At 41.8% G+C, this 288,358-nt stretch overlaps 3 protein-coding genes and 1 long non-coding RNA gene across 8 annotated transcripts; 2 read left to right on the plus strand and 2 right to left on the minus strand.

Annotated features, from left to right (window-relative positions):
* The first annotated feature begins 28,461 nt into the window (after window positions 1-28,461).
* Window positions 28,462-189,018, plus strand: JAK2 (Janus kinase 2). Of its 3 annotated transcripts, none has more exons than XM_038401856.2 (24): window positions 28,462-28,593; window positions 94,625-94,870; window positions 113,733-113,856; window positions 115,391-115,508; window positions 116,047-116,192; window positions 124,461-124,773; window positions 127,361-127,501; window positions 138,790-138,947; window positions 141,405-141,516; window positions 142,891-143,077; window positions 143,799-143,926; window positions 145,521-145,655; window positions 146,648-146,735; window positions 154,553-154,680; window positions 158,345-158,483; window positions 160,200-160,351; window positions 161,049-161,199; window positions 161,958-162,094; window positions 163,097-163,286; window positions 166,401-166,525; window positions 171,625-171,797; window positions 173,340-173,457; window positions 175,028-175,141; window positions 185,141-189,018. In XM_038401856.2, the coding sequence occupies exons 2-24, from the start codon at window positions 94,651-94,653 to the stop codon at window positions 185,246-185,248; spliced, it is 3,405 nt and encodes a 1,134-aa protein (XP_038257784.1). In that variant the 5' UTR covers window positions 28,462-28,593; window positions 94,625-94,650; the 3' UTR covers window positions 185,249-189,018. The 3 variants fall into 3 exon arrangements, with proteins under 3 accessions (XP_038257784.1, XP_043371030.1, XP_043371029.1); XM_043515095.1 differs by lacking the exon at window positions 28,462-28,593 and adding an exon at window positions 28,779-28,847; XM_043515094.1 differs by lacking the exon at window positions 28,462-28,593 and adding an exon at window positions 51,163-51,480.
* On the plus strand, window positions 45,532-49,050 carry LOC122460362. The gene is made up of 4 exons (XR_006281623.1): window positions 45,532-45,625; window positions 46,693-46,765; window positions 47,131-47,323; window positions 47,454-49,050. It is a non-coding gene; the product is annotated as an uncharacterized LOC122460362 (long non-coding RNA).
* Window positions 189,019-195,023: 6,005 nt separating the features above from the next.
* Window positions 195,024-204,497, minus strand: LOC119856044 (relaxin-3-like). Its single transcript, XM_038403097.2, has 2 exons — window positions 204,265-204,497; window positions 195,024-195,724 (listed from the first exon to the last, which is right to left on the minus strand). The coding sequence occupies exons 1-2, from the start codon at window positions 204,470-204,472 to the stop codon at window positions 195,360-195,362; spliced, it is 573 nt and encodes a 190-aa protein (XP_038259025.1). The 5' UTR covers window positions 204,473-204,497; the 3' UTR covers window positions 195,024-195,359.
* Window positions 204,498-211,030: 6,533 nt separating this feature from the next.
* On the minus strand, window positions 211,031-261,775 carry PLGRKT (plasminogen receptor with a C-terminal lysine). 3 transcript variants are annotated; one of them, XM_038403770.2, is made up of 5 exons: window positions 261,526-261,775; window positions 258,458-258,549; window positions 217,344-217,474; window positions 214,453-214,562; window positions 211,031-211,280 (listed from the first exon to the last, which is right to left on the minus strand). In XM_038403770.2, the coding sequence occupies exons 2-5, from the start codon at window positions 258,536-258,538 to the stop codon at window positions 211,159-211,161; spliced, it is 444 nt and encodes a 147-aa protein (XP_038259698.1). In that variant the 5' UTR covers window positions 258,539-258,549; window positions 261,526-261,775; the 3' UTR covers window positions 211,031-211,158. The 3 variants fall into 3 exon arrangements, with proteins under 3 accessions (XP_038259698.1, XP_043371032.1, XP_043371031.1); XM_043515097.1 differs by having other exon boundaries at window positions 261,520-261,722; XM_043515096.1 differs by lacking the exon at window positions 261,526-261,775 and adding an exon at window positions 258,961-259,083.
* Window positions 261,776-288,358: the final 26,583 nt, after the last annotated feature.

Genomic DNA, 288,358 nt, shown 5'->3' on the forward strand with positions numbered 1-288,358 from the left:
GCTATAAATATAGGCCCCTCCATCCTGTAGGATCAGGGCCTTAATTTTAATAACCTTCATGATAGATATGCAACATGTTCCATTTGACACACTAATGTGGGTGAGCTCAGTTGGTCACTTGTGTTTGCCAACTGTGCAGAAGGTAATAGTATTCTAGAAATGAAATCCATGGCAAATTTCCCATTGACAGGAGGAGCAGAATAACCCTTTAGATTTATTTTTTGTATTGCTTCACACTCTACCTCTACCCTGCAGTCACTCTGCACTTAAAAGCTAATAAAGCTCCTTTGGCCTCCCTCTATAAGGGGAAATCCTTTTGTTTTAGCAAGCTAATGCATTCCACCAGGTCAGAATGCAGTTCTGAAAGGTCATTCATGACCATGCTCAGGACAGAGGGTCTCCATTAGTCTGTAAATGTGATCTGGATTAGGTATAAAATACTTCCCAGAATGCTGCAGGCAGAGACGTGTGCAATAGTTTGGATTTATTGGTTGGTTGATTTGATTTGATTTTTGCTTCACCTAAGTTTAAAAAAAGCAGCCAACTTGTTTCTGTTTTATACACTCTTGAAGGCATCTGAATTCAGTAGGTCCAAACAAAGCTTTGCTTGACTTAGGGCTGCAGGATTTGCTTATATGTAAGTGTGACTACACAGTAAGAATGTTTGTCGGGGGAAAAGTTTCTACTAACACAGTTTCTGAGCGACTCGATTACAGTTCATGTCTGAGTGTGTATTAGAAATGAGCATTTTAGCACAGTTTTCACCTTTTGATTTTTCACACAGAATGGATGTGTCATATGTTTTCAAAGTAAACGAATCCTACAGAGGCTAAGGTTAGAATTTGTGCCACATCTGTCCCATCTGTGTCCCAGAAACACATTCAAGGGATTGTCATTAAGTTAACTAAAATATGTACATCCTGATCTTCATAGATTATAAAACCCAAAAGGATCACTGAGATCATCTAGTCTGACCTCTTGTATTACAGAGCCCATAGGACTTCCCATAATTAATTTCTATTTCAGCTAGAACATCTCTCTTAGAAAAACATCCAGTCCTGATTTAAAAATTATCAGATCATGGAGAATCCACTACAACCCTGGGTAAATTGTTTCAGTAGTTAAGAACCCTCACTGTTTTAAAAAAAATGTTCATCATATTTCTAGTCTGAATGTGTCTCACTTTCAAAACCCAGCTTTCAGATCTGGTTAGACTTTTGTCTGCTAGATTGAAGAGTCCATTGTCAAAATGTTGTTCCCCGTGTAGGGATTTATAAACCGTGATCAAGTCATCCCTTAACTGTCTCTTGGTTAAAGCTAACAGATTGAGCTCTTCCATGACATCATTAGCAAATATGTTTTCCAATCTTTTAATCATTCTCATGACTTTTCTCTGAAACTCTTCCAATTTATCAACATTCCTGTTGAATTGAACTGGATACAGTATTCTGTACCAGTTGCACCATTGCCAAATACAGAGGTAATACAATCTCCCTTCTCCTACTAAAGATTCACCTGTTTGTTCTTCCAAGGATCACTTTAACCTTTCTGGCCCCAGTGTTGCACTGGGAGTTCATATTTAACTGACTGTCCGTGATGATGCCCAAATCTTTTTTGGAGTCATTGTTTCCTGGAACAGAGTTCCCTGTCCTGTAAATATGACATACCTATTATGTTCCTAGATGTATAATGTTCCATTTGGCCATATTAAAATGCATATTGTTTGCTATACACAGCTTAGCAAGAAATCCAGATTGCTCTGTTTCAGTGACCTGTCCTCTTCATTATTTATCACTCCCTCAATTATTGTGGCATCTGTAAACTTTATCTGTGGTGATTTTGTGTTTTCTTCCAGGTCATTGATAAAAATGTTTACATAGCAAAGGCCCAAAACTGATTCCTGTGGGACCCCACTAAAAACATACCCATTCAATGATGATTCCCCATTTACTCTTCAAGATCTGTCAGTTAGCCAGTTTTTAATCCATTTAATATGTGCTATGTTAATTTTATATTATTCTGATTTCTTAATCTAAATGTTGCATAGTACCAAGTTGATGCCTTACAGAAATCTAAATATATTATATCAATTACAATTATCTTTATCAACCAAACTTGTAGTCTCGTACAAAAATAAATAAAGCACATTAGACTGACAGGATCTATTTTCCTAAACCCTTGTAGATTGGCATTAATTATATTACCCTCTATTATCTGATTACCTTATCAGCCATTCCATTATTTCTCCCAGGCTTGATGTTAGGCTGACAGGCCTAAAATTACCCACGTTGGCCTGTTTACCCTTTTAAATATGGTCACATTAGCTTTCTTCCAGACTTCTGAAATTTGTCCACTATTCCAAGAGTTATTGAAAATTAATGTTAATGCTCCAGAGAGCTCCTCGGTTAGCTCTTTTAAAACACTTGGGTGCAAGTTATCCACACTAGCTAATTTAAAAATGTCTACGTTTAGTAGTTGCTGTTTAACATCCTCCTGAATTACTGTTGGAAGGGAAGGTGTTTTATCATCATCATAATGACATAATCATCTGTCTTTTTCCTAAGCACAGAACAGAAATATTGAACACTTCTGACTTTTCTGCATTATTATTGACAATTCTACCATTTCCATTTAGTAATGAACCAATACCCTTGTTAGGATTTTTTTTTTCTTACTATACTTAAAAACACGTCTTGCCCATACTTCTGCTAGCCATAGGTTTCCCCTTGTGGTTTTTTTGCTTCCTTTATCAATTCTACAATTTCTGATTTATATTCATTACTATACATTTCCCTGTCAATGGTAAAATGCCCATTGAAGTTAATTGGAACAAGATCAATCCCTTACTGTGACCTTTTCCTAGCTTTCTGTAAGTAATATTCTATGAATTAAAAACAAAGATGGGCTGAGGGAGTCATGTTTGGGTTCTGCAAAACCAAACACAGGTCCCTTTGGATCCAAGTTCCATTTTATCGAAATCCCCAAAGTTTAGGTTTTGTTTTCCTTCCATTACTAATTTATAGGAAAAAGGCTGATATTTTAATGACTTTTAGATTCTAAATTAGGGACCAAGCCAGCAGCTTGCTGTGCACCGTTGGGGAGGTGGAGGCACTCAGCCACTCCCAGAAAGTGTGCAGCATCTTGCAAGATCATGCCCTTAAGGAATAAATAACAAAAGGCAAATACAGCCCCTACTAACGTCTTATTCCTTGTGTGGATGAAGTAGATATGATGGGCCAAGGCCACAAAGTTTGGGAATGTTAAGAGCAGGGGCTTGCTTTGGTCCCATGGCGTGAATAGATTAATGAGCTGATGAAGTGGTTGTGGTTCTTTCTATCAGCTTCTGAGTTCAGATAAAGAGTAAACCTACATCTGTTTGGTTTGCTCACTTTAAACATTATAAACTGATGAATTTAAGGCCTGAAGATTAAGCCTAGCATCACACATAACAAGACATGCAAAACTGACAATCTCTGGACCTAAGATTGTACAACACAGCCCCCAGATTTACATTGAAATGTGGTTAAGCAATTTGGTTAGTAAAACATGACTCACTGACTCTTGTTTGTTCAAAAATATTAAAGGGAAATACAGGCAGAGATCAAAATTCCTAATAACTTATGTTTTTTCACTTTTTTCACTGGGTAATTTTCCAGCTGCTGGAGAAAGGCCTAATGTGAAGTATCTGTACAGACACTCTCCTTTTAAAAGATATTAAAGCTTTAATAAAGTCCTTTACCAGATTTGTTCCCAAGGCAATAACAGTATTAATCAATGTGCTCATTGCATTTTTTCCAACTCTTAGATGCAGCATATTATCCTAAAGAGGTTGTCGTAGGAGATGTATGTCATATGCATACGTGTAATAAAATACTTAGCTTGTATTTAGTGCATTTCATCCTTATATCTCAAAGCACGTTGCTTCGATGGGGCCGTTATCCCTGCTTTACGGTGGGGAAATGGAGGCACAAAATGGTGAAGTGACTTGCTCAAGGACACAGGAAGATAGTGGTTAGAATTGGGAATAGAACCCAGGTCTTCTGACTCTCAGTCCAGTGCCAATTCTTTCATGGGGCAAGATAAAAAAAGACTGGGATTGTTCAACTTGGAAAAGACATTTAAGGGAGAATATTATAGAGGTCTACAAAATCATAAATGATGTGGAGAAAGTGAATAAGGAAGAGTTATTAACTCCTTCACATAATACAAGAACCAGGGATCACCCAATTAAATTAATAGGCAGCAGGTTTAAGACAAACAAAGGGAAGTGCTGTCCACACAACTCACAGTCAACCTGTGGAACTCATTGCTAGGGGATGTTGTGAAAGCCAAAACTATAACTTGGTTCAAAAAGAATTAGGTAAGTTCATGGAGGACAGGTCCATCAATCGCTATTAGCAAAGATGCTCAGAGATACAGCCCCATGCTCTGGGTGTCCCTAGCCTTTGACTGCCAGAAGCTGGGAGTGGATGACCAGGGATGATGATTACCTGTTCTGTCATTATCTCTGAAGCACCTGGCCCTGGCTATGGTCAGAAGACAGGATATGGGGCTAGAGGAACCATTGGTCTGACCCAGTATAGCTGTTCTTATGTTCTTACTACCCAAAATGAAATCTGAATTAATGCAATGTCCCTTTAAGCAAGAATTCCAGCGGCTTATTTCCATCTTCTGGTTTTCTTCGCCTCTCATTTGTTCTCAGCTTCCTTTGCTATATAATTCATGCAGCCTTACATACACTCAAAGAACTAAATCCTGAAGTCTTTCCTTGGGCAAAACTCACACTGAGATGAAAGCCATGCCCAACCCATCACCAGGATGGTGTGCAGCCCCTCAAGCCTGCAGCATATGGGCAACAATAGCAACATCCACCTCAATCACAAAGGGCACAGGGGCAACTGGATCATGTAAAACAGATGTGCAACCATTCCCCAGCCCACCCTGTCCTTTCCCTTACATGGACTTCTGCACTAGCCAATGTGCACAGCTTCCCCTGCATGGCCATTCAGGCAGCAGACGCCCTGTATAACCTTTAGGCAGATCTTAAGTGGTTCAGAGAACCTTCACTGGTCTTTTCCATCCAAGTGACTTTCATCCAATGTTTGTAAAATCAGACAGGAGGGATCTCCTAACAAAATCTCACCTAGATATCTCTGTCTTCCTATCTTGGGATACATACCACCTTTTCCATCTCATGTTTCCCTGCATTCATCAGTTTGAATTCATAGATTAATATATATTCATTAGATCCCCTAGTCTAACCTCCTGTATATCACAGACCATTGCATTTTATCCACTTACCTCTGTAGTGAGCCAAACAACTTTTGTTTGGCTAATGCACATCTTTTAGAAAGGCACCCAGTCTTGATGGGAAGACAGGGCGAATCCCCCACTTCCCTTGGTAGTTTGTTCTAATGTTACAAATTTGTGCCTGCTTTCCAATTTGCATGTGTCTAGCTTCAGTTTCCAGCCATTGATTTTTTTTTTATGACTTTCTCCACTATGTTAGAGGGTCCCTTTTCTTCACTGGGAAAATAAGGGAGAAAGTGAAAGGGAGGGATCTGTGCCTCAGGATAGATACACACTCATCTAACGCAGTGAAGAAAAGGGATTCTGCCACCAATTGATTCTTTGGGATTTCAAGAGGGTTCAAGAAAAATAAGTTGCTTACTAATGGGCAAATCCAGAAGTTCTTATACATGGCCATTACAATGAGCAGTTCTGTTTAAAAATTTATGGCATGTTATGGCCATCCATTTTGATGCAGGTGCCTACACCCTACCAATGAAGTCAAAGGGTTTTTCCTGAGTAAAGATCTCAGAATATGGCTCTATATTTACAAAGCAAAAAGCTGGCAAAGTTGAATTTGGAACTCAAGTAAGGAAGTTAAGTGAGCAGACCTAGCTGTACTGTATGGTTAGGAATGTCATTCTGTTTCTTTATATCAATTATTTTTAAAAAGGATGATCTCCTAAACCATGTGAGAGATGCATGGTGAAAGCCCAGCCCAGCCCTGTTCTCCTTATTTGAACAAGAATGTTATTGCAGTCAATGGGCGTGTCTCCTGAATAAAGACTATATCAGCTCAGAAGTAAGTGCCTGATGTTTTGAGCCTTGACTTCCATTGGTTTTAATGTCATGTGACTCAAAACCCCCATAACTAGCTGATAAAGACTTACCCCTTAGGTTCTGCTCCTGTTTTAACGTCCCTATTGACTCCTGAGAGTGCAGGATCTCGCCATTAACCTAATGCTAGTGCTGCCTCCCAAAGTAACCACACTTATCTGCACTTACTTGAGTGAACAGTGCTTTGTATCTGCATCCTAAACAGTGGTGCAAGTAGAAATCATTTCTTGTCAGTACTGCACTCATGGGAGGGACTCAAGGGAGGGCACGTGACCCTCCATGTGACTCCTCCCCCCCAGCCCGGGGGCCCCACACTCTCCCTGTCCCCTCCGACACCCCCTTACCTGTCTAAAATTTTACTACTGCATCTGTTAAGCAGATGCAGTTGTAAAATGATGCTTTGGGCCCCTGGGTGCCACCTGTACTTTGAGGATCCAGCAGCACCCCAAAAATTTCTTAAATGAAAGGAGGATAGGAAGGACAATAACCCACTTTCCCTTAACATCCTATCGGTGCCTCCCTTATGTCCAAACTAAGCTTCTGCCAGCTTACCTTTATCTAAGTATTGCTCTCTGCCTGGCATTAGGACAGCAAAGATGCTGCGCCATCTGGGTCTGATGAAAAAGAGGCATAGAACGGTGTGTGCCCTGTGCAGCGTGATAGAACTACAGCCTAAATTGTTTTATTATTTTCCTCAGCATGACATACACGAGGGGCAATCAAAATCAGCCTGGCAGAACATCCATGAGAACTGTCTCTGGACAGATAAGCAATTGATCAAAATCACATTCTCTGATCTCTCGGGGCCAAATCTTGTTCCCATTGAAATCAAAAGGAGTTTTGCTATTGAGTTCAATGGGAACAGGCTTTGACATTTGAAGAGGAAAGAACAAAACTACTTAAGCAAGGGCTATGTTGCTTGTACCACAGGTATTAAAGGCTGCTGACTCATGTGAGAAAGTCAGCAGCCATCTGATCTTTGTCCATTGCAAGGGAGAAATCACTAATCAATGAGGCTAGAATATAGTCTCTGTACCATATCCAACTCATAAGTCCATCTGAAAAGGATTAAGGAAATATGAAGACTCCAGATTACCCGTGAAGTCCTCAGTCCATTGGTTAGAATGCTCCCATCAGTATATGTTCATAGTCCAGAGGCTGGAGCAAGAAAGAAGCAAAATGGATGTTTCCAGGCCAGGGCCTTTTAGCTTCTGTCAAGTAAAGGGAAATCTGTTCTGACTGTGAAAGGTGGTGTTTGGAGTCACATGAGCAAGTTACATGTCCATCACCCCCACCCATATTCTAGTTAGAACATTCACAAAAAGTCCATGAAGTGTAGACAGGTGTTTTCGAGGGTCCATTGTGAGTTGGTTCCGTAATGGGCTATTCAACTTGACTTGTCCCTTCATGTGCTGGCTAAATACCTTGTGGGAGTTACCACAGCAGCAAACATGTAATAAACATAGCTAATATTCATAACTTCAGATACCAAAATGAATATACAATCATAGAAATAGCATAATCATATGCTATTTCACCTACATGACTATTGCCAAAAGAGATTCTGAAAAATCACACCATGTACCTGAGACCCTATGTGCCAGCACCATGCCCCACAGGAGTTTTATTATCTGTTATGTAACAACAGAGATGGAGCCAGTGACATGACTCCATTTAGCTTAAAAGGGCACGGTTAATTTTCAGCTGTTCAGATGTGACTGCACTTTAGTCAGTGAGGACATACTGGCTGGCACACATTCAGGTTAATGGCCTTCAGTGTTCCTTTGCAGTTAACTTTTTAATGTTCATAAACCTGGTACGTGCTGAAGTGGTTTAAAGCATAACACAGGTTTTTAGGTTTGCAAATCTGTGAACCTCTGCCTCTTTGAGATTTTATTATTGTTATTTTGCTAGTCATAACGTGGGAGGGTCTCCTCTCCACCCTCTGCTCATGAGGTTATATATGTGGCTTGAAGCACACTTCTGAACACCAGTTGGAAGGAATTTTTTTTTCAGTAAGCGTGGACTGATTCTTTTCTCTTAGAAGGCATGTAATTTTTTCAGGTTCACACTGATTAGCACAGAAAACAATTGAGGCTGTTAAACTGTCTTCAAATTCCATAGTAAATTAAGGTCAGCTATATTTTCCAGTACAATGATGAAGTGGGTGTTTGTATATACAAACATGAACATGCTTAACTACTCACTTTCCCCCAAAATATGTAGTATTTCAGTCTATATAGAATATGGGAGTTGGGCGAATATGTATTTCTGAATATGTATGACTTACTAAAAGACAAATTTTAAGTAGAACTGTATCCTAAACTGCATTATGATTCTGTATCCAAATACTGCATTTCAATGAGGAATTCAACTTCCTTTATAGGAACAGAACAGATTCCTGAAACTCTTACCACAAAAGTGGTCCATAAACATGCAAATAATCCCATTGTCTTCAATGGGATTGATCAAATGATGAAGGTTTACAGGATTAGGTTCCAAGTTTGTAAATTGTTCTAGATGAAACTGACAATGCTTGAGCTGTCAGATCAGAAGGAGCGTCATTCAAATAAAGGTGGGCAGATGTGTGATAAATCTTAGCTCCGTTGCTAAAATGAGGAACATGTATTCAGCAAAGTTCTTGGCAGATTCCTGAGGCAGCTGGTTTAAAGTCATTAGTGTCCAGCATTATAATCTTCACTTATACTTCTCTCACCTACAAAACTGGAAAATGAGGCATTTGTTTTCTTTGTTTTGCTGCTCGAGTTCCTGTTAGCAAAATGCATGTTAGACTAGTTTGGCTGCAAAGAAGAATTCTAAGTACACTAGAGACAACACCTGATACATGTTGGGCTGCAGAACTGGGCTGACATCAGAATCCAAACATCCTCTTGTCAGTGCAAGCAGAGGCATTCCTTTAATGATTTGGATTTGATGTGATGCAGTATGAATGTCATGGATAATTCAGACCAATGGGGAGAAACAGAACCAAAAACACTGTTTAAACACCTTCTGTCCCATCTCCCACCCCTTGAGGACTCCTGACCAATTTAACAGCACAATACACATGCTAACAAACTTAAACAAAGCCTTTGTTTAAATTGTTAGCATATGCATTGTGCTGTTAAAGGCATATAAGGAATGAATGCCCTCCTAGCCATGTTCTGCATCTTTAAGGAGCAGAGCGCAGCCCCAAGTCTTTCCAGTACCCCGTACCCCCTAAAAATTTCTTGTCGGTACTGCGTACTGGAGAGTACCATCCTACTTGCACTGCTGATCCTAATCTGGCCTCAGACAGGCTCAGATTATACAGGGGAAAAACAGAATGTCAGAAGCTGCATGTAGATGGTGGGGGAGGAGCAGGGTTGGCCACAGTGTAATGAGGACTATATGGCCTCTTGGGACATGACCTTCCAAACCTTCTTCTCACAGATTGTCCCAAACTAGCATTAATTTTTGCAATACGCAAGTTCTGCAGGTTTGCCAGAGGATGATGCTACAGATGCCTGGTTGCACCAAACTCTTTCCCCCCGCCCCATTCTTTCAGACTGTTGTCCCTGCCAGTGGAAGTGTGGAGACAGACAAGGCAGCATGTAAGCCCCACAGCATGGAGCCTTGGCTGAGCAAGGATAGACATCATAGTACTTAGAACACTGGTGGCCACAGGCCTGTGCCTGTATTAGTTTTCCCACCATTGTTACTGGCCTGTCTCCCAAGATCTGTGAGAGTGATGGGTCATCCTTCAGGATAGTGTGTAGATCCTTGTGATGCGTTGGAGAGGTTTTACTTGGGGGCTGAAGGTGACAGCTAGAGGGGTTCTGTTATTTTCTTTGTTGAGCCTGTCCTGTAGTAGGTAACTTCTGGGTACTCTTCTGGCTCTGTCAATCTGTTTCTTCACTTCAGCAGGTGGGTATTGTAGTTGTAAGAACTCTTAATAGAGATCTTGTAGATGTTTGTCTCTGTCTGAGGGGTTGGAGCAAATGTGGTTGTATCGGAGAGCTTGTCTGTAGACAATGGATCATGTGGTGTGGTCTGGATGAAAGCTGGAGACATGTAGGTAAGTATAAATATAAGTCAGTAGGTTTCCGGTATAGGGTGGTGTTTATGTGACCATCGCTTACTAGCACTGTAGTGTCCAGGAAGTGGATCTCTTGTGTGGACTGGTCCAGGCTGAGGTTGATGGTGGGATGGAAATTGTTGAAATCATGGTGGAATTTCTCAAGGGCTTCTTTTCCATGGGTCCTGAAAGACAACCCATCAATCTCACAGATCTTGGGAGACAGGACAGTCCTTGCTTACAGACAACCCCCCAACCTGAAGCAAATACTCTCCAGCAACCACACAACAAAAACACTAACCCAGGAACCTATCCTTGCAACAAAGCCCGTTGCCAACTGTGTCCACATATCTATTCAGGGGACACCATCATAGGGCCTAATCATATCAGCCACGCTATCAGAGGCTTGTTCATCTGCAAATCTACAATGTGATATATGCCATCACGTGCCAGCAACGCCGCTCTGCCATGTACATTAGCCAAACCGGACAGTCTCTACGCAAAAGAATAAATGGACACAAATCAGACATCAAGAATTATAACATTCAAAAATCAGTCGGCGAACACTTCACTCTCTCTGGTCACTTGATTACAGACCTAAAAATTGCAATATTACAACAAAAAAACCTTCAGAAACAGACTTCAACAAGAGACTGCTGAATTGAAATTAATTTGCAAACTAGACACCATTAAATTAGGCTTGAATAAAGACTGGGAGTGGATGGGTCATTACACAAAGTAAAACTATTTCCCCATGTTTCCCCCCCACACACTGTTCCTCACATGTTCTTGTCAACTGCTGGAAATGGCCCACCTTGATTATCACTACAAAAGGTTTTTGTTTTGTTTTTTTCTCTCCTGCTAGTAATAGCTCACCTCACCTGATCACTCTCATTACAGTGTGTATGGTAACACCCATTGTTTCATGTTCTCTGTGTATATAAAATCCCCCTTCTGTATTTTCCACTGCATGCATCCGACAAAGTGAGCTGTACCTCACAAAAGCTTATGCTCAAATAAATTTGTTAGTCTCTAAGGTGCCACAAGTACTCCTTTTCTTTTTGCAGATACAGACTGACACGGCTGCTACTCTGAAACCTGTCACAATACTTTGCTGCTATCGCTCCCACCTGGGCCCTCACAACAGCCTCTAACAGCAGGCAGACCACATCCGGAGTGTCTATATATAGCTACAGCCTGCCAGCCACCCATCAGTCACACCCTGGCATCCACCAGACTGGGTTACCACTTGCAGGCTGACCCCAACACATGCCCAGTTCCAGATTTCCCCCCAAAATGTGTGTTCTGCATTGGTCAGCCCTAACTCCTGGACTGTCCAGATATGTTACAAGAAGATAGGTTTTAAGTGAGTACAAGTATAAAGCTTTAAAGCCAGAAATGGTTACAAGAGAAATAAAGATAAAATGCTTCCTAGTACTAAAACTTAAACTAGATTTCATTCAAGGTGAAGTTCCTTGCCACAATGTCCCAGTAAAATTGCCAACCAAATTCATACCCCAAGGTCTGCTCCCAAAGTCTATTTCTTTTGTTTCTGAGGTGAAAGAGAGAGAGAGAGGGGGATCAATAGGGAGAGACTCCTTGGGGTGTTTTTGCCCCTCACTTTATAGTCCAGTGCCCCTTTGAAATGCATTCTCCTGAGGGTGACCCCTAGAGAAAGTTCATTCCTGCTGTGAGGCTGGAACCATGGAATCTTGTGGTGAAGAGATTTCATGCTGTTGTTTGCTAAGATGCTAATCTGTTTGTTCCTGCCCCCCCTTCCCTGCCAAAGAATGGCTTCTTGATAGATGATTGCCCATCAACTTTGATGACACTCTGTTGGAGGCATCAGCTTGTCCTTTGTCTTTGAGAAACTGGTTAATCCAGACTTGCAGGAGCGGTGAGTTATATGGGCTCATGATGGCCGGGCTCCACCAATATTCAGAGCCCGGGGGTCCAGCTCCACCCATGTTTGGGGCCGGGTCTCTCTCCCGGCCCTCCTGCTGCACCCACATGCCTCCCCCAAGTGTCCCCAGGCCCCCACTTGCTGCCCCCGCTCACCTCCCCGGAGCCTACAGCTCATGCTAACTCTGCTCTGCCGGCTTCCAGCATCAACTGCTGCCGCAGGGTCCTAGTGCCAGGGCAGGCTGCGCTTCTGCCCTAGCCCTGACCCTCTCCAATACCCAAAATCCCTCATCCCCAGCCCCAGACAGAGCCCTCACCCCCCCCCCCGCACCCCAACGCTCTGCCCCAGACCTGAGCCCCTCCCACACCCCAAACCCCTCATCCCCACACTCTACCCCTCTGCTCTAGCCCTGAGCCCCCTCCCACACCCCAAACCCCTCATCCTCAGGCCCACAGCCCTCATCCCTGCACCTCCTCCTATCCTCAAACTCTGTCTCAGAGCCTGCACCCCTCACCTCCACCCCTTGCCTCAGGCTCAGAGCCTGCACCCAAACTCCATCCCAGAGCCTATACCCCTCACCTTCTTCTGCACTCCCATCTCCTGCCCCAGCCTGTAGCCTGTCCCCAAACTCCCTCCCAGAGCCTGTACCCCTCACCCATTCCTGCACCCCCACCCCTTGCCCCAGGAGCCTGCACTCAGCACACAAACTCCATCCCAGAGCCTGCACCCCAGACCACCTCCCCCACCCAAACTTCCTCCCAGAGCCTGCACCCCTCCTGCACCCTAATCCCCAGCCCCAGTCCAGGGCCTGCACCCCAGACCTCCTCCCCCCACCCAAACTCCCTCCCAGAGCCTTAGGCAGGTGAGGGGTGGAGTTTGTGGGGTGTCGGGTTCTGGGCACCACCAAAATTTCTACAAACTTGCCACCCCTGCAGACTTGTATGGTAAATACATTTCAGACCTAATTTCATCTTATGTTTATAACTTTACACATAATGTTGCTGCACACATTTCATCATGATATTATTGACCAGTGAGTTACTAGTTTTCAAATGATAATTTACAAGGTATATTTTGTACAAAGATTATTACACTAGTATGTGGGATGTGAATATAGGGCTTCATTTGTTCTCATTGGCTCACCTATTCAGATATCTCTTTGAAAGCATTATCCATTCCCTTTACTGTTGAGAATGACTTTCAAACTCCATTGCTTTTTATTAGAGTCAGACACGTCTTGCAAGAACTGCTCATTTCAAATCTCTCGCGGGGGTGAAGAACTGTTGAAGGATATTTCTAGAGCCTAAAATGCTCTCCTTGAGAGTGTGATTTTATTTGCATTGAACTATGTTAAGTTAGGGTTTGGGTGGAGGTGGCAAATCAGTTTGAATGATGAACTGATCTCCTTGAATTCAATGCCTGCTGCATGTCATTCCTCGGAAATGAAAAACTAGGAAATGAAACAAACTTGAATGTTGCTTTATTATTATAATTACAAGACAAATCTATCTATAGTCTGGGTGGCTTGTTTCAAAAAGGCTGGCCTAGATTCTGCTAAAAGAAAAGGAGTACTTGTGGCACCTTAGAGACTAACAAATTTATTAGAGCTTTCGTGAGCTACAGACAGTTACACCAGTGTTATTTGAGAGCAACACAGTTAAATGAATTAGCATCACTCCAGATTTACACCTGTGTAACAGCAGAATCTGGCTCAGCTATTAAAGAATTAGACAATACATTCTTTACAATAACCATAGAGATTGAAGGCGCCATCTCCTGGTTGTTAACAGCCTTTCCCAAACAATTAGGCTGTAAGAAGAGCCACCTTAAAGCGATATGATCAATTTGTTTCAACCAAAATATAGGTTATAACCACAATTTTCAAATGTGGGTTGTGTAAAGTTCTGCACCTAAATCAACGTTTAGGGCACCTAAAGAAGTGGCCTGATTTTCAGAGGTGCTGAAAACTGAACAGCTCCCATTAACTTCAATTTGAACTGTGGGTGCTTAGAACCTGTGAAAGGCAAGGCCCTTTTTAGAATCCAAAATATGGATTTTGGTGCCTAAATTAGGTGCCCAAATGTCACAATTTGGCCTTTGTTTATAAAAGGGGTTTAGAAAAATAACCAATACGAATATCAATATTTGTGTATTTGTTTATTTCAAATTAAAACTCGCTTCAGTTTTTAAAAATTTAAAGTTCAACATTCACCTGCAGCCCTGTGAACCCAAACAGGACAGCTGTGTACTAGTGCTGGAAAGTGAAACTGACTAGAAATAAAAGTGAAACTGGCCAGCTTTGTTGGAAAGTCTCAGCTGCATGAAATGCATAAAGTAAGCCACATCACAAATGAATGAGATGTTTTACATTCTTTGATTCTAAATCTAAAGAGTTTAAATCAAATAAGTATTTAAAAAATATTATCTTGACAGTATCTCTTTAAAAAATTTAAAAGAACTGAGTTTATAATAGACAGCCAGGAATTGAATTTGTAACAGTATAGTCAGCTCATGATTCTTGCTCCTATCTTTAGACTATTTGGTGCTTAATGTAGGTGCCAAGTGCCATATCTTTACTTCCCTTTTGGCAGAGAGTGGAGAATTGAACCTTGGTTTCTCACATCCCTGGAAGTGCTCTCACCACTGGGCTAAAAATCATAACATAGATATACCCATCTCCTCCTCCTCTATTTTGAGACCTGATCCGGTACGCACCCTCTTGAGAACACCTTCTAGACCAGGCAGCATGGGTGAGATAGGTTCTCCTCGACCTGTCTTCCCTTAGTAGATGGATCACACTGGGGCTTAGATAGGAAATAGATGGTCCAGAGCCTAGAGTGAGGCAGACAGGCACATATTCACAGATGCAACTCCTGACATCTGTAAGGCATTTGACTTGGTGCCACATAACATTTTGATTAAAAAAACTAGAACAATATAAAATTGACATGTCACACATTAATAGGAACAAAAACTAGCTGACTGATAGATTTCAGAATGTAACTGTAAACAGGGAATCATCTTTGAGTGGGTCTGTTTCCATTGGGGTCCCACATGGATGGTTCTTGGCCCTTTACACTATTTAACATTTTTGTCAATGACCTGGAAGAAAATACAAAATCTGCAAACAGTATCTCTGATTTCAGAGTAGCAGCCGTGTTAGTCTGTATTCACAAAAAGAGAAGGAGTACTTGTGGCACCTTAGAGACTAACAAATTTATTTGAGCATAAGCTTTCTTGAGCTGATGACGACACAAGGATTGGGGAAGTGGTAAATAATGAAGAGGACAGATGACTAATCACTTGGTAAACTAGGCACAAGCAAAGAACGTGTGTTAATACTGCTAATTGTAAATGTATACATCTGGGAACAAAGAACATATTTACAGGATGCGTGATTATCCTGGGAAGCTGTGACTCTAAAAAAGATTTGAGAGTCATGACAGATAATCAGCTGAACATGAGTTCCCAGTGTGATGCTGTGGCCAAAAGAGCTAATGCGGTCCTGGAATGCATAAACAGGGGAATCTTGAGCAGGAGTAGAGAGATTATTTTACCTCTGTATTTGGCACAGATGCGGCTGCTGTTGGAATACTGCGTCCAGTTCTGTGTCCAGAATTCAAGAAGGATGTTGATAAATTGAGGGAAGAGCCTCAAGAATGATTAGAGGGTTACAAAACATGCCTTATAGTGACAGACCCAAGGAGCTCAATCTATTTAGCTTAACAAAGAGAAGGTTAAGGGTGACTGGATTACTCTCTAACTACCTAAATGGGGAACAAATATTTAATAGTGGTCTCTTCAATCTACCAGAGAAAGGTATAACACAATCCCACAGCTGAAAGATGAATCTAGGCAAATAAGGTGACAGGTTTCAGAGTGGTAGCCATGTTAGTCTGCATCAGCAAAAACAATGAGGAGTCCATATGGCACCTTAGAGAATTATAAGGTGTACATTTTTAACATTGAGAGTAATTTCCCATTGGAACCAGGTCCTCATTATTAGCTGCTCTAACTTTCCAATGAAGACAATGATCTTCCTGAAATTTTGTATGATGTATCTTGTCCTAGGGTAGAGTTCTTCTGGGGGAGTTTAGTAAATATTAGTCAAAGAATTTTAAAGTTACAATATGTGAAACTTGCACACACAGCATTTTGTTTACTATGGTGCCCACAGAATAAAAAGGTTGCATTGTTTCTTTGTTCTGGACCTAACATGCTGTAACTTCCCTCAAAAGTACAAATTACAAGGAAGACTGATAGTTAATGTCCTGGATACTTATGCCTACAGTCCATTTAATCTGATATATTGTATAAAAAGCAACATTTATAAATATATATGTTCATACTGTGAACATTTATAAGTATGGCCTACCCTTCCTCAGACTCCAGCTGCTACTCTTGAATCACAGGTGAGGAATTCAGAGACCAGGGGAAAATGTGGTGCAGGTGGGTAGGGGTCCTGGACATCGGCAGAATATGCAGATGAGGCTAAAAGGGGTTCAAGAGTCCCTAGGATCTTAGCAGAGAGTTGGCACAGAGAGGGAATGGAATAGGGTCAGAGAAGAGAGGGCATAGAAAGTGGGCAAAGGAACCGGGGCCAGGGCAGACAGAGCCCACCTTGGGAGACTTGAACCCCAATTCTGCAAAGTACTTAAATGTGTCTTTTGCTTTAGGGGGCTCTATAAGATTCATCAAAGCAGGGCTCCCCTTCTGCAGACCTTATCAATCCACCCAGTTTTGGCCTTTATTACAAACCTTCCTCCAGAAACTAACAAACCAATAAACAATTTAATTAAAACAGGGAAGAATGTGAAAGTGTATATTATTAATCTGTATCGAAGTAGCACCTAGAGACTCCCTCAATCAGGGAGGCCTGTTACACACGTAACACAAAGGTAGTCCCCATACCAAAGAGTTTATAATCTAAATAAAGAGTTTACAATCTACATTTCAATGGAGATCACCTAACACATCAAAAAATCTTCACTTTATTTACAAAAATTCTATGCCTTTCAAAAAAATCCAAGTTCAAGTAAGTCTGCAAATGAACAGCTAAAAGATCCAGCCAGTTCCCCACTATCATATGATCCTTACTATCACACCGTCTGATTTACTCCCAAATTTAATATTGCCTCACAATGCAATTTTCAAAAATAGATACATATGTAAAAAACCCCACAAATTACTACAAGATTATAGGTTTCAGAGTAGCAGCTGTGTTAGTCTGTATCAGCAAAAAGAACAGGAGTACTTGTGGCACCTTAGACACTAAAAAATTTATTTGAGCCTAAGCTTTCGTGAGCTACAGCCTACTTCATCTGATGCATCCAATGAAGCATCCATGAAAGCTTAGGCTCAAATAAATTTGTTAGTCTCTAAGGTGCCACAAGTACTCCTGTTCTTTTTACAAGATTATAAAACCCCATTGCTTATACATGGGATGCATTTCCAAAGATTCCTTAGTTATCTGTTATTTTCAACTCTGCATTTATTTTTGCCGATTTCATTGGTGGCAATGTTAAGTTTGGGAAAAAATCAGGTGGGATGATAGCAAGTGAAGAGGGATTATATGGCAGTGCGGAGCTATCTGCATCCCCTAATGTAAGAGATTGGCAGTTCTTTTGTGATCACACTGGGAGATGTTAAATGGGTCCTGCTGGCTTACTGGTTTAGGTATGTAAATCTCGATGAGAACAGGTAAAGGTTGTTACCACTTCGCTCTTGGTATATATTCCTTCTCCACTCAGAATCACTTCCTGCAGATTACACCGCTTCACCCAATTTAATTGTGTGTAAAGTTAAGAACACATTTCTGTTATTTTAATGGGATGGTCTCACAGTCAACAAGGTTAAGCATATGCATCAGTGTTTGCAGGAGTGTGACCTTAGTTGGTAAATATTCTAACCAGCAAGCCCTGACTACACTTATGTAAGCGCAAAACACCCTATATTCTTTGAATTCCATACCCCAAAGATTTTACTTTTTATTAATAAAAATATCTTATTATTCAATCAATATGTATAGCACTAGCAGACAATTGATGGAATATGCTTTAAACATGCTCTGAGATATGCTTTAAACACCTGGGATCAAATTAGTTTTGAATCCCTAATTCTAGTTAAATAGCACATTACTACTTCTGTATATAGCCAACATATATAATTTCCAAGGGAACATAGTGTAGGTTGGATGCTGAGGCGTAAATGAAGAAGGCATCTATGGTATGGGAAGTAGCTGCTTTGCTCAACTGGTTATTTCTAGACTTTTGAGGGTTTTTTGGTTTTTTTTAGGTAGAAGAATTATTTTATGGAAATTATAATACATTTTATTGGTGTTAAGTAGACTCCATTGAGGCACACTTTCACTCTTAGCTGTTTCCTAATCTGGGTTTTTCTTTCCTAATTCACATCATTATTTCATATTTATATTATAGTAGTGCCCAGATGCCCCATTAAGATCAGAGCATCATTGCATTAGGCACCACAAAGAGCTTGTGTTCTTGTAATATATTATATTAAAACTGCATAAAATGGTGGTTGGAAAAATGAATTGGAAAATAAGACTGGGGTAATTCAAACTAGACCTGATCAGAGTGACCCAAAAGATCAGGGAGTGAAATCCTCCCACCTGCATTGAAGTCAAAGGGAGTTTTGTTTCGTATCCAATGGAGAGTCCTGTGTGGGGACGAGATACATATCAACATCTCTAACCCATGGGGAATCTTCAAAAAAATAAATGCAGTTTGAGCTGGAGGAATATCTCAGTGTTTTCTTTTCCCACAGGGCTCACTTCAATGTTTTATCCTATGGGAAGGAGAGACTGTCCTATGTTCCATCTTCAAAAACTTTATTATTGCTGGTGATATACAATCCAGAATGAACCCATCTTGACTTTCTGATCCCAAGCTGAGGTAAAAAAACTTATCTTTTTACTTGTAACCAAGCAAATAGGCTCTGGAAGTCACCGAGACACAGTAAATGTGCAGTATCCCACAAAGCCATTTATAAAGAGTCACTTTCCAGTAATCAACTGTATTTGAACATCTATTTCCAAAAGTACAGCAGTTAACACAATTACTGGTATTTGCCCACCTACATTCCCATCTGCATAACATTTTGGCTGCACAATAGCTTTCATTTTACTGTAGGAAAAAGATGTACATTCCATTAAAGGAAATCCCCATGCTGCTACTTAAGTGTGACTCAACTGACTCATTAGTAATCAAATCTATCTACATATCAGCACCACACCAACCATTCGTGGTACCAGAATATGTGAAGAGCTTTGGAAACCTCAGCTACCTTGGGAAGTTTGTGAAGTTTGTGGGGGTAATTTGGTTCACATAAGGCAGCAAAATACATTTGAGAAGAATGAGCAACAAACTGATTTCAGAGTCAATTCGTCTGTCTTTGCAGCAAACATAACAGAGTCTGCTTCAAAGAAAACAAAGTAGACCTGTTTTTAGTATATAAAAGAAAACAGGCAGAGGAAAACAAAAATCATAAATTATACCCTGTCAGAATAATGGAGTTGTATAAAGGATAGACTTTTAGAGCTCCAAAAGGGGATAGTGGCCCAGTTGGCTGGTCTAGTTCTTGTAAATTCTTTTGTCTTTGCTCTTGTTTTCCTTTTTCCCATTTGCCTTTATTTTGAACTCATTAGATACAAATACTCCAATGACTGATGCTCTAGAAATACCTTTGGGGGTACAGAAAGGTATTCGGAATTATACCTATGATTGTTAATTGGGGCATGTTCTTTAAGATGTAAGATGGTCATTTTACAAACTCTTTAATGTGAAAACAATGACTTAGTTGTTAAAACTCTTTAAAAATGTAATTAGTCTTCCTCCTAGCATAACTTCCTCCTAGTATAATAATTAGTCTTACTCTATAGCATAACATTTGGAGATCTTGCATCAAGAAGATTGAAAATAATGTATGTTTCTATAACTTCCAAGGAGAATTAGCACAGCAGATTTTCTATAATCACTAGAAATGAGCTATATCTTCCCAATGACAAGATGAAGCCGTCTCTGGAACAACATATCAAACTTTGCAAATTCTCTCCTCTCTGATTCTTTGGACCCTAATACTTACATGCCAGGTCTCTTAGACATGTGACCTATTACTCACAGTTTCACTGGCCCACATCACACACACCAGGGACAACAAAGCTAAAGTACCCTCCTGTGTCTTGTCTGTGATCCTTTTTGACTTGAACACCAGCAGGCTGTAGAGTGGATTTCTCACTGCCTTCCCTTCATACTATTTGGAAAGTTGCACTTTGGTTCCACCTTCCACAATCTTCTGAGGAGGGATTACAGGCACTTATGAGGTGGCCTGGAAAGTGGTATAGAGTATGCAGAGATAAGAGACCTGGTCATACATGGAAAGGGATTTAGATGCTCCTCTTGTGTTCTACTCTATATAGACTCTTATACCGCTCTCATCACCGTAATATCTGAGCACCTTCCAGTAGTACATTAAGCAATGTAACTGGCATCTGTCACAGACGGTTCAGCCTGTCTCCAGAGGGAGGTTTGTGTATGCAGAGTTTTGTTTTATTAGGATTCTTTTTTAAATCTAGACATTTCGAGGTGTTTGTGTTAGAGAAGCATGTCGAAGAAATGCACCTTGTACTTTGAATGGAAAGTGGTGAGGTCTGTGATGGTTCTTAGCTCCTGTGGGAGTTGATTCGTCTGCACACAAGGACTTTTACTTATGGTAGAGAGCTCACTGTGGCTGAAGAGTGGAACTGTTGACTACAGACTTCATCCAAGAGGTGACACACATCTGTTATTTCACACTGAGCCCCCTCAAAACCAAGGGCTAGCTCTTTGCTTGGCATCATAGATGCTGGAACTAGGGGTGCTAGGAGTGACTGCCATATCCCCTGGCTAGAGGTGGTTTCCATTATATACAAGGTTTACAGTTTGGTTCAATGGCTCTCAGCACCCCCACTATAAAAATGGTTTCAGCACCCCTGCTTGGAGTGCCCTTTTTCTACAGTGGGATGCATTAGAGTTGTGTCCTTTCAGGATTTCTATGATCATCAAGCTCTTAATTGCACGTGTGTTTGCCTTCTCAACCTGCAGCAGAGGGGAACAATGAAGCTCTCTTCAGTAAACATCTGCTAAAGCTACAGTTTGTCTCAGAGAATAATTGTGAACACCGACAGCAGGATGTGTTCAAATATCTTTGGGCTGTATATATTTGAGGAAAAGGAATGCTTCAGAGACATAATATAAATGCCTCTCTCTGAGGCTGCAATTATAGAAAGAGAATGAGGGAAAGTTTAGCATTCCCTCGTCAATTGACTTTTACAGTAATAACTTTACAACTTGAGAAATTCCCATAAGAGCAGGAGAACAATATGTACATTTCCACAATAATCCATAACAAACGGCCTGCTCCTGGAGCATTTGTTTACATGAGTAGCCACTTTAGCCTTGTCTCTGGTAGGAAAAGTTAGCAAATAGTTCCATACTCAGTTCCACCACTGGCAGCAATATCGGGAGTCCTAAGTAGATGGGCTGCTGCCAGCTTTTTAACCACTGTGTCAGTTAGACTTAATCTTGTTTTTAGCTGCATCTTGCTTTTTCTGCAGTTTCAGCAGAAGTCCCTTATTACGTTTACATATACTAGGGCAATTAAAAAACCATACGTACATAATCCACTGATGCAAGATATAGCTTTTTAGCTTGCATATACTGCTACAGTAACTCCTCACTTAAAGTTGTCCCCAGGTTGTTACATTGCTAATCAATTAGGGAACATGCTCATTTAAACTTGCACATTTCTCTCTGATAACATTGTTTGGCAGCCGCCTGCTTTGTCCATTGCTTGCAAAAAGAGCAGCCCATTGGAGCGAGCTGGTGGGGGGCTTGGAACCAGGGTGGAGCGGCAGCCCCCCATCAGCTCCTCGCTCCCCTAGTTCCCTGTGCGGCAGTGCTCAGCAGGCTATCAATTGCGGCAGTTCAGCTGTCCCTCCCCCCACTGCTATGTGCTGCTCCTGCCCTCTGCCTTGGAGCTGCTCAGGGGAGCCTCCGGCTTGCTGGGGCTGGGGGGAGGGAGCACTAATGTGCAGGCCTAAAAGCTTCCTCGTCCTAAGCCCTGTCCTGTCCCCCCTGCTCCTGCCACCCGCTTACCCTATCTCCATAGAGCAGGGGGAAGGTGGGGGGACGTGACAAGGTTTAGGACGGAGGAAGCTTGCAGGCAGCAACTGCTGTCTCAATGTCCTGATCTACTTAAAAAGACAGTGTATTTAGAGTGGGTTAAAGGGGCAATGCACATCTCTCTCTCTCTCTCTCACACACACAGGGGGTGTATCTCTGTCTCTGCCATGCTGTCTCTCCTCCCTCCATTCGTGCTGCCTTGTAGAGTGTGAGGTTGCATTAACAACAGTGTATTAACCCTTGAGGGCTCAGCTGAGTTTTAGTTCATCATTTAGCAGTAAGGCATTCCCTGGGAAATATCCCACCCTCTTGCACCCTCTGACTTCACCACTTCAACCAAGCTTCACAATCATTGCTGTGTACAGTATTAAATTGTTTATTTAAAACTTATACTGTGTATACATATATATATATAATATAGTCTTTTGTCTGGTGAAATAAATTTCCCTGGAACCTAACTGCCCCTATTTACATTAATTCTTATGAGGAAATTGGATTCACTTAACATCGTTTCGCTTAAAGTCGCATTTTTCAGGAACATAACTACAATGTTAACCAAGGAGTTACTGTACTTCATTACCTAAATAACTTCAAGAATTTTGTTAAACCACATAAAAATCTGAAGAAAGTGCCCATAATATCTATTTCAGGTAAAGCTGAGTTACAATTTCAGTTCTGAAGCACCTTTATCAGTTGCTTGTAACATCCTCAAACAAATTCTGGTCACACTTGATATTAACATTTATATTAGTTTATAAAAGGATAATAAATGATTAACATATAAGTATGTTGAAGACATGAATAGTATGTGCTTAGATGGCTGTAAGTACAGCAGTAGAGTGTTATAGATGATTACAAGCAACCTACTGCACTGTTACTCTCTTTAACAATCTATAATAATTGAGTAACTATTTATTTAAACACCTAGTAATCATTTATAAACCATTTATAAATGGAATCTTAATACAAGGTGTGACCCAAATTCCACTGGGGCTGAAAATTTCCATGCTTAAGTCTCAACCCAAAGATGAAACTTTTTGGAAACTCTGTTCTTCAATACACATGTATAACTCACATCAAGGTCAATGGGGACTATAACCTTGAGCATGAAGGCAGATTTGTATAACTCACATCAAGGTCAACGTTGTGAAAAGCACAGTGAACTAGGCCTAGACTCTTAATTATAACCTATTAGTTCAACAAGGTGGAAACTGTAGATGGCCAAAAGTTACTGGTTCTTGATCCTACAGCAGCATGCTATTTGCAGCCTTTTAGCATCTCTCTTCGGAAATATGTGTGACATGAACTGGAAAGGGGTATCCAGGATCGGTATGTTTGCATAACTAGAAATTTTCTCTTGTTAGGGTTCTCAGTTTTCATTAGCATGTTGTGTATCACTTTAGCCCTGCACATTTAAAGGTGTTTTTGTAAACTTCTACATATTTAGTTAAATTAATTGATCCATCATATAAGCTGTTTAATTTCTTCCTCCCAATTTATTTGTGTACATCTTAGTGCATTGACTATTTCACACCAGCTTCGCCCTTTTTGGATCTGTAATGCAGTACTGCCTAGAGGGGGATGTGGTGAGCCAGCACTATGCCTCCAGCACAATCAATTCAGTTTGCAGTGATGCAGACCTGGGCAAGGTTTTCACTGGAGATCAGGACAGAGGTCTCATTGACCACTAAGCTCGCATTCATCAACATAAATTTGAGATTCTGGTGTCGCCCTGGAGGGTGTAGTAACTTCAAAAGACATGGGTGCTATTTGGTTGTGTTCTTCTAGCTGCAGATGTCTGGCAATTGACAGGAAGAGGGGAGGAGAGAGAGTCCAAAGTAGTTTTGTTCTGGTGGTGATAGACTAGCACAGCTGTTTTCAACCTGTGGTCCGCTGACCCCTGCGAGTCTGCAAACTATATCTAAGAGATCCGTGAAAGGTTGTCATTACCATAAAACAGTGGTTTCAGGCCGTGGTCTGTGTTGTCTCAGATTTCCAAAGGGGTCTGCACCTCCATTTGAAATTTTTTAGGGTTCCACAAATGAAAAAAGGTTGAAAACCATGGGACTAGCGGATACTAGGTGTCTTGTATGTGGCACATCTGCTCAGTTTTCCCTGACACTGCTTCTGCAGTTAGTTGAGAATGGGCTTAGCTGACAGCCAAGTGCCAGAGCAGTGTACAGTGTGGTGACAAGTAGGTTGCATGCTTTTCTTTGTCCCTTTTTCTCTTCATTCTTCACTTTCTCCCTTGGCTGCCCCTATTCCTCCTGCTCCTTTCTCAAGCCTGGACCCCATTTTCCTCACATCCCACACCTTGCCTCATCCTTCCTGTGCAGCCCTGATTCTTCCTATGCTTCCCCTCTTTCCCAACCCTTCTCTTTTTCTGTCCCATGCTATTCCTCTTGCCTGCCCTTGGGGATCAGGTTTGGGGGAGGAAGTTCTGGTTCTCAACTCAAGCTCTGCCCACAATCCCAGAATAGCAGGAGCATTGCCAACCCTCAGCATTTAAAAATGATGAATCAGGACCCAACAAACCATGAGATTGGCCTAAAAATCATGATATTTTTAAAATCATAAAATGGGGGCTCTCTTTATTTGCCTTCTGGTGGCACTTGTTTCATTTTTTCAAGCTTTTCTCCACAACCATGAGAGCTAGAAACGTACTTCTTTAATGAAAGCTGACATTCTCCTGCAAACTATTAATTGCAGTAGCTGGGGGCCTTAAGAAAAACACAAGATTTTCAGTAAAATTTCAGGAGATGGCAACACTGGGATGTTTCTATTAAAATGATCAGAAATGAAATTTACAATATAGACTTTAGAGACTAACAAATTTATTTGAGCATAAGCTTTCGTGAGCTACAGCTCACTTCATAACGGATGAAGTGAGCTGTAGCTCACGAAAGCTTATGCTCAAATAAATTTGTTAGTCTCTAAGGTGCCACAAGTACTCCTTTTCTTTTCGCGAATACAGACTAACACGGCTGCTACTCTGAAATATAGACTTTAAGTCCCTGTCATTTGTCTTCAGAGTAAATGCCCAGTTGGGACAAGTGAGGGCATTCTACACTTCTTTTAGGACCATACTCGGTCCTCAGATTGATGCTTGCAACTCTTACTTAGGATCCATGCTTGTGTATCTGTGCAGTGGCTGATACAGTGATCACTCCCTGCATTGCCTCTGCCACACAATTCGTCTCCTGTCTGAGGCATCCCTATGTCCGTGTGGGGGAATGGGAGGGTTTCAGTGTTTGAGTTTTAGATTCCTTCCCCACTTTCCCACCAATCTATCCCTACCTCCCCTCTAAGCTGTTCAAGCAGTAGCTCAGCTCCTTTTTCTCATTCAGAATGGGGTGGGGCCCAGAATCTGGAATCCAAACTCCTCTATCGCAACAGTAGGGCGGAAGAGGGGAGTAAGAAGTGGTGTTGGGAGAATGACCAAAACTTTTGTGCATGGTGCATAGCTGTGAGCCTCTCCCAGCCAAAGAAATCACATCAATCTGTCTTGCATACATATCCACAGAGAGCAGTGCACCAAGAACCAACTTACAGGCATACAGATCTCCTTCCTCTGGAGTCCTTGTCCAGACAGAGCAGAGAATCACCATTTTGAGGCTCCCCTTATATAGCGAGGTTGTCATTTTGGAATTGGGCTGGAGGTGGGGGGGGGGAAGAGGAAGAGAAGGGATGATGTGTGGTGATTCAAAGGAAGCAGAGAGGTGTCTTGAGGATTAATCTGCAGTGTCCTGTTCCCAACTCACATATCCCCTCTGATGCAAACCAGCTCATCGTAAGAAAGGGACATTCAGCCCTGCTTGGGGGTTCTTACTGGGAAGGGGAGGAGGACTCTGAGCTGCAGCGCAGTGGGGACAGGAACAGCATAAATGGTAGAGATGTCTAAGCACTATGAGGAAAAGGAGCATGTTGCAAGCAAGAGGTGTAATCAGTATTTTGGGCTAGATTCTGCCATCCTTGCTCCCTTTGAGTAGACCCAAGTTGGAGTTGTGCCACTGAAATCAATGTGCCTACTTGTGCAGCATAAACTACCACTCAAGATGAGTCGGTATGATAGTCTAGCCCTGGGTGAGAAAGTAACAATCTTCAGTAACCAGAGCTGAATTAAAGCACACCGGGGTCTAGGCTGGGCCCCTCCACATCACGCAAATCTAGTGTGGCCCCACCCACATGCTATCTTCAAGCAGGAGGCCGAGGCCCTAGAGCAGTGGTTCTCAACCAAGGGTACGCAGAGGTCTTCCAGGAGGTTCATCAACTCATCTAGATATTTGCCTAGTTTTACAAGTGGCTACATAAAAAGCACTAGCGAAGTCAGTACAAACTAAAATTTCATACAGTGACTTTATACCACTTTATGCGCTATACACTGAAATATATAAGCACAATATTTATATTACAATTGATTTATTTTATAATTATATGGTAAAAAATGAGAAAGTAAGCAATTCTTCAGTAATAGCGTGCTGTGACACTTTTGTATTTTTTATGTCTGATTTTATAACCAAGTAGTTTTTAAGTGTGTTGAAACTTGGGGGTATGCAAGACAAACTGGATGCCTGGGGACAGAGGTGGTGCTAGCCCATTGGGGACCCCAAGCAGAAATATTTTTGGGTCCCTCCACAACACAATAAAAAGCAAAAGGGAACCTCCCCGCTTGAGCTGCTTTGGGCATAAGAAATTACTTAGTCTGCGCCCAGCTTGGGCTTTGCCTGGAGGCTCCATCACACCACTAACCACAGATAGGTTTGCCAGGCGTCTGGTTTTCGACCGGAACGCCTGGTAGAAAAGGGACCTTGATGGCTCCGGTCAGCACTGCTGACCAAGCCATTAAACGTCTGGTCAGTGACGCGGTGGGGCTAAGGCAGGCTCCCTGGCTCCGCGCAGCTCCTGGAAGTGCCTGGCGTGTCCCTGCGACTCCTAGATGCAGGGGCCAGGGACGCTCCGCAGGCTGCCCCCACCTTGAGCGCCAGCTCCGCAGCTCCCATTGGCCAGGAACTGCAGCCAATAGGAGCTGTGGGGGCGGGGCCTGCAGGCACAGGCAGTGTACACTGTGCAGGGCCATGTGGGCGCACCTCAGCCCAGGGGCCGGACATGCTGGCCTCTTCTGGGAGCAGGGAGCCTGCCTTAGTCCCACTGCATGCCGACCAGGAGCTGCCTGGCTGGAGCCCATACTCTGACCCCCCTCCCGCATCCCAACCCCCTCCCAGACCGCCCACCTGCACCCCAAACCCTGCCCCAGGTTGGAACCCCCTCCTGCACCCAAACTCCCTCCTAGAGCACGCACCTGAACCCCCTCTTGCACCCTAATCCCCTGCCCCAGCCCTGAGCCCCCTCCTGCACCCCAAACCCCTCATCCCGGCCCTACCCCAGAGCCCACACTCTGCACTTTCTCCCCCCCCAGCCCTGAGCCCACTCCTGCACCCCAAGTCCCTGCCCCAGGCTGGAGCCCCCTCCTGCACCCTCAACCCCTCATGTCTGGCCCCACCCTGGAGCCCTCCCACACCCCAACCCCCTACCCCAGCCCAGTAAAAGTGAGTGAGGGTGGGGGAGAGCAGGCCACGGCGGGGGGGGGGGACTGGAGTGAGCAGGGGCGGGGCCTCAGAGCAGGAGCGGGGCAGGGGGATTTGGGCTTTGTGCAATTAGGAAGTTGCCGCTGCAGAGCCCCTGTCTGCGGGCCCTAAAGCCTTCCCCGGCACAGACCCATCCCCGCCTCCCACAGCGCCTCCGGCCGCCTCCCCTTTGCTCTGGGAGCGCTTCTTCCCTGGGGTCCCCGTCGCCTCTCCTGGGCGGGGTGCGCCCCACAGAGCCCTCTGCTCCAGGGGGCCCCTCAGGCCTCGCTGCCGCGGGCTCTGCTCCCCGCTGCGAGCTGCGTGCGGGGCGGTCCGCGGGGCCCGCGCGGCTGCGGGTGGGTGGGCGGCGGCTAGCGGGCGAGCCTGGCCCTTGGCTCCTCCCTCCGCCGGAGCCTGCTTCTTCCCCGGCCTCTACGTGATGACGCGCCGGTGACTCGCCGGGGCCCCTGGGCACAGGCCTGTGGAGCCCAGCGCCGCGAGCTGCTCCTGGAGCCCGCGCCAGGGTCCCGCAGCGCCGCCGGCCCGCCCCGGGGGCGCCGCTTCCTGCTGCGGCTCGCGCGGGGCGAGTAGCCAGCGGCGCGCCCGGCGCTAGTCTCTGTGCCCGCGGCGCAGTGCAGCCGTCCGACGGCCCGCGGGAAGGAGCTCGGGGGGGGGCGGAGAGGCGGCGGCGGCGGCGTGAGCGCCCTTGTGCATCGAGAGAGCGAACTTCTTGCAGCGAGCTAGAAGCCCCGCTCCGAACAGGTTCGTGTGGGTTGAACGTCCAAAAGGAGGAGTAAGGATACATAAAATCCATAGAGGTGCCTGTGGGTGGTTTTTACATCTTTCTGGAAAGAGATCTTAAAAGAGGGGAAAAAAGGAGGGGAGGATTTTTTCAAACCCCCCCCCCCCTTTGTAATAGCAAAATTGTTTGGTTTGGGCTTTAGCTGCAGAGTGAGGGAGAGAGATGAGAAATGTTTCTACTAAGCAGGAAAGGCCTTTCCTCCTCTTTTCGGATGGTGTGTATGTAGTTGGCTTGAATCTCTGTCCTGTTCATAAATAATACACCCAGCAACTACCTGATGTACCTCTGTGTGAGATATTTATCAGTGCCTGACGAATGTAGGGACCTGTCCTCCTCTTTCAGCCTGTTACGCCTCAGGGAGGATAATAAAATATGAATATTGGACTTTAAATAGAAATAATTTTGTAGGGGCTTCCTTGTGTGGAGGTATTTGAATCTTCATTTGGCTGATGTGATTTTTTTTTTTTTTTTTTGTAAATAGCTTACTTTGGAACCATATAGTTCCCTCAGACATGGGTTTATGGCTTAATAATTCTTATTTTCAGGAGATAAGTGTTTTGGGGAGAGGAAGGTACCTTTTATGTGCAGTCCTGTATTACTGAGGTGTGTAATTGGCAAACAAAATGATTAAGTAGCAATCTCTTCTTCTCTCTGTCTGTTGGTAAAGGGAAATGAATTGTCATGTCCCTGATATTAGTAAACTATTAGCTGTCACAGTGGGCTTTTCTTTGTGGTCTGCTGAGCAGAGAGAAGACTGTTCAAGAATAACTGGAGTCTGAGAAAATTGTGTTGGCGACGCTGGTTTCATAATTGGTTTTGAACAGATAAGCTGTTGAGCCATCGGTAAGTTTTCTGACGTCTTGTGCCAAGCTTTCGCCTTTCCCACTCTCAGCCATCAGATTTAATGCATGCATGTATGGCCTTCATGTGTTATAAAATATATATATATTTGTATGTTAGGAAAAGTAGGGAGAGAGAGGTAGCTCTATAGAGAGAGGAAGAGGGCAGATTCTGACAGATGACATTGACTGGCTTCTTTTCCTGCCCCAAGCTGCCTGGTAATTGCAATATGTGTGATGCTGCTGTGACTTAGGTCTTTTCTCCCCTGCTTTGGATAATGGGATGGTGGTGTGAGGACCAGGTAGGATGCAAGCATTGTCATAATGGATCAGAACAAATAGTCTATCCTGTTTCTGGTGATGACTGGTACCAGTTGAATTGGAATAAGGTTCTAAAACCCCTGTAATGGACAATTACACAGTAAAGAGCCTCACTGGTAAGAGTAGGAAGGAATAATGACGCTAGTCAATAGCTTGTGGTACCTTAGAGACTAACGCATTTATTAGAGCATAAGCTTTCGTGAGCTACAGCTCACTTCATCGGATGCATGCTGTAGCTCACGAAAGCTTATGCTCTAATAAATTTGTTAGTCTCTAAGGTACCACAAGTACTCCTTTTCTTTTTGTGAATACAGACTAACACGGCTGCTACTCTGAAACCAGTCAATAGCTTGTGGCTCTCCCCAGAGAAGGAGTGGGAAGGGATTTTATTGCTGAACTGTTTGTAAGGCTTTTTCATTTTTTGTAAAAACCAATGACAACATAGGGAAGTAGCGTTTGGGAGGGGAAATTTTAATCAGCAGGAAGCTTACAAAGTTGCAATAGATGGGTTAACATTCTTGAGAGATACATTAGATTATTGTGTAGGGCAGTAAAAGGGAAAATGAACGGAGGCTAATGCTGTTGCTCTTGCTCCTCCTTCTCCTTACTTGCTGTCATTAGGAGAGTGGTGGATAGAATAATGTAGGAGTTGAAATATGCTCTGTGGAATAGCTGCTTTCAAACTAGGTGGAAAAAACTCTTATGCACAACCACAGAGTATGACGTAAAGGAAGCTAGTTGTGGTAGCAGCTGTACTGTTTCTTTACTCATTTGTCAGTATCGGTGAGGATAATTAATCTGAATCCAGTTCTGTTTCTCTGTAATTCTCTGAGCTTTATGTCTTAGCCTGGGGGCATATGACATTTTTACAATACACATTCATGTAACTAAAAAGAAAAATTCATGTTTTTATGATTATATCTGCACTGATTTCAGTGGACTGTCTGGGTGCAGGGTTCCACCCCATGGTTCTCAGCACAGGATCAGGGCCAGTGAGGCTACTCATCTGAGTAAGACGAGTAGGATTTGGCTCAGAGTTTCAATTCAGGATCATGTTTGTATTTTTTCCATTAGATTCATTGGTTCACACATAACTTCTCTAGTTCTTTCTATAATTTAATTTTCTCAAATATTTGGGCATGGCATTTGCAGATTATTCCGTAAAGTGTATTTGTATCTTCGGAAACTGTAAAAGCAAAACTAAAGCAAATAAAAATACTGAGACTTACAAAAAGACATTACTGTGCATACAATATTTTCATCTGAGGATTTTTAGTATGTGTATTTTATTAGATATGTGTAAAATAACAGCATTTTGCTGGATGGTATAACATTCCACAGAGCATATTGTGTCCTTCATCATTAAGGCAAATGGAAGTTACCATACAGGACCAGACCATTGGTCATCTCATTCAGTCTGACAGCCTGTTGCTTGCAATGGGCAGTACCTGGCTGATGCTGGAAAAAAAGGTGATTTTTCCCACCCCTCCATATTGAACTTGTCTAGTTATGCAATGCTGAGCATGAGGGGAAATGTTGTATAACAGATGAACAGTCTAAACACTAAAAAAAGAAAAGGAGGAGTTGTGGCACCTTAGAGACTAACAAATTTATTTGAGCACAAGCTTTCGTGAGCTACAGCTATGGCCCGAATGCCACCCCAGCAAGTCTGCTGCCCCAAGCACCTGCCTGCTTTGCTGGTGCCTAGAGCCGGCCCTGCTTGGACAGTATGCTGTCACCACCAAGTGATTTAGACAAAGAATCAGGGAAAGGACCACTTGGAATTCCTATTTCCCCCAAAATATCCCCCTAAACCCTTCACCCCCTTCCTGGGGAGGCTTGAGAATAATATACCAACCAAATAGGGAAATCAGATTCTTAAAAAACCAGAACTTTATCATAAAGGAAAAAAAAGTAAAAGAAGCACCTCTGTAAAATCAGGATGGAAGGTAACTTTACAGAGTAATCAGATTCAAAACACAGAGGATTCCCCTCTAGGCAAAACTTTAAAGTTACAAAAAACAGGGATAAACCTCCCACTTAGCACAGGGAAAATTCACATGTTGAAAACAAAAGGTAATCTAACGCGCCCTTTCTTATTTACTTACTCTTTTTGCAACATTGAGACTCACTTTAGGATGGTTTATAGGAGAAGGAATTTTCTGATCTGGTGCTTCTCTGCTTCCCAAGAGAGAACAAAGCCCCCCTACCCCAGATTTGAAAGCATCTTCTTTCCCCATTGGTCCTTTTGGTCAGATGCTAACCAGGTTATTTGAGTTTCTTAACCCCTTACAGGTAAGGAGGAATTCTAGGCTACCCTTAGCTGTATGGTTATGACAATCTACCATTGTGGTGCTCATTTGCCTGGCTTTATTAAAATTCCATGTTTTTTTCTAGTCTTTAACTTAAATGATTGTTATCGGCAATTTTTGCCAGTTCACTGTTCATCCTTTTCCCAGACTGCTGAAAAGTGTCTTAAACAACACCAACCCAGTACAAGACATTGGACCACTTCACTGTTAATCTTTTGCTATGCTGAAAACTGGTCATTTAGGTCCCAATCCTGCAAATGTTTACACACATGCATGAAGTTTGCAATTTCTAATCTATGCCCGTACTTTGGTTCTCACTCCCATGACTACTCGGTTACTTTAAAAGTCTCTGTTGTGAGATTTTGTTAAAGATTTTTTGAAAATACAATTAAATTATTTCGGCTAGTTCTCCTTTATCCACTATTTTGTTGAACTGTTCAAAGAATTGAAGTAGATTTTAGAGGCAAGATATCCTTTCACAGGTGATGTGCTGGTTTGTCCATATCATATTGTGTCCATCTGAATGTTTTATCATTCTATTTCTAATTATTGTTTCAGCCAGTTTTCCTAGTATTGAAGTAATAATATAGTCTAGCTCTTATATAGTGCCTTTCTTCAATAGATTTCAAAGTGCTTTACAAGTAGGTCAGTAGCATTATCCTTATTTTATAGGTAAGGGAAACTGAGGCACAGAGTGGTTAATAGCCTTGCCCAAGGTTATCCAGCAGACCAATGCAGAACCAGGAATAGAACCCAGGTCGCCTGGGTCCTAGTCCAGTGTTCTATCCACCGATCATTGGAACTGAGTTGTGCAAATATTTATACTTTTGAACTCAATGGGACATGAGTAAAGTTATTCATATGCAGAAGTTTTTGAATGATCATATCCGTAGACTTTACTACTCTAAAAGACAGCATAGCAGATTATGATTTCTTTAAAGGATTAATAAAGAACATTATTTGGGGTTAGAGAGCAGTATGAGAGATGACTATTATGTAGTACAATTATCGTCCAGAAACAGGCTGAACAAATCTGAGCTAGAAACATTTGTAGGTTTTTAATTTATTCACAGTCTCTATATTTTAAAGGGGCACTGGCAAAATAAAAATAACTTAAAACCATTTTACTTGTTCTAAATTTGATACCCTAAATATTGAAACTAAGATAATCTTTAAAAATTCTAATTTAAATAGTGTGCAGTATGTTTTTAATTTTTGTTCTGCATTAATTTGGGTCAGTGAAATAGACTGGTCGCTTTGTTTACCTTAAGTTTCACTTTGTATTTCTCATGCATTACTACCCTGCCACTCTTTTGGTTTCCAGCATTGCAGGGGAATGTTTAAAGATGAAATGGAATTGTTTTAAATGTCTATCAAGCTAGATGTTATAAAAACTAAATCTTGCACCTGTGTTACTCAGCTGACTCTCTGAGGCCTCAGTCCTGCAACTGCATCCAGGCAGGCAGCCCACTGAATTCCGTGGGACTCTGTGAAGGCCATGGGGTTGCCTGCATGGATCCAACTGTAATATCAGGGCCTAAAGTGATACCTAAGTTTAACCAAAGTAGATTAGCCAGTCAGTCAAATTCTACGGATAATGTAGGAGAATTCTAAAATGGATAGTTGGAAAACAGCTATTGGAGTGTTCAATGAGAAGAGTTCTATGGTGAATTAAATAGAGCTTGGGGCAGTGGTGAGCTGAAGCTGGTTCGCACCAGTTCGCGTGAACTGGTTGTTAAACTTTGTAGCTGGTTTAGAACCTGTTGTTAAAGGGGTTTGGCAGACTCCGACCCGTGGGCCACATGCTGCCCCGCAGGACCATCCTGTCCATCCCGCCTGAGCTCTACGGCCCTGCGGTCCTTCGGTGGCACTTTAGCGGCAAGTCCTTCAGTCACTCTGGGTCTTCCGCGGCACGTCATTCACTCACTCCAGGTCTTCAGCAGCGGGCCCTTCAGTGCCACCGAAGACCCAGAGTGACTGAAGGACGGTGTGCAGCCAAAGGCCCGGAGCCGCTGAAGGAACTGGTTCTTCAACTTCTGGCAGCTCATCACTGGGTTGGGGAGGGACAGAGTGACAGAGTCAAATGAAACATAAAGATAAGTGTATGTTTTCTAAAGGATTTTGTCCATCATATAAAGACCAAAGTCTCTTCAGGATCCAGCTTTTTGAGTAAGCTTCACTTTTAGGATGATCTCCAGGGAGAAAATCTAGCAAAACGAGATTAAAGTGGCGTGTACTATTATATACGGTGTGGCTGGTGACCAAAGATTTTTAAAATAGATACTGTAAAATTACTTTGGTAGAAAAGAGCTCCAATAAAATTGTTTTTCTGCCAGCAATTTTCAGATCTAGAGAATTCTGAACATTTGCCAAAATTCACACGAATAACTAGTGATGCTCTTGAGTGTTTAGTGCTGTGTCTGCGAAATTTATTAGTACTGTACTATGGCTGTTTATTAGATAAAACCTAAAATGATTGCAAGGGACATTGGGCCCCCAGCTCCTTCCATTCTACATCATGGAGCAGTGGGGCACAAGAAGGGTTATAAAACCCCAAAAGCTCATAAAGAGACATTGAACATGGCCTTTTGCATACTTGCCCTTAACAGCACTGCGTCTCTGGGACATCACTAATCTGTGTGTGTACATGAGGTGGGAATGGATGCATTAGAGCCAGGGAGCAGCCACTCTGTATGGTATGATCTCCTCATTTACCATCAGATTTCCCCTAAATCCCTACTCCAGTTCTGTAGTCCACAGAGAAAAACGAAGGCAAAACTTCATATTTCTTATAAATCTAAGGGGAGGGGGAGGGGGAGAGAATGACACAAACTGAACTAAAAATAAACCAAACATTTCTCAAATCGCCTTTTTATATCATAGAGAAGCAAAAAAGGGCACAAACCCAACTCGTATCCTCTTTTGCAGACTGCTGCATGTTCTGTTTAGAAGTGTTTCTCACCGTGCGAGTTTTCAAATGTATAAACTGTCAAGTCTTTTTCAAAATAGCTTTGAAAAAACTGTCATTTTTAATCTTACACCAGGCCCTGGCACTTTTGAAATCATTTGTCGCACTGGCAATACAAACTAGTCTGTTTTTTCTTTTGCTCCTTGAGCAATCAATAACTTTAATATACTATGTAATATTTAAACCAAGTATTTAATGGAGATGTGGTCAAATTGCTTAGATACAGGTATTAGATGCCTACTACTAGCAATAGTAATCAATGCTACTGAAAACTGTTACTTTAAAAGATACATTTGTTTGTTCATACTGAAAGGTTCTGCTTCCCAGGCAGATTTTCAGATCTCTGCATTGAATAAAATGTGACTTTTTTGTGTGTAATTGATTGATATGTATGCGTTAAATGTCTTAAATTGGATACATGGACATTTGCTTTTAAGGTAACCTTCACTTTGGCTTGTAAAATCAGTAAATTACGGGCTGTCATGACTGACTCACTCTTTGTTTAGTGTATATTTTCCCTTTGAGGACGAGCATACATAACTCCCATTAGAGCTAATGAGGGTATTATGCGTATGAAGGGGAGACTGAACTATGGATTTGTTTAAGGTTTGTTTAAAAACAATGGGCCATGTTTTCAACTGGTAGAGAAGTTGCAGTTACTGGCATAAACACAGTGCAAGGAAGTGAAAATCCAGTTTGAGAGAGAAATCAGGAGTATTTCCATTGAAGTTAATGAGTTAAACTGGTGTAAATGAGAGCAGAATCAGTCTAAGCTGGGCTTTTTTGGGGTTGGGGTGGGGTCAGGGGGATGCCTGTACTTCTCCAAATCAGCTTTCTAAATTACAGAGCTCTTGGTCTGTTAGCCAGTCTGTTTTTCTTGCTGTCTGTGGACTTAGCAGTTGAATCCAAAAACATTTACATTTTTTTTAAACATGAGACAATAATTTTGATTTTATTTTGGTTATTTTATAATAAAAATAAAGCAAGTATACAGAGATTCTGTGAGCTTCAGTATAGAGAAGAGTAGATATTTGAATAATATGGAAAAGTGTTTGTTTGAATAGCTATAATATTTAGGACTTAAGTCAATAATGTACTGTTTACTTGTCTACATAATGACATAGATCAGCATCCAAATCCCATCCATGCTCCTTAATATAGGATAGTTCCAGCTGCCATTAGAAGGATGTTGCAATTGGTAAAGAAGCAATTCCTTACTTGGAGCCTTTAAAATAAAAGAATCTAGAACTTTGTATTATTTGATAGCTCTGCTAAAAATTGCACACTATAGTTTATTAAAAATCAGTGTATGTCCAGAAGAATTTCAACAGGTTGTCTTCATATGTTGTTTTTTCTTTTTGGAGGATACTCCTCAGAAGGTCATGTCTAAAGCTTGTTCAGTCAGAGATGCTGCAACATGGGTAGCCAACCTCAGGTTACTGTCCCCTCTGCACTGACCATGGTGCTCCAGAAGAAAAAGAGAAGCATGTTGCCTTGAGACAGGATGAATGAAAATGGATAATTTAAACTTGATTTTTACATTTTAAATTTTTTTCTTTTTAAAAATAAAACTGTTCAAATTCTATTTGAAATTATGACAACTTGTGTTAAGGACTAAATTTATTATAATCTATTAAAAGTAAATTAAAAAATTCCAGCAATACATGTTTTGCTACCACCGTTTTAAAGAAAGTCAACCCAGTGAACTGGTGAAGTCACTGGCTAAGCACCTGAAACCAGAATTTGATGATGTGCTACTCCAGCTTTTAACAGCAGTAGCCTGAGAGAGAATATTTTCTTAATTTCATTTTATTCAGCTAGTCCATCCAGTTCAATGACTAGTTCATTCAAAGTTTAAAAACTGATTGATTGGAAGTTGAAAAAGCAGGCCAAGCTTATTTTCCTCTTACTATCTATGAATAAAAATGAGATGTGAGAACATGAGATCTGCTAGTTCTAAAACCTGGAAGATCACCGTGGTCAGAAACAATCACTTCAATTCACTAACTGTAGACAATACTTCCTTTGTTTAATAAATCAGTTTTAAATGCAGAACATGTTTTGATAAATTTGTTTTTTCATGTGTATGCAGCACATTTAAGGTTGTTTTTATTTAATTAATAAAAGCTAATTTTATAATGCTGGTTTTATCCATTTTTAATTGAATTCCAGATTTTCTTCCAGATGTAGCTTGACTCAAATCGCGGTTAGAAAAATTAATTATCAAGTAAATAAATGCATCTTTCACTATTTTCGAACATAAAGCCAAAATTTAGAATCTGAATAAATGTTAAGTTATAGTATATGCTCCTGAAGTACCCAATTTGATGTAAAGGCTATATTTAGGAAATCAACCATTTTTAATAGTTACCAGTCAATATGAATCAACTTTTATTTGGGAAAATAACAAAGGAGTGCAAATGCAAAAAATCGATGATTTAAATCAAGGTTTCTTGCTTGCTGTTTTAAATTTACAATTAAAATTGGTGATTTAAATCTCTTTAGAGATTTAAGTCAATCCACCCTGCCCTGAGATCAGTTGAAGTTTTTTTGCCCTCCTGCACTTGTTAAACCAAGGTAGTGTCTGGCTCATATTATGTATTTTGGGAGGCTTGAGCCAAATTATCAAAGTGTATTTTAAAAGCAGTTTCCAAATTGTGGTCCGCAAATCCTTACCAATGGTGCTCAGCGAACTGGACCAGCCATATTCTTTGTTAGCTCAAACCATGTGCAGGATACCTCCAGGCATTATTCTGGAGCTGGCACTATGGTCTGTTGCTCCATAAAAGAATCTGTCTCCCACCCCAGCTCCTTTCTATCCGCACCTCATGGATCACTAGAGCCAGGATGGAAAGCACCAGATGGAGGAGCAGCTCAGTGCAGCAGCAAGGAGCAGGGGCTCAGCAGGACTGTGGAAGAGAAGTGACTCAGGGGTGTGACTTATCGGGAGGCAGAGAATAGGAGTGGAGACAGTTTATTTGAAGGCCCACTTCTTGTTCCTATCCTCCCAGCAGCTGCTTCGTTGGCTCCTGGATCCCCACCACTTCTCCAATGATTGATTGCCTTTCCACAGTCCTGCTGAGCTCCTGTCGCTGCCCCAGTGAACTTACCAGAGCCTCCCCATCAATCCTTCCCATTAAATAGGGGGGTCACCAGCTGCAGCAGTAGTCCCCAACTCCTCCACCTCCCCTAGCCACTCCCAGACCCAAGCAGCTCCCAGGACTACCTTCCTCCCCTTACCAGGGGCTAGATCTACCCCTGAAAGAGAGGATGGTAGGCTCCAGATCAGCCTCCGAGGATTGTCAGCTCAGCATCCATTTCGTGAGAGGCAGAAATCTGCAGCCAGGAAGTGAGGGCATTGAGGGGAAAATAGAGAGAAAAAGGTAACAGCAGAGTAAATAAAGCACAATTATTGTTCTGCTGCCCAGGAACTTCCTGAATTTACCAAGTGGCATTATAATTAAAAGCTGTGCTAACCACACTTTAAATATATGGATGAAGGAGAACTGATTTTCAGGATGGAGGGTGTGTAGTGGGGGGTATGGCTGTTGACCGTAGAGAGGAAATCAGTTTGGATTTGTTTGTGGATTCTGGAAAAACTGATAGTAATTGTGGGGGAGGTAAGCAGAATTGAATTTCAGTGGAGGAAATGTCTGTTATTATGGGGGATGTTGATTATGGGGGGAGGCTAGAATTCATTTTGAGGTGTGGGGGATAAGAAGAATTGATGTTGCCAAGAAGGGAACTTGATTGAGAGATTTGCCTGTTAGTTGATCTAGGAGGAAAACGGATTTTTTGAATTGAAGGAGGCGGCAGATAGGGTGTAAAATGTTTTGAGAATGGAGGAATAGAAGAGGTGTGCGGGACAGGAGCCAGGAAATAGGAGGGGGAAGAGAAAAGCAAAACCAGTGACAGTTACTGCATTTATTAATATTAACTGTACATGTACACATTTGAATGCAAGCAGTTACACTAGTTGCCAGAGGGGTAATGTGCAACTGCAAATCTGAGCAATCCTGAGAGGTTAGGGAAGGAGGTGGTCCATGCTGTGAAAACATGTGAGAATCCTTGTTTTGTCACATTAATACAGACAATTGGTGATCAAGAAAATTATCCACATTTCTAGATCTGTGAGGCATGGACTGAGTGTGTACAGTGCCTAGTACTGTGGGTCCCCAGCCTGACTGATGACTCTAACCCTTACCATAGTACATGTGTTAAATAATTTGCATCTGACTATGTCTTCTTTATGAAGTAAATGCAAACAGATCAGACCTGCAGCTACGATGTTGTTCTTTTACATGAAGCTAAATGAAAAATAAGCAGGATTTTTGTGATCTCTCCTTTCTTGTTTGTTTTTGTAATCTAGAAGTTCCTTCCTAGATTTTCCCCCTCTTTATTTATGTTTAGAACATTTTAATGAGTGAGGAACCTTTTTGGATTATTCATTGTATCTCATTATTGGTGCGGTTGATTGAATTGGTTATTATACAATACTGGAGTTTTTATTATATTATTAATATAAAATTATACTTGTAATAATGAGACACACAATGTAGTTGCATAATCTGTAAATCAACTGGTGGCTATATAGTTTCATTGCTTTTATTTTAATGAGAGTGTAAATGTATATCTAACTGAGTAAAGGAGGAAGGACAAACCTAGACACAAGTGTATAATAGCAGTACACAAGCATCTCTTGTCTGGCCTTTAATACATGTCTGAGTTAGTGAAATATGTAGTCTTTCAAAGACTGAATAGAATATGAGCAAAATAAGCTAGAGGCTATTTTCAGTACTTCTAGTTGTTTTGAAAATCTGCAAAGTCTTCACAAAATCTAGCTAGCAGATCACCTAAATACTATCACTACACTAGTCCCCACAAAGTCTCATAATATGCTTACAGCCATATTTCAAGTGTTAAATGGTGTGTACAACAACTGTGGATTATACAGACTTTAACTGTGTGCATATCACCTCATTAGTTTCTCTTTTCATCTCTTGCCCTTTCATTCTGAATGTCATGGCCAAGAAAAGCAAAATTTAGTTTGAAGATAGTGGAGAAGCATTGGTTCTTCTACATATACACAACATAATTATGATAGTAACCCTCAGAACAAATGCACAGTAGCGAACAAATGCACAGTAGCAAACAAATTGCTTTTGAATGATAAGAATACAAAAGGTAAGAGATTTGTCTTCTAAAAAGTTTGTTCCATAGACTGGATCTTTTTACTTCAAATAGAAAAATCAGTACATTTGGGAAACCCTGACTTGAAGGATGGTAGGAGAAAGAAGCAGAGAGAGGAATTTGGAAAGAGAAGGGCAGGGGAAAGAGGCATAACAAGTGGGAAAAGTATGGGCAGTACAGTACGGAACAGAGTGGGGATGTAGACAGAAGAAGAAAATGGCAAGAAACAGAGGATAGAGGAGGAAGATAAAGCCAGCAGAAAAAAAACTGGGTGGTGGCCAGTTGCTGTGAGTAATTGTCTGGCATCCTGACATACTGGAGAGTCAAGTGTTAGGCTGTCTGGAGTGATTCAGAACTGTGAGTGCCTGCCTGAGGGAAGACTGTCAGAAAACAGGGCAGACACCGTAACCTGGTGGTGTATTCTATAATTAGATTTCACCAAGCCAATAACAAATGTGAACTCCTTGATCACTATACCAGTTTTACCATGGAGTGACAGACAGTCCCCTTAGACTCTATCTTGCCACCCAGACAAAGTGGACTTTGTGATAAAATGACACTTACATAAAAAATCACCATATTTAGGTTGCTTCCAGTCACTTTACCACAGAACAGTTGGTACCCTAGATCTTATAATGAAGACAATGTTGACAGCCAGTTCTATAGTAAACTAACTAGAGGTTTATTATATAAGAAAAGGAAGTAAGAGTTATTGAGAGGTTAAAGCAGGTAAAATATATGTAGAGGTGAGTCACAATCTATAATTCCAAATGGTAGCAGAGATATAGTAACCTGCCAGTTTCCCATCAGTCTGTCAGGGCTACACAGAATAACTCTGGGGATCTCTGTCTTCTCGTTCATTTATTCCACCCTGTTAGAATCCAAACAGTCCAGAGATGAAGGACCTTTCCTTGAATCCACTCTTGTAGCTTCTTTTCACAGAAAACTGGATGACAGGGCTCTTACTACCCATGTGGGCTCTTACTTTGATGATAGAGAGTGAGGAATGCATTTCTAGTCCTTGACCTCTGGTCATCACAAGCAATGACCACTTGCTTTGAAATTAGCACTTTTCTGTTGAAGTTCTTTGTTTGCATTCCACAACGCTTCTTTCTTGTTTGATGGGTTATTTAGTTACAGGGGTATACACAATGTCAATATTTTATGCAGAGAGGAGCTTCTCCCGTCAGTGTAGGTACTCCACCTCCCCAAGAGGCAGTATCTAGGTTGACAGGAGAAGTCCTCCTGTCAACATAGTGCTGTCTACACCAGAAGTTAGATCAGTATAACTGCATCACTCAGGGGTGTGGATTTTCTACACTCAAGTTTGTAGTGTAGCCAAAGACTAAGGGTTTGTCTACACTTACATTTTATAGCGCTCTAACTTGTTGACTCAGGGTGTGAAAAATCACTCCCTGAGCACAGCATGTCAGAGCGCTTTAAAGCACTAGTGTAGACAGGCTCCAAGTGCTGGGAGCCTTGTGGAGGTGGATTACTAGGAGCGCTGGGAGAGCGCTCTCCCAGCACTCGCATGCGACCGCACTCGCACTTCAAAGCGCTGCTGCGGGAGCATTCATAGACTCGCATGCAACCGCACTCGCACTTCAAAGCGCTGCTGCGGGAGCATTCCCGTGACAGTGCTTTGAAGTTTCCAGTGTAGCCATGCCCTCAGGCTCAACATATGTGATACCTGTGGAGTTTCCAGAGGGAGGGTTAAACAAATGAGTGGCCAAACAAAGAAAGCTCATGAAGGGAACTATTGGCCTTTATGGAAGCCCTTCACCATCAGTAACCTTCAGAGAAAAAGCGCGAGGACTATTTTAAGGATAGTAATCAGTTTCTTTGAGTCACAAGTGTGAACTGCATAATTTATTGTAAAAATCACTCTAAAAGACACTACAGGAATGGCAGTCCATTTAATTGGAGAGAAACTGTGGATTTAGGAGGAAATGATTGAATTTCAGGACATGGTTAGGCATACCAGGGACATGGTTCAGGACATGGTTAGGCATAGCCAGGGAAAATTCATGATGTAATGTGGTATAGTGTAAGCGACTTTGGGTCTGTTTGAAAAAAATTTGCTGAATGTCCTGCAGTTCCTTTGCCATGCTATTCATGCAAATACCCATAACATCAGAGCACTTGGATATGGACAATGATGTATGGGGGCTTCCAGAAGTGATCCACCGTCTCCCCAGCATCAACCTCACTGCCAGCTTGACAGGAGCCTGAGTGTCATGCCTAATTTGCATATTGTTTCACCTAAATTAAATTTATCATCCCCAGTGATTTTACAGTAATTATACAGCTCACACCTATGACTAAATAAAAGTTTACTGTCCTTAACATGATGTCTTGGTGCTTTCTCTCCCGTTTCCCTCTCCTTGTTTCTCTGTCCTTCTATCTCCTGCTTTCATTCTGCTGTTATCACCATAATACTTTGATGTTACCTTCCTCTCATTCTGTTGTGCTGTTCCCGTTTTATTAGGTTCTCTCCTCTTTCTTTCCTCTCATCTCTGTGCCTTGCTGTCTTTTTCGCACTCTGGTCCCCTTTCCCATTTCCTCCATTTTTCTCCTTTCTCATCTCTTTATGTCTGATCCCTACTCTTCTTCCTTTGCATTTGCACTGGTCTTCTGACTGTAATTTCTTCTGCTCCTGCTCCCAATCACTTTCCATCTGGCAACCACATGCCCCTGTTGAGGACTGGTATTTTTTCTTAGATGCCCCAGCTGCTGCCCACGTTTCAGACCCCCTGAAGAACAGGGTCTTCAGATCTGCTGCTCTGACCTTTCACACTTTCTTTGGGGAAGAGGGGTATTAGCCAGATGTGGGAAGGAAAAACAGTCTTGATTGTCTGTGGGTTGTGCATCAGAAAGTTTGCATTTTATGACAGGTTTCAGAGTAGCAGCCGTGTTAGTCTGTATTCGCAAAAAGAAAAGGAGTACTTGTGGCACCTTAGAGACTAACAAATTTATTAGAGCATAAGCTTTCGTGTGAGCTGTAGCTCACGAAAGCTTATGCTCTAATAAATTTGTTAGTCTCTAAGGTGCCACAAGTACTCCTTTTCTTTTTGCATTTTATGTTGCTGTTTCATAAAATTGAGCCTCTTTTCTGGTAACAAATGTGCCGAAGAATCATGCCAACTAGAGCTTTTTATGATCTATAAAGACAAAGAGCAAACCGAGGCTGCAGGAATGGATACAGCATACAAGCAAACAAAATAAAGGCCATGTGTCTTGTTAGTTTTATTCATTCATGTACAGTATGTATTTATTTAAGGTCCGTTTGTTTATGGGAGAGGACATTATTAGGCTGGGGTGGGGACAAGGAATGGTGGTAAGGGCGAGTTTGTGGACCCAAAGCGTAGGGAGAAATTCAATTGGGAAGGAAGAGGGAAATGGAAGAGTGGAACGACAAAGAAGTTGTGTGGGTGGGAGGTGGAGGGGATGTTCTGAAGACTGGGGTTTAAAGGAGCATGGTAGCTGAGGAGAGAGTGTGGGCCTGAAGCAGAGGGAGTTGGGAAGAGGCAGGGACAATCAACAAAAGGAGAATGTGATAAGAGTTCAACTTTGATGATTCCAGTGATTCTCAGGTGTCTGGCTGGAGTGTAAAGGCCAAACTGCTGCTTCTGTTTCTCCTTAGAGGAGCTCCAAGGGGTGGACAGGTCATCTCTGGAGATCCTCCCACTGTTGCTGGAAGAGCTGGTGCTAGGCATAAGCAGACTAAGGCCCTGAGCAGCGTGGGCCCTGAGCAGCTCATGGGCTCCCCCTCTTCGCCTTTTTAGTATGTCTTTGGGGTTGGGGGTGGATATTCCTGTTTGGGTATGGGCTAGCACTGCCTCTTGTTGTTCGGCCTCCACATGGGCTGGGCAACAGGTGACCACTAGGACCCTAAATCGACTGGAAGTTGATCAGGAAAAAGGTTAATGAGGCCATATTAATACCTCTGTTCTATTACTAGTGTTGCTGCTGCAGGAATAAGGGAGAGGATGCATAGGACCGAGAAATTGTACCTGTAGATGTGCTGCATAATTACAGTGGCTAAGGGACCAGTAGGAATAGTAGTAGTAGTATTCCTGCTCTTTTGAGGCCCAGGTGGCTTTCTTCAAAGCATTGACTCTTATGTAATTACATATGATTATATTATATATGCATCAAATACAGCGACTGTTAATCTTTTCGAAGGATAAAAGCAAGAAACTGAATATGTTGAAATATACTTTCATTTTAGAATAAAGGTAATTCTTAGAACAGTGTGGAGCTATTTAAGTAAAATGCATTCAAGTAAATTTTAATAGGTCTGTTTCCCCCAGTGAATCAGAAGTATATGGTGGTTTAATTGCCATTAGATTTGAATCAAAGGAAGAATACACCACTAAATACATATGTCTTCATTCCTTGCCCTCCCCTTAAAGCTCATCTTTATTATTCCTTTGTGATAATAACACACACTCAGAGCTAAATCAATCCCTCCTACAAAAAGCCTCCCAAAAAGACATAACAGATGGAGCTGGATCAAAAGAAGCTAATATTTCTTAGGAGAAGATGTCTATTGGAGAAATATACTAGGTTGTTTGCTTGGGTTTATGTTATTTGTTTTACAAAGCCATTTTGCATGCTAGCCTTCATAATTTAACTGATTCCAGTGCTTCAACTTGTCTCGTTTAGTTCCTGTTAATTTTTGTGTGTCCAGACTCAAATGTCAATTTTCCCTTTGGCTTTAAATATAGATAATACAGGAGACCCAGCCATCCAGAAGCAATCACACCTTTGAGAAATGTTACTTTGAGCAAGTTGTTTGCCTAGCTGCTTTTGGATTATTATTAAGGCTAAGATATTCTCATGGCTATTTTTAGTAAAAGTCAGGGACAGGTCATAGGCAATAAAGAAAAATTCACAGAAGCCTGTGACCTGTCCCTGACTTTTACTAAAAATATCCATGATAAAATGGGAAGGGGTTGGGCAGCTGCAGGGTGGGTGGGAACTCCGGGGCCCCCTACCATCCATTGGGGCTCAGAACTCTAGGGTCCCCCTGTTCTGCCATGGCAGCCGGAGAGCTGTGGGGGTCCCCCTGCTGCCCATGGCTGCTTGGAGCTTGGGGGCCTGTTGTCTCAGGTGACGGGGGGTACTCCGGGACTGAAGTCATGGAGGTCTTCGGAAGTCACAGATTCTGTGAGTTCCACGACTTCCGTGACAAAATCCTTGCCTTAATTATTATTCTACTTGTAGAGCATGAGATGCTTAGTGGGCTCTTGCGCTTCTTCCTCCCAGAACCCTCTTGAAGTCTGAGACAGGCATTCATGGGCAGCCCAGAGTTGGGGGAATTGAGAGTTTCACCTGACTTGAACCCTCTAAAGCAGAGGTGGGCAAACATTTTGGCCTGAGGGCCACATCTGGGTATGGAAATTGTATGGCAGGCCACGAATGCTCAAAAAACTGGGGGTTGGGATGTGGGAGAGGGTGAGGGCTCCGGCTGGGCATGTGGGCTCTAGGATGGAGCTGGGGATGAGGGGTTGGGAGTGTAGGAGGGTGCTCCAAGCTGGGACCAAGGGGTTTGGAGGGCAGGAGGGGGATTAAGGCTGGGGCAGGGGGTTGGGCACAGGAGAGGGGCAGGGGTTCAGGCTCTGGAGCTGCTTGAGGTAAATGCTGCCCTGGAAGCAGCGTCATGTCCCTTCTCCGGCTCCTATGCAGAGGTGCAGCCAGGAGGCTCTGCATGCTTGCCCATCTGCAGGTGCTGCCCCCGCAGCTCCTATTGGCAGCGGTTCCCAGCCTATGGGAGCTGCGCTGGGGAGGGGGCAGTATGGGGAGCACCCTGGCTGCCCCTACATGTAGGAGCCAGAGTGGAGACATGCCGCTGCTTCCGGGAGCTGTGCAGAGCCACCGCACGCGCGGAGCGGGGCAAATCCCCAACCCTGCTCCCCGGCTGGAGCGCCGGAGTGGGGCAAGCCCCGGACCCTGTTCCCCAGCGGGAGCTCAAGGGCCGGATTAAAACATCTGAAGGACCAGATGTGGCCCCCGGGCCGTAGTTTGCCCACCCCTGCTCTAAAATCTGCAGAAATCACAGGCTCAGCAGGCAGAGGGGGTGGAAACCAGGTAATGAGAGCCAGGTCACACTCCTTTCTTGTATTCATTTAAAGCTACAATGCTGTTATAGAGATGGTGTAAAACTTTATTGTTGTAGAGGCATGGCAATCCATTAGTTTCCAAGCACTTCACAATTGGGTGAGATCTTCCTCACTGATAGGGTCCTTCTCTTTATAAACAGAACAAACAGGACATGAAAATTGTGCCTCTGCTAGCCTGTGCATTAATCCTTGCATTAATCCTTCTATGCCCTCTGTCTGTAGCTTTGATCCCTCTTTCTTTAAGCTTTTGTAACACCCAATCTTCAGATTTAGGAGTACTTTTCTTTCTTTTGTCTTGTTTCAGAGTTTTCTTTTGAATCTACTTCTCCCTTCTATTGAACTCCAAACATGATCCGTCCAGGAAGCACTAGCCAAAAGTTGTTGCAAATACACCTCTACCCCGATATAAAGTGACCTGATATAACACGAATTCAGATACAACACAGTAAAGCAGTGCTCCGGGGGGGCGAGGCTGCGCGCTCTAGTGGATCAAAGCAAGTTTGATATAACGCGGTTTCACCTATAACACGGTAAGATTTTTTGGCTCCCGAGGACAGCGTTATATCGGGGTAGAGATGTAATTATCAGACCAGGGGAACCTTTTAGAGAGACAGAATCATAGGAGGTACTGTGTATTTTCAAAAGCTGTCTCCAGTCTCAATATCTCTTATTCTTTGCTCATTCTGTAATGTAATGTACTGTTCGTTTTATTTTTTTCTGACCTCTGATGATTTCAAAACAGCTGAAAGGGTTTGTGTTTAAAAAGTTTCCAAACTGTTTACTTGCAGAGAGATCAAGCATGGAAAATATCAGCCCAAGAGGTAAATATTTTGGAAAGTTATGAGCATCTGAAAGCTAGCTGTTAGAATGCAATTGTTTTTGCAGCTGGGACCACTGTAGTAGTTTAAAATTAAATTATTATATACAGTGTAGACGTATTTCAGAGTAGCAGCCGTGTTAGTCTGTATTCGCAAAAAGAAAAGGAGTACTTGTGGCACCTTAGAGACTAACAAATTTATTAGAGCATAAGCTTTCGTGAGCTACAGCTTACTTCATCGGATGTAGACGTAATGAGCTCTGTGTGGCTTGAAAACTTGTCTCTCTCACCAACAGAAGTTGGTCCAAAAAAAGATAAAACTAAATTATGTCATGTAAACGACCACAGTACATTTTGTAATGTATTACCTTTGCATTTTTATTGTTGACTTTTTTGTTAATTTGCAAAATTAACTCATTTGCAGCCGGTCTCCCAATTGTCAGTTTGAGGTTCTTCATTGTTTTGAATCTGGTCATAAAGGCTTGGATTTTCAAAGGAGCCCAGGAGAATTAGACAACCAAATCCCCCATTGAATTTCTCTGGCATTTGGACACTTAAATCCCTTAGAGTCCTTTGAAATTCCCAACCAAAAATATTAAATTTTTGATAATTTCATGAGTATTTCTCCTGTAGAATATTGGTGAGGTTTGTATACTGTCATGATTAATTTACCCAACTGTGGTAAATAGCAAAAAATAGCTATTTAGTGCAAAATTCTGTCAGCAGATCCACACAGGCAGATTTTTAAGAAGTGGTTAAGTGATGTCTGTCTTGTGTAGAGAGATTTGACTGCAGTGCTAGAAGATTCTGCAATACCAAAAAATGTGTGTAATTCCTTGTCTCCCAGAGTTTCTGGTGTTTGATTGGCCCAAAGGAATCTTTGTTTATCACAACATGCCATTTATTCCTCCTATTCTGATTATTCAGACTTATTTGAAGAGTGTAAATTATTCTTACTTTACTTGGAATTTCTCTGGAGGCTCCTTGAATACATAAATGCTAAAGGGAGAATATTTTTTACACACTTCCATAGCACTGTAAAAGACTGTAGCACTGAAGAACATTATGTGGATTTGTAATTGTCCCTGGAGGATTTTGATGCTATAAACAAATTATATTGGCAGTTTGTGACAAGTATCCTTTTCTCATATTTTTTACATAACACCCATTTTCCTGAGAGCAGTACTCTGACTTTTTAACATAAGTAGATCTTCATCTTAATAAGAAGTCTGTGTGTATGTATAATTATTTTAAATTGTGTATGTGTGTAAAGCATATGTTATCCCTTATAGCCGTGGTTGCCTAGCTCACCACTCCCTTTTCCAGTAGTTTGACTTTCTTCAAACTTTTTTGGGCTGAAACTTTTTAGATCTTATTTCTTCTCAGGGTTTTTTTTTGTTATTTTTTGGAAGACTTGAGCAGAAATGAGGAAAGTTGGATTAAAAAAGGCAACTTTTCACATTTAATTAAAAAAAACCAGCTCTAATTTCAAGAAGGCAGTTAACATTTGGCAGGGAGTCTGTAAGGGGATAGAGGTCACATTTAGGTTTGGTCTACTATGCTTACGACTTAGGTCAATCTAGCGACTTGGGGGTGTTTAATGTTTCACACCCCTGAGAGACACATTTAAATTGACCTAAGCCCTGATATTAGGATTGCCAACTGCCTAATTGCACAAACCCAAACACCTTTGCCCTGTTCTACCCCTTCCGTGAGGCTATGCCCCTGTCCTGCCCCTTCTCTGAAGCCCCGCCACCGCTCACTCCACCACCCTTCCCCACCCTCACTAACTTTCACCAGGCCGGGACAGAGGATTGGGGTGCAGGAAGGGGTGTGGGCTTTTTGGGAGGGAGTTTGGGTGAAGGAGGGGGGTGCAGGCTTTGGATTGGGGCAGGTGGTTGGGGTGCAGGAGAGAGCAAGGGGGGGCGGCGCTTACCTCAGGAGGCTCCCGAAAGTGACCAGCTCATCCCTCTGGCAGCAACTCCTAACTACTGCTTCTTGAGGGGGTTGATTTTATTACAGTGATGGCAAAGCTCCTTCCATCACTGTAGCAAGTGTCTACACTTCAGTGCTACAGTGGTGTAGCTGCAGCTGTGCTGTTGTAGAGCTTGTAGTGTAGACATAGTCTTAGTGTCCTGGTGAAAATCTGTTTAGGTTTGATTGAGTTACAAGGGTTAAACAAATATATAGGTTGTGCATATGCTGTAAATTTTCAGTAATAGAACTTTTAAAAGGCTACACTACAGAGAGAAGGCTGTATTGCACATTCCTGAACAGCAAATCATGGTAAGTATTAAAAACTCTTTCAAGATATGTAGTAGATACAGTATATGCTGATTGAGATGGAGTGTTTACTGCGGACAGAAACATTTAGTTGGGTCCCAGTCCTGTAGCATTCAAGTCAATGAGAGTTTTGTAAGATACATTAATGGGAGCAGGAGTAGAGGTAGATAGTTTACTGCTTGGAAGAGGCAAATTAGCTTACTGATTGCAATTGCCTTGGTATGCTACTGTTTCCTGATGCATCAGATCATGGTTAATTTAAGAAAAATAGTATATAAAGTTTCTCTCTCATACACTGTAATACTCATTACTACAAGATGCAACTCGCATATCTGAGGTTGTGGAAAAATGGCATGATATTGTAATGTATTGTATTATTTGAGAAATAATATCTGAGCAATAAATACAGTCTTAATGCTTGACCCACATTGCACAAGCAGACTGCATTTAAATCACATTAGCCCAAGCTAGTTTTAAAACTAAATCAGCAAACACCTTCTCCTCGCTGTAGATGAAGTCGCTGTTTAAGGGCAGATGTTGAGGTTCCTGTTTTCTCCCCCTCACCCGCTCTCGCTCATATACCTGTATAACTCAGGTGGTAGTTCATCATTTCACAAACCCTAATCAAAACTGTTATAGCAGTCAGTTCTGTTGTAGCTACTTGCTGTTTGCCTGTTTTGGTTTTTTTAAACAAGCGATAGTGACTGAAAGCTCTTTATCACAGGATAGTGTTTTTTTTTTTTATTTCAATACTGTATAGCTTTTGTTAAAAAAAATTTTGTGCTTATTTTAAATTCTGATGTCTGTAATTTAATCATCTAGATGCCACACTGAAAGGCACAGTACAAATTAATAAACCCTTTGGTTACTTTACTAAGAGCAGATAGTTTTGTGATTCAGATGACTACTCATATATAGTGAAATCATGCACAAAAGATGACAAATTACCATATTGTGTAGCATAACAGGAGAATCAACATGTCAAAAAATACAAGCTTTGACTGAACTTCAGGTAGGGCCTACCGATGGCTGGGTTTGTATCAACAGCTCTCTGGCTTGGATCAGAGTGTAAAGTTTGTGCAATAACCAGTGTACGTACCTCTTAAAGAAAGCTCCAAGCACTTTGTCACACTTCACTAATTTAAATAGGGATAAAGTGTTCTCCAGATTTCCTAATATAGAGGTTTAGTTTGGCAGACCAACAGTTTGTTCTATAAGGTTGTTATAGAGGAGTTGTGGAAACAAGGTAGGAGGGCATGGTCACTAATCACTAGACATATTCCTGCTCAGATGCAGGAATACACTCCCAACAGTTATGACTCCAAATTCCCCCTGCTCTAATACCGTTAGGATTCAGCTGTGAAACAAACTGCCTTTTCCCATCCCTTCTTAAACATATCTGAAAATGAAGTTGGTTTCTCCCAGAATGTACAGGGAAGACGTCTCTCCTTTCATTTTGTTTGTACAAGCTTGTAAAGATATTTTTATGGAAGCTTAGATTTTTCTTTTGCACCCATGATCCTGTGACTTTAGAGATTGAAAAGTCTGCAACCGATTGTCAGCGCAGAAGAGTTCTGACTCCTATTTAATACATGGCCTGATGAAGATGTTGCTTTAGTTCTGTTTTTTAATAAGCTCTAGATTTGATTATCTTTAAAAAAAAAAAAAAAAAGTGTAATAATCATCTGCTCTTTACCAGTTTTTCCTTGTCTTAGTGAGACTACCTCTGGCCCTCCCTTCAAAGAAACTGATATGGCTGGATAGGCAGGACCTTGGATATTTCATGGTTGAATACTACTACTGTTTCCATTTTGGTTTCTCCCAAGATTTGAGATCTAGGAAGAAGCCTGTTTCATCTCATCTCTGAGTAAGAAGTGAAAGAAGTTTGCAAACTTTAAAATATATATAGCTGCAGTATAGAAAAACTGCATGGCATGAAATTTAGAGAAATTCCCTGCACACAGACAACTCTTGCTTCACAAGAATTTACAGGTGCTGTAATATATATTTAATTGATTTTAGTGTGAGTACTTTTCAGGCTTGTGCACCCAGTATTATTAGAGAGACATTTGTTACATAAAACTGATGTGATATTTACTTCTAACTTCTGTCATATAACTAAGTCCAAATTTAGCAAATCCTAATATTAATAACAATGTTTTCACAGTTAAAAGAAAAAAACATGTTATGTTTGTTTCTCTTTAAACATTCTGCTGCAGTACTTTAAACCCAAGATTGCAATTTTATTGATTTTTATAGTTTAATTGTGAAAACCTTTCTATTAATGAGTTTTATTGAACTTTTTATTTTGCCAAACCTAAATTTTGGGCTGTCAGTTGCTAAATATTTATTTTAGATGTAAGCTAAAAAGATGTTGCAGGATTTCACTACAGGAATATATTGAGATAGAAAAACAGAATATCTGATCTTAGCTATTTCCTTTTGTTATCTATATAGCCAGGACTGGATTTGGTAACAATGTACGAATGTACTCAACTTTGCATACTTTATGCACTGTAAATGGAACAACAACAACTTTAAGCAACAGTAACATTGTCTATTATAACAGCTAAATGAAATTTGTGGTGCAAATCTTAAATGGTCTTCTATCATTGTATTGCTATTTTTGCCTGATTTAAGCGTATAGAGTTCCTAGGAGGCAATATAACTCATGCAATTGATTACAGCTCTGAGAAGTTAACTATTTTAGTGGATTCAGTGTATGTATGTGCCTTGATGGTAGCTGTCAGTATACATTTCTAAGATGAAATAACTTTACTGTCTGTTTCTGCTATGAATACTTTTGCATTACATACCCATACATAGTGGGTAATATATATATTAGAATTATATTTGCTTTAAGTGCTATGTACCCCATGTTTTTACAGTCTCTAAAACTTTCATTTGCTGTTTCAGAATGTTTTCTTTCTGTTGCTTCATATTAGGGGACTTTAAGCTGGACCTTCTCTCTCCCTTGTTTGTGAAACTTTATTTTTTATCCACAAATGAGTAGACTTCCTGATTCTCTTGACCACTATAATTATAGTAATATGCCTTTTTATATTTCCAGGTTGCTGCCTGAAAATTCTCTCATCAAAAGGAGTTACCTGCATATTAAGACCCAGTTATTTAAACATGGTCTTAACTTTAATCACATGAGTAGTTCTGTTTTCAGGGGAACTACTTACGTGACTGAATGCTTTTCTGGATTGGCCAAAGTGCACAACACCTTTGCAGGATCAAGCTCTAAGTGATTGTTATATCAAGGTAAAAGGCATCCAACTCGTATCTGCTTTGCAGGATAGGTAGGAGAAATGTAATTGAGTTGAAAAGCATACATTTCTTGGCAGTGAGAATGGAGAAAACACCTCTTGGATTTAAGGAAACTTTCAGTAGGGGTGTTGTCTAACATGATAATGAGCATATCCATATTTTTATACCATTCATACAATGTTCATTATTGTGCTGGTTTAATGGGTTGGGTATAACCTCACTAAAACAGTAGCAGTAAAAGCCAAAACATGGGCCATGTCTGGTCAAAACAAAGGCATGTCCAAGGCCACTCAGGAGTTTGAATTATGTGGGCAGGGGCACAGCTGGTCATTGTCTGCGTGAAGGTGTTTGTGTGTGCCAGAGACACAGAAGCAGACAGAAGGCCAAGCAGACAGTAACAGAAATGCTGGTAAAAAGGCCTTGAGAGAAAGCTAAGAGAGCTTTCTAGCCACACAGTGCTGGCTGGAAAGGCAAGTTTGGAGCAGTGAGCAAAGAAACTCTCTCCTGCTGTTTGATTCTTACTATGTTAAGGGAAACAGGACTTTATGTATAATCTTTGTAAATAAAGAAGATTACATCCAAGAAATAGCTGACTCCATCTAATGATTTCTCCTCCTAACTGAAACAACCTGAGACACTCTGAATTTGGCTAACCACTGGGTCAAAAGCGGGTAATATTATTTAATACAGGAAATGCTTTTTTGCTGTAGGCAAAAGGGAATCTGTTTCCTCTATACACAATTAATACATTCTGTTTAGAATTAAAGCTGAGTTAGAAACTGAAAACAACTGAAGCGTTCCAGAAAATAGACTCTTGGCTCTCTAATTTTAAATCAATTTCTAGAAATGGGGTGTACTGCTTGTAGATATATTTGGTGCAACAGTAAAGTAGGTAGAGGCTGTGACAGGTCAAGTAATCTCGAAATCAAGGATTAGAACAGGTAAAAAAAAGAATACTTTCTATTTTGTTGTGTTTTGGAGAGGGAGAATTGCATTATTGTGTTCGGACTCTAATCATCATGATGCAATAGTTTAGTATAAAAATACAGATAAATATATCTTACTTACAACAACCTGTTTTTGTTAAATATAGCCAGTGCATGAGTTGTTTTTATGGAAATTTCATCCTACTGAAAATTTGGAACGTTTTTAACATGCTGGTTTTGAGCTAATGAAAGAGTCTCTCTCGCCTGTCCACCCACCCAATCAGTTTAATGACTTTCATAACCTTGTTGTGAATGTTTGCATCCCGGAAGGGCATTCTCTGTGTGGGCAGTGTTTGCTACATGGTTCTGAGCTTGTGGTAAACATCTCTACTCCCCAAGAGTGTGGACCTGCAAGGGTAGTACACTCAAATAACATTTACAGTGGTAAATGCCTTTCTCTTCTAGAAGTTTGCCACAAATTTGTGTCAGTTTTTTGTTTGTTTGTTGCTGCTCCAATAGTGAATGAATATATCTGTGCAATGAACAGTTTAGGCTTTCTAGCTTGTTACCTCTGAAGTGACCCATCAGAAACACAAACTAAAAGTATAGTAAATAGGGTAAATAACGACAGTATCTTCTGTTGTTGTTACTTCAAGCTTTTCAATCTATTCTAGAGCATAATAAACCTGCATTGAGGTCAACTTTGATTTCATTAAAGAAATGTAGGGCAATTTGTAGGTTGTCACAATATTTGTTGGAATATTAGGTCCAAATTTGGAGATTTCCCTTTGGCCTTTGATCAACAGCATTGTTTTGATTCAATAGCATATAACTGTCTAAATATAAATATTTTCCTATCGTACCTGTCATTTGATGATGATGAAATTACAGTTTTATAACCTAGTTATAACTATAGTTTATAAAATAACATAATTTTATATTCTAACTTAATTTTGATTGCCTTGTGTGAAATGCATTATCCTGCGTACAGTTCGCTGGCAGGATGGGATGGTGTAGCACAATTGGCCGAAATATAATGGACCCATTAATTATTAACAACTGTTATGTAACTTTGTTTATGTAAGGTTTATGTAACTATTAGACCTTTTTGGTAGAGATTCCAGTTATATCAAAGTCAGTCTGAAACTTTATTATTTGTGCCACATAGTTCTGCTGTCAAGGCAAAGATCAGTAGGCAAAAAGGCAATCTTGTCTTGTGCTTTTTTTATGCAGCTCAAGCAATTGAAGTTTTTCCAGGCTGCACTGACTTGGCTTTAAGTCTGTTGTAAATGGCATGTATTTGCGATATAAATATTTAGTCTGAAACTGATGCTGGTATAGGGGCAAAATTCAAACTTGTATCCAAAAGCTCTTTTCCATAAACATATATTGACTAGCATTTAGTATATTCCTATCCTTTAATTCTTTATTAATTGAATCCTGTATCAGCATTTCCATTTTCCCCGGGATATATGTCAGTCTAACCAGCAATCTAACTCCACTCCCAAGGGGTTCGTAATGCCGAAGTTCGACTTTAACTACCAACTTCCAATCCAGTGACCATAAAGCTGCTTTATCTGTCCATAATGAGGTCCAAAATAGAGTTTCCTTGTGTTGGGTATAGTATTTTCTGTGTTAGAAAGTTATCAACTATAATTTTTAGAAACTCTAATGATGTTTTACTACTGGTGGCATGAAACTTCCAGCATATGTGCCCCAAATTGAAGTCCCCACAACAACACAATTTCCACACATTTTAAGCAGGTGTCTAAGGAGTTCTCATCCTGTGTTCTGGTTTGATTCAGTGGTCCCTAACAGAACCCCATCCTGCGCTTTGTTGGTTAGCACGTTCATCCATATGCTACTCTGGAGGGCATTCTGTGCCAAAACATTAACAATTCTGCATATTTTATTTGTCAAATAAATGTGGAGGCTCCAGCATGGCATTGGGGAGCACAGGCCACTGGCTGCACAGAAGTGGGAGATCACAGTGAAGCTTCCCCCGCCCCAGGGACACAGACTTAGCTGTGAGGTTGCACCCAACCCTGACACAGTGCAAGGACTGACCCTGCCCCTCAATGCCAGATATGGACAGGGAGATTCAACAAGGCAGGATCCAAGTGTGGAGTGTCTCAGTGTGTGTGTGTGTGGGGGGGAGATCCAGGTGTGAGCTGAGAGGGTTCTGTATGGGGCAATCTGGATGCACAGGGGCTTCTTGGTGGGGGTTCTGGGTGCAGTGGTAATTGGACTCTGCAAGGGGTCCAGGTGAAGGTGGTTAGAGTTCTGGGTGTGGGGAGCTCAGTGTGGAGGTCCATATGCTGGGGGAGTAAGGCTCAGTGAGGTGGGAATCCAGGTGCAGCTTGTTGGGACTTGTAGGGTGGGGTCCGGGTGCGGGTGGCTCATTGGGGTGGTGCAGGGGGACTGGGGAGTTCTGGGTGTGTGGGGATGTGAGGCTCGGCAGGAGATCTGGGCATGAGGGGGTCTGGATGCACGAGGATTGGGCGGATGGGGGAGCAGCTCCCTGTATAGTGATCCCTTCCCCTGCAGCTGAGGAGCGATGGGCGCAGGAAGTGTGGCGGGTGGGGGTGCAGTTTTCAGAGCTTCCTATAGCTGGGGGAGGAATCTGGGCGTGGGTCTGACCTGGCCCTGGATGCTTTGCAGGAGAGGAGGAAGTCCCGTCTTCCCCAACCCAGCCGGGAGTAGCAGCTGAGCCTAGCGCAGGGAAGGAACCACCAGCCAGGTCTTGCCCAGTCCTGTCCCCTGCCCCAGAGTGATTTACCTCTCTGCCAGCTGCCCTGGGCACCCAAAACATACTTCAGGGGTGGGGAGGGGGATTGTATGACCGCTCTTGTGGCTTCCCTTTACTTACCCATCAGAAAGTCATTTTTCTGCGGGGAAGCAAAGAAATTTGCATGGGTCATAAACTCTGTGTATGCACAGTGGCGTAGAATTCCCCCAGGAAATATTCAAGATCCTATGGTTCTGTTGTTGAAAGATAATCCATCTCTGATGGCAAAAATCAGTTCAGTGCCCTTTCATTTAAATCTGAGCAACATTAAGTTCAGTGGTGCATGGTGTCTGAAGTCTTGTTTACTCTTGTCTGAGTGATAAAAGGTTTAGAAAACCTGACCTATGAGGTTTCAGAGTGGTAGCCGTGTTAGTCTGTATCAGCAAAAACAATGAGGAGTCCTTGTGGCACTTTAGAGACGAACAAATTTATTTGGGTATTAGCTTTCGTGGGCTAGAACCCCCTTCATCAGATGCATGGAGTGGAAAAAATGGGCCACTCTCATTACCATTACAAAAGTGATTTTTTCCTCCCTTGGTGTCCTACTGTTAATTGAATTGTCTCGTTAGACTGACCTCCCACTTGGTAAGGCAACTCCCATCCTTTCATGTGCTGTGTATACCTGCTACTGTCTTTTCCACTCCATGCATCCGATGAAGTGGGTTCTAGCCCACGAAAGCTTATGCCCAAATAAATTTGTTAATCTCTAAGGTGCCACAAGGACTCCTCATTGTTTTTGCTGACCTATGAGGAAAGGTTAAATGTTTAGTCTTGAGAAAAGAAGACTGAGGGGGAACCTAATAACAGTCTTCAAATATGCTAAGAGGCTGTTATAAAGAGGATAGTGATCAATTGTTCTCCATGTTCACTGAAGTTATGACAAGGCGTAATGGGTTTAATCTGTGGAAGATTTAGGTTAGATTTTAGGAAAAACTTCGTAACTCTAAGTAGTTAAACTCTGGAATAGGCTTTCAAGGGAGGCTGTGGAATCCCCATCGTTGGAGGTTTTTAAATAACAGCTTGGACAAACATCTGTCAGGGATGGTCTAGGTTTACTTGGTTCTTGTCACAGTATAGGAAGCTGGACTCGATGACTTCAAGTCCAACATTTCTATGCTTCTATAAACCCAGGTTGCCTAATCCCTGGGAGCTTTTTCTGCATGTGATGACGTATTTGTAAACCCACACGTGTTTACAAATACAGTGAAAATTAAAATCATATCAGTAGGTATTTTGTACCTTTTCACTTGTACCATGTTTTTTTGTGGTTAGTTTGTTCACAGAAAAATACATACAGTAGAAACCTATAATTCACAAACCGAAGAAATATCTCAAAAAGCCATACAGGATTGCCAAATTTATCACAAAGATTGAAGAGCAGAGTGCTGGAGGTAAATTATCATATTACTAAATTTGGTTACTAAAAATCTGTGTTTTACTAGAAAATTTATGGTAATTAGATCATATTTCATAATGTAAGTGACTCTTGTGGACAGTGCCTAATATTCATGAATGTTCGAATATGAAATATTTTGCAAATGAATGTGTGTTCAGTGTTAATGGGCTTATATTGTGCCAAGGAAATAGCCGTTTTTGTAAAGTCAGACAACCTTTGTATTGAGGGATGGATTGTATAATTGATTTTAGGAGCCTATCCCAGGGGTTCTCAAACTGGGGATCGTGACCCCTCAGGAGGGCACAAGATTATTATGTGGAGGTTGCGAGCTGTGAGCCTCCACCCCAAACCCGCTTTTATTTAAAAAACAGAACAAGCTGCACCCTTATTTATCCTCTAACAAAACTGTTACAGCAGACCATGGTCAAAAGGCTCATCTACTGTAATTCTCTCTTAGCAGTGCTTTCCCTATACTTTCGGCTTGCTTTGAATGTAGGTTTTAGTAGAGGGAAATCATGCTTCATCAATATACTAGAATTCTTTGAGGGGGTCACCAAGCGTGTGGACCAAGGGGATCCAGTGGATATAGTGTACTTAGATTTTCAGAAAGCATTTGACAAGGTCCCTCACCAAAGGCTCTTAACCAAAGTTATCTGCCATGGGATAAGAGGGAAGGTGCTCTCATGGATTGTTAACTGGTTAAAAGATAGGAAACAAAGGGTAGGTATAAATCCTCTGTTTTCAGAATGGAGAGAGGTAAATCATAGTGTCCCCGAGAGGTCTGTTCTGGGCCCAGTCCTATTCAACATATTCATAAATGATCTGGAAAAAGGGGTAAACAGTGAGGTGGCAAAATTTGCAGATGATACAAAATTACTAAAGATAGTTAAGACCCAGGCAAACTGTGAAAAGCTACAAAAGGATCTTTTGGAACTGGGTGACTGGGCAACGAAATGGCAGATGAAATTCAATGTTGATAAATTCAAAGTAATGCACATTGGAAAGCATAATCCCAACTATACATATACAATGATGAGGTCTAAATTAGCTGTTACCACTCAAGAAAGAGATCTTGGAGTCATTGTGGATAGTTCTCTGAAAACATCCACTCAATGTGCAGTGGCAGTCAGAAAAGCGAACAGAATGCTGGGAATAATTAAGAAAGGGATAGATAATAGGACAGAAAATATCATGTTGCCTCTCTATAAATCTGTGGTACGCCCACATCTTGAATACTGTGTGCAAATGTGATTGCCCCATCTCAAAAAAGATACATTAGAATTGGAAAAGGTTCAGAAAAGGGGAACAAAAACGATTAAGGGTACAGAATGGCTGCCATATGAGGAGAGATTAATAAATAACTGGGGCTTTTCAGCTTGGAAAAGAGATTGCTACGGGGAGATACGATTGAGGTTAATCATGACAGGTGTAGAGAAAGTAGATCAGGAGGTGGTGTTTACTACTTCTCATAACACAAGAAGTAGGGGGTCACCAAATGAAATTAATAGGCATCAGGTTTAAAACAAATAAAAGGAAGTATTTCTTCACACAATGAACAGTCAACCTGTGGATCTCCTTGCGAGAGGATGTTGTGAAGGCCAAGACCATAGCAGGGTTCAAAAAAGAATTAGATAAATTCATGGAGGATAGGTCCATCAATGGCTATTAGCTAGGATGGGCAGGGATGGTGTCCCTAGCCTCTGTTTGCCAGAAGCTGGGAATGAGCGACAGGGAATGGATCACTTGATGATTACCTGTTCTGTTCATTCCCTCTGGGGCACCTGGCACTGGCCACTGTCAGAAGACAAGATACTGGGCTGGATGGACCTTTGGTCTGACTCAGCAGGGCCATTCTTATGGTTTTATGTTCTTCTCCAACATTTATAATAGTGTTAAATATAAAAAAACTTTTTTATATTTTATAAGGTGGCTCGCACTCAGATGCTTGCTGTGTGAAAGGGGTCACCAATACAAAAGTTTGAGAACCACTGGCCTATACCCATGATACATCATACCCTCTCTTGTTCATGTGACCAGGATACATCAATTTTTATGAGAAAGTAAAAGTTTTGGGCTGTGTGAGAGAAGATATTTATTTCATATGAGTCTACCATGTAACGATATTTAGTGCTAGTGTAGTGATGTTTCCCATAGAATTAATCTACGTGCATTTTTATTTCTCTTTCTTACTTTGGTAGTTGCCAGTAGACTATTTTTTTCCATTTAAGGCCTATGTCATTGGGTTTAGAGACTGGTGCTAGGAGCAGCTAATTAGAGAATTTCATGCATAGAATTTTTTACATAGTAATGTTTTTGCTGGCCTGGCAGCACAGTGCCTTTCAGCATGCATATGCTTTAGTTGTGCTGTGATTGGCATATACTAGATTAAAATAGCATATACTTGCAATTTTTTAAAAAAAATGTCCTGAATCTTTTAAATTTAAAAATAAATGAGTTCTGGTTTTAAGAACATTGTAAAGAGAAATTCTTTACCAGATCTTGAACTCTGGTGTAGAGTTAACAACATCATAGTAAGAATCATCATAGTGAAGATTTTGTAATCCTTAGTCACTCTTACTTCAGAGCTGGTTTAAGAAAAGAAACTATGATATGCACCAGGCAAAGATCCAAGGAGGAGAACTTGAATCTATCATATTAGCTTGGAGTAATATTGTTGAATGCTCTTTATATAAAACAACAACAAATATTCAATTTGGTGTCAATTTATGAGTGGACAATGTAGAGAACGTGGGGTGAAAGTATGATTATGGTTGCTGAAGCCAGTGAACAAAAATGCTGCTACGTTCAAAGCAAGCTGAAAGTATAGGGAAAGCCTTGCTAAAAGGGAGTTAAAATAGTTGAGCCTTTTGATCATGGTCTGCTGTAACAGTTTTGTTAGGGGATAAATAAGGGTGCAGCTGCTTCTGTTTTTTAAATAAAAACTTAAACCACTTTCAAATAATGTCCAATACATGGAGCGTTATCAAACCATTTTCCAAGGAAAAGAATTGGCCAAGAGTTGTGCAATAATTCTCAAACTGTTTCTCTGCTTCTGAATGTTTGTCCATAAACTAGGACACTGAGAAAGAGAGCCTCTTCACAGCAAAGGCTTTTACCTAGCAGAAAGATTCCTACTTTTACAGAGTGGAGTACAAGGTGACTCTGAAGCATGAAACTGGCAATATTATCCAGGTATTCTTCTGGATTAGGGACTGAACTTTCAGGTGTCAAAAGTGATTGCAAATGATTGCAATATCTGAGCCTTTAAACAAAGGAGGGGGAGAATATCTCACACAGAGCTGAGTGCCATTTATAGAGCAGCATAGGAGGAACTATTATAGCTGCTAAATACAGTATTGAGAGAGATTCCTGGTTCTGAGGAGCTGTTGTATTAGCTGCTTACTACTAGCATCTACTTGATATTATGGTGATAGGCACTTCAGAAATATTTACTGATGTATTAACCACCATGTCCCATACTCTGAAAAAACAGGAATCTGCACTTAGAAGAGGTGTGTAAAAACACCACGTTGGGCTGTGGAGATCAAGGAGTAGTAAATAGATTTTTATTTGCTCTACACAGTGTTTTTTGGGGTTTTTTTTATTTGGGAGGGAGGGAGAAATTGTCAAGCAGTGTGACAGCTATGTTGTTGTCACACAGACACCTGACCTGGATTCTGAGTTGACAAAGGATGAAGAAAGGATCATTAGATATGGTTCACAGCCGAGGTGGGCAACCTATGGCCCATGGGCCACATCCTGACTGGCCTTTGAGTTCCTGACCTGGGAGGCTAGCCCCCTCCCCCTCCCGCTCCTCCGCAGCATCAGCTCACTGTGCTGCCAGCACTCTGTGCGGCGGGGTTGCAAACTCCTGCCGGGCAGCGCAGCTGCGAGAGCTGCGAGGTGTAGTGTATTAAATTGCTCCCTGTAGGAATGTGCTACTTATAGTGTACTACTTGCAGTTGCCAGTCCTGGTGCTCTGAGCAGCATGGTAGGGGGGCAGGGAGCAGGGGGGTTGGATAAGGGGCAGGGGGTCCCGGGGGGGAGTCGGGACAGGAAGCAGGGGGTGGTTGGATAGGTGTGGAAGTCCCGGGGGGCCTGTGAGGGGGCAGGGGTGTGGATAGGGGTTGGGGCAGTCAGAGAGTAGGGGGGGTTTGGATGCGGGTGGGGGCCCGGGGGTGGTGGTTAGGGATAGGGAGTTCTGGGAGGGCGCAGTCAGGGGACTAGGAACAGGGGGTTGGATGGGTTGGGGATTCTGAGGGGTGCAGGGAGGGGGTGGATAGGGGGCGGGGGCCAGGCTCTTTGGGGAGGCACAGCCTTTCCTACCGCCCCTGCCTCCTTACCATGCTGCTCACAGCACCAGGACTGGCAGCTGTAAGTAGTACACCATAAGTAGCACATTCCTGTGGGGAGCAATTTAATACACTCAACCAGCCCTTCATATAGTTTAGGAACTCCAATGTGGCCCTCAGGCCAAAAAGCTTGCCCACCCTGGTTCACAGGGTAATACATCTACACCTGTGTACTATCATGTACTTTGCTGATCATACTCTTTAAAAATGGTACAGTGTAGCCATCAACACCAATTGGCTTAGGTTTTCTTTCTACACATTAATTAAACCAGTGGAAAGCAGTTAGGTTACACCAGGAAGATGTTTGTCACGAAAGCAACACCTCATAGTCCGTTATATCAAAAGCTGCCATGCAGTCAAGCATGATCAGAATGTCCAATTTAACTTCCAACGAACACTGCTAACATGGTCTCCCTCTCTCTTCCCTCCCCCCCCCCCCCCGTTTAAACTGTTTCTTTAATCAGGAAGTTTTAACAAGTTTACAAATCCTGGCCATGTAACTATTGGAGAGAATACAGCAATCATTACAACAGTGAGCTTTTGCTTAGAGAAACATTGTACAGTATTATAAAATAATAATCAGATCTCTTTTTAACAGGGCATTAGCATGTACAGAATAAACATCTTTATACTACTCATGACGTGTCTAGTGATCTTATTAAATTGATAGAAATATCTAACTACATATTTAGCAAACACAGCATGTCTATCAAATGTTAATATTCACAAAAAATTGGACAGGTGTTTTGATCCTTTTTTAGGTGAATGTACATTCAGTACATTCAGTACTTTGAGTACTGAATCAATGCTAATCAAATGTCTAAATACCTATTTGTCCTCTGTTTGTGTTGAGCGTGTAATTGGCGTGTAAATTTTTCCATAACAACCACCTCCCTTTTTTTTAATCATTCCTTGATGGTTGGATCATTTTTTCTTTTTCTATTGAGAGGCTATCAGTAGCTAAGTAGCTCCTAGCAAATGAGAGATTAATTTGTCATTTCCTTTTTTGTGACCATTTCCACTAGGAAACCCTAGGAAGATTACCCAAAGGATCACTTGGTAATAAATATCCAATAATTTGTGATATATGATTATGAATTGCATCCCAGTACTCTCTAATGACTGGGTATGTCCACCATATATATACAAAATCTCCTCTTTTACCACAGTTTCTCCAACCTTTATTCCCATTCAAGCTATATATCTATTCTAATTTGACTGGTGTGAGATACCATTGAAACAATATCTTGAAGAAATATTTTATTGAGCTGCAGGATGAAGTTGCTGGTTCTCTTTTCCAGAGTGAACCCACCCCTTTGGAGTAATCTGTTTATCTAGATCCTTTTTGCAGCATTTCATATATGGGTATTTTTTTGTTAGGAAGGTTGACTGCAAAGTTTGATATAAATTAGTTTCAATTCTGTTGTTTCCTAACTGATGATCTCCACTTGCTGGAATGTCACTGGATGTTCAAGTGCACCTGTAATTTAATAGTCATCTTTCCCAAACACAGGAGGATTGAGTCTGGGCAGTAATTAGCAAGAACTTCCCATTGAGAGATGGCTAGTTGAGGGGAGATCTGGGAATTATTCTGTTTCTGGGAGGAGTGTAACAAACTTGTCACAGTGATGGGCTGGGGAAACCGCTCATGAGGCAAAACAGGAAAGACTATTTATTTAATTGTATAATTTGCATAAAGCCAGGGAACCATACCCAACCTAAGCTCTAATGTAATTTCACCAAAAAAAATTGCAATAGACTGATCACTCCAGTGTCAAATAAATACCTACCAGCTGATAAAATAACCTCCAAGAGCGAGCCCTTGGAGGGAAAAGGAACAATTGCCCATCACTACCCTCTAGGTAATTTTGGAAAACTAGGAAGAGAACCACTTGAGAGAGACTCCATCCTTGCTACATGTCACAGAGGTCCCTCACAAAAACTCATGATCAGTGGTATCCAAGGAGCAGCTAGATGTAAAAGACTCAGCATAGATGCTTTGGATAGAAGTTTCAGATGTGCTCAGTGTTGGGTTAATTCTGTTCCATTGAAATCTATTTACCATTCCTGTCAATGGGAACAGACACAGGACAATGCTGAGGGGATTTGAAAATTTGTCTTCATCCATGGAATAGAGGAGGTCATAAACATATACCCAGTGCCTTCTCCATCCCATGTCTTTAATTTCTGTAACTCAGTTGTATGGATTCAAGGAAATCTGTGTACTTGGACTGTCTAAGCTGCCCCACTGCAAAAGGGTGAGATGGGATACTGATCAAAATAAGCAAGATTTCTCAAAAAAACAACTATTGACATTGATAAAGGTCTTGCTGATTTTCTTAAGAATAGCTGGCAGCCTGCCTTCTCATCACAAAATGCTGACTACCTCCTCAAAAATTGGACCCAAGGCTTGTCTCCACAAACCAGCAACAACATTGTATTCTGGAGTTGCCACAGCACCTCCAGAATCTCCGTGAGTAACACCAGCTGAGTAATCAGCTTGCATGCCACCCAAGAAGTCTCGTTAATAGTTTTTCACATTATCTATGGCTGTGGACAAGTGACACCTCTTGCCCTCAGACATAACATGTTTGAACACTAACAGAAAGTCTGTACATACGAGGGTTCAAGCAGCTGCCTAGCCATCTCCTGTCCAGTCTGTGTCAAGACTCCTTTAATCCAAATAGAACACTGTAGCCTACAGGCTCAAATTAAAAACGGAACATGACAAGAAATCAGAACAGCAAGAGCCCCTCTAACAGCTGGCAGTAGTTGTCTGTGAGCTGAAAGACAGCCTGGCTGGAATGGAGATGTTGGGAGTACTTCGATTCAGTACCAGTAAACAGACCACAGAAATCCCTAGTATGTATGTATCACCATACAGGGTCACATGAATGTCTGGCACATTCAACCCACATATCCATAGTTGAAGTCAAGCTTCTGGCCACCCCGAGATAGTTTTGGATAAAAACATAGGGAATTCGTCACTCCTAGGAAGATACATGAGAGAGTTCATCAGATCAGGTGTCTGCATGCACAGACTCTCCAAGGACCTCCTGCAGAAGTGCTGGACCAGCTCACAATTCAGCTATGAAATTTCCCCATGTAACCTTGGTCCATACACAAATAGAGCTATCTGTTCTGTTCTGTGTGGACTCAGGAAATAGCCAGATGCTCATAATCGTTTCCAGAGCTGGGCACCTTGTGCATTCCAAGTGGTATGAAATTAACTACTTTCCCCATTTCTTGGTTCTGTGTGAGGCTGGCAGATCATCAAGTACCCAGCTAGAAGGACTGGGATTAGCACTACTTACATTGCTGGAGGGGATCATCACCACAGACATTAATCCTTAAAGTTCTTTTCAGCATAACTTGTTGGCCTGTAATTCAGGTGACATTGTCAGTAACCAAAATTCAAAAGTTCGGTAGCCTTAGGTACTTGCACAGTATGTCCCCAATTGTTCTACAGTCTTCAGGGTTGTTGAGGAATACATAATTTTAATTTGGTACAATATGCAAAAATATCAATTTTTACAGTGAGATACTAGACTTTATTTGGAGAAGCTAGTTAACTTGGACATCAGTTGATTCAGCAGAGCACTTAAGCATGTGCTTAAATCTCACTGAAGTCAATGGGTTTTAAGCACCTGCTTAAAGTTAAGAAGGTGCTTAAGTACTTTACTGAATCAGGGCTGCAGGTTTCTTCAGATCTCCTCTTTTTTTTTCCAACAGGGAAAGCCCCCTGAAGCTTCTATTGCTCTTCCCTTCTCTGTTTTCTTCCCATAAAAATATACTTTATTGACTTTATTTTTGCTGCCTTCTGAGCCAGGACTGGGGGCCTCAGACGCACCATGTGCCATTTCACTTTGGATGACCCCTAAGCTCACTGTTCCTGTGCACTGTTCTCTTTTTACCCCCTATTTGTTTCATTCCCCACTTTTGGGGCCCAATGTCAGGGTTACCTAATGTATTACTACAGGTTTGCCTTTCCCCCATCAATTTGTTGCCAGGTGGGTGTAGTTTGAGAGGCTATCAGAATGGAAAGTGAAAATGTGTGTTTTCTTGTAGTGTGGGGCTGCCTATAGTCAAGTGCTAGAGGAGACTTTTATATTGAAGTCTCTGTGTGCATTAAAAAACTTTGTTCAGATCTAGAGAATTTTCAGTCCCAACCTTGCAAATTCCACTGCTTGTGTAGAAAATACAGTAAAACCTGCCAAGAGCAACCACTCATGGGAGTTAGCAAAAGTGGTCGTTTGTAAGAGATGGTCTCTCTTCAAAGGCTTGCACACCAGAGAGCGGTGGTGTTCTGTAGCCTCTGCTTCCCAGGGCAATGGTACTGCAAAATCCTAGATCCAGCTGCAAAATGTTTCCTTTAAGAGTATCAACTGCTATTGGAGGAACAATGTAGGTTACACATTTTAAGACCACTACTGATGTCTTTCATCTCATCCTCTTTCTTCTGTCTCCCATTTTCCTTTGTCTTTGTCTCTCTGAAGGGAGTGTCTCTTGTTCTTTTGTCTGTTACTTATGCCTTTACATTCTTTCTCGCGGACATCGCCAGCCTCCCCAGTGTAATGCCACACTTAAGTATAGGTACGCTGCACAACATGAAACATGACAGATCTTCTGGGTGTGGTGCAGTTCCTCTGTACCATACTGCTGAAAAAGTCTGGTCTTAGAGCCTGCTTTTCTAGTCACAGAGGATCATTCCAGAGAAACAAGTACTCTCCAAGGATATAGAGCCAGAGGAGAGGCTCCTATGCCATGCTGCCTCCTGCCTGTCAGCATGTAGGATGTGGCTGGTGAAAGTGGGTGTGGCTGGGCACATCCTTCCACTGTGGCAGTCCCCACCAACTGTTGTTTTGGCTTCTTGGGGGCAGTAGAATCTGATGTAAATTGTAGCGGCCCTCAGGTTGTTCTAAACTCAGCAAAAGTGGCTCTGCGCTCAATAGGATCTGTATTAGAGGAATGCAGAAATGAGTTTTACACCACCTTTGTACCTTCCCCCCATCCTGACCTATGCTGTGTGAAGTTCCTAACAGTATCTGGTCCAAAGTGCATCTTGCTTGAATTTAGTGCTAAGATTAATGCAGCTTAGTCAACATCACAGGTGGCACATGACTAATGGTGTAGACAGAGCAACAAGTTCATTTGCGTGGCCAATTTACCACATGTAAACAATTTGAGGGAATGTACTTCTGCCTAAGGAAAACTAGACTGGATATCTTTTTCAGGCCCATCAGCATCACTCTTGAACTGAATGGCAGGTTGATACTGAGCAATGCAAAGCACCCTCTGTGACCAGTATTTCTATAGTACTCCAAGGGCCCTATGGCTCAGGGAGTGATCCAGAGACTGAAAACAAGGAATTAAGCCTTCCTGGTGGCATACACACTATTTCTGGCCTGGGCATGAGACCAGTCTTGATCACTTGTCAGAATCCTACAGATAACTCTGTAATCTGGCATGGAATAATGATTTGGTTGAGATGATATATCTTTACTTTGGAGAGGACTGAAATAACAAATTCTGACAAGAATGACCATGTAAACTGTTTTAAAACTAACTGGGCAAAGAACTCTGAGAATGAACTGGAACATCAAATTATGTGCATTTTGGGTTACATTATTTTGTGATAAAATTCTTCCTTCTATGTCTTGTCTTTTTTCTTCTCCTTTCCATGTTTTTATTTTCTCTCCAATCTCTCTTTAGTACACACATTTCTCATGCTGCGCCTTATGTTTCTTCAGTGTGTTTCTTCTTCTTTTCCTCCTTCAGCATCTTCTGACATGAAAAGATTAAAGGTGAAAGTGTTCTGTGTGGGGAAACATCACAAGACTAGTTTAGGATTTCAACACCACTTCTCTTTTGCTTAAGCAGCCATGTCACTTACTTTTTTTTTCACTTTTTACATTCTTCAAAGGACACAACATTTGTGTTTTTGTATCTGTGGCTCTCCTTGAGTTATGAAATTTTAAAAATTAATTTCTTGGTATTAAGTGTTGCTCAGTAGTAAATATAAAATATGGCTGTATTATGAGTGTGTAAAAGATATGTGGGGTTACACACTTTCTCTCTCTCTCTCTCTCTCTCTCACTTACTTACTTCTAAGCCAGGTTTGTACTACCAGTACAGAGGAAAGCAGTTTGGTCTAATGATTATAGAATAAGACAGGGAGTCAGGAGACCTGCATTCAGTTTCCAAGTCTACCACTCACTCATGGTGAGAGTTTTTAAGTAAGTGATTTAAGCTCCATGTGCCTTAGTTTCTCTGTTTGCACACGGAGGTGGTAATATCTCTGTAAATCACTCTAAGACCTGGGAAATGAAGTGCAAAACAGTTTTAAAAAAAGATTTATTATGTATGTGCATGGATGCGTGAAAAATCCTGTAAGCTACCTAGAGAATAGCATCTTAGTCCTTTTGTCCTATATAACACGTTTTTCATTTGTTTACCTGGCTGTGGGAAGGAATGTAACTGAGCTCTGGCCTTGCATTTCTTTAACAAAATAAACGCCAATAATCCAGTCGTTAGCAGACAAAATATTGGGATGTTTGGTTTGGATCTGGAGGTGGATGGTTGGTTCCTTGCTTGCACCAGCGATCAAAGTCTTTGCTATGAGCCAATTTAAAAAAAAAATCCCATTAAAAGATCATATACTTGCAAGTGCAGCAGACACTGGGGGAAAAAAAACAAAAAGGCCAGTCCAAAACAGTCCTGCCACACAGTATCAGTACCTGTTTGGGATTTTAGTTAGTTTCAGTCTACTGACTAGAACAGTCCGTTAATACATCAAAGCACCCTTTATTTATCTGTGGTATATGATAGCCTGTAGTGTATACAGGGTTAGCTCTTCAAAAACAGGAGCCCAAAGTGAGCAGTCAGAGGGTAAAATCCAGGCTGTATTAGTCAGTGACAAAATTGCCATTGACTTAAGTGGGACCAAGATTTCACCTGAAATATGAAAATGGATGTGTAAACATGCATAACTAGCAGTTTTGCAGGCAGTGAAGTCTGAGGCCACCAGTGCAACTTTTATACAAGTTTTTGAAAATTTGGCCCATAATGTAATTGCATCTTTTACTTTAATAAGCGCTAATCAATTTTAAAGGGGAATTCTGCTCTATTTTATTGTAGATAATGTGTTAAATTGGGTCCCAAACACATATGTGTATATATATATATATATCTTTTAAGTTTTTTTTTTATTAGCTAGTTTTTCATAGGATGGTTGTTACTGGCATCAGTTGGTTTTCTCCTTTTTTTCTGTCAGTTAGTCATATAGCAGACAATCAGTGTAGCATTTTCATTCCGTTTGACTCCTTTTCTTTGCTTAGAGTCTGTTTCTTGAAGTCTGGAGGTTGGGGTTGGTTCCCCACCCCCCTTGCCAACTACTTCTGGCTTTTCTGAAGAACAGGTCAGAGACTTGAGCAATATTGCGATTGTAACAGTGCTCTTCAATGCTTTCATGGAATCTCTGAAACCCCCCCCCCCCCCATGATATAATGAATTCAACAGGCTCAGGAAAAGGCATCATGACTAGGAGCTAATTTTTGCTGGATGGGACTGGGACTCTGGCTGAGTGTATAAGATTTACTGAAACGGAGGGAACTTCTGAAGAGTCTGTGGAGTTTATAAATTCTGGTAGAATTGGCTGCAGTTTAGTTCTTGTGAGCTTCACAGGGAGCTGATGATTCTTCCATGTACTTCCCAGGCCTGCTGATCTTTGCTGATGGGTTGGGCTCTACTAGCCTCCCTTCTTGCTACTGTCCAGCTCTGGCTCGCTGATCCATATATGCTTGTGTAAATCTGTTCAGTTTATATGTGGGTCACAGATATTTTTTCCTCCATCCAAATGAGGGAGTTTTATACTGAAGTATACATTTTCCCAAGAACTTTTTTATTTACAACCTGTGTCAAGAGTTTTTTAATAGAAATTCCTAAAGTTTGACTAGATTGAGCTAACGATATAAATAAATATACTCTGTATTTTGCGTAAGAGGCCTGTGATCCTAAAATTCAGGGTTGATATGGAAAAAGTCCTTCTCTTGGCTATGTCTCCTCAGTTTTGGGAGGGTGAAGGAGGTAGAGTTGGGATGTCCAGCCTTAACAAGGTGCTGAATTGTGGAGGAAGGGTTTTCTTTGGACTATATTATGAGAAAAGAATGTAAGATGATGATGACATGGTTTTTGACTTAAGGCAGGGGCTGGGAGAAGGACTCGCATCTCAATTCAGATTAGTGGGTGGATTCGTATGCAGAACTTTCTCCAGTGGAAAGATAGTGGAAGATTGATGTAAGCTGGTGATTAGGAGTTAGGAGGCAGAGATGAAGTTAGAGCTGCAATCTTAGCCAACTATTTCAGCCTTTCTGACTTTTAAAGGTTTTTTAATTACTTTCTAATTTCCTAATTTTAAACATTTTTTAAATTTTTTTTAAATAAAGACAATTCTCTAATAATGTTGTTTTGATTTAAGGCAACTATTGGTACTGCTGTCTGAACTTTCTTAGTGGGATTTACGTATTAAAGAACTTCCTTTGTATTAGGAGTAAAAGGAACTCCACTAAACAAAGGCTATATTTACTGTTTCATTGCTTCGTTTTTATCATTGATTATAAAAAATACACCTCCAGTACAAAGATTCTCACCTCTTCTTCATAATGCATTTCTTGTTAAAAAGTAAAAGAATTGATTATAATAACAGTGCAGTCTATTGATTCATAGATTTTTAAGGCCAGAGGGAACCGTTAGATTATCTAGTCTGACCACCTGTATATTCTTGACCAATTAGGCTCGATACAGTGCTATTAACTTGTATTTGACTAAAGAATACCTTCCAGAAAGGCAGCCAGTCTGAATCTGAAGACATCAAGAGATGGAAAATCCACCACCTTCCTTGGTACTTAGTTCTAATGGTTAATCATTGTTAAAAAACTGTCCCTTTGTATCTTCTTTGAATTTGTCTGCTTTCAGCTTCCAGCCTTGGTTCTTTTTGTCTTTTTCTGCTTGATAAAATAGTCCTTTATTATCCTTTAATTCTTTATTAAGGGAGTCCTGTATCAGCTTTTCTATTATTTTGCCCGAGATTGATGTCAGGCTAACTGGCTTACAGTTACCTGGGTCATCCCACTTGCTCTTTTTGAGTATTAGCATCTCCCATGTATTCCAAGATCTATTAAAAATTAATGTTAGGTGGCCAGAGATCTCCTTTGTTATCTTTTAGGACTCAATAGTAAAACGCTTGAAAACAGTTTAACTTCAGTGCTGTTATTTCAGAATTACAAGGACAACTCCTCAAGTTATACAGGCTGCACTTCATAGATTTTTAATGGTTTGAAAGAGTCTACAGATTTGGGAGAGATCTCCCATACTTAAAATAGGGAATACACCTGTACAAGTATTCTTCGAGTAGTGCCCCTATGGGTGCTCCACTTTAGGTGTCTGTGTGCCCCCGCACCTCTAATCGGAGATTTTTGGTACCAGTGTCCCATTGAGCTGTGCCCCCTACCCCCCATGTGCTCTCTCTCCCTGGGGTCTGACTCGAGGCTATTTAGCACTGCAGGGGCGAACCCCCCCTCACTTCCTTCTCTACTGCCTTTGGCCTCTGAAGGAAGGAGCAGTTGTCCCTTCCTTATTTGTGTCATTAGCATAAGTAGTGTTTGTTTTGTTACCTTTGTTCTCCCTAAAAGTACTTGGGCTAGTGTTTTTTTATTTTATTTTATTCCTGTGGTTTAAAAAGAAAAGAGAAAAAGAAAAGACCTTCACTTTCCTTCCCTATCTGGGGGCATTCCCCCATATCCCCCTCCAGGCATCTAGTAGACTCATAATTATTTTCTTTTACAGTTTAAAAAAAAAAAAAGTAAAGACGCTGTTCTTCTGCATATTCCTCCCTGCTAGAGGATGACGACCTCTGCCCAGGGGCTTGCCTGGCTGTCTGCTCCAAGCAGTGCCTCTCTGCCAGGAGTCAGTTTCTGTAATGGCCAGACACTCTCTGTGCCTGGGAGACCCTCACAGAAGTGCTTTACCTGCCACACCTAAAACTGCAGCCTCACAGGAGCTGAAGTTAAAATTCCTCCCTATAGAGGAAACATTTCAGTCTTCACGGGACTCTGGTGGGTGCTGACCCCGAATCATCTCCGGAGCCTTCACTTCAAAAGGGGTCGAGTGGTGAAGAGGCGGGGGGGGAAGCTACGTGCAGACTCCCACTGAAAAGGCTCCTCTGAGCAACTGGCCAGCCAGAGGGGTTTTCCCCAGTGTGGCCATCTCGGCACAGATCCCTGAGTAGCTGGCCAGCCAGTGGGACTCCCCAGAGCGGCCACCTGGGTGGGACAATATCAGCAGAGGAACCTCCTGCTGTGAGCTCAGCTGCTGCATGGTTGGGCACCGAAGCTCTGGAAGCTGAAACCTGAGAAGGGGCTTCCTGCTGTGAGCTCTGCCCTGCTCTGGGCTCTGCTCTCCGCAGGGACAAGGGGCTTCTGTAAGCCCTGTGCTGCTCTGAGCTCTACTCTGGGCAACTACTGCTCCGAGAGGGCACAGTTACCGTACCATCTCTAAAAGAGCGACAAAGAGAAGCCTTGCTGTCAACTCTGCTTCTGCACCGAGGCTTCCACCTTCATGCTCTGAGGCAATGGTATCATTCCCTAAGGAGAGGGGACAGTTACCATACCATCTCTAAAAGAGCGGCATAGGGAAACTCTTTGGTACCAAATGCAACAAAACTTTCATCTAGGAAGTGTTCTGCGCCTTCCCAGCCATCGATACAGACTACAGACATTCCTCTGGAGTTCCAAATGAGCCTATGGTAACACAGGTACTCTGATACGCTGGAGACCTGTGGCCTCAGTACCCAGGGAGAGACAATTACCATACCGTCTCTAAAAAAGTGGCACCAACAAACTTTTTGTACTGGGCAAAACTCTCATTTAGGGAGTGCTCTGCCCAACTATTGGTATGGACAAAGTACCACGGACCCTCCTCTGTGGTAACCAAATGAACCCATGGTACTGCATGAGCTCTGGTACACTGAAGACCTGATGATTGGGGAAGAATCACAATCCCCATTACTTGGAACCAGGACCCCAGTATCAAGCACATCCCGGCATCCAGAATCACTCTTAGCACTAGACTGTATACTACCAATACTCCAGTCAGCGGTACCCTTACTCACTGACGAATCTGACACTGGCCAGCAGGAGATCATTCCCTGGCCCCTCAAGGTGGCCCACCACCACACTACAAAGGTCACCCCCAATTCCATCATGCCAACCGCCTGGGCCTCAACCGCCTGGGCCTGCCTTCCTGCCTCTCCCTCCCAAGGCCATATTGTAACTCTTTGGGTATACACACACATGGTGCGACTGTCTCCGGTGTCTCTCAGGGAGAGTCCACCAGATGGTTTGCTACAGCCTGGCACCTGATCCAGGGCAGGAGAAAAGCTTTTTCAGAACAGGAAAGGGGGGGGGGGGGAGAACCACCTGAAGAGGAAGCTACCTGTTCAGCACACTTCTCCTCATCTCTACCAGATGAGACTGTGCTGCCCACCCCACATCACTAGGTGAAGATTTAAGAACTTTCTGGATCTCACCAAGAGAGTGGCAGACGAGCTGCAGGTTCCCTTACAGGACGTGGCAGATACACATCACAAGTTGGTGGAAATTCTGCACACTACCTTCTCATCTAGAACTGTCCTCCCAATGAATAAGCTGATTCTAGATCCTACCAAAATAATCTGGCGGAGCCAGCCTCCATCGCACCAACCAGCAACAGAGTGTAAACAAAAACAACCCTACATGTCTACCTAAAGAGGCAGTCTTTGTTTTCAACATCTGCAACTCAACTCCATCATAGTGGATGTGATTAAGGCATGAAGCAAGCAACATCATGCCAAGTCAACTCCATATGATCAGGCTTCGCAAGATGGTGTATTCATCAACAACATTACTGTTTAGAGTCATAAATTACCAAACTGTCATGGCCAAAACAACTTCGTTAATCTTGGGAACCCATTCTGTTTCTGAAACATTTACTGGAAAGACAGAACAGATTCAGACCATTCTTAGAGAAGGTCAGTTAATAGCCAAATCGGTCCTAGAGACACCACTGGATGTAGCTGTTACAGCTGCCTGCCCAGTCTCCATGACAATGGTACTGAGGTGGGTTGTGGGGTTTTTTTGTTTTTGTTTTGTTCGCTAACCCTCTAGATTACCCAAAGAGCTACAGACTTCCAATTTGAAGGGCCAGACTCTTTGCGGAGAAGACAGATTTTTCTCTCCACATCCTGAAGGATTCTCGGACTGCACTACGCTCCTTAGGAATCTACACTGTGGAACAGAAGAGAAGATATACCTCTCAACCACACCACAGATCACAATCTTCTCAATACTCACCATCTCTGTGCTGTTATGAACCACAGTGTAAGAGGCCCAGGACTCAAAAGTGAGAACAGTCTGCACCCCAGTCCGTGACCTCTCAAACTGCCGCTTACAAGCACTTTGATGAGCTGGTCAGGGGCCTGAACAATGATGCCTTACAGCCTCAGTGCTATCTATAGACCTGTCACACCACTCAGAAGTCACCTTACCTTACCTTCACAGCAGTTAGGACCAGCTCTAGAGCAAAGAGATTGATTTCTACCCTGAACCTACAGGGTGCCTACTTCCATATCTCAATACAACCATCGTACAGGAGATTTCCTACTGCTTACCTTTGGGGCAGGATCATTATAGGTACAGACTGTTCCACACGGTATTCTCCAAGGTTCACTTCATTGTAGTGGCATACTAACCCCGGTACAGTGACTGGACTTTATCAGCACCAACATGATGCGGTACAAGTGAGAGCATTCCTCTTGCTACCCACATTCACCACCCTTGGACACATCTCCCTAATACCCTAGGGAGCTCACCTACACAACCACAAGGTTCAAGACAAATGGCCTTCCACAGAAATGACTTTCCACATCACTCTTTTGGGGCTAAGGGCTGTCAGGAGTGCTTGTGTACAAACTCTGCCTTTCATCAAAAACAACACACAAAGGTTATGATGGACTTAATGTGACCTGTATGTTTTGTATAAACTGCCAAGGAGCTGCCAGATCTCCCTCCCTTTGCAAGACAGCATTCAAGCTTTGGAATTGACAATGTGCTCATCTCAGCTGTCTGTCTACAAGGGATACAGAACGGGACAACCAACAGTCTCAGTTGGAATTTTCTCATGACAATGAGTGTATACTGAATTCAGAGGTGCTTCAAGATATAGCCACCCTTTTGGAGAAACCTGGCCTATGGATCTCTTCACTACTCATCAGAACAAGAAAGGTCCTGGTTACTGCTCCAGGACTGGCTTGGGGAAACATTCACTGGCAGTTGCCCTTATCTTCCCAATGGAAAGGGCCCACTTGTATGTCTCTTCCCAGTTTCCTACCCTATCCAAGATTCTGTTGAAAATTCAACAAAATAAAGCGAGAGTTATTCTTATTGCCCCTTTTGACTATGACAAGTCTGGCTCCCTTACGTGATGCAGATGGCAGTATGCCTTTCTGTTCCTCTGATGTCAGCCCATTCGTCACCCGCTCTCTCAAAACTATGGACTGACCCTTCACCCCAACCCATGGGTTCTCTGCCGCAGGCTTGGATCTTTTTGTTCCAAGCCTTAGAAGCAGAATGCTCTGACAAGCTGAAACATATGTTGCAACACAACCACAAGTTGTCCACTCCACATACAAAAATGGTCTACAAAATGGAAACGACTCCAAGTTTGTACCGTTCCAAACGGACAGACTCAACCTCATCTTTCCTCCCTCTGATTTTGCACTACATTTTAAACTCTCACTCAGCTCTCTTAAGGTACATCTCATGGCGAAAATGGCTTCCCACTTGGAGTTTGCTCAACCACTAATGTGTAGATTCTTTAAGGGCATTGGGACTCTCTTTCCCCCATGTGACACCACCCGCTCCAGCCTGGGACTTTAATCTAGTTCTCAGGGCTTGGACTAGACCTCCCTCTGAGCCCAGGGCAAATTGTTCTCTCTCACACCTGTCCATGACGATAGCATTTCTAATTGCCATCACCTCAGCTAGGCACATAGGAGAAATAGCGGCCCTGATGGCATACCCACCATTCACAACCTTTGTCTTTAAATAAATAAATAAAATAACAACTGTAAGGTCATATCCCAAGTTTATCCCTACTTTTCTGCACTTTCCATATGAATCAACAGATCCATCTCCCAGTTTTTTCCCAAAACCGCATTGTGACAACTGGGAGACAATTGTGCATATGCTAGATATTAGAAGGACATTAGCATTCTACTTGGACAGGACTAAAGACTTCAGAAAATCCCCTAAACTCTTCCTTTCGTCCACAGAAAGATCCAAAATCTCCTCATAGACTATCCAAATGGGTCTCTAGTTGCATTAATCACGTAGCAAGGGCACAACTTGCTTCCATCCATACGCACTCCATGAAATCAGTTCCTACCTCAATCACATTCCATAGGGCTACCCCATCTCCCCAATCTATAGAGCAATGATTGGGGCCTCTGTCCATACTTTCGCAGAACATTATGCGATCACTGAAGATTTGGCCACTGACACCCTCTTCGACTCCACAGTACTCTCTGTAGTAAAAGTCTCCGCTCCAAAGTCCTAGCTTCCAGTAGTGGGTACTGCTCCAGAGCCACCTAAAGTGGAGCACCCATAGGGACACTACTCGAAGAAGAGGAAGTTACTCACCTTGTGCAGTAACAATGGTTCTTCGAGTTGTGAAGCACCATAGGGACACACATCCCACCCTCCTCCCCTCTACTTCAGAGTTCTCTATTGGGCTCTGTGGTAGAGAAGGAAGTGAGGCAGTGATGTGCTGCCAAAATCTTAACAACGGGTTCCCTTCTCACCCCACGAGGGGATCATTGCCCACCCCCTTCCCCCGGGACTTCAGCCCCATCCAACCCCCCCTGCATTCCTTGACACCCCCCAGAACCCCTGCCCCATCCACTCTCCACCCCTGTCCCCTGACTGCCCCCAGAACTGGGCAGGAGGATCTCGTGGGCCACTGTACTGGGTGCCCACCCCACCCCTAAGAGCCAGAGGCACCTGCCGGGGGGTGAGGTGGGGAGTCCTGGCAGTGCTTACCTGGGGCAGCTCCCAGGAAGCATCCGGCAGGTCCCTCTGGTTCCTAGGGGTGGGGTAGTGTAGCTGGGGGGGAGCAGGGGGAGCGGGCGCTCCCCCACACTGCTCACATCAAAAGTGGCACCTTAGGTGCCGACTCCCTGGGTGCTCTGGGGCTGGAGCACCCACGGGGAAAATTGGTGGGTGAAGAGAACGAACCGGCAGCTCTCCACCCCGCGCCTGGTCCTGGCCCCAGCTTGCCTCTACCTTCTCCCCTGAACGCGCTGCCCCGCTCTGCTTCTCTGTGTGCCCCCCCCACCCACCTTCCCATGAATCAGCTGTTCGGTGGGAAGCCGGGGAGGGCTGAGAAGCAGGCCGCGGCTTCCCAATTAGGCCGAGGGTGGCGGAGGTGAGCTGGGGTGGGGAGCAGTTCCCCTGTGCCCCCTCTCCCCAGGTTACCTGCTGCGGTGCGGGTGGCCCTCCTCGCGCCCCCCCCCCCGCCTCAGCTCACTTCCGCTCTCCCTCCCTGGGCCTGAGCGCGAAGCCGCCGCTTGCTTCAAAGCCTGCCCTGGCTTCCCGCATGAACAGCTGATTCACGGGAAGCCTGGGGGGGCCAGAGAAGCAGAGCGGGGCGGCGCGTTCAGGGGAGGAGGTGGAGGCGGAGCAGAGGTGAGCTGGGGCCGGGAGTGGGGCGGGGAGCTGCTGGTGGGTGCTCTGCACCCACCAGATTTTCCCCTTGGGTGCTCCAGGGCCCAAATATATGATGATTTGGGCTGGAGCACCCGTGGAGTCGGCGCCTAAGGCATCGCTTTGGACTGGTTAAATTTAGAAGCCCTTTTAGAACTGGTTGTCCCTCGCGGAAGAACCGGTTCTAAAAGGGCTTCTAAATTTAACAACCGGTTCTAGCTCACCACTGAAGTGAGAGGGGGGTTTGCTCGTGTAGTGCTAAATAGCCTTGAGGCAGACAACGAGGGAGGGAGAGCACGTGTGTGGGCTCAACAGGACACTGCTACCAAAATCGCCAATTAGAGGTGCAGGGGCACACAGACACCTAAAGTGGAGCACCCATAGGGGGACACATCTCGAAGAACCATCGTTACTGCACAAGGTGAGTAACTTCCTCTTCTCTCTCAAAACAGAAGAAATTTTAAACCTGCAAATGTATTGGGTGAGCTTGTGACACACCTCAAACATAAAACAGTTTCGTATTAGCAATTTTTTTTTTTTGCATTTTGTACATTGACCATAAATAGTTGAATTATTGTCCCAGTAAGGCAATGTTTCCATGAAAATGCTCTTTTAAAAAAATGTTTTTAACTGAATGTAGTATTGATTTTTTTTTTTTTTTTTGGAGTTAATGAAACCATCTCTCTAATTATAGTTTATTATGAAAAGAGTACAACAGCAGCACACTTTTTACTGGTTTCAGAGTAGCAGCCGTGTTAGTCTGTATTCGCAAAAAGAAAAGGAGTACTTGTGGCACCTTAGAGACTAACAAATTTATTAGAGCATAAGCTTTCGTGAGATACAGCTCACATCATCGGATGCATTTGGTGGAAAAAATGCGCCCTCCCCTCTGTTTTTTCCACCAAATGCATCCGATGAAGTGAGCTGTAGCTCACAAAAGCTTATGCTCTAATAAATTTGTTAGTCTCTAAGGTGCCACAAGTACTCCTATACTTTTTACTACTTTCAAAGCCTTGCTTTGCTTTCAAAGGTTTTGCTTTCAAAGCCTTGGCTTGTTTTTGTAGGCTTCCATTTTTCTGCTGAGGTCTGTTTATAGAGATAAAGTGATCTTGGCAGTGCATGTCTTGTTGTATCTTTAATGTAGCTGACTGGTATTTCAGATATGGAACCAGTGGAGAACTTGCAAGCCACTGATGGCAAAGGAAGTTTGAAATAAACTATCAAGCAAATACATTCCTCTGAATTATATAGATAGACTGTCAAAACGGTTATTTTGTATTATTCAATAATTTATGGCTTCAAAAATATGATTTTTGAAGTTCTCACTTCCTTTTTAACATTTGTTGACAGAAGAATTGAATTGTAGTAACAGAAACTGCAATACAATATACACTGTAATTGGCCCCTTATTTTAAATCTTTGTAGCAGGTTTTCATTTTTCTGGACAATTTTCTTTGAGGAATATAGATTCATAGATACTAAGGTCAGAAGGGACCATTCTGATCATCTAGTCTGACCTCCTGCACAGCGCAGGCCACGGAATCCCACCTACCCACTCCTATGAAAAACCTCATCCATGTCTGAGCTATTGAAGTCCTTAAATCATGGTTTAAAGACTTCAAGGAGCAGAGAAGCCTCCCTCAAGTCAACCATGCCCCATGCTACAGAAGAAGGCGAAAAACCTCCAGGGCCTCTCCAATCTGCGCTGGAGGAAAATTCCTTCCCGACCCCAAATATGGCAATCAGCTAAACCCTGAGCATATGGGCAAGATTCACCAGCCAGATACTATAGAAAATTCTTTCCGGGGTAACTCAGATCCCATCCATCTAATATCCCATCTCAGGGGATTTGGCCTATTTACCCTGAATATTTAAAGATCAACTACTTACCAAAATCCCATTATCCCATCATACCATCTCCTCCATAAACTTATCAAGTAGAATCTTAAAACCAGATAGATCTTTTGCCCCCACTGCTTCCCTTGGAAGGCTATTCCAAAACTTCACTCCTCTGATGGTTAAAAACCTTTGTCTGATTTCAAGTCTAAACTTCCTGGTGGCCAGTTTATACCCATTTGTTCTTGTGTCCACATTGGTGCTGAGCTGAAATAATTCCTCTCCCTCTCCTGTATTTATCCCTCTGATATAGTTATAGAGAGCAATCATATCTCCCCTCAACCTTCTTTTAGTTAGGCTACACCAGCCAAGCTCCTTAAGTCTCCTTTCATAAGACAAGTTTTCCATTCCTCGGATCATCCTAGTAGCCCTTCTCTGTACCTGCTCCAGCTTGAATTCATCCTTTTTAAACATGGGAGACCAGAACTGCACACAGTATTCTAGGTGAGGTCTCACCAGTGCCTTGTATAACGGTACTAAAACCTCCTTATCCCTACTGGAAATGCCTCTCCTGGTGCATCCCAAAACCGCATTAGCTTTTTTCACAGCCGTATCACATTGGCAGCTCATAGTCATCCTATGATCAACCAATACTCCAAGGTCCTTCTCCTCTTCCGTTACTTCTAATTGATGCATCCCCAATTTATAACTAAAATTCTTGTTATTAATCCCTAAATGCATAACCTTACACTTCTCACTATTAAATTTCATCCTATTACTATTACTCCAGTTTACAAGGTCATCCATATCCTCCTGTATAATATCCCGATCCTTCTCCGAATTGGCAATACCTCCCAGCTTTGTATCATCTGCAAACTTTATTAGCACACTCCCACTTTTTGTGCCAAGGTCAGTAAAAAAAAGATTAAATAAGATTGGTCCCAAAACCGATCCCTGAGGAACTCCACTGGTAACCTCCCTCCAACCTGACAGTTCGCCTTTCAGTAGGACCCATTGCAGTCTCCCCTTTAACCAATTCCTTATCCACCTTTCAATTTTCATTTTGATCCCCATCTTCTCCAATTTAACTAATAATTCCCCATGTGGCACGGTATCAAATGCCTTACTGAAATCTAGGTAAATTAGATCCACTGCATTTCCTTTATCTAAAAAATCTGTTACCTTTTCAAAAAAGGAGATTAGGTTGGTTTGGCACGATCTACCTTTTGTAAAACCATGTTGTATTTTGTCCCATTTACCATTGACTTCAATGTCCTTAACTAATTTCTCCTTCAAAATTTTTTCCAGGACCTTGCATACTACAGATGTCAAACTAACTGGCCTGTAGTTACCCGGATCACTTTTTTTTTCCTTTCTTAAAAATAGGAACTATATTAGCAATTCTCCAATCATTCGGTACTATTCCTGAGTTTACAGATTCATTAAAAATTCTTGCTAATGGGCTTGCAATTTCAGGTGCCAATTCCTTTAATATTCTTGGATGAAGATTATCTGGGCCCCCCGATTTAGTCCCATTAAGCTGTTTCAGTTTCGCTTCTACCTCAGATATGGTAATATCTACCTCTATATCCTCATTCCCATTTGTCATGCTACCATTATCCCTAAGATCCTTATTAGCCTTATTAAAGACTGAGGCAAAGTATTTGTTTAGATATTGGGCCATGCCTAGATTATCTTCAACCTCCACTCCATCCTCAGTGTTAAGCGACCCCACTTCTTCCTTCTTAGTTTTCTTCTTATTTATATGGCTATAGAACCTTTTACTATTGGTTTTAATTCCCTTTGCAAGGTCCAACTCTACTCGACTTTTAGCCCGTCTCACTTTATCCCTACATGTTCTGACCTCAATTAGGTAGCTTTCCTTGCTGATCCCTCCCATCTTCCACTCCCTGTATGCTTTCTGCTTCTTCTTAATCACCTCTCTAAAATGCTTGCTCATCCAGCTTGGTCTACAACTCCTTCCTATGAATTTTTTCCCCTTTCTTGGGATACAGGCTTCCGATAGCTTCTGCAGTTTTGATTTAAAGTAATCCCAGGCCTCCTCCTACCTTTAGATCCATAAATTCTTCAGTCCAATCCACTTCCCTAACTAATTTCCTTAATTTTTGAAAGTCAGCCCTTTTGAAATCAAAAACCTTAGTTGCAGATTTATTTTTGTTAATCCTTCCATTTAGTTTGAACTGAATTAGCTCATGATCACTTGAGCCAAGATTGTCCCCTACAACCATTTCTTCTATGAGGTCCTCGCTACTTACCAAAATTAAATCTAAAATGGCATCCCCTCTAGTCGGTTCAGCAACTGAATGTCAGTTCAGCATAGAATATGTCAGTAAATCTTCATTTAAAACTTGTACATACTTGTGGTATCCTCCCATTGTGGCTTATTATATCAAACATGATAGTTTCACTGTTTTCCTGTCTTGCCTCTCTTGATCAGTTTGTTGTATCCATTTATTGTCAATTATCATATATTTGGGCCCTGATCCTGCAAAGATTTATACACACAATTTACTTGGTGTGTTACATGTAGCTCCTTTGAAGTCAATAGACTACCCACTGCATATAAATCTTTGCAGGATTGTGGCTGTGGATTATAAACCTTTAGAAGCAGGGACTGTCTTTTTGTTGGGTGTACAGTGCCTGGCACTGAAGGGGGTTTCTGTTTGCTACCACAATGCAAATAATAACAACATTGTACAAAATTTTATCCAGACAGCGTTCTATAGGATTAGATTCTCTAAAAACAGAGAAGATTCAAAGTTGTAATGAAAGGATTATTTTGAAAATTTTATTGTTTTGGATTATTGCAATTAGATAAATTATTTTAATGAATAAATTACTTTCCCACCATAAAACTAGAACCATTTATGTAAATTTCAAAAGTATTAAAAATCACTTTGAGGAGCAGAATCATAACTTGACTTTACATGATATTGATATGTTGTTTCCAAGTTGAAGCAATTTACTGAATAATGATGCTCAAAGTTGTAAATATAGTATAGCTGAGAATAAACCTTTTTAGATATGCCACAGCAGAGACCATCACAGTAATACAACTTCTGGTTGTAGTATGCAGATTGCTGATTCACTGTGACTTTAGGTTATCTTGTTTACTTTCTGACTGTAATTTCTGCACAGGGCTAATATGGTGTAAGTGCATACTTCCAGATTCTCTTCTGACTATGAAACAACTAGTAAAGAAATGTGTGGATAGTCTTCTGGTTATACTATTGAAGTGTATTTCTCTTCTGTAGCTCTTGTGTGCAGCATTTGTCCAGAAGTTCTCCCATTTTTATGGTTTGTGCCAGGAGAGTGCTTTCTTTGTCAGTTTTTTTTCCAAAGACTTTTCACAAATAAGATTAGCAAATAGCAACAACAGGATGAGCATGTTTTATCTAAATTACATAGCATATTCTGCAACACTCAGTTTGCCTTTCCCTTTTTTGCAGATTGGGAGAGATGATAAACTTTACAAACAAACAAGTAATCAAACAAAAACGCTTCAAATGAATCCTTAAAAAAAAAATTAAAAAAGCCTTACATGAAAAACACTTGTTCAATACCACTTCCTTCACATCTCTCTAGAAAAGGAGACCCCCTAGGATTGTGGTCTGGAAGATTTAGGATTTTCATTGAGATTGTGCAGTGTTTGTTCAGATTAAACCCAACATGGCAAAGTGGCCAATTTGCCAAGTAACAATTGTAAAAGCTCCAAAGATAGAGGTGTAGTAGTTTGATAGGGAAGGGTAATCTCAGCCATTTTAGACTAGTTGTAGAAACTAAGGATATGTCCACACAGCATTTTGAAGCAAACCTCCAAGCGTGGTTTGAGAGACTTGGACTAAGTGCAGGGTTTATGCTAGTGCCCTAAAAATACCTGTGTAGATAGCACTTTGAAGTTGCAGCTTGAGCTCTGAACCCCACTGTGACGTTGCACTTTATATGCTTTATGAAAATATGCTTATAAATGTGAATATGATGTAACTGGAATATGCTTTATGCAAAAGGTCTCTTGTAAGGTATAATTACAAAGGTATAACCTACTGAATATATTGCTCTGATTTGTATGCATGTATCATTCTTGTATCTGAAGCTAGAAATATGAAGTACAACTCTTAGGTCCTATTGTAATTATGCAAAGTGTAGGCCATTAATAGTGGTTTAGAATCTTGATGGCTCCCATTGACTAGGACAATTGGTTGTAGATGGTTTATTTACCTGCAAGCCTTCCTTTGTATGTGTGGGCCAGCCCGTGGGTAATGAAGAATGAGGTCTCACAGGACATGTGACCATGTCACAGGATACTAGAATCTATCTTAAATCTGGTTTCAGAGTAGCAGCCGTGTTAGTCTGTATTCGCAAAAAGAAAAGGAGTACTTGTGGCACCTTAGAGACTAACAAATTTATTAGAGCATAAGCTTTCGTGAGCTACAGCTCACTTCATCGGATCCGATGAAGTGAGCTGTAGCTCACGAAAGCTTATGCTCTAATAAATTTGTTAGTCTCTAAGGTGCCACAAGTACTCCTTTTCTTTTTATCTTAAATCTGGTACTTTTCCCATTTAGGAGGAGGGGTGGGGACCCAGAGAGACAAAAGGTCCCCACCTTGTGCCAAAGCTATAAAAGTGGGTGGAACAGAACAAAGGAGGCTGCCAGTCATGAGAGAGCCCCTGCTTTTCACCTAAGATGTCTGCTGTAACTAACAAGGACTGTACCGGGGAAAGGATTGGGCCCAGAGTAGGAAGGAGCAAATTCCTGTACACAGAATAACTCTTTACCCTCTGGGTTTACATTGGGAGAATCCTAGACCCATCCTCCAAATTAATTTTGAAACCCCATGTAAGCACAAATACGACAGTTATTCTGGAGACAGTGGCTTTGCTGACCCATAAAGAAGGGATAATAGGGAAATCAGGGGAGGGAGAAATCAGGACAGAAAAAGAGAAAGAGAAGTGTGGGAGGGAGTTCAGGGTGCGGGCTCTGGGTGGCACTCACGTCAGGCGGATCCCGGGAAGCAACGACATGTCCCTCTGGCCCCTACATGGAGGGGTGGCCAGGTGGCTCTGTGCACTGTCCCTGCCCGCAGGTGCTGTCCCTGCCTGCAGGCGCTGTCCCTGCAGCTCCCATTGGCCATGGTTCCCAGCCAATGGGAGCTGTGGAGCTGGCGCTTGGGGCAGCACCTGTGGGCAGGGGCAGCGTGCAGGCCTCCCTTGCTGCCCCTTTGCCTAGGAGCCAGACATGCCAGATGCTGCGCCACCAACCAGACTTTTAACGGCCCAGACAGCGATGCTGACCGGAGCCAACAGGGTCCCTTTTTGACCTGGTGTCGAAAACCAGACACCTGGTAACCCTAGTACCTGAGGAGAACATTCTTCATGGTTCTTTCTTTCCTTAGTTTAATATCAGTGTTTCTCTGGCTGAGCTAGAACATGTCTTTCCTAGAAACAAGGTTGGTTTGTGTGATGAGATTTTTCCTAATCTATATGTTGATAAATCCCATCTGATCAGTGTATAATATGTCAAGAAAGAAAGATTACAGAAAATATCATCAAGGGATGTTCTATGTACGCTACTGATTGATTGATTGATTGATTGCCTAAGTGTACCTGTCATGGACATGGACCCATTGTGCCAGACACTGTACAAACCCAGAAGAAGAGACTGTGCCTGTCCCAAAGAGCTTGCATTCGTTTTCTGCCCGCTCACTCACCTGGCTCCTTAGCAGCCTGTCGGGCTTCTGCGCTCTATTGCTCCATTTCCTTTCATGGAGCACTTGGAAATTTTTGGTTTCCTTTCCTAATTTCAAAATACTGAAATCCTGTGAAACCGAATTCATTACTTTTCTCTGCCCAGCTTTAGCCACCATGTTTCACATAAACAGGCAGGGACAGAATCGCAACTGTTTTCTTGAATATAGGTTTATGGTTTATTGCAAAATGTTTATGGTTTGTTGCATTCTCCACATGAAAACTGCACGTGACTACCATATTCACTCATGTAGGTTAAAAAGTAGGGCTGTCGATTAGTCGCAGTTAACTCACATGATTTACTCAAAAAAAATAAATTGCGATTAATCGCAGTTTTAATCATACTGTTAAACAATAGAATACCAATTGAAATTTATTAAATATTTTGGATGTTTTTCTACATTCATGTATACTGTATTCTGTGTTGTAACTGAAATCAGTGTACATTATTTTTAATTATAAATATTTGTAACAATGATAAAAGAAATACTATTTTTCAGTTCACCTCATATAAGGACTGTAGTGCAATCTTGTTGTGAAAGTGCAATTTACAAATGTAGATTTTTTTTGTTACATAACTGCACTCAAAAACAAAACAGTGTAAAACTTCAGAGCCTACAAGTCCACTCAGTCCTAATTCTTGTTCAGCCAGTCGCTAAGACAAACAAGTTTGTTTACATTTACGGGATATAGTGCTGCCCTCTTCTTATTTACAATGTCACCACAAAGTAAGAACAGGCATTTTCATGGCACTTTTGTAGCCAGCATTGAAAGGTATTTATGGGCCAGATATGCTAAACGTTCATATGCCCCTTCATGCTTCGGCTGCCGTTCCAGAGGACATGCTGCGCTCCAGCCAGAGAGCAGGGTCAGGGGCCACTCCATGCGGCTCCCAGATGCAGCGGCATGGCCCCTGTCCAACTCCTAGGCACTCCAATGGCCCCCTCCGGCATTCCAATGGGAGCTGCAGGGACAGTGCCTGCGGCTGGGTCAGCATGCAGAGCTGCCTGGCCACGACTCTGCAAGGAGCCGGAAATGGGACCTGCCTCTGCTTCTGGGAGCTGCTTGAGGTAAGCGCCGCCCGGAGCCTGCACCCCAGAGCCTCCCCCCCATGCCCCAGCCCTGATCCATTATGAACCCCTCGATCCCTGCCCGGAGCACCCTCCTGCACCCCAAACCCCTCATCCCCAGCCCTACCCCAGAACCTGCACCCCTTAGGTGGAGCCTATACCCACCCGCACTTCCCCACCTCAGTCCGGAGCTCCCTCTCACATCCTGAACTCCTCATTTCTGGCCCCACTCTGGAGCCCGCACCCCCAACCAGAGCCCGCACCCCAACCCCAATTTTGTGAGCATTCATAGCCTGCCATACAATTTCTATTCCCAGATGTGGCCCTTGGGCCAAAAAGTTTGCCCACCCCTGTACTACAAGGACTGATCCAACACTCATTGAAGTTGATGGGAACTTCGATTTCCGTTGACATCACTGGGCTTTGGGTGAGAACATAAGTGATTTACTGGACAATGGTTACAGGGCAATTCCCTAGGGGTACTTTCAAAAGCAGCTGTTATATAGCTAGAGGTTAAGTGGAGGTCTCTGAAGCAGACATTTGAGGCAGGAACATTTAACGCTCACTAAGTAGCAAAATTCATCTGTGAGGACAGGAGTTAAAGCTTGTCTAAGCAACAAATTCCTTCCCCTCAGGAGGCCAGGCAAATCTTCTCTGGGCTGGAACAACAAAACAGATAGCACAAAGTACCTACCGTGTCTATGGAACCCTTCCCAACCTTTACCTTTCCCCCCCCCTCCTCCCCCAGAGGAGAGAGATCTGGCTGGAGGGCCATCCGAAGCAAAAGGCTGCAGAAATTTCTCTCTTTCTGAGCTCTGCCTTTCTGTTCCCTCCAACTCTGACTTCCCTCTGTGTTCTCCCTTTTGATTGTTCTGTCTTACTCATTCTGCCTGGAGGAAGAGGAGGAGGAGGAATAGGTTGCAAGAGGAAATGTTTCACTTTTGATGAACAATTTGTATTTCTACACAAGACTTAAATAGAAAAGGAGTACTTGTGGCACCTTAGAGACTAACGAATTTATTTGAGCATAAGCTTTCGTGAGCTACAGCTCACTTCATCGGATGCTGTAGCTCACGAAAGCTTATGCTCAAATAAATTCGTTAGTCTCTAAGGTGCCACAAGTACTCCTTTTCTTTTTGCGAATACAGACTAACACGGCTGTTACTCTGAAAGACTTAAATGTTTAGCTAAGCACTGGCTACACTCTGTGGCTCCCTTAGGAGTAAGACTATCCCAAAGGGGATGCTACAGAAGGCTGCAAAAATATTATGCAAAAAGGGCCAGTATAGACTTGACTGAAATGTCCTATTCTAATCCTATACACTACAGGACTTGTGATGTTAACCTTCCAAATGTAGCAAAGGGAGGTTTTGGTATAAAATGAAGTGGGAATGAATATTTTGGTTGTTGGAACATACTACGCGTAAAGTGCATTGATACTTTTGTTGTTTTAAAATGCTTTTTCTTCAGTTTTTCCTCTCTTTCAGTAATTCTGTCCAACCATCTTTCTTTCTTTTTTTAAAAAAAAATTTGAATAAGTATTTGTGGCAAACATTTAATGTAAAATACAGATATTTATTTTCTGACAAATACAGAAAAACATGAGCAACACAACGAGTACATGATATACCAGCAGCAAGTGAGTGTCTTGCGATTAACTCAGTAAAAGGAATCCCCTGGTGTTGCTCATGTTTTGTATACAGCTTTTTCAAGTGCTAAAAGGTACTGCAAGTCCATGAAACTTTTGTAGTGAGAGAATGTTGGAATGTTGAGACGTCAAAGTATGTGTGCTCACCATTAGGTTGTCGAAGATATACCAAAGGCAAATGATCCAGAGGGTCAAATGCTTTTTCCTGCATCAGTTAAAGATGACCTCCGAAGGGGAAAAAATGGGAGGTTTTTCTTTTTTTTTCTTTAGTTTGTATTTTTGTGAATTATAAAGCAGGTCTGAAAGATGCTTTTATTTTTGTTTTCCTGCTCGTATTTTACTTTATAGCTGTCAGGAATATCAAACCTTGTAATCCTTGTTTTGCTTGAGGTCTCATTTGAGGGGCCTCAGTGATGTGGGTTGGTAGTGTTATTTACCTTTAGTTGAAATAGTGTGGTACTGAATCCTGAACCCTGATCTCTTCTTTTAGTTATTTGTTGGGCATTCAAGCTGAATAGATGTTGACAAAAACAAAATAAAAACATAGTTTTAAACATCTGACTAAAAATTTCTGCCCTTCTAAATTAATGGGGTTTTACGTATATGGTTTATCTTGTGTTTATAATTCTACTAAATCTTCTGTAGTCTATGGAGACTTTCCTGTAAAGCAGGGAAGAAAAGACCTAAATTCCCACAGTTTAAAAAAGCCTTTATACTTATAATACATTGCAAAGAAGCAAGAAAAGACACATCGTTTTCCCTTGTCACGTCATTTCTAAAACAAATAATTTAATCTCAAATCCCTGTGAAACATACAATATGTTTTGAAGAATGGATAAAGATTGTTTATATATGAATTACCAGACACAAATTCTGATTTTAACCTTAAATCAGTCTAGAAACTATTTGTGCTGCTCGTAGGCAAGAGGGCAGATCTTCATATGCATCAGGGCAGAGCTTGGCATGCCTGGAATGGAACGGGCAGAGACAGGTTTCTGTCCATTCTACCAGGGGGCATTATAGGACAAGTTTAGCCCATGGCACAAGTTAGAGATGCCTGTGGACTGTTTAAGCTCCCTTTAAATCCTCTTTGTGCTGCCCTGGTGAAGTGCACTGAAGATTCAGCACAAGCGTTTTAGCAAGGATTTTTAGGTCTGAGTTCAGCAGAGCACCTAGGCTCATAAAAAGCACAGTTAGAGAAATCTCTGTTGTGATTACTCAGAATAGTAATAGTGGCTTCATTTAGAGGCTATCGTAATGGTAATTTTTTTTGTTGAAAAGTATGATTTAACGTGGCCAGTCGGGGAGTAGTAAGTTCATTTGAGAATTGTTTGTATAACTGGAAGTTCATTAGAATCCAGGGTTTCCCCTGACTGTAAATTACTTTCCTTTCTCATTCGTTTAAATATACAGGCATTAAGCCTACTGTTGGCTCTGCTGAAAGTGAATAGAAATGACATTGTCTTTTAAATAACCAGTTTCTTCCTTGCATGAGTATGTACAAGCAGGTGAACCATTCCAATCTAACATCCATGTGGCAACTAAAATCAGCTCTGATGAAGGGTAGAAGAGGAATTTTGTGTGCGCGCTGATCATATGGTGGGTGCACATAGATAGTAATATTATTTGATCATCACGAAGAATGACAGCTCTGATCCATCAAATGCTTGCAGTCAGATATCATTCTGGTTAGGATCATTGGTATTGCCATACCGGATCAGACCCAGAGTCCGTCTAGTCCAGTAACCTATCTCTGATAGTGGCCAGCACCTCCTGCTCCCAAGTAGTTAGAGATTGGTTAAAACCCTGATTTATGAGCTTAACTGTCTCTTCCAAAATTGGTTAGCCTTAACTATTGTAACTCTGGGTATTCGTTATTCCTACAAATGTCCATTTTGTTTCTGAATTTTGCTAAGTTTTGGTTACATGGCAGATGTTACGTTCAGCTGCACATATGCCTGATCAGCATGCTCCAGTTTGACAGCTGAGTATTTGTAGAGCCTCGTGTGGATACAAAATTTATATCTGCAGATATAAAGCGGATATCCACAGAGCTACTGGGCAGGAGACGCACACTGCTGTGTGAAAGGGACTCCTGCCCGGGAGCATGCGAGCTGCTTGCACACATTATCGTGATGAGGGATAGCTGCCAATGAGCCTGGTGCCCACCCCAGTGGCAGGGATTGGGGGCGGGGCACATAACAGTCATGTCAGAGGAGTTGCCTGGGCTGGGTGCTGGCTCCTGCAAGCAGCGGCCCGACATGCTGCTCCTGTTGCTTCTGCTTCCTGGTAGAGCTCTGCGGATATCCGTTTTATATCCACATTTGTGGATATACATTTTGTGTCCGTGCAGGGCTTTAAGTATTTGCATGATAATGGAAGGTACCACAGTGGAAAAATCAATTCTAGCTGTAATATGATAGCACCATATAATATAATTTACAAAAGATACACTAATTCCCACCATGTAATTTTTAAGAATTTCTGTATTTTGCACCCATTTTAAAGACTGTAGTCAAAGCAAATCTGTTTTACTAGAAGGGAAGCTAATGTCTCCCCTCCCTCCCAAATTGCTGTTAATATTGGGATGCTTAAATGTAACTTGGGCTTTTGGTCAACTAAAAAATGGAGCAATGAAAATTTGTTGCCATGGCACATTTTTAATTTGGTGCTAGGCTAATAATCTCATTTGCTCAGGATTATGCAGATGAACAGCTTTTAAACTAGCAAGGAATGAAGGTAACAGAGTTGGTGAATCAGCTGTAAAATGAGCAGACAAAATACAGATGAAAACAATTTAATTAATATGAATGGCACTTTCAGGCCCTGATCCTCCAAAAACTTGTGTGTGCTTTATGACTTCATTAGGACTGCTGGTGTGTGCTCTCATGTGTTTGCAGGATTGGGGCCTGAACAGACTTTCTGGTGAATAAACTGATTCAGAGAGACTGTAGTATTTGCTTTCACCTGGCTGCTTCGTAAGCATTTCAGGCAGGGGTGAAAGTAACTTTAGGGACTTACTGGTACGCAGGGCGGCCGGGGTCCTGAGCAGGGTTGCTGGGAGGCTCAACCGGAAGGGGCGGGGCCTCAGGCAGAAGGAGCAGGGCTGGGGCCAGACTCAGGCAGCCAGCCAGCCAGCCCTTCAGTGCTGCCCAGTCCACACTGCTGGGCGCTCCAGCTGCGATTTAAAGGGCTCGGGGCTCCTGACTGCTGCCGCTACCCCAGAGCTTTGACAGCAATTTAAACGGCCCAGGGCTCCCGGCTGCCACTAACACTATGACTACCCTGGGGCTCCTGGCCGCCGTACCTCGCCAGCAGCTGGAGCCCCGGGCCCTTTAAATCGCCACCGCCGCTACCCCAGGACTCTGGCGTTTTAAAGGGCCCGGGGCTCTGGCACTGCCGGACACATCGCCTGTGTACCAGCTCTTACCGGTTTCGACGGACCGGACCGGATCGGCTTACTTTCACCTCTGATTTCAGGTTAATAGAGTTGAAACTAGAAAATAGCATAATTTAAGAGACACCCTCAATGTAAAAATTGCACCTCTGGAATTGTTTTCATCTACTTTTGTTACAACTGCCAAGTTTTTCAGTTTTTTGCATAAGAGGAAGAGGAGGTTAAATGGAAACGATGCTATTTCTTATAAAGTGATTAACATGGAAGGACTCGACAACTCACAGAAGAGGAAGTCAGTGTTTATTTTGGGCAGAAGCCTGAGTTTCTCTACTAAAGTAATACTATTTAGAGGAATTGTTGTTCAGTGCAGGGAGGGCTCCAGACTTCATCAGCAGATTAAAACTACTTTGGTAAAGTTTCATAGGAGCAACTGGCATGCCACAGAAAGCAATGGCAGACATATATGTTAACAAAAACTGCAATCTTTATGCCTTTGAAAGGCTTTTGGCATGGTGCTATGGGCAGTAGTTTTTCTTTTAGGAAAAATGGCTTTATTGTGTGCCTAAAACGAATATGGCTGTTTCTACTTGAACACTCCTATATTAGTGCCACTCCTTGTGTGACAGCCATTGCCTTGACTGACACACCAGGAACAGAACCAGGAAACTCCAGAGCTGAAAAAGCATAAGTGTCTACAGTTTGAGATAAAGAGCCAGGCTCTGTAGGTCAGAGCTTTAACAGTCCGGTATGCTCTATTGATAAAGACACAGAGGGAGGATGCATAACCCACAGTGGGTTACACTTGCACCTAGAGAAACAGCCTACAGTTGCTGTGAAACACTGATTCTGTGTACTGGTTTTATTTTAATATAATAAAAGCGATCTCTGATTTCTTAGTGTTGTAGACCTTGTTTCAGAATTGTCATCAAAATGGTTTTTTGCCCATGTTAATTAACCTACTGCATTAAAAAAAATGCTTTGCAGTACTTTGGTAGGTATATTAAATCGGATCACGTTGTAAATGAGTGGAAATCAACATTTTAAATAGCAATTTGATGTACATTGAACAAGCTCAAGCAATATAGAGAAGGAATTTTGGTCTGACTACACAGTCAAAGAGTAGCATTCCAGAAGATTATTTTATGAAACAATAATACAGTTAATCAAGTCTAAGAAAATAGATTGTAGTTTATGACAATCTAATCATGTGTCCAAACTTCTAGTAAAACAATAGTTTCTTGTTAATTACACAACAAAATATTGTTAGAAATCTACTACTTGTACAGTACATTGTTAGGAATCAACGTTTGGTTGTAAATATTCTTTATAACAAAAAGCAAGTGCTGAATGAGACCAAGTGGTTTTATATAAGCAAACTTTAGAGGGTTTTACCAGTATCTTTCTTTATTATAAGTTTTGATTATATTGAAAAATTCATGATAGTTTCATATGAGAACAAAGACAGTCTTAGCCTAGTCAGTCATGTGCTCTTGGGTGCATTTTAAAAATTCCATCACCAAATTGAGAGGTTTGGAGTGATTTCACTGCTTCTGATGGAGTTCACCCCCTCTGGATCCAGCTAAACCATTCCTGCCAGAGATGACTTAGTCCTGAGAGTGATTTAAAAAATACTACAGAACAGACTTTTTTTTTTTTTAAGGGAGTAGATTGCACCAAATGGTATACAGTTCCAAAATGTTTTCATTGCCTCCTCTATACCCCTTCCCACCCACCTTCAAATTATATTAATCGGACAGTGTGCTAAACTGTCATTGTTCTCAAGTTTATTTTTTCAGTTTCAGTTTTAGCATTAAAGTGCATATCATATAATATATTAGGTTGTGTGCCAAGTCATTTTCTCTCCTTTCTTAGTTATGGTTATGAGAGCATTTTTGTATAAATGGGAAAACAATTTCTTCATTGGTCTTCTCTGTGAGGACGTGCACACTGGTACATGTGATTGATCTGGGAGCAGAATGATTGACGGAGCCCCTTCTTAAAATATTGGCATAATATTTGAGTCTAGTTCATACAGTGCTTCTAGACTTTGTTTTTATTTCCTGTCATGTATTTTAGAATAAATTGGCACTTCAGGAAATGCTAGGAGAATAGACGCATTTGCTGAAAACTGAAGTCTTTCAACTTAAAATTGTATTCTAAGCTTTCTCTTACAGAAGAAATGTAACTGTTCTAGACTGGGCTAAAACACAACTGAACAGGGATTCTTTTCTGAATTGGCCAGAATGTGACTCGGTTGATATTCCTTCTTACACATCATCAGCTCAACCTCTGACCTGTCACTAAGGAGATAACAGTTGCACAGGTATAACAGAGGGACTAATTTGGCCTGCAGAAGCTCTGAGTTTGTAGGGCTGACAATTAAGAAGCCTGATTTTTACTTGTAAAATGAATATATTTGTTTTGGAATTCATTGAGAGGCAATAATCATGGAACTTTCAAAGACTTTTTGTTTTTCCTATGCAGAGTCACTTTTCACAAAAGCTTATGCTCTAATAAATGTGTTAGTCTCTAAGGTGCCACAAGTCCTCCTGTTCTTTTTGCGGATACAGACTAGTGGCTGCTGCTCTGACTCTTTTCAGAGTAGATCTGCATTGTAAATTGTAGAGGAACTCACTTTTTGTTAAACTGCCTGAGAAATTATGCAGTCCTAACTCAGTACTATAATTCAAGGCTTCTGTGCTTCAAAATGTTGTTGATACTAGTGAAAAGCACCCCAGTTTTTTTTTAATCTGTATATTTATGTAGGAAATTGTAACAAGTTTACGAATTATTGCCATGTAAATATGGGAGATACCAGATCTTGTGTAGCTCTCAGTTTTCCTGGCTTTTTAAAGCCAGCAAATAACCTTTTTCTTTTTTCTTTTTTAGACAAATGCTTTAAACATAATGAAAAGATGGCCTGCCTTACAATGACAGAGATGGAAGGAACAGCAACTTCTACTCTACACCAAAATGGTGACATCCATGGGAATGCCAATGCTCCCAAGCAGACAGAGCCAGTGCTTCAGGTTTACCTTTATCATTCCCTGGAGAAGACCGAAGGAGATTATCTTCAGTTTCCAGCTGGCGAATATATTGCAGAAGAGATTTGTGCTACTGCTTGTAAGGCTTGCGGTAAGAATATGTATGATGGTTTTCCTAGTAACAGAGTGATATTGTTTCAGCTTCATGCAACGTTAGTTTTTAATATAGCGTGCACAGGCCCTGACTAAAATGTTTTATGCTATAACCTGTGCATGTATAGAACAATGTTTTTGTTTGTTTATTTCTGACCCTTCTCTTCTATGTGAGGTCATTATTTGCTGATTAATAGTAATTACCTCCACATTAGCCATTCAAGGAAGGGTTTATCAACAGAACTGTTTATACCAACCCTGCGAAGCACCCCAATGCACTTTGTGACCAAGAGTTAGAAGCAGTGTTCCCTCTAATTTTTCCCACCCATGTGTGGAATTAATTTTGTTAGATGCACCAATATGGAGGTGATGTGTGAGGGGGCTCAGGGCTGGGGCAGAGGCTTGGGGTGCAGGGGTGTGAGGGCTCTGGCTGGGGTGCAGGCTCTGGGGTGGGGCCGAGGATGAGAGGTTTGGGGTGCAGGAGGGTGCTCTGGGGCTACCGTGGGGAGAGAGGATTCCCCCCAGCTCTCTCTCTCCCTGCATCAGCACCTGGACTCTGGAGAGAGACGCCTCTTTCCCTGCAGTAGCAGCTCTGGGGCTTAGGCTGGGGCTGCAGGATAGGTGCCCCTTGCCCCACCCCAGCAGGTCTGGGTTCATGCCATGGGAGGGGCACTCCGGCCAGGCCTGGGGCCAGGCTGGGCCGCAGCAGAGTTGAGGCCAGTGGAGGGGCGCCCTGGACGAGGCAGGTTGGGGGCTGGGAGAGGGGTGCCCCTTTCCCTGGCCGGTCCATTGAGCACCTGCGCAGCGCTAAATAGACTGCTGCACAGCCACACAGTTTACAGGAAACTTCAGTTAGAAGTACAGCTGTCCGGAGGACAATAATTCTCTTTTGCAGTAATATTAACATTTTGAAATTTATTTTTGTTCCACTGGGAGTGAAAACAAAACCTTTCAGATGTTTTTATGAAGTGGAATTGTGTCGAAATGGTGGCTTTTGGATTGACAAACTGAGCTTTTCAATTTGTATCTCATTGTATCGCTGTTGCAAAAAAAAAAAAAAAAAAAAAGTGAACAACATTCTGGGATGTATCATCAGGAGTGTTGTAAGCAAGATACGAGAAGTAATTCTTCCGCTCTACCCCGTGCTGAGTAGGCCTCAACTGGAGTATTGTGTCGAGTTCTGGGCACCACGTTTCGGGAAAGATGTGGACAAATTGGAGAAGTCCAGAGAAGAGCAAGAAAAATGATTAAAGGTCTTGAAAACATGACCTATGAGGGAAGATTGAAAAAACTGGGTGGAGGGTTAGTCTGGAAAAGAGAAGACTCAGAGGGGACATGATGACAGTTTTCAAGTACATAAAAGGTTGTTACAAGGAGGAGGGAGAAAAATTGTTGTTCTTAACCTCTGAGGATAGGACAAGAAGCAGTGGGCTTAAATTGCAGCAAGGGAGGTTTAGGTTGGACATTAGGAAAAAATTCCTAACTGTCAGAATGGTTAAGCACTGGAATAAGTTGCTTAGGGAGGTTGTGGAATCTCCACCTTTGGAGATTTTTTAAGAGCAGGTTAGACAAACATCTGTCAGGGATGGTCTAATAATACTTAGTCCTGACATGAGTGTAGGGGACTGGACTAGATGACCTCTCGAGGTCGCTTCCAGTTCTATGATTCTATGATTACCTGTCTTTAATGTCAGAAGTGACCAGAGAATGTGGGATCTCAAAACCTTTCTTGACAAAAATGTCATCCAAACTAATATGTCTCTTGACAGTTTTCAGCTCTGACAAAATATGCACGTTTCTATGAAATTTTGTTTTATTGAAAAAGTTCTGACCAGCTGTAGTTAGAAATAGCTGTTGTAAGGAGGCCCTATGGCCTTTATTCTGAACTTTCTAACACTTCTATGTATGATAATTTTGCAAATGTGAATAGTCCCATTAAGTACAATGGGACTATTTGTGTACGTGAAGTTATTTGCATGCATATATGTTTACAGGACCAAGGCCGTATTGGGTAAATATGGCAAGCAGTAAATAAAAAATAGCTCACTTTGGGCCATAGAGTAGTAAACCCTTTTTATTGGGAAGAGAATTATCAACCAGGACAGTGGGTTGTTATGAAATCTTTTGAAAGAGAGTAGATATTACATATTTACACACAAGGAAGGGATTCCTTTAGAACTGTTTAACTTTTGGCCATATTTTGAAATGATTGGAAGCTGAGAGTGACAGTCAAATAATTGAAACAGTTTTGCTCTTTGTGTACACACTTCCGCTAGTTTTCAGTACTACTGTATAACAGTCAAAGAAATGGTAGGGGGAGGGAGAAATTAAACAGCAAGAAACTTTGCTCTCATAAGGTCTAATTTAAACTCAAAAAAGAAATGATAAATAGAGCTGAGGCTGGAACTGTGTCTTTAATTCAGATCTGTTGTAACTAGGTTTTATTAGGGGTTGTGGAACAAGGGGTTGATTTCACATGCTGTACTTTAGGTCCTACAGTCCTTGGACACTGAATGGTGATTTAACAATCATTGTTCAGCGTCATCTCTTTGGGTTTAAACATATTTTCTGTTGCTTAGTCAGTAAACAAAAAAACTAGATTGCCATTTTGCTTCCCTTTTTTCAGAGATGTGAAATACAACATAGGTTTCCAATGTGAAGATTATTATTTATTTGTAATACAGTAGCATCTAGGAGCAGGATTCTGGACTTATGGTCTGATCTGGAGTGGCAAATCCTACATACCTACAGTGAATTTTTTGCAGGGGAGGGTAGGTAATATAAGGCACATGAAAACACAGTCTACCAGTAGTTAGTGAGAGAGTGAAAATTAATGTGCATCATTTTGAATTCCAAAATAACACTGCTTAAATAGGTTGCCCTGAATATTGTAGTGGTTCAAACTTTTTAAAATTTGGAGACATGAGAGTATTTGACTGAAGTTTTTTGAAAATTACCTCTGTAGATTTCTCCTATTGGGATTTGCACTATTCCATCTGTATTGCAAGATGGGAATCACATTGAAAAACAGTTCCCCTTTAGAGAATATGAATGCCTCCTTGCAAATGCAAACACTCACTATGTGGTTATAAAAAAGGATCATGATTCCATCCCTCTCAATTCCTTCTTTGCCAATCAGCCACAAGTATTCAAAGCCATTTACGTATGCCTGGAGTTTCCATGCGTTGTCTCTTAAAAATTCTGTTTTCCTGCTTTTAAAATATTTCCCCCCCATTGTAAATAGTTTGTAGTTAATTTAGAAAAGTTTTTAGTGTGCACTGTTCTCCAATTGGGATTGAGTTGTTGTAGGCATTTGAGAGAGACTTCCTATGCTAACTCCAGCTCTATGCTGTTTTGGGTCTGCAGGACTTTATCTGATTTTGGCCACTTGGGTTGGTTTCACATTGACTCTGCTAGTGAAGTCCCATTGTATTGTTCATTGCTCCCTTTGATTTTTCAGGCATGTCTGAGACTGACAAATAGCTTGGTTTTAATTGTGTATCATGCAATACAAAAATGTCTGTAGCAAACTATCATCCTCTGTGTCTTAGGCAGAGCATCATCTCGGACAACATGTTTGTATGTGCAGGATACTGTTGTGTAAAGAGACTGTTATTTAAAGTGGTTTCTTTGGCAAGGGATCATCAATTTTGGACAGTGTTAGGTTTAGCTTCCATTGGTACCAGTTTCTTTTGATCCTCAGGTTTGGCAATCTGACTCTTGAGTTTTTCTAGGACTCAGTGTCAGTTCTGATGCGGTCTTAAATCAAAATCTTCTAAGTATCCTTGGGATAAGCAATCAAAACCTTATGGGTGTAGCCCCTGTCCCAAAGGCCCTTTGGCATTGTCCGAGGAACAGACAAGCTATTGTCTTCTCATACACAGAAGGAAAATCGGAAACACGCCTGGAGAATCCCCTTAGACCTCTGAGGAGGGATGACGCTCCAGAAGGTGTAAGAAACCCCATGATTCTAAGAATAGGTCAGAATAGGAAGCATTTTCAGATCAAGGGACTCTGCACTGTTACCATTAGCACCTCTATGGGTCCTGCTACCCAGTTATTGCTATCTGATCCAGCATCTGCAGATGCCTACACACTGGTGGTGGTTAGAGATAGTGGTAGAGCATCTTCGTAACTGAATGATTCCTGTGTTACCTACATGTGATTCCAGGACATATTGTTGGAGCGTCATAAGATCTTGATGAGGAAGTGTTGTTAGCTGAAATTTTTCCTGTGAGTCTTGTGTACCAAACTGCTCCTTTTGTTTACCAGTATTCCCAATATTTGGGTCTCTTTGCTTTAATCAAAGAAACTAGGTTTGTACCATCTGAGTTCAGATAGTAGAAACCAGAGTGATGAAAACTTTGAGGCAGTGCACTATTTATCACCTGTCTCTGAGGATTACTTCCTTGGTTGTTATGACATCAGCAGGGAGAGTAAGTAAATTTGAAGGTTTTGTGGATTGTAAGGCCAGAAGGGATGATTAGATCAACAAGTCAGACCTCCTGTATATCAAAGACCATTAAATTTCATTCAGTTACCCCTGTGTTGAGCCCATTAACTTGTGTTTGACTAAAGCATACCTTCTAGTAAGGCATTCAGTCTTGATTTGAAGACATCAGGAGATGAATTCACCATATCCCTTGGTGATTTGTTCCAGTGGTTAATCATCATCACTGTCAAAACATGTGCATTATTTTCAGTTTGAATTTCTGTCTTCAGATTCCAGCCATTAGTTCTTATCCCTTTCTCTCCTAGATTAAAGAGCCCTGTAGTACCCATTATCTTTCCCTTGTGAAGGTACTTATACACTGTAATCAATTCACCTTTCAGTTTTCTTTTTGGTAAACTAAATGAATTGACCTCTTTAGCTTAAGTCTCTCACTGTAAGGCATTTTCTCCAGCCCTTGAATAATTGTTGTAGCTGTCTTCTGCATGATCTCAATTTTTTCAACATCCTTTTTCAAATGTGGATATCAGAACTGTACTTGGTATTCTTGTGTTGGTCTTTCAAATGCTGTATATGCAAAGATAACATCACTTCCCAGTTTATACATCCAAGGATTGCATTAGTCCTTTTTGCCAAAACTTCACACTGGGTGCTTGTGTTCAATTGTATTCTTCAACTTCATTATTATGTGCTCAAAAAGTTCCAGCTAGGAAGAATTATATGGGAAGATATGTTTCAGACCTATATTCTGTCTTCTGCAAAGTCTTTCCGCAGCAGTCCAGACCGGACCAGTTATTTGAGATTTTCTTTACATACTGTATATGAGGTTTCATTTCTTAAGTGCAGTAATATTCTGGCACGGAACACATGGACACTTTTTTAAAACCTAGAACAAAACATAAATCATTTTGGTGGGACTTACTATGTTTACATCAATGATGTTTTCTTTGTGGGTGCTTGGTGCCCAATTGGAATTATGAAAGCTAAACTCTAAGATGTGAATTAATGTGCTGAGCCATATTTGTTTCCTTGTATTTTATGCTTTTGAGTATTCCAATCTCTGCATTGTTCTTAGCAGAGCAACAAACAGCAGATCTTGAGAGCAGCAGTTATGTGAACTTGATTGAGATTTCTCACTTTTATCAATATGCTGCCCTTATCCGTAGCAAAACATACTGTACACCAGATTGACTTCAGAGTTTTAGCTGCTGTCATTACAACTCAGGGACCCTTGCTTCATTCTTAGTAAGGGATGAATGGTGCTCAGTGAATGAGGCAGAGAACCACATACTGAACAGTAAAGATAAAAATATATTACTGAACAGCCCCTTTGTTCACTGTACATCATCCAACTTGCACAGTGAATTAGGCAGAAGTCTTCTGGGTAAAATATATGCTCCAGGGGGCATTTTGCGCGCACACACATTCTGTGCACAATATTTTAAAATTCTGCAAATTTTATTTGTCAAAATAACACTACATAATCATGCCAGTTTCAATTATTTTGGTAATTTGATTCAAAATACCTGTCAGCAAGTATGTCTGTAACAATACAGACACACACAATAATTCCTCCAGGGGTAGAGAGTTAAAGAAACCCCTATGACAAGCCAGTTCCTGTTTCTCTGACCCTTCTTCCCCCAGAGCCCAGTTGAGGGACCAGACACCAGAACCCCTCCCCCTCAAGCCCACCGGCAGCCCCCTCCCCCAACCAATACACCTAAACCCTTCGTCCCCAGAGACAAACCGCGGGAGCCCCCCAGCTCAGATACTTGCACTCCGTTCCCCATCCCTTCTCCCCCTCCCCCCCAGAGCCCAGGGATCCAGAGAGAGAAAGAGTCTGATGCTTGGACCCAGGCTTACACAGAGTTTCCTACATTCCCTCATGGCATGCTGGGAACTGCAGCTGCCAGGAACCCTCGAGCACACTCTCCCTCTCCCCAGCAATGTCTTATATGTGCAAGCTGGGCTCTGCCAAGTCCAGTGGCAGCTGGCAGCACTGCAGCCCATTTCTGTGGGGGAACGGAAATTCTGCATGCACAATGTTAATTTCTGCAAAAATTCTGTATTGCGCAGTGATGCAGAATTCCCCCAGGATTAAATATAGACGTGTGTCTCTCGTAAAATCTATAAAGTACTTTGAAGTAAAAGATATCATACAAGTATATATTTTGTATATCAGTTCTTTCTTTTTCACCTTTCACTGATCTATAGAATGGCTGGAGCCCACACTTCATTTATCGGAGAGAAACTGAATTTGATTGGATAGGATAGATTAATGTTGAACTCTGTAAAAATGTTGTAATAGTTTGATTTATTTATCAAATTCATAATTGGTCAAATATGCTTATTGAACCATGAAGCTTCTACTCAGTTCTTTACGTTTTATCCTGTGACACAATGCATTTATTATGAAATAGTGCTGGGTTATTCCTTGTGGTTTTTAGTTTAGTTTTGGTTTTTCTTTACACAGTGTTTTCCATCTCTGTATTTTCCTGTATGTCCATGACTTTCATTTCTTGAAAATCATCTGTAAGGGCTGGCAGCTCTTGCAGATTTTGTTGGCTCCAAATCCAGCAAGTGTCAGATGATTTTCCCATTAGAGTCCTCTTGTGAGTTAGACAGCTTTACTGTACACTTTTTGTTGTAAGCCTCATACCTGTGTGTGTAGGGAGAGATGCTTTTCTGCAACAGTTTCAAATCAATGAGGACTCACGAGTGAATCACATTTGCTGAGCAAGTTATTGCTATTACATATAAAGAGTTGATTAAGCACATCAGAAATGTAAATGAATCTTTGTTATTTTTGTAGCCCCATGTACTTTAGACATGATGTAAGGAGACAGATCTCCTGCCATGAAGAATTGAATCTAACCAGATGTTGTACAGAGCAGGGAGTGTTGCCACATGCAATTTCCTTACCACACCTTAATTTCCCCTTTTGTGCATGCATCTTTGCTTAGTTTCCTTTTAACACTTGCCTATTGTGTGAGTTGTGCTTGATAGCCCCTACCTAATGTTTTTTGTTTTTTAACCTGTGCCTAACTTATTTGCTTGTTTTTATTTCTCCTATTCCGTTTATATAAGTTTTACCTACTACTCCCATTACCTTTCCTCCTCTTTAGTTGAACCGTCCCTTTTCCTTTCTTATTATGACTCATGCCTATGATATTTTAGCTTTCATCCCAGCCCCTTTTCTCTTGATCTCCAGACATGTATCTGACACCAAGCTGTAGTGGCCATCCTACATACCATCCCCATTGCTAGGTAGCAGCTCCATATTGGGAGCAAAGTTTAAGAAACCACTTTTAGATTAATCTGTTTCCTGTTTGTCAGGCCTAGTCATAAATCATGGTAATTGCAGCTCCTCAGTCTGAGAACCAGCTCGTAGCTTTCCCAGGCATAAATTAAACATCAACAGGATGTGAACAGGAAACTTTCTCCTGTTCAGCAAATGAAGGTCCTTTTCCAGCTATTTCATTTAGAAAAGTCAAGATTTTTCAAGTCTGAGTATAAGCAGCTGAGAATCTTGCTCTTTGTGTTTTATTTAATTTTAATTAATTTTAAAATAATAATCTTAATGATCAACATTTTGGGAAAGCAACATCTTTGTTAAAGATTCAGCACCTCTGTCCATTCCACTTAGCTCTGAGAGTTTACCGTGATCAGGCTCTGAGATATCCAGGAAGTCCTCCAGCAAAATCAGGAAAGGCCAGAGCTCATATTGCTGATATTGCTAAAGTTTAAAAAACAAATATAAAAACAAAAAACAAAAGCAGAAAATGTTTTTAAAAACCTTTCAGGTCTTTATACATCATAAAGAAGCAAAAAAAGGGCACAATATCAACTGGGGGAAAAAAAAACCTTGGCAGGTCACATCCAAAGGTCACCATGGAATGCATCCGATGAAATGAGCTGTAACTCATGAAAGCTTATGCTCAAATAAATTTGTTAGTCTCTAAGGTGCCACAAGTACTCCTTTTCTTTTTGCGAATACAGACTAACATGGCTGCTACTCTGAAACATGGAAAGATGAGTACATCTTTGTTCCAGGAGGCTAGATTTTCAGAGGCGTAGTTTTGTGCATGTGTGTAGTGGGAGTAGGGTGTATGTGAAACTGTGCCTTTGAAAATCTGTCCCTAGGTTTGCACTTCATGCGCCCCCTACCCCCCATCCCACTGCCTTTATGGTCAGAGTCTTCCTTTCATAAGCCTTGATCTAACATTTAATCTTTTTTGCCATTGTTGGAAGACAGGATAATGGGCTAGATGGACCATTGGTCTGACTCAGTATGGCAGTTCTTATGTTATGTTCTTATGCCAAAGGTATCAGAAGGCCCAATTTCTGGTGTCAGCCACGTTTGTTAGAGATTCTCAGTATGCAGGAAACTGAGCACAATCGCTCACAAGAACATTCAGTTCTCAGTCTCCCAGCTTTGCTTCATCCTTGAATTCCATAGTCAATAGATTCCTGAGAAACTTTTTAACATTATTAGGCACAGCCGTATAGCCAGAGCTTTATAATTATATAAAGTGATCAATTTAGGTGTTTAGTAATCTTATTGACATACTGCAATATTGTAATCACTTGTGAGATGTCTTTCTCTTTGATCTGATAGAAGATATTCTGTGAAAATTTTCTTCAATGGAAAATTGGGTTTCAACTAAACTAAAATGTTCACATCAAGTGTCTGCTTTCCATTGTTTCATTGGAAAACCAAAAACCTCAAAATGAAAACTTTAATCTATAAACCATTTTCCAGCTAGCTCTAGTTCAGGGGCAGGCAAACTTTTTTGCAGGCAAACCTGAGGGCCACGTCGGGTTTCGGAAATTATATGGAGGGCCGGTTAGGGCCCCTTTGCCCCTGCCCCCTATCCGCCCCCTTTTTGCTTCTCGCCCCCGACGCCTCCCCCCTGGGACTCCTGCCCCAGATTGCCCCCCACCGCCCCATCCAACCCCCCTTCCTTCCTGACTACCCCCCCTCCCGTGCCCGGGACCCCTGTCTCCGTTCAACCCCTCCCTCTCTTCCCCGCCCTTTGACTGCCCCGACCCTATCTACACCCCCACCCCCTGACCACCACCCCAAACTCCCCTGCCCTCTATCTAACCCCCCTGCTCCCTGCCCCCTTACTGCGCAGCACAGAGCACCGGTGGCTGGCAGCGCTACAGCTGCACCGCCCAGAGTGTTGCCCCGCGACCCAGAGCATTGTGCTGGTATAGTGTAGTAAATTGCTCTCTGTAACTGCTACCAGTACACATTCCTACGTGGAGCAGTTTAATACACTACACCGGTAGCATGGCGTGCTGAGGCTGTAGGGAAGGGGGAATAGCGGGGGAGGGGCCAGGGGCTAGCCTCCTGGGTCAGGAGCTGAGGGGCCGGGCAGGAGGGTCCCATGGGTCGGATGTGGCCCGCGGGCCATAGTTTGCCCACCTCTGCTGTACTTAGTATTGTAATGTACCATGAGACACTAAAGTAAATTACATGTATAGATATACAGGGTTCCTTTCTAAAAAGCTCCCTCAAAGTTAATTTCAGTAAAATATGTATTATTGTTGTTCAGTTTCACTGATTGTGTGTATTATTTCAACAAATAAAAACATGTTTTTATGTTTGTTAGAAAATGTTTTTAGGTGTTCAGATGTGAAATTTCAGACTTAGACATGAGAGAAAAATCACTGAATATTACAGCATTTGTTTTTTACTCCGTTGTCTCTGATTACTACATGTCCTGCTCCTCCTGATGTTTACTGTTGTTGCTTAGGCAAGGTGGGAATCATGTACAAAGGGTCTTGGGTTCCTTTTTTTTTAATGTCTAGACTGTGTACAATTGTCATTGACTCTGATGTCAGTGACTTCAATTCCAGTACACCTCATGGGTGTTTTATACTTGCCCTTGCACATCTTGGCTTCCACTCTGTTTACTCTGACAAAACCTAGTGAAACATCTTGGGCCAGGTCCACTGGCACGTCGCAGCTGCTGTCCACCACACTAAGTTAATAATCTATCCCTAAGTTCAGCCAGTCTGGCCCAGGGAGTATCCTCCTGGTACAAAAGTGATCCTCCAGTGGAGTAGAGAGAACTTAAAGGTTCTTACACCACTGACCATCCTTGCTTCCAGTGAAACAGAAGTTGCTGGAGGAAAAGGGATGTGGACAGGACACACACACTGCAGGCCATACTTACAGGTTGTGGGACACTCTCCTGGGAAGCAGCAACTCTGAAAAAGATTTGAGAGTCAGGGTGGATAATCAGCAGAACAGGAGCTCCTAGTGTGACACCGTGGCCAAAAGAGATAATGAGATCCTGGGATGCAGGCACAACTGATACCTACTGATATGGGTGGCGGGGGCACAATTTAAAGGTTCGCCTCCACCCCAACAACTTGAGTCATTTTCTCCCCCCACCTCCCAGCATACTCTCTCTTCTTACCTCAGTGGCCTCTCCCTACAGCTCCCAGTTGTTTGCTGCTGCCTCTCCCCACGGCCAGCTCACCAGCTCCAGGAGCTGTTTGTTGCACAGGGAGGGAGCCCTGCCAGCAAACCCTGGCAGAAATCTGGGAGGGTGGGCACACTTCCTCTGCTGGGGTGCATAAACAAGGGACTCTCAAGTAGGAATAGAGAGGTTATTTTACCTGTGCATTTGGCACTGGTGTGACTGCAGCTGGAATTCTGTGTCCAGTTCTGGTGCCCACAATTCAAGAAGGCTATTGATAAATTGGAGAGGGCTTAGAGAAAAGCTACAAGTATGATTAAATCAGTGGTTCTCAAACTTTTGTAGTGGTGACCCTATTCACACAGCAAACTTATGTGTGACACCCCCCCCAATAAATTAAAAACACTTAAAAATATTTAACACTATTATAAATGCTGGAGGCAAAGTGGGGTTTGGGGGTGGAGGCTGACAGCTCATGACCCCCCATGTAATAACCTTGCGACCCCCTGAGGGGTCACAACCCCCAGTTTGAGAACCCCTGGATTAAAGGATTAGAAAACATGCCTTATAGTGACAGACTAAAGGAGCTCAATCTAGTTAGTTTAACAAAGAGAAGGTTAAGGAGTGACTGATGATAGTCTGTCCATATCTGCAAAGGGAATAGATACTTAATAATGGATTCTTCCGTCTAGCAAAGAAAGGTATAACACAATCCAATGGATGGAAGTTGAAGCTAGACAAATTCATACTGGAAATAAGATGTACATTTTTAATAGTGTGAGTAATTAACCCTTGGAACAACTTGTCAAGGGTTGTGTTGGATTCTCCATCACTAGCAATTTTAAAATTAAGATTGAATATTTTTCCAAAAGATCTGCTCTAGGAATTATTTTGGGGAAGATCTATGATCTGTGTTATACAGGAGGTCAGACTAGATGATCACCATAGTTCCTTTTGGCCTTGGAATCTATGAATCTTTGCTGTATTCCAAGCCTCAGCTATGTTTTTGGCCCCTAACCACTGCAGCCATCCTGAAGTTCAACGGAGTTCTTCCCATGAAATAACAGGATGTGGCCCATCATATTGATCTCCACACTCATATTTTGAATTGCATGTATGTTCATCTAAACCAAGGGTGGACAAACTTATTGGCTCGAGGGTCACATTGGGGTACGAAACTGTATGGAGGGCTGGGTAGGGAAGGCTGTGCCTCCCCAAACAGCCTGGCCTCTGCCTCCTCCCACTTCCCACACCCTAACTGCCCCCCCCTCAGAACTTCCCTACCCATCCACCCCCCCGCTCCTTTTCCCCTAACCCCTCCAAAACCCCTCCAACCCTCCATGCCCCCAACTGCCCCAACCCCTATCCACCCCCTGACAGGCCCCCCTGGACTCTCACGCCTATCCAGTCCCCCCAGTTCCCCATCCCCTGACTGTCCCCCCAAACCTCCACCCCATCCAACCGCTCCCTGTCCTCTGACTGCTACCTGGGACCCCCTGGCCTGTATCCAACCCCCCAGCACCCTGCCCCCTTACCATGCCACTCAGAGTGGCAGGAGCTCGCAGCCACACAGCCCGGCTGGAGCCAGCCACGCCACCCAGAGCACTGGCGGCTTGACGAGCTGAGGCTGCAGGGAGTGGGGACAGCAGAGGAGGGGCCAGGGGCAGCCTTCCTGGCCAGGAGCTCAAGGGCCAGGCAGGACTGTCCTGCAGACCGGATGTGGACCGTGGGCTGTAGTTTGCCCACCTCTGATCTAGACCATTTTTTTTCATAAAACTCCACACAGATAAATCATCTGTTTTTTCTCTTTAAAACAAAAGCAAAATATAAATGTAAACTCTCACTGTTAACAAATCAAGGTGAATTAATTAACTAATTAATTAATTTTAGGATTGGAGACTTCCTTATTTGGTTTCTCTCCACATGCAGAACAGTGAGGAGTACAACATTGTGTAATATGATTGATGTAGAATGTTCTCAAAATAACATTCAAAAGACAGGGACAAAAAACATTTTCACCAGTTGTTTGTGTCTTTCTTCATCCTAACAAGCTATTCTAGATTTAACACGTTTTGTTTTACCTTAGCAGAACACTCCCATGAGATCATATTTATTGACCTGTTAGAATTTTAGATGACTCTGGTGGAGGAAGGCTAATTAGTACTCCTGGATTGCTTCGAGAGAGAGCCAGTTTTCTCTCCTTCATGGCATACTGATTTCTTAGCACTTCCACCTCTTCCTGCATACTTTGGATCCAAACATAAGGTCTGCAGTTGTCTCCACACCACTGGGAATGGCCCATGTATATTAGCCACTTATATATTTACATACTTTTTCATTTATTCCATTTCACTGCTCTTGTAGCAAATGCGTTTTAAAGCGTAGTAAGTACAAATCTTTGTAAACCCTGCTTCCCCATTAATTAAATCTTCAGTTCTTGTGACTTCGAAGTTTTTTCATCATCCATGTACTGTAGTTCACTCTGATTATTTTCCCTTAATGGGAAACGTTAAACTTAATTACATGTGATATATCAGTGTAAACCTTTTTCCTCCTCATCTCAGACTCGCAGCTTCAAATAGGTTCTTTCCTACTGTTCTACACACTTTTTTTTTTTGGTCCTAAACATGACATTCTTGCAGTAATAACTATTAATACTTGTATTTGTCATAGACTGGTATATCATCTACAGGGTGGATAAAAATCAATTATTTAAAAAAAAATTGGATTTTTAAAATTTAAATTGGATTTTTTGATAGGATTTTTTCCTCAAAAAGCATTTTATCTAAAGATAGTTTTAATTAAGATACATTATAGCTCAAAGATATCTCATCATGGAATAGGGATTTTAAATTCTAATTCTATAATATGAGACAATATATTCATGTAATGTTTAAGAAAAGTTTTGTAAATTAGTTCCAGTAGTTCATGGATTAGAGACCCAATCTTATGGGGTTCCAGGGGCTTCTGTATAGATTATTTAGGTTAATCTTTCTATCTAGCCATTGGGATTCAGTGCTCAGTTTAGAAGATCCCATCAGAGATGCTTAGTTTTGCAGTTCTCCAGCTGTGGATTTGTGTCTTCAGAGATAACATGGTTGTTAACAGCAAAAATGTTTTTAAATAAATAATATATAGAAGTGAGAAATAACAGACCTCAATCCTATTGTCCCTCTGCAAATTTGTGTACACAGAGTCAATCCCTTACCTCTCTAAAAATGCAAAGTTTCAAAAAGTTTAATGAATAGAAGATTGTTGGGGGCGGAATAGATCTGGACAAGGAGAAGAAGTCTGGAGATAAATGTGAGAAGGGAGGGACAGGCAGTAGAAACAGAAGTGAAACTGAGCAGCATATTCCAGAAGTCTTGAGGTCTTTCTGAGTGTAGCCTTCATTGATTTGAGATCTACCATACCGTCTCTCACTAGAAGGGAAAACCTATAATGGCAGCTGGCCATAAAAGAGACCCAGTTTGGGAATGAGAACCATTCAAGAAATATGTGTTTGCTGATGAGGTTTTAAAGAAAGTCACACCAGTGAACTGGTGGAAGTCACTAAAGCACTTGGATTCAGAGACAGTTGAAGTGATGATCTCACTTTTAACAGCAGTAGCTTCTTCTGCCGGTGTAGGAACAATATTTTCTTCCTTTGGACTAATTCATTCCAAATTGAGAAATTGTTTGGGACCTGAAAAAGAAGGAAAGCTTGTTTTTCTTTTCCAGATTATGAACAAACAGGAAAATGAAGGTGAAGACGACTGAGTTAGCTGCAGAAGCCAATATTTTACATTTTTCATGTTGACCTGGCTTACATAGTCGATTTTAATATTTTTTTTTAAAAAATATTTCATTTAACTATTTTAGTTAAAAACAATTTTAACAAAAACAAACCTGATTTTAAAAAATTTGAATGTTTAACTAAATTCAAAAATTCATATGCTTGTTTCATTAAAATATTATATGTTTGCTGTTGAAAAAAAAATCCAGAATACATAATGTCTTAGTTAAATAAAACAATTTAAATGTCTTTCTGGTGATGTTCTCCTACAGCATGGCAAGAAAATCCTCCAAATATTAATGATTAACCTGTTGAATTGGAGATAGTTCACCTCCCAATGACTTCATAAATATCTGCTTCAATTACCTTTGGTAAATGAAATAACCAAACAATCATTCATTTTCTGATATAGCTGTAAAACTAATCTGAAAAGTTTTCAAAATAAGTCACTTTAAAATGTAGAGTGTGTACATTCTAAAAATGAAACCTACATCTATCTCTGAGTTGTAAGGATATGTATTAAGATTATAACAACCAACAAGAATGCACTTTTATGTAGAAATCCATGATTAAATAGTCTTCCTGAGTAGTGATTTAAATCATGATTTAAGTCAATTTAATTTAAATCAAATCCACCCTGATCATCTCTATGTAATGCAGTTAATTTTGTTATGTACGTGCACCACTTATGTCATATCAAATGATCTGTGACTTACACTTTGTTAAACATAACAAATGATACAAGCGATCATCCTTATTCTCTCAGCTATTTCTTTGTTTCTGCAAGCTCTGCTTTTTTGTTTTATCTTATTTCTCTGCCAGTCATTGAACATGTCTGTCCTAGTAGAATAGTTGCACCTTCCTTATTAGTTGGTGGTTGTCTCTATTTTGGCATGTTCATCAAATGATACTTTTGAGGAACAACTTTAAAAAAAAAAGTGTTTCTAGTCAGTTACTAAGAATTTTCAAGCAGCGGCTAAAAATTGTGGGTTTTTTATGTATCTTTTTTGCAAATCATTTGACCTATTGCGTGTTGCAAGGCTACTAATAAACCTCAGGTATCAAAATACTTGTTCAAGTGTTTATCCTGAGTCAAGCTGACCCATTTAGCCTTCTGCTCAGTAAATATATCCACCTGTGGCTGGGGGAATGGACTCAAGGCCAGTGCTGGTGCCATTTCCTTGAAGACCAGATGGGGCTCTGTAAAAGGGTGAACCCCTTACCTCTCTCCAGCACTCTCACAATCCTTGTCAATATAACTTGTTTGTATTTTCCTTGTATTATGCAAGCTAAAACACACAGGTTTTGGAATATGCCAGCTTTGCATAATATTACAGAATTGAATGTGATATACTTAGAATACTTGCATTCTAATCTTCGTTGTGGCAGCATATCAGAACCTAATAGTAAAAGACAGAGAACATTATCAAATTACTGTTTTAATTGCATGGCTGCAGTACAAAGTGATTTGACAATCTACATTTATTCCTTTGGCTAGTTTATTGATAGTTTCTAGTGTTTCTTTGCGGTTTCCCATGCTCAGTTATAAGCCCTTACTGTGTTTCTTCCAGTCTCTTAATTTTTGTGTTCCCACTAAATGGCTCTGACAAATCCTGGCCTTTTTGTATGTGATGATATATTTGAATGAGAGGGCTCCAAAATAGGAAGCAGGGAAAGGAGAATGAGATGTAGATCCTGATCCTCTGTATTTACCCCTTTCTAACTGGAAGTTTTTTAAGTAGAGCAGGGCAGGAAAAGGCAATTCTGTTTCATGGAGGATTTTGTTATTTTACAAATTGGTTTTGTTACAATTAGGAATGCAAGTCAAAACTTGAAAATTCTCCACCAGAGGGAATGGAGTCCTAGGTCTGTGATGGTCCTCCTTGTGTGCTGCTCCAGGGCTGCAGAACCTGGAAGCCCAGACTAGTCAGCAGCCTGTCAGATAGGCAAGCTTTGCTAGTGGAGCTTCACCAAAATTGAACCTTCTTCAAAGCATTGTGATTTCACCACTTTGGCAAATTCCAACAAAACAATGTTTTGAGCAGTTCTGGTTTTAAATTGGGACTGTTGAGGATTTAAGAGCTAATGGCAGTAACTGGTTGGGTTTTTTTTTTTAAAAAAAAAAAGTAAAATAAAAATACTAAACCTAAGGTTTTGCTGATGTGGATGCACTTACAGACTTGGGGACTATGGTCCCAAATAAATGGGGCTCTGCACAGGGATAGAGATCCTTGAGGAAGAGCAACTTGCAGGATTTGGGCCTTAGACATAGTAACTTTAAGTATTGGAGTAGTCCCACTGAAAATTACACAGTGGGACTAGTCACATGCTAATTTAGACATGCTCAAGTACTTGGCTGAATCATTGTCTTGGTTAGTTTTCCCTGTTTTATGGGAAAGAGGATTGGGGAGCTTATTTTTAAGCATTTTTTTTTTCAATTTTTATCAGTTTTCATTTTCACAGTTGTGGGAGATTGAGATGATCAAATAACTTTTAATGACATATTGAGAATCAAAATTTTTAAGCCTTATAAACCATTAAAAATACAGTGTTTCACATCATGTGTTAAAATGTACAAAGTAAATATCCTGAAATCAACAAATCCTATATTTTTTCCCATTCATTCGCGAGTTCATTTGTAAGAAGCCTAATTCAAAGTTTAATCATTGGATTTTGACTATAGTCAGTTCTCAAGCAGCATCTTTCTTACACTGCCTATCTATAATTTTTAAGGTGACAAGAGGTCCCAATATTAGGGGCTTTGTCTTATATATGCTCCTGAAAAGTGTCCTTCTTTTTCACTCTTGCTATCTGGTCACCCTGGTAAATTTCGATTATTATCAATAGAAATATTTTTTCATCAGTTTGTGTGTGTACTGTGAAATCAATGTTTACCGACACTTACCAATAAAATTCTCATATCAAGCATGTTTTTATGTTTGTTAGAAAATATTTTTAGTTATTCAAACAAGAAATCAGTCTTCTGACTTCACTGCCGAATCGTGGAGCGAGCCTGTCTGTCTGTCTCTTTTCTCTCTCTTCCCGCCCCCCCCCCCCCTTTCAGGTCAGCTTTCTTTGAACATGACTGGTCCTGCAATGAGAGACATTCCCTATGTCACAGAAGCATTCCCTTTTTGTTCTGCTCAGTTGCCCTAAGCTTCCTTCCTCTATGTCCTGCTAAATTGATAAGTCTTAGTACAGTCTTATTAATACCTGGAATCCTGGAATGGGTAGGAAGGTGGACTTAATAGTCATGGTGATTCTCTTTATGTTGTTCTGCTTTTAATTCTTCTTTAAACCTAATGGTATAAAACTAATGCATTAGTCTGTTCAATTTTTGAAAAAACACAAGAAAAAATTAAAACAAAGTACTATTATTTATTATTCTGGTAGCACATACAGTGCACTCTGCTAGATACTGTACAGCCATATGGAGATGGTCTTTGCCCTGAAAACCTTATTATCTAAGAGTGTGTCTGTCCAGGGTGTTATTCCAGAATAGCTCTTCCTGTTTAGCTCCATGGGATTAAGCTAATCGGAGTAAGGGTTAGTCTCCACTAGAAATGCTATATTGGTGCAGTTGCACCAACTCAGCTGTGCTGCTGTAGTTCCTTTGGTGAAGACGCTCTGTGCAACGGAAGAGAGCTCACTTGTCGGCATAATAAATCCATCTCCCACAAGAGGCGATAGCTATGTTGGCAGGAGAAGCTCTGCCACACCAGCACTTAGTTCAGTGTAATGTACGTCACTCAGATGGGTGACTTATTCACCCCCCCCCCCCCCGAGCGACGCAAGTTATAGCAAAGTAAGTGGTAGTGTAGACCTGGCCTAAGGAACACATGAAGTTAATCAGGAATAGTTAACCTGCTTTAAATTCACACCCTACCATAGTCCAGATTAATTTTCATGTGTAGACAAGCCCTGGATATAAAGTGAGAGACAACAGCAGGTGGGTACAGTAGGCAGAGCAGGAGCATAAAGAAACAATGAGATGATACTGAGGCAGAAAATAAACTGCAGCATGCAGAAACTTGCAGTGAAACTGTGACCTACCAGTGCTATGTAAAATCAGTTAACAAGACTCTCAGATACTATCAGTCCACCATTTTTTACCAGGGTGTGTTTTCTTTCTACTAAAAAAAAGTGATCTGCATAATAAGGAACTTCTCAATAAGCATTTGTTTTTCTGTTGCTTTACTAGGTATCATGCCTGTGTACCATAACACATTTGCACTAATGAATGAAACAGAGAGAATTTGGTATCCTCCAAATCACATCTTCCACGTAGAAGAATCAACCAGGCTCAACTTACTCTACCGAATAAGGTAGCATGACCACTCAGATAACACCTAAAAAAAGAACTGTGATTTATTTTTCATATTTAATGCAAAAAGCTAAATAACAAAGCAGTAGCAAACAATATAATGTAAAATGTAACTGAATTATAGTCTCCATATGAACTATTAGGTACTTGATAAGAAGCATACAAAATATGTTGGATTGAGTAAATTGAATAATCAATTGTATCATTTGTGCCTTTGTATTGGAGATAGCTATACTTGCCTCTTCAGGTTAAAAAAACAAAAAGGTACTGAAAGTACAGGAAGTTCCAATTTATTATTTGTTTGTTTGTGATAAATGATCAACTAACGAGCCAAATTTCTTGTTCGTGGATTTGTGTTTTTGAGTTATGATGCTAATATAATTACTAGAAGTTCTAAAATGTAAAAAGTCCTTCAGTGACTAAAAGGCTGATTTATAGATATAATTCAGTTATCTCATCCAATCATCAGGACATCTACAGCAGAATTTGTATCTATCAAATGAACAAAATCTCTTTTTTGAAAGTGAACTTTTTGAGCTGTGCATCTACAATTTTTCCTGCTGAAAAGTCTTTTATTTCCTTGAAATGCATAAGGTAGCATGGGTGTCCCTTTGGTTAATTAATTGCAAATTGAAATGCAAAATGTCCTCTTAATGGCTTACTTTGCCCTATGCTGGTAGACTGAAATTATTTTATTGAAATTTCTGCTGTGTGCATCTGTTAGTTTGTTCCCCATTCTATTATAAGAGTAAGATAAGAATGACTACCAGACTGCACGGATGCACAGCAGAATACTCAACTATATTGCTAATTCCAATTTAAAATGTGGTTGTGGTCAGCAAAGCTACTCTGAAAATCTTACCTCTTTTTAGAGTGTTTTGTTCATTCTCCACTAATGTCATCCATACAAGGAAAAGTAAGATCAACCAGGTACAGTATCAAAAAAATCAAGCAGTTTGTTTTGGGTTTTTTATGGTATATTATGAGCAAAAGAGATTCAGGAATCAGAATTTAAAGCTAGTAGTTTTGTTAGTGATATATTAGTTGGATTAGAATACAGCTTTTTTTTCTGCAGTTACATTAATTTTATAGTGCTGCTCCTAGTTCCAAACATTTCTTTGAGTAATCTAAGATATGATTTAGTCACACTGGGAGCAGTTACAATGTTTGCAGCAACCAGGTGTCACTTCTACAAGAACCACTTTACTAATCGCTACGCTGTTACCTCTTTGCATTAAAGTGAATGGCATGATAACCAGAGTGTTTTCTTTGGGATCGCGTAATGGTTGTTCGCTTAGGCATAGAATAATCTTGTCTTCCTTGGGCATTGTTATAATAACGCAAGGAGTTATATTTCATTGTATCTTCTCGAGGTTTGTAGAGGACCAAGGATCTTGCTACAGGGAGTTGTACATAAAAAGAAATCTTAACTTTACCAAGTGATAGTATTTAAGATGTGTGGTCTTTTTCAGCAGATATAGCCTTTAATTTTGTTGATATTTGCCTAACTATACAGTGTGTATGTTCCTCAACAGGTTTTATTTTCCTCACTGGTATTGTAATGGCAGTAGCAGAGCATATCGTTATGGTGTTTCCCGAGGTGCAGAGAGCCCTGTTGTTGATGACCTTGTCATGTCTTATCTGTTTGCTCAGGTATGACTTTCAGTTGATTGACTGTTCTTTGTTTTTTTTTTTTTTTTAAACCTCTTTGCCACCATCATCCAAACGTAGAATGTGTATGATATCCCACAGAAATAACCCACAAATCTTGACTTACTTTCTCTGAGGCCAGTCTTAAATATGCAGATGAAACTCGGGGCTATACCGTGCCTCTGCAGTAAGAGAGAATGAAAACCCAGTGGGTCCATGTTGTGAGAGAAGGTATGAAGGACTATGATGCCGCCTCAGCAAGGATCAGCTCCATTTTTTGAGAAGAGCAGGCTTGGAAATATAGGACCACACCATATATGAACAGACCTTGTGGGACTTCAGCAATAAGCTGATAACAAACCTTTAAAGAGCTGGGTTGCCACGGGGTGAAGAGTAGCTGGCAACCAGTATACAGATTCACTGAGTTCTGGGTACAGAAGAATTGAGTCACAAAAATGTTCAGTAAAAAAAAAAATGTTATAAGAGAGATCATGATGAGGTAAATTTTCAGTCTGATTGCTTGTGCTCTTTTCTCTCTCAGTGGCGAGATGATTTTGTGCATGGATGGGTAAAGGTGCCTGTTACTCATGAAACACAGGAAGAATGCCTTGGAATGGCTGTTCTTGATATGATGAGAGTGGCCAAAGAAAAGGACCAAACTCCTCTAGCTATCTACAATTCAGTCAGGTAATTCCTTACTTCAGAACAATGTTTCTTTTACATACAGTAAAAGGATAACTCATTAGTTTACTGTTTTCTCACTCTGCCTTTCTCTTTCATGTAACCCAAGCATTAGTACCTTGACAGACACACGATTTTTGGCAACAGATTTGTTCCAGAGCAGAGATTCCCAAACGTATTTATAGTGTTGACTTTAGCTTAGTAGAGAGATTATCTCATGACCACCTCCTCTTACCTTTGTAATTGTATGGACGACTACCCTTTCCATTAGCAATTTGAACATCCTTGTTGCAACTTTAGCCATTGCTTATACAGAAAACATTAGCAAAGTAATTAATGTATTTTTAGCTGTCTTTTAATGAAATTTAGCAGTTGGAAACAAGGAGGAATCAACACTATGTGACCAGTTCTCTGTGGACCTCTGGCAAGTGTTTTGTGGGCTGCTGGTGGTGCATGGACCATAATTTGGGAACCGCTGCTCTAGAACTTCCCATCTGTCTGCAGTTTTTCGGTTTCAAAAACTTTTTTCTTTTTATATCTGAAAAGTCCATGTAACTATTAACTTTATTTTCCACATGATATATATTTGTCTATGCTCTTTTAATCCAAAGAATCACTTCACCTATAAACAATCTTAAAATAATAACTAAAGTGCATGTGCAACTGAAGGCAAACATATGTTCAAACACATTGTAATTTTGAGCTTCCAGGGGGAAGTCAGGAAGAATAAGTAATTTTTTTTAATGTTCTTTGTTTTAACAGAGCACTTCTGAAGTATGAAAGACTTAAATTTCACACAACCTTGCAACATTATTAGGTCCTAAAGAATGTGGTTGTCTCTCTTTTGTTATGCATGTATTTGTGTCACAAAGCTCTGGTATGACTCCTACTGTCTGGATGGTCACCAACTACTGTGTTTGAGCCTCGCACACTGGGCCTATGTGCTCTTAAGCTTCCTTTGGTGTGAGTAGGCTGCAGAACTGCCCCGACACACTTTCTGGGCACAGGCTGTCTGTTGGTTATCCCTTCACAGAAATGGGACCTTGCAGCCTAGCTGCCACAGGCTCCAAGACTCCCCAGTAGCTTAAGCACACCGTTCCTGCTTTGAGCAGGGGGTTGGACTAGATGACCACCTGAGGTCTCTTCCAAACCTAATCTTCTATGATTCCTCAGAGCTCTGACCTTGAGTGAGCTCTGGGTTTACAGTTACCTCTTCAGGCGTGTGTGATAATTGAACCAAACAGACACACAGGCTTTGTAAGGTTTCCAAAAATGAATCACTCTCTTTACTTTTGCTAGCACAAGAAGTATACAGATCTCGGCACAACAATAACCTGTGTATATGCATTTCCCTGCCTCATGTCCCTTACCGCTCTTGAACATTCTATGAGCTTACGTCAGAGTCCTCTAAAGAGTCTAGGCTTTTCCTCCAAATCCTGAAGTATCTCCCTGTAGTCCATAGCCAGTTTCCTTCTTCCTTGGCTGGTCCTGCAGCTAAGCAAGTCCCCTCTGCTACAACAGACAGCTGTAGCGGCACAGCAGCCAGCACACAGAGCTGTAAACGGGAGTTTGAAAGGGGCGTTCGAAAGGGGAGTTTGTATTGTGGTGCTCGTTGGGGGTTTGTTTTTGCTGTGGTTGGTGGTATTGTGGTGTGGTTTGTGTTTCCCAGATTAACAGGATTTAGGTGGGAAGGCTATGACAGATACAGAGGCAGCAGTGGGCGTGACCCATGTAGTGGAAGACACAATGAGGATGACGGGATGTGGAAGCTGCGGTATGTACATGATCCTGGAGGGGGTACCTGGAAAGAGTTTCGTCTGCATGAAGTGCCGTCTGATAGAGCTGGCGGAAGAAAAGATCCGAGGATTGGAGATGCAGGTGGAAAGTCTGGTTGAGTTTACAAGGGGGTTCGAGCGGATTATGGAGCAAAGACATGAGGCAGCTGAAGGGAAAAGCTCAGACTTGCAGATGGAAGCAGGACTGAAGAACTCTGATGGGAGACTGCTGGATGAAGAAAATGGACAGTGGAAGCATGTGACTAAGAGAACCTGGCAAAGGAAAAGACGGGCTAGTGAAGGAGAAATAGAGCTCAAGAATAGGTTTGCAGAGTTGGAAAATGAAGAAGGGGCTCAGCAGGTAGACGCTGAAGGTGGAAGGGCAAGGAAGAAAAGAGCGGTCAGTCCTATAGGAAAAGGGGAAGAGTCAATGGAGACTACACCAAATATGAGCCCCAGGATGATACAGGATGGGTTGAAGAGGATTACAAGGGAGAATAGGAATGGAAAGAACTTGCAGCCAGAGGGAACAGGAGATAGACTGGAGAATCGCACCGTCACCAGGAAAAGGCAGGTCTATGTGATTGGGGACTCGTTACTGAGAAGAATAGACAGGCCTGTAACCAGAACTGATCCAGAGAATAGAAGGGTGTATGTCTTCCAGGTGCTAAGATACGGGATGTGGACGCGAGGTTGAAAAGGATCCTAAAGGGAGCGGGAAAGAATCCACTGATTGTCCTTCATGTGGGAACAAATAATACCGGTAGATTCTCGCTGGAACGTATCAAGGGAAACTATGCCAGGCTGGGGAAGACACTTAAGGAAATCGAGGCTCAGGTGATCTTTAGTGGGATTCTGCCTGTTCCTAGAGAAGGGCAACAAAGCTGTGACTAGATTATGACTATCAACAGATAGCTCAGGCAGTGGTGCTATAAGGAGGGCTTTGGGATGTATGTCCACTGGGAGGCATTCATGGACAGAGGACAGTTCTCTCGGGATGGACTTCATCTGAGTAGGGAAAGAAATAGACTTCTAGGATGGAGGCTGGCACAACTGATTAAGAGAGCTTTAAACTAGGAATTTGGGGGAGATGGTTGGGAGATGTCCAGGTAGTCTCCACGCTGAATTTTAGCATTGAGAGGGAAGAAAACAAAGTAAGAAAGGTTACAGCTGTGGGTAGGAGAATGTATATAAGGAGGAAGGGCAGTGTGGATACCAGTCTAATAGGTCATACTGGCTGTAGAATGTCCGTGCCTAATCGGCTACAGAATGTGAGCGAGGCCAAACAGCAAAAATTAAGATGTTTGTACACCAATGCGAGGAGTCTAGGTAACAAAACAGATGAACTAGAGCTACTGGTGCATGAAGTGAAACCAGATATTACAGGGATAACAGAAACATGGTGGAATAGTAGTCATGACTGGACTACAGCTATTGAAGGGTATGTGCTGTTTAGGGAAGACAGAAGTAAAGGTGGTAGAGTAGCATTGTATATCAGTGATGAGGTAGAATGTAAAGAAATAAGAAGCGATGGAATGGTTAAGAAAGAACACCTCTGGGCAAAAATCACATTGGGGAAGAAAACTACTAGAGCCTCACTAGTGCTTGGGGTGTGCTATAGACTGCCGGGATCTAATTTGGATATGGATAGAGCCCTCTTTAATGTTTTTAATAAAGTAAATACTAATGGAAACTATGTGATCGTGGGAGACTTTAACTTCCCAGATATAGATGGGAGGACGAGTGCTTGTAATAACAATAGGGCTCAGATTTTCCTAGATGCGATAGCTAATGGATTCCTTCATCAAGTAGTTGCTGAACCGACTAGAAAGGATGCCATTTTAGATTTGGTTTTGGTGAGTAGTGAGGACCTCATAGAAGAAATGGTTGTAGGGGACAATCTTGGTTCAAGTGATTATGAGCTAATTCAGTTCAAACTAAATGGAAGGATAAACAAAAATAAATCTGCGACTAGGGTTTTTGATTTCTAAAGGGCTGACTTTCAAAAATTAAGGAAATTAGTTAGGGAAGTGGATTGGACTGAAGAATTTATGGATCTAAAGGTAGAGGAGGCCTGGGATTACTTCAAGTCAAAGCTGCAGAAGCTATCGGAAGCCTGCATCCCAAGAAACAGGAAAAAATTCATAGGCAGGAGTTGTAGACCAAGCTGGATGAGCAAGCATCTCAGAGAAGTGATTAAGAAAAAGAAGAAAGCATACAGGGAGTGAAAGATGGGAGGGATCAGCAAGGAAAGCTACCTTATTGAGGTCAGAATATGTAGGGATAAAGTGAGAAAGGCTAAAAGTCAAGTGGAGTTGGACCTTGCAAAGGGAATTAAAACCAACAGTAAAAGGTTCTATAACCGTATAAATAAGAAGAAAACAAAGAAAGAAGAAGCGGGACTGCTAAACACTGAGGATGGAGTGGAGGTTAAAGATAATCTAGGCATGGCCCAATATCTAAACAAATACTTTGCCACAGTCTTTAATAAGGCTAATAAGGATCTTGGGGATAATGGTAGGATGACAAATGGGAACAAGGATATGGAGGCAGATATTACCATATCTGAGGTAAAAGCAAAACTCGAACAGCTTAATGGGACTAAATCGGGGGCCCAGATAATCTTCATCCAAGAATATTAAAGGAATTGGCACGCCCATTAGCAAGAATTTTTAATGAATCTGTAAACTCAGGGGTTGTACCGTATGAAAGGAGAATTGCTAACATAATTGCCATTTTTAAGAAAGGAAAAAAGTGATTGGGGTAACTACAGGCATGTTAGTTTGACATCTGTAGTATGCAAGGTCTTGGAAAATTTTTTGAAGGAGAAAGTAGTTAAGGACATTGAGGTCAATGGTAGTTGGGACAAAATACAACATGGTTTTACAAAAGGTAGATTGTGCCAAACCAACCTGATCTCCTTCTTTGAGAAAGTAACAGATTTTTTTAGACAAAGGAAATGCAGTGCATCTAATTTACCTCAATTTCAGTAAGACATTTGATACCGTGCCACATGGGGAATTATTAGTTAAATTGGAAAAGATGGGGATCAAAATGAAAATTGAAAGGTGGATAAGGAATTGGTTAAATGGGAGACTACAGCCATCATATTGAAAGGTGAACTGTCAGACTGGAGGGAGGTTACCAGTGGAGTTCCTCAGGGATCAGTTTTGGGACCAATCTTATTTAATCTTTTTATTACTGACCTTGGCACAAAAAGTGGGAGTGTGCTAATAAAGTTTGCAGATGATACAAAGCTGGGAGGTATTGCCAATTTAGAGAAGGACCAGGAAATCATACAGGAGGATCTGGATGACCTTGTAAACTGGAGTAATAGTAATAGGATGAAAAAAGAAAAGGAGTACTTGTGGCACCTTAGAGACTAACAAATTTATTAGAGCATAAGCTTTCGTGAGCTACAGCTCACTTCAGCTCACGAAAGCTTATGCTCTAATAAATTTGTTAGTCTCTAAGGTGCCACAAGTACTCCTTTTCTTTTTGCGAATACAGACTAACACGGCTGCTACTCTGAAACCAGTAATAGGATGAAATTTAATAGTGAGAGGTGTAAGGTCATGCGTTTAGAGATTAATAACAAGAATTTTAGTTATAAGATGGGGACACATCAATTAGAAGTAATGGAGGAGGAGAAGGACCTTGGAGTATTGATTGACTACAGAATGACTATGAGCCGCCAATGTGATATCGCCGTGAAAAAAGCTAATGTGGCCTGGGATGCATCAGCTGAGGTATTTCCAGTAGAGATAAGGAGGTGTTAGTACCATTATACAAGGCACCTGGTGAGACCTTATCTGGAATACTGTGTGCAGTTCTGGTCTCCCATGTTCAAAAAGGATGAATTCAAACTGGAGCAGGTACAGAGAAGGGCTACTAGGATGATCCGAGGAATGGAAAACTTGTGTTATGAAAGGAGACTCAAGGAGCTTGGCTTGTTTAGCCTAACCAAAAGAAGGTTGAGGGGAGATATGATTGCTCTCTATAAATATATCACAGGAATAAGTACCAGAGTGAGAGAGGAATTATTTAAGCTCAGTATCGGTGTGGACACAAGAACACATGGATATAAACTGGCCATCGGGAAGTTTAGACTCAAAATTAGACGAAGGTTTCATCAGAGGAGTGAAGTTTTGGAATAACCTTCCAAGGGAAGCAGTGGGGGCAAAAGGCATATCTGATTTCAAGATTAAACTCAATAAGTTTATGGAGGAGATGGAATGATGGGATAACATGATTTTGGCAATTAATTGATCCTTAACTATTCATGGTAAATAGGCCCAATGGCCTGTGATGGGATGTTAGATGGATGGGATCAGAGTTACTACAGAGAATTATTTCCTGTTTATCTGGCTGGTGAATCTTGCCCACATGCTCAGGGTTCAGCTGATTGCCATATTTGGGGTTGGGAAGGAATTTTCCTCCAGGGCAGATTGAAGAGGTGCAGGGGGTTTTTCACTGTCCTCTGTAGCATGGGGGAAGGGTCACTTGCTGGAGGATTCTCTGCACCTTGAAGTCTTTAAACCACGATTTGAGGACTTCAATAGCTCAGACATAGGTGAGAGGTTTATTGCAGGAGTGAGTGGGTGAGATTCTGTGGCCTGTGTTGTGCAGGAGGTCGGACTAACGATCATAATGGTTCCTTCTGACCTTAATGTCTGAGTCTAACAGTATGTCCCCTCCTGTCCAAGCTTCCTTTTATCTCATCCTCCAGCCCACCCAGTCTCTATTGTTTTTAAAGGGTAGTATCAACACCTTGGTTCTTTGTCCTGCTTCTGGGGAAATTCCACTCTCCAAATGCTAGACAAGCTAGGCAGCACTGGTTCCATCCAGCTTGTAGCTACCCGTTATTCTGCTAAAGGCTAGATCTCTCAATTGTCCTGTTCAGAGCCTGACAAACCTGCACCCCTCTTGCCTCCTCAGCATAAGGGGGATGGTGCAGCAATACAGTTAAAACAGAAGGATACAGACTGTTCCTAAAATCAAACTGGAATTCCTAAGATGTACATAGTCAGATTCACTCAGTTATCAGAATTTGCTTTTACACTGTATTTTATCAGTGTATACTGCTAAAGGCCCTATTCAGGAAATCACTTAAGCATGCTTTTAAAGTGCTGAATGGCTCTTAAGTACATGTTTAGAGTTATGCAACATGTTTAAGTAGTTTCCAGAATACATGTGTGTACCTGAATAGGGGGACAAAGAGAACAAGTGAAAACAGATGTACAGGAGTAAATGCTTAAAATGGTCTGGTGCCATATTTCTGAAATTGTTACACCCTACCCCTCTTTTCTATACTGGTCACATTTTCATTGTACCATGTTAAGTCATTGATATTACCATATGCTACCCAGGATCTCTGGAAACTATAATTTAACAATGGCAAGGGCTCTTTCAGAGGCCCTAGCCTCTGTTTGTCAGAGGGTGGAGATGGATGGCAGGAGAGAGATCACTTGATCATTACCTGTTAGGTTCACTCCCTCTGGGGCACCTGGCATTGGCCACTGTCGGTAGACAGGATACTGGGCTGGATGGACCTTTGGTCTGACCCAGTATGGCCATTCTTATGTTCTTATGTTGGAAGGAAGACCAATTACTCAAATATTTCTTTTCCCTTTAAAATGTTGACTCACTAAATTTTTTTATTTGGGAGGATTTCTGAGGTAGTCACCTCTTGTCTAGACAACATGTTCTCTCGCTCTCACCTTTTCTTCTATTCTTGTGCGTCTGGTTTTGAAAATTTCATTTTTTTGTGTCCATTCTTTAGTTAAACTTTTTCATGTCATAACTTTTAAAACATAGTTTCATTTTTAATCACCTAGTTAACAAGATACTGCTAGAGTCAGTGACACAAGTGGTAACTGATTAAATAAAACTTGTTTTGATATTGTTTTTAGGTTTTGGTATCTTTCTTTTAAGTTGCACAGAGAAAATGTTAACAGAGCATTAAGTTATAAGAACATCCAGTACTCAAAAGTTAAGAAATCCAACCTCGCAGTACAAGGCTTAGTTCATGATACAGTGTAGAATTGCATTGTTTGTTATCTTCTTTTTAAACTTGACGTATGTGGTTCTGTGTCTGTATTTACAAATCTGAATGATCTAGAAAGATCAGGATTTTGCTACATTGGCATAGCTATGGGAATTTATCAATGTATCCTTGCTGACTGGACTTCTTCCCAACCCCACATAATAATGACTAAATCAGAAATGTCCAGGTTTATGGAAACAACAATGTACTATACTTTGGAACTAGTAAATGAAAAATAGAAAATGGCACAATAAGTGTGGTTTCATTTTCAACAACTTTTACTGAAGACTGAAATAAAGACCACAATAAATTTTAAAATCACAGTAAGTAGTTCATTTGATAGATAAAGTATTTTTATGTTGGCTTTGTATTTATTTAGTATACAGAAATAATTTCCTTTTCTAGGCTTTATAGATAAATGTTGGAATTTATGTGCTAATCTTGTGTTCACAGTTACAAGATGTTTTTGCCTAAATGTGTTCGGGCAAAAATCCAAGACTACCATATTTTGACACGAAAGAGAATAAGGTACAGATTCCGCAAATTTATCCAGCAGTTTGGCCAATGCAAAGCTACTGCCAGAAACTTGAAACTTAAATATCTTATAAATCTGGAATCCCTTCAGCCTGCCTTCTATTCAGAGATTTTTGAAGTAAAAGAGCCTTGCAGAGGTGAAGAGAGTTTTGCAACCATTATAATAACGGGAAACGGTGGAATTCAGTGCTCAAGAGGGAAACATAAAGACAGTGAGACACTGACAGAACAGGTAATCCTTATGAATATGACTTCACTTTTATTATTTTAAGGATTTTGCAAATCGACATGGTAACAGAGTAATTTGGTCATATGTTACATGTACTGATTCATTCTCATGTAGTACTATAGAATGAGTTATGACTTTGACTTAATAGTTCTACTGTGATTTCTGTATGAATGGGGTTTGACTTGAACCAAACAGCACAAAACTTTTTAAATTAGGTGGATTTTTTTAATATAAGATTATAAGAGAAATAACTTTTGACTAAACAATTAAAGTACTTGGATGACAAATGAAGAGTGAAGTTCTCTGTCATTCATGCTACTAAAACAGGATTATTATAAAAGTTGACATGAGAAAGTAACAGCTCCGCCTAATTTAAGAGTTAAGCTAAATTATTCAATCATTTGTTATAATCATGTAGTTACATTTTATTCTTGATGTTATCTGGGTGTTTTTGTGTGTGTTTGTTTTTTACATTGTTTCCCATCTGAATATCAAACAGTTGAACTTAACATTATCTGATGCTAGTTGCTAGCAGGAAATGAATTACTGGTTGTCAGGAATTACTAAATCTAGCTTTGATAAGCTCCACCTGTTCCATTGCTAATGTGCAATGTACCCAGATCAGATCAGGAACACTGTTATCCCAAAGACAATGTATCATTTCAGAAGTATATCTTATTTTTTGTACATGGCTTCTAAATAATAGAATATTATTGTGAAACATTTCTATAGTAGTAAAAACTTACACATCACTTTACAGACTATAGATGAAACAACCCTTCTAGTATAACCCTTCTTTATAGTCTAAATAGAACTGTGTTTTTTCCAAAGGGAAATTTGAAGGAGGAGTATTGGTGGTGATATCCTTTTTTAAAATGAATAAATAAATGAACCGTACATTTTAAAATACATATACATTTCATGATAGATAACAGACTAGATCAAAACAGTAATGTGAAAAATACCGTTGTAGAGCAAATTGAGGTTAACAGATAGATTACAAGTGATCACAGCCCATTATGTAAAATGGCACTTTTATGATATGGTATCTAATCATCAGGCATATTAAAATATATAACTACACATGTGCAAATATCTTGATATTTCTTCGTTTATGCTTATTGGAAACAGTGCAGACTGAGCTAAAGTTTGGATAATTGGGCCAATAGTTACCATCTGTTTAACTTCGATGATTTAGTGTTAAATGTTCCTACTAGACACCCTTCATATGTGAAAAGCAGCCTTCAAGAGACGGTTCTAATAATGATGTTTGGAGTTATTTTATAGAAAACTAGGCCTTTTAAAATCACTTTTTGTACATTAATTCATATATAAAATTTGTCCTCTTCGAGCCATATTTTCATGAAGCAACCTCTAACTTTGAATATGCTGAAATTTGTGTATGAAACTGTACCATTTGTGCATGCCAATCAAGCCTTTAATAGCAAGAGTAATAGGATTTGTATTGTTTTTCATTTGAGATTCTCAAAGTTTTTTTTCCAAGATGAATAAGCATTATTATCCCCAGTTTACAGATGAGGAAACAAATGCATAAAGAGTTTTTAAGTATCTTGTTTGAGGCTATAGAGGAAAGCAGGAGCAGATGGGAATAGAAATCATGTCGCCAGACTCAAAGTTCTCTGCTCTGACCATTAGGCAACTGTGCCTAATGTAAGGTAATTAACTACATTTACGTGTGGACAGTTTCTGCATTTGTACAAAGGAGTGCATCTTCAAATTTAATAGTGAGGTAAGGCTAGCTATATCTTTGACTATTGCAGCAAATCAGCATCACAAAACTTTACTCAACTACTTGCTTGGAGCAAGATTTATTTATTTATTTTGGTGAAGTGGTGGCGATGCTGTGGCTGTGATAGGTGGTCTTGCCAGCCCAGATTCTTCTCTGGTAACTGGGCATAACTCCATTGACTTTAATGTAACTAAAATGATTTACACTAGCTGAGAATCTGGCCCAGCATCTTTATGGAGAGCATGGGTGAATACATGTTGTGCCATGTAACCATGGATACACCTGCAAAAAGGCTGCAGTAAATAATAGAAACTAGAAATTCTTACTCAGATTATTATCTGACTGTTGTTTCCCTTGAATTACAGAAATAACAAATAATGATGTATATTATCTAAAATGCTACAGGCAACCAACAAAAAAGCCATTACCTGTATAACATTTCGACTGATCTATCCTTATCCATCTGGTGGAAGAACAGAAAAAGTGAGACAGTCAGTCAGATATTTTAAGAATTCAGTTTGAGGTCAGAATTTAAAGAACCAAATTTTCAAAAATTCCCTGAATTGCACTCCAGTCAAAATTCACCCATGCTTCTAGCTCCCATTATGATTTGTGCCTTCGGTTACCATATTCATGAATGCACAAGTGTGTGTGTATTTTTCATTGTGAAAATCAGCATCCACTTCGTGATTATTTTTGATCTTCAGTGTTTTGCATTTGTCATCATTTCTAAGGTGGTGAAAATATTTATCTATGGTTGTAGGAATTCTAGAATTTTGAATTATACTTTGAAAAACCATTTACTATGTTAGTATTAATCATAACCAACATTTATTACAGGAATTACAGACATACTGTGATTTTCCTGATATAATCGATGTCAGCATTAAGCAAGCAAACCAAGAAGCCTCCAGTGAGAGTAGAATTGTCACCAGTGAGAGTAGAATTGTCACCATTCATAAGCAGGACAGTAAGAATCTGGTATGTTTATTTTTCTTATTGTTTGATTTATATTGATATTGGTTTGATCATGTGATGGGAATATGGCAGTATTCACAATACTCTACTAAACCTATGTTGCAGTAAACATTACTCAGATGTTACTTAGGCAAAAGGTAAAAACTGAAGATTTTAACAGTGATCAATATATCAGTACATAGAGATGCTAATTTATTTGAAGCACCACAACATAGACTGAAATTGAAACAAGGATATTTAAAACTAAGTGACGTCAACTTTATCTGCAGTTCATTCTCCAATTTCATTGTGCCTAGCTAAATAATTATTAAACTTGTGTAATTTTAGTTAACCTAGACCCTAATCCTGCAATTCATTGTGCATGGGCATAGCAGTCTGTCCGCATGCACACACACAACTGCAGGATTGGGATTTGAGATTAGCCTGAAGGGAAAAAGATATACAGAACTATATACATCCATCTAGACAAGGGATACAAAACTAATAGTATAGCTGTTATTATTTAAAGTATTGTGTGAGGCATAGGTTTGAAAAGTGTTAGCCTGACAATGTAAACAAGTCACTTACAATATATTGTAAAGAAAATTTGTGTGTGAACTAAAAAGCCACAATTGTTTGTCTTTTTAATCCTAGCATTGTATTAGCAACACCGTTTCCTGTATGAGATAACCTTTTGGTGTAGTGGTTTCTTTCTTGATCCCCATTACTGATCTGTGTAGATTTCCTGTTTCAGGCATTTTCCTGTGTGATCAAAGATCTACAACTTGTTGGCACACAAGACAGATGTACTGCTAAAATGGTTCTTCCTTCCTTGGGGAAAATAAATCCAAAACCTGCAAAAGCATTTGAATGAGAATGAATTCATTTTCTGTTTTTAATGCTGCCTTTAAAAATGATACTGTTTTTCAGAATTATATTAGATTTTGATATAATTTACTCTTCAGTAGTCACATAGAATCTACACTTGTAGATAATTAAGCTGTGTTTTTAGTAGCTAGCCAATGGAAACAAATGGTTTTTAATGTACGCTTTTCCTGTAATGTGCATGAGTGAGAAATATTTGTTCTTTAATACAGCACTTTCACTTTTGGATTATTAAAGAACATTATTTTCATTATGTCTTTCATTGGGTTTTTCAGCTTCAGTAATGAACATGTTCAACTTTTCTTTTAAGGTAGTACAATCCCTTTTTCTTATAAAATGTGGTTGGTCTAGGACAGCCCTATAATGTAGTTAAGATTAATCTGAAATGGGAGGAAAATGAAGGAACAGTCCATAGGTCGGAGCACATTGACACAAAATAAGGAAAGAAGTATTTTCAATATGAGATGCCCAAATTTCTTCCTGCTGTCTTTCTAAGATCTACTAGGAAGAATTGTTAATTTTCACATCTTCGATTTCTCCTTGTTGAGAGAACTCCTCTCCCAAAATATTCCTATCTTTACAGGATTTATTTACCAGAAATTATCCTAACAAACCTGTGAAGCTCTCTCAAAAAAGAGGAATCTTGGGAAAGGCAGAGCATAGAGGGTGCGTGAAAGATATGGGAATTAAAAACTTGTTGTAATTTGAAGTTATTTATATTGATTTGAATAAAACAAAACATATGTGGTGGTTGGTTTTTCCCTCCCTTCACCCTCCCCACCTCCCTCCCCCATCGTGACCTTTAAAAAATTACAGAGGTTGCTTATATGTACATACTAAGTGGTTTGTCCGTTCATCTTTCTATCAAGGATATTCTGTAATAAATGTTGTTCTTCCCTTTTTATACTGATAATTTTATTTAGCAACAAAAGGCTTTAAGTCCACATTGCATTCTGTTTCACCCATTCATTGTGCAGCATCTATAGCCCTCATTTTCATAAATACAGCAGTTGCATCATACTAGTGCAGCCTAGAAGTGTGTGTGTGTTTCTATTCAGCACAAATGCCTTATTAAAGGGCATCTCTTAAGAAAAGGTGAAAAACCAGAATATGTCAAGTTTTAGGCATTTAATATTAGAGCTGGTGTAATCCGATCCCAACCAAGGAAGTCTGTAGACAATCTTCTTGACATAGATTAAGGCCTTGTCTACACTATGGGGGGAGATTGATCTAAGTTACACAACTTCAGCTATGTGAATAATGTAGATGAAGTTGACTTACTTATATCTACTTACCGCGGGGTCTGCACTATGCAATGTCGACTGGAGATGTTCTCCCGTCGACTCCCCTTGCACTTCTCGTTCAGGTGGAGTATAGGAGTCAACAGGAAAGTGATTGGTTTAGTGGGTCAGAGAACTGCTAAATAGACGGCTGATGCTTTGATCACTGTGCGTCGAACCCCCAGTAAGTGTAGACAAGCCCTAAGTACAAGCTTTTATTGTGTTAAATGAAGTTTAAGAAATCATGACCCGAGTATTTTAAAATATTTATTATACAGCAGTTTTACTGAGAATGATGTTATGTAAAGTTACATAGTGTAGCATATTAAACAACCTTTCTTACAGCTGCATTATGTTTCACTATATGACTCTTCAAAAAACCCTTGAGATCTCAACTACTGGTGTATAGCTCAGGTTATTCAAATAAATTATTTGAGAAAATAACAGAAAATATACTCGCTGGTCATATAGCCAATGGAGAGTCTGTTTTCTCTGAGTTGAACTGGGTTGCTCGTATTGGAAACTAGACTGGGGAGGAACATACCTTGGGGTTTGAATCACCACTGCGCTATTCCAGTTTTGTACCAGTGCAACTCCATTGAAATCAATGGAGTTATTCTGGCATAAAATTGGACTGTGACAAACCCAGACCTGACAGCTGTGGGAGGGTGGTTGAAGGCAGATATATCAGCCCGTTAAAACCCTCTTTCTTGTGAGCTGAAAAGAGGTTACCTCAGGTTAATTAGGGACACTTGAGCCCAGTTAAGGGCTGCTGTGACCTTTAGAACCTCTTCTGGTGAGAGATCTGGGAGTAGGGACAAGATACAAGCTGCAGAAGGGTTGGAGGATAGGTTTCTTCTAGGAGGAGAGCTGTTCCCCTTCTCATTGGGGAAATACCGAGTTTACTACTACTTGGGGAAGGGCTGACAGCCAGGAGCCAGTATAAGAAGAGTCAGTGCTCTGGTGGGAGCAAGGAAATGTTTTTTTGTGTGTGTTTTTTGGGGGTTGTTAAGAAAACCACTTGGGACAACCCTGAGGCCTACCTTGTGAAAACTGAAAAGGAGTACTTGTGGCACCTTAGAGACTAACAAATTTATTTGAGCATAAGCGTTCGTGAGCTACAGCTCACTTCATCAGATGCATTCAGTGGAAAATACAGTGGGGAGATTTATATACACACACAGAGAACATGAAACAATGGGTATTACCATACACACTGTACGGAGAGTGATCACTTAAGATGAGCTATTACCAGCAGGTAGGGAGGGTGGAAGGAAGGAAGAAAACCTTTTGTGGTGATAATCAAAGTGGGCCATTTCCAGCAGTTGACAAGAACGTCTGAGGAACAGTGCAGGGTGGGGGGGGGGAATAACATGGGGAAATAGTTTTACTTTGTGTAATGACCCATCCACTCCCAGTCTCTATTCAACCCTAAGATAATTGTATCCAGTTTGCAAATTAATCCTAATTCAGCAGTATCTCGTTGGAGTCACATCAGCCACGATATCAGAGGCTCGTTCACCGGCGCATCTACCAATGTGATATATGCCATCATGTGCCAGCAATGCTCCTCTGCCATGTACATTGGTCAAACTGGACAGTCTCTACGTAAAAGAATAAATGGACACAAATCAGACGTCAAGAATTACAACATTCAAAAACCAGTCAGAGAACACTTCAATCTCTCCGGTCACTCGATTACAGACCAGAGAGTGGCTATTCTTCAAAAAAAAATCTTCAAAAACAGACTCCAACAAGAGACTGCTGAATTGGAATTAATTTGCAAACTGGATACAATTAACTTAGGCTTGAATAGAGACTGGGAGTGGATGGGTCATTACACAAAGTAAAACTATTTCCCCATGTTATTCCCCCCCACCCCACACTGTTCCTCAGATGTTCTTGTCAACTGCTGGAAATGGCCCACCTTGATTATCACCACAAAAGGTTTTCTTCCTTTCCCCCACCCTCCCTACCTGCTGGTAATAGCTCATCTTAAGTGATCACTCTCCTTACAGTGTGTATGGTAATACCCATTGTTTCATGTTCTCTGTGTGTGTATATAAATCTCCCCACTGTATTTTCCACTGAATGCATCCGATGAAGTGAGTTGTAGCTCACGAAAGCTTATGCTCAAATAAATTTGTTAGTCTCTAAGGTGCCACAAGTACTCCTTTTCTTTTTGCGAATACAGACTAACACGGCTGCTACTCTGAAACCTTGTGAAAACTGTGAATAAACCATTGTTAAGAATTATAAACTGTGGAGAAGGACTGATTTACTCTAGGCCTCTGCTCCCCACCAGAGGGATAGAATCATAGAGTATCAGGGTTGGAAGGGACCTCATGAGATCATCTAGTCCAACCCCCTACTCAAAGCAGGACCAATCCCCAACTAAATCATCCCAGCCAGGGCTTTGTCAAGCCTGACCTTAAAAATCTCAAAGGAAGGAGATTCCACCACCTCCCTGTGTAACCCATTCCAGTGCTTCACCACCCTCGTAGTGAAAAAGTTTTTGCTAATATCCAACTTAAACCTCCCCCACTGCAACTTGAGACCATTACTCCTTATTCTGTCATCTACTACCACTGAGAACAGTCTAGATCCATCCTCTTTTTGTAACCCCCTTTCAGGTAGTTGAAAGCAGCTATCAAATCCCCCCTCATTCTTCTCTTCTGCAGACTAAACAATCCCAGTTCCCTCAGCCTCTCCTCACGAGTCATGTGTTTCAGTCCCCTAATCATTTTTGTTGCCCTCCGCTGGACGCTTTCCAATTTTTCCACATCCTTCTTGTAGTGTGGGGCCCAAAACTGGAAACAGCACTCCAGATGAGGTCTCACCAGTGTCGAATAGAGGGGAACGATTGTCCCTCGATCTGCTGGCAATGCCCCTACTTATACAGCCCAAAATGCCATTAGCCTTCTCGGCAAGAAGGGCATACTGTTGACTCATATCCAGCTTCTCTCCACTGTAACCCCCAGGACCTTTTCAGCAGAACTGCTGCCTAGCCATTTGGTCCCTAGTCTGTAGCGGTGCATGGGATTCTTTTGTCCTAAGTGCAGGACTCTGCACTTGTCCTTGTTGAATCTCATCAGATTTCTTTTGACCCAATCCTTTAATTTGTCTAGGTCCCTCTGTATCCTATCCCTACCCTCCAGCATATCTACCGCTCTTCCCAGTTTAGTGTCATCTGCAAACTTGCTGAGGGTGCAGTCCATGCCATAACTGCTGAGGCTGATGTGACGATAGAGGTGTGTTGCCACATGTGGTGTTAGGGGTGGGATCACACAGCAGACTCTTCTGGAGGCAAGGTAAATCATTCCTGAGATTGGACGACGTGGTAAGGATGCTGGTGCAGGCCACTGCACCACAACAGGAGGCTACCAGAGTACAGATGGCTGCTCAGCAGGAATCGATACAAATAGAACAAGAGACTAACCAGCTGCTGATGGATCAGGTGATACAAGACCAAGGCACCCTACAGGAAGTAGTTAGACAACTGAAGGCTCTGACTACTCTCGGAGGTGGCCAGGATGGAGCTCTATCTTAAAGGCTAGTGGTTACCTACAAAAGATGATGACAAAGAGAGATGTTGAGGTTTATCTTCTCATGTTTGAAAGAACAGACCTATGTGAGGCCTTGCCCCAAGACCAGTGGGTCGGTATCTTTGCTCCTTTCCTGAGTGGAAAGGCTCAGAAGGCCTGCCATGATATGGCAGCGGAAACTGTCAAAGGCAGTGCCCCGTTGAAAACTGAGATTCTGGCAGGATCCAGAGTGACTCCAGCTATAAAGGCCCAGGAATTCCACAAGTGGAGGTTCCAGGATAACAAAGTGCCAAGATCACAACTATTCAGCTTGATCCATCTGACACAGAAGTGGTTGCATCCTGAAATCAACAGTATGGAAAAGATCATAGAATTCCTGGTTTTGGACAGATTCCTGAAAGGATTACTGCCTGTGAAGGTGGGTTGAGCAAAATGACCCTTCCGACGACAACTATTTGGTTGCCTTCGTAGAGAGACACTTCATGGCCAGAGAGCTTTCTAGGACTGCCAGAGAAGAGATGTGCCAGACCCAAAGGCCAGCCCCAGTCCCAAAGACCTGTACCTCTGATAGTTTGGGGTATGACTATACGGGGAAGGAGGGATGCTGAAGTGCGACCTGAGGCTGGGAAGGGACTTGGGGAACCAGGGAGAGAAGGCCATGGGGAAGGCCTAATATCCCATAGAATAGGGAGATATCAAGGGCTATGTATAAATGTTATGCCTGTGGGGGAGCTAGAACATAGAGCAGCTCAATGTCCTAACAGTGAGGAGCCCATGCAGTGCAACTTGGTGGAACAGTGAGAGACTGTGCTTAATCAATCCTGCAGGAATAGCTTTAACTCCACATAGATATGTGGTTGTTCAGGTTGAATGGTACAGAGACTGTTGCTTTAATAGACTCCGGAAGTGAAGTCACACTGGTCTCTGGGAAACTGGTTAGGTAGAATGAACTGTCTGAAATGCAGGGGAATAACCTGCATGCATGGGAAAGTTAATTATTAAATGGCCATTCCTGTACAAATAGAGGTTCGGGGAAGCACAACTAGGCTGGTAGCGGCTGTAATCTCTAAACTTCCATACCCTGTGCTCATAAGACAAGATTTCCCAGAGTTCGGAAATCTACTCCCAGTGAAAGGATTGGGGGAAAGTAATAACTCCATATCTGATATCATGACTCCAGTAAATAGCCGCCTCCCATCTTCTCTGAATTAGCCCCGGACTTGTTTTCAAAGTCCCAGAAGACTATGTGAGAAAGATGGGCAGACTGAAGACTGGGGACCAAGATGTTGGCCTAGAATCAGAAGGTGGTGCTTCTGGATAAGCAGTCTCATCCAGCTGGCAGGGAGACAACTCAGTTACCGAACCTGAGGTTGAGACCGGTTCCACAGAGACCAGCCCTCAGGGTAAAACTGAATTTGGACATTTCAGATGCTTGATCTCCTATATCAGAATAATAGAAAAGTAGTAGCCTAGGTAAATGGGGTACAAGCAGAGGGGAAAACCAAAGGACCAGGACCTTACTTTGTAATTTAAAAAAAGGACCTATTATATAGAATACTCTAACTACAGGAGCAAGAACTGAAACAGTTTCTAGTACTCCAAGGACACAGAAAGGCATTATTCGACGTAGCCCATTGTCATTTGTTCGAGGAACATTTGGCAGTGAGTAAAACACTAGATAGAATCCTTTGCAGGTTCTTTTGGCCAAGAATCTATATGGAGGTTTGACACTATTTTGCTTCCTGCCCTGAATGCCAATTGCACAGCCCCAAACCTCAATTAAAGGCCCCTTCAGTGCCCCTACCAGTTATCTAAGTCCCGTTTGAAAGTACAATGATGGGCCTGATAGACCTGCTGGAGAAATCAGCCCAAGGTCATCAGAATGTGCTCATTGGGCTGGACTTTGCTGCCTGGTATCCAGAAGCAATACCTCTGGGAAGCACAGTGTCCAAGATGATAACTAATCCAAATATCCTCTCAGATAGGAGTACTCAAGGAGATTCTGACAGATGAAGGGACTCCTTTCATGGCAGAGTTGATGAAGAACTTGTGTGTGCTGCTTTAAATGCTTCAGGTACTGCTTCCTACAAACCTTAGTCAACTATCACAAACGAGTGGCCTGGTCAAATGCTTCAACAGAACACTGAAGAGCATGATACGGAAAATAGTGAGTTGAGATTGGAAAAATTGGGATACCTTGCTACTCTACTGGAAGCTTGTTATAATGGAGGTTCCCCAGCCTTCCATAGGGATTTCCCCCCTTCAAGTTGTCAAGTCGTTGCCACCCCACAGCATACTGGATATTGCCAAGGAGCACTGGGAGGAACATCCTCACTAAGAAATGAGCATCATTGAACATGTGACGCACATGCGGGACAGAATAACCCAAGTCACTCCAGTAGCGTGAGAACATATAGAAAAAGCACAAGCGGCCCAACAGGCTTGTTATAATCGACACGCAAGGATTCTGAAATTCCAGGCTCGGGATTGGGTAATGGTGATGGGACCCCAGCAGAAAACAAGCCCTTGGTCAGATGGCAGAGGCCATATGCAGAGGTTGATTGCAGAGGTTAATTATAAGATTTGAAAACCTGATCTCTGAAAGCAGGAACAGATCTACCACATCAACCTGTTAGAGCCCTAGCAAGACAGAGGTCATCAATGTGATGGAGTGAAACCATAATGTATTCCCAGAGAAGCCAGGCAAAACCATGGAAGTTCATCATCCCAGATGCAGAAATAAATGAGAAAGTTAAACCATACTGGATCCTTGAGGCTAAAAGGAAAGAGATCAATTCAGAAATGAAGAGGATGCTGGAGTTGGGAATCACTGAGCGTCCCATAGTCAATGGTCCAGTCCAACTGTTCTGGTTCCTAAACCAGATGGTACCAATGGTTCTTCAGTGACTTTTGAAAATTAAATGAGATGTCCCAGTTCAATGCCTACCCCGTACCTCAGATAGATCAGCTAATTGACTAGGTGGGAAAAGCAAGATTCTTGTTTACCCTTGACCTGACCAAAAGGTGTGGGCAAATCCCTCTGGCAGAGGTGGTCAAGGAGAAGAGGCCACCTTTTCTATGCCACAGGGCTTATGGCAATACATTGTCCTCCATTTTGGATTACAAGGGGCTCCAGTAATCTTCCAGTGACTTACTGATAGCTATTATGTCCACGTGCCAGGTATGCAGCTACTTACTTGGATGATGTGATCATAGACAGCCAAGACTGGAGGATGCACTTAGAAAAAGTAGACGCAGTATTGGATACTCCGAGGAAAGTGGGTCTCACTGCTAACCTCTCCAAATGTGCAATAGGGCTAATAGAAGCCAAATATCTCTGGTACATCATGGGGAGAGGTGTAGTGAAACCCCATTTGAACAAGTTATAGGCAATACAAAGTGGGCCTTGGGTGATCAAGAAGAAAGAGGGCAGAGCATTTCTGGGGATAGTTGGGTATTACAGACAATTCGTTCCCCGCTTCACCACCAGGGCATACTCTTTAACAGATTTCATAAAAGCCAGCAATCCAGACGTGGTAAAATGGACCAGTGCAGCCAAAGAAGCTTCTGTGGATCTGAGAACAGCCCTCTGCAGCAGTCCAGTGCTAGTAGCCCCAGACTTCAAGAAGGAGTTTGTACTACAAACAGATACCTCCAAAGTAGGGGTAGGAGCCATAGTTTCTCTCATGGTTGCAGAGGAAGACCACCCAGTTTTGTCTCAATAGAAGTCTTCTCCCCAGAGAACAGAAGTACACCCTAGTGGAGAAGGAATGCCTCATGGTAAAATGGGCCGTGGAAACCCTCCAGTATTATCTGCTTGAATGGAGGTTTTATGCATGTTACAGGCCATGCCCCCCTGAAATGAATGCACCAGAACAAAGAAAAATAGCAAGACTAACAAGATAGTTTCTGTCACTACAACCCTTCTGCTTCAAAGTGCAGCATAGGGCAGGAATCAGGCATGCAGCCCAACCCCATAGTGTTGAGCTGGGGGGCATATGTGACAAAGTCAGACCTGACCACTCTCGGAGGGTGGTCCTTTTCCATAAAGAAGCATCATCATCAAAAAGAACCTGTGCCAGTTTTGTATTAAAAGGCCTATAGAAGTCTCTTAGAATCGCCTTTGGTAGCATGGGTCCCAAAAGACCAGCATCGGTCTTTAGAATGTCTAGTGTTTGATGCAGGACTCTTTGTAAGTAGAGCTTCTCGTTTCTCACTTATAGGCCCTAAATCCAGAAATTGGAATACAATATGCATGGTGTATTTAACATTGGATGTATGATCCTCTAAGCGGAGAACTAGTATCTGACCCTTGTCGAAAACAGTCAGCCAGTCAGGTTGAAGGCAGGTATATCAGCCTTAGAATGGTTAAAGTCCTCTTTCCTAGGAGCTTAAAAGGGGTTACTTTAGGTTAAGGACTGTCAATGACCTTTAAAACCTCTTCTGGGGAGCGAGAGAGGAGGGGAGGATCAAGGAACAACCCACAAACTGCAGAAGGGTTGGAGGCAGCAGAGAGAAAAAGTTTCTCCAAGGGGGAGAGCTGTTTTCTTCTCTATAGGGGAAATATTGAGTTTACTATTTTTGGAGATGTGCAGGTGACCAGGAGCTAGCACAATAAGCATCACTGCTCTGGTGGAAGCAAGGAAGAGCGAGTGTGAGTGTGTGGTGGTTTTGCTTAAGAGAACCACTGAGGCATACCTTGTGAGAATTGTAAATAAACTACTGTTAAGAATTATCAACATCTGAGAGAAGGACTGATTTACTCCAGCCTTTGCCCCTCACTCGCATGCCACAGGGAGAACCACTGAGGCTGATGTGGCAGTAGATATGCATTGGCACATAATGTGGTGAATCAGACCCATGGCATCCAGCTCGCACATACAAAATGTTTTAAAAACAGATGCATCCAAATGCAGGACTTACTGCAGGAATGTTGTCCTTTCAGTTGATGTATGCGTTGCTAGTGATGAGAACACTGTTAAGAATAATACATGCCTCAGACAGTTGGTATTAAAAAGTAATACTATGAATCATAAGTAACTAGTATTGTGGTAGACAAACAAGCAGAAAGTTATAGTAGTAGGCCTTTCAAGATCAGGGGGCCTGCAAATTATGGAAAGAAAAGATTGGAAGAAACCTTTTGTTTTTTATCTCATTTTCCTCTTACTAAAAAACAAAAACAAAACCCCAACACAATCTGATAGCTCAAAATGCAGAAATAAAGAATGCAGCTGAATACATAATGGTGCCCTGGTACCCTTTAATAGATGGTGGATTTTTTTTTATCCTTTTGCTAGTTTAGTTATGCCCAGGTTTGGGGAATGCACCCCATCTCCTTAGAGCCCAAATACTCAGAATGAATTTCACCCATTTTTGAGCACATACACAGTTATTCCGATGGAAGTCAATTGCTCATGTAAGTGCTTATCAATCTGAATAAGGGTTCCACTATCAGGGCCTGTCTGTACTATGCGTGTGTGTGTGTGCGTGCGTGCATGTGGTATTTTTTATATATACTGTTACCATACCTATCTGAGGATTGTGGTGTTTATTATAAATTAACCTCATGCTCTCGCTCTTTTTCTCTTCCCAACTTTTACAGGAGGCTGAATTTCATTCATTAAGAGAAGCCCTCTCTTTTGTATCGTTAATTGATGGATATTATAGATTAACTGCAGACGCTCACCATTACCTCTGTAAAGAAGTTGCACCACCAACAGTGCTTGAAAATATCCAGAGCAGCTGTCATGGACCAATTTCGTAAGCAGTGCTCTTATATTATGACAAGGCACTTTTATTGAGTCTTGAAAGATGACCTTCAAGAAGGGTGAAACATAAGCATACTTACTGGAATGTATATTTATAGGAAAAAATAGGTTTTTGGTGGGTGGTTTTTTCAAATTTTCATTTGGCAAAACATTTGGGGGGGTGTTTTCTCCTTGACTTTTGCTGCTGGGGGAATTTTGCACCACTGTGCAATGCAGATTTTTCAGAAATAAATGTTTTTTGCTCAAAATTCCCCTTCCCCCTCCCCTCCCCAAAATTGGCTGCAGTGTTGCTGGCCGCCACTTGGGGCAGCTGGATCCAGCAGTGCCAAGCTAACACATAGAAGACACCGTGGGAGGGAGCGGGGAGGGGTATTGGCTGCAGGAGGCCCCGTGGCTGGACTTGGGGGGAGAGGTTGTGGGTGGCTGGCCCCCCGGCTGGGCTCTGGGGAGGGGAGGCAGCGAAACAGAAACTGGGTTGTCATAGGGATTTCTTTTAACTCTCTACTCCTGGGGGAATTTTTGTGTGTGTGTCTGTATTGTTATAGACATACATGCTGACAGGTATTTTTGAAATAAATTACCAAAATAATTGAAACAGGGATGATTATGTAGTATTATTTTGACAAATAAAATTTTCAGAATTTTGCAGAATTTTTAATTTTTTGGCACAGAATTCCCCACAGGAGTAGACTTTGTAAGGGAAGGTGCACTCCTTTTCTAATGAGGGACGTCAAGTTTTGTAACACTCTTTCACTATATACTACCCCTCTATCTGCATATGAAACTCCTGTTGAGATTATTGGGAAAACCTGCAGAGTGAGAGTAGAATGATACCTTTTGTGATATGTTCCATGTTTGAAATTTTCTTTGTAAATCATGAGAATGAATACAGATGAACTTAAAGTATATTTCTTCCACTCAGAGTTCATTTTTTCCTCCAACCCAGTCATGCAACAGACATAATGCTGAATTTAGGACCTTGTAGTCATTACCATGGCAACAGTGTATGATGTCATAACTGGAGGCTCTCATAATGTTTTCTCTGAAAGAACTAGCAGACCTAGAACCTAAGTTTCAAGGGGGAAAAGGCAAAGAAGATACCCGTGTCTTCAGTCATTGTGAGGGGAACACAGAAAATTGTTAGCTAGTAAATTTAACAAATTGCTTTTTGTACAGCTGTCGTCTCTTAGTTCAGTTTCTCCAGTTCTTTAGAGAAACAGTTTGCTACCTTTATTGATTGTAACATTTCATACAGTACTGATATTGTTTGAGCTCAGGATATGGGCAACCAGAATGTAAGTAAGCAGAATGTACTGCATTTAATTTTTTTCCCCATAGTTTAAACAAGAGAACCAATGTACTTGGTATACATATTTAAATCATAAAAAAATTAGCCGGCCACCTAGTAAATCAGGCATATTTCTGGAAATTTGTCATTAACATGAGGGGAAGAGAGGGAGTGATCTACATCTTCCAAAAGACATGGGTGAAACCTGTCCTAATAAATTAAGCTCCTTCAGTTTACTTTTTGGGCATGGGGAGGGAAACTTGCAAATTTGAACAATAGAGTCAGATGTTAAAGTTAACTTTAGGACTGCATTGAATTATGTGCTAAGCTTAGACCTTCTCAAGCAATGCCATTCATAACTAAGGCTAATATTTTGTCACTGACAGGTCACGGAATAAAGAAAAATTCACTGAAGCCCCTGACCTATCCATGATGGCTACTACAAATGTGTGTGACAAAATGGGGAGCCGCACCACCCTGGAAGGCCCCCTCTTGGAGCTGTGGAGTCCCCCTACCACACGTGGCTCCGAGCTCCAGGGCACCCCCATGTCCTGCAGCAGCCGGGAACTCCTGGGGGTCTCGCTGCCTACAGCAGCCAGGAGCTGTGGGGCACCTCCGCCACCTGCTGTGGCTGGGAGCTCGGGGCCCCCACGATTCCCAGCCGCCACAGGCGGCGAGGGCATCCTGCAGCTCCCAGGTGCCACAGGCACAAGTCACGGAGGTCTCTGGAAGTCACAGAATCTGTGACCTCTATGACAAAATCTTAGCCTTAGTCATAATCCCTCGAACAAGACATGGACAGTTAGATGATCCATAGCAAAGATGCTATATGGTTACTTTATTTCCTAGGAAAAATCAGCTTCCAGTGGTGGATGATTCAGTATTTTTTTTTTTTAAACAGTTTTTCTTTCTCCTACGAGCTCTTTGCCCTTGATAGGCATGTTTCCTTACCTGATATAACGCAGTTGCTAACAGAACAAAACCCTGATGTTTTAAAAAGCAAGTGCCATAGCACATAGATAGATACAGTCCTTCTATTAGATACCCAACACACTGTGGACATAATTAATGCTTTCTAATAATGGTGTCATTGCTCAAAATCTCTGCTGTTTTTGCTTTCTGAAATTGTACAGCAGTTAACATTTTTTCTTTTTATTATAGCATGGACTTTGCTACCAATAAACTGAGGAAAGCAGGCAATCAGACTGGCTACTATGTTCTTCGTTGCAGTCCAAAAGACTTTAAGAAATATTTCCTCACCTTTGCCATAGAGGTCAGTGTACTGCACTGAGTAGCCTGTATTGCATTGAAGCAGAAAGCACTGCTTTTTTCTTTTTCTTTTTCTTTTTCTTTTTTCATTTACATACAGTAAATCATTGAGTTTGTATCTTCTGTTACATGAGCTATGTATTCTCCTATTCATTAATGTCATTGCTATTCACAATGCTTTTGTATTTACATGCTATTTATTGCTGTATAATTATCTGGTTTGTTTTGATTTATATGAAAATATCTTTTTAAATCACAAAATTATCAGTACATCGGTATTCTTCTACCAAAATTTCAAAAATATAAAAAAGCGGTAGCTTCTCCTTTGGTGAGGTATACCAAAAAATAGTGTGTGAGCTTTCATACTGGCTTGCAGCAGTTAGTTAGCTACTGTAACACATACCTTCAAAACTGTGCCCGTTTCAGCAGATGACACCACAACAGTGTTAGTGCGTAGATGGAAAAGTATCAACTACTGTGTTAGAAACGTAGGAATCTTTGCCAAATCAGAGCAATATAATCAGTGGAGAAAAAAATGTTTTGTAGAATTGTACTGCTTATTCACTGAGCATATTTAGATTTTGCTTTTGGAAAGGAAAGCTGCATGTGAAAGAGTTTCTTTTAGCTGATATGGTAAGATCCTCCGCCATTTAGAGCAAGTTTGTATCATTTCTTGCTTTGGTTTTTCTAAGCAAACAGTTAGAGCTGCTGAGATTTGATGGTCATTGATATGTTTTCCACGGTTGTAAAGAAAGGGCATGTGACAGCGGTATAGTAGTTTCTATAAATTAGAAATGGACAACTGGACCTTTTGAAAGTTTGTCTGAAAGAAACGTGCTGTGTGTTGAGATTGTGTGGCAAGCTTCAGCTTGGAGTTAGAATTATTCTGTAGACAACAAAAATAGGAATCTAGCCTAGGTTTTTGTAAGATGCCTGTCATAAGAACCATTCCTGCATCAGTGCACAGCACTACAAAATACATTTCGTCATTGCTAATAAGTTTTCTGTTTGACCACTCAAGATGTGAGACTTCTTGCAACATTACATTTCTTCCTCATCACTTTTGTTGCATGAGGTAGCTTATGTTAGTAGCAATGAAGGACTCTCTTATAACTGGGTCCATTCACTCTGTTTTTAAATCTCTTGGTTGCTGTCCCGATAGCTAATGTCAAAATACTAATCAACACTTCCAGTGATAGAAATAGTCCCTTACTAGCCTTATCAGTATCTTCTCATTTTACTAGATACTGGGATTAAAATATGAAATGACAGTCACATGTTGTTTGAGAAATTTTCTCTTTAATAAATTGAGTGTACATAAATTGTTTACATTTTTAAATGTGTCGGTCTTTCCTTTTCTAATTAAAAATCTCTACAGCGGGATGGTGTCGCTGAGTATAAGCACTGCTTAATAACAAAAAATGAGACTGGAGAGTATAATCTTAGTGGAACGAAGAGAAGTTTTGGTAACCTTAAGGATCTGTTGAATTGCTATCAGACAGAAACGGTCCGTTCAGACAACATCATTTTCCAGTTTACCAAATGCTGCCCTCCAAAACCAAAAGGTAAAACACTTGTAAACACAAACATGTCTAATTATTTTTGGGTTAATTGATATTTTTGAAAGAGAAATTAGCAGATCAATATATTTGCCTGACAGACATTTTCATCTCCTTAGTCATTGAGATTTCAGTGCTAGTGTCAACTTGGGTTTGCCTTGGTTTGTAAGAAGTTACTCACGGTGCTGTGATCCCCTTCCACAAAGCATGACCATCCCAGCTTGCAGCTGTCCTGACTGACCGTAAAACTGGCCTCTTAATGATTGAAAGGTCACATTTAACAGCATTTCTCATCCGATCACGTGTTTAGCTACAGGTTTGTATCACGAAAGAGCTGCTAAATTTGCCATTTCTTATTCTAAAATGCATATGATGTACCATGAAAAGTGGAATATTTTCAGCAATGTAATGCTATACTTGTCAAAAATAAGAGTGCTTCAGAAACTTTAATAATCAGGAGAGAAAGAAGAGAGAGAACCAGAATGTTACCTCTAGTCAGAAAGATCCAGGTTTGACATTTGTTTGATTAAGGACTGTAATATGGTGTTATTTATTAAACAAATTGTTCTCTCCCTGCTATGGTATCCAGATTATCACAGGAGATTTACACCTTAAATTAATAATTCTGTTGAAACAACATTGTGATAAAAGTATTTAACAGAGATGTTTTCTGGTTTTTGTTTGTTTTTTTTCCTTCCATTCCCACCTTCTTCCCCTTCCCACCCAGATAAGTCAAATCTTCTAGTCTTCAGGAGCAATGGTATTTCTGATGTACCTACATCTCCTGCATTGCAGAGACACAATAATGTCAACCAAATGGTCTTTCACAAAATCCGGAATGAGGACTTGATATTTGTAAGTTCACTAGTTGCATCTCTCTGGCCATTTTCATGAACAGTTGCACACAGAGTTCTGAAAATCTAGTTCCTGTTTGTATGCCATTTAAAATAGCCTTAATTGCAGCAAGACATTTTGCTACAGTAGTTCTTTAGTTACAGTTTTCAAAAAAATGTCTTAAATTTGGGTGTCCCTTTAGTACAGGGGCAAAAATTTGGGTGTCTCTTTAGTACAGGGGCAGTAATTTGGGTGTCCCTTTTTAGTACAGGTGTGGGCAAACTTTTTGGCCTGAGGGCCGCATCTGGTTTCTGAAATTATATGGAGGGCCGGTTAGGGGAGGCTGTGCCTCCTGAAACAGCCAGGCATGGCCCAGCCCCCAGCCCCTATCCTACCCACCCTGCTTCTTGCCCCCTGATGGCCCCCTGGCGACCCCTGCCCCATCTACTGCCCCCTTCCCCGTTCTCTGTCCCCTGACTGCCCCCGACCCCCTGCCCCTTGAAACCTCTCCTTCCTGACTGCCCCCGGGACCCCTGCCCCATACAACCACCCCTTCTCCCTGACTGCCCCCGGACACCCTGCCCCTAACTGCCCCCCGCCGCCCCATCCAACCCCCCCCTTCCTCCACTCCCATTCAACCCCCCCGTTCCCTGCCCTCTGACAGCCCCAACTTCTATCCGACCCACCAGGTTTCTTGCCCTCTGATGGCCCCCTGGCAACCCCTGTCCCATTAACCCCCCCACCCCCCACCCCGCTCTCTCCCCTGACTGCCCCCGGACACCCTGCCCCTAACTGCCCCCCCCCCACCGCCCCATCCACCCCTCCCTCTCCTTTGTAACTGCCCCTCCCGGGACCCCTGCTCCCATTCAACCCCCCTGTTCCCTGCCCTCTGACAGCCCCAACCCCTATCCACACCCCTGGCCTCTGACCATCCTGCAAACTCCCCTGCCCTCTATTCAACCCCCCGCCCCATTACCGTGCTGCCTGGAGCACCGGTGGCTGGCGACGCAGCTGCACCAGGACAGGCAGCCATGGCACACAGCACAGAGCACTGGGTCAGGCCGGGCTCTGCAGCTGCGCTACCCCAGGAGCTCGCAGAGCATTGAACCGGCAGTGCAGTGAGCTCAGGCTGCGGGGGAGGGGGAACAGCAGGGGAAGGGCCAGGGGCTAGCCTCCTGGGCCAGGAGCTCAGGGGCCGGGCAGGACAGTCCCACAGGCCGTAGTTTGCCCACCTCTGCTTTAGTAATAAACAAAGTTTTTGTTTTTATAAAAATGTCTTTGCTTTTTATTGCATCACCCATTGTTTTCTCCACCTGCAGAGGCCCAAATTCTTCATACTCCCAGCATCCAGTTTCCTTCCCTATGGGTTCTTGGAACCACTTGTCCACAGAGATCCCCAAAGAGTCAAAGGGGGTGGGGGGGTTCATCTAATTGAATACTTAGGTTAAACTCTTTTCAGTATTCCTCACTCCTGATCATTGGACTCTTGAACTGATTCTAGTAGCTTTAAAGGTTTTCTACGTACATTTATGGAGAACTTTAAGTGATCAGAATTGGCAGAGAAAGTTGTCTGACTGCTCCTTCCCTGTTACCCTTTCCATTTTTTATTTTTTAGAATGAGAGCCTTGGGCAGGGCACCTTTACTAAGATTTTCAAAGGTGTAAGGAAAGAAGTGGGAGACTATGGCGAGCTCCATCAAACTGAAGTCCTCTTAAAAGTGCTGGATAAAGTGCACAGAAATTACTCTGAGGTTTGTCTGGTTCTTGGGTAATATATTTATTGATTGTTGTCTGTAAACAATTACTGTTCTTTGTTACTATGAGCAATTTAAGATGGTGTTATATGGTAGATGATTACAGTTCAGTTTTAATCCAGAGCCAGATTCTTTCCTGCACCGAGCATAATTTTGTGCAGGAGAAGCAAGTAGGCTGTTAGGAAGCCAGTTTAAGGCTCTCTTATTCTCTGTCTTGCATGGCTGCACCTCAGGCTGTGGCCTAGGGACTGCTGTAACTAACCTACACCATCTGACAATGGTCCCCAAGGGACCACATCTGCATGTTGAGAAATGCCAGAATACAGCAGTGTTCCAGCTATGCCCACTTCTGCCCCTGGTACTCTACACTTTGGACCAGGGAAACTGGTGCAGGGGCAAGCTGTTATGGCTTCACACCTTCAGAGAACTTCACTCCTTATGTCCCCCACTGGGAGAATTCTCAGCTGACTAAATATGACCAGTGTTAAGGTCCTTTGCACCTCCTGGGCAGCAGAAAGGGGCCAGATCCAGGGAGAGAATTTGGCTCCAAATTTCACCTTTAATCCAATACACTACATGCAAATGCAATGAAATATTCTAGTTCAAAATTTTTGAGCAGTTAACTACCTTCCATTTGTTGTTTATGGCCATCTTTTTGTGGAGTTCAGATATCTGCCATAGATTAAAAGAGATTCTCTATGAGCGCTGCTTGCTTTCTGTATGTATAAAGCATTCATGTCCACCGATGTTTTTCCTGTCACCAAGAAATTAGATTGCTGACTAAACCATGTGTGCACTGTGAATAAAACGGTTACTAAAAAAAAGTCACTGCACAAGCCAATAAGATGGAATCAGTTATGCAATATCCTTGCAGTAAGTTAGGAATTAAAGCAATGTGAAAATGTGGGTGGTTTTAATGTTTAATTCCAAATAATTTAACAGTTGATTTTTCTCCACTGATTATCATTCTCTCTGCCTTGCACTTGTAGTCTTTCTTTGAGGCAGCAAGCATGATGAGCCAGCTTTCTTACAAGCACTTGGTATTAAATTATGGAGTATGTGTCTGTGGAGAGGAGAGTAAGTAAAATCAATTATATTTATATAATTTCAAGCAGTTCTCATTACAGTTCCTGTTCCTGATATTGTGTAAAAGCCTGCTGCAAAATTTTTACATCCTAGTCGTACAGGGTGGTTCAGCCGGCGTTCATGTGAAAGAGCGACAGTTACTCCTGGGGGAATTCTGTGCCTCTGTGCATGCACAGAATTTATGCCCCCTCTCCCCCCTCCCTGCAGAAAAATGACTTTCTGACAGGGAAGCCACAAGAGGGTCATGTGACCCTCCCAAGCAGTATGTTTTGGGTGCTCAGGGCCGCCAGCAGAGAGGTAAATCACTGTGGGGCAAGAGGTGGGACTGGGGAAGACCTGGCTGGTGGCTTCTACCCTGCACTGTATTCAGTTGCTAATCCCAGCTGGGCTGGGAAGGATGGGGCTTCCTCTTCCCCTGCGTGGCATCTGGGATGGGGTCAGACCCACAGCCAGATTTTTCCCCTGACTGCAGGAAGTTCTGCAAACTCCCCCTGCTTCTTGCACCCATCGCTCCTCAGCTCCAGGGGGAGGGATCCCTGTAGAAGGAGCTGCTGCCCCATCGCCTAACCCTTGTGTATCCAGACCTCCTCATACCCAGACTCTCCTGCCGAACCTCACCCCTCCATGCACTCAGAACCCCACCCCCAAATAAGCCCCACTCCCCCAGCATCTGGACCCCCCCCACTGAGGCCCCACACCGACCCCCCTGCTGAGCTCTATACCCCCCACACCCAGACCCCCCCATGCTGAGACCCAACCAGCTTCATCTGTACCCCCTGCAGAGTCCCATTACTGTTGCATCCAGAACCTCCCAACAAGCCCCTGTGCATCCAGATCCACCCTACACACGGATTCCCCACTGATCCGCCCGCACCCAGATTACCCCTCATAGAACTCTCTCAACCCACATCTGGATCCCCCCCATTAAGTCTCTCCTCACTTGGATCCTGCCTTGCGGAGCCTGCCTGCCCGCCCACATGGAGGGTCAGGGCCCTGGGGTGTTTTTGGGGCAGGCCCAGTCCTTGCTGTGTCAGGATTGGGTCAGCCTCATCGCTGAGTCCGTGTCCTGGTGGGGAGCTGCACAGTGATCTCCTGTCTCTGTGCAGCCAGTGGCCTGCGCTTCCTAATGCCATGCTGGAGCCTCCACATTTATTTAACAAATAAAATTTGCAGAATTTTAAAATACTGTGTACAGAATTTTTATTTTTTGGTGCAGAATTTTTAATTGTTTTTCACTCTGCAAGCATCATTAAGGACTTCAATAGCTCAGACATGGGTGAGGTTTTTCATAGGAGTGGGTAGGTGAGATTCTGTGGCCTGCGCTGTGCAGGAGGTCGGACTAGATGATCAGAATGGTCCCTTCTGACCTTAGTATCTATGAATCATAGGAAATTTGAAAGGGTTGTGGGATGGAAATATGCAGTGTAACCTTTGTGAAGGATTTGCTAATACATCTGTAGAGACTGGCAAAGGCTTTTGAGACCCAGCTTTTCAAAACCAGCTGACAAAATGGTTTCCACAATTTGTCCACCTGCATTTGCATATCCATAGTGATCAGTGGTGAGCATAGGTGCCTGATTGTTCAAGCAAATCACCATTTGCCCTGCAAAAAGTCTTGAAGGCTACCCTTTGCACATGATCAAATGCTGGTTTTGTGGGGACAAATACAATTTTGAAAGGAGTAGTTTAGGCAACCAGTTCTGAAAATGTGGCCCATTATTTCAACAGAAACTCTGCCCCTCTCCTTCCTTCCCTCCAGTAAAAAATCATCTTCGGAACTATATATGGGTATGTAGCATGTCCTTAGTAACTTTTTTAAAGCAACTTCAGATTGTTATTCTAGATTTTATTTATGTATTCCCTCATATGCCAGGCTTTTATATCAGCTAATTCTCCTGTTTTTGTACGTGTATATAGTCTTAAGGTAGATTAGTGGTTAGTAGATCCCATAACTTGGGGTCATTTTTTACCTTCCACTCCTTTTACTCAGACCATAGGCATAGAGGACAGGTTTTGCTAAATAAACTTTGGGTTTTTGTTTTAGTTTTTCATATGGCTTTTCTAAGTTATTTTAGCATCGTGTTGTTTTCTTTGTATGATTCCCATTTTTTAACAAAATAAAACATTTTATAGTAACAGTAGTGTCAGAATCCTTTTTTTGTTTGATCATGGGAGTAATGAACAGCTCAACCTTCTGCAAGATGTCTCCTGAATTCAGTTAAAAGGGATCTGCAATGATTTTGTAAGCAAAGTTGTTTAAGATCCTAAATCCTACTTATCTGCATCATAAAATGTAAATGCCCATATATTTTCCTTGACTGCTCAAAAAAGCTTTATCCTTGTTTTGCAGCTTGGCTAGAGCTTTCATGATGAGAGAAACAACATGAAATAAATAGTATAAATCAATAGTTCTCAACCTTTCCTACGCTGGGACCCACTATCCCATTTAGCAATGTAGGAGGGCAGGACTCCGCAGATTGAGAACAATAGCCCTTCTGTTTGTGTTTGATTCTCAAAGTTATTTTAACATCATTTTGTGGAAAGGGATCATTTTAAATTGTTGGATGTCAAATAATTTTAGTTTAAATAATTACTAAAAATATTTAGTCCAGAGAAACAAGAAATGGTAGGCCAGCTTTTACTAATTGTTTCTCTTACTGCCAACTAAGGGATGTGACTCCCGGTTCTTAGTCACACGAGGTGGGGAGAGGGAAATGTACCTTACTGACTACCATGATCAAGACCAAGAAAAATAATCACGATCACTTACTATGTTTGTTTTATTATTAAAGAAAGGAAAAAAAACATTAAACAAAACAATACAAATGACAGAATACAAGTGATAGACTAGTGGCTTCTATTACAAACTCTTCTCCACAGATAGTCATACAGAGCTTTTAACAGAGATTAAATTTTTTAGAGTCAATCTCCTTTGGGGGTGCTTTTTTCTTGATAAGTTAAGACCAAAGTATACTGTTTCCCAAAATTAGTCTCTTGTCCAGGAATACATGGTCTAAGCATCTGGTGATTAACAGGAGAAACAGTTAGACAGGGTAGGTGAGGTAATATCTTGTATTGGATCAATAATAAAAGATATCACATCACCCACTTTGTGTTTCTAATATCCTGGGACCGACATGGCTATAACTACACTGCACAGGAGAAACAGTAATATAAGTTACACCAGCATTTTCATATCCCAATAAAATTATTACAAGAGTTTAAAGCTAATCCCTTAGTCTTAGTTAACTTTCTCTCACCAGTTGATGTTGAAGGCTCGGGGAGATATCCTTGGGTTGGTTTATTCTTGAGTCTTCTCTGTCTATGGCAGCTTGCTTGTGGAGTGCTATTTTGAGCAGGATAGCTGAGGGTATGTGTGAGAGAAAGGGTGCTCACTTCAGAGTTTTTATACCCTTCTCCTTTCAATTTTCATGACATTATAGGAAAACACTCCTCTTTCAGGCTTGTTTAGATTCAAAGTTGGTTGCTGTTACTCTTTGGTTGGCTTCCAACCTTGGAGGTTGGCTTAGGTGACACCTTCAGCTTCTGAAGTGCAGCATTTCTTTCTGCCTTTTTTTTGGGACAGGGAAGATCTATTCCAGATAACTTTTAAAATTAGTTTTAACTCTTTTTATTCAGTCCATTTTCTGAGATCATCTTTCAGTTTTGTTAGCGTTTGACTGGAAATTAAATTCTATTTTTCAAAGAGTCCATATACTCTTTTTTTAATAGAAAAGTTTTTAGTTGTCAGAACAGTCTTCTTAAATTTAAGTAACTCTTGCAAAGTCTTGAACTTGTATAATTAAAAATTGTTGACTCTGGAAAGATTATTCTGAAGTCGGTTGAGCGTTTGCCACTGCCAGTAATTAATTCCTCAATAATATAAATATTCTGTACTTAAATGGCTTTTTACACTACTTTAGCAAGGTTATTAGATTCCATGCGAGTACATAAATCTTTTTACCATTTACATAGCAATAACATTAGATGCTGTAGTAAGAGCTTTGTATTTATCTAACATATCTGTAAGAAAACATTTCACAAAGATGTTTTGTTTATTTTTTTAAATGTTGAAATGACAAAGTTTAAAACATCTCCATATACACATGGTTTATCTCTAAAGTTCTTAAGAACAGAAGCAGGTTTTCTTGCAAGAGAGGGTGAGGATTGGTAGAGCCGACTTTACCTATTTGTATTGCTCTGATAACACACCCTACATCCCTTTTTACTATTATGCCTCACTTAAAACATAAATGTTTTACATGATCTGTCTTCTTTAAGTGTGCTTGTCCTTGGAAAATAGAAGTAGAAACCTTCTGGGATTTCTGGGATTAGCTTTCACATTTTGTAACATAATTTTACATATGTATTGTTATACTTCCAAGCACCCTGGCTATAGCATTCTTGTAGCTATATCTTAATATTCAGTAAATATTTTCCTTGATGTCCCCATAGCATACACACTTCAATGGTTGTATAATGTACTGTATCAGTAGGGAATTTTATCTTCAGATAGCTTGTTTATAAGTATAGTAATTCATCTTTAAACTCATAATTAGACTCTGTAGTCTATTTACCTCTAAAGACATGGGAGATTTACATATGTGACTTCCTTAGTCTACTGAGAGGAGGCCAGTCCCCTGTGTTAGCAACAAATACATTTAATTCAGATAAGTCTGCTACAGATCTGAGTAAAATTTATTTTGTATAGTTCTGAAAACACTGTATGTTCTTTAGAAGACTAAGTTGCAAGCCAGTTTTTGCATTATAAAGCAGGAAGCACACTGTGATTACAATAGTTTTCATTGTGTTTGGAGTCCAAACGAGGAACGTTAATACAATTGAAAGCAGAAGCTCAGGGTTATTTCACTTCACTTAAAATTATTTGTTTCTAAAAAAAAATAAACCACTGAAACTGTGGCAACCATGCAGCTGGCTTCCTCGGTCCTTGACTAGAAGACTATTTAGGCAAGTGTTGCCAGATTAATACAGGCAGGCTGTGGGGAAAGGGCCTCTTCTTATGGCTGTGCTACACAAGATAAGCTGTTAGCACAGTTTGTTTTCAGAGCGAAACTTCTGTTGTTCCAACAAAGAATGTGTTTCAATAGCAGAACCAACAACACTTCAATTCATCAGGATGAAACTTTAGATTTTTAAAAAAGAAGAAGAAAGTTTGTAAACAACTGCAAAGTTACTGAGTTGAAATGATTGTTTTATTAATGCAATATGACATTGACTTATACATTATGATGCTAACTTGAAACCACATTACTTCTATTGTCACAAGGCGTCGGGGGTGGATCTGTTTCTTAGTACAGTGGAGTTGCATCTTACGTGGGGGTTAGGTTCTAAAGTCCGCGCATAAGGCGAAAATAGCATATAGTCAAAATTACCCTTGAAAATCCCTTAAATTGCCCATAAAGTACAGTATATTGTACATGGTTTTGTGGATACAACCCTGTACAGTAATATGTATAATGTATACAGTAATGTACAGTATATAAGAGTATATATGCAAAATATAATTTTATAGTACTGTTTTTTTAATTACAGGGGGGTAAATACAGAGGGTCGTCAGGGCTTGATGTTGATCCAGGTGACGGAGAGCGAGTCGTAGACGACGTGGTTGGCTCTGGTTCAGCTCGAGAAGTTGATTGCATAGGCTCATCTGCTGCTGGTCGTTTTTCCTTGAAAAACATAGTGATCGGCAACTGTCGCTGTTGTTTCTTGAGCTGCTCAAACATTTCTTGATACGGTCTCAAATCGTCCATAATACTGCTTGTGATTTTGAGGCTTCGTTCCATAGAGGGATCGTATTCAGAAATTAAATCATTCAGGTGTTTCGCTGCTTGGAACACTTCAGCAAATTTATGAAGATTCCAACTTGCTTGCTCTTCCTGATCTTCGTCATCATCTTCGTCTTCTGTAGACGATTTTATCAGTTCCTCTAACTCCCCTCTGTTTTTTCCACCAAATGCATCTGATGAAGTGAGCTGTAGCTCACGAAAGCTTATGCTCTAATAAATTTGTTAGTCTCTAAGGTGCCACGAGTACTCCTTTTCTTTCTTCTAACTCTTTGTTAGTCAATGATTCTCGGTGGCTCACAATTAATTCTTCAATTTCTTCCTCAAGGATGTCGATGAAGCCATCACCACCTGCTTGCCTAGCCACCTGAACAATGTGTTTCACTTCTTTGTCAATGGTTCGGAAACCCTTAAAATCATTCACACATTCTTTCCATAGGTTTTGCCAACATGCATTGACTGTTTCAGGCTTGATTGCATCCACTGCCTGTTTAATATAAGTGATGCAATCGGCAATGTTGAAGGACTTCCAACGCTCCAACACATTAAGATTGGGATCAACATCCATACCGTTACGTATCCATGAGAACGTAAGCCTCGTGTACGTGGCCTTGAAACAGTGAATCACGCGTTGGTCGAGAGGTTAGAGGATGGAGGTAGTATTGGGGGGGAGAAAGATGACTTGAACATCATTATGCGCAAACTGGAGTGCCACAGGGTGGCCAGGAGCATTGTCTACAATCAGCAACACTTTAAAGTCAAGTCCTTTTTCTTCAAGATACCGCTTGACCTCCAGAATGAAACATTTGTGGAACCGATCCAGAAATAATGCTGCCGTCACCTAAGCCTTTTTATTTTATTGCCAGAACAGAAGCAGGAGATTTTTGTTCTTGCCTTTTAGGGCACGGAGATTTGCAGCCCTGTAGAGTAAGCCAGGCTTTATTAAATGCCCATCCGCATTGCCACAAAACAACACAGTCACATGGTCTTCAGCGGCTTTGAAGCCAGGGGCTTGTCTTTCTGATTTTGAAATGTAAGTGCGGTTGGGCATTTTTTTCCAGGAGAGCCCAGTCTCGTCAGCATTAAAAACTTGTTCCGGAAGATAGCCCTTTTCTTCTATGATTTTCTTTAATTGTTCGGGGTAGGCTTTTGCTGCCTCTTCATTGGCAGATGCAGCTTCACCAGTAGTCTGCATGTTTTTGAAGTTGAAGCGGTTCCTAAAACTATTAAGCCAACCTTGGCTGCCTCTGAATTCCTTCTCATCAGAAGATTGCCCTCTTCGGCAGGAGGTTTGAACAGTGCATAGAGGCTAAGAGCCTTTTCTCGCAACATGTTGCAATCGATAGGCACATGTTTATGGTTCATGTCTTCTAGCCACAAGTTTAATGCCTTTTCAGTCTTCACTGAAGTCTTATCACTCAGCTGGCTCATCACCTTAGCAGTTATTGGAGCATTGATGCCACAGCTTGACGAATTTCTCTCTCTCAAATCTTGATGGCACGGATGCTAGATTAGTTGCGGCCATATTTACGCACCACATTGGAGACCGACATACTGTCTCTCAGTAAGTCCAACACAGCCAGTTTTTCCTCCAGTGTTGGAACAGATCGCTGTTTCTTCAGTTGAGCACCAGATGAAGTATTTGGCTTGTGTTTATGGGCCATGTAAGAAAAATATGCATCTTTAAACACTAGAATCACACTCAGTGAGGCAAGATGCTCACACTATGAGAGGCAAGCAGGAACTGAGACCAACTGAGGGAACAGCAGATTCATGTCTCCCATCTCGCGCTCACTCCGGGGCATACGCTCATTGAGTGGAATGGTGGGCGGAATCGCCTGCACTATTTACAGGTATCTTGTTGTTTTTTTTGCTGAGCACGTATAGTTGAATTCGCAGAAGTTAAATGTGTGTATGATGCAATTCACCTGTAGTAGCAGTACGTTTATAAAACAAGAATGAAAAATTAAACAGTCTGTTTACTTTTTAAACACTTTAAATCAGATATCCTGGTGCAGGAGTATGTCAGATTCGGATCCTTGGACACGTATTTGAAAAAGAAGAAAAATTCTATCAATATCGTGTGGAAATTGGAAGTTGCCAAACAGTTGGCATTGGCCATGCATTTTCTGGTAAGTCTAATTTTTTCTTTTTTAGTTGATAGTCAAATTCATATGCTTATGGTTTATTATCTATACATATTACACGCGCGCACACACACACACACACAACTCTACATTAAAATAACATTATTATGCAGTCAAGCACTCAAAAGTTAGGAAATGCCAGAATGAAGGCTGCCTGTTCAACCTAGTTCAGCCCCTTTGTGAGTATGCATGAAGATAGTTTTTAATTACATAATCGCATACTGTTTTTCCACAGGTTTCAGAGTAGCAGCCGTGTTAGTCTGTATTCGCAAAAAGAAAAGGAGTACTTGTGGCACCTTAGAGACTAACGAATTTATTAGAGCATAAGCTTTCGTGAGCTACAGCTCAGGCCCATAAATGCATCTGATGAAGTGAGCTGTAGCTCACGAAAGCTTATGCTCTAATAAATTCGTTAGTCTCTAAGGTGCCACAAGTACTCCTTTTCTTTTGGTTTTTCCACAGGATCCATGCCTCATTCAGTTCACACGATGGACAATCTTCAGTTAATGAGAAGCTAATTCAATATTTTGTTTTCTCCTTATTGTTCAATGTGTGGACGTAGGCCTAATTTACTGCACACTATTCATATACAACTCTGAAGACAGCATTATTTATTTTGTCGCAGGCTTTTCTGAAGCACTTATTGCAGAGGTAGGCAATCTGAGGGCCACGGGCTGCATGCGGCCCATCAGGGTAATCCACTGGCAGACTGTGAGACAGTATTTACATTGGCCATCCACAGGCACAGCCACCCGCAGCTCCCAGTGCGCAATTCGCTGTTTCCGGCCAATGGGAGCTGAGGGAAGCAGCAGCCAGCCTGCGCAGCTTTCCACAGCTCCCATTGGAACCGCAAACCGCGGCCACTGGGAGCTGCAGGCAGCCATGCCTGTGGACAGTCAATGTAAACACTGTCTCATGGCTCGCCAGCGGATTACTCTGACAGGCCGCATGCGCACCGCAGGTTGCCCGCTACTGGCTTATTGGTAGTGTCTAAGTGCATCACAAACGTTAATTAATTTATCCTCACAACATCCTTATCCCCATTTTATGGATGGGAAGCTGAGGCACAGAGTGATAAAGGTCAAAAGTGTCCACTAGAGCAGCATTCAACTGTCTTAACCATGAAATCCTCCCTTTATTTTCTGCAATCCCCTACCTCATTCACTACACACCTTCCAACTTCTGCAACAAATGGGGCAGAGGTCCTACAAAAAGCAGCCTCCTTTACTGTGAAGTCATGATTCATGCCCAGAGCAGATGCATCCTATTCACTAAATGAAGCAGCGGTCCTGTGGAGAAAAAAGTATGTGATCATATAATTAAAGACTATATCATAATGCATACGAATAAGGGAGCTGAATTAAGGTTGCACAGGCAGCCTTAATTCTGGTATTTCCTAACTTCTGAGTGTTTGACTTTGCAACCTTAATAATAATCTTCTAGCATAGCCTTTTGTGTATGATTTCCTAGGTTCTTTTTTTTTAAAAAGAAAGCAAACTGAAAAAACAGAAATTCCCTCATATGGTTCATCACTAGGAGTGGACTCTTTAGTTCCACCTGACAGACATCTGGCACTAGAGCTAATGGCGTAACTGATACCACTAGTAGGTTGTTATCCTCTGTGTGAACCAGCACTAAAGGGAGATGAGACACTCACTTTGATAGTGGGTTTCACATATATTTGCCAGCACCAGAGAACTGGTGAGACTCAGCTGTCTTGGGTTCCATTCCAGGCTCTGGAGGGGAGTCTGTTCTAGTGGGCACAGATTTTTGCACATTCCACCAAGCTGATTTCTTCTGCCCCATCCCCATCAACCTGTCCCTGTCCCTTCTATTTCTCACCCCTGGCTACTTGTGAGAGTTCCAATTTCCTTGCCTTCCCAATCCACGGCCCTACTCCTCAGGCTTCTCATCCCAGTCCCCATCGTCTTTTCCCCAGCCATCACCTGCTCTGAGTTTTCTTTCAGAGTCAGAATCTCTCCTCCTCTCCACACGCAGTCCCAGGCTTCTTGCCCAACTAATCCGAGTTTCCCCCTCCAACTCCCCAGCCTGGTTTTTCTCTTCCAGTCCCAGCCTCACCAGACTCCTTGTTCCAATCTACTCCTTTCTCTCTCGCAATCCAGATGACTTCCCCCTCTGTGCTGCCTGGGGGCCACCAGTGAGGGTCATTGAAGCATAGGAGAGGCAGGCCCTGCTTTCAGTTCTAGCTCCCAGTCCCATCCTAGCCCCTTCACGGTTCAGAGTAGCAGTTACAGGGAAAGCCCTTCTGAGCCTTCATAGCCCTGAGCCGGAGCATGCTCAGCTAATCTGTGGGGATGATGCATGCACAGTTTAGCTGGCACTAGGAGCAGTGAGAGGCTCCAGCATGCTCAGTGAGGATGCAGTTTGTGGAGATTTTAGCTGTTAATGTTGAAGTCTTTACTGCATGTGAAAACTGCGATTTTTTTCAGTCTTATAACTTGGGAAAATTTGGGTGGATTTTCATGAGGATGGCAAAAGTTACATCTCTGACACATATGCCACCCTGCCAAATTTCAAGTCCCTGCTCCAAAGCACAGAGGCAGTATAGCATTTCAGGTGAAAGGTCTTAGTTTTTTTAACATGGGCAAAGTAATGTATATTTTCTTATCCTTCTCAAAAACAACTGAACCATTTTGGCTGAAATTTTCCAAAAAAAATTGAGTTTGAGGCACACATCGGGCATGAAAAATTTCATCTCTGACCGTTAAAGTTTCATAAAGTTATAAGCAAACTGGGCACAGGGCCTTATAATAGGAAGTATTGGGCAACCTTAATAATGGACAGTGCTACCAGCCCTGCCTATAATTAAGGGCTGATCTGTGAGCAGCATTCCTACTGAAGTTAAAAGGGACTTGAAAGCAGAAGAGGGGACAGAATTAGTCCCATCTGAGGGTTAGCCACTTAAAAGATTCTAGGCCAAATTCTGTTCTCTGATACATGCAGGCTGCTCCCATTTCAGTCAAGGAGGTTAGTGCATATATAAGGACAGAACCTTGCAAGCCCCTTCAATGGTCTACATTATTTTTCTCTTTCTTAATCTCTCCTCTTGTGTCCTACTATTCTTCTGCTTTCTCCCTACCTTCCTCTAAATCTTCTTCTTGGACTGTGGCCTTCACTTCTCTATTACTCTGTTGGTGTCATTCCTTCTCTGATGCTGCTCCATAAGCAGCTGTTATTTTGTCCTGTTTTGTTTGCCAAGTGGTCCATTCTCTCCTCTTGTAGAAATCCCAACTTAAAAATAACTTCTTCCAGGAATCATGCCTATCATTCCCCCCCAACCCCTTTCATATCCCTATGCTCAATATAAAGACTTTCTAATAATGTTAATGGCTAACCACCAGTAAAAGCTACTGCCTTTTTTGAATTACTAATATACTTCAGGCCTTATTTGATAGCTGCCTAGCTGTAGAACATATATTAAAGGTATCCGAATTTGAAATCTAGATAGATAGTGGACATAATTTAACCATTAGTTAAATTTTCTAACCAGTTGGAGAGGAATTAGCGGTATCATTTTATTTGTGCCTGCCATATGCGATCTGTTTAATTTCCTAGACTAACACTTTCTTTTAAATGCCTTCTGGTTTTTACCTGTTTATTTACATAAAAATGTATTTGTCTTTATCAGGAAGATAAAAGCCTGGTTCATGGGAATGTATGTGCAAAAAATATCTTGCTTATCAGAGAAGAAGATAGGAAATCTGGAAACCTTCCATTTATCAAGCTTAGTGATCCTGGCATCAGCATGACAGTTTTGCCAAAAGACAGTAAGTCTTGGAGTCAACTATCTGGGCTATTGTTTGTAACATTGAAAATTATTTGTCTTTTTATTCCTCCAACCTCTCATTGTACTGATTGTTTGTTGTGATATAAGCTTCTCCAGCCTTTCTCCAGTCCCTAAAACACCATCCCAGACAGCAGTTAAAACTGCATCTTGTTATCAACAAATGGCTATAGGAAACAAAGTCAAAATTTTCTGCTGGGTGGTTTTGTTTGGTTTTAAATAAGTCTGTACAAGAACACAAACCGGTTAAGATGGTGTATTAGGAAGACTGGCATTTCAACACAGATTACTGTCTGTTCTAAACAAAACATCTTTTCCAAAGGGATGTTTGACCATGCTGTAATGTGGCATGACTCAGTCTACTGTACTTGTGGCATACTGCTGGATTAGTAGTCACTGCAGGTCAGGATTGAAGTGCTTTATTATAGTAATGTGGAGAAGTTTAGAGAACATATGGAAAGCCCAGCATTTTCAAAAGTAACCAGGGATTTTCAGGTGCCCAATTTGAAACTGCGGGGACCTGATTTTCAAAACCATCCCCAATGCATCTCAGGCTGGGCACCTGAAATCACTTCACTCTTGTAAATGATGACCTATATATCTATGATATGCTGCTGTTCTGTCACTTTTACAAGCTGTGAAATGCTTTCAAATGGAGTAAAAATATTAGGACAACATGCACAAGTGGATGCATCTGATTATTGACTATTAGATGGATAGATAATGTATCCAATCTCATTGTCTCCCCTTTTTCGTCTTTTAAAGTGACACTGTCAGGTGAAAATTCATATATTCTTAAACAGGTTTCCTTAGCCGTGTTACAAATAACACCTTAGATTATTCAAATTGGAAGTATTTTTAAAACGTAAGGTACCAGTCTTCATTGATACTGTTTACTCTTTTGGGGGCTATATTCAGTTTGGAAGATGAAAACAGACTAATCCATTTTGGCTTTAATCATATATTAATCATATATTTGGCTTTATAGTTTATATATGGTGGCAGGATGCTGCAACCTTTGGAATGCAAGCAGTGTAGTGTGATGGTGATGTTATCCAATAAACTTTCCATTGAATTTTTTAAAAGTTGCAACATTTCTTTTGATGGTAGTCTTTATGTGAACTTAATTTCAAAAATTCTAAATCTTGGGTCTAAACTGATCAGACGGTATCCTTTCAGCTCGTTCCCCGATCAGTTTTAGTTTTGATCAAATAATGAAGATTCAAACGGTTGAATTCCTCTGTGTGCACACTGCTGCTTGTTGTAGAGTAAGCATGTTGTGCCCCATCTGAAAACTAGTAAGCATACGTCTCTGATTTTTCACCCTCTCCATCTTGTGTGGGAACTACTGTTTCTTGATGGTGGGAAAGGGCATTCATGTCAGAGCAACAACATGATGTAGAAATTCCTTAAATCTGGCTTCATGGGGCTATAAAGAGAAGACAGTCAATGAACTTTTAAAATTAGAAGCAATGGTACTTCATCCTAGTTACAAGTTCATCATTTGTGTGTGTGTCATTCAGCATTTACTATTGAAGAACAGGAACTTGAGAAGAGTTGAAGTATTTCATTCTAAAAAAATAAGAGAATTGTAGAAATTCAAACTTTTACTAATTCTAATGTGTTTAAGTAGAATTTGGACATATAAGTAGACACTTCAGTATTATTCGTGACCTGTTGTGTTTTCATGATTGCATAGTTCTTCTTGAAAGGATACCCTGGGTCCCACCTGAATGCATTGAAAATCCTAAACAGCTAAGCTTGGCAACAGACAAGTGGAGTTTTGGTACCACTTTATGGGAAATCTGCAGTGGGGGAGACAAGCCCCTTGGTGCGCTGGATTCTCCCAGAGTAAGTATGGCAAGTAGAGTTGTTCGTTACTGTATCTTGAACACCATGTTTCTTTGTTGACTATACTTTCTAGTCACCCTTAAAATGCTTTTTTAGTGCAGTATCACATTGGGTCTTGCAGAGAGTCCAACCCCCAAATTATCCAATGCAGAAGCGTTTATAGATATAAAAATGTCTCCAAAAATAGAATACAACTTTAAAAATTTCCAAAATTATTGCTCCGTAATATTGCAGAAGAGTCCCCTAAATGCAAAAACCAACCCTTTTTGGAGCTTTATACAAACTCACTTGTACCCATCGCAAAAGCTTAATCTTGCCTGTGGCCGTTGCTCCAATTTCCCAATAGTTTCCTCCATCAGTTCATTTAATAACACATTCCTAGCAGAGCCACAGGATAGACACTTACCTGGAAGGAGAAACGTCTGAGATACTAGCCCCCTCTGACTCATCCACACTCTCTCATAATCAGAATGAGGCTCTTACAGCTAGAGACAGAACTCAGCCAGCCCACAAGTGGGCAAAACTTTCTTACTGTTCCATCCTAGTTAGGCTGCACAGAATCACCTGCGCAAAGAAAATAAATTGGACTTTCTCGTTTAAACCAGAAATGGCTGTTCTGCCACAGATACCATGTTTGTCACAAAGCTGCTGAGAATGGTATTATATGCTAAAGAATCTTGTATATCTTTAATCCTAGAAGCTACAGTTTTATGAAGATAGGCACCAGCTTCCTGCTCCAAACTGGACAGAACTAGCGAATCTTATAAACAACTGTATGGATTATGAGCCAGATTTCAGACCTTCTTTCAGAGCCATTATACGTGATCTTAACAGCTTGTTCACGCCAGGTAAGCTCATGAAAGAAAGGGAATGGATTTTTGGTAGAAGATTGTGAACTCTTTGGGTCAGGGGCTGTTGTTTTTTTCTGTGTCCATAGAATGCCTAGAATAATTGGATCCTGGTCCAAGGCACTACCACAATATAAACAACAGAAATTATAATGAATATATTTTATTGTTTTCTAGTTTGCTATTAAAAGTGAATTTTACTGGGGGATCACTCAAAACATTTTCATTGTATTATAAATATTTATTTCAAATATATTGGCAAGATTGCACGCCTAGCTTCTTAGTGAAGCACATTATATCAATGATCCTTGTACTTTCTCCCAGTAGCTGGGATAAATACTTCTAAACTTGCTACTGTTCCTGCAGACTTACTCTCTGGTTATCAAATGCCCTTCTGATTTTTGAATGTTGCCCCCCCCCCCCCCGAAAAGGGGCCATTGCACAGTAGGTGTTATAGTTAAACCAGCAGGGATTGGTTTGCAAAAATGCATGTTTGAAAATTCTTAAAGAAGGGTCACTGAGTCAGCTGTCAAGACCAGCCTCTTTTTTTTTGGCCAGCAGCATTCAGAGTGTCACTCCAATTTGCTGGTTTGTCATTCTTTATGGCAGCAACTTAGTATCTGATATTTATTTAGGAAACTGAGTTCAATACACTGTTTATGTCTATCCAGAGCATAATAGAATATTGAGAGGAGAGGGGAGCATGTCAGCAAAATGACATTTGCCCTTTCATCATTTTTTTGTTTGTTTTTGCCCAGATTATGAGCTATTGACAGAAAATGACATGTTGCCAAACATGAGGATTGGCGCTCTTGGGTTTTCTGGGGCGTTTGAAGACAGGGACCCAACGCAATTTGAAGAGAGACACCTTAAGTTCTTACAGCAACTTGGCAAGGTAGGAAGCTTTGAACTCTAATTGGCTGGAAGAAATAAGATTACTTAGGTGTAACTGAGGTTCTCCGAGATGACTCTGCATGTTCTCATTTATGGGTGATTAGCCACTTGAAAGGAAGTTTTGAACTCTAAATCCTGGTCTGCACTAAAAAATTAGGTCTGTTTAACTACGTCTATCAGGCATGTGAAAAATCCACACCCTGAGCGGCGGCGTTAAGCTGACCTAAGTCCTCCTGTCAACTGCACTAGGTTGACGGAAGCGTTCTTCCATCAACCTAGCTCCTGCCTCTTGGGAAGATGAATTACCGATGCTGCTGGGAAAACTCCTCCGGTTGGTATAGATAGCATCTTCAAGGAAGCACTACAGCCGCGCAGCTGTGCTGCTGTAGCGTTTCAAGTGTAGACAAGCCCTAAGTGGCTGGAAGAATCCCACCTTTCAGTTTCCTCTCGGTGATTTCTTGTACATCATTTTCACTGTTCCCTTGTGTTACTGGAATAGATTGTGTAAACACGGTTTCAGACAGATATAAGCACAATGCAGATTCTGTCCTGATTTGCCTTTCAGTCACTGTGTAGGATATCACTAAACAGGAGAGAACTCTGGGATGGAATCTCTGCACTGAATCTAGTGGCACTGAGTGGCTAAATGTTTCAGGAGTGCGTTACTAACACCGAGAAAGACCTATCTTTTTCCATTTTTTATTTTCTGCTCTTAGATTTATTTAAAATTGCTCCTAAGCTCTTCTGCATGGTAACTGATTATTTTTTTGTATCTGAACTATCCTGAATATTCTCTTTCCCACCTCCTCAACCTGCTTCCCAAACACATCTCCCCCTAATCCCACCTAAACTGTCACCTGCCATACTCTCCCCCACAGCCTGGTGTCCTGGTTTTTCACTTTGAAAATCTGTTTACTTTAATCCTGGTGCAGTCGTACACAGGTGATTAGGAAACGACTATGACATGGGCTTTTTTAGTTTAAGTGTTTCTGTTTTGATCTAGGGTAACTTTGGCAGTGTCGAGATGTGCCGGTATGACCCACTACAAGACAATACTGGAGAGGTGGTGGCTGTGAAAAAGCTACAACACAGCACAGAAGAGCACCTACGAGACTTTGAAAGGGAAATTGAAATCCTTAAATCCCTGCAGCACGATAACATTGTTAAGTACAAGGGAGTGTGTTACAGTGCCGGTATGTAAAGCGTTTAACATAGAATCATAGAACTGGAAGGGTCCTCGAGAGGTCATCTAGTCCAGTCCCCTGCACTCAAGGCAGGACTGAGTATCATGTAGATCAGGCCTAACAGGTGTTTGTCCTTCCTTGCTCACACTGCTTATTCATCAATACAAAGCCAGAACTCATTAAATGTTTTCATGTTGTTGGGATAAATTTCTTGACTTTATCAGAGCTTTTATAGATGGCATAGCAAAAGAATCAGTGTCCATCATACAGTGTTTCATTATGCCAAATAGACACAATTTCATCTAGTTAATCTGTTGCAGTTATAGACGACTATTCTCTGATAGCTTCTTTAAAAGTAAAAATTGTAACTATTTGCAACTAATCACACTGTAAAGTACAGATAAAAATCTGTATAGAAAGTCATCAATAGTTCCATAAAAATGTTGGGGAACCAAAATATATCTTCAACTTTTTGGTTTTGACTCACTGCCGTGTCTCAGCAGAGTGAAACTCACCACTTCATGGGCTTCCTTTATTAGGGAGAATAGCCAGGGAATGTGTAGAAGCTTTAAAGTCATGGAGTGAAATCCTGGCTCTGTTGAAATCAGTGGGAGTTTTGCCATTCTCATAGGTAGTGTCAGGATTTCACCCATGGTCTTTGTTTTAAAAAGCCTTGTTTTCAAACCAAAATGAAGCTTTTTAAGCTGTTAATATTGCTGACCAATTTGACAGCAGCTACCATCTTCACCTGTGTAACAAGGTGGAACTTTAAAAGACTAATTTCTGTTTTGTGTTGGGGGTGCTAGTTAAAGCATGAATCAGATATAACTTTGGACATAGTAATAGTCTCTTGCTTCAGAAATAAGCATTTCCACTTCACCTTCATATGTATTTTAAGTAAATATTGTGGCTGTGACTCAGCGCTTAATTTTCAGCAGTAGCTGAGTGTAGGTACACAAATTTGCATTTATGTTAATGTGGGTTTAAGTAGATAAATGCACATTGCTGGGCAGGCTAAAGGACAATTACTAAGCATTCATTGACACAGTATTTAATTAAAAATATGTTCAGTGGTTAAAGAAAAGTTTAAATACACTTCTGTGATTGTGTCCTATTACAGTGCGATAACAATTTGATTTATTTTAGGTAAATGAAAATGTGGGAGAAGATTGCCTTTATAAATTCTGATTTCAGAGACAGCAGGATTAAATTGCAGCATAACTTCTCTCACTTCTTTCTCTAATCAAAACCAGGATTAGGTGGATTTTAGTAGATTTGCTCTCACTTACTGCCTCATTGGAGTAATTTTTTTCCCTAGGGCCTACAGACTTTGAACATTTTTGTTGAGCTTGTCTGTGGCCTCTCATTCTACCCTGCAAAGGAGGTCTTTGTTCTCTTGAAAGAAACCAATTAGTAATTTTTTCTTAAAAGATGATGATAGCCTGCTATGCTCAGAAAGGAATCCCCCCACCCTCACCCCCACCCCACCACCACCACACAGCACACTATTGGGTAGGTGTATTATTAGTGTTGAGATTTGTTTATCTTCTTCTGAAGCAACAGATATCGCCTGATGCTGGAGCAAGGTAGTGTACTTCATGAACAAATGAACTGAGCCAGTATGGCACTCTCAGTTTGTGAACCACAGAGGACATTAATATTCATTCAGTGATCCAGGTACAATATTTAACTCAGTGTCCACCTGTGACAGTGAATTCCACGGGCTGAATCTGTGCTATATGAAGTAGTGTTTCATTTTAGTCTGTGTGTTCTTGCCATTTATTTCACAACTGATGTGTTATGGGACAGAGTAAAACTGAGAGACTGATCAACTTTCATTATGCTCCTTCATTAGAAAATAGTTGGAGAAAAATTGTCTACTGTGAAGCCTTTTTAAAAAGGCCTAAATCTGTTGCATTGTCAGTGTTTTGGGCTTAGCAGAATTTATTGTAGAATTTTGTGCTATTTAAGATGTACTCTAGATAAGGCACTTGAGTATTTCTGGTTAAAAATTGCTGGTAAACTAATAGAGAATTCTCCATCAGTCCTGTAACTCTTTCTTCAATTATGGAGTCATTAGTTTGCTGTAGGTTGAATGCATCTTTTTGTATATTTATTTACTTTACTAGAAAAGTGTCCAGCTGTGAGAATTTGAGGTTTGAGTGAGAGAGGATGTCTAGGTATTCATAGAAGACAATGTGTACAACCACACCACACACAATGCATGTGTTTTGCTCAGTTCATTGTGCATTCTTGTCACTTTGGCACTGCAAAATAAAACATTGATCACATTTTAGAAGTCCTTTCTCTACGACCTTCTCTACACTGGAAAAATACATGGTGTTTACTAATGTGATTTTAAACATATAGACAGGGACAAGTATGTGTTTAATATTGTGTTCGTTAACATGATACTCTTTCCTATTGACTTCACCTCAGTTCTGCATGGATGCAGTGGTATGCTCGTGCATTGTCCATTGCAAAATTGAAGCTTTATTTGCTGTGTGGCTGGGATCCCTGCGCATACCCATGTAACTGGATTGTCACTCCTACTTCTTTCTAGCTCTATGGGGTGTCTTACCCCATGTGCTGTTGGTGGCACTCTGTGTATGACCTCCTGACTCTGTATTCCCTGCTGAGATGTGCCGTAACTCCAGATTTCTCAGGATGCACTGATACAAACATGGTTGGGCATTGTGATAGTATGAACGTTCAAAGCTGTCTGATACATAACTGTTGTGTTCTGCTCTGTGGACATGGTTCAACTTTGTGTTTATTGTAACTAGGACAGAGGAGGACGGTGTCATGACCTCGTTACAAAACCATGGTGGTACATGTAGTGCAGATGTGGCCAAGGTTAAAACTGCAAATCTATCCATCTTACTTCCATACAGAGTAAGAATGTGGTGTGACACAGGCTATGTAAGACTGTTCTAGTCACTCACTTATGTAAGGAAAGGAACTACACATGTTCTGATGGAGCAAGAATAGAAGAGCCTCCAGGGTGAAATATTTAAATATTTTCAGCACTGTTTGCTAGTAAATATATTTGCAGATATATATAATTATTTGTATTAAGAAATGACAAAAATAGAACCTTATATTTTGTATGTATTTAAAAAGGTCGTAGAAATCTGAGATTAATAATGGAATATTTACCATATGGAAGTTTGCGAGACTATATCCAGAAACACAAGGAGAGGCTGGATCACAAGAAACTTCTGCAATATACGTCTCAGATATGCAAGGTAAGAAAACCTTTTGATGCTGTTTACAATGTACATACCTGCCGTCTGTTAGCAGTGCTTACCCCAAAGAATGTTTATTGTTATATTGATTAGAAATGCCTGATTCAGCAAATGAATGTTTGTTTTCATTGTGAACACTGGTTTGTGAGTAGGGAGTAACTAGATGTCCTATTTCTCAAAGGGTAACCCCGCACATCTCCGAAAACTAATCACTTTTTTGCTTATTCTAAGCAAGTTGGTCAAATGTCCTCTTAGATATTGGTGTTATGCGCTTCTTACTGTGTGAAAGTAAAGCATTCTATAGCACATGCCAGTATACTCTTTAGTTGATCAAGATGTGAGCAACAACAGAGGCACTGAAGCTTGCCTGTCTCCTAACTCAGACAGACAGCATGCCATCACTTCCACTTAATTTGTGTTATAAGGATATCTTTGCAGCCATAAGGGCTAGAATTTTTTTTTTTAAATAAAAGCTTAGATTAGATTTTCCAGAAGCTGATGACACCTAGGTATGGTTTCTATTCATCGTGGGTTAGCAGATTTTTCAAGATCTGGTTGTTCAACTATAATAGTACCATTACCACAACCTATAATAAAACAATCAAAGATTTTTATATTTACACAGTGTTAGCCTTCTACTGGATGCTTTTCCACTAAAAGCAAAGAAGCATGTGCTGTGTTTTCCTGAGACCCAGGCACGGAAGCCAGAATCCTGCTAGAAATACCCAAAATTGCAATATTTGTGTTGCTTACCTTGTTGCTTGGTATTGATGTAATATGAGTTATGAAATCCTGAGAACCAAATAGGCATCCAGCATTTTGGATGTCCTCATCTGCTCTCCTTCATGAGGTGGGTTATACATAATATAGCTTCCCTACCTATTGTGTTCAGCACAGGAGAAACTGTAGACATTTCAAATTTCACCAAATGTCCAGGATTTTTGTAAAATTCTGGCCTTTTCATTAAACATTTTAGAATTCCTTCTTAAAAAATAAAAAAATCCAAAACCTTTTATTTTTATTTTTATTTTATTTTATTTTATTTTATTTTATTTTATTTTATTTTATTTTATTTTTTGGCCAAAGAATAAAACAAGTTAATCTTTTCAACATCTAAATGGAACAAAACCGTAAAATTGTATAAGAATTATAGTGTATGTGAATGTTCCAATATATGCATCCAGATTCTTCTGTGACTAGTTTTTAGTTGCGAGTACTATGCCACCAGTTGTACTCCTGCAGATTTAGCGATGGTTAAATGTCAGTTTCACTTTTTTATTCTTACCTGCAGGATTTTGTTGTTGCTCTGAATTTTTCTGTTCAGTAACAGAAAGAGGCCTTAAGGTTGTTCAAAAGACTCTTTGAAGTCACTCCTTTTGAGATGATTTTTTTGTAGTTACTTCTTTGTTTGGTAAATATATTCAGCTTTGAATTACTGAGACACTAAGTAGTTACTGTCTGAAATATTGTACCATGCTATGGCCATGAAATATGGGATATGAGGATTTCTCCCATCTTCCTCTTCTTGACCCCTCTTTCCCCCATCTCTTCTTCTGCCTCTTTCTGTCTTTCCTTGTGCTTTTTGATATTTTAAAATCTCCCCTTATTTTTTTGCTCCACATTTCTTCCTATTGATTTTTTTAAAGAAGACTTTTTAAAAAGCCTTTCTTCCCCCTGTCAGTGATTTAAATGTAAATTCCTCCCCCTTTTCTGATCTTTTCTCTATCAATATTTTAAGCCATGTTTCTTTGCTCCCCTGCCATCTCTTCTGTCCCTCCCTTTTCTCCATCCCATTATTTCCTAAGCCCCATGGCTTGTAGCTGACACTTTGCAAGTCCTCTGCTATGAAAATCAGGACTCCCAGAGGCAGCTCTTCTTGTAACTAATGAGGATGCTTCTATAGGTGCCAGTTAGTGCAGCAGGAGCTTGTTGTGTGGTGGCAAAGTGCAGGAATCTGTGTGCAGTTCTGCAAAGTGCTGCAAGGTACCGGAATAGGGAGGGGACTGGCCCTGGGTAAGTTTCCGTCCTCTGGATCCTGCTTTGGGAAGTTCTTAATACACTTTTGCTGTCTCCTGAACTAGCTTTGGAACCATTTGTCATTTTTTGAAGTCTGAATATTTTTCCTTTATACTTAAATTTAATTTAAACTCTTCAAGAGCCCAGATTGAGCAAGCAACAAATGATGTACACAGTAGCATTGCAGTCAAAACTGGCCTTTCGGGCTCTACAAAGCCCAGCTATGAGCCCCTTGGATTTGGGGGCAACTAGAAATGTAAAGGAGAATCTTTGCTTTTTTTTTTTTTTTAATTAAACTTCTAGCCAGTTCTCTTGCAGAGAGAACTTTGCAAATATAGCTGATATAAGCCAATTATTAGGTTGAAAAGAACAAGCACTTGGAGTCCAGGCTCCACTTCTGCAGCAGGAAGCTGGTGGGACCTATAGAATCACCCACACATATGCTTTTTATGTAAAATGAGTTAAATTTTGGAATATATCTGAGAATTCTCTCTAACCCTCCTCAGCTCTGAAAGGCAGCCCTTTGGCTCATGGGTATGATGGTTGTGGATGTTTCAGGGGTGGGGAGTGGTGACAAAAATTATTTTGAAGCCCTGGCCAGAATGCAGAAGCTGGCTCTGACTGCAACATGTTGTTGAGATAGACGCTGCAGAAATCTTACTTTACCGACTCTGACTTCTAATTAGGAAAAAGATTGGAGCTAATCACTGTAGGCAAAGTTACTGTTCTGGGGTGAGATTTTGTACCTGCTGTTTTTATTTATGCAGCTGTTCTTTGGTCTAAAAGTGTATTCCATTAAGAGATCCAAGGAGTTATTTCATTTTTTGTAAATGTTGGTCTGGAGTTTTCAAAACTACAACTCCTTGTCCTTTTCTGTTTATTTCCTGCTGAAATTTCAATGGATTTATATAATGCTGGATCTTGTCACCAATGACATTTTTTTTTTTCTAGACACTTTCTGTCTTGAGGGAAGCTAAAAGATAGTGAAGACATTGGATTCACGTTCCGTTTGGCAGAGTAATATACTGCCGCCCATACTTTCCTCTCAATATATGTATGACTCCCATTAAAATTAATGGAAATAAAAGGGACATATGGCTGGACAAATATATACCATGTGGTGTTACATGGCAAATAAATAATAGGCCGCTATGACAGCCCTATTTCAAATAAATCAATCTCTTGTGCATTTTATAAATTATAAACCATGGGGTTGTTTTCAGCCAAAGGCTTAGAGGTAGAGGAGGATAGCATTTCCATTTACAGTGTCTGAAACAGGGAAATAGCTACAAAGTGGTATTCTGAAACAATACCAGTTTCCCAGTCCAGTGGCCTGACTGAGGAATCAGGACAGCCATGGAAGAAGCCTGGATTTGAGAGCTATGTCAGGTCTTGTGATGGAAACTAGACATGTCATGGAAGGGGCATATATGGATTTTTAGGGCAAAAGTGCTGCTCTAACATTGTTAATGTGCCATCCACAGAGAGGCATTAAGAGCTTGCATCTGAGGGCATCAGGCCATCCTTCTGCCTAGCAGCAAATAAAGTACCGACACACAATGGTGCCATCTAGTGGTATAAAGAAAATGAGGAAAAATCTGTTCAAAAAGATTGACAGAAGTCTGGGGCACATAAGGTGTAAATCTGGCCCTGGACCTGCTACCTCTGAGGTGCTCATCCTCAAAACTTTATTCCTCTCGCACCATAAGTTTAGTTTTTTAGAGTCCTACTGTTAAGGCCAGAACGGACCACCAGATCATCTAGTCTGACTTCCTGCAGATCACACACCTCCAGCACCACTCAGCACCCGCATATTACACCCAACAACCAAGGTTAGACAAAAGTATTGCAGCCCACAGGAGTATTATGTGCCACAGACAGAGAGGCCCCTCCAATGGCAAGGTAAAATTTTATGCCAAAAAGTTTGGTCAGCAGCCAAAATTTCGTTGAACAGCGCTTGCTGGTTTTTAGATGCATTGAAGGAAAGGAAAGCATTCATGTGGAGTCATTGAACAGGTGGCTTGCTTAATGTTTCCAAACTGTTATACATTGGAATTGGTCAGCTTCTAAACCACTCTGGGCTGTGTCGACTCCTTCCCACCAGGTGTACAGCTGCCCAAATAGGATTTTCTCTTTTAGTTACCATAAAAGACTATCGTTGGTTCCCCTCCCATAGGCATAGTTTGACGTCTATATTTGAGGGCGGGGGGGGGCATTTTTAGTCAGGCCAATGGGGCCATGCGTGGAGGGGCAAATTATGCGTGTGTCTGAGGCTTGCAGTTGGGGTGGAGGGGCAATGCTCACCCATCCTCCCTCCAAACTATGCCTATGTTCCCCCCTCTCCTATTTCAGCCGTGACAAAAGGAATAGTCACCATAGCCAAACTGTTTGCTCCTGTAGGATGTTTGACATCTGGGGAGCAGAAACAGCAGAAATGAGGTGGTCTTCAACGCAGCGCTGGTCATAGGTTGTCCCTACTCAGAGTATGAGAGTGAATGTTTGTGATGGTGAGTGCTGGTGGGGACGTGAGGAAGATCACACAGGTTGTAGGGATCAAAAAGGATGATGAAATAGAGCTAGGTAGAGCAAGAAAAGGAGAGAAGGGGAAGCAGAGCCAAGATTGGCAGTCAAACAGGGCTGGCAAGGTTGGCACTTCATGTTATCATGCAAGAAACATAGCCTGGCTTTCATTCTCCCTGGGCTAATGGCCGCAGGTCTGCCAGCACAGCATGTTTGGCCCCGGAGAGGGAGATACAGGAGTTGCCCTTCTCAGTAAGCTAGGAGTAAAGTTGATGGGTTCAGAGGAGGGTCCAATCCAGCTCCCCTCGGCTAAGGAAGTTTACTGCACCTTGAAGCATTAAGAAGATCTCTCCAAAAAAGATAGGCATTCAGACAAAAAAGGTTCCTATTATTCCTGTATTTGGTTTAAACTTTCTGAACCAAATTCACCACTGCCATAGACAAATAGTATTGCATTTAAGTTGATGAAATTACGGCCACTTATGCCAGTGCTAAATTTGGCCCTTTATCTCTGTTGAGTTTTAATAACAATTATTTAATTTGTGTATTATCTTTACACTTAGGGCATGGAGTATCTGGGCACAAAAAGATACATTCACCGGGATCTAGCAACAAGAAACATCTTAGTGGAGAATGAGAACAGAGTTAAAATTGGGGACTTTGGACTGACAAAAGTCCTGCCACAAGACAAAGAATACTACAAAGTAAAAGAGCCTGGAGAAAGCCCTATATTTTGGTGAGTTTCCATTTGAATCATGAAACAAGGCTGGGTATTTGTAGTGCAGAGAGCTGGATTTAATTGCACTGCAAGATGCTAATATTTTTGCTTATTGTGGAGTCTAAAAGCCAAAATCCATAGCTGTGGCTCAGCATAAAAAGTCACGTACAGGATTTTAGTTACTGTGTAGAAATCTGTAAATGTGGATATATTCAAGCTGCTCTCATGAAATTAATAATTATCTGTTTCAGAGTAGCAGCCGTGTTAGTCTGTATTCGCAAAAAGAAAAGGAGTACTTGTGGCACCTTAGAGACTAACAAATTTATTAGAGCATAAGCTCACGAAAGCTTATGCTCTAATAAATTTGTTAGTCTCTAAGGTGCCACAAGTACTCCTTTTCTTTTTGCATAATTATCTGTGTATTCTAGCTGTTTTTTTTTTTTTTTTTAAATTCTCTAGTATTGATCAGCAAAGGTGCTGAAAGGTTGAGAAGTTTAAAGAAATGTGAAGTGTTCTCCAAAGTAGCTTGTCTCAGTGGACTCTCCCTCCTGGATTTGCACTTTTTGTATATAACCAGATAGAAGTTCTCACATGGCTTTAAAGTTTTTAGCCTTTGAGGTACCTGAAGGTTGATCTGCCTGCCTGATATCTTAGACAGCCTCTTGCATACCAAGGTCCATGTCTTCTGACCACATTCAGCAGTTTCTCTCCCTGGATGGTGAGAGTAGAAGGTAAAGTTCAGGTGAGGGAAGAGTTTCCAGAGTAGGTCCAAGTCATCCAGAGTCTTTAGGACACACCGCAAAATCCTCCTCTTTGATAATACTTTTCTGTAATAATCAGATGCTTAAAAAAAAATCTAGAAGCAGAGTCTCCTTTTAACTAGGGAAGGGAAAAGAGAAGACTCTGTGTAAACATTACAATACTATGGAGCTGGGGACCGTAGGAAATCCTAAAATAGATGTGTGTTTGTGAAAGAGCTTAATTTACTTGTACTCTGGAGCAGCTATGTACATGAGCAGTACTTGTCAGCTTTAACTACTCTAGAAATGTTATACTCTAAAGAAGAGAGTTGAGAATATAGTGTTCAACATACATAGATATTAGATTCTTGAGTACCGGGACAGGAGGGCTTATATGAGAACACAGTCAGTTGGCATGAGCCGAAGCACAATGTTGTTGATGGAAAGACACTCATTGACTTGAATGGGCTTTGGGTCAGGCTCTTCACACGAGAGGGTTTTTTGTATTGTTCATCATATTGTATAAGTAAGGCAGTTATGATAAACCGTTCTGAGTACACTGCTGTAGAAACAGAAATCAGGAAGATTTAAATATTTTTTTTAAAAAGTAAAATAAAGTATAGATTCAAGTGATGGTAATGTAATAAAATGCAGAGGTATTAATGTCTGTAAACATGTAATAAGAAAATCTACTTATGACATGTTTTAGGTTTATCAAATTAAGATGCCTTAATCCTAAAAATAAGAAAAGTGCAGAATAATGTCCCTTTTTTCCTTCCATATTAACTTTGCTGCGGATTCCCATGACTTTTTGATACAGGTATGCTCCAGAATCGCTGACCGAGAGCAAGTTTTCTGTGGCCTCTGACGTGTGGAGCTTTGGAGTGGTCCTGTATGAACTCTTCACATATATTGAAAAAAACAAAAGCCCTCCAGCGGTCAGTGCATAGTTACAGTTTCTGGAGTGCCTTCTCTCTTGATCTTACATGGATCTAAATCTATAGTTATTTACTGTTCCTTTTATGCTGAGAATTGGATTTTCGTAGCACAGCATGCAGTTATAGGATGAAAGATACTGAAAACCACTAGTACCAAGGCATAAAATGTTAATTAGGGGTAAAAATTTATCTGACATCTGTAAAAGCCATAGCCATACAAGGGTTCATAACTTTATGAAACAGTTTTGAAATACTCAAATGTCAGACTTTCCCATACTAAAACCTCAAGTATGACTGACACATCTTAATGCTGTTTGCAACTATTTCTAAGACCCTTTTTAGCTACAGCATTACACTGGGAGCTCATGTTCCATTGGTTGCCTATCATGACCCCTTGAGTCTTTTTCAGAGTCACTGCTTTCCATGATACAGTACCTCATCTTATAAATATGACCTGTATTCTTTGTTTCTAGATGGTCACATGACCTTATGTTTGGTTGTGTTAAAATATATGGTGTTCACATGAGTCCACCTTACCAAGCAATCCAGGTTGGATGTATAACTGTCCCTATCTACAGATGTCATCTACAGATTTTACCAGCAATAATTTTATATTTTCTTTCAATCATCAATAAAGAGATTAAATAGCAGTGGGCTGAGCACAGATCCATATAGGAGCCCACCAAAAACTCCCCCCCCCTTGGATTAGTTCCCCATTTACAATTAATTTTTGCAGTCTATCAGTTAACCAGCTTTTAATCCATTTACTTAGGCTATGTTGATTGTGTAGTGCTAAATTTTTGTCAGAACATCATGCGCAACTAAGCCAGATGCCTTACAGAAGTTTGTCTGTTATGTCAACACATTTACCTTTAACAACCACGTGATTTCATCAAAAAACTGTTAGGTGTGTTTGACGAGACCTATTTTCCGCAAAACCATGTTGATTGGCATTCATTATGCTACTATCCTTTAAATTCTTTACTGATTGTGTTCCATACCAGCCTTTCCATGATTTTGCTTGGGGTTGATGACAAGCTAACTAGCCTATAATGACCTTAGTCATCCTGTTTTACCTTATTTAAATATTAGCCTGATATTAACCATCTTCCAGTCCTCTGGAACTTCTCTGGTAGTTCCAATATTGGTTAAAATGTAACATTAATGTTTCAGAGAGATCCTCAGCCAAAACTCTTGGCTGCACACTGTCTTTAAATTTAAAAATGTTTAACTTTAAATAGTTGCTGTTTAATATCATCCCTAGTTACTGATGGAATAAAAAGTATTTCATTGTCACTTTAAGATATGAAGACATCATCCTGGTTCTTTCTGAATACAGAACAGAAATATTTATTGAATATTTCTGCCTTATCTGCATCATAATTACTACCCTTATCTAGTTTCAGACTTAGTCCATTGCAATGATTTTACTTGTTCCTGATGTATTTAAATATTTCCTTCTTAGTATCCTGAACTCTATTGGTCATAGATTTAAAAAAAAAAAATCACTTCAGAGTGGTACAAAGTATAATTCGTTTTTACATGACTAAAAGTTGGCTTTGTGTTTCAGGAATTCATGCGCATGATTGGTAATGATAAACAAGGGCAGATGATTGTATTCCATTTGATAGAGCTTTTAAAGAACAATGGACGGCTGCCAAGACCAGATGGATGTCCTGATGAGGTATTACAATTAACTTTTTTTGTCTTAACATTGGATCAGCCAGGGAGAATATATAGTAAATATAAGCTCTGTGTTCTGTGATGCATGGATTATTGAAGCAACATCAGTTACTCAGAATGCATAGTCAAACACAACCATTGTAGTAGAACATTGTGCCACTATTTTATGGTAGTTATAAGATCAAGTAATTATCAAACATTCAGTCCTGCTTCTTAGTATGGCAATCCATCAATAACCTAGATGTAAAAATGTTGCTGAATATCTCTGGATCAGTTACCTGTGATCTATCACAATAGGTGTACCAGCAGACTTGAGTTCAGAATTGCAAATTTAATAAGGCTCGGGAGACTAACAGTTCAGTCTATTAATGCATCTGGCTGGCATCTTGTAATAATAAAGGGAAAAACTATTAATGCAACAGTCAAACTGAAAAATTTAAATCTCAAAGTCAAGAAATGCAGACGTTCTAGTGATCATAAATGGTAACACATTAAACTATTTATTGTAACCTGAAAAATAGGACTAGATAATACTACATATTATTAGTATCCTAGTTAAGATTTCATCAGTATCATTAAACTTGGCATTTTGTGACTCTTGTGACTTTAACTATACAACCTTATTATTAAACAGTTATTTTGCATTTAATTTCCGGATTTTAAAAAAAAAAAGCTTGTGTTTTGTCTGATTATTTCTCTTCCCACAGCAAACTTAGGAATATACATGCTCGTTAGGGCCTAATTCTGCAAATATTTATGTACCTTCTTAACTCTAAATACATAAGTAGTCCCATGGGGGAGTAGTCAGTGGAACTCTGTTCATGTACGTAAAGTTAAGAATGTGCATAATTCTTAGTAGGATTGAGCCTTGTATTGTAATTGTGTTGGATTTATACACACATTAAAAATAAATGTTCAGAAGTGGCTTCTGAATTTGTGCTTGTATTTTTGTGTGTATAACAAGTTTTTGCATGCAAACCCCTTATCTGAGCACACAAACTCATCATATATTTTGCCAGATGTCTTAGAAATATTCTAGTTATTTTAACTGCTTCTATTTTTGTAACCTTCCACTTCTTAAGCCAGGTTATCACAACTCAAACTGTTCAGGCCTCAAGGAAAGAAGAAGAAAAAAAAAACTCATTATATGTTTAGAATTTTCTCCAACTTCTCAAAAATAATGTCAGCATTTCAATGTCAGATATCATATAACCCATCAAAGCAAGATGCAAGTGCTTTTTCACAGTCAGAAACTGAATCTCTCCCATTTAGCCCCCGATGGATCACAGGCTATTAGGTCATAAACCTTTCCCTGACCCAAAGCTTATTTTGTGGGCCTCAGACCAGTGTAATTTTTGAGTTAATTTCTCATTTTGTGTTTCTCATTTTGAAGAGAATAAGAAACACTTTTCTGGTGGGTAGTGTTTGGGTTAGTTGGTTTGTTTGTTTTTAGAGCTGGCATTTGGTAAGAGGCTTGGATACTAGAAATAGTCCTGGTGAAACTGGATTCATGGGCAAAGTACAGGTGAGAAAGTCAAAGGTGCTCTGCAAGTTATCCTGTGGATGTCACCACCAAATATGTGGAGGTGGTTGTATATGTGCAATGGAAACTTCTTAGATCAAATTCATTTTTTCCATAGAACAAATTCATTCTATGTAGCGGTTCACTAGAACTAGAGTAGCAGTTTGCATATTGAGATGCACTGAGACATTTCAGACTCATTAAATTAACTATAAGTGAGTTCCAGTGTGTCTTTATGAACAGAACAGAATGTTTAAAGTTTTATAGCGCTGAGACAGGGCATAATCCAGAAATACTATATTTGTAAGACTGGTTTTGGTCAGTCTTGTAAAATAAATTTGGCACCTTTTTTAAAAAAAGAAAAAAAAGGAATGTTTCTAAAAATATTAAACTCCTTTTAGAAATGGGTACAGGGTCTTCACTGCTTCAAGGATATACCCAACCTTTTTCCCACAAACTCAAATCCCTGCTATTATAACCACCCCTCTGGTAGAGCAAAGCTAGATGCCATCACTCACTGCTTCAGCTAATGTGAATCAAAGAAAGTGATGAGTGAGAAATGAGCTGAGCATTCAGTCTCTGCAGCACTGTGATCCTTTATTGCTCAGAAGCAAAAGACTAACTCAGATCCCCTTCCAGCAGCTATTACACTGACAGACCAGCTCAAAGTATTTAAAACTAGTTTCAGAGTAGCAGCCGTGTTAGTCTGTATTTGCAAAAAGAACAGGAGTACTTGTGGCACCTAGAGACTAACAAATTTATTTGAGCATAAGCTTTCAACTAGTTGAAGTTTCTATGTATGTAATACTAATTCTTCTTTGAGTGGTATCCCTCTAGGTGCTCCGCTTCAGGTGCATATGTATCCCATGAATCTTTGATCGGAGATTGTCATTAGCAGTGTCAGTTTGGCTCACACATGCGCTGCTGGTATCCTTGTGCCCCATACCGAAGCTATATCAGGCTGCATAGGCAAACCATCCTCAATTCCTTCTCAAACATCTCTGTCTGAGATGGAGCTTAAGTATTGTGAGTGTCTCAGCTGGTTGCTGAGTTCATTCTACTTAGTTTAGTTCAGTTAGGGTTGTTGTTTTTTTTTTAGTAGTAGTAGTTAATTACTAGTCATTGAAATATTGTTTTATTTCCTCTGGAGAAATCCTCCCTGTGAGGGGCGTGTCCAGCTCATTGAGGTTTAAATGTTGCCTCACATGTAGAGAGGCTATCCCTGTCAGCAGTGGACCTGCTAAGTACGTTTGCTGTCTGGGAGAATTACACGTCCCACAGAAGTGTCACTGCTATTTAGCCCTCAAGTCTGAGGCACAGAAGAACAGGGAAATCAAGCCCATCTTAATGATGGAATGCTCCTTTCACCTATTTGGAGCCAGGTCAGAGAACTCCCCTGTACATCACTCTCCAAGGGTCTCTGGTGCCCCTAGTGATCTTGACGTAACACTATCCTAGAAAGGGGAAAGCCTCAGAGACCACCTCTAAAGGTCCTAAGAAGAGGAGTTCTAAATCCCTTCTTAAGGTACCACCTCAAAAAGACCTTGCTTTCCAACCAGGTCATCACCCTCAAAGAGTTCGTCCTCAAGGCTCGGTACCATAGAGCCTCCAGCACCAGCAAGGCGGGAAAATCTTACAGTTCTAAGAGTAAACATGGCTCCAAGAAGGCTCCAGTACATCTAGTGGAGATTGTCAAAGCAAACATAGAAGCTCAGTACCATTGGACTTAATCCCTCTCCACTGTTCTTATTGAGCTCTTTGGTACCATATGAGACTAAGCCTCCATCTACATGAGCACCGCCTGTGAAGTGCTCAGAACCAGCAGTACAGTCCTGCAGAGACAAGCTCACCGATACATTGGTGCCGCAGCTCCACTCAGCGCTGCAACGCCACTCGGTGCCGCAAGATTTTAAGTGTCTGAAGGATTTATCGGTGACTGCTGAACCAGAGTCTCCATTGCTAGCAGGTACTACTGAGTATCTCCCAGTTCTGAGAACCTCTCTGTTTCCAGCCCTTATATGTCCCTGGAACTGTCACCTCCCTTTTCGGTCAGAGCTCCCCCTTTAGAAGAAGAGGACGATGATGGAGACCTCCCTTCAGTGTCATCGACCTCAGTTCAGGTTCTCCTATATACCCATACCTTTCTCAAAGAGATGGGGGACCTCATAACTCCTGGTGGGAGCAGCCCTGGATTTCATCTCCTCACGCACACGGTCCTCAATGGTCATATTGGGATCCCTGGACAGCTTATTGCCTGTAGTTCTCCAGGGCCCCAACTCTCTTGCATCAACTTTCTCCTCCCCAGCAAAAGGAATAAGAACACGGATCAAGAGACTAGGGTGGATAAAGAAGCAACCCCTCAGAGTACCACTTCATCATCTTCACCAGATGAGGCAGTAATGCCTCCTCCTCCATCTCTGGCTGACGATTTTTGGCAGTTTCAGGTCCTCGTTAATTAGGTGACAGACTCCCTACAAATACCTCTTGAGGAGGTCAGAGAATCCCAACACAAGTGATTGGATATTCTTCATTCTGCAATGCCATCCAGAGTTGCCCTTCCTATCAACAAGGCACTGGTGGAATCTCTGAAAACTATTTGGCAAACCCCCACTACAGTAAAACCCATGCATAAGAGAGCCAGTAAAAAGTATTATGTTCCCATCAAGGATTCTTGAGTTCCTATTTTTTCAATCTCTACCCAACTCTCTGGAGGTTGATGGGGTGAACAAAGGGGGAAAACAACAACATTATAATCTACCCTATATGACAGAGACCAGGAGCTTCTGGACCTTCTGGGGAGAAAATTTTATTCATCCGCAACCCTACAATTCCACATTGCAAATTACCAGTCACTGATGGCCAAATACAACTTTACAAATTATGCAAAATTTTGCTCCTTTATTCAATACTTTCCTCCAGACCAAAGGGAACAATTTCAGGCTACCATTGCTGATACAGTTACTGGCAAGGACGTCTCTTCAGGCAGCTCTTGATGGTGCAGTTACTGAGGCCAATTCCATCTCTACAGAGTGGTGATGCACAGGGCATCCTGGCTAAAGTAGTTTCCCCTGGTTTCCCCAGAGAAGTCCAGAATGTGGTAAAGGATCTCCCATTTGATGGTCTGAAGTTGTTTGCGGAGAATACCAATGAGTCACTGAATACTCTTAAAGACTCCAGGGATGCATTAAGCTCCTGCGAACAAAAGAAAATTAAGTAGCTTGCACACAGCCAAAATCCTGCCCATTGCAATTCTCTTGTTTTAAAAGCCGGATGGACTCTCCTAAAAAAAGACATAGGATCAAGAGAAAAAGATCTTGTAACTGACTGGAGCAGGCTTCATCTCTGAAGTGTCAGTTTTAACCAGGTGGTCCTGGATTTGGACTCTCTCCTCTCTTTATCCTGTCAGCTGTAACAATTAGCCCACCCCCCTCCATTTTGGGAAACAACTCTCCCATTTCTGACAAGCATGGGAGTGTATCACCTCGGACAAATGGTTGCTGGAAATAATATCATTGGGCTACACCATCCATTTTACCTCCCTCCCTCCGCCTTGTTCTCCTTCCCTGTCCCTCTTCAAGGACCCTTCTCACAAGTTCTTACTAAGATAGGAAATAAACTCCCTTTTTCATTTAGGATTGATAGTCGGTCCCTGCTCAGCACAGGAGATGGGGCTTCAACTTGAGATTCTTCTGCATGCCAAAGAAAAATGGAGGATGGAGATCAATCTTAGATCTAGGACTTATAAACAAATTTATGAGGTCTCAAAAGTTCCAGAAGGTGACTCTGGCATCTATCATTCCTTTGCTAGATTCAGGGGATTGTTTTTTTGGCTCTCAGCCTTCAAAATGCATACTTCCATACAGCTCTCAGCCTTCAAGACGCATACTTCCATACAGCTCTCAGCCTTCAAGACGCATACTTCCATACAGCAATAAACCCGTCCCACAGAAGGTTCCTTTATTCTGTCATAGGCCAAGATCAATTTCAATACCAGGTACTCCCATTTGGTCCCTCCTGGGCTCCAAGAGTGTTTTCAAAGGTTCTGTCGGTGGTGGCTGCCTATCTGCATTGTCAGGTGATCCTGGTATTTCTGTACCCCTACGATTGGTTGCTCAAGGGTCAGCCATACCACGAAGTGTTGTCTGCCACATGGAAAGCACTTTCTCTGTTCTTGAACTTGAGTCTTTAATTGAATATGGGAAAATCCACACTGACTCCCATTCAGAACATACAATTTATAGAAGCATTCCTGAATTACTTGGAATTCAGGGCCTTCCTTCCCCTGGAAGATTCATGGCACTATCAAACTATGTCAGAATTATTCAAGGGAGCCTCCACATTTAGTCAGAAACTGTCTTCCCATTTCTAGGTCACATTGATTAGTCATCAAACAGACACAGCCTAGACAAAAAGGTGTCAGTTCTTCAACAGGTCTAATGCTCCCTGTACTGGTGGGAAAAGGTTCATCACTATGTCGGGGCAGGAGTCCCCTTTCTCCAACTGAAACCAAGGGTAACTGTAACTACAGATGCTTCTCTTTTAGGATGGGGTGGGAGGGATGGCATACCTTGATGCTCTAACAGTACCGGGCAGCTGGTCATCCCAAGAATCCACCCTCCATATCAACCTGTTGAAGCTCAGAGTGGTCAGAAATGCTTGCCTTAATTTTCTGCCTCTCATCAGACATAGGTCTATAGAATCATGACCGACAATGTGGCCTTCACGTTCTATATCGGTTGACAGGGAGGAGAGAGATCCCATCCCTCTGTGCTGAAGCAATAAGGTTATGCAACTGGTGCATAAACCATTGCATAAAAACTTCAGCAGTATATCTCCCGGGTAGACAAAATGTTACAGCCAATGCTCTCAGCAGATTTTTTCCCAAGACTACGAATGGGAGTCTGATTCCCAGGTTCTTGTCAGCATTTTTCAGTTTGGGGGATTTCCAGAAGTCGACTTCTTCACCACAACTGTGAACAAAAAATGCCATCTGTTCTGTACAAGGAGGGGTTTAGGTCTCAATTTCTTGGGTGATGCCTTCCTCCTCACTTGGACGAAAAAGCTGTTTTATGTGTTTCCCCTGACATCTCTGGCTCCCAAAGTAGTGAACAAAATCAGATAGGACAAGACCAGAGTTATTGTAATAGCCCTGATATGGTTGAGGCAGGGTTGGTTTCCTTATCTCTTTTCGCCTTGCTCTTCGCCCAGTGATAAATCTTCCAGTCACTCCTCATCTCCTCTCCCAGGACACTGGTCGACTGTATTCTTCTTCGAGTGCTTGTTCACGTCCATTCCACTTTAGGTGTGCGTGCATGCGCTGCATGCACAAGCATCAGAAACTTTTTCCCTTAGAGGTTCCCAGCGGGGCCCCTGAGTGGCGCCACTGCGTTGTGCATATATACCCCCGCCGGCCTGACCCCCTCCAGTTCTTTCTTACCGTCCGTGGCTTCCCCCTGCTCCCTTGGTGCACAAGGTCCTACTCAAGGTGCGCAGGGACAGGGCAACAGTGATCCTTATGGCCCCAGCCTGGGCCTGCCAGCACTGGTACACATCGCTCCTAGAGCTCTTGGTGGAGGCCCCAGTAGTCCTACCCCTATGCCGGGACCTCATTACACAGGACGGTGGGCGGCTTTTCCACCCTGACCTACAGTCACTGCACTTGACGGCATGGAGGCTCTGTGGCTAAATGCCCTGGGGAGCCAGTACTCCCTTCCAGTGCAGCAGATTCTGCTTGGCAGTAGAAAGCCCTCTACCAGGGCGGCCTATATGGCCAAGTGGAAAAGGTTCTTGTGTAGGTGTGAACCCTGACAGATGCGGCCGTGCCAGGCCCCAGTGCAGGCCATCTTGGAGTATCTCCTGCACCTCAAGCAGCAAGGGCTAGCCCCGTCCTCACTCAGAGAGTGCACCTGGCAGCCATCTCCGCCTTCCATCCGGGGTTCTCGGGGGGCTCCGTATTTTCCTACCCAATGGTGGGATGGTTCCTTAAAGGGTTGGAGAGTGTGTTCCCGTACTCCCGCCCACCAGTCCCTCCATGGAACCTTAACCTGGTCCTCTCTAAACTCATGGGACCTCCTTTCGAGCCCCTCGCTTCCTGTTCCCTCCTGCACCTTTCCTGGAAGATGGCATTTCTGGTTGCCATTACCTTGGCCGAACTGAGGGCCCTCACCTCTGAGCCACTGTGTACAGTATTTCACAAGGACAAGGTGCAGCTCTAGCCGCACCCCACATTCCTCCCTAAGGTGGTCTCCCAATTCCATTTGAACAAGGACATTTGTCTGCCGGTGTTCTTTCTGAAACCCCATACGGACCCGAGTCACCGCAGCTTGCACACCCTGGATGTGCGTCGAGCGCTGGCGTTCTATTTGGAGCACACCAAGCCCTTTCGCAAATCCGCGCAGCTATTTATGCCTGTGGCTGAGAGGATGAAAGGCCTCCCAGTGTCGGCGCAGCGGATTTTGTCTCGGATGACAAGCTGCATCCAGGCGTGCTATGAGCTCGCAGGTGTTCCGGCCCCGGCTGTCACGGCCCACTCGACCAGGGCGCAAGCGACTTCCACGGCTTTCCTGGCACAGGTCCCGATCCAGAAGATCTGTAGAGCAGCCACCTGGTCCTCAGTGCACACCTTCATGACCGACTACGCGGTCAACCAGCAGGCCAGAGAGGACGCGGCAGTTGGCAGAGCGGTCCTCCAAGCAGTTGTTCCGTGACTCCTACCCTCCTCCAGAGATAAGCTTATGATTCACCTAATGTGGAATGGACATGAACAAGCACTCGAAGAAGAAAAAACGGTTACTTACTTTCCCATAACTGTTGTTCTTCAAGTTGTGTTGTTCACGTCCATTCCACCACCCACCCTCCTTACCCCTCTGTCGGAGTCACCAGCAAGAAGGAACTGGAGGGGGTTGGGCCGGCAGTGGCACCACTCGGGAGGCCCCGCTGGGAGCCGCTAAAGGGAAAAGTTTCCGATGCTCGTGCATGTGGTGCGAGTATACCAAATGTGGAATGGATGTGAACAACAATTATGAGAAAGTAAGTAAGCGTTTTTTCTCTACCTCTAGACATGATTCCATGATAGTTTGTGGGGTTAGAGTCAATCTGTTCTGCAGAAGGTACAGCAGATGTTATCAAAAAGTAGGAAAGATTTTACCAGAAATGGTTACCTTCAGAAGTGGAGGAGATTTCATCACTTGTGTGAATTCTAGAATGCTGTCCTCGAATCTGCCTTGCTTCCGCTTATTCTGGAATACTTGCTGCACCTAAAGAAAACAGAACTATCACTTAGTTCTCTCAAGATCCTTAACAGCTTTTCATACCACTATTGAAGGGTTCTCACTGATTGCTCATCCTGCATCCGGAAGGGTCATGGGAAGAGATTACCCAGACCTCTCACTGGTGAAAGCCCCCACCCCAGTTTGGGACTTTAAAATGGTTCTTAAGTCTCATGAAATCTCCTTTTGAACCAATGGTGACCTGCTTCTTACTGAATTTGTCCATGAAAGCAGCCATCTTAGTGACTATTACATCTGCCCGCAGAGTCAGAGTGATTGGGGCCTTAATGGCAGACCTTCCTTTCACAGTATTCTACAAGGACAGAGGTTCCTTTTGACCACACCCCATATTTCTTCCTTAAGTGTCTTCTGAGTTTCATTGGAATCAGATCATTCACCTACCACTTTTCTTTCTAATACCACACAATGCCAACCTGGAGACTGTTTTCCATATTTCGGGTGGGTGTTAGGAGGGTGTTAGCTTTCTGTCTAGATAGGACTAAATCATTTCTTAAATCTCCTGGACTGTTTACTTCCTTTGCAGATAGCTCTAAAGGCTCTGCTATTTCTACCCAAAGACAAATGAAATGGATTTCTGGGTGTATTATAGCTTGTTACAGGGATGCCAGCATTCCACCCCCTGCTAGCGTGTCAGCTCACTTGACAAGGTTATAGTCTACATCTATGGCTCTACTTTAAAATGTCCCAGTATCTGAGGTCTGCAGAGCTGCTACATGGTTTTTGGTACATACCTTCTCCAGGCACTGCACCTTAGTGCCTCTAGAGCTGATGTGGCAGTTGGCAATGCAGTTCTTTCCTCTGTGCTGGACTCTGTTCTGAAACTTGCTCCTGCTTCTGGGGATACTGCTCAGGAGCCACCTGAAGAGGTACGCCCACAGGGACACTACTCGAAGAAAATAGAGTTAACTACAGTTCTTTGAGATTGTGGCCCTATGGGTGCGCCTTTACCCACCCTCTCTCCCCTCTGCTTCGAAGTTTCCTTCTGATACTTGGTGGTGGAGAAAGAACTGAGGGTGGTTTGCCTGCACAGCCTCATTTCAGGGTACAAGGATGCATGTGTGGGCTACATGGACACTGCTAATGAAAACCTCTGATCAAAGGCATGTGCACCTGAAGTGGAGCACTCATCTTGAAGAACTATAGTTATTGCACAGGGTGAGTAACCTCTCTTTTCTGATGTCTTCCCCAGATTTATGCCATCATGACAGAATGCTGGAACAATAACGTAAGCCAGCGTCCCTCCTTTAGGGAGCTTGCGGTGCGAGTGGATCGTATAAGGGACAACGTGGGTGGATAAGAGAACTGAAGTTCGTTCAAAGGACATATTGGAAAAGAACAAAGTCTGCCCTCTGGGTTGCTGTGGATTATACACATACATCCGTCTATCTTCGTTGTGGGCAAAACGTGTTTGCAAATATCCTATCAGAACCTGCAAACTGTGAGGAATTCTGTTTTTCTTCATCAGGATACATTTGCTACTACAAGGACACGACAATGAAATACTCTAATAGAAAGTGGATTATTTTTCTAAACAGTGTCCTAATATGTGATCAGTTAGCATCACCAGTATTTGCCTTACTTGGCAATGCAAAAAAAGAGTGACTTACCACTTTGGTGAGCTTTTTAGGGAGATGAAAAGACTGAATGCATTTCCTTGCCAAGATGGAGATGCACAGAATATATTTTTAGTGTTTTCACACTGAATGTATAGCGACTTGGCATCCTGTGTAGTGTGTTGCACAAGGGCTTGGGCTTTATTAATATAGTTTTATAATTTCATTGTCAATGAAGAATTGGCTTCTCTGTAGAACAAATTGAAGGAGGTTAGATAATTTACCAAGCAACTTTCAATGTGCCTGTTTGAGTCCATTATTAGCCAGCAATACATGCAGAGGTATATGTTAGGCTGTTGTGTGATGTACTGTAAATATTTTTAGGGAAAGGGAACAAATATTTAGTTCTATTTGTACAGCAACCCCTCTCCCCCCAAAAAAGTTACATTTTGAAATGGACAAGTAAAAACAGCACAATCTATTTTTCTACTTCCCCCCATGTAACTGTTGCGGAAGTTTTGGGTTCTCAACATTTTATGAAAATACAGGCAGCAAGTGGAATTGAAGCTGCTTCAGACAAAGCAATGACTTCAGTGGACCACTTCTGAGAATGAGAATGCTAAACACAGTATTAACCTTATTACATGCTGCTCTTTTGTCTTTCTGACTTTATCTTTGTGATGATAAATTTATCTATAAATAAGGATTCTGCTTTGGGGGTTGAACTAAAAATAGAAAACATCTCCAAATCCACAATTCAGTATTAAGATTCACAATGCCCCTCTGCCTCCACTCCCAAAAGGAGTTTACAGCAAAACTATCAGCCATCTTACCAGGACTGTTTGCTGATGGAATTGTACCATCCCATCTCCTATTTCCTTCCTTTGATCAAACCCCAAGATTTGAGAGAAGGAAATATCAGTGAGATTTCCCATGCAGAAATTCCTTCACATCAGTTTGAGGTTTAGGAACCAGGATTTGCCACCCTGCAAACTGTCCCAGGCCCCACACTCAGAATTCTGTGGGATCTGCGTGAGGCCAAAGCTACCTGCACAGAGACCCTGTACTTTGGCTCGGAGCTTCCATTGGTTCTGGCCTCAGTCCCTTTAACATATGTCAAGGAGCTGTAGAGAAAAGATAAGTACAGCTCCAGGCTGAAATACCCTTTCTGGGGAACCCATGCGCTCCTTCTCCCTGGTCCATTGTAGACCCACATAGAAGGGGTATACAATCTGTTGAGGTTAACTGAGGCCCCCTATCCTGCGAGGGAAGGAAGACTTGTGTACGGAGTGTCCCCTACATGCATATTTCTTGGGGCATGATCCCCATTATCTCTAGCTATAAGTCAACGAATGTGGTGTTTTCTAATTCAAGCCATCTGATCCTACTTGTTCTCTTAAAATACAGTAGATAGTAAACTAAATTTAACTCTAACTTGCCTTGTTAGAGTGGCTGTTCAACTTTGTTTTTGTTGAGCAAATCTCATTTTAGGGGCACCACAACTCAACCTTTGCTCTTAGATCAGATTTCTAGTCAAGTGGAATGTTCATTTTTAAATAAATTAACAGCAAATCAGAGACACAGGAAAGCTATTCACAAACATTAAAGGGCACAATAGTGCTGTCATAATGTAAATCTTATAGGAAGATTGTTTTTAAAAAGTACCTCAATTCTAACTATGTTTACCAAGTGTTCAGCCCAGTTCCAGTATGAGAATGTTTTGTGCCACTATGGGACACTCCTGCAGGTCTTACCCAGGCAAGTCTTATGTTGACCAAAAACGGGGAGATTTTGCCAAGGGTAAGAAGTGCAGGACCAGGCCTTCTATTCTGGAAATTATTTTACCAATAATTTATGCTTCTTTTGTCACGATGTTTGAAACACGTAAAGCATTTTTTAAAAAGTAACTTCACCATATATTTTCCAAGTGCTTTTTTTCAAATCAGTACCTGTTGTTGCATTTCTGTACATTGTTTTGGACTTGATTTTAAAATAAGTTGTGCAAAAGATGTATTTGCATTTGTAGAGTTTTAACTTTGTACAGTGAGTTTTGTAGGGGTTTTGTTTCATTTGTTGTTTGTTTGGGGATTTTTTTGGTAACCAAACAAAATATTCTAGTTTTACAAGCATTAAACAGCATTATTGCTGGGATAAGTGCAGAAATCTAAAGTTGCAGTGTATGACACTCAGTAACCCATAGAGGTGGGATCCATGAAAGTACATAAGCACCTAAACCCCAGACTTAGGTGCCTACGCCCCTGTTTTAGGCACTTAAGTCCCAGTTTTGGCTCCACTGCGATTCAAAAAGCTCTTGCCAAACCCTGTAGGCACCTGAACTCAACACTGAAGTTTTTTAGAGTAAAAGTTCCGTAGGCACCTATGTTTCTTCTTTGGCCATGTGCTGCCTCGTTCTAGCCGACCAGATGCCTGACTCCTATCTGAGCCCCAGAGTGATTCACTAACCAGGGAAAGACAGGCATTCAGACACCTAAGTTATGTGCAAGGCCCGATCCAGTAGACAGGCTCAGAGCTCATTTGCCAGATCAAGTCCCATTTGAAATCTTAAGTACTGGACCTAGGGTCACCCACCTAGGAAGTCCTGAGTCCAGTCCCCCAGTTCCAAACACTGTTTCATTATTTATCAATAGTGCAACAGGAAAGAGTAAGGGACCCTTAACTTAGACTATCCCATAGCCCTGTGGTTAAAGGCATTCTAACCACGGGGCTGTGGGAGACCCCTGTTCAAATTCTTTCTCCCCTGCTGGCAGAGGGGGAAATTAAACCTGGGTCTCCCACACCCTAGGTGAGTGCTCTAACTGGCTGAGAAGTTATATGGTGGGTGCCACCCTGCCAGCACCACCATTATCTGTGGAGCGAGACAGGTGCCTAACTGACTCCCTCAAGAAACACCGTAGGCACCTAAGCCATCTAACTTCAGGCAGCAGGTTCCTGTTAATGGATTTACATAGACATAGGTGTCTCCCTGCAACCTGCATTTAGGTGCCTATCTCGAAGAGAGGGTGGGGCAGGGCTTAGCACAGACATCTCTAGTTGGTATCTCCCACTGGCTAGCTTAGGTAGCTCTCTGCCAAGCATTCTGGCTTTTGTGTCTTGCTCTCTGAGGCACCTATCTCTCCCAAGCTGATCGTATAGGTGCCTAACTCACCTAACTGCTTGGTGGATCACAGTGGTGGTTCTGTAATTTTCTAGGCGCTTAAAAGTAAGGATTGTGACACTCAGCGTTGCAATACCTAAGTCCCTTCGTTGATCCCACGGTAGGTTTCCAATATTTAATAGACACAGAATATAGCTTGTTTATGTAAAAATCTCAGGGATGTTTGTGTAATGCAATGAAGAGATCTTCCATACTGCTATTGTTTTCAAGTGAATAAAAGCCCTTTGCTTGTTCTAGTACAGTATGTCTGATTTCATACTCTATTTGATTTCATAAGTGTAGTGTTAGAACTTACAAGTTTTGAAGTTCTGTATTTTATTAAAAACATTTTAAAAAGCATCTGTTTTTTTACTTTTTTATATTCTATTTTAATTTTTACAGAAAAGATGCAAATTCACATCAAATTTTGTTTGTTCAGTTGGACAGGGGTAAATTAATCCATTGTAACAATTGTCTATATTTAAAGGCTTGATCCTGCAAGTTGTTTAGCATCCCCAAAGCCCAAAGTGAAATCATTAGGAGCTAATGGTGATTAGTACCTTCAGGAGTTATGCAACACCTTGCAAGATTGACAACTCACAGACAAAAAAAATTGATTCAGAAAAAAAAACACCTTTCACAAATATAACTGTTCTGTTGGTTTTAAAGAGGATACACATGCAGTAACTCTGCTGGACTTGTTAATGCCAAATGTAGTAACCTTTAAAATCAATGCCTTTCAGAAGTTAGTTCCTATTAGTTACAGTAGCTCTGTATATACGCTGATATTTTCTTTTACATTATAAAGTCTTTGCATTAACAGATAAGCCATAATTATTTTACTTTCTTCAGTTGGCATTTTCTTGTTATTTATAATGCTGTGATTTGTTGTGAAAAAGTGCTCTGTCCTACCTGTACATGATTGCTGCTATGGAGTAAAGTGAAATTTTTATTACAGCTACTGCTTTTCAGATTTTTATATTTAAAGAAAAATCATTTTAATATAAATGAAGTATATATTGTAAAAAGTCTTTACAAACGCATGTGTTTTTATTTCCAAATATAATACTGGTCTGTGGTCCACTAACTGTGAATATATTTAGCTTCAAAATTCATTCTTAAGCATATTCCAAAAAGTTGCAAAAGTCCATGTAATAAGCAACAGGAATGAATTTCCATAAAGCTATGATCTAATCAGAAATGAGAGAAATTAGCAGCTAATGAGAATTTGGACAAATCACAGTATCTAAGAAACGCTTCCATAGTTCTCAGACACCAATTATTGTATATCCCTATGACTGTACCAACATATTTCAAAAAGTATTAAAATGATTAAAAAAAAAAATCAGTTTCTTCTAATTTTTGCATATAGTTTTATAACAACCTTCTCCCATCAACTACCCTTGATAAGAGTAGGGGAAGATAGGAAGTACTCCTAAGGATTTATTTGAGCCAGTATGACTATTGCATAAAGAAGTCAGGTGATGATGGAATGTGTAAAGGAGAAAAAAATATATAAAGTGTACCTGAGAGCAGGATCAGAGACATGCAATAGTGTTTGGCAATCAAAATTAGCTATTAAAGTATTGAGAAGGAGTGTGCGTGACAGAGGACAAAAAGAGATTGGAGACTCCTGTCTCAGACAGCTGAGGAGGGTATTGCACATTTCATGCAAAGACAAAACAAATGTGAGAGTAAGGGAGCTGACAGAGCAGGACATCCAAGAAAATATCTTCAAAGAAAGAAGATTCAGGTAGTTGGGACATGTACACAGTCTGGAAGATGGGAGACATGCTAAGTAAGCACTGAATTGGATATCTGAGGGAGGAAAGAGAAAGCACGGATGGCCAAGGAAGAACTGGTAGAAGACAGTGACAGAGGATATTGAATGTGCGGGCATCATCTGGGATGAAGTACCACAACTAGCAAGTGCCTGTAATCAGTGGAGGAGCTTGACTGCCATTTGTGTCAGCAGCACAGCAGAAACTAAGATGAGGTAAGGAAAGGAAGGAATGAACTACCACTGTAGGGGTCAGCCCAGGAGCTCACAATCAGAACAGCCCGAGTATAATCAAGGAAGCTCCCTCCTCTGCCCTAGGATTGATCTATTTAAACAAAAACAGGAAGCTGAGCAAAAGGGGGGAACTAGAAGCCATCCAGCTTGTAAATGGGTGGTGATCTCTGTCCCAGATTCCAGAAGACTATCCTGAGCAGGCTTGGCTCAGAGACTTTGATTGAGGACTTTGAGTTGCGGAGCTTGTAAATCAGGGGTCCTAAGGTAAGGGCTTCTGGAACTGTTTGTTAAAAATTTTCCTTCCATGAGATACTTATTTTTAATTTTTGTTTCTTTTGGTCCCCCTGGCCCAGATCCCTTTTTAAAGAACATATGATGCCCCAGATAGGGGGAACTAAGGTAGGGGTCACCCACAGTGCTTCCCCCAGCCACAAGGAGGCATACTGGGACAAATACTAGTTGAAAAAGTTACTTGAAATTGTATAGTGATTTAAGGTAATGTAGCATAATTATGTGCACTGAACATGCCATATCATTTGAAATATTTTTTCTTTGCTAATGTAATTACCTCAACTTTTATATTCCCTACCTTAAATATAAATTCTCCCTTCTTGCATATATGGACTGACAAGACTGAAGATGCATGAATTCTCAAAATAGATTGCATAAGGTGAAATTCAGTTCTGTGCAGAGGATCAACATGAGGCCTAAGTGAACTAACTGCCAAGACAAAGTGATATGAAAGGAATATTCAGATATTAGACCAAAACTTAGCTTTTGTAAGCCAAGCTTTAGAAATGTTTCCATTAAAGTGCTTGTTTTAAATAAACATTTTATTGCAGTGTTTGGATTGCAAGCACTGTAGCAACTTTGCAAGTACATGAGAACCTGAATGTTAAATGGACTAAAAAATGGAATACAGACATGAAATTTGAGTATTTTCATTATCCAAGATCAAAGAAATGTATAAAGTAACTAAATGCTATAATAAAATAGTACATTGCTGCCAAGATTTTCAATTCAAGAAAGCATCTCTATCCCGGAAAGGTGCTTAAGTGTGTGCTTAAAGTTAACTATGTACTTATGTGCTGTCCTGAATCAAGGCCTTATTTGGTCCCCTTTCAAATGCGTTTAACACCCAGCCTCTCAGACTACCTAAAATTAGGCTCCTAACCCCTTATTAGGCACTTATTTTTTTTTTAAATCTTGACCTTAATTTTAAAAATTTAGTTTTAATCATCTAATGTGATAATAGCATAAAGAAATTCTCTTTAGTTGTTTAGTACACATTGATACGTATGATGGTAGGAGGTGACAAACCCCAACAATAAGAATGGGTATGCTGGAGTACCAGAATGTTAGTTCTAAAATTTTAAAGGGACATGCTCAGGCTGTTAAAATATCTGAGAATGGACTCCAAGCTACAAAATTTTGATTTGATTACCTTAATTTTTTTATTGTAAGATTTCCTGTAATTCTGAATTGGTGTATATGAAAATGAAGTTAGTACTACTCTACTGTCCAGTGACAGAGTTAGTGATTAGGTTATTCCAAACTCTGCATTTCCACACTTTTCAATATCTGCCTTCTGGCGTTTTTGTGTAGAGTTACCTTTGAGTTCCTAGCTTTCAGACATATGGTTTTTTAAAACCTTCAATATGTATTTACAATTTTAAGTTAAGGTGTTTTCCTTTCGAACATTTAACACTTCAGCTTAATGACTTGTCTGTGTGTAGCCCATTCCTAATCACTTGTAAATACATATCTGTAGTGAAACATGTCTAAACATTCAACTAACCATAATCCATAATTGCTTAATGGATTATTTTAAATAAAGGTGAAATAGAACTATACTCAGTATCTTAGTCACCCTTGATCCTGAGAGAATCCTGGCAAGAATACCTCACACTCTTTTATAACAAATGTGTATGTGCATAGAGAGGATAAATTCAATAATGTATAGTATTCATTCATTTGTGAGTGAATTTTATCAATTCAGTACTTACCTTACAGTTGGTTTACTTTCACCCTTCAAAGACTATTCACAAAGTGCCAAGATAATAGTGAAAGACAAACTTCAGCACTTTCTGCAAGTCACCCCTCCTGCCTCGGTTAAGCCGTAAATATTCCTTGCTTGAGTTGGGCATTATATTTCCATTTAATGCTTATGGTAAATTTCATGGAGAGATACAGATTTCCTTTTATTTTTTCGTATCTTCACTCGTTAATGTATATGGCTATGTCTTCAACCTTGAAAGTTAAGAAAGTTCCAATAGAAAATTCCAATGGTTTGGTCCAAGAGTTAGCTTAGCCCACCTGAATTACACCTTTAGACCATGAGATGCAGGAGGAGGAAAGGTAGCTCATCTGGATCACCTCTGGCTGTGTACCTAGGTGGATGTGCACCAACAAACCTGAAAGGCAGTCCTGGAATAAGGAACAGGTATGTCACTTACTCTGCTTGTTTGTAAATATAGACAGTGCAGCTTTTTCTCAGTTTTTCACTTTACAAGTTTAGCAGAGAAAATGTTCTGTCAAGATGGACTGTACATACAGAGCAATTTTCAAATGATCATAATTTAATCAAACTACAGTAATTTTTCTCAAAGCACTTAAGAAATTTGGTACAGGTTATTTTCTATGTCAAATTTCAGCTCTCTGCGATAGCTGTTTCTACAGTAGAATTGCTAAGCGTGAAATTGAGAATTTTCTCCCTCCTTCCCCCCCTTGCTCCCAATCAAATTAGGGGAGGCATTTCTCCTCAAATTCTACCCTTTCTCCTTTATAAGATGCTAAGTCTAGAAAAACTCATCCCAAAACTTGAAAAATTCATTCAGATGAGTGACTGGAAGCAGGGTTTAGAATGGAAAAAAATATGCACCCTTAACTAGCACTGAGAGCTACAGTGAACACACAACACTGTCACTCAGTTACTCTTCCCAGAGCATCTCTGATTCACTGCAGCTATGTATAGTAGAAGAAAAGTGTATTTAACTGTTAGTGCTATAAATTGCCATCCTATTGAAATGTAAATGTTATGAAAGCTAAAGGTTGATAATATCCACATTTAATAGCTGTTTTTCCCATCCTCTTTTAAAATACCGTGAAGTTTTCACTCAATCAGTAAAATGTAATTGATGGAATAGTTACAAAATCTGAGGATGAAAGGAACGTAGGAGATGAACTATTGATTTAGTGATTTAGTGAAGCATTCGTTTAAATGATCAAATATAGTGGTTAAAAATGTACATGGATTGAAAACTAAAGCTGCAAGTCAAACAGTCATCATACATACTGTTCAGTAAGTGTAGTGCTACCGCAATTGGTGTTAGGTCTGGTACTTACAGTGGCAACTACTCATTGTCATTTTCACTAGTCTCGAAGTAGGAGGTATAGCATACTAATTTCAAAGTTACAATAGGATGCATTGTAAATACCAGAATTCAGAGGGACCTCAAGTGGTTACAAATAGTAGCAGAAAATCAGTTAGTATATCTGAAGAAGATAACAGTGTGGTGTCCAGATTTTTCTCTTTTAAGAGAAAAGTAACAGTGGAAGACAAACAAAACAGAAGTTAGAAATTTAACAATAAATCTGGAATATTGCACACAATTGAATATTGCAGTATTCTAGAATTGTAGATAAATTGGAAGGTGTTCATAGAACAAGTATGAATAGGAGCAAAGATTAAGGGTGCTAAATACCTAACATCTCATCTAAATAACAAGTGAGGAACAGAGGACAGAAGATAAACCTAGATTCCTTGAGATGTTAATTCTTCAACCAGAGATTCAGGGAAGTACAGAGATATACAAGTAAGAAAGAAGTCAAAGGAAGGTTTAACCTGAATGAGAAAATTTTGTTTTAAAATGTGATATTTAAGAAATAATTCTGCAATTGGACGGAGATGGTCTGAATATTATAATAGATCCTCTTACTAACTTCTGTTAGTGTGGTATAGAAGCCAGTTATACTCTACAGTCTTCCATTAACTGGTGCAACTGCAAGCTTGGTGGTATTTGAGTTTCAAGTTACAGAACACCCTTTCAGTTAGAATTGGTCAAAGTCTCAGCTCTTTAAAGGATTCCCTAGGTATTGTTTCCAATGGAAGGGGGAAAACAACTCTATAGCATTTATATCAAACTGGGGGTCGGGACCCCTCGGGGTGTTGCAAGGTTATTACATGGGGGCTTACGAGCTGTCAGCCTCCATCTGAAATCCCGCTTTGCCTCCTGCATTTATAATGCTGTTAAATATATGTAAAAAAGTGTTTTTAATTTATAAGGGGGGTTGCACTCTGAGGCTTGCTATGTGAAAGGGGTCGCCAGTACAAAAGTTTGAGAACCACTGATTTATATAGTGTAACATACTTTAATACCCTTGAGGTTTCTCCCTGAAGTGTTACAAAGAGGTGGTATGAAAGTCTTATTATAATTTTAAAGACAAAGCCTTAAAACACAAAGTAAAGGTTTACTAACAGTTAGAGCAAAGGTTACTGCAGCAAAACAAAATTACTAATTACCCTAAGTTTGTGAGTTTTTAGAGAAAAAACAGTAACATATACAGCTGCTTGCAGACAAAATTGCCATGTTATTGAGACTGTTTCCCTCCTTACATGCAGCAAGCATCACAGCAACTAACATTGAGTTCATATGTCTAAAATAAATACAGAAACACAATTTTAATCTCAGCATAGCGTACTGATCTCAGCTTTGGTACATCCCCATTTGCAGCACACTCCTGCCACCCCCATTGAGAAGTCTCGTTTTCTTCTGGGATACTTGGCCCAAGGAAAACTACTTGAGACCATGGGATTGGCAATCCCTGCTCCACCTCTGTTCTTCCAGGCAGCATCCTCAACTTGGCGAACATATTCACTGAAGTCATCTGACATGGGTACATACTCATTATAATCAAACAAATTAAACAAATCCTTCAATATCAGCTGTCCAAGTGGTACGCTGGCTTGCTGCAGCTGCTCCAATCCAGGAGCTAAGACTGACTGCAATTTCAAGTTCTCCGGTTCTTTGTTACTGGTGGCTTGAGCAGAATCTGTTAAAATAAAAATAAAGATTTTTTTTTTTAATTCCAAAGTTATTAGGTGTAATTATAGTGTTCCTAAGGGCAGAAGGTCATAGTTAAAGTTACATCAAAATCATTCAGCTAATAATAATAATAATTAATAATAAAGGAATCATTATTAAGGCTGCAAGTTTATCACTGAGGTCACAGAAGTCACGGATTCCATGACCTCCGTGACTTCTGCAGCGTGCCAGTGCGGCTGGCTACAGGGCTGCCCGAGCAGCTCAGGCAGGCCCAGGGCCAGTCACACCAACTGCTGCTAGGGCAGTCTCAGGCCACCTCCCCTGACAGCAGCAGGAGGAGTTTGGGTGTGGGAGGGGGTGAGGGCTCTGGGCAGCAGGCTCCCCAGAAGCAGCAACATGTCCCTCCTTTAGCTCCTGCCTCCGCCCACAGGCACTACCCCCACAGCTCCCACTGGCAGCGGTTCCCGGCCAGTGGGAGCTGCGGAGCTGGCAGCGTGCAGAGTAGGAGCTTATGAAAGGATGTCACTGCTTCAGAGAAGCTGGATAAAGAGCTTGCCAGCCACACCAACCCCACCTCCCTCCAGCATCCGTGGCACCCCCACCCCACACACCTGCGGTGCTCCCAAGATTTAGTCGGGTATAGTACAAATCATGGACAGGTCATGGGCCATGAATTTTTGTTTAGTGCCTGTGATCTGTCCATGACTTTTACTAAAAATACCCGTATCTAAAACGTAGCCTTAATCATTATCTAAACACAAGACAACAAGAATAGCACTCCCACTACCTGGGCTGACAAGGTTGTTTTTATTTAACTATTGTTTTAAGCAGCCTAGTTGTGTAATAAACATGCTCTGCAACACTCTTATGCCACACAGTAGTAGATATTCTTCAGTCTTGAGAGGATCATGGGTATCTACCCCTGAGAGGTAAAGAATTTACTCAGTTGGTTTTATGGCAGCTGCGGATGTGGCTGAAGAGACCCACTTGAGAGAGAGAATCTCTGCCCACATCTGTCACATTTAAAAGTGATGTTTCGACTCTTTGGGCTCTGCCTTCTGCAAGCTCTTTTCTCCTTTGCTAAGCTGGATGGCTTCTTCTCGTAACTCTGGACACCTTTTGTTAAGCTCTTGTTTCCAAAGGCTATGGTCTTGAGTGTGATCTTCCTATTTGTCCACATCCATGTCCATTTATTTGAGGTCTCGCTTGCACACATCCTTGAAACACAATTTTGGGTATCCTTTGGGGTTTTTTCCAGATGCCAATTCACCGTAGAGGATGTCCTTTGGGTTGCACCCATTATTAATTCGGCACACATGCCAAAGCCAGTGGCATCTATTTGAGGAGTGTTTGCATGCTGGGTATGCTGGAGCACCTCAGTGTTGGTGACTCTGTCCTTCGAGGAAATGCCCAAGATTTGACGAAGGCAACAGATCTGAAAGCTGTTGAGCTTTTTTTCCTGATGAGAGTATAAAGTCCATGTCTCGCTCCCATACAAAAGTGTGCTGATAACCCATGCATGATACACACAGATCTTTGTGTATTCTATCAATTTGTTGTTTTGCCATACCCTTTTGCTCAGTCTAGACATTGTTGTGGCAACTTTTCCAATGCAGTTTATAGTTGTTGATCTTGATGGAGGGTGCTTCCTCAACTCCATAATGGCACATTGTTTGTCTTTTTTAGGCTAATGGTAAGCCCAAAGTCTTGGCAGGCTTTGGAAAAACTGTCCATAAGGCTTTGGAGATGAGCTTCTGTGTGGGTTGTCACTGCTGCATCATCAGCAAAGAGGTGGTGTTGGATAAGGGCCTCCTGAGCCTTGGTTTTAGATCTGAGTCTTGGAAGATTGAACAGCTTTCTGTCAGATCTTGTGTGCAAGTAGATTCCCTCAATTGTGGAGAAGAATCCACAAGCATCATATTTGCGTTTGTCCTCCAAATCCATTCAATTCCAAACTCATTTAGTTACTCAACGTTCCCTAACTGCACTAAGCAACATGTCAGGTGCTTTAGGAGACACAGAACATACTGGTACACCTATGATTGTAAGGTGTGATGAGTATAAATGTGTCAAAATGGCTCTATCAAACAATGTTGCGATGTAGAAGTACCATCCGAGAGGCTTGGAAGCTTCCTACAATGTGAACCATCTCTTCAATTCTTATTGACTACCTCCTCCTATTTCTGATTACATGAACCACCATCCCTTATTTGCAGACACTACCAGTTGCTTACATGAGGGGGGGGTAATGTTAGGAAAATATTTATGTATTTTCAGCTAATGCTTTGGCTCTTTGTTTAATCTCTCCCTCCCATCTGCTCTCTTTCTCTCAACTGGAAAGAAGGAACGCTAGTAGCTTAGTTACACACCAACTCTGTGTAGGCCACAATTTGGGAACTTCTGTGGGTGGCTAAAAGGACAAAGCAAGACAACCACCTGTTTCATGCAATCTATCAACGAAATGCTTTCCTCATGGACATGTAAGTGCAGCTAGTGTGGGGATACCACAAGCACCACCAACCTAGACTGTAAAAGCCATTCCATGTGAATCCCTATTTTCCCTTCCTTTTATTGTAGGCAAAATCCTTTTGTATTACAATTTCTCTAACTACTCTTGGGGCCCCAAATAACTTTTTTCTTTAGAATTGTAGCAAAATCAATTCAGGCATTGAACTAGGAGCATGGCAGAAAAGTGTCCTTTGAGGGGGAAAAAAAATAGTCAAGATGCTGCTTTGCTTCAAATGAACAATTTATTTTTAAACTTCATCCATGTCTTGAACTTAGTTCTCTGAAGCCAAGTCATTTCAACAAACTGTATTAATTTTTATTTAAACTTGTGCGTATACCCAACCACAACTGAGTGATATGCAAAAAATGACATGTACTGGCTAAGATTGTCACCCCTGCTTCAGCCTTTTTCCCTAGGGTAAACGGGGTAGAAAAGCCCTAAAAGCCCAGAATCCCCTCAGAGGATTTCCCCAGCACAGGGACTGCATAAGACAAACATAAGTACCCCTTCCAAAGCCCTAGTGTAGGAGGCATGTCTGGGCTCTTCTAGGCAGTGCTGCAGCGAAGGGAATCTGCCATAATTTAAACAAGCCTCTATAGCTAAGTAATATCAGAACTGCTCCAGCCCCTGGAGCAGCAGAGTACAAAACCGGTGTAGTCACCTCAGCCTGCCCCCCTCTCCCCCCACTTCCTTAGGGTGAGTGTTCTGTACTATATCTCTTAGAGGTGCAAAATAGAACCGTAGCCCCTGTACTTAGCACACTACTTGGGGAAGCACTATACCTATAGTTTCTGGTTGACTATTATGTCCTTCCAAGCCATTGATAATGGGCTGTTAATATGACTATTCTTCCTCAGAGCTTTTGGGAACCATGTATAGTTTGTTAGCTTTTAAGGGCTGATCAAGACAAAAGGTCCTATGGCTGCCATGAAATTGAATGAATCATAGAAAATCAGGGTTGGAAGGGACCTCAGGAAGTCATCTAGTCCAACCCCCTGCAGGACCAATCCTCAACTAAATCATCCCAGACAGGGCTTTGCTGCGAACTAAATGACTCGAACACTGAAGGATTAATGCTGAGAGTCCATGAGCCCGTGCACTCATGATGCAGTCTGTTCATCAAGATCATTTCCATCTCAATCCCATTCAGAGACACTAATACTAGATATGAGGTGGGCAAACTGCAGCCCATGGGCCAGATCCAGCCCCTCAGGGCTTTGGATCTGGCCCATGGGATTGCCCCCTGTGGTGCTGCAGGCCCCACGCCACTCTCGGAAGCGGCCAGCATCATGTCCCTGGGTTGCCCTGGCCTTCAGGCACTGCCCCCTGCAGCTCCTATTGGCCAGAAACAGGGAACCACGGCCAATGGAAGCAGTACCTGGAGGCATGGCAAGGGCAGCGCTCTGAGCCCTGTGTCCCCTCCTCCCGCAGGGGCCAGGCAGAGACGTGGTTCTGGCTGCTTCCCGGAGCAGCACGGTGTGGGGCCAGGGCAGGTTCCCTGCCTACCTGCTTGCCCTGGCCCCGGTACGTGCCCCTGCCATCCCAGAGCCACTTTGGGTAAGTGGCACTGGGCTGGAGCCCAAACCCCTCCTGCACGCCACCCCCCCAACTCCCTGCCTGCACCTCGCACCCCTCCTGCACCCCCAGGCAACCTAACTCCCTGCCCTGAGCCTCCTCATGCACTCCTCCTCTTCCCCAATCCCTTGCCCTTAGCCTGTTCCCACACCCCAACCCCCTGCCCCGGCCCTGCATACAATTTCCCCACCCAAATGTGGCCCTCGGCCCAAAAAGTTTGCCCACCCCGTACTAGATGATAGTGCATCCATCCAAGTTTGGAGTGAGAAGGCATATTTTTGAGGCAAATCCTTGTTATTTACCTACATTTTTATCTTACAGGAGCTAGTGTTGCATGAATGCTCATGACTTGCTATTGAAAGCATGGTTGTGCCTCTAGCTAAGAGAGAGGTCAAAGCAGGAGACTATGAGGAAAAATAAAACAGTTATCGGTTTAAGGTTCCTAGATGGCCCTAGTGCATGTACTGCTGTCACCCTTTTTTAAAAAAAAAAGTACCTTTTTCTTTGATTTGATCTGTTTCTGATGGATTATATTTCAGAACACACGGATAAATCAAATTATCTGATTTTCCTGAGCCATTCAACTAGTACAAGAGTACATGTCCATTTCTACTCTGCTGCTCAGATAAATAGGAAAAATATACTGAGTACCTCAAATATAGCAGAATAAATTAGGTGCCTACTATCAAGAAGGAACTTTCTGATGCTTGAGGATTGCATTGACTGCTCTAGTCTGTACAACTTTCTTACAAGGACACTGCTCTTGTCATACTTGCAAGCACACATTAGCAGAGCTGCTCTTTCACCCTAGTTTTTTAGAAATTTCAGTATTTGTTTAAGCACTTGTTTTACTGATGCTGATTATAGTTCAGAGTATGTAGATGTCTTGAACTGATTTTTACAGTAACAGGCTTAATGGCCAGTGTAAATAAAATATCCTTTAAGTTGCATTACTCCAAAGGAAATCTTTTCAAGCTACAATCTTATTCAATCAGTATTTAAGATTAATCCCTTTTATGTGACAATTTTATTTAAAAAGATCTTTCAGAATAAGTTAACCAATAAATAGAAGATCAAGTCTAGGCTCCTCCATCCATTTAAATACCTGTATATGATCTAGTGTATATAGTAATGAGGACCTTAGCAGTGTTGCAGAACATCTTTTTAACTTTGTGCTGTGAATATTATTGATCTTTCTATTTTGTATTATATATTTAGATAAAGGAATTTTGTCTAAACAAAATAAATCCTTGATCCATGGAAGTGCTTGTCTAGACAAATATTTAGTTTGCGGCAAGCTACGCTGTGAAGCTTCCCCCTACTAGCCTGCTACAAACTAAGTGTTTATGTGGACCCTGCTGACTCTTTTAAGTGAATGTCATCAGGGGCCACATGGACAGTTAGTCCATGGCAGATTTACACCCCAGCTGGCTGTGAACTAAATGTTCATGAAGACCAGCTCTAAGTAACCAAATAATATAGCATTCAAATTTGAGGAAGCTATCATTACCTAGAATGGAAAAGATTAAATGAGTAACTATACAGGGACCAAGGCCCAGTTCCCCAAAAGGGCTTAAGCACCTACCTCCAAGATTTAGGCACCACTGAGATCCTCACAATGCCTGCTCAGCTGTCACCAATTCTGGAAGTTACTGTAAAAGTCCCCATGGTTTCTGCCTCTGGATAGGTGCACATCTCAATCTCATGCTTAAATCCCAGTGGGGTCCTTTGACTAGCTCACCTGCAGGCCCCAATCAGGTACGTGTTCTCAAAGTACACCTAACTCTACTCACATAGTGGGAAGATCAGGGGCAAGTGATGTAGACATCCCTGATGCTTTAGTCCAGGGGTGAGGGCACTCATCACATCTCAGATGAGTACCCTCACCAATGGACTATTGAGCTGTTCTTGCGAGAAACGGATTAGGTGCCTGATATCAGAACAGCGTTTCTGGTTGCGGATCTTAAGTGCCTTCCTCTAGCTCGAGTTTGGGCATCTAACTCCCTGAAAGAGGTAGGGCTTCAGATACACCCTACTCTTCAGCTTCCCACTACTCTGCAGGTTTTTGTGGATCCCATTCCCAGGTGTGTAACTCTTTCCATACATTGTATATGGAGTCTAGATGCCTAACTCAGGATCTGAGGATTCTACTCACGAGCTGTTAAGTGCCTAAATAGTTCAGCTTTGCAATACTCAGCCTTGCAACACACAAGTCCCTTTCTGGATTTACACCCAAGTTCTCACCACAAAACACAGTAGCTCCTGTTGAAGTCCGTAAGAGTTAATTGTATCCTGCTGAGTAAGGCCAACTATGACTTGTTCTAGAATGTACTACTGAAAGAAGGGATCACTTCCCAAGTCACTTCCCATTTCTCAGTTCCACAAAGTAGTCTTCAAGTCTTGTAGTCATACTAGTATTTAGGAGTTTTAACAAACAATAAATACAGTACAGGTTGACTAATCCAGAAGTCTTAGGAAGTGCTTTGGAGTCAGTTGCTATTTCTGACTTTTGAATACACAATAGGAATCATTTTAACATGTCTTGAAAAACAGAGCAATTGTTTAATCTTTAGGCAAATAAATACACCTTTTATGACGGGTTCTCAACACATTTTTTGGTGGCCGCAGAGTGTGGCTACCAACTATTGCTGATGGCTGCTCTGAATTTTTCCTAAAATACTTAATTAACTTTAGGAAAAAGTATATGTGCATATTTATTTATGTCCAAGTCATTGTAATCGACCTATGTAAGGTGGGTTTTTTCTTCTTTTTTGCAGGCTCAATAATAAAAATATAGTTCTCTTCTTTATTGGCCCTAAACAGCATAGAAACACAGATAAGGTGCTTTGAATGTCCTTATTTTATTTCTTAGTTTCTTTTGCTTTTTTTTTAAAAAAAAAAAAAAAAAAGACTTGCTAGCTCCTGTGTGTGCTGCGGAAAGTGACATTTGTATGTTTGTTAGTATCGCTTTTCACAGCAGCTTTACTCAGCTCCAGAAAGCCCAGGGCTAAATTAAGCCCTGGATGGGAAGGTGGGTACAGATGCGCCAGGGATGATGGAGCACGGGGGGAGACAGCAGGGGGGGCAGAAGTGATGGGGGGGTGCTTGGGCCTAGAGCCCGTCACCCTGCAGTCAGGGAATGGAGCCTGAAGCCCTATGCCAGGGGACAGGGCCCAGGCCCAGAGCCTGAAACCCCGCGGCTGGAGCCTGCCCTCGGCAAGGGGGGGAGCACGCCGGCTGCCTGCTCCTCCAGCTTGTCTCTCTCCAGCGGGGGGCAGCGCCCAACCCCTGCGGGTGGCCCCTGGGTAGGGACCTCAGCTTTGTGCCCTCCCGCAATCACCCAGCTGGCCGCACTGGAGCCATGCTGTGCGGGTAGCCCTTATTCCGTGGGGGTTTCCCGGGCTGACGCTTAAACAAGCTTCACTAAGAGAAGCCGGTATTTGAACGTGTCCCATCCTTCGCAAAGTAGAAGCGAGCCGCTGTGTTGGCGGGGTTTTAGGCGACTTGGGCCAGTGCTCGAGTCTCGCTCCTCGGTCAGTCCATGTGGCAGCAGCTGCACGCCATTAGCCCCCGAGGGCAGGGGGCGGGGGGGGCAGTCGCGCTGTCTCTGCAGCGTGCGCTCAGGCCCAGTCGGCGCTAAGCAGGGGGGCCGGGAGCGGGCACTTGGCCGGGCTGCCGCTGCCATGGCTGGGCGCTCGCTCCAGTGACTCCAGGGGCCGCGTGTCGCGGTGGTGAACCCAGCCCGGGAGGGGCAGAAGCTGGGTCGACAGCCGATTTCTCTGGGGCGCTGTGCCGGGGCTAAGCGGGCTTTCCCCACCTCGCTCCAGGGTGGGACTTTTTCACCCCCCCTTGAGCAACGGAGCTAGGCCGACCTCACTTGGGGGTGTACGGCAGCCCCTTGGTCCCCCCCCGGGGGTTGCTTGCAAGTCAGCCGGAGAGAGCAGCTCCCGCGGAGCGGCAGCAAGCGTTTGATCGCCGCGGAGCTTACCGAGCCCTGCGCCTCTTGCCGCGGGCCGGAGCCTAGCGGGTAGATGGAGGGGGAAGGTCTCGCTCCCGCGGCGGTACTTGGAGGGCGTCCACCAGGGTCGCACGTGGGCCCACAGAGCCAGCGGGCTGCGGAGCGGGCACGGCGGGAGCCCGACGGGGAGTCGCCCACGGTCCCGCACGAAGCCTGCGCGGGGGGAGGGGGGGGCCACGTCCCGGGCTCGGGGGCTTAACCTTCCTCGCCCGTGCGGGGGGGGGGGCGGGGGCGTTTCGCGCTGGGGCCCGGGCCCAGGGGCGCGCCAGGCTACCCAAGACCCCGGGGCAGAGGCAGGGAAGTTGGACGCTTCCCCCCCCCCCCCCCTCCTCGCGACAGCCCGGCCCGCCCGGCTCCCGGGGGAAGCAGGTGGCAGCCCGGTGCCCCGCGCCTGCCAGCCCCTCCGTTTGCAGCCGGGGGGGGGGCGCCCCTCCCGCTCACTCACCGGCGCCCGGCAGCGGCTCGCCCGCCTGCAGGGCCAATCTCTTCCAGCGGGACCCGCCGCAGGTGAAGATGACGGCGCGGATGAACTCCCGGCCGCACAGCTTCACCCCGTACTCGCCCTCCCGGGCGCCCTGCGCGCCCAGCTCCGCCGGCAGCCCCGCTAACAGCAGCCCCGCGCACAGCAGCCGCAGCCGCAGCCGCAGCCCCATCCCGGCGCGCGGCCCGCTCGCACCCCGCGCCAGCCAGCCTGGTGCTGCACGCCCGGCGCCCGCCTTATATACCGTGCCGGGCGCGGAGTCAGCCACAGCCAGCCCCCAGGGGGCCAGGGGGGCACGGCTCGGCTAGCCCCCGCCTCCCTCTGCCGGGCCGCACTGAGTTATCGGCTTGAGCTGCGTGCCCGTCTCGCCCACAATAACCCCCCCGACGCCCCCCCCTTGCAAACCTGCCCTATAGGAGCAAGAGCCGCTGTCCCTCCACACCCTCGCACGGCTCCGTCCTTTGGGACGCGTGGAGCCGGGGGCGCCCTGCTGCCCCCCCCATTCCTGCCCGTGTTGCCTCCTCCAGCATTGATTGAGTCCCCTCATCGCCCCCCCCCTTGCTCCTCCACCTCAGCCACCCTGCTGTGGCTGTAAAACTACCCCCTGCTCTTCTGAGTGGAGTGAATACAGTGCCCACAGGCAGCAAGGGAATGAATGTAGCACAGTGGTAAAGGTAGTGGGGTAGAGCAATAAAGAGCACATGGTCCTGAGGTGACAGTAACTTGACATTGATAAATACCTGCTGCTAGCGATGTTAAAACAATACCCTCTTCCTGCTCAGCACGTTCCTTTCAGTCACATTTCCCTAGAGTTACTTTTGCATCATCCACAACCACCACTGAATGCAGGCATTATATCTTGAATGGTGCATTGTAAAGACGCATTGCTATATAAATCGTGCAACTTTAAATCAACTTCTATACAGCGCCCCTAACCAACACTCTTTAAATAATTTGCCATTAATTTCGTTCTAACTGGAGGCAGTCACAGAAACCGTTAATCACAGGCAGGAAAGCTGTTCAGAACAAATCTATCCACAAGAAAAGTAGCTAAGGCAGTTGTACTGCAAGTTAACAAATTAGAGTAATATATTTTTGTGTTCAAGTATTTGTAGTAGAATTATATAGGCAATAGCAAAGAAGCAAAATTATGTTTAGTCATGAGAAATGTAAGCTACTGGTATAATTGTTACTAGTATAGTCTGCGTGTTGTTCCAATATGAGTAATTCTTTTTAGAAGTTACTCTCAGGCTTAAAGTTTAAGGGGAAAAAAAACCCTCATGTGTCCTGAATGTTGGACTGCACTCCACCAAGAAAACAAGAACAATCACTGCTGCGCTTCATACCTTTTCTAGATCTGTGGATGTAGCTGTAACCATTTCCTTTCAATTGCTTATCAACCTTTATTTACATTTTACTAAAGACAGGGAAGGTGGTGGAAAGCAGCCCTGTAGCTCTCTCTTTAAGAAAGGAGCTCCTTTTATAAATACAACTTTATTGAGACTAATCTTGGAATATAGTTTAGATATTTTTAAAAAAATACTTGGTGCCAGAAGTGTCCAGCTGCCACAAATTAATGTTGTCCATTTTTATTATTTTTAGCTGGTCTTTTTGGTGGAAGTATGTGTGCAAAAAATATTTATTTGCTATAACATTATTGTGTTTTCTGTAATACAATACACTATTGTGTATTGGCTCCTGGCACTTGTCACCATTAAATAGTTGTGCCTTTTCCCAGTAGCATGTCCTTGATAAGCGATCAGAAAGCATCAGGTAAGGTGAATATGTCCTTATAATTTATTTGCACAAACTCCAACATAGAAAAGGTTTGTTAAACTGCGTAAGAGAAATATCAATCCACACCAATCTTTAAAAATTAGGAAACCTCCAGTTTAGATACTTCTTTAACTGCTATCACATTTATCATTTTCAATCACAGACAGCACCCCAAAATGTACAGAGCAGCATCCAATCATAATACAAAACCTCAGTTCTTTCTGACCTCAGCAACATCAACATGTCTGTTAGATTTATATTTACATTATATTTTCCCCACAGAAAAGTATGTCAGAGATAATAGGAAGAAGGGGGAAAAGTGATGTGGGGTAGATTTGACAAAGTAAAAATGTTCAGTAACCAGTGAAATATGGTAGTGAGATAAGAAGATAAACTTAACATGATGCCATTGGGCAACAAGCAATAGCATGGGTAACAGTTAGGAAAAGGCCCTGCTCACTTCCATTCATGTCCTGCTCTCTATGCCTTGTAATTAATTGTAATTGTAAAGGCAAATGCATTGTAATTTATCTATCTATCTATGGGTTTTTTGGGTTTGTTTGTTTTTTTTTGCAGGCTCAATAATAAAAATAATTACAGTTGTCTTTATTTTTTATTGGGCCTTAACCGAATAGAAACACAAATAAGGTGCTCTGAACATTCTTTCCGGGGGTACATCAATTCATCAAGATATTTGCCTAGTTTTACAACAGGCTACCTAAAAAGCACTAGCAAAGTCAGTACAAACTAAAATGTCATGCAATGACTTATTCATACTGCTCTGTATCCTATACACTGAAATGTCAGTATAATAATTATAAAATAAATCAACTGGAATAGATATATTATCAAAATGAGAAAGTAAGCAATTTTTCAGTAATAGTGTGCTGTGACACTTTCGTATTTTATGTCTAATTTTGTCAGCAAGTAGTTTTTAAGTGAGGTTAAATTTGGGGGTACACAAGACAAATCAGACTCCTGCAAAGGGTACAGTTGTCCGGAAAGGTTGAGAGCCATTGCACTAGATGATGTGATGATTAATATGTTCCTATTTGAACGCAATTGATTTTTTTTACCCTAATCAGACCAAGTTTGCAAATATGTTTAACACTTGCACCCTGACTCATGTTGTTTTGAGGGGAAGATATTCTGAATGGCATGAGTGAAATAGAAGTGCAATGGTGCGATGTTATCTATAAGGATTTCTAAAATTCCCACTACCCCAGACTTAAGCGCCACTATAAGATTATGAATGATAAATTTTGGCCAAAATAGGACTGAAATCCTCAGCCCTACTCTCTCAGAGAGTGCTGCTATAGTTTTCTACCACTTCATTATTTGGGGAGTGCCTTCATACAGAGATGAGTTTTGCAGGATGTCCTAAGCATGGGTCAAGTTGGGCTTAGCTGATCTCTGCTAGTAAGGGGTTTTGTAGCTTTGGGCATTGCTGAAAATTGCTCTACCTCTTGCCCAATGGATCTGTGTGGGTGATGCTAAATCTGACCTGTACAGGATTTACACTGCATTTTAGCAGCCCGGAAAGAGTTGTTGTGGCCATACTCCAGAAGGTGACATGTTGATATCCATGGAAGGAATAAAAAATTCTCACCACTCTTGAATGTATGGCTTATATTGTGGTTCTTATAATCTAGGAGTACTGCCTCCTAGTTCCCTCTGCTGTAACCACGGGTTTCTATTTCAAAGTCTCCGACTCCAGGCGCACGGTAGACAAGGGCAAGAAAGACACTTCCTGCACAGAATATCTGGTGAGGTTTTGGTAGAGTTTTAACTTTTTTATTACGACTTACCTCCCACTTTCCCCTGAAGAAGGGCCAACTGAGTGACACTGATTCAGGAAGCAGGGCTATCAGACATCACAGGAGAGAAAAACAAATGGGATTAGGATGGTAGTTCTAGTCTCAGGTTAGGTCAGGCCCCAGACAAATATTTTCCAACTCCCTCAAGTTGATTGCCTCACTGTCTAACAAACAAACAAAACCAGCCTGTGATATGTTGCAGGCAGTCCTGCAGCTAAGACCATTTGATGTTCAAAGTGAGAAGAGCAGTGTATTTTTGATACTGGCTTTTATTTGAGGGGAGGGGGGTAAAAGGTGGTGTCAGTTACAGTGCAAACTGCATTTTAGACCCCTTTTAGTCCCTCTCATGTGCATCCCTGTGGGGCTAGGCCATGCTGCCTTCATCCCTCTCTGAGCAGAATCATTCAGTTCAACCCTCCTGGGACTGGATCTCTGAAGGATAGACTCCAACCGTGTTAATGTTACAGGCCAAAATAATTTTGGCACCTGTAAGTTACTGTTGCAAGCTCCTGAAGAGTATAAGTTTGCTTTGACACAGAAACAGCATCTTCAAAACAAACCATCATTCACCCATATATATAAAGCATGTAGAGCAAAATGTAAAAAAACAGTAAAGGTCTCTATGCATATTTCTCCATAGCTAACCCTTAGAATTTCCTTGCAAGCTTTGATGTTTCATCTGGCCCAGTTACCTCCATTTCTGAATTTGGACAAGCAGACTGTCCTTCTCGCAGCATTCTCTCTTCTATGCCTGTCAAAACACACTGATGCTCCCTGGGCAGACACACTTGGCAATCCCACCCCCACCTGCTTTTTCTAGGCTTGGGGTCCTATATCGGTTTAGCATCTTCCTTGGAAGATGCACAGACTAGCCTACCCATGCTAGCTTGAATCCATTTAGTGTGAGTAACAATAGCAGTGAAGACAGCACAGCATAGGCTTCAGAGCAGGGTGGTGACCATGGACCATGCAGAGCTTGTATTAACCATGCTGAAACCTGTGCAATGCTATTGCTACCCACAATAGCTGATTCAAGTTAGCTGTACAGCTTTTGCTGTGTAGACATATCCACTATTAAATAGCGATACCTGCATTTCTGAACTTCATTGATAGAAGTTTTTATACTAAAATTTGAAACAAATCTGGCAAACTTGGATGCCTATAATTCAGCAGCTAGAATGACTGTCCTGATTTACAGCTCCTATTGATGTCAGTTTGAGCTGTGGGTACTCTAGCATGCCTGAAAACTCAGTCGATGTTTAGTACTGGTGCCTAAATACAGTTGTAGGCCCTTAAATTTGAAAAAAATGTCGCTATTGTCAAAAGGCCAGTTCCTTAACCCCTGGTTATAGAGGAAAGAGGTATTTTCAAACTAAGTAGTAGTAGTAGTGTGACAAAAGTTCCTCCTCTGCCTTGGTGGGTCCTGTACTTTTTGGCAGCTTTGCTCGCCTCAGAGGTTCACGGCAGCCCTGTTTGGCCGCTTCTGCAAGAGGCTCAAACCTTCCATCCACTCAGCTGTCCTCATCACTGGCCAGCATGGGGGAAACAGAGAACAATCCCCAGTCTCTGTGTCCCACCTAGTGGGGCAGGGACAGGCCAGATCCCTTTCCAATTTAGACCTTCCCTTCTGGTGTTTCTCACAGACCAGGTCAACTCCTCCTGTGTCCGATCAGGAGTTGGGGGGATGGGGGGGAACCTCTACACCAGGTTCCAGCCCAGCGCCTGTGGATAGCAGCTGTCTACAATGTCCCCTGTATTAGCTGCTTGACAGCTACAACTCCCTGGACTAGTTCCCCATGGCCTTCCCCCAGCACCTTCTTTATCCTCACTGCAAGATCTTCCTCCTGAAGCCTAATCACACTTGTACTCTTCAGTCCTCCAGTACCCCTTCTCACTCCCTGCTCCTTGCACACCCCACCACTAACTGATGGGAGGTCTTCTTAAACCAGGTGTCCTGATTAGCCTGCCTAATCTAATTGTTTCTAGTAAGTTGTTAATTGGCTCCAGGTGTCTTAATTAGCTTGCCTGTCTTAATTGGTTCTAGTAGGTTCCTGATTGCTCCAGGGCAGCCCCTACTCTGGTCATTCAGGGAACAGAAAACTATTCATCCAGTGGCCAGTATATTTGCCTTCTACCAGACTCCTGTATGCCTGGATCTCAACAGGACCAGACTCCTGTACTACCAGATTCAGAGGAAACATCTATACATGCTCGTGCTGCACACCCTTCACTTCCTCACCCTTGCACCCCGCCCCGACAAAAAGTGGCGGGACCTCCTGCCACCTTTAGAAGGTGAGGAACCCTGGTGGGCCAGCCTATACTCTACCCTGGTCCCAAGGCCCACCAGGGATATCAGTTGGCGGCTCCTTCATGGGGCCGTAAGCACGAGCGTGTACTTGGCGTGGTTTACCCGTCCCGGACACCCGCCCCTTCTGCAGCGTGAGGGAGACCCTGGTGCATGTTTACTTGGAGTGTGCCAGGTTGCAGCCCCTATTCCGGCTCCTCAAATATTTTGTTGTGTTTCTGGCTACACTTTTCCCCTCATCTCCTTATCTATGCACTCCCTATCTGTGGCCCCACAAAGCCATGGGACTTCCTGGTCAACCTCCTCCTGGCCCTGGCTTAAATGGCTACCTATAAAACCAGGGAGAGGAGGTTGGCAGATGGAGACTCCTGTGACTTTGGGGCCTATTTCCAATCCTCCGTCCGTTCATGCATCCTGGCAGAGTTCCTTTGGGCGGCGTCCACAGACTCTCTTGATGCCTTCGAGGAGCAGTGGGTGCTGTCCAGGGTTCTCTGCTCAGTGTCCCCGTCAGACTCCCTTTGACCGCACTCCTGTTCCTGTTATTTTATTAGTTGTCCCCGAAAATCACTTGGCTTCCAGGTCCTGTGGATCCCCTGTTTAGGCTGGGGGGGACCCTTTAGCAGTGGGCAGGCTTCTGCTCGCCCACTTCCTGGATCCCAAAAGGACCAGATTCCTGTACCCCACTGCTCTGAGTCTGTCATAAAAGTTAGAATTGAAGAGCGGGAATTCTTGATGTGTCATGCTAGGGAATAAACAAGAACTACTGAAATTAAAATATTTGCAGTAAATACAGAAAATATTAAAAAGAAAAAACACTGCCTTGAAAAAAACCTATTTTTAAATGAAATTCATTTTATTTTAAAAAGATTGTGTTCTCAAAACTAATAATTTGACATTTTAAGTCAGCAACATGATTACAAATAATTTTGTGTTTTGAAGTATTGTGTGGTTACAGTCTTCTTATTTTTCTATAAAGAACTTGCTCTGAGCTCTTCTGGCTTTTTCAAGGCTTTCAAAAGTGAGGGCTCCTTTTGGCATTTCTAGCAAGGTGTTCTCTGTGTCAAGTATGTTCTCTGCTTCACCTTAAAAAAAAAGCAAAAAAAAAAAGCATGAGATAAATGCATCTTTGCACTTTTATAAGAACAAAAAAACAGTTTTCAGAAAAATTGCATATATTTTGTTTGAGGGCTTGAATAACTAAAGAATATTAAATATTTACTCAAATAATTATTATAACTGGGGCTGGTACTACAACTTATTTTTAAGGTTGCCCAACACTTTTCATTATAAGACCCTGTTTTCAGCTACTTAGAATTTTGCCAAGCATTTGGGCTGAAATTTTCCATGCCAAGTGCCTGCCTTAGGCTCAATTTGTTTGGAAAATTTCATTCATTTCCAAGAACAAGGCTAAGGAAAAATGCTTTTTTGCCCATGTTAAAAGATTCTGGCAACCTTTTCTTTGAGAAGCTTTAGTGCCCCCATGTTTTGGAGCAAGGACATGAAATTTAGTAGATGTCCTTTGTGTCAGGGATATGCTTTTCCCATCCCCAGGAAAATCCTCCCAAATTTGGCCAAATTATAAGCCTTTGAAAAACGGCTGTATGCACACGCTCAAAAGAGAGTGCTAGAGTTTCTCAGCTAAATTTCTTTACAATTCTGTCCATATTGAACATGCTCCAGCCCGGGACTGAGTAGGATTTCCCTGCAATTATGGCTCTGTTCCACTGTGGGCCAGGCACCAAAACAGAGAACAGGGATACTGTCTCTCCTGTACTCTCAATGGACTCCCACCCCATCCCGACAGGCCAGGCTGAGTGGAGGAGTAAGCTGCTTGATCTGAATACAGAGGAGACTAGGATGAGACCTGTAGTGGGGAGTAAATTGGAAAATGGAACCAGGTGAGGGGAGGGGAGATCTAACTGCAGGCTGATGGTAGGGAGTGGGGAGTGAAACAGGGAGCCAGTACATCACTGGGGGTAGACTGGGATGAAATAAAGACCTGGTGGCGGGGGAGTAGGACTGCTGGCAAGGAGACTGAGACAAGAAGAGGAGTGAGGAAGCAGGGATAAAAACTGGTACCAGAAGATAGGGGGATGAAGATTGGGAACCAACACAAGGAGAGGCAGACTGGGATAGGATGAGGAGCTACTGGGGGGGACAGACTGGCTGGGCAAGGAGAAGAGTTGGGTGGGAAACAGACTGAACAAGGAGCTGGGGAGGGAGATGGAGACTGGCCACTCAAGTAAAATGGGGATACGGAGATAGAGGGGACTGAGCAAGGAGATAGGGACTGGAATGAAAAGAGTCCAGGGGCTGAGAACTGGACATGCTGGGCAATGAGGCTGGGATGAGAAGCCTGAGGAGTGGAGACAAGGACAGGATCCAGGGCTGGGGAATGAGAGAGAGAGAGCTTTGACTGGGACAAATTGGAAGGGACAGGGCAGAAGAATCTGTTCCCATTAAGAAAGCTCTTCTCCAGAACCTGGAATGGATACCAAGGCTCCAAAATGTCTGCAATCCGCAAACAAAGTGAAATTCACTGGCAACGTGTCCTGTCCCCCTCTAGGGCAATTCCACATAAAGGACGATAACCTATCACTGCTTGCATTTACTCAGTTAGCTCAAGTGACAGATGTCTGTGCAGTAGGTCTAAAGGTTCCAGTCTGGCTGATGACCCATGTAGGTGTCAGTGATGCTACATTATAGAATTTCTGTTTTCAGTTTGCTTTTTTAAAAATCTAGGAAGTTACACACAAAACACTATGTTAAAAAGAACATGAAGGTTTCAAAATCAAGTGCTCAAAAGTTAAAAAAATACTAGAATTAAAGAACCTTAACTCAGCTCCCATGTGCCTAACAGTCTTTAATTACACCATTATACTATTTTTTCCCCCACAGACCACTGCCTCCGGTGAAGTGAGCTGTAGCTCACGAAAGCTTATGCTCAAATAAATGTTAGTCTCTAAGGTGCCACAAGTACCCCTTTTCTTTTTGCAAATACAGACTAACACGGCTGCTACTCTGAAACCTGTCATTCAATACATAAGATGGACAATGCTCAGTTAATGAAAAGCTATTTAATATTTTGTTTACTTATTTACTGCACATTATTTACTGCTCTAAAGACAAAACTATTTATTCTGTGTTGGTGAATATGTATGACTGTGTCATAATTTATATGTACAAGGGGGCCAAATTAATGGTTGAATTGACAATCTTAATTCTGGTTTTTTTCCTAACTTTTGAGTGTTTGACTTTGGAACTTTAATAATGTCCTTTTAACGTAGTTTTGTGTGCAATTACATATATGCTCAATGCTGTATAAAATTTGAAAATAAATCTTATAGCTGAGTATTTTGTATTTTATATTTTCCATTAGAGGTTATTGCACCTGCCTCATATCTGTGCTTTACAGAAAGTTATCTGGACTGATCATTAAATTGATTCAAGGGCTGCATATTCTAAGGACAAGCCATATTCTGAATCCAGGTCTAAATATACACTAATAGCTCCTCATTGTCCTTTTTCTATAGCGTAGAAAAAGAGACCAACCATATGCAATGTTACTTTCAATTTATTACTTTTGATAGGCTCTATCATCAGGTATTTCTCTAGGATGCACATGATTAAGACTAACTTACTGGGGATTCTTACTTACTTACATTCATACATAGGGTGACTTATTAAATTTCAAAACAGAAACTGGAGAGAACTAACAACTCTGTCACTTCTTCTAAAATTGTTAGTATTAGTCCATTTGTATTTACATTCCAATTAATATTAATTATGATTTTTCTCTTGATTTTCTCAAATTTTGTATTTACTTAAGACTACCTGAATTGGTGGTGAAGGCTATTAGGATGGAATACTCTCTGCTGGGAAAGCTCAGACAGAAGGAAACAATTCTGACTTTGAGAGAGACAGAAAGGAGGGGAGGGATAGCTCAGTGGTTTGAGCATTGGCCTGCTAAACACAGGGTTGTGAGTCCAATCCTTGAGGGGGCCATTTAGGGATCTGGGGCAAAAAATTGGGGATTGGTCCTGCTTTGAGCAGGGGGTTGGACTAGATAACCTCCTGAGGTCCCTTCCAGCCCTGATATCCTATGAAAGGAGAGTGAAGTAATGAGCTTAGGCACTTGCCCATAAGACAAAAAGAGCTACAAAAGGGACTGGCATGGAACATTGTGGTCAAGAACAAGATAGTCTAAAGGGTTCTTGGCTTGGTTACAAGTCTCAACAACTTCCATATACATACCCTTCATCCTTTGCAAAAGTGTTCCATAGCCCATATCATACTGGTAGGCAAGTATAAAGCTCAAGGGAACCATTGGAAGGAACAGTCCTGGTTTCTTGTTTTTTATTGCTCTGTTCATAAAAAAAAAAGGGGGGGGGGGAACAACAATAAGTTTTGTAAAATCAGCAGCAGCCTAAAAGCTTCATTAATCAAACAGAAGGTATTTAGCTACTCTAGAGACCGAGCCAAATACGTTTCAGAAGACTATTAACCTGTTTTATGCACATTTTAAGGAACATTTATTTAAACCAACAAACCAAACAAACTAAACATTGAAATGAAAAACATTTCTTGTGCTCCAGAAAAATTTAAAGTGCTACAAGCTACTGGCTCAGCATGCATGTGTTTCGGAACAAAAAGAATCTGATGTTCACAATATATGCTATTTATTACAAACCAAAATGCATATATATTTTGTTTTATAGTAGTATGTACATAATCGTTACAGGGCTATCTGCATCTCTGACCCCTTTTCTGGTCTCTTGAGGGCTCCCCTTCAGCCCTTAACCTCTCTCAAGGTGGAATCCTATGATTCTCCCACTCATTGACTGGGTTCTGGGGCTTCAGTGCCCTGTGTATTGACTGTGCTTACTCAGCAGCTCTGAATAGGGGTACCTGAAGTTCTTCCCTTCAGGAACTTGTGACCGGGGTGAATAAAGTGACCCAAAACAGCCTTCTTAAAATGAAAGTACTGTTTAATCTGAACAGTAGGAACAAAGCATAATTTAAGAGGTCTATCCTACCCTAGACTCCTAACCTCTGAAGTCCGGGTTTACCTTAGCTCTCAAAAACCTGTGCGTCTCCCCTATTTTAAGATGGCATGAGTCTTAATCCCTACTGGCTGCCTTGAACTTCCCTCCCCACAAGGACAGAGTCACTCCTGGGAAAACCTGTCTGGCAGGCCTAGCAGAAGGTCAAGCAGAGCATCAAAATGAATTACTCTTGCTTTGTCTCAAGTGTTTGCTGAGACGTGTACCTATGGTTCCCACTTCCCTCTCATTTCCTGCGTACATTTCCTGACAATCCCACTCAATTAACTCAATATATGCATACAGCAGACATCACAATAGCCTGTCAAGATAAAGTAAACCCCCTTACAAACAAACCTACAGAAATATAGCATTCACAAATTACTAGACAGCTCCAGATCCGCCACACATGTAGTATATAAGACACACATGATATACATTAAATGTATACCTTACACACACAGTTACTTCCTATGTTTTACCTTTTTTATTAATAATAATAATAATAATTATTAAAGTGAAGTACAAAAAAAGGTTTCTGGAATTTAAGCTCATCTTCATGCAGTGGTATAGCTTTGTTAACAACAGGCTTTTTGTATACAATTTGAGTGAGTTTCTTGATTTAATTTCTAAAACTTTAGAGTTTTTTGAGAATTTATATACATTGTTCAGTGACTTATATTTTTCAGTCATCCAGAGAACCTAGGTGGGGCTGTTTGTCAATAGACAATCATCTTATTAAGTCATAGTACAGGAAAGAAAGTGGCACAAACTTTGTAGATAATGGTTTTATGCTGAATTTGACAGAGGAGCATACCTATAGAGTCAAGTGCAAAATACCAACATGGGTCCATTTTACAAAGTCACTTTTGAGTTTAAAAATGAAATAAATGTTAGTCTCCCTTGTGCCAGGATGAAGGAAAAAAAAAGTTCTGACTAATGAGCAATAAATATTCTGCGTAAATATTGAGATGATACTTTTGATGATAGAGGAGGTAAAACAGTACAGGAAGGGAGAGTGATATAGAATTAGTACAAAAGCTGTTCATCAGCAGTCCTAAATTCTAACTTAGTTCTGCCACTAATTCTTGATGTAACCTTGGGCACAGTATAACCTTTATGTCTCCATCTCCCTTTATGTAAAATGGGAATAGTTATTTACCACCCATTTCACAGGAGAGTTGTGAGGAATAAATAAGTCTGTTCAGCACTTTGAATATATAGAGAACCATATAAATGTTAAATTATTATAAGAATACGGCTATCTCCTCTGCAGATATATTTGCCCTTAAGTATTAACAGTAAAAATACCAAACAACTTGATTTGGTCACTGAAGTAAGCAGATATGACATACAGGGAGCTGAAAAATTGATTAAGGAAGTGCCATTTCTACTTCTCTGATCAGAAACACACACTTCAAAATAATTACTTAAGAATAGGCTTGTAAGGGTTAGATTTTTTTAAACAGTAAATGTCAGTACTTCACCGTACACACAAACTGAGAAAAAAAATAATTTCATCAATTAGTAACTGAAATTTACAGATAGGCAAAGTAAGAAAAATGCTGCTTGAAAATTCAGGGTTTAAGGATATTTACTTTGTATATTTTGGCATGTGATGTTGACAATTTGTGTTTTAACTGTTACAAAGCTTTAACTTTTTGAATCTCAATGTCTACTGTCATTAAGTAATTATTGGCTGATCTCCCCCATAATTTCGAAAATTTAAATAGATAAAAATAGAAAAAATACTTAAAACAAACACTGATATCAGTAAAAAGAAAAGGAGTACTTGAGGCACCTTAGAGACTAACAAATTTATTTGAGCATAAGCTTTCGTGAGCTACAGCTCACTTCATCGGATGCACGAAAGCTTATGCTCAAATAAATTTGTTAGTCTCTAAGATGCCACAAGTACTCCTTTTCTTTTTGCGAATACAGACTAACACGGCTGCGACTCTGAAAACTGATATCAGTAGAAATTATTTAAAAAAAAATAAAATTCTGCCAAGCCTACTTAAGAACAGGCAAGAGAAAGACAATGACCACTGAGGAATTACTACAACTAATTTACTTGAATTTTTTAGTACATAAACTTCATACCCAGTAGTTAGACCTACAGCAGCAAGTCCAAAAAATATTCCAAAATATTTGAGGAATTCCCTTGTCCAAGCAATCTGCATAGCCATCTGTCTCTCTCGCATTTGATTCTGCATCAGTAGCTGTCTTTCCAGCTGAGGGTAGGTGAAAAAGAAAAGAAAAATTAGGCAAAAAACCAAAACTCTTGTAAGAAGTTTTTGGTCTTCATCTCTTTCCAGGCAATTATTCACACTATTATGCTGAGATAAGTCTTCTCTAATAATTCATATTGTTAGAGTAGTTCATACCAGTATTCCTATGAAAAGGATTTTCTAGGTTAGCAAAAAGAAAAGGAGTACTTGTGGCACCTTAGAAACTAACAAATTTGAGTATAAGCTTTCGCGAGCTACAGCTCACTTCACTGAATGCATCTGATGAAGTGAGCTGTAGCTCACGAAAGCTTATGCTCTAAAAAATTTGTTAGTCTCTAAGGTGCCACAAGTACTCCTTTTCTTTTTTCTTAGAAATACAGGCATGTATTTAAAACTCCTAACTTCATCTACAAAAATGATACATGCAAACAAATAGCATAATCATATTCAACGAATCAAACTTTCCATAAACATTTTACATGCCACATTTTGTACAAGATTTGTTGCAATTATATAACAGTGGTAGCAAAAATGGTCATAGTTTAATCACCACCTTTCTCTTTGTGAATGAAATTAAGCAGCGTTTAGGACACCTACTTTTTTTTTTTTAAATCTGTACACATATTGTAATTCCAGATCCTCAGTTACACCCAGGCTCCTGGTTAAGGCTCCCTGATTCTTGTGCCATTTCTATGCTGGTCTCAGACTCATATACTTACAGCAGTTCAGAGACCACTTCAGTTTATGCTGGTTGATTATGATCCTCCAGGGTAGCAGCATTACAGCTACTATGCTCTCTATGTGCCCCCTGGGATTCCTGATTTTTCTACAGATTCAATATTAAATAAATAATTGTTGTATAGGCTAGAAACATTAAAGAAATTACAAAAAGACTAATGACTTTCCCAGCTAAATATATAATCTGACTATTCGATGCTGGGTGTATCTGGAAGTTGTTTTGCAATTAACATTTAACCAGCTATAATCCAATAATTTACATTTGTACAATATATTAGGCAGGTCAGACTAGAACTTTAAAAACCTTACTACTCTTACATTAGTGGTCTTAAAGAATAAGTATAACATTGGGTTTTTATTAAATATCAGAAATCATACATACACCCAACCATTACTTTCATTTATTTTTTATTTAATAAAAAAATTGCTCAAATAGTGTATATTGTCTATTAATTCTTTTCTGCAGCACAAAACACCATAAATACCAGAAAACTACAAAGCCCGTCTCACTCTATTCAGATAATATGCTGACTTAAATCAGAGTACAAGTGGACATCTAAAAGTTAGGAACTTTGCTAATTCTCATTATGTTTCAGCCTGTGTCAAAGATTAGAATATTTTTTTTGGCTAGTTCTATCTTGAGATGGAAGTGGACATTAAAAAACACCCACATACCACCCAAGTAATTCGAGATGTGCGCTCCTGTGGGTGTTCCACTTTAGGTACACGTGTGCCTCTGCACCTTTGACCAGAGATTTTTGGTAGCAGTGCCCATTTGGAGCGTGCATGCACTCTACACATCCTCATGCCCTGTACCAAGGATGCACAGGTGAACCACCCTCAGTTTCTTCTCTGTTGCAAAGCCCACAGAGTTAGCTCTGAAGCAAAGGGGAGGAGGGTGGGTAATGAAGCACACACTGTGGGGGACACATCTCAAAGAAGTCAAGTTACTGCAAAATGTCAGTAATCTCTTCTTTAAGTAGTATCCCTGTGGGTGCTTCACTTTAGCTGACTTCTTAGCAGTAATGCTTTGAGGAGGTGGGAGTTTCTGAACAGTCCATCACTGAAGAAAGAACTACATTGCCTACCGCAGCATCTGATCTTGCAGTGTGAACTAAAGCACAGTGGTCAGATGTAACTTGCATTGCTCAGGGGTGTGTGAAAAAGCCAGCCCCTAAGCAATGCAAGTTACATTGTCCAAAGCGCAGTCCACACCAGTGCTAAGTCGGAGGAAGATGCTCTCCTGCAGACATAGCTTCCACCTCTCATTGAGGTGGAGTAATTATGCCACCATCAGAGCACTCTTGCCATAGTGAGTCTTCAGCAGATACGCTACAGTGGCACAGCTGCGCCAAAGCAGTGCGGTAGAGTAGACGGGCCCTTTGTGGTGGCTGCTGTAGCAAAAAGGTTGATTTCTGGAATTCCCTAAGCTCCCATTTATAATTTAAGAAGAACTATCCGCAGAAGTTGTCTGCCATGCTGTTTTGTATATCTGGGAGGTAAGATGCCAAGATGACTATCTGATTAGCTATGCACTAGTTCCAAAGCTTTATCAGTTCGGTGCAATAAGGGGGCACACGCTCCGTCCTGATGATTGATATAATACATGCATGCTATGTTGTTTGTCTTGATCTTCGTGGACTTGTTTTTGAGTAACGGAAGTAAGTGCAGGGAAGCATTTCTAATCACTCTTAACTCCAACAGATTGATGTGCAAGTGCTCTTCCTGTAGTAACCATTAGCCTCAGACTGTGCGAGAACCCAAATGTACTCTCCATACTAAGAGGGAAGTGTCTGATGTTAACATGACTGTAGGAGGATTCTGGCTAAACCAAATTCCTGCACAAACATTGGAAGGATTCACTCACCAGGTGAGTGACTGTAGGACCTGGCTGAGAACAGATATCTGCTTGTTTAGACTGTGGTTCTTTGGTACATAAACTATCCTGAGATACCCCAGAGACATCAAAGAGGCAACTTGGTGTTTTTGTCACAAAATCACAAGATATCATGTGTTCCTGCAGTTGCAGATGTGTCCTTGCTGGAACTTGAGGGCTGATCTGCACTCTTTGGATAAGGTCCTTCAGAGCAAGAAACCTGCAGAGAGGGAGATAAGCTCTGCCTGTTATTGAAACCAGAAACACTCCAATAAAGAAAGTTCCTTGTGTAGGAGGTCAAGATTGATTTCTCAAGATTTATCTGCAGGCCTAGACTTTGGAATAGTGAAGTTGTTTTAACTACTAACCAAACCTCCTGATGCAACTGACCCTTGAGGAGTCAGTTGTCAAGGCAGGGAAAGACAGTTATTCCTAGATGAGAAAGGTAGGCAGCTATGACCACCATGATTTTTGAGAACACCCTTGGGGCGGATGACAGGCAGAGAGTAGAATACGGGTACTGGTAATAACGGAGACTGAATGTGAAATAAAGAAATTGTAAGAGATGAATCGCTACATGAAAGTACACATTTCTGAAGTCCAGGGTCACAAGCCAGTCCCCCCAATTCCGGTGGGTATTATAGCTGCTAGGGACACCATCCTGAATTTCAGATGTCTGACATGCTTGTTCAATTGTCTGAAATCTAGTATCATCCTCCAATCCCCATTTTTCTTGGATATCAGAAAATATCTTGAATAGAACCTTTTCCCCTATGTTGAAGTGGGACTGGTTCTATGGCTCCTAGATTTCGGAGAAACAAGATCTCCTGTGTCAGCAATTGATCATGAGAACAGTCTCAGAAGAGGGATGGGGAAGGGGGTTGGAAGGGCAGGATGGAGAGAAATTGGATATTATGACCCAAAGTCATGGCCTCAATCTTGATGAACTAGTGAGATGCAGTATCCAAACTAAGGAAGGGGAAGTTGTGTCATGCAGCTGAGAAACCCTGGTCTTTGGGTGGCGTTTGAATGGTACTGAAGGCTGGGATGAAACTGTCAAGGTAGTTGCAGGCTTTTTCCTTGAAAACCTCAATTACTTAGCCAGTGGTTCCAGCGGCCTATGGAAGGTGAAAAATTAATCAAAGTGTGATCTTTGTGCACATTGAAACTAAACTTGTATTTTATCTGCATGTGTGTGTGTGTGTGTGTGTGTGTAATCCTAAATGTCGCTCTACAGTTCTTTAGGGTATGAAGCAAGTCATCCATGGAAACCTCAAAAACATTCTGGTTATTGAAAGGTAAATCTTCCACGGTTGATTGTACCTCCCAAGGAAATACAGACAACTTAAGCCAGGACACTTGTCTCATCACTACTATGGTGGAATCGGATCTGTCTGCAGCATCCACCACATCAAGTGAAGCCCACAGTGAAGTTTGTGTCTTTATTATGGTGTTGAACTGTTCTCCATATTCCTGTGGTAAATGGTCAATGAAATATTAAACTTCTCATAGTTCAGAGTCATATTTTGACATCAGCACAACGTAGTTAGCTATCCTGAACTGAAGTGTTGCTGACAAGTAGCTCTTACAACCAAAAAGATCCATATGTTTCTGGTCCTTATTATAAGGGGTGGCTTTTTGGGTATGTTGACTGCCCCTTTTGTTGACTGCATCCATGACTAAAGAATTTGGTTCTGAATGAGAAAACAAAAACTCAGCATCCCTGGTTGAGATTTAATATTTTTCTTTATCAGCCCTCTTGCATATGGGGGCTGGGGGCAATTGCTGAAGTTTGCCAGAAGGACTTGGCTGGCTCAAGGAGTGCTTCATTAAATTGGCAGTGTCACCTCCATTGACGTAAAGTTATGCAGTATGTCCTGGAGCTTGTGATGGAAATCCTGGACTTCTTCCAGGAGAATTTGCAGGGTGTCATCAACCCACTTCATCAGGTCCTGGAATTGCCTAAAGTCATCAGCTAATGATGCAGTGGTGGCATTACTGCCTCATCAGGTGACGACGATGAGACATTAGTAAGGTGGGTAACCTCCTTGTCTACTCTGAGCCCTTTGGACTCAGAGTGGGGAGGAGGGATATATGGTGTCAGGTAACAAGATCTTCTGTGTTCCCTGTGGGATGTAGTTGACACCGCTCAGAATTGCTGGAAGAACATTGCCCATAGATCCCAGTAAGTCCAATGAGAGAGACCATATGGCATGGGGGGAGGAGGAGGGAGGTATCTAGCGCTAGTCATCCCAAGTATTAGCAGGCAGGGGTCTGATGTCCTGCCTTTGTTGCATCTGCAATAGGAAATAACGTCTCTTGGAATAAATTGGAGAGCCTTGAATAGAAAGTTCAGGGTCTGAGTCAGAATGCTGCCCCTCATATTGTATCAGAGATGACAATCCCTCCTCATGGATAGTAGACAATAGAGAAGAGTCAGCAGTTGGTGACCCAGCTGACTTCTGTACCAAGAGGTGTCCAGAGGTCACCAGATTAATTTGGTACCAAAAGGTCTTTCGGGTACAGGAATTCCTGTGGTATTGGTAACACAATAGAACTCAGTCCCAGCACCAATGATGTAGAAACTGTTGTGCGAGGCACTGATGTCAGTACCGAATGGGTTGAGGATTCCATTGAAGCCAGTCCCTGGACAATAGTAGTCTTCAGTACCAAGCCCTTTACTGCTGAGAAATGGGACTTGGTTGGAAGTCTTAGCATGCTTCACGGTACCTGAAGTACTCTGAGCCTCACTAGTACTCCTCTTGAGGCCTGAGATGCCTGGTGACTGGATATTCTTTGATGAAGATCTCTCTAGTCTGCTCCTCTTATCAGCTTCCTTATACTTTTCAGTGGGAAACTCTCGCTACCAGCAGCACGGTTATCAGTACCTCACTCTGGGAGTATTGGACATGGGGTTTCAATGCTGCCTTCATCTTGGAAGCTCTCTGTGATCATGATCTCGATGATGACAGTGTACTGACAGCAGAAGCGGGGGTCTTTGCCCTCAGGTCAGAGGTGAGTCTCAAAACTTCCTCCATCATTAAGAGGTAGTATTTTATTTCCCTGTTCCTCTGGGATCTTCCTTTAAAGGAAGAAACGGGTCTTATACTTACTAGGAATGTGAGAGTCTCCCAAACAACGAATGTACTGGAAGTGCCCGTCACTAACAGAGATTGCTTCTTGACAAGACAGGCCCCTTTTAAAGCCTAAGGCAGTGGCTCTCAACCATTCCAGACTACGGTACCCCTTCAGGCATCTGATTTGTCTTGTGTACCCCCAAGTTTCACCACACTTAAGAACTACTTGCTTACAAAATCAGACATAAAAATACAAAAGTGTCACAGCACACTATTGTCGAAAAATTGCTTACTTTCTCATTTTTACCATATAATTATAAAATAAATCAACTGGAATATAAATATTGTACTTACATTTCTGTGTGTAGTATATAGAGCAGTATAAACAAGCCATTGTCTGTATGAAATTTTAGTTTGTACTGACTTTGCTAGTGATTTTAATGTAGCCTATTGTAAAACTAGGTAACTATCTAGATGAGTTGATGTACCCCCTGAAAGATCTCTGAGTACCCCCGGGCTACACATACCCCTGGTTGAGAACCATTGGCCTAGGGAGCCTGGCATCCCTGACAGAAGAAAATTGTTCAAGCTTCTCAATAGGGGAAAAAGAAAAAGAAAATTGTGTGTGTGTGTGTAGGTAGGAATAGCGGTGATGACATCTTTATCATCTGGACCCATGGGAAAGAAGCTCTTGAGGTAATCCACCATGATTTCAACAATTTCCATCCCACCATCAACCTCAGCCTGGACCAGTCCACACAAAAGATCCACTTCCTGGACACTACGGTGCTAATAAGCGATGGTCACATAAACACCACCCTATATCGGAAACCTACTGACCGCTATTCCTGCCTACATGCCTCTAGCTTTCATCCACATCACACCACACGATCCATTGTCTACAGCCAAGCTCTACGATATAACTGCATTTGCTCCAACCCCTCAGACAGAGACAAACACCTACAAGATCTCTATCATGCATTCCTACAACTACAATACCCACCTGCTGAAGTGAAGAAACAGATTGACAGAGCCAGAAGAGTACCCAGAAGTCACCTACTACAGGACAGGCCCAACAAAGAAAATAACAGAACGCCACTAGCCATCACCTTCAGCCCCCAACTAAAACCTCTCCAACGCATCATCAAGGATCTACAACCTATCCTGAAAGACGACCCATCACTCTCAACGATCTTGGGAGACAGGCCAGTCCTTGCTTACAGACAGCCCCCCAACCTGAAGCAAATACTCACCAGCAACCACACAACAGAACCACTAACCCAGGAACCTATCCTTGCAACAAAGCCCGTTGCCAACTCTGTACACATATCATTCAGATGCGCAGGTGAATGAGCCTCTGATAGTGTGGCTGATGTGATTAGCCACACTATCAGAGGCTCATTCACCTGCGCATCTACCAATGTGATATATGCCATCATGTGCCAGCAATGACCCTCTGCCATGTACACTGGTCAAACTGGACAGTCTCTACATAAAGGAATAAATGGACACAAATCAGATGTCAAGAATTATAACATTCAAAAACCAGTCGGAGAACACTTCAATCTCTCTGGTCACTCGATTACAGACCTCAGAGTGGCTATCCTTCAACAAAAAAACTTCAAAAACAGACTCCAATGAGAGACTGCTGAATTAGAATTAATTTGCAAACTGGATACAATTAACTTATGCTTGAATAGAGACTGGGAGTGGATGAGTCATTACACAAAGTAAAACTATTTCCCCATGTTCTTTCTCCCCTCACCCTACCCCCCACTGTTCCTCAGATGTTCTTGTTAACTGCTGGAAATGGCCCACCTTGATTACCACCACAAAAGGTTTTCTTCCTTTCCCCCACCCTCCCTACCTGCTGGTGATGGCTTATCTTAAGTGATCACTCTCCTTACAGTGTGTATGGTAATACCCATTGTTTCATGTTCTCTGTGTGTGTATATAAATCTCCCCACTGTATTTTCCACCGAATGCATCCGATGCTCACGAAAGCTTATGCTCAAATAAATTTGTTAGTCTCTAAGGTGCCACAAGTACTCCTTTTCTTTTTTGCGAATACAGACTAACACGACTGCTACTCTGAAACAGAATATTCTCTTGTTATGCATCTAGTATATTAGATGTACTATTTTTACCTATTGTCTAATGTGAGTATGTTTTTATACTTTTGTAATTGGTTTCCCGCCCATTTAGTTATCTATATCACTATGGATGTAACTTGAACAGAACAATTTAAGTTAAATAGTTACTGATTATTTCCTTCAGGCTATGCTGATCTTGTCATCCTATTTATAAACAGGTAAGATACTAGATAAGTAGAATTAATTTGTTAAAGATAATAAGGAACAGATTTAATTATATTTAATTGTACATAGGAAAAACTCCATTCAGTAAAGTCTCAGCAAATTGTTACATCTGGAGAGTAAAATTCTGGAAAAAGAATAATTCTTATTACAAATATAATCAACAGCAACTAATTTTCCAGACATCCATAATTTTCAGACCACTTTAATTTCAGAAGAGGTAATTATGTAGTGGCTCATAAACCACTTAATCAAAATAATTAGATATAATTTTGTCACTCGTGAGACATTTGCAGCCTGAGGTAAGCAGCAATACTACTTGTTAATAATTAGCTCCATTGTGGACCCTAATATCAGAGGTTTGGCAAATTGTAGAGGGCTGAAATGACTAAGACAAAATTATATATAAAATATCAATATAATTACTTCTATTTTCCTCTCACTTGGTTATTTGTGCAAAATACACACTGATGTGGAAAATACAGAAGTTCCTTTTTGTTTGCTTGAACAACAATAAATAATCCATGCTCCTAAAATGCATAGTTCTATAAATGAGTCTTTGATTTGGGGTTGTGGGAGAAGGGAAGAGGATATGATGCACGAATATTTGTTGAAGGCCTCGGAAACAGAAGTTTGCTAAAGAGTAGTTTTGGAAAAGCAAGTACAATTTAATTTGCAACAGTTAGTCAGTCACAAGCAAGTGAATAAAAGATTGAAAATTTTTGGTACAAAAAGTAAACCAGATAGGATCTTAACACTACTTTTAAAGATCAAAGTTATACTTTGATGGTGCATTCTAATCCATGTACCAAAAGGAGGAAAACCAGTTACTGAATTACAGGCACGAAGGTCAGATGAACACATCTCTATAAATCTGCCATGTCAAATTTCAGAAGCCCAGAGTTATTTTATGAGTTTACAAGTTATAAAACTATCATTTATTATAAACAAAGACAGTGGTGCTCAAGCTTTCCAAACTACTGTGCCCCTTTCAGGAGTCTGATTTGTCTTGCATACCCCCAAGTTTCACCAAACTACAAAATCACACACAGAAACACAAAACTGTCACAGCACACTCTTACTGAAAAATTGCTTACTGTCTCATTTTACCATATAATTATGAAATAAATCAACTGGAATATAAATATTGTACTTACATGTAAATGTATAGTATATAGAGCAGTATAAACAAGTCATTGTGTGTATGAACTTTTAGTTTGTACTGACTTCGCTAGTGATTTTTATGTAGCCTGTTGCAGAACTAGGCAAATATCTAGATGAGTTGATGTACCGCCGGAAGACCTCTTGAGTACCCCTAGGGTACTTCTGGTTGAGAGCCATTGAACTAAAACTTGGATTATACACTAAAAACAAAACCAAACCCCAGATTATGTACAGTCATATTCTTCATACTCCTCCGTGACCTCTTAACACTTTCCTTAATGTATACTATTCAATTTACAGCAAATACTAACCACAGATGCTAACCCGACACAAGTCTAGTAATTTTCTATGCATTTTTCCCCCTACCTCCCGCACATTTTTAATTCTTTGACTTTTGAATAGACTTCTCCTAAACAAAGATTTATCATATGTGCCAGTGTTCAAGGCATATATTAGGAATTCAGTTAAGTGTATTAATGTAGTTTTTAATATAGTACTAACAGTTCTGAGGTATCTCAAAAATAAAGGTACTTTTATCAGTTGCTACTTTGCAAGGAAGCTTAAAACTTTAGAGAATCAGTGATAGAGACCATTAAATCCCAGTGTAGTATGTACCTCCAGTACCACTGGGCCTCTTTGGTACATCACATATTTATGTAAATGGAGGTTTCTCAAGAAGTCGCTCCCTGCCAAAATGTGCACATAGGCTATAGCTAATACTCAATGTTATTTGTATTACTTATATTGATTCAGCAGGATTTCACTGGAGCATCTAAATAAATTAAGAGGGCCAAATCCTGCAATCCTTGTTGGGCAAAATTCTCAATGAGGACTGTGGAAATTCTGCCTGAGAAAGGACATCAAGATCTGAACTACAGGCAAGAAAATTTTCTTTATTCGTATCATTTCTCCCAAAGTGACTAACTCAAAGCAGACTGAAGTCAGGGGAAAGACTCCCACTGAACTGAATGGGTCTTAGATCAGGCCCTAATTCTACTCCCACCTTGGCTTACAAAACACAATTTTACAAAAATAAAGGGGTTTATATTACTTATAATAAAGGAAGTTTGCCCTTCTGCAAAAGTAACCATGTAAATCCAAATCTGCTGTTAGCTTCTGTGAAAAGGTATAGACTCTTGTTCTTCCATCCATGTAAAAAGATTAAATTTCAATTTCCTTAAATTGCCTTGGTTAGTTACAAGGATGCACATTTTAATTCTCACTGATATGAGATTTCTTACTTCAGGGTTCAGAATGATTTTGCCTTTAACAAACAAGTATCTTATCAATGTAGCAAGAAATACAACTCAAATGCTCAGTGAAAGTCAGTGGAACAAACACCCCACCTTGACAAAAACTAAACCACAGCGTGAAACAGCATGAACGAAACCTAGTGACACTTGGCCAAACTCATCCCTGATGTAACTTCATTAACTTCAATGGCATTTACACCAGGGATGAATTGAGTCCATTATTTACACAAAAATATTTTTGTTTAAAAAAAAAAAAGCTTGATGACTTTGTTTTATTAGAAGATGCCCGAGCATTTATAGTTATGTTAAATACAAACCTTTACAATAGTGTTACTAAGATTTGGACCCAGATTTCTGTAGCTCTATAATATGGTGTCTCTCTCTCTCAAGTTAGCATGTATGCTTCATACTTTCTTCTTTGCACACAAAAGAAACCAGTATCTTTGAATGAGTATAACCTGGTGAAGAATCATTTAAATTCCAGAAATAATTATGATGCTTTTCTTCTCATACGTTAGGTCCTGAAAATATTCAGCCTCTCTACCCCTTTCAGAAATCAAAATAGGTTATTTTAGTTATCATTTAGTGTAGTTTCCTTATACAGAAACAAACAGCAATATTACAGTAATCAGAAGGTGCTGCCTGATAGGAAAAAAAAAAACCTCAGGGGGTGATTGAGGGAGATTCAGCAGCCCTAGAAACAAAATCTTTCAGGGCAAGATCAAGGTGACTTTGACTGATTTCAGTCTTATCCTTAAAGGAGAAAACACAGACACAGCCCAGGCCCCAGTTGTCCCAGGCAGTGCAGCTCCATCAGAAAGTCTCAAAAGATATTTTCAACTATTAATAAATACCACTTACCCTCTGTTTTATTTATAAATGGATAAACTGAGGCACAGACTGTTTAAATGACTTTCCCAACCAAGGTCAACCAGTGTCAGAGTCACTCCCACCCACAATCAGACCTCCCCCCTTAAAAATTATGTTGATTTAGCCAAATTACAAAGCCTCAGAAAACCTGTTTTCAACTTATTCAAAGGTGGAGAGTTTTGCAAGAGCTTCTCATTTCAAATTACTTCCCTGACTCATTGGAAAACAAGCTATTTGCACCACTAGTAACAGAACTGCCACATTTTCCCACCCTCTCTATCAAGAAGGGCCCAAACACAAGGAGCTCAGCAGAGCAGCTGATGCCCCCTCAAAGGGAAATAAGTTTAAGAAACACAGCATCATTGAGGGGAAGCCAACCATGAGGAGCCCAGCAGAGCCCATGGATATATTCAGACCCCAAAGAGGGTCAGCCACACCCAGAGAATACTATGCAAGTGGAGCATGTTTTGTGTGCAGAGCCTGGAAGAGTACCATCACCTTTGTATTTTCATTCTGATCCCTAGACTTGTGCTCAGCATTTCCAAAAATTAGTCTTTAAGCTTGTTTGTGCCTCTGTTTACCCATCTGTAATACTCGGAGATCACCACCTACTTCAGAAGGATGTTGAAAGACTTAACTAATACTAGACATGCTTGAAGACAGTTCTCACTGACTTCAATGGCAATGGAGGTCCCTAGTGAAATATCCTGTTGAGGCCCAATACATGTTTAATAGAGGTTTAATTTAAAATTATTTTCAAGTGTTATTCATAGATTTGAAAGCCAGGAATGATGCCGGTGGTCAGCTAGTCTGACCTTAATATAACTGGATCCAACACCAGTTCCATGTAGGAAAAGGCTTTGATTGTTAAAGCACAACATATTTTTTAAAAGCAGATTTGAAATTGGATGTTTCACCACAGCTTTGAAATTAATATTCCATTTTCAGCTGTTAGTCTTAATGATTTGTCTTAGTTTATTTTCTTTACATGTTCTACTGAAAAATGCCAGCCACAGAGGACAAACACCCAAACTATTAAATATTCAGATTTTATTATGCTCAAATAAATGTTAGTCTCTAAGGTGCCACAAGTATTCTTTTTTTTTTTTTTTTTTTTTTGCAATTTTTTGTATTTTTGCAAATACAGACTAACACAGTTGCTGTGTTATGACTTTACTTGCAGCCAAGTATGTTTTAAACTTTCTTTTCCAATTAAAAAAGCAAAACCAGGAGCAAGACTTTTCAAAGTGGCCTGAGCACTGGTTTACTTTACTGAAAACCATCACTTTTAAAGCATGGAACCATGCACAAGATAAGAAGTAATTAAAAATAGGTAAAGTGCATATTTAAAACATGCATTCTGTATTTGTTTAGATTGACATCATCAGGTCTGAGAGGCTATTTCCTCGGCCAATTGACCCACAAATGCAAACATTATACAATACTCAGCTTTATTTGTCCACTGTCATTTCTAACTGCACACATTTAATTTCATATTAAGATTATAAATCCAATCCTGCAAACTCTTATTCACGTAGACTATCAGCTTCAAAAGGACTATACATGTAAGTAAAAGCTATAATTGGTTGAGCTGTCTATTAGCATTTAGAGATTATGTCCCATGAAAGAAACAGTATACTTTGAAGAAAGATACATCCCCCCCAAAAAAAAGAGATCTTAACAACAGCCTTTACTACTTGTGCATGCAGTGTACAGTTTTTATATGCAGTTCTAACTTTTCCCCATCATTTTCAGTTCTATCATGATTTTAGTAGTTTGAACAGTTGCCATAGTTTCATCTTCTTTTATCTTGCATTTCTACCCTAAAATGTACTTTAGATTGGCATCATGGGGTTCCATTTTCATTGAATTCCATCTTAAATTTGCAAGTAAAGAGATGTTTTCTTTAACAGTCTGCTCTGCAAACTCACCCTAAGCTTCTCTTTCCATCTCTTGCATAACTCTCTGTGAAAGGTTTTGCAGGACAAATCAGGCCCTCTGTTGTAGCTCCACTGTCTACAGATTATACCCTAAATTACATTTATGTACCCTAAGTGAGTTTGTACAGGTGTAACTGAGGATTTCCCCTCCCATTTGTGAGGATCTAATTTCTTCATGCAATTGTTTATGTAGAAGAGTAAAATAGAAAAACTTCCTACCTGTATGAACAGCGGGACAATGGAACACCATGCCTAGGGAGGTTGTGGAAGTTCCTTCACTGGAGGTTTTCAAAAGGAGACTGGGTAGGCATCTGGCTTGGATGGTTTAAACACAACAAAACCTGCATCTTGACTAGGGGTTAGGCTAGATGACCCTGGCAATCCTTTCTAACCCTATGATTCTAGAGTTTATGGATTTTCAGTTGGTATTACGGTGATAAATATTTTGGGATTCTTTGGACCCAATTATTCTACTTTTGATATTTATTTTATTTTTGTCTTCCCATCCCATTTACTCAGATTCTCTTAGCAGGAAAGAAGAGACAGCACCATATGACCAGCTTTGTGCAGGCCACCATTCATCCACGGACCACTAAACAATTAATCATATCCCTGATTTTATTTTTATATCTCCACAAAACTAAGTTAAAAGAACATTACGTTTGCAAAGTCAAGCACTCAAAAGTTAGGAAATATCTGAATTAAGGTTGCCTGTGCAACCTTCCTAGATGAAAATTAACGGCTGCTCTACACAGTTTTTGTAGCAATCTAATTATATTGGTTTAGAAACAAGCTATGCCATTGTAAGATTTTTATATCAGAAAAACTGATATAAACAGCATTTGCACTAAGGGTTGCCCTGATTTAATTATATGGATTTATAAACCACTATGGTTGGATCAATGCAAAAATTGTGTGTAGACAAGCCCCAAGTAAATCAGCTCTGCGGCACAGACCTAAGAGTGCTCTAGCTACAATAATCACATTGGTTCATGCGGCTGAGTTATACAAAAATGAAAAAGACCTTGGTAATACTCACTTTTTTTTTTAAACTCTGATTTGCATTTCAGCCTTTACTGCTCTAATATACATGTGTATACTCTAGTTATTTTCTAATTATAGCATCACATAATACTCTCCAGGAGTTTTTAGTAAATATTTTACACAACTATAAAGGAAGTAAAAGATCTTCCCTCCCTCCCCCCAACTCAACTTACCCCTTTAGGGAAAGCCAACAAACAGCTTACTTTCAGGTCATGTTCCTGAGAAACTTTAGAACAATTTTCCTATAATACTGGTTTTTACACACTAACTTCACTGAAATCAATGGAGTTACTCCTGGAGTTGCATCCATTTAAGTGAAACCAGAATCAGGCCCTCTGATTTTAGGAGCAAATAATAGTGGAGAGGAAGAGCTGCCTATAGGCATATAACTCTATGGATCATCTATACAAAAAAACCCAATACCTTTGTAAACAGCTGAGTACAAATGCACACACATGTAAAATTGGTAAATCATCATCTTGGGAAGTTACATACAAATAGCAGTAAGTTCTTATGTTGCTTTTGGAATAAAGAGAATGTTTAAAATTAGTATTAATAGCAATTAAAATTCAAACTTTATAATACTCCCGAGGGTCCTAGTTAAAATGATTTTTCCACTTTAATGTAAATATATTTATTAGTTTCTTAATACTCTGGATCAGAGAAACTCTAGGAATAGTCAAGCATTTGAAGCCTGAAACATGTAAACAGTTTACAGTAAAAGGAAATCAATTTGAAAAAATGAAATGTGACAGATGGAGAAGAAAAAAAAAAGGGCAGTCAGGGTGAACTGATAATGTTATTAATTAGGCAGGGGTAAATCATCCTGATCATTTCCATTGATTCTTCTTAAGACTGTCACAATGATGTCAAACCACAGAAGACATTATTTGAACCTATCTTTCATTGATTAAAATCTTGTGGGAGAACAGTCTCATCTGCAGTAATTTAATCAACTTTGACAACCTGTGAAGAATAAATAGCACTCTCTTGCTGACAAGTTGAGCAACAGTAGATAGGCTGGAAGTTACCAATAATTTAGATTATTTTGTCATTTTCTGCTGTAGTGCTTGAAAATGTATTTGCTGAAGGAAAGACGACTTCTACACTGGTCTGGTATTTAGCTTGCAGTGCCGTTTAGGGAGTCTAAGGGCAGTGTTTATCAAAAGAATTTGGGTCCTATGTTCCCCTCTTCTGTGACGTGCAATAGGAAGCAAAAAAGCAGGAAAAAGAAATATACAAAGGACCATTAGTCTACAGAAGAAGTGAGAAGCAGAGCCAAAGCAAATGATGCATCCCCACCTCCCCTAAGCTTGTTGCAGTTCTGAAGGTCAGAATGATATTTTGGGACAGAGGGATAGAGTAACAACCAGGGTTGTCCTTACCCATACACAAAGTATGCAGCTGCGTAGGACACCAGGAAATTTGGGGCAAATATTTATTGCCCCAAATTTCCTGGTGTCCTATGCAGCTGAGTGCTGCTCCAGCGGCCAGCCTGATCCCCTGGCCAGCTGAGCTGCCCAGGAAAGCTGCCCCCCACCCCCACTCTGCCTCCTCCCCATGGCCCCTGCCCCTGCTCCGCCCCAGCCCCGCCTCTTCCCATCCCTGCTCTGCCCCAGCCCCACCCCCACTCCTCCCCTTCCCCTGAGCAACATCCCAGGGGACTGCAGAAGGGGTCGGGCATGCCCTGCACTCACCGGGTGGCAGGAAGTGGAATGACCCAGCCCCAACCTGCCTCGATCCGCCGACTCGTGCTGAGGGATGGTTTCCCCCGTCCCCCAAGCCTTCTCCTGCCCCCCCATGGAGGCCTGGGGCCAGTCCCCCCCTCTACCCTTGCAGACCCAGGGCCACTCCCCTCCTGCAGGGGGGCTGCGTAGGGCACCAAAATGTAGAGGGATGGCCCTGGTAGCCACACTATACCTTGTGGTATTTCTGCAAGAAAAGACACTTCATGCTTTTTCCCCAGAGGAATGGATAGGACACAGGCTTGGCTGAAAGGCAGCCAGTTAGTGGCAGCACAACTGCAGAGAAGTCATATATTTTGGGAGAGGTGAGGTGCAGCAGCAAGGAGGATACCCTGATCAAAAGGTGTTCTGGGTGAAAGGAGGTAGTCTCTTCTGGATTGTGTCCAGCACTAAAGTTTAGTTTATTGAAATATAATTTCAAAACTCAAAATTATTATTAGCAATGTTGCTACAAAACATTGGCTCCACTTAGTTTGCTACAGACACCAAATGACTAAGTTGTTCACACATACCCCCAGCACGGAAGGATTTGGGCCTGTAAGTTTTCATTTAAAAAAAAAAAAAAAAGCCTCTAGGACATTTTCTTGCAGAGGTTTAGATCTCAATATGTAACCCAAGTGCCATAGAAACTTGTCAATGAAAACAGATCAATCTTTTCAACTAAGAGATCACAGACACAAGGGCTGGCAACTTGCTTCCTTAAGCATAGTAGGGAGGACTCCTATTCCTTCAATAAGCTTTCTAGGAGGGTTGTTGCCTTCACACACTCCTAAACCTCACTGGGATTCTCTTCTGTACACCTCATGATGATTCTAGTGAATAGCCACCACCCAAGCCACTGGCTCTCACCCAATCCCCACCCACAGCCCTCCTGAGGTTTTAAAAAGAAAGCTCTGCCCTGTTCACACAGCGTTTAGGAGATCTGCAGGACAGGAGGGACAGGAGAGAGCAAGGACAGCCTGGAAAAAATCTTGTATTTCAGAATTCTTCAGGGAAAGCCTTTAACATAAGGCAACTGTCAAGCTACTACAAGTCAATTTATAGGCCTAACAATCTTGAGAATACTGCTAAGATTCACTGCTATGAAGGACAAAGTCTTCTAGAAATCTAGTTACTCCAACATAGATAAAGTTAACTACGTGATAAGAAAAGCAGAACAGTCAAAGCAAAGCAATCCATATAAGACAAAAAATAAAAATAAAAATTGAAAGTTCAGTAGAAAAGTTTTTAAAAAGTCAGTCTAACAAATAAATACTTCAGGGACAAAACTATTGATTCAGGATTTTTTTTTCCCCACTATTCTCTTCAAGTGTATAATGTGCCCTATGAAATTACTCTTTAGAGGTAAAGAAATCAGATCATTGAAGCAGAAATAAAACCTGGGAAGCAGGGATCTTAAACTGAAATGATCTTGTATAAAAGGTTATTATGACTGAATACTGTATCATGTCCTGTTTTGTCAGTGATTGAGCAGTTAAAGCTAGACAACCTAGGCTGTGATGAGGTTTCTTCATACCCGTTTCAGATTGTCTCTCTCATTTATTATCTGCTAAAAGAGTATTGTAGTCCTCTTCATTGATGCACACACGAGCGCATACATACAAACTTGTGTCAAAAGAAGAGAAACATTCGGAAACAGCATTAAAACAAGTTTAAGATTTTTTTTTTTTAAATCTTGGTTTTAATTTCCTATTAAGAGTATTGCTTGATAGAGTACATCAAAATATATTGCAACCATTTTTAATACCCTATCAGTTTCATCTTATAGTTTTTAAATGGTGTGGCTTGTGTGGAAGAACAATTAAAGGGGCCAGTATGTACCATCACATCTGGCTCCCATTGAAGTTACAGGCAAAACTCATTGTTAGTAGGACTGGACTTTTAAAATGGGAGACATCTCAGGAAAATTCTGAGTGCTGAAAGCAGCAGCATCGGTGATTTCTTAGGCGCAGAGTTCACTCTTAGTTAGTAACCAAATAATGCCTATGCAGGTAGCAGTTTTCTTATCTGCAAGTTAGCCTTTGTTGGACAAAAGTAGCATTATTTTTAAATGAAAATGAACTTTCAATATCAAAGATGGGATGTACTATATTTGCATATAGCGTCCTCTGCAGGGAATATTATCCTCTTGCATTTGAAGGAAATGTATTTTCCCCATCAAAGCAGAGTACCGTGATCACTCTTCTCCAGCGAGGAGATCATCAAAACCCCCTCTAGACTGCATTTGCTTTGTAGAGATCCCCTCTAGCCATGCTACTAGCTTCACATTCTATAGAATTCTCTGGGCCAAATTCTACAGCGATATAAATGATAGCATAAACTGACCAGAAAATGGATACATATGGTAAGCAATGTAACTTGAACCAATGTGGTGTTTCTGCTGGGCCTTAATTGTCTGCAAGAAGGACAGGAGACTCGTTATGGGTTTTAATCAGGCTGCAACTTTATTATATAGATGTCTGGGACTACCCAGCAGATAAAGTATACAGTGCAGGCAAATCCATGCTTATTCAAATCAGTTCTCTGGGTCATCCACCAGCCCCCCTTTGTTTCCATCCAGGTCCCCCAGCTGACCCATGGCTTGGACCTTACCATCCACTACCCTCGTAAGAGGGTTAAGGAGAGGGTTGGCTCCTAGCCATACCAATCATAGGAGTCCCCAACCCCCTCCCCATTCTGTTCCATTATTCAGGACCTCCTTTTAAGTCCTTTACCAGGTCATTTATCTGGTCACTGGCTGCCCTCCCTATGGAGTATCTGCACTGAACATCCACCCAACCGTACAAAATAAGTTGCGACATATGGCCTACCACCTTTTCTTCTCACCAGAAAAGGTCCAGCCTCACACCTGCTGTGGGGAAAATGAAAAAAACCCCACACTCCACCGAAGCCAATTGTGGTCGTGAGCAAAAAATGTCCTTCCCAGCCCCCCTTTAAAAGGGACGACTAGTGTAAAACCCACAGCAGGTCCAGCCCAGCCTGCCATTCGCACCCGCTGGGGAGGGAGAGTGGGTGCTGGCTTCCTCGCTGCATGGAGCAAAGAGACTTGACCCACCCAGGTTTCGTACTTTAATGCACATTCCTGGGGAGGGGAGGACGGGGGGGGGGAAGGGTCACTGCTGCAAAGCTGACCACCAAGCACCTTTTTTACAGCAGTTTCTTACCTCCTTCCTCCCCACCACAAAGCATAGCTGCCCTTCCTTGGGTAAGCCCCAGACAAACTTTGCCCAACTTTTGTTGTGGTGCAGTCATTATCTTCACTCACCTATTAATTTATTTTCTTGTTGAGTCCTATTCTACCTATTTTGTACATCCAGGATATGCAAAATTGGTGCACATTACACTATTTTGACTTGCACCTTTTTTCTGATCAACTTTCACCATCACTTATATCATGGCTTAATTTGGTCCTTATGGAACCGCTCCCCTACCTGAATCCCCCTCCCCCCAAAAAGTGTGAACCTGATCACACCCAGACCACTAACAGCAGGACTGAGTCCAGTACAAAGGTTCTTGATTTATAAAAATAAATTGGGGAAAAAAAAAGTTGTATGCTATGATCAGTCTTCATTCTGTTTCTTCTGCTATTGCTGTTTTTAAACAAGCCTAAACTAATAAAAAAAAATGTTGTCCTTTGCCTCTTCATAAAACAATAAGCACACTGGCTTATAGACATACAGCATACAATACTCTCAGCAAAAATGCCTTTTTCTAGTGAGATAGATGGTTCCAATGTTCTTTGACATTTATATCATTCATCTTGTTAGATTTTATTTGGTACACACAAACTGATGAGAAAGTTTATTTCCTGAATTACAGCACATATCACCTGGAGGGAAAAACAGTTGTTCTTGTTAATTCAGAAAAATGCATTTGAAATGCCATAAACATTACTATAGTATCTTGTCAGGAGTATAACAAATGTAGTGATTCATCCCCCAAATCCCCCAGTGAAGGGAAGGATGGTGAATGGAGAAAGATTGTTGAAGCTTTATTGTATATAGCAGAAATACAGCCATTGTTTTCAGTGGGTTTTATTCTGCTAAAATGAAAAGATGAAAAAATATTTTAAACCAGTTCTCAAAGAAAATCCTGAGGGAAAAAATGTGAGGTTGAAGAGATCAAAGTCAAGTCTAACATGGTTACAAGAATGTATTTTCTCAATTATTGTCAGGGGAGAATGATCATTTTTATATTCCAAAACAAGTTGGGAAATCTGGAAATGTAAACAAAGTCATCACAAGAAAAAGTTTGATCTCTCTCTCTCTCTCTCTCTCTCACACACACACCCACCCACAAAAAAGCCAAGGCTAAATTCACTATAAACTGCATGTCAACTCTCTTTCTTTAATGATCAAGTCAGTGAAAGTGATGAGGCATAAAAAAAAAAATCTGATTGTGCTGAAGTTCACTGGCATTTTACCAGTCATCATTTTTCCCTGCCTAGACCCAAGCAATACTACACACCTGCCCGCTAAAAACCCATTTCATTTTCATAACCAGATAGTGAATGATCAGTAGCAGGCAGACTTTCGATTTAATTTCTTGGAAATAAGAAATTGTTTTGTTTTTTAAAGAAAAATGTACAAACAAAAAACCATGCAACTTTATTTTTTAGAGTCTTTACTTGCAAATAAAATGGAAAGTTGTTCCTGATCTCCCCTTCCCCATTGTTTTGGCCCCTTATCCTGACAGTCAATAATGCCCTCAAACAGGGACAAACAGGAACACATGAAATATGGACCATATCTGGGGATATTAAGTTATTAGGTTATTTATTAGGTGTTAGGTTATTTGCAGTTAATTATCTCCCATATGTAGCAGACTAAGACCAGATATTAAGATTTTATTCCTTCATTTAGTTTTATTTGTTTCCCCGCTTTGTCCTCCTTAGCTATTTAGAATATTTAACTGGTCAGCTGAGGCAAGATCTGACATAAAGTTAAGACAGTTCCCATTCTCATTGATTTAAGTGGTGCAAGATCAAGACCTTAATATTTTTTGTAATTAAGTTCAATAAAACTTGTATGTCAAGAACAAGAACCCTCCTAATTTAAAGCTAACCTTGAGAAATTACTAGACAGCCTGGCAGATAAACAAAAAATGTCAATATTTTCTCACATCTCTCTCTCTCTCTCTCTCTCTCAAGGTTTTTGGGTCTGCAATGTTAACAAAGTTAACATTAATAAGTTAACAATAATAAGATATTAATATTTTCTATATCCTAAACATGGTGGATTCCATAACCCAATTAAAATGCCATGACATTACTAAAAACAGCCATTAAGACAAAAAAGTCAGACTTGTGACCAAAACACCTTCACAGATGTTGGTATAATTCCTGCCTTTCTATCCAAAATGAATAGTTCCACTTATCTCAATTAACAATACTGTATAGATGTTTAAGTAGTTCACTGTATAGTATGCATACAACAGATTGAAAAACATGTGCCAAGACTGAAAAAGAAAAAACTCCAGCTCCTTAGGAAATATGAACCTCTCGATAAAGTCACCCAGAGGACAATTAGAATTTCATTAGATTCACTCTTATAAGAAATAAATCAAATAAGTTGCTTCTTTTTGGGATTTAGGAATATATCTTATTGCAAGGACATAAAACTAAATGGCATTCTGTGTGTAATTTTATTGAAAAATTGAGATTAAGCAACAAATAGTTATGCAGGTAACTAGAGTTACACAATTCTGTAAACCTTAAACACATTAGGGCATCCATTAGCACCAATGGATTACTTATGTAAGGACTGCAAAATGGAGCCCTCATGCAGCAGCAGCAATAATGTGGGCAACAGTACACAGTAGTTACCATAAAATAAATCTTGAACTCAGTTCACACAAACAATACTATTGTACTTATATGGCTGGTCACTTTCTCAAGCTAGGTTTCAGAGTGGCAGTTTAAGTCATTTTCCAAAATTTAAAACTGAAGCAATATACCACTGGTAACTGTGATGGGCATGTTATCAAATCCAAATTAAGTGGATCGCTACCCTGCTCTGGTACTAACGTACTAACCTGGACAATATCTCACTGAAGTATACCAGGACTTACTTTCTTTGAGAAATTGCGGTTTCTGGATGTAATCTTCCCAGTTTTTCAATCCTCCTCCATAATGCATAATGCTAGCCCTGATCTGCTTTTCATTACTTCTTTATTTACTATTCTAAAGAGACATGTATTGGGATTATCATAAGGCACTGCTTATCTGGAAGCAGGCTAGAGATAATTGGTATACTTGCATTTCAAATTTAAGAACAAATTGTTGAATATGGGGAGAAAATTGCCTCATTCCTGTTATTTATTGCTATTCAGTTCAAGTTTGTTAAGAAAAACACTGGTAGAAGATGTAATGCAATCATGTTATGTTTTGCCTGAAACCAAAGACAGAAAGTGTTGATAGTTAAGAAGGAAATAAAAAAAGTGAGGTTAGTTACATTAATCTATGTTCCCACTCAGTATTTGATACATTTTACCAGTACAAATATTTTGCCCTGTATTTTATATTGCATCAAATTAGAGTCTAGTGAAATAAATTAGTGTCTCTGCAATAGCTGAATTATAGCTAAACAATGCTGCAAGACATATTGTTATGAGAATTTCAGCATTGCAACTATTTACATACACACTCCCACACTTGACAGCAACATTATTTCACATTGAACATATACAAGTCATATATAATTGTTACAGCAGGCTGATTTCAAAATTTACAGTTCTTCACAATGGGCAACAATTGGAGAAAACAGATTATTCATTAAAGTACAAGGCACAGCATCCCACAGTCATTTTAAAAAGTAAAACTTCTTTGTTTCATGATGGAACATTATTATTAAAATGAACTAATCCATCTATTTCCAAAAGCATGGAGCCTGCCAGACCCCTTAGTGCCATTTCATTTAACATACCAGTTTGAGGGTATGTTAAATGAAATATTTTAATTGTATTATATTGCTACATCCTATATGCTGCAATGTTAACCAGATTTCTTGTTGTGTTAGATGCAGATAATATTCTTTTGTTCCCTTTCTACATCCTGGGCAGATCCTCAGCTAGTATAAATTATGATAGCGCAATGAAGTCAACGGTGTTGACAATTTACATCACTCCCCACCGGGTTTCCAGCCTTTGGTAGAAGAGTATCTTAAAAAAAAAAAAAAAAAAAAAATTACTCCATAATAATGTGTGTTCTCATGTCTCAGCTTTACTCCTTGCCTGCACAGCATTTCAGCAACCACTTGCCAAAAAGATCTGGAAGTCATTTTAAATAATATGAAGTCTTTAAAATACCTCCACCTCCGCCTCCCCACACTATATAGGCAAAGTCTACGTCTTCCTTTATGTCTGTTCAGCATCTAGTACATTTTTGGGGCTACAGTTAAATAAAAACATTTATTATAAAAGCTTTTTGTAATAATCTGCTTGTAGATTAGAACACTTCCCCAACTGTTTATACTTTATTAAAAAGCAAGCTCACCTACTGTCTATGTTGGCTTCCTATACATTGATTAAATCCTTCTCCTACTGCTTAAATCCTTCTTTGAATTGTGTTTCTCCTACACAACACATACATCACCACAGACTAATGTATGCATTACAAAGTCCGCTAAATGTTTAGATTTACTATACACCAATTTCTGGAAAAAAAAAAAAACTATTTAGAGCGTTTCACAATATTTGTTCAATAAATGGAAACAAGAACACTGAAAATCAGACCTCTAAAGATTAACTGGTGTACCGTGTATAATTTGTTCAACATTTTTTAAAGGCTAAAAGTATCCTTAAAGACATAGCGAAGTGAAGAAATAGGTTTACACACAAAGATCAGATATGCTCCTGAATATTAAAAACCTATAAGAATGTTATGTGTCTGATGTTGGGTTTATTAGTAGTATACTGGATTCTCAAGATGTTCCTGAAGTCTTCTCTATTTCTTAATAATGCCTTGCTCAGTGAAATAATTAAATATTGAGATTCTTTGTTAAATATGCTTTATATTTGGCTTTGTTTCAATAAATTATTGTGGAAGGTGGTCTTCTCAAACTGACAAACAATATATTTTGAAGTTTTTTGAACTTTTGACTCAAGCAAGGATAGTAATTACACTTTTACCTTCCAACATTGCAAGAAGTCTTCTCTGTGGTTTGCTGCATAATGGGGAATCTGTGCCAAATCCAAATAGGTTACTATTAAACAGGGATCAACTCTAACAACTATGAACACAAAGGTAAAACAAATCTGAATTTGGAAGGATTCCCACTACTGACAGAGAAGCTATAACTTTAAACATATTTTTCATAAGTAAGCAGATTTGCTGAAGTGTGTTATTTTCGTAGTATGTTTACTTTCTTTAAGGTTATATGGCTCCTATCAAAGATTATATTCAGGAACATTTTCTGACTCTGGAGTTTATGTTTTGCCAACAAAAGATTTGATGTTCCTTTGTCTTATTGGAGTTTTTTTCAAAATAGTCTATTCTGTGAAGACAGTGGTAAAACAGATGCAGTGCAAATGGTTTCAAAGGCTCAAAAATCAAGTTTTCAATACAGATTTTATGATTTTTTAGAAACCAAGGCTACTTTCTTGTCACTGAATGCATTTCACATATATGGTAACCAAAAAAACTAAAAAGGTCACTGATCCAGCTATGGGTCTGTTTTGGCTGTACATCCAACTGTATTGAAAGATAGAAGATACATGCTATCACTATGTACATCCACTTTAAGTCATATTACAAACTTTCAATACAGTGAAAAATATTAACACAGACATCTGTTTTACACAATGTCACTGCGTAATACAAAATGCCATTTTGGGAGTAGGCCCCGTAGTCAAAAAGCTACTATTACAGTAATTACAGTTGTTTCCCATCATGGTCAAATTTCACTTAGTTTCTTCAAGACTTTCACTATATACCACTAAAAGAAAAGGAGTACTTGTGGCACCTTAGAGACTAACAAATTTTTTAGAGCATAAGGTTTCGTGAGCTACAGCTCACTTCATTGGATGCATTTGGATGCATCCAATGAAGTGAGCTGTAGCTCACAAAAGCGTATGCTCTAATAAATTTGTTAGTCTCTAAGGTGCCACAAGTACTCCTTTTCTTTTTGCGAATACAGACTAACACGGCTGCTACTCTGAAACCTGTCACTATATACCACTGTATCTTATCATCATAGCTTACATTTGTAAATATCTGCTGTGATACAAAGGTGAGAAGTACACCACTAAAGCAACTCCTTCCCCATGAACACTTTATTCAATGACTTTCTGGTTCCCACTAATCTCTCTGTGCTGATTTGCCCTTGTACAGAAACTTTTTTCCTGCAGCATGTTTTTCTGGGGTATGGCCCTTTAAGTTTGGCAGAACCAAGCATCTGCAGCTCTAAATTAATTATTTTGCAACTTACTGCTGTGGCATCTTGCTCTCTTCCAGGAAGCAAATATACATTACTGTCTTTCCTTTGTTATTGTTGAGGCGATGACTCAGTCTCAGATACATATATAAAGATTAAATATGCAATCAGTAGGGGCGTAATATCAAGCAGCATTGGGGAAAAGAGATGGCTTGCTGATGTAAGTTTTTAATAATGCTTGGAATATCAGGAAAATTCCAGAATACTGGAAGAGTGCTGATGTGCAATATTCAGAAAGAGCAAGCAAGATGATATGGCTCATTATTAGAGGGCTATCCTGACATTAAATCCAGGCAAAATAATGGAAGAGATGATACAGGATTCAACCTGTAAACAATTACAAGGTAGGAATAAAATTAATACCAGTCAACCAGCTTTTATGGTCAAATAAATCTGTTTCCATATTTTGAGATTACAAATTTGGTTGATAAAGGTAACTGCACAGATATAATATAGCCTTTTGAAAGGCACCTGATTTGGTATGGCACAACAGTCTGATTAAAAAATTAGCACTATATATGTACATGTTAGAGGGATTAAATAGTGGCTGACAGATCTCAAAAAAATAGTTTTCAATGGATGAATCACTCAATGGTAGGGTTGCCAACTTTCTAATTCCAAAAAACCAAAACACCCTTGCCCTGCCCACTGCTCTGCCCTTCCCTGAGGCCCCACTCCTGCCCTGCTCCTTCCGGAGGCCCTGCCCCCCCGCTCAATCGCTTGCTCTCCCCCCGCCCTCGTTCATGTACTCATTTGCACTGCAAGACCCAAATAGGCATATTTATTGTTTTGACCAATGTATTATACTAATTTCAGGTTTTATTTGTTACAGGACACTAGAGCTGGCAGCAAAACAGTCAAAAAGGGTAATTAAAAAAATAATGAAATTTCACAAAGGTTTTCATGATTCTTTCCCTCCTTGCTTCCCATTTTTTTGTTACCAGCTCCATGTTTTTTGTTCACTAAAGTTATTGTAATTTTAGATGTGGAATTAGGACTATACATTATCACAGCTGCAATAGGTTCATTAAAGGCCTACTCCTGAAGCCCATATACAAATCCATAGAGCACCACCACAGAAATGCACACCTGTCCAGATACCTATATAAATAAATCTGTAGAAACTGACTCCCACACTTACATGCAGATACACACGTGTTGTTGTGTACACATCTAGGATGCACTAACACATATACTTCCACATTATTTATTATTAAAATTGTTGTTTAGTGCCTAGAGACCCCAACTAAGATCAGGGCTCCAGGGTGGCAGGTGCTGAACATGCACATAAAGAGAGAGTCTGCAACAAAGAGTTTATAATGCAGCTAGATAAAGGTGAGGAGAAACGTATGATACATTGGCTCTTCTGCAATTATTAGTCAACACCATTCATTTTTTAAGAAATAATACATTTCTTTTAGAGTTCCCCTTCTTTTTTAAGAACTTGTTATGAAATAAATACACACATACTTTATGTCATCAATTTTTTTGTTCACAAGCCTGCAGAAGGAATAAAAGTCAAAGAGTTAGGCTCTAAATTTTATTCACACAGGTATGCACACATGCGGCAATACACTCACCTCCCTACACAAAGACACCAACAATGCATGCATGCACACACTTGTCAACACAGAGATACCCAGTTGGGAAGGGAGGAGGGTGGACTGGAGGGGAAAAGATGTGTGCACGTTTGGAGGAGAGAAGATGGGGAGAGAAAGAGGCCAAGGATGAGAGCGGGGGGGGGGGCTGAGAGGGGGCAGTGAAGAAGAGAGGAGGGGGTGAGGGAGTATATGGGGTGGATGGGGATGCAGGGGGAGGCAGAAGGTTACAGGTGCATGAGGATGTGGGGGCACAGGGGTGTATAGGGTGCAGGGCTGTGGAGGGTGAGGGACATGGAGGTGGCAGTTCTGTGAGGAGGAGAGGATGGGTGGGACAGCGCTGTAAAGGGTACAGGGCTGGGATGGGTAGGTGTGGGGGAAAAGGTGAGATGGGACAGGGGAGGGATGCAATGATGGGTAGTGAGGGTAGCAGGAGGGTTGGGACGGAAAGGGATGCATGAGGGGGATGAGGATGCAGCCCCATTTCCAGCATTCGGAGACGGGGATACATACCTCCAACTCCTGGGTGCTGGCAATGGGGCAACAGACCCCGGTTCACCACAGGGCAGTGACGGCACACACCACAGCTCAAGCCCAGTCACAGGAGGAGCACAAGGAGGAGAAGTGGGCTGGCAGCAGTGGGAGAGGCCAATGGGAGCTATGCCTGTGGGCGGGGCAACACGTGGACTCCCCTGGCTGCCCCTACGCATAGGAGCCGGAGGCAGGACATGCCGGCTGTTTCCCGGGAGCCATGTGGTGTGGCAGCTAGCAGGGAGCCTGCCAGCCCCACTGCATGGCACTGCCAACTGCACAGTCAACGGCCCAGTCAGTACTAGAATCCCTTTTTGACCGGATGTTCTAAAAGAAAACTGGACACCTGGTCATCCTACTGAATGGGCGTTGTTCTAGTCTGGTTCTGCAGGGATCAGTACTAAGCCTGATGCTGTTCAACATTTGCATCTATTATCTGAAAGTAAATATTAAGTCACTGTGTTCTCCACAAATTTTATCATCCAAGATTGTTGGAGCAGTAAATAGTGATAACAGGGCAATCATACAGTGTGATATAGATAATTTGATAAGATGGGCCCATTCAAACAAAATGTGTTTTAAGCCTAACCCTAACGCAAAGTTATACCTCTAGGAACAAGGAATGCAGGCCATGCTTACACAAAAAGGAGACTGTATGCTGAAAAGGGGTCATAGTATCCAAGCAACACAACATGAGCTCCCACTACAACGCTGTGGCACACTAGGCTAATGTGATCCTTTGATATATACACAAGGAAGTAGCAGGCAAGTGATTTTTACCTCTGTATACAGTATTGGTGAGATGGATACTGAGTACAGTTCTGGTATCCACATTTTTTTTTTTTAAAAGACATGGAAAAAAACTGGAGAAAGTGCAGAAAAGAGCCATAAAATTATTCAAGGACTGAAGAAAATGCCTTATGCGAGACTTAAAATGCTCAATTTGTTTAGCTTATCAAAAAAATTGAGAGGTGATCCGATTACAGTAGAACCTCAGAGTTACGAACATTTAGGGAATGGAGGCTGTTCGTAACTCTGAACAAAATGTTATGGTTGTTCTTTCAAAAGTTTACAACTGATTGTTGACTTCATACAGCTTTGAAACTTTATTATGCAAAAGAAAAATGCTGCTTTCCCTTTATTTTTTAGTAGTTTACGATTAACACAGTACTGTACTGTATTTGCTTGTGCGTGTGTAGGTGCTGTCTGATTGCATACTTCCAGTTCCGAATAAGGTGTATGGTTGACTGGTCTGTTTGTAACTCTGGTGTTCATAACTCTGAGGTTCTACTGTACTAGGTACGAGTACTTTCACAGAAAGAAAATATTGGGTACTAAAGGACTCTAATCTAGTGAACAAAGGCATAACCCAAACTAATGGTGGGAAGCATGTAAGTAGAAGAGAGCAAGTTTAAAAGATTTGACAAAATATTTTAACAGTTTTAAACCCAAACATTTATAATTGATTGACTCCTACTAAAAAGAAGTTTCTGCAAGAAAACCAGTATTAAAGGAACCTATCTTACATATTTTAAAAACAAAATGTAAAGCAGTGTAAAGCATAACCATTTGCTCATAAGTCATATTTCTGTAATAAATATATTAAGGACAGCATCTCTTTAGATATGTCTACAGTAGGAAAAGGTACATTTTTTACAAAGAGATAGCTACCAGATGTAAAGCTCTAGAGCAAGCTGGGGAAGCTGTAGTTTTACTGCAATTTAGCTAGTTGAGATGAACCCTAGGTTCCCCACACGAGGGTCATGGTGCTCCCCTCCTACTCCTAGGTGTAGGAGGTTAGGAGCCCCCATATTCTCTAATTTAGCAATGGCCCATAAAATATCACATATGCTTAAAGAAAAGGAGTACTTGTGGCACCTTAGAGACTAACAAATTTATTAGAGCATAAGCTTTCGTGAGCTACAGCTCACTTCATCGGATGACACTTTTTTTGACCCCAGCAGACCATACTTCCTAAATCTTACTCTGGAATGTGGCAATACATAATTGTGATGCAATCATTCCCATTAATACCTACATATCCAGCTATCATGTTGAAAAAAAATACGCTTCATGGAATTAAAGAAATAAGATTGAGCTAGCTAATGGAGATGAAAATGCACATGCTTCTTCGTTTGTTAGGAGTGTTACTATGAAGGAGAAGTATACTGATCTTGTGACACGTTGTTATGAAGCAGAGCCAAAGGCTAGCACAGAATTACCTGCCTAAATTTCAAAAGGAAATAAAGGCTTCTTTTGTAAAGGCAAGAGTATGCCTCTCCAGTATACTTAAATTCTTTTTCAGCAAAAGAATGGAGAATATTGACTGACATATTAAATTTCAGAAAGATTTGAGTAACCGAATTCTTCACAAAGTCAAAGGCTATTAAAAAAAATAAGCAGTCATGGGATGAGAGTTAAAGAACCGTCATGGATCAGAAATTGGATACAACACAGAAGGAATAAAGTGGTTACTTTCATCATTGCAAAAGTTATCAATGGAATGCCCCTAAAATCTGAAGTAGAAATGGTGGTGTTAAGTATTTTTAGCAATTTAGAAGATGTGGTGAATGGTGAGATGGCAAAGTTTGCAGATGGAAAAAAACTTAGTTTACACTAGTCAAGACTAGAAGATGACTTAAGAAACCCATAGTTGCTCTTATTTACCTTCTCACAGTACAACAACAAAGGGAAAACCAAAGAAACTGAACATCAAACAATTGAACTGTTAATATTAAACTTTTTCCCCCTTCACAGTCTAAACCTCGCTGCCACTAAATGTTGAGGCCAAGAATTTAGTAGGATTCAGAAAAGGATTAGATATTTATATTGACAATGAGAACATTTACATATTAGCTGATATTTTAAAGAGGGGGATGGAGTATAAGCCTTCATACTTTAGGCCATAAGCCAACTCATTGACCAGGGATAGGAAAAAACTTCTTCTATGATGAAATTTTCTATAACTGTCTATTTCAGGGTTTCTTGCATTTTCCAGTGAAGCACTTGATAATGGCTCTCTCAAGACAGGAAAATAGACTAGTTGGCCTAAACTAGTATGGCATGACCTACATTCCAACACACCAGTCAACTGATATTCAGTTTTCTTTGGACAAAATAAAAGTGAACTGACATTCCACACCCCATCCCAATCTGTTAAAAAGCATTTCTTTTCCCCTCTCCAACCTGTCACTGTGTCACTTTCTGACAGCAGATAAAGTTAATGGGTATGTATGAAACTGATGTCATTATGACTTCATCGCCCAGGCAGCTGTGATGATAGGAAACCAATAATAAGCATTCATATAACCTCTACTACAGCTCCTAAGAAGTTGATTACACCCTTTACTGTGACTGAAGCAGAAAGCCCGGGAAATTGAGATTAATAAATCTGATCCTAACTCAACTCTCCAACGACTGTGCCATAATGGAGGTAAAAGGAGACAGTCTCCACAGGCTGAGACTGACTAAAAGATCCAGATGAGAGGGATCAGTTAACTGTCTTCATCCTGATGCAGCCAATTTTGTCATGCTGGGTTGCTGCACTCTATCACAACTGTAAGTTAAGATACTCCAGTTAGGATGGATGTGGTCCACATTTGCCAGTAGGGAAGCACCCTATCTGATACTTCGTTATGCTCAAGTCATCTTCTGCCAGTCTTTCCCCTCCCCAGCCAGGATCCCACACCTCTTCATGGTCAGTCTCTCTCTTCAAAGCAGAAGAAATTTATCAGCTCAATCACACTTATGTCCCCGCACAACAGCATTTTCCCAGCATCATAGGGGTCAGGACATTTAAAGCTGATAAGGATCATACAGTCCTAGTCCATTTCAACAGGCAACTACTGAATCACACATCATCCAGCGGCGCAGGCCAAGGGACGTGCTGGCCGCCCTTCCCACAGTCCCCATTGGCCTGGAGTGGCGAACCGCAGCCAGTGGGAGCCACCATCGGCCAAACCTGCGGACTCGGCAAGTAAACAAACTGGTCCGGCCGGCCAGGGGCTTTCCCTGAACAAGCGGTGGACTGGCTTTGAGAACCATTGATCTACAATTTATAAATAATGGAAGACCATCAAAATGGAAAGGCAGCATCCAACTGAGCAGAAATAGAAGTGACAAAATTCTGACTAGTCATAAATTCAAACCTCATTATTAATGGAATTGCAAGTTAATAAATAAAATAGCTAATAACAGTTAATACTATAAATGACTCACTGTGTTACCATAAAGAAAACTGATTCAACACAGCACTGCATATAATTTAAAAGAAAAGCAACCTAATTTGTAACTAGCTATAAGAACGTACTTCATTTTTGAAGTTTTTAAAATTCTATTTCATTAATAGAATATGCCAATACCTAAAGAGTTGCTCTAAAATGGATGCAAGAGTATTAAAGTTCTGTTCACAGTACTTAGAGATATTAACCATGAATGCAAATGAGGAAGAATAAGAGGATCTTTGTAATCTTAATCAGATCCCAAGCATCCTGCATCTTAGTAACACTAATGACAGCATCAGGGTAGTGATTAGTCTTCTCATGGACCACCGGTTTGTACCTTCAAGGAGCCTCTCCATCCACCACTTCCTGTGAACTTCATCCAGATGCCAGAACAATGGAGAGTCCTTAAGGTCAAAGAACACATAAGGACTCCATAGGACTAATGCTGCTGCTGGCAATGACCTCTGAAAAGCAGATCGTCTTGGATGCAAAGGGGAGCAGAAAATGGAGATAGCCTCCACTGGAGGTGCAGCATCTGTACTCCCTTGTGCCTCACTGGAGCTCCAAGGGCAAGGGTTATTGGGACAGATTTAAAATGGTATTTAGGTGCCTAACTGGATTTACAAAAAACAACTAAGCTCGTGTTGTGGCTTACTTCCATTTACTTCAACGGCAGCTAAGCACCTAACATACTTCGTCACTTTTGTAAATCCCATTAGGCATCTATCTGCCTATATAGGTGCCTAAATACTTTTGTAATTCTGGACTATTGTTCCTAAAGCAAGCACAATGCCTGCTGGAGCTCTCATTGGGGCAATGTACAACTTGCACTACTCCCAAAGAATTATTACTATACAGTAAAATCTCAGAGTTACAAACACCTCAGGAATGGGGGTTGTTCATAACTTTGAACAAAACATTATGGTTGTTCTTTCAAAGTTTACAGTTGAACACTGAAACTTTACTATGCAGAAGAAAAATGCTGCTTTTAACCATCTTAATTTAAACGAATCAAGCAGTAAAACAGTTTCCTTACCTTGTCAAATCTTATTTTTTTTTTAACCCCCCCTTTTTTTAAAAAAATAGTTTACATTTAACATAGTACTGTACTGTAAAGAATTTGTTTATTTGTTTTTTTGTCTCTGCTGCCTGATTGTGTACTTCTGGTTCCAAAGGAGGTGTGTGGTTGACTGGTCAGTTCACAACTCTAGGTTCTACTGTATTCCACAATCCAGCCCTTATCATTTCATTAGATTCCAATGGGCCAGTGAGGCAACTTTTAAAGTGTGCATTCTTTCTTCCTATCAAATAGAGCCACACTACTAAGATTCTCAAAGTCCGATTCTTCTCTCATTTGCACTGGTTTAAAATCAGGAGTTATTCCACTCAAATCAGTGAATTTACACCAGCACAAAATCATCTTAAATCAGAGCAGATTCAGGCCTTTTAATTCCTTGTAGGCCTTCTGATATGTTAATCTTCATCTAGGCATAATATTTCTATAAATACATTTTGTTTGAAACCAAGTAACTCAACTGCAATAGAAACACTTTCCTACCTCAAACATATAGGTCTATTAGTGTCAGAGTGTTATTAAAAGACATCTGAAAAGAAAACTTAGAAGCTGATTTGAAAAGTTATCTACCTTTGGCTCAAGAGATGACTAACGTGACCCAGTTACACAATATGCCACAGTACTCTTATGCCAGTCTCCATCAGAGAGATATTAAAAAAAAAAATCACCATGTAAAGCAGAGGTGGGCAAACTACGGCCCGGGGGCTGCATCCAGCCCATCAGACATCTTAATCCGGCCCTCGAGCTCCTGGCTCTGGGGCTTGTCTAGTGGCAACCAGGGAGCTGTATAATCCACATGCTGCCGCTGCCCCTGCAGCTCCCATTGGCTGGGAACCGCAGCCAATGGGAACCGCAGCCAGTGGGAGCTGCAGGGGTGGGGCCTGGCACAGAGATGCCTGGCCAGTGCCGCACCTCCACTTAGGAGCCAGAGCGGGGACATGCTGCTGCTGCTTCCAGGAGCTGCGGGGGCAGCACCTGCAGACGGGATAGTGTGCAGAGCTGCCAGGCTGTGCCTCTGTGTAGGAGCTGGAGAGGGGACATGCCACTGCTTCCGGGAGCTCCTTGAGGTAAGCGCTGCCTGGAACCTGTACCCCTGACCTCCTCCCAGTCCCAACCCCTGGCCAGAGCCCTCGCCCCCCACCCCCTCTAACACCCTGAACTCCTCATTTCTGGCCCCACCCCAGAGCCCACATACCCATCCGGAGCCCTCACTCCCTCCTGCACTCCAACCCCCATTTTGTGAGCATTCATGGCCCACCATCCAATTTCCATACCCTGATGTGGGTGGCCCTGGGGCCAAAAAGTTTGCCCACCCCGATGTAAAGGGATCAACTTAAAATAATCATCCCGCTGCCTGATATCTTATTTAATATCATCCCAAGTATTCGCTAATATTACTGTAGCCAAACAAGATTAGTGAAAAGAACCCTCTATTTCTGGTTTTATGAATGGTGCAATATGCAGCTTTGTGTATTGTCAATTCCCATGTTTCCCTTACCTAGTCTATCTGTTTATGTGGGAACTTTTTAGAAAGCAACAGGGGAGAGGAGCTTTTGGGGTGTGGAGAGAGTGATATTAAAAATCAAAACTGGCAGTGGGACTCAGAGGCAGACAGTGCCTCAAACTACTGTTAACAGCTTTTTGGGAAATGACTTGGTTTTATTTTGACAGCCTTTTTGCAAAATGGCTCATGTTCACACGCTACCCAGTGAATTTCTCTACTGAATTCCCCTATGTACAGTTTAGTTTCTAGTGGTATATCATTTGAAGTGACAGTGCCTTGAAATATTTTAGAGTGTATTCTACAAATCTGCCCAGAAAACACTTTTCTGTAGTGCAAAAATCATTCGTGGAAGAAGACTACATGGATAAGCATTAAATTCACAAACATGAACCTGAAACTCCATCTTTAACCTCTCTTGCTGTTGCAGTACAAAGACACATTTAGGACTTACAAGATCTTTTATTGTTTGAAGATAGCTATAACACACCAGCAAAGGGCCATGCATTTATGACCTTAGTAATAAGAGCTTCCTAGGTACCCTGTTCCAGGACATCAAAGTCGACACAGCAGAAGTCTGAATTCACAAGAAACTACACATTGTACATATACAGACACACAATTCACTTTTTAAAGACATATTTGATGGAGGGAAGAGGGAGAGAATTTCAGTGCATTGAGTAGTGACTCCTTTAAGAATTAAGGTGTAAAACATCTTTAAAAAAAAAAAGACGTTAATCCATACTAAATATTAATCATCTTTAGGTTTCACTTTTTAAATCTGATCTCAACTAAGAGAAAAATATTTTCCATTTGAAAATGTCACACTCACTATCATTACAAGTATCGAACCACTTACACTCTGAAACAGAAATAAAAGCAAAAATATTTCACTCTATTTTAAATGCATTTACTTTGTGCATTTTAAAGCATTTTTTGATGGTTAACTACAAGAGAGGTTTTTTGTTTTCTTTTTTAAGGGAGGAGTAAACCCTGGATGCTCAGACAAAATGTTGATACAAAAATACAGATAGAACAGAAGGTACTAAAAACATAGATACTGTGGAAGGTACTTCATTATAGTCATGCAAATGGTGCTCTTATAGCATTTTGTTTTCCCTATTTATAAACATTATAAAATGTCTCATATATGCTCTAAGACCTGGATTCTTTCTTCTACACATTCAAATTTTAAGGTAAGGAAAAAACATTATATATGTTAGCTGTAAATCTGATAATTTTAAGGAAGAGCTTCATGTGTGATCCCTCAAGCAGCAGGAATATAATAAAGTGAAGCCTCAATTACATCTTTTGTTGGGAAGCCTTTTGACTAGATTTGAGATGGATTATTTAGCTCTGGAGACACATATCAATGCAAACACAAACAAACAGCAAGTCCTTCAGAACAAGACAGCCCGATAGTCCAATCTTCATTATTTTACAAAACAGTAGCAAGACAAAACTTACAGGGCCTCAATTCTTTCTTCTGGCTGAGTTCCACTTGGCTCAAAAATAGAGTGGAGAAGTGGAGGCATGCTACCCTTGAGCTCCTCTATTTGGGGGCCAGCTAGGGGCTGGTGGGTCACCTGTGCAAACTAGAGCAACCCTAATCCAAGCTATTTATTAACAAACACTGAGGCTGAATTACTAACTTTTTTTTATTTTTGTGAGCTCGAGAGAATAGTCTGTGGTATCGTATGTTAATATCAATAGATTTATTATCAAACTTGATAATGAAGAAACCTGTGAAGAATGTGAATATATATATATTCATCTATCTCTCTCACAGGATGCACTGGGCCCTTTAAGGTGGAACTGGGTTAGCCGATCTGTGCCTCATGAACAGCCTTCTGATGGTGTCTGACAGACAGATGGTCTCTATAAAGTGCTGGCAGAGAAAAGGAAGCTGTGGTAGAGGCTACAGAGAGCAGACGGCTCCTGTAGGAGAACTGTGCCTGGAGGCAAGGATTTGGGCCGGAGGGCTGAAGAAGGGTGATGGCCAGGGGAGCAGTAGAAGGGTTTGCCTGCTGAGCTGTAAAAGCTGACAAACAGACAGCACTGAGAGAGTGATGGATCTCTGCCGGCAAAGAAAATATTCCAGGTAGGAAGGACTCAGAACATGGATGGTGAGTGACTCCTCCATTTGGGGAGGCTGGGCGTGCCCAGACTGTGGCCCCACCCTGAGGCCCACCCCCACTCTGATTCCTCCCTCTGAAACCCTGCCATGCTCTACCCCAGTCTAGCCTGCCCCTTCCCCAAGACCCCTCCTGCCTGCCTTTTGCGCCTCTTCCCCTGAGGATCCGCTTCCACCCACTGCTTGCGACTCTTCGACCCCCTCCCCTGCAGCCCTCCCGCAGTCCCACCAAGCCACTCGTGTGTGCCTCATCCCCTCCTCCCCTTAAGCCCCTATGCAGGCAGAACAGGGATGGGAAGAAGCGGAGCAGGGTCGGGGTCTCAGGAGGAAGAGGACGAGTGGGAGTGGAGCCTCGGTGTGAAGCGCAGGCGGGGCCACAGCCCGGGCATCCTTTCAATGGTGGCAGACTCCAAAGGCTGCAGGCCAGCTGTTTGGGGAAGCTTAGCCTCCCTGGCCTCTTATACCCACTGCCCATGCCTGAGAGTGAATGCTCAGAAGAGCACAGGCAGTGTTTAAAGTAGTCCAGAGTGGATTAAGGGAAGTGACAAAGCCTGGGAAGGGCCTAAAAGCTGTGCCCAGCTTGGAAACTTGAAGGTGGTCAGATCTGGGTGGCGGAGTGGAGACTGTGCGCAGTGAGAGATTAGGGCAGAAGAAGCTTAATTTTTTTAGTTTATTTTATGTTAATAAACCAGACCACAAAAAGGAATGTTATTGGACAAACCCTTCTGTAGCGTTATTGAGGAGCCTGAGTGAAGAGGAAACTGAGGCAGAGTGCTGCACAGCCACTTCTAGCCACAAGAGGATGCTCAGGAGCCCTGTTCAGATGTGCCTTTATATAAACATGTAGGCTGTCACAGTTACTAGGCTAACTGCACCTCTGACATACACACCATTCTCTGTGAACTGGTCTGATGCCTTGTACAGTCACCTGTCTTCAAGTGGAATCAGGCAACTTTCCCACTCAGACCAGGGCCTAGGCTGCAATCCCCTGTATATCAACCATGATTACCTCAGGAGGGCAGCTTAGGTTCAGTAACTATAGTTCCTGTTCCTACCAGGAGCTATGACAATTTCCAGCAACCAGGCTGCCTTCTTACAATAAAGTATCATTTATTTATATCAAAAGCACTTCGGAGAAAAAAATCTTAACCCAAGCACCAAGCAATCTTCCCTAAGCCTTACAATTTCCAGGAGGCCAAGGAAGGGCCAATTGCTTTCAGGCACCCTTGCAGGACCTGTGTCTGTTTCATCAGTCTGCTCTCATCAGGAACAGCACTCAACTCCCATTCTCACCAGCCCTTTTAACCATTCAGGCCCAGATCTACAAAGGGACTTCCATGAGATAGGTGGCCTCGGAGTACACCTATTGGATCAGGCCCAAAATGGAAGACAGGTGCTCCTCCATCCATTTCCCCCAGTTTGTGGAGCACTCTGGGCCTTAGGTCAGAGACAGGTGTTCAGACATCTAGTTTGTGACAGAAGTACGCATGCTCACAGGTTGAAACACAGGTGCCTTGGGAATGTTTACCATGAAAATTTAGGCACCAAGTGAGTTTAGGTGCCTACAGAGTTAGCTGGCAGCTGAGCAAGAGTTTTGTGGATTACGTGATTTCTTACTTGGGCACCTAAGTAGCTTTGTGGGCCTTAGTATCCCTTTGATCCCTAGGCACCAAGCCTTAGCAAAAAGCTATCCCCTCTCACCCCCAAGGGTTTATTGTGAGATTGCTTATATATAGCCATTGTGTTGCTTTTCTGCTTGGTCTTCCAACTGCCCCTTACTAAGCGAGATGAATACAGTCGTACAGGAAAGTCTAACAACACAGTATAACTACTGTCACCTTTCCTCGTTGACCAGGTCATCTACAGTATTCACAAAATTATAGATCAATATCCTTAGGTTATAATACAGCAGCTCTACATCCGCCACAATAGTCACTGCCCAGAGAATGTACAATGACCCCTTTTTTCATCCTGATGGATAGGAAACAGAAAACTACATTAATTGATCCTTCCTCTATACATTAGGATACCTGCAATTATTCTTTATATTCCCTCCTGCTACAAGTTAAGCCATGGACTGTCTCTTTTAGGAGCAGTGTCACGCATTGTCGTCAGGCATAGTGTTCCTGGAGTGAGAATCTGAAATAACTCTTCTCCAGATCTATAGTACTGAAGAGAGACAGCAACGTGCTGCCCCCGCCCTTTTTGACATCAATCATGGAGCGCGCAAAGCTATTATTTAGCAATATTGGGAACCTTTCTGATGCTGCCTTGTACTAGGCATTTTAAACCAAGTAGACTTGGATGCTCTTCGAAGCTCTCTGGGCAGATACAGTATATTCCTGCCTTGTCTATACTAGAGGGTTAAATCGATGTAAGTTACACAATTTAAGTCAATGTAAATTACGTTAAGTTACGTAAGACGGTGTCTGCACCACGCTATGTCAGTGGGAGACGCTCTCCCGTCAACATAGCTCCTGGCTCTCACTGAGGTGGTGTACTGAATTCGACAGGAGAACGCTCTCCCATTGACTTATTGCATCTTCACCAGACCCAGTAAATCGACGCTGCTGCATCGATTGCAGCAGCGCCGATTTAGCCCATACTGAAGACAAGCCCGTAGTGAAGAAGCTTCAGGTATTTTAGTGAATGATAGGTTTTCTGAGGAAGTGACAGCCTACTCCTATGTCTGCTGCGTAAGACGACACCAAGGGTTTTCAGTTATTCAGACATCTCACAGCAATGTGAGATAAGGAAGATTGCTTTGAGAAATGTTCTCTTGTGTAATAAGAGTTTTCATGTTCTGTTCTTCCTAACTATACAAAAAGTTTTTGGGTCAGATTATGTTTTCCAATGTGCATTACTTTGCATTTATCAACATTAAATTTAATCTGCCAATGAAAGTTATTGTAAGGAAAGCAACTAATCCTTCTGTAAGAACCTCCAATCACAATTTCCATCAAAACATGCAACAACAAAAATCCAGATGTATCTATGTATTATACATAAGTTGGCATTTTCCCTCTGTAGAAACAGAACTAGTTATAACTTAACATGCTATAATCAGAAAATAACATTTAGGAAGGAAAAATCTGACATGCATAAAACCTGCAAGTACAAGTTTTGTATGTACACACAAAACTTCAATTCACTCCGGGGGGGAGGGGAAGGGGGAGACACAGCGGACGGGGGTGTGGAAGAGACTTAGCCCATCTTTTTCTTTGTTAGCCAGATTGTAATTACTCTCCACTTTTGTTATAAGACTGCAACACATTTTTCTCAGGCTCCTGGTTCCCCCCCCCCCCCCAATTTCCAATTATACAAACATTCAGTTAAGTTTAAATATTAATATTTTTTTAAAAAAAAAATCTACTTGTCTTCAGAATGCTTTCAAAAGCTAAAATATGCCACCTACTGGCAATTTAAGTGCAAAGTTCATCCATCAATAATTTGTAAGGAAAGATGTATTTTTAAGATACACTGTATTTGATTTCAACTTCAGAAGTATACAGAAAACTTTAGATTAAACTTTATACTCCCCACTGACTTGCCTTTCAGTTTACTGTATGTCTACACTGCCCTGCATTTTGGAGTACGGGGTTTGAACTGCAGCACCTGTAGTGTACCCATGGGGAAGTTATAGCACAGCACATTGGTACATGCTGCAATTCACACCCAGTAGCCCAAAATGCTGGGCAGCGTAGACATGCCATCAGAAGTTATTAAAATACTTGACAGCACATCAGACAACCACAATGCTGCCTGAATAAGAAAGAGTAATTCTATTGCTTACTTCTGGATTTCAGTGTCAAAAGCTTTCTTCCCCATCTCCATTATGCAACACTCTAATAAAATAATGACAAACTGGAGAGTAAGTCATTCAGCATAGTCTACCTAACCTTTGGTCTTTATCAGCCTGGCTCCAGGGCCAGGGAAAAGACAGACAAGTTACAGCCTTGCTATTACCTTAAAATTACTGAAGCTGACAAACTATGTATGGGGGGTGGGGGAAGAATTTAAATACATATTTTAGTTTTAACTTTTGGAATCCAGTACCTAGAGCAAAGCATTGGATTCTCTGCCACTGACTCACTTAAATATATGACTAACTTTACTCAAGAGTAGCCTCATTGAGCTCAGTGGGACTACTCAAAGCATGCTTGCAGAGCTGGATATTTAGGAAACATTTATTCCTATTTATGATTTTCAAATAAGTCATTTAATCTCTGTACCTCAGTTTCCATCTGTAAAATGAGGATAATACCTATATCACAGGGGTGTTATGGGATTTATCTGCTGTAAGATGCTATAAGGACTTTTGCTATAAAAACTTTCCCTATTTATAAACATGTTAAATCATCAAAATCACATAGCACTACCCTACCCCTCATACATCTCCATGTAAAAGTAAGCTTTTCCAAACAGGAGAAAAATCAATAGCTTTTCTTGATTCTGTACAACAAATACTTACCTGAAGTCGGGAGTTCATAAGCATGAACTCCTGTTGACTTTTCAGGTTTTCATTCATAGATTTTGAAAAGATGAATCCCATTTTGATTTAAACTGTAGAATAAGTTATAAAAGGTAGATTTAAAAGGTGTTAAACACTGACCACAACAAACGAAGTTTATTTTGAATGTCTCTCTCACAATAGTAGCAATAAAAAACTTAATAGCTCAGACTCAGTTAATAAGGATTCTGCTGCTGGCCTCCTGACCCAGAAGTTTTCATAGCTTATTGTATCACATCTATAGTTAGACAAGAGTGGCAAACACTTACAGAGTGTGGGGTGTATTTTAAGGAAAATCAGAGATTGCAGTAATCAGATGTTAGCTTGATGGATTCATTAAAATCATGAAAAGAGAACTCAATTCATGTATCATGGAAGAAGTGGGTTTTTAGAAGGCAGTTGAATGAATGTAGATGTAGAAATTTGAAGGAAAGGGATATGAATGACATCTTGTTTTCCTTCATCTTCCCTCAATTATGGAATACCTGTTTTGTAACATTATTTTTCAAACCACCACCCTCAAGGTTCCTGCCCATAACAACCGAGGAAAGAAATGTTGAAAAAAAAATCTTATTATTTCAAGACACTTGGTTATTTCTGCTTAAGTAATATCCTCCACCCACAAAAGTGGAAAGCTGCTTCACACAATAATATTGTAACAGCTCCTCTAAATCTTCTCTGGTTGCTCTTGGTCCCGGCAACATTCATTGCCTGAAACTTGTTCAAAAATAAAAACAAAAGTTTTAAACAACACAGGCAACACACAACATGAGAGACTAAGGGCTCCTCCCAACCCCTGGAAAAGGTTGTCTATACCAGCCTGCCTGCTTAAAACCCATGCTCACTGATGTTCCTTGGATAGTATTTTATTCTCTGTTTTTAACTTGGGACAGCTCTCTTTAGCACCAAACTGGGAGTGTGGGTTGGCTGATATGGTTTCCTGCTGCAGCAAAGCCCAATCCCTGCCCTCCACTTACACACCATCTCCCTGCAATTGCTACTTCCCATCCCAGTGCACAGCCTGGACCCCAGTCCCCCTCACCACTACTCACCCCCCACCAACCCTCACTCCCCCATCAAATCCCATCCCTACTTTCTCCTCCCTCACCACTACGCAGCCCCCCACCAACCCTCACCCCCTACTTCTCCAATCCCCCACCCCGTCTCACCACTACCCCGCCCCCCAACGCACACCCCCTTCAGCCCCCCACCAAACCCATCCCTACTCCCTCCAACCCCCCCACCACTACGCAGCCCCCCACCAGCCCTCACCCCCTACTTCCTCCAATCTCCCACCCCATCTCACCACTACCCTGCCCCCCAACGCACACCCCATTCAGCCCCCCACCAAACCCATCCCTACTTCCTCCAACCCCCCCACCACTACGCAGCCCCCCACCAGCCCTCACCCCCTACTTCCTCCAATCCCCCACCCCCTCTCACCACTACCCCGCCCCCCAACGCACACCCCCTTCAGCCCCCCACCAAACCCATCCCTACTCCCTCCAACCCCCCCACCACTACGCAGCCCCCCACCAGCCCTCACCCCCTACTTCCTCCAATCTCCCACCCCCTCTCACCACTACCCTGCCCCCCAACGCACACCCCCTTCAGCCCCCCACCAAACCCATCCCTACTTCCTCCAACCCCCCCACCACTACGCAGCCCCCCACCAGCCCTCACCCCCTACTTCCTCCAATCTCCCACCCCATCTCACCACTACCCTGCCCCCCAACGCACACCCCCTTCAGCCCCCCACCAAACCCATCCCTACTCCCTCCAACCCCCCCACCACTACGCAGCCCCCCACCAGCCCTCACCCCCTACTTCCTCCAATCTCCCAGCCCCTCTCACCACTACCCTGCCCCCCAACGCACACCCCCTTCAGCCCCCCACCAAACCCATCCCTACTCCCTCCAACCCCCCCACCACTACGCAGCCCCCCACCAGCCCTCACCCCCTACTTCCTCCAATCTCCCACCCCCTCTCACCACTACCCTGCCCCCCAACGCACACCCCCTTCAGCCCCCCACCAAACCCATCCCTACTCCCTCCAACCCCCCCACCACTACGCAGCCCCCCACCAGCCCTCACCCCCTACTTCCTCCAATCTCCCACCCCCTCTCACCACTACCCTGCCCCCCAACGCACACCCCCTTCAGCCCCCCACCAAACCCATCCCTACTCCCTCCAACCCCCCACCACTACGCAGCCCCCCACCAGCCCTCACCCCCTACTTCCTCCAATCTCCCACCCCCTCTCACCACTACCCTGCCCCCCAACGCACACCCCCTTCAGCCCCCCACCAAACCCATCCCTACTTCCTCCAACCCCCCCACCACTACGCAGCCCCCCACCAGCCCTCACCCCCTACTTCCTCCAATCTCCCACCCCATCTCACCACTACCCTGCCCCCCAACGCACACCCCCTTCAGCCCCCCACCAAACCCATCCCTACTTCCTCCAACCCCCCCACCACTACGCAGCCCCCCACCAGCCCTCACCCCCTACTTCCTCCAATCTCCCAGCCCCTCTCACCACTACCCTGCCCCCCAACGCACACCCCCTTCAGCCCCCCACCAAACCCATCCCTACTCCCTCCAACCCCCCCACCACTACGCAGCCCCCCACCAGCCCTCACCCCCTACTTCCTCCAATCTCCCACCCCCTCTCACCACTACCCTGCCCCCCAACGCACACCCCCTTCAGCCCCCCACCAAACCCATCCCTACTCCCTCCAACCCCCCCACCACTACGCAGCCCCCCACCAGCCCTCACCCCCTACTTCCTCCAATCTCCCACCCCCTCTCACCACTACCCTGCCCCCCAACGCACACCCCCTTCAGCCCCCCACCAAACCCATCCCTACTCCCTCCAACCCCCCACCACTACGCAGCCCCCCACCAGCCCTCACCCCCTACTTCCTCCAATCTCCCACCCCCTCTCACCACTACCCCGCCGACTACGAGCCCCCTCCCCCAGCAGCCCGTCCATGCCCCCAGCCATCCAACTGCCCGGCCCCCCCTCACCGCAGGAGGGGGCGGTGGAGCGCCGCCGGTCTCGCGGGCAGCAGGTCGCTCAGGAGACGCCCCCCGCTCTGTTTCCCTCGCGCTCCGTCCGGCCTTCGGGAAGGTCGTCGGTGGGCCGGGCCGCGCTCCGGCGGGGTGGCCAACGAGCGAGCCGCCCTGAGTTTCTCCTGCCGCACGGGCGCCGCGGCGGGGGCGGGGGCGGGTAGGAGGAGGGGGATTTAAAGGGCCAGCGCGCTGCTGAGCGAAGAGGGTGCCCGCGAGGAGCCAGCGCCCGCCTGATGCGGGGCCGCCCATGCAGCGGGACCGGGCAGCCAGCGGGACCGACCGGGCCCTATCTCATATCTCGCCCCCGCCGCCGCCGCCTGACAAGCCGCCCCCTCCCCCCGCTCTCTCACCATGCTACTGCCAGGTTCCGTGCGCTCACCCACCCCTGAAACCCCGGGCCCCGGAGCCATGGAAATAAAACCATTCGGCCTGGCCAGCCCCAAACCTTCATGAGCCAGGAGGCAGCCCCTGCAAGCCACGCGCGGGGCATCGCCAGCAGTCCCTCGGTGCACGGGAGGCCCCTTACTTTTTCCATCTCTGTAGACCAGGATCGGAAGTTGCTGAGTGCGCAGGAGACACCCCGGGCCGTGTAGCTGGGTACCTACCGCGTATTATACCTGCTGACGGTAACGATGATATTAATAGCAGGAGGGGGGGGGGTGCTAAGAAAACGGTCCCTGATTTCTGAAATACAACGTTGGCAAGCGTTAGCGTCAAGGTCACAAGGATTTGTTTCAGAGGAGCAGCCGTGTTAGTCTGTATTCGCAAAAAGAAAAGGAGGACTTGTGGCACCTTAGAGACTAACAAAAAGGATTTGTTTGGCTTTTAGTACACTTGGGGTTCGTCTTTGCCGTCTGGTTTCTGGACGGTTGAGGCGCGCCAGAGAGCTTCTCAACCTTTTCTCTCTCTCACCACAAGGGCTAGAAACTTCATTTATTCAGATGAAAGCTCAGGTGTCTCCAGGAGCGGGTGCTTTAAGCCAGACATCAAATACTCTCAAAGAGAACAGGAGGACTTGTGGCACCTTAGAGACTAACGTATTTCTTAGAGCATAAGCTTTCCTGAGCTACAGCTCACTTCATCGCTTATGCTCAAATAAATTTGTTAGTCTCTAAGGTGCCACAAGTACTCCTTTTCTTTTTGCGAATACAGACTAACACGGCTGCTACTCTGAAACCTATCAAATACTCTGTGGCTCATGATAAAAATCGCAGGAGTTGGCAACGCTGAGGTTTTGGTTGATGACAAAAAGCTTGAAAATGTGACCCAAATGCATCCCTAGAGACTCAGAAGGCAAAGAACCATTATATCCATACAGACTGTCACAAAGGAATGGCATCCGCAAAGCCTAAAAAGACAGAACCAAGAAGTTTCAAATCTGGGTGCTCCTAAATCCAGACTGAGGCACCGAAATAAAAGTGGCCTGTTTTTCAAAGATGATGAGCACCTTCAACTCCTATAGGCTTTGCTGGGACTGGCGGGTGTTCAACACTTCTGAATATCAGACTACTTATATTTAGGAGGCTCAGTATGGATTCAGGTTTCAGAGTGGTAGCCCTGTTAGTCTGTGTCAGCAAAACAACTAGGAGTCCTTGTGGCACTTAGAGACTAACAAGTTTATTTGGGCATAAGCTTTCATGGGCTATAACCCTTTTCATCAGATGCATGGAGTGAAAAATACAGTAGGAAGGTATAAATATACAGCACATGAAAAGATGGGAGTTGCCGAGCTGTAGCTCACAAAAGCTTATGCTCTAATAAATTTGTTAGTCTCTAAGGTGCCACAAGTACTCCTTTTTCTTGTTACCAAGTGGGGGGGCGGTCAGTACTAACGAGGCAATTCAATTAACAGTAGAATACCAAGGGAGGAAAAAAAAATCACTTTTGTAGTGGTAATGAGGGTGGCTCATTTCAAACAGTTGACAAGAAGGTGTGAGTAACAGCATTGTTAATTGAATTGGCCTCGTTAGCACTGATACCCTCCCCCCCACTTGGTAAGGCAACTCCCATCTTTTCATATACTGTGTATATATACACTGTATTTTCCACTCCATGCATCTGATGAAGTGGGGTTTAGCCTACGAAAGCTTATGCCCAAATAAATTTGTTAGTCTCTAAGGTGCCACAGGATTCCTTGTTGTTTTTTCAGTATGCATTTAGGACCCTAACTTTTGGAACCCAGTTACACTGGGTTTGTTGTTGTTTTTTTAAAAGGTCATAAACTGTTGCTATAATGCACAGACAACTAAAAGATCTATAAATATAAATGAAACATAACAAATCTTGTAGGGTCCAATCCAGTTCCCATTGAAGCCAATGAGGTCTTTCTATTCATTTTAATAGAAGTTGGAGCAGTCCTTTAGAGAGTGAAGGAAAAATTGCCTATATCAGTGGTTCTCAAACTTTTTTTTTCCCCACGGACTACTTGAAAATTGCTGAGGGTCTCAGTGGACCACTTAATGATCTTTCCAAATGTTGTTTGTACTGTTAGCTAACTATTGTAAAGCACTTTGGATAAAAGTACTACATTAAAAAAAAAAAAAAAAAAAAAACTTAATAATGAAAGTTTTTTGGTTCTACAAGTAAAAGCACACAACTCATATTTTAATATCAGTAGTTTTACCTTTCTAATGTGATGGATATGACCTCTCTCCCCCGCCACGGCAGCCCCCGAGCTGAGGCTGGGAAGGAGGGGGGGGTCTCTTCCCAGCAGCTGCAGCCCTGGAGCTGGGGAAAGTCACCTCTTTCTCTGGCCGCCGCAGCCCTTCACATCCCAAATTCCCCCACTCCCTCTTCTTACCCCACTTCCCCCTCCCACCTACACCATATTCTCCACAAGGTCACCACCTCACCTTATATGTGCATCTTCTCCAGGGTCCAGGCACCTAATTAGTGGGGCCACGCCTGATCAGCTGCACTAATTAGGTGGGTGACCCTTCATTCTCTTGTGTGCAGCCGCCCAGGTGCGCATCTTAGAGGGAACTATCTGCGGACTACCTGAATAGAGCTCGTGGACCACTGGTGGTCCACGGACCACAGTTTGAGAACCTCTGGCCTATATTCATACAGGAAACTCTGCTGATCTATCATCTGACTATCTATCATACAAGACTATACATGGGTTTTCTTGTCAGTTAACCTCAAGTCAACACCCTACATTATACAGTTCCATACAACTAAGAATACTTCTTTAGCATACTTTCTTTTAAAATTGAGGATTATTATTGCATTAAAGCTTTATGCATTTCAACCCAGCTTCACACAATACGTTTATATATAACTAATGGATGAATTTATTAACTTTTTTAAAAATGCTGATTCTAAGAACTGTACAAATATTTAAAACACACAAAATTAAGGCTCTAGTCCTGTGATGACTTATACACATGTTTAACTTTGAGTAGGTAAATAGTCCCAATTAACTCAATGGGACTTATATGCTTAAAGTTCAGCATGGGAGTAAGACTTTAAAGGGTTGCATCCCAGATATCCTAATCACAAAGTATAAATAAACAAACAAAACAATGTGAATGTGTAAATTATTTACTATAATCAATTATATAATTATATAATCAATTTAGATAAGCTTGCATAACTTTCTGCTTGATGCTGCATTTCATATTAGATTAGTTCCATGTATGAATGGAAAGACTATACATAAAATGCAATTAAACTACCTTAAAATCCAATTAATCTAGGTTTTTTTAAATGTTAATTTTTAAAACTTTTTGTGTATATTCACAGAATAATTTTCATCTCATCATTTTTGGGGACTGTCAACTTGTTCTTTAAACACAAAGAAATGGTTATAGCATCGCAAAGATACATGTTTTTGTATTAGAGTGTTTAGTTAGCTTTCCTAACAGCAGGTTATGAGAATACAAATCAAAGCTCAGTGGATCCATAAAGTCTGAGGTCTCAGCTCACAGGACAAGAATTGTCTCATATGTGGACCTGGTCTTTCTAGTTCAGGGTTCAGACACATTGTCAGATCATTTTCAGAAACTTGCACTGCTGCTTTCTGGGCTTATCAGTTATTCTTGTTCTTTTTGTAAATAGAGCTATCAACAATTTTCAAATAAGAAATGTTTCTGTCAAAAACTGGTCTTTTTTACAAAAACCAAAGTTTAACAAAAACGTTCATTTTTTAACAATTTTCCTTTTTTACACAAAACCCGAACTTATTTATTATTTGTTCCTACTCCTTTTTTTCTTGTCCCCAACCCACCAAAACCTTCTCCATGGCATAATGGAAAAAGAAGAAAAGGGAGGGAAAAATGAGTTAAAAAAGGAAAAACTAAAACATTTTGTTTAAAAAAATAGTTGTGAACATTTTTTAACTCAGGTCTGCCTAAAAACTTCTAAACAAAAACATTTGGGGATTTTTTGAAAATGTTCTTGACTTTTAAAATCACTTTTTGACCTGCTACATTTATTTTTTATACAATGCCAAGAAGTATATTAGGCACTCTACAGTTAGATGTAAGGACTCCAGTCGCTACTCCCAAAATGTTTACAATTTAGACTCCCAGTCCTGCAAACGCTTGCACGTGTTTACCTTCCACACAAGGGTAGTTCTATTGACTGCAATTGGACTACTTATGAGTATAAATCAGCAGTCCCCAAATTGTGGGTCGTGCCCAACTAGGGGGGCACAGAGGAATGTTTGGGAGGCTTTGGTGGGACCCAGACCCAGTCCCCCTGGGAGACAGGGAGGGAGCTCCATCCAGTCCTACTCAACCCCCAGCTCTGCCACAGTCCGGACTGCAACTACACTCCCATCCCCAGCCTTGGCCCCGGCCGTGGCTCCACTTCTAGCCCCAGCCCTATCCCCAGCCTCAGTCCCTGGCCACAGCTCCAGACTCAGCCCCGGCTGTAGTTCCGTTCCCAGCCGCAGTTCCATTCCCAGCTCCAGACCACCCCCAGCTGCAGCTCCAGCCTCGGCCCCCTTCCCCCTGTCCATGACCCAACCTCAGAAGCCATGGTCTCAGCCCCAGCTTCAGTGGGGGTGGTGGGGGGCGCAGACAGGGTAGGGTTGCCAATTTTGATTGGATATATTCCTGGAGATTTCATCACATGACATAATCTTTAATTAAAGTTTAATCTTAAATTCCTGTAGACTCCAGGGCAATCTTGGAGGGTTGGCAACCTGAGGACATTGCTAAGGCGGGTGTACAACCATGAAAAGTTTGGGGACCACTGAAAATGCTTGCAGGATAAGGTCCTTAGGTTCTGATCCTGACAGAGCCTATAGTTTTGCAAATGAGTTATTTGACCCACATTAGTCGTACCATTGAAGGAAAGGCACAAATGTCTGCAAAACTGGACCCTTAGCCTCTGATCCTGCAAAGGGACTGGCACAGGGAGGTCTTTCTAGTTGCTGCGAAAACCTCTTAACTCCAATGAAGTTTTATATGGTGTACATCCTTGAGGATCCCTTTGCAGTATCAGGGATTAAATTGTAGACAAGATAGAAAGTGAAGCAACAAATAATAGAGTGAAAATAGGGGAAAGGGAGGATGTGGGTCACAAAATGAAGATAATGGGCAGAGAACCCTAAAAGGATGCACCTGATTATTTTTATGTATTTATTTTAACTGCATAAAATCCTAGGTAATTAATCTTTTGGGGGAGGTCACACAGAAGGAACTCAGATACAAAGGTGATGGGATACTGTACAACACCCTAAAATAGAGAAGACTGTGAGACAAATGTGGGGCAGAGCTGAAAACTGAGATAGATTCATGCACAGTGAAGAGCAGGGGGAGAGAAAAAGTGTGGGTAGGAATCAGGAAAACACGAATGGGAGGCATGAAAAGGCAGAGCAGAGAGCTAAAGTTAATTGATTGTAAAAACAATTCCATATGCATGGCTGATAAGAGTCAATTTCGCTGTAAACAGAAGAATATAGTCCAAAGGTAGACAGGTCAGGAGGAGGAGTGGTGCCTGTTTAGCAGAAAAAGAAGCAATCTTAGTTACAATGTTACACAGCCTTGATAACAGGGAGGGATTGCTATAAGTTCTTGGCTCACAAGATGGCACAACTGCTTCTGTAGAGAATACAACACTGGGAAAACTAAATAAATGCTGTAGCAAGAGATCAGAAACAAAAACATATTCCAAATGCAGGCTCATGAGCTGATAATTTCTTCCCATAGAGGCATCTCTATTGATTCTATTCATCTTGTTCTAAAGCAGAGGTCCCCAAACTGTAAGGATTGTTCGGTGGAGAGGAGGCACGGCGGGGCCCAGGCCATCCCCCACAGGGGGCGGGGAGGGAGTGCCACCACATCCCGATCTGCTCCCAGCTCTGCTCCAGCCCCACTCCCAGCTGTGGCCCGGCTCCCAGCCCCATGCCTGGCCCTGGGCCTGGTTGTGGCCCTGGCCCCAGTCTCAGTCCCAGCCCCAGCCCCACTCCCAGCCTCAGCCCCTGGTATAGCCCCACTCCTGGTCCCAACCCTGCTCCTGGGACCCAGCTGTGACCCCAGCCTCAGCCCCCTTATCTCTGTCTGCGACCCCCTCCCCCCCGGAATCCTGACCCCACTTCCAGACCCAGCTCGGGGTGGGGTGGAGGGAGCGGACAGGAGTAAGGGGGAGCACAACTCTGAGAAGATTGGGGACCATTGTTCTAAAGACTTTAAATTAGACAGATTTTTCCCCTGGAGAAAGCAAAAAGTGTTTACAACTTTTAAATATTGCCTTTTGTGCTTGGTAGATAAATGAAGGAAACAGGACCCCCAAAAAGAACGGGTAGCTTAATGTGAATAGGTAGAGTCCACTCTCTACACCGCACACATGAGCTAATATCCAAAACTCACCCACTCCCTGGGGTTTGCCTTCATTCTCAATTTTAAAATAATCATACATAAGCATGTAGTTTGATCAGGAACCAGATGTTTCAAGGGGTTTTCCCTGCAAGATCTCCTTCCTCTCCTGTTTCAGAAAGGAACCTGGAAATGTTCTTATAATATTGGACCACTGCTAATAACTCTTCCCTAACATAGGTGCCAACTTGTGCTAGAGTGAGTAGACAGAATAGTCCTCCCTGTGCCTTCCTTGTCCTATTCCCTGAAGTTTGTTACAGTTAATTTACTGGCAAAGACAAACAGGAACTGAAAATAGAAAAGGAGTACTTGTGGCACCTTAGAGACTAACAAATTTATTAGAGCATAAGCATCCAATGAAATGAGCTGTAGCTCACGAAAGCTTATGCTCTAATAAATTTGTTAGTCTCTAAGGTGCCACAAGTACTCCTTTTCTTTTTGCGAATACAGACTAACACGGCTGCTACTGAGGAACTGAAAATGTAGCCAAAGTAAGTGGTGTATTCATGTATAAAATGAAATCCTAACAGCAAATGTCCTGATGTTGGGTATGATTTTTACAGTTAACTTCCAAATTAAAAATCATTAAAATTCATGGCTTAAAAAGAGCTCATTGTGTATTAGAAACATTGAAGCTAGTTCTGGGCTAGATCTGCTTTTGGATTAAAGAAGACTTCACCCCAAAGATAAGCACAATGAGCCACCTTCATCCTGGTGTAACTCCATTGACTTCAGTGGTGTAAATTATATGCCAGGAATAAATAATTCCTGACTAGGTGTAGGTGGGAAATGTAATTTATACAGATTTAGTATTTGTGGGGTGAGCAAATTGAGTTGAATTTATACAATGTGACAGAAAAGGGGATATAATAGGACAAAGAACATAACAGAAGTGTATGAAACAAAGCAGACACTCCTTTTCATATCTACATAGAACACATACAGGCAAAGGTGAATCAATTCTGTCTGGATTAGCATTTTGGTATTTTAACACATAAGCGCTTCGGTGTAATAGGCAATTTGACTTTTGAAGCTGAAATGGGTAACAAATGAGTTGTTACTTGTTAACTTCTGGAAATGGCCCACCTTGATTATCACCACAAAAGGTTTTCCTCCTCCTCCTCCCCCTTCCTGCTGGTAATAGCTCATCTTAAGTGATCTCTCTCCTTACAGTGTGTATGATAAAACCCATTGTTTCATGTTCTCTGTGTGTGTATATAAATCTCCCCACTGTATTTTCCACCGAATGCATCCGATGAAGTGAGCTGTAGCTCACGAAAGCTTATGCTCAAATAAATTTGTTAGTCTCTAAGGTGCCACAAGTGCTTCTTTTCTTTTTGCGAATATAGACTAACATGGCTGCTACTCTGAAATGAGTTTAAAAGGCAGCTAATGTTGCGACAACCTAGACCAGGGACGGGCAAACTTTTTGGCCCAAGGGCCACATCGGGGTTGCGAAATGGTATGGAGGGCCGGGTAGGGAAGGCTGTGCCTCCACAGACAGCCTGGCCCCCGCCCCCTATCCGCCCCCTCCCACTTCCCGCCCCCTGAGTGCCCCCCTCAGAATCCCCAACCCATCCAACCCTGCCTGCTTCTTGTCCCCTGATCACCCCCTCCCAGGACCTTCTGCCCCTAACCACCCTCTGGGACCCCACCCCCTATCCAAGCCCCCCTGCGTGCCCCAACCCTTATCCACACCACCGCCCCCTGACAGGCCCTCCGGGACCCTCGACCCATCCAACCCCCCTCCACTCCTTTCCCCTGACCGTCCCCTCCTGGGACCGCCGTCCCTAACTGCCCCCCCAGGACCCCACCCCCTATCCAACCCCCCCTGCTCCCTGTCTCCTGACCACCCGCACCCCCTCCCGAACCTCAGCCCCATCCAACCTCCCCCTGTCCACTGACTGCCCCGCGGGACCTCCGGCTCCTTATCCAACGCCCCCTCCCCCTGCTCCCTTACCATGCCATTCAGAGTGGCAGGACAGGCTTATTGGAGGTGGGTGGGCACAAACCGCGCTGCCAGCGCGGCAGCGTAGCTGCGGTGGAGGGGAGACAGCGGAGGAGGGCCGGGGGCTAGCCTCCCTGTCCGGGACCTCAGGGGCCGGGGAGGACAGTCCCGCGAGCCGTAGTTTGCCCACCTGTGACCTAGACCCTGCTTTGTTGATTAAAAATCTTTAAAGCAACAGTGTCATTACTAATATTGACAATGAATTTAAATGCATGTCAATCTCTCTAGTTGATTTATTCTTCTGTCAAATTGTTTTGTGGGTTAAACTCTCAGTTTATGTGACCCAGGGCATAAGGGATGCATATGGGTTTACAGAGACCCTCTGGGTCTGATGTCTACAAAAGGTGTGAGATCTCTACCAACAGCCAGTAATGCACTTGTCATCTTAAACATTGTGAGCTGTATCTATGGATAATATTTAAGGAGTTATGTATCTATACTCAAAACGGTTCTTAAAGTATGTGAGTTAAGACTGGTCACCAGAAGGTTATAAATAGATTTTGTTCAGCCATGGGGTAGGTGCATATTTCTCTGGCTGGTTATTGTGTACTGTGTGTAAGTCTATTTGCATTATTGAGCCTGATGCGAATGAAAAGATTGTGAATTCACATGAGAGAAAATCTGCAGGAAAAACAAAACCAGTAGGGGAGTGTCCTGTTTATGAGTAAAGACAATGAATTTGGGGGGGAAATAACTGGGGGTACTGAGATGCACCTGGGATCCTTCCCTGAGAAGATGAACTGTCAATGTATTTTGTCTTATGAAAAGAAGCTCACAGCAAACATGGCTGGAAAACACTGAAAAGACTTTGGCGAATTAAACTTAATTAGACAAGACGGTATGTTGTTAATTAAGTCTAGGTTCTAGAAGGTGTGTTATGATTTTATTTTACATGAAACCATTTGTTTCCAATACTTCCAGTGCTTCTTCTAGAATTGCTATAATTTGATAAATAAACTTGTATTTGTTTTCACTATAAACATATCTAAGTGCTTGTGTTAAGCGGAATGGTGATCCTGAGGCAAAACTGGTAATCTGATGTGTACTATTCCTTTATGAAAAGTGAATCTGTGAATTCAGTGAGTGTCCAGTGAATCAGGGGCTGAACACTGGAGAACACAAGTCTTAGAGTGTCTCTATCACTAATCTGTAAATAGAAAGCTGGGCCTGCTTAGACCTGGAGGGGAGTGCTTGTGTTGCCTGTGGCTGGTGGAGTAGGGGAGCTGACCCCTGGGAAGCATAGATGAGGCTTCCTCCCTCACCCTAAGGGCAGGTGGTAGCAAGGACCTTCACAATCTTGGGTACTTGTGAGAAGCATTACACTTTGAGTCTAAAACTCTTTATATTTTCCAAAATAGAAGAACAAATGATTATTTAGATCAGTGATACTCAGACTGAGGCTCGTGAGCCGCAAGAAGCTCTTTAATGTGTCTCCTGCAGCTCTTTGCAGAACATGATGTTAAAACACTGCGTGATTTAATTACTAACCAGTCTAAATGATTAACCAATCAGGATGGTTTTATTATGTTATTAACCAATTGTAGTTGATAAAATAATAATACTTGATCAGTCATTTTGCTCTGAGAATAAGATAGATAGATAGATAGATAGATAGATAGATAGATATAGTAAATTAAATATTATATCTATCTATCTAGTAAATTAAACTAAGATTTCACACTACTCTTTTGGGTAATGTTGATCACTAATTTGGTTCCTGAACCACTGAGATCTGAGAATCACTGATTTAGATCCTCACAATAAAACAGTTCAAGAAGCAAGACTAGCTGAAGTTTTTGGAATAAAATTGTTAACCATTAAAAAAATTAGAACCTTCAATGGACTCTTTTCTCTGTCCAAGTATAACCCATCCTATGAGTTCTGTAGTATTGATGTTTATTTTGCGTTTACATTTATTTGCTTACGGTCAATAGTTTGTGTTGAAAAATCGGCTTACTGCAAAGATTCCTAACTAGACCCATCCACAGTTTTTTCTTCTCTTTTAGAAATGAGCTTTTAAACAAAACTGTTTCTGTAGTTTTAGCGAGAAAGCTGAAAACTGAGGATATTTATGACCTCATCTTAATGACAACTAATTCTTGAAGAGCTTTTTCTTTGAAAGTTTTCCTTTTAGTATTTGACTCCATGGAAATGGACGTGGATGATACTTACTGGTTTGTTAAATCTGAATGTAGAAACAGAGTAAATACAAACCATTTTTTTGGACTCTTGACACATTTTCTGTTTGCATTACAGGACGTTCCAGAGAGATCTAATTTGTCCTCTACAGTAAACCACTTATCAAAAATGAACTGTGTTAACACTGAGAAAAATTCATTGGGTTTCTTCTGAATGCTGGGAATCTATTGGCAAACATACTTTTATTGCCAGAACTAAACCTTCTCATTCCTGTTGAGAAGTGATTAGAATTTTGAGTGATTAGAGATAATATAGTGATTGTTCTGAAGGTTGTTACATTTATAAACTTACCTGTATAACTAAATCTGCCATTCCAAGACTGAGGTCACTGGCTTTGCATCTCTAGTTTGCTAGGATGATGCCAAAGAATAAGTCTTGATGAGGTTACTGGCTCAGCACCAGAGCTTAAAGTAGATCAGATAGAAGGAAGAGCATGATATGCGGTGAAATCACATTGCATAAGAAAACAATTAGAAAATCATTTGCTTGATTCTTTCATTTTAATTAAACATTTTCTTGATTGTCACCATAGTATAATAAATTATAATGACTTGCTCAGTTTAAACAAAGTAGACCAAATTTATCCCCAGTGTAACTCCACTGAATTCAGTGACATTCACACAAGCATTGAATTTGGTCCAGTTAATTTATTATTGTCTCAGACTGAATGTTTCCATCATAATTTGCTTTTATTAACTTTTTTGTTTTTTGCCTAACATTAATGTATATTTTTTTGTTTCTAAACAGCAATTTAAGGGAATTAGTATAAGTTCAGGAATGGGAGGAGAAGCATTTTTGTAGACTTATCAGAGTGGCATCTTTGATATCTTTCTTATCTCTACATATATATTTCTTTGATAAGCGTTAGCATTTCTTCTCAAGAAATCCAAATCTTATCTTCATCCAAAGCCAATGCTTTATCTCTTGTATTGCTCATGATTTACTAAGCCGAATTAGACTCCAGCGTGGGAGAAGGACATCCTGTCAGGGAGGTAGAATTCTGGACAGTACCCGTGAACTGAAATAAAAAAGAAATCCCTGAGCTTTTGCTATTTACTCCAAAATGTTAGGACTGGATAGTGGCTGGCACCTGTGTGGATGCACAATATGGAGTGAGCCAAAAGAAGCCTTCTCCTTCTTTGTGCTCCATACCACAGTTGTAATCCTTGTTAATACCCCCATGGCACTAGCTAGTCCAAAGGAACTCTGCCCTTACTAGCCAGAGGAGCTGGCCACTCTCAGAGGGGAATGCATTCTGCAGAGACTCCCTGAGTCACAATGCCTCCTCATGTTCCCACTCATGGTGCAGTTCTGTACCATTCCCAAAATAGGGTGGTGCCTAATAGACACTATCAGGACTTAAACTTCTAGTCCTTCTGGTTGTGCACTTCCCAGTATGAACCAATGGTCAAGCCTTGTCTTTCAACAGTTTTACCAACATACACCTTAGCACTATCGTGCAACCAAAAATCTATTTTATTGATGTGCGTTCACACTGTCATTTGCACTGACACACTGCATCCACACACCAGCATGCTGCATCAATGCAAGGATGCTATAATGTGGGTGAGTGCCCTCACTACCCAATGGCACACTGTCTCATGGGAAATTTTTGCTGTGTGTTGTGGTGGGATATTCACTGCATATTATGTGATACCTACTCACAGAATAGGTTGTTATGGAACCTTGGGGTCAAAGCCCAAAATTCCCTGTGATATAATCCTCAGATATACAATATGTAGGGCCTTGTTCATTCTGCGATAGATTAGTTTTAAGTATTTGATGGGTTTTCTTCTATATTCAACTCGGTAAATTGAGTCCTACTAAACATTTATCAGACCAGCACAACTCTGTCAAAGCCTTTATGATGGTGAGTATTCTTGCTCCTTGTAAGCTCTTTTTTTTGCTGATATTCTCATTGTATATTTCTGTGTTCTTCTTGTTGTTTGGTTTTTGTTTTTGTTGGGGTGCATGTTTGTTAATAGGACAATGTCTAGTAAATAAAGTGAATCTGTTTCAAGAAGTTGTGATCCTGGAGGATACATCCCTCAGGAGGATCACAAAGTATCAAAGAAAGGAGCTATTGAAGAAGTCTAGAGGCCAACCAGGAACTATGCTGCCAAGATCTCTTCTGTGACAATCCCTGATTTGCTGGTGTAGTGGCTTAGAAATGTGTCATATCCAGTTGTGCCTGGCAAATTAGCTCTTTCTCCAAATGTGCTAACAAAGATAAAATAATTTTATTAAGATAATGTTGAAGTAAAAAGAAAACGGTACAGAGTTTAGGCATAGAAGTTTCTGGTTATCAGGGAATAAGGTACAGATTATCAAGGGGTGCGAAATTCAGTTTAGGAGCGGGTGGCGTAAGGAATACATAATCTGCAATCTCCCTGATTGGGGGTAAAAGTTTAACGGGTCAAAGTACAGACATTGAGATATGGGGGTATGTCATCCATATATATATATAATGGCTATGTTCAGGTGTGGAGTATAATGAGCAGAGACGATGCTGAGGATGGATCTACCCTCATTTGGTGGGATTTAATGTTCAGTGAGTTTATGGTTCCAGTTCATATGGTCCAATGAAAAAAGTCTCTGAGTCCCTTTCCCATAGTTGATGCACGATGTTCTACTGGCTCACACCTCCTGGTACTGTCGGTGGCCAGTGATGTGTTCGATGTAGATGTCCCTGGACCATCGGATTGTGTCTGAGACCATGAGGCACCGCATGAGCCGTGTGTACCGTCGACCGATCCCGCAGGTCCGCAGCACACGCTCGTTGCAGGGGTCCCAAGCATCCAGGACTCTGACAATCAGGGCATCCAGCTGCACCACGTAGCCCTTCGCTCTTAGGGTGTCGGCCAGGGAGGCATATTTTTTCAGCTTATGAGCTCGGGATTCGCAGAAGGCCAGGGTCATATTCTCGAAGGAGACCATGATGTCGATGAGAATGATCTTTTTCTGGTCCTCGTTGGTGACTACCACGTCAGGTTGCAACTGGCTGTCCGTCCCGGGGATGGTGGAGTTCACAGCGACCTCCCCCAGGCACGGTGCGATGGCTTTCACCAGGCAGTTCTGGATGGCATTGTGGCGCAGCTGCCAGGCTTTGGAGTGGGGCTTGCAGCTGCACAGGACGTGGGGCAGGGTCTCGTTGGGGTAGTCGCACTTCCTGCAATGCTTGTCTCAGTTCCCGTGGCAGACGGCTCCATTGAGTGGGACGCAGTTGAGCCGGGCGCGGTGGAAGAACCGGCGAGGAAGTGGTTGCTGGCGTCCCATTTGCTGGTCAGTTCGAAGGCTTTACCCTGGTCTGGTTTACGCTTCAGGGTTTCCATGTACAACGAGTGGATGGCCGCCTTCAGGGTCCACTCCAGCATGCCCCTGGCGCTCGGGGTGACTATAGTGTTGTTGTCGGACCTGATCTGCGGCACCAGGACTCCCAGCTCCTGGCGCTCCTCGCACCACTCCCAGCGGCAGCTGATGCACTTCCCCAGGCGACGCGTGGCATTGCAAGCGCGGGACCACAGTGAAGCAATGTCGCCACTGTCCCGTCCAAATTCGCCATCCAGAAAACTGCTCAAGAATCTGGCGGTGTCTTGGTTGGAGGGGGCTCTGCCGATCCGCTTCTTTGTTGTGTCATGGAGGGCATTTGCTGCGATGTTCCTTACCATGGCGTCAGGACACATCAGCAGGTGGAAGGCGTGGGTCATCACCACGATGTCACACAGGTCACTCATGCGGGGGACATTGGCACCGCCATGCCTGTGGGCGATATAGACCAGCTCGTTGCTGGCTCTCTGGGGAAGGAACAGCCACTTCTTCACCAGCTGCCGGACAATCTTGTCTGCCTTGTCTGTGGGGGATCAGGAAGGTATTCAGGGCGTTTATCTTCTGCCACGGTGCTAGCAGGGAGGCGTCAATCTTGGTGGCATCCTGCAAGATCTCCTGGATGGTGTCCTCGGGTATTTGCTGGACACGGAAACCCGTCGGCATGCCAAGGTGCCGGTACACCTGCCTCTCTGCCAGGGGGATGATGGGCTTGCCCTGGATCTGGAACCCTGTCGCCTGCACCGAGTCCCTTTTGCTGCCGTTGATGTGGAGAGATGCGCACTTCTTTGCATTGAAGCGGAGCCCCACCCAATCGGCCTCTCGACTGGTGGCATCTAGCATACATTGGAGGTTCTCTGGGTAGTCTGCGGTCAGGACCAGGGAATGTTCTCTCAATTAGTGCCTGCAGACCAGAGAGCTGTCTGTGCCAAAATTAACAGGCAGCTCTTCCTTCAAACAGAGACCATCCTATCTCTGTGCCCATTGCTATGCCTTAAGCTACACAATCTTTGTGTTCTAGCTTGTTCTTTCACACTGCAGTCATGAGTATACATGTGCCTGTTTTATATGCCATAAGAGTGCCTATTTCTGTATCTGGGATGCTGGCTTTTGCATAAAAGCTATGTGCTTATGGATGTGGAGATAACACCAGAAAAATATTGCTACATTAACTAATTGCATGTAATAACTGAATAGCAGTGTCATTCTTGTCTACTACCTGGGATACATGCTTGTGTATTTATCAAATATAATGTGTCATGCATCATTTTCTTCCTCCAGTACTCTTAAACCTGTGAATTTATTTTGACATGTCCTCCCAGCAACCAATACTACATAATGCTACTCTAGACACCATTCAAACTGTACCCAACATGCTGGATTTGTGCACTTAGTTGCTTGTATGAGTTATAAACCAAACATTTACCAACATGCTGGATTTGTGCACTTAGTTGCTTGTATGAGTTATAAACCAAACATTTGTAGTGGTATCTTGCGATGACTATATCTCTCTTTCTATTACAGGCTATCATTGTCAATAAAGTTTTGAAATTCTGTACATTCCTTTCCCTACAGTAACTTTCATTATGATAAACTTAAATTGTCCAATGATGTTGCTTTCCCATTAATCCAACTGTTATAGGAAAACAAAACTGAAGGAAATTCATCCTATGAAATTATTTCAGTTTCACTTTTTGTGGGCTAAACACAAAGCTTTGCTGTGCTAGGAATGTACTGAAGGTTGGATCACCAGCAGTTTTATAGTGTGGTGATAAACTAACCAAATAATGAGAGATCTGATGAATTTCCTTTTATCTCATGTTTCAGAGTAGCAGCCGTGTTAGTCTGTATTCGCAAAAAGAAAAGGAGTACTTGTGGCACCTTAGAGACTAACAAATTTATTAGAGCATAAGCTTTCGTGAGCTACAGCTCACTTCATCGGATGCATCCGATGAAGTGAGCTGTAGCTCACGAAAGCTTATGCTCTAATAAATTTGTTAGTCTCTAAGGTGCCACAAGTACTCCTTTTCTTTTATCTCATGTCTACAGTTGTTAAAATATAGGGATGTATCTTAATCTGAAGAAAGACCATTCATTCCTCCCTTTCTCTTGGTGTCTTCAACATACTCTGGCAGAAATTAGGGCTATAGTATTAACTGCTGCCACCTCCTGCTGGAGGAAGGTTATTTTGTGTCTCATACTAGGATTATTATTGTAGTTTGTATGACATTTAAAAAAAACCTCCTGCTTGCTGACTTTAACTGGATTTGGCTTCCTAGTTTTAAGTATATTTTCTCAGAGTTAAGGCAATGATATTATGTTTATATAGCGCTTTTTAGCCAGAGCCAAATATATAAAAATATATTTTACGAACGATGGGCTAAATCCTGGCATTATGGGCAAAATCCTGTTTGGCAGAGATGGTGGTGCAAAGCTAGATAGGTTGTAAGGTGCGTCTGGTGTAAGACACCAACAGTGTCAGCACTGGATGCCTCACATAGATCTATCTCAGCACACCATAAAACACTTTTTATTGTTCCTTGCTGCAGCAGCAAAGTTATTGCTGATAACTTGTGTATCATTTTGATAGCAATATATGCATTTGTCAGATTTTGGACAGACTTGACTCTTTCCCCTGAAAGCATTTGCTTTGTTTCATGTTTATACCTCCAGGTAATCAGAACTTTGGTTTTACAAAGGAGAGAATTTATAATAGACTTGAGTGATGTATACACCAGACTAGAATAGTCTTTCCTTGTGTGCTGGATCCAGCCTTCCATGGAAACCATGGAAAATCTCCCATTGACTTTAGTGAGCATGGGATACAAACTTACATTATCACAAATGGTCTTATACTCTAGGGTTTTAGACATCTCTGTAGTCTTTGAGAATCTTCCACATAAAATAGATTGGCAATAGGGAAATCCCTGGAGTCTCCAGCTTTTTTCCCTTTCGAAGTATGTAAAGATTTGCCTGTGGTAGGTAATTTGTTTTGGGGATATTTTGTTTCCTGCTTTTGTTGTTGTTTTGTTTTGCAGGAGAGAGCAAAATGGTTGATGGGATGTCATTCTGGTTATGGTTAGCAGAGTGTAAGCAGAGTCAGGATGAGCTCTACCCTGACATCTGGTGGTGAGTCATGGTGGGTTGTTTTCAGAGTAGCAGCCGTGTTAGTCTGTATTCGCAAAAAGAAAAGGAGTACTTGTGGCACCTTAGAGACTAACAAATTTATTAGAGCATAAGCTTTCGTGAGCTACAGCTCAAAAAAGCTTATGCTCTAATAAATTTGTTAGTCTCTAAGGTGCCACAAGTACTCCTTTTCTTTATGGTGGGTTGTGGAAAAGAACTTCAGGGGCTGATCTCATTTGCATAGGCACACCCACATTGCCTAGATGGTCACTTTGGCTGCTGTAGGAGCCCCAGTTTCTCTGTTATTGGAGCAGGAATAAACGGTTATTATCCTGATTATGTGAATCAAGGATAGTGGAACTGTACTTGGCCTTTTGTTATGATGGAGGGACTCGCCATCAACTAACCAGCACTCGCTAGGCAAGGGTCATGTGTTCCAAAAGCCAGTGAATGGAGAGAGGCTGGGGGTGGGTATTAATGTTTGGTGGTATGGGTCCCCTTGTGAGGTCTTTATATGCTAATTGCACTTTCTTCTCTCTCCACTGTGGAATATCAGAGCTGATTTTGATTCTATTAGGAGTCTAGTTACAGGCTGTTCAGCTGTATTCACTTTGGGCTAATAGTGCACCAGCACTGAGGCTCCCCTACTACAAGCTGAAATCACAAAAGAGCTAAACTTAGTAAGAGCTGAAATCACTGAGTGTTGTGCTAAGTAGTGGAGGAGCCTGAAGATATATGGCGGAGCAGTTTGCGGGACAGCTGGCAGAGCAGAGCAGCTGGTGGAGCAGAGCAGTTTGTGGGATGGCTGGCAGAGTGGAACCCCATTGAGAGGTGGGGCAATCAGCTTTGGACCACTTAAGGTGTCCCTTAAGCCCCCTCCCCATCTCCACCCAGGTTGGGAGGTAAAACTCTGCAGATAAACTTTTGAACTCTGGGACTGCCTGACCAGGGACAGAGACTTTTGGGGTGTTGGACTTTTGGGACTTTGGGTGATTTTGGGTTGCTGGACTCAAGAATCAAAGGGAAAGGACATGCCCCAATTTGCTTGGGGTGGGTTTTTTGCTCATGGGTTGTGTTATGAATCCTGTTGGTGGTGTTTCCCCAACATAATGCCACATTGTTTCTCTCTGTTATTAAAAGGTTTTTTGCTACACTCAGACTCTGTGCTTGTGAGAGGGGAAGTATTGCCTCTTGGAGGCGCCCAGCGGGGGTGGTATATATTTGTCCTAGGTTACTGGGTGGGGACTCAAGCCAGTTTTTCATTGTGTTATTGGAATGGAACTCCTAGATACTGAACCCGGCCCTTGTTGCTGCCAACTCTGTTGGGCAGAAGGGTTACAGTAGGAAAACTTTATCAAATATCTCTGCAAGCAGGATGTCTTGATTTGAGATTTTCAATGAACAGAAACAATAAATGCAAATTAGAGAGGGACCTGATTTCAAACTCCTCATCCAAATACCCCAACACTTTGGGGAATTTTGGATCCAACACCATATCCAAAATCTGCTGGTTATCCCTTTTTCTATAAAATGGGCTGAACTAACACCCTGTAGCTTTACACCCACAGACTTTGGATCAGATTTGAATTTTGCAGTTCAGAGTTGTCCAACACAAGTTTTCATTATGATATTACAGCTGGAAAAAATAAGGACCATTGAGAAGAAGACCCTGAATAATAGAATAGTAGACAACTTCTTCTCCAAGCATGCACTTAACTTTGAATCTGATGTTAATACAAAATACTGTACATAGAAGAATTGGCTAAATGACAGATGTCGTTTTTATTGCAGAACAGTTATTTCTTGTCCTAAATATATAGGCAGATAGAAGATGAATGGGACATTCACCTGCCATTTAGTCTTGCACAGTTTTACCTCCTTCTTCTCTGGACCTGTGTCCACTTCAGCATGCAGGGCTGTCACATACTGTGACATTTTTGAGCGAGTCAGCTTCTAAAACAGTTCTGAGTGAGTTTCTAAAATGTCTCATTGAATCACAAGACAGCAGAATCCCCAAGAGATGGGAAAGACTCTAAACATTGCCTAGAAATGAATCCCAAGTAAAAGGAAGTCTCCACTCCCTAGTAGGGAAGTGAGATTTGGGTCACATCTAATCTCTTCCCATGAGGGCATCTCCCCTAAATGAAGAGGGCATCTCTTCATGAGGGCATCTCCCCTGTGGTCTCTGCTGACTGCAAAGTCTGGGGCTGGACTCTGAGTTCACTTGGGAGTGTTTTCAAGCAGAAAACAAAAAGGGGATTGTTCTGGATAAATGACTCTCATTATGACACAGGTAGTCATGAGATTTAGTGGCCCTCACTTGAGTCAGGCTGGAATTCCCTCCCGTTTGCTTTCCGGCTAAAGTCACTGAGGCAAACCCCGGGTACGTGCCCCAAGCCCCAGAGGCGTGTGAATCTCCAGGAACGTGAAGCAAGAGCAGAAGGAAGTTTGGGGGTGGGGCGCCGAAAGAAAGAAGATCGCCCCTTTACTCTCCTCTCACTGCAGTCCTGGGCAGGCAGCTGAGCTGGCAGGAGCATTTTTCTAACGGGGCTACTGCTGCGGCTTCCCCTGCTGACTCCAGCTGAGCCGGTGGCGTTGCCTGTCACCCAGCCATTCGCCGAGCAGGAAGACGATAATTTAACCTCCAAAAGGTAGGAAAGCCCATAGCGAGAACTTTACAGCTAAGCAGCGAACAGAAGAGAGCGTTATTTCTCGGCGGGGCGCGCGTTGCATGCCGAGAACCCCGCACCGTGGCGGTCGGGGTGTGTGGCTGTCGCTTGGACGGTACACACCCGCATGGGGTTATAGCAATGGAAAGGGACGTGCACGTCTGCAGGGCTTCGTCCTGCGGGGCTCCCACCCAGACGGTGAGAGCTGCCGGATGGCTCGCATTTGGAGGGAGAGTCCCGTCCCCCCATTTTAGCCTGACTTTAAAGCACTCCCCATTTAGGGGCCCATCCTACCTCTCCCCCTGAAGCCCCGTCGACAGTGAAAACGGTGCTCGTGCCGAGCGGGGGGCACGGGGAAGGAAGGGCTTGGCCTAAACGCACCCAGTTTGCACCGATTAAGGTTAGCGAGCTCTCCGTCTCCTAGATTGGCTTTCGAAAGGGGCATCGTTTTGTGACGCAGCGGTTGCGTGTAAACAAAACTGAAAGTGCAGGATCCCGGGAACCTGGCTGCACACTGGGGACTGTCGGTCTCCGGAGTGTCCACGGATCTCAGCCGCGCAGAGAAGGATGGATCCGCCACTGGGCAGACCCACTAGCCATTCCCCCGTGGAGGGGAAAGCATGAGGGCCACAGGGAGCCTTACTGTGTCCTTCGCCATGGTCACGGAGCGTCTGCGGGGGGTGGGAGCTGCCCTCCTTTCTGCTCCCCAGCGGGGATACTACAAGGCTGAAGTTGTTCTTGATCCACGGTCCTGCCCGAAAGGCACACAGCTGATTTACTTTTAAAAACTTCTTCAAGGCCAGTTTGCGTTTTTTAGAAATTTCCCCAAAATAAACTAGACTGAATTTTACAACACTATATATTCATTAAAAAGAAAAGGAGGACTTGTGGCACCTTAGTCTCTAAGATGCCACAAGTGCTCCTTTTCTTTTTGCGAATACAGACTAACACGGCTGCTATTCTGAAACCTATATATTCATTGTTACCCCAGTCCCACTTTGTGTGATTGTTTCTTAATTTGAATAAGTAAGAGATTTGGGGGGGGCGGTGTACATGCCACAATATTTTTGGGTCACCCCAACTGACACATTCCCAGGGACTGTTAATCTGTGCTGAAGTAGCTGGCACAGTTCGCTCTCTGACCTACAGCTTTATATCTGTGCAAAATACCACCACATGCTTACCTTCCAATTTACAAATACTTCTTGAATAAGGAAGTGGCTTTGGTCATCATCATCATCATCTCAAAAAGAAAAGGAGGACTTGTGGCACCTTAGAGACTAACAAATTTATTAGAGCATAAGCTTTCCTGAGCTAGAGCTCACTTCATCGGATGCATTCAGTGGAAAATACCGAATGGGGAGATTTATATACACACACAGAAACAATGGGTTTTATCATACACACTGTAAGGAGTGTGATCACTTATGATGAGCCATCACCAGCGGGTGTGGGGGGGGGGAAGAGGAGGAAAACCTTTCATGGTGACAATCAAGGTGGGCCATTTCCAGCAGATAACAAGAACGTCTGAGGAACAGTGGGGGTGGGGTGGGTGGGGGGAAGAAATAACATGGGGAAATAGTTTTACTTTGTGTAATGACTCATCCATTCCCAGTCTCTATTGAAGCCTAAGTTAATTGTATCCAGTTTGCAAATTAATTCCAATTCAGCAGTCTCTCGTTGGAGTCTGTTTTTGAAGTTTTTTTCTTGAAGGATAGCCACTCTCAGGTCTGTAAACGAGTGACTGGAGAGATTGAAGTGTTCTCCGACTGGTTTTTGAATGTTATAATTCTTGACGTCTGATTTGTGTCCATTTATTCTTTTACGTAGAGACTGTCCAGTTTGACCAATGTACATGGCAGAGGGGCATTGCTGGCACATGATGGCATATATCACATTGGTAGATGCGCAGGTGAACGAGCCTCTGATAGTGTGGCTGATGTGATTAGGCCCTATGATGGTGTCTCCTGAATAGATATGTGGACAGAGTTGGCAATGGGCTTTGTTGCAAGGATAGGTTCCTGGGTTAGTGGTTCTGTTGTGTGGTGTGTGGTTGCTGGTGAGTATTTGTTTCATGTTGGGGGGCTGTCTGTAAGCAAGGACTGGCCTGTCTCCCAAGATCTGTGAGAGTGATGGGTCGTCCTTCAGGATAGGTTGTAGATCCTTGATGATGCGTTGGAGAGGTTTTAGTTGGGGGCTGAAGGTGATGGCTAGTGGCATTCTGTTTTTTCTTTGTTGGGCCTATCCTGTAGTAGGTGACTTCTGGGTACTCTTCTGGCTCTGTCAATCTGTTTCTTCACTTCAGCAGGTGGGTATTATAGTGATAAGAATGCATGATAGAGATCTTGTAGGTGTTTGTCTCTGTCTGAGGGGTTGGAGCAAATGCAGTTATGTCGTAGAGCTTGGCTGTAGACAATGGATCGAGTGGTGTGATCTGGATGAAAGCTAGAGGCATGTAGGTAGGAATAGCGGTCGGTAGGTTTCCGATATAGGGTGGTGTTTATGTGACCATTGCTTATTAGCACCATAGTGTCCAGGAAATGGATCTCTTGTGTGGACTGGTCTAGGATGAGGTTGATGGTGGGATGGAAATTGTTGAAATCATGGTGGAATACCTCAAGGGCTTCTTTTCCTTGGGTCCAGATGATGGAGATGTCATCAATGTAGCGCAAGTAGAGTAGGGGCATTAGGGGACGAGAGCTGAGGAAGCGTTGTTCTAAGTCAGCCATAAAAATGTTGGCATACTGTGGGGCCATGCGGGTACCCATCGCAGTGCCGCTGATTTGAAGGTATACATTGTCCCCAAATGTGAAATAGTTATGGATGAGGACAAAGTCACAAAGTTCAGCCACCAGGTTAGCCGTGACATTATCGGGGATACTGTTCCTGACGGCTTGTAGCCCATCTTTGTGTGGAATGTTGGTGTAGAGGGCTTCTACATCCATAGTGGCCAGGATGGTGTTTTTAGGAAGAATCACCAATGGATTGTAGTTTCCTCAGGAAGTCAGTGGTGTCTCGAAGATAGCTGGGAGTGCTGGTAATGTAGGGCCTGAGGAGGAAGTCTATATAGCCAGACAATCCTGCTGTCAAGGTGCCAATGCCTGAGATGATGGGGCATCCAGGATTTCCAGGTTGATGGATCTTAGGTAGCAGATAGAATACCCCAGGTCAGGGTTCCAGGGGTGTGTCTGTGCGGATTTGTTCTTGTGCTTTTTCAGGGAGTTTCTTCCATGTTATTTCTCCCCTCCCCCACCCCCCACTGTTCCTCAGACGTTCTTGTTAACTGCTGGAAATGGCCCACCTTGATGGTCACCATGAAAGGTTTTCCTCCTCCTCCCACCGCCCCGCTGGTGATGGCTTATCTTAAGTAATCACTCTCCTTACAGTGTGTATGATAAAACCCATTGTTTCATGTTCTCTGTGTGTGTATATAAATATCCCCACTGTATTTTCCACCGAATGCATCCGATGAAGTGAGCTGTAGCTCACGAAAGCTTATGCTCAAATAAATTTGTTAGTCTCTAAGGTGCCACAAGTACTCCTTTTCTTTTTGCAAATACAGACTAACATGGCTGCTACTCTGGAACTTGCTCATAAATGATAGCACAAAGTACTTGCCACTGTAAAGCGCTGTAACTCCCATCAACAAGGTCTTTTCCTTCATGTATAATGTCTATAATAAGAAAGCAATACATAAGGAAAGCAGTTAACAAGGAAGCTAGACACGAGATGGTGGTGGTTATCCAAGTTCCATGACATCTGGATGCCCTCCCCAGGTGCATTCTCTCCCCTCTATTACCCAACCCTGAGCAATTGTGCAAAGGAAGGCGTGGGCAGCTGAGTGAGGTTAGTGCGTTGTGCCCATCACACTAAGTCTGATAGTTATGCTCTTGCAATAAAGTAGTATTTAGAGAAATCAGTCGAGAGAAAATTTTAAAAACTGAAAAGCAAAAAGATTAGTTGGTTAGTTCCTGTCTTCTTTGTCTGCACTCTTTCTTGTTGAGGTTGATCTTGCTCATGAGAAAAGTCCCATTGACTTTCCCAAGCCTACTTATATGAATAAGGACTAGTCAGGTGAGCAAATATCTGCAGAACTGGACCCTTCAATTGTCAACTTTTTGGGGCAGGATCTGTTGAAGGCAATAGATTTACTCAGGAGTTTCCCACGGTTTCAACAGAAAGGAAGTTGGTCCTAAAAGTTTGGACAGCAAAGTAGACACATTAGCACTGGAGTCCAATCCTGCCGGGTTCTGAGTGTCTTCAATTCCCATGACAGCAACAGGAGTCAAAGGCATTCATTATCACACAGAAGGTGCTCTGCACCTTGAAAGAAAGACTGAGCCATTAGGATGGGTCTAATTAAATACTTTGAAAATGAAGCTACTTGGCTAAAAATTGCAGCTTGATATTTGGAAGGGACAGAGAGAGAGAGAGAGAGCATTAATGGAGGAGAATGACAAGGAACCATCGGGATAGATGTGGACACGAAAGCAACCTCCTCATTTACAGCCTGTCCTGCAAGGTGTCGTATCTCGTTTATAGTGTGTTCAGTTCACATTGTTTTTAATGGGAGCTGACAGATCTCCATACCCCACGTTATCAGACCCTTGAGGGGTAAGATCATTTGTCCCGATGTATGGTGTGGCATCATTCACACAGAAATTTATGCTTCAGGCATATGTCTCACCTCTAACAGTAGAATCAATATTTTAAAAATTCAAACCTATTTTATCAGCAAAATAACATACTTCAGTGTGTATGTCCATCAGTCAGTATCTGCACTCTTCTAGGTAATCTTACTCAGGGTCTATGTTTAGTCTTTAGACCATCCTCTGAAATAGCTCACTCTGTAGACATTCAGGGCCTACTGAAGAAAAAGCCATCTATATGATACAGCTCCTGATGAGGTCTGAAGGCATAGAGCGGAGTGGAATAGGGGTTCAACTGTCTGCTTATTTACAGACCGTATATTAATTTTTATTATATCCCTATGTGAATTGAATTGTTGTCAGTATGCCTAGAGACATATATAAGTCTACTTTCATATTTAATAAAGCAAGTTGTAGCACAGTGTGTACTTTCATGGTGTGTATATTGATCAGTGCTTATACACCCTGTCTTTGTTTTTCATTCACACTTTCATTTAATACGATTCACCCCACCCCTCACTGAAACTGAATTCCTGGGGAAGTTTTTCTGAAGTGTTTATTGCTTGCAAAACATAAGGTAAAATTCTTATCTTGTGTAGCTCTCTCAACCATCTCCAATTTCTGAGCACTAAGAGCCCAATTCTTCCATTTCCTAAGTGCATGTAGCTCACTGAACTCAATGGATATGTACAAACTTACAGAAGAGCAGGATCTGTTCCTCATTCTGCAAAGCGGGCAGTATGTCTTTATATAAAGAGTACAGTAGAACCTCAGAGTTACAAATATCTTGGGAATGGAGGTTGTTTGTAACTCTGAACAAAACATTATGGTTGTTCTTTCAAAAGTTTACAATTGATCATTGATTTAATACAGCTTTGAAACTTTACTATACAGAAGAAAAATGCTGCTTTTAACCATCTTAATTTAAATGAAACAAGCACAGAAACAGTTTCCTTACCTTGTCAAATCTTTGTTTTAACTTTCCCTTTATTTTTTTAGTAGTTTACGTTTAGTTCTGTACTGTTGGGTTTTTTTTGCTTTTTTTTTTTGATCTTTTTTCCCCCCTCAGCTGCTGCGGATTGCATACTCCCAGTTCCAAATGGGGTGTGTGGTTGACCGGTCAGTTCGAAACTCTGGTGTTTGTAACTCTGAGGTTCTATAGTATATCATTAAACAGTTTTCTAACTGCAAAAGAATCTAGTGCAAGCTGTTCTTAGTTCTGTCTAGCTACTCACAAAAATCCACTCCCTCAACCACAGTACCTTGGGTACTTTCAGATTACTCAGTACTTGAATGTGTACATTCAAATGGTTCTGTTTTTTCACTTGTTTCTATAGGACTTTCTATGCCTCTCCCACACTTTACAGTAACAATGTTAAATACTGACCTACATCTATGTATTTCTTCCTTGAAATTTGTACTGTGGCTGGATGTCACAACAGATAGGAAGCAGAGAAATACTTGCCACAGTGTTAGATGACCTTTAAAGGTGGCTTCCTGTGAATTCAACTGTTGTTCTCATACACATACCCTGAGCTCTACAAAAACACAACAAACTGGTGCACTTTAAAGTGATTGTGCTTTAAATGTCATGTTATGCTGTGTTACTGGTGTAAATCCAGAGTAACTATTGCAGCCAAATGGAGTTGCTTCTTAGTTATACTATCAGAGGGGTAGCCATGTTAGTCTGGATCTGTAAAAGTGGCAAAGAGTCCTATGGCACCTTATAGACTAACAGACATATTGGAGCATAAGCTTTCGTGGATGAATACCCACTTCATTGGATGCATGTAGTGGAAATTTCCAGAGGCAGGTATAAATATACAAGCAAGAATCAGGCTAGGGATAATAAGGTTAGTTCAATCAGGGAGGATGAGGCCCTCTTCTAGCAGTTGAGGTGTGAACACCAAGGGAGGAGAAACTGCTTTTGTAGTTGGTGAGCCATTCACAGTCTTCCTTTAATCCTAAACTGATGGTGTCAAATTTGCA

Source organism: Dermochelys coriacea, chromosome 5 (assembly GCF_009764565.3).
Source record: "Dermochelys coriacea isolate rDerCor1 chromosome 5, rDerCor1.pri.v4, whole genome shotgun sequence".
Classification (NCBI taxonomy): Eukaryota; Metazoa; Chordata; order Testudines; family Dermochelyidae; genus Dermochelys; species Dermochelys coriacea.

Bases quoted from the DNA above. Each gene is read 5' to 3' on its own strand.
- JAK2 (XM_043515094.1), top strand. From the start codon at position 51,423: ATGAAATTTAGAGAAATTCCCTGCACACAGACAACTCTTGCTTCACAA. The intron at 113,857-115,390 runs GTAGCATGACCA...GTTCCTCAACAG, and splicing joins AACTTACTCTACCGAATAAG to GTTTTATTTTCCTCACTGGT. The intron at 127,502-138,789 runs GTATGTTTATTT...CAACTTTTACAG, and splicing joins AGCAGGACAGTAAGAATCTG to GAGGCTGAATTTCATTCATT.
- LOC119856044 (XM_038403097.2), bottom strand. From the start codon at position 204,472: ATGGGGCTGCGGCTGCGGCTGCGGCTGCTGTGCGCGGGGCTGCTGTTA. The intron at 195,725-204,264 runs GTGAGTGAGCGG...TTATTTTAACAG, and splicing joins CGAGCCGCTGCCGGGCGCCG to ATTCTGCTCAAGCCACCAGT.
- PLGRKT (XM_038403770.2), bottom strand. From the start codon at position 258,538: ATGGGATTCATCTTTTCAAAATCTATGAATGAAAACCTGAAAAGTCAA. The intron at 217,475-258,457 runs GTAAGTATTTGT...ACCTACCCTCAG, and splicing joins TTATGAACTCCCGACTTCAG to CTGGAAAGACAGCTACTGAT. The intron at 214,563-217,343 runs GTATGAAGTTTA...TTTTATGAACAG, and splicing joins GCTGTAGGTCTAACTACTGG to AGCAATAAAAAACAAGAAAC.